Source organism: Pelophylax lessonae, assembly GCF_965119305.1.
Source record: "Pelophylax lessonae genome assembly, chromosome: 11".
Classification (NCBI taxonomy): Eukaryota; Metazoa; Chordata; class Amphibia; order Anura; family Ranidae; genus Pelophylax; species Pelophylax lessonae.
Window position 1 is genome coordinate 119,263,721 of NC_138778.1, and position 288,358 is coordinate 119,552,078.

Sequence of the window (288,358 nt, forward strand, 5' to 3'; positions counted from 1 at the left end):
TGACAAGGAGTGCTTGTGTCTGATTGGTGATTGGACCAGAAGATAACGGAATACCGTTAATGAAACTAACAGAGACAGGTTTAGGTTTTGAAATAATAGGTATTTTATTTAAAGTAACAAAACGTGTATCGATATAGTTCCCACAAGATCCTGTGTAGATCATAGCCTTGGTGGTGATCCTAGTTTGGTCCCACTGTAATGTCAAATGAATAAAGAGATAGGGATTAGAAAAGGAAGTCGTTAATCCCCCTAGCAAGACATGTGAACACTCACCCTCTTTTTTGCGGACAAGGGGACAGACGCTTATCAAATGATCCGGGGAGGCGCAGTACATGCAGAGATTTCTGGATCTTCTCCTGGCTCGTTCAGTAGTCGATAAAGGTGGGCGTATGGTTCCTACCTCCATAGGAGTAGGGTCAACGGCCGATTCCCGAGAAGGACTGGACGATGGCATTCCCATCTTCTCAGCCTTTCTTTCTCGCAATCGCCTGTCAATGTTGATACTGAGTTGTATTAAGGCATCCAAAGTGCCAGGTAAATCCGCTCGGGTGAGCTCGTCTTTAACGGCTTCTGACAACCCAAGTCTGAACTGAGTTCGCAGAGATGTATCATTCCACCCTGAATCAAGGGTCCATCTTTTGAACTCTGCTACAAAGTCTTCAACAGGTCTCCTTCCTTGTTTTAAAGCCCTTAATTGGATATCAGCAGTACTCTGCCTATTGGGGTCTTCATATAAGCTAGCGAGTTCCGCTAGGAATAAAGGATAGGAGTTGAGAAGAGGATCATCTTTCTCAAAGAGAGAGTCTGCCCAGGCCCGTGGATCACCCGTCAAATATGAAATAGTGGTACAGACTTTAATTTGATCAGTAGGGTAAGTACGAGGTTTTAGCAAAAAAAGCAATTGACATGCGTTTTTGAATTCACAAAATTTTTTCCGATCACCTGTAAACACTAGAGGAGGGTTTATTTTAGGTTCAGGGGGCTGAGCAGCAGTAAGCTGTGAAAGACGGGCTATCTGCTGTCTCAGAGTCTGATTTTCATCTTTTACTTCAGTAAGAGCAAGTATTAATGCATTTACTTTTTGTGTTAATTGTATCACTTGAGTGGGTAATTCTGCTGAATCCATTTTTTGGGTTCGTTCAATCTGTAACGCTCCTGCGTTTTTATTATAGTGAGCTGGATTTGCAGCTGCAGAATCTCCACTTAGTAGTCATGTAGAGATGTGTTGAATTACCAGATCCAACTCTTCAGACTCATCACTGTGGACCCGCCTGCTTCAGCATACAAATACACATACACTCTATAAGATGTTCCTGGAGTGATAGGATGTATATGACAGTATAGTGGTGATGTGCTGAAGGGACAGGCGTGAGCAGTCATAGCAATGATAAGCACTTGATAGTAATGTTCAGGAGAGTGGTAGATGGTAATAGGTAGAATGCAGATAGGTTAGTAATCATGTATAGTAACAGGTGGTAAGGACAGCAGATGACATATACAGGAGAGACTAACCCAGTGCAAGGATAGATGGTAGTAGACTCAAGAGCTAGCAATCTATGTAACAGTGTAGATGATAGGATTAGTAATACATAGATAGTAACAGTCCTTAATGTGCAGAAGTAGATAGTGTAAGTTTGTTATGAAGGAATCCCCTGTGGGGTACTTATCACTAGTGAGGTTAGTAAGTAGAAGGGTCCGGTAGTAAGGGAGTGATCCGGTAGCGAGATACGGGATCAGTAGCGAGGTTCCGGTCTGTTCCAGGTAAAGAGAATAGCTGGAGGCTCCGGCAGCATAAGACAAGGCTGTTAAGCATGCGGTTTGAACGAACAACCTGTGAGAGAAAGCCGGCGATTGAAATAGCAGCTCAGAGCGGCGCTCAGTGATGATGTCATGCGGCTTAAAGGTATATGCGTTCCACCTAACTGAAAAGGTGGGACGCAATATGCAATGAAAAATGGGCAATAAGGGTACCAAAGGTACCAGAATCTTACACTCACCCACGGCAAAACGGAGGAAGTGGTGGTAACCGGCACATATTAGAATGTCCAGGTAGGCATCCTTGATGTGGATAGAAGCGAGAAGAAATCCCCCTGACGTAGGGATGCCACTACCGTGTGAATGGACTCCACGCGGTGTACTTCTGTACTTGCACCAGCAGTTTAGAGCCCTGAGATCCAGAATTGAGCGTACCTTGCCTTTCTTCCTGGGAATTGTAAAGAGTTTTGAGTAAAAACCCCATAAAATGTTCAGAAATCTGAACAATCACCCCTTGAATGCACAAGTCTTGCACTACCCAAAAGAGACCCATAAGTGATCTGGGGACAAGTGCAGGTTGGAAGGGAAGAACTTTTCTGGAGGATAAGAGTGATCTCGTAGCCTGACTGAATAACTTTATGGTCCCACGTGTCCTATAGCAGGGAGGTCCATGGATCCGGAAACCAGCGAAGACGTCCCCCCACCAAGATACGGGTGAGGGCACCCTTTCATGATGAGGCAGCCTTTTCCACGTGTCTGGAAGAGCCCGCTCGTGGCTTGCCAGACCAGGTCCTCTTGGAACCTCCGGTGGAGGCCCTGACTTTTGATCCCTTGTCTTGAGACCCTGAGGAACGAAAAAAAAACTCTTATGAGCCAAGGAGAATGGCCCGCGTCTATGATGGGGATCTTTGCCCTTGGTAGCTTGCGGAAGAAGAGTACTCTTCCCCCCTGTGAGAACCTTAACGATGTCATCCAAGGAAGCTCCAAACAGGCAATCCCCTACAAGGGGGAGATCAGATAAGGTCTTCTTAGAAGTCTGGTCCGCAGACCAGTATTTCAGCCAGATAATACACAGAAGGACCACTGCTGATACAGACTGCCTAGAAATCAAAGGAAGCATCACAGATAAACTGTAGCCCCTGACCCAACTGTTCCACCAGCTCTGCAAAGACAGGGGAAAGCTGTTTCCCCTCCAGGTCCTGGCATAAAAATTTAGCCCACTCAGTCAGAGCTTGCGACACCAGGGCAATAGTAAGTGCCAAACCACCTACAGCGACATGTGTCAGGCCAGAGCCTCTGCCCTCCTATCAGCTGGGTATTTAAAGGCCGGGGACTCCTCAACCGGAATGAAGGCAGCTTTATTCAACCTGGAAAATGAATGGTCCACTACAGGTGGGACCGTCCACCTTTAATGCAGTTAATCCTCACAAGGATACCCCAAGCAAAAAGTGCTTAGGAACCACTGCGTTTTGGACAACCCCCCTATTTTGTGACAATGTTATAAAAGTAAGCGGAAAAGGGAACACCTTCGCCGCTTTGGAGGGCCTGTGGGTGCAAAAAGACGCAGCATCAGCCGCAACCTCCATTTTTAAAGTATCACGCACTGACACAAACAGTGCATCCACCAGTGCCTTTTCATGCGTGGCTAAAGGAGCAGAGGAATCTTTCTCACTGTCACTGAGCACTCAGGGTGCATGGACGTAGACCCAGTAGGGTCGCTATATACTATGTTCACCCAGAAAACATAACAATCAGGGAAGGCCGCCAACTGTGATCCCACAAAGGGGATGCCAACCAAGGGCCCACGAATGGACCACCTACTGGACCCCCGCAAAAAAACAAAGGAGGTCGCCCTCCATAGATGGCTTGGAAGGAAAACCCACCTTAAAAGGGGGCCACCCACCATGATGCGGACACACAGGCAAGGTACCCTGATGGTCCCCGCAACGCTAAATAGGGCAGTTTCCCCCACACAATAATGGCGGCAAGGCTGCCATTAAAAAAATTAAGTGCCCCCAAAGCACCCCCCTTTCAAGGGAGGCGCCAAGATGACCACATGGCCTAGCAGACCGCAAGCTGCGGCCTAAATTTTTGTGGAGGCCCAGCCGCAAGTGCATGGATCCTAGCCCGGCAGATGCCCAAAGAAAGAGTGGGGACTTCAGCTAAACGCACTGGGGCCACCCCCCCAATGGAGGCGCCGACTCGGCCGTAAGACCTAGTAGGCCGCGGCCTAAAATTTTTGTGGGTGCCCAGCCGCTTGAACGCGAGCCCCAGCGGAGCCGACCTTCCAGGGGCAGCGGAGGGGAGGGCGGATGCCCAAACAGGAGGCAGTGGCTTAAGCCATCTTCACAAGGGCCGCCTCACGTAGTTTACGACTAGTAGGCCGCAAAGCCACGGCCTACATTTTCGGCCAGGTCCGCCCGTGCAGGGATGCTAAACTATTCCCTCCCCCAGCCCAGCGACCTCCGCAGGGAGCCCAGGGGACATTCCTGCCCTAGTCACCAACCCCCAGGGTGGCAGGAAATGCTGCTCAACCCCCTGTTGTGCACCAGGAAAACCCGGTCAGCAGCAACTTCAACCAGCCTACCTTAGGAGCAAGTGGCACCAGCCAGCTCATAACCTCACCCAGGGAGGGGGTGGGAGCTGAAAGACCCACAGCGAGCAGTGAAATTTTAGAAGGGCTGGGGGAAGGAGGGGAACCCGGGGGGCCCATGTCTTCCCCAAAACCCTCCAGGAGTAGAGAAGGGACAGCAACTTACCATACCAGGAACAGGGTGGCCACCGCTCCAGACAGACCACTGCTCCATCATAATGTGGGTGCTGTCGGCCAGGAGAAACGCTGTGACTCAGGCTGAGGCCAGGCTGTATGCGTCCTTAACTCGCAGGCCAGTCCCCATCCAGTGGGGTTATGTCGCGGCCGACCTATCGTGGAACTTCGGTCTTCACGAGCTTGATGGCCAGGCTAGGGGGACCCTCTGAATCTAGATTATCAGGTTTGTCGACCAGTCCGGCAATTGATTGTAGATTCTCACAGGAACAAAATAATAAAGATAGGAAAAAATTCCACGTAAAAAGAAGAAAAAAATCGCCAGGACGAGAGAACATGTCTGTAGCTTAAATATTGATATTTGCACTATTTTGCACTGAAAACAGTCATTTTATGTACTTTTTTGAAGTGTCAGTAAAAAAATTTGACTCTGTCAGTAGATTTCATAAGTTTTGACACTAACAAATTGGTGCTGTCAGTAAATTTTTGGTGTTCTGTTAGTAAATTTCACTTCAGGAGGTTGGTAACACTGGTACTCCACTTTGCCTGCTACACAGTCCACACCATTGGCTGGAGAGAAGCTGTGCTGTGAGCAATGTGTACCGTATCCTGAAAGGAGTGGAGGATGGGGTGAGAGCAGCCGGGATGAGGAAGTGTCTGTGGTAGTGTGCTGCTGTGTACTGACAACCAGGGACTGCTGTCACTGAGGTAAGACACTGTTCAGCTCACCTAGTGTCACCTATGTGGGATTCCCTTTACCCCCATCCTGGGATGTCCATTCACCCCACAACACTGACAGCTGGGAACAGACACACTGCCCTCCACAACACCTGCCAACACTGACAGAAAAATTACCAAAAAACCCCCTCCTGAGGGGCCCAAGGGGCTGCAGCACTAGCGTAGCTATAGGGCAAATAAGACTGGGCCCTATGCTCCAGGGGGCCCCTGTTAATGAGGATGACAGGAGGTAGGGTGTTAGCAAGGTGGCTGTGGGGTGCCAGGTGTAATAAAGATGCAGATGAGGATGACAGGGGGTAGAGTGTTAGCAAGGTGGCATTGGGGTGCCAGGTGTGATAAGGATGACAAAGGTAGGGTGTTAGCAGGGTGGCAGTAGGGTTCCAGGTGTGATGAAGATGAAAATGATAGATTGTAGGGTGTAAGCAAAATGGCATTGGGGTGCCAGGTGTGATGAGGATAAGGATGACAGGGGGTAGGGTGTTAGCAAGATGGCAGTGGGGAGCCAGGTGTGATATGAGGATGACAGGCAGGAGGGTGTTAGTAAGAAGGCAGTGGGGTGCCAGGTGTGATGAGGATGACAGGGGGTAGGGTGTTAGCAAGGTGGCAATGGAGTGCAAGGTGTGATGAGGATAAGGTTAGCAAGATGGCAGTGGGGTGCAAGGTGTAATGAAGATGAGGATGACAGGGGGTAGGGTGTTAGCAAGGTGGCAGTGGGGTGCCTGGTGTGACAAAGATGTGGATGAGGATGACAGGAGGTAAGGTGTTAGCAAGGTGGCAGTTGGGTGCCAGGTATAATGAGGATGAGAACACTGCAGTAGCATGTACAGGAGTGTAATCACATTTATGGGAATCACTGCCTCTTGAAATCCATTCTTTTTTTAGTTACTGGGCATGAAGAAGGAGGGAGGGACTTGGCTGTCATTTAGGATCTGTATACACTCCCAAATGTGTGATGTCAATACCATGTGACTTGACTAGCTCCCATAAAACAGGAGATGTTCTCCTCAGCAATAGAGACCAAATTGAGCATGTGCAGCCTGACTCCACTCACTGTGTCTTATCCGGACTTGTCCAAGGGGACAGTGCAGGAAGAGGAGTATACACGATCATACAGAGATTTTACACAATGCAAAGGATTAACCCCTTTGTTTCCACAGTGAGTAAAACAAGCATGCTATTCTGCATAAACAGACTGATTTTACTGTTGTGGTTTTAGTAACACTTGAAAAACTACAAGCCGACAGCCACAATGGCTGGCCGTAGTAGTAGTAGTTGCTGTAGTTGTAGTACCCCTATTTATAGAACTCTGTGAATAAATGACGAGGCCCGGTGGGCGGAGCCGCACTTTTTTAAAATTGTGTCAGTGCAGGGAGAAGATCCCCGGCCTGCTGCCACATCAGGAAGTTTGGGGGCTGCTCAGGTTAGTAACATGTTACATCCTAAATATAGGTTAATGGGATATGGACAGACTTGGGTATCACACAAAGTGCAGGGTTTGGAATTGCATTTCGCACGGGTGCATGGGTTGAGGTTTATTAAAGCCTAAGTTCACCTTTTGAAAAAAATTAAAAAAATAAATAAATGCACCTTTTTTGCAGGTAAAAAAAAAAGAACCTGCAGAGCATTGCACCTACGATCAGCAGACTCTCAGGATAGCTTTCTGCTCGTACCTCTGATAGGGGCAGGCAGTTACCTGAGAACAGAAAGATCAATGAACTATGCGACACTCACCAGCGCCCTCAGTTTATTGAGAACTACAAGATGCCAGCTGCAAAGGTCTATAATTCACATATCTAATTATTCACAGGAAAACAGGAAACTGTGAATGAATGATGCAGCCCTGTTAGCGGAGCCCAGTGTTGCCAACCCCCCGGAGGGAAATTTACTGGCAGAACGTCCAAAATTTACGGACGGCACCGATTTTTTACTGACATGGCAAAAATGCACATAAACAGGCTGTTTTCAGTGTTAAAACGTGCAAATATCAATACTTAAACTATAAACATGTAGATGGTGCTATTAGCAATGTGTTTAGGTTAAACAAAAGTCAAAAAACATATTTCTCCATTTACATGAAGATCACATTAATACAACCCAGCCAGCACAGCGTTCCCCCATATATCAGTGTGCAGGATTCCCCCTTACAGTGTAACTCTGACAAAAAGAGGAATGCTGCAGATCTTGATTTAAGGGGGAACTCTGATTTAAGTGGGTGCTCTGGTGACCAGAAACCGCCTTATATCAGAGTCCACTGCATTCCCCTTTACATCAGAGTTCCTTTTTACATCAGGGTCCGCAGAGTTCCCCCTTCGCACTGTAAGGGGAGAATCCTGCAGACTCTGATGTAAAGGGGGAACGCCAGGAACTCTGATGTGGGGGGCAATCTGGTGACAAGAGACCACCTTCCACAGAGTGAATACATTAAGATATGGGGGGGGTTACTAATATAGAGGGATCTTTATATCAGTGCCCCCTGGCCCTTACATCAGTGACCCCCCCCCCCCATCAGACTGGTCTGGCGGCACTGTCACTGACCTCCTCTCAGGTGCACTGTGCAGGGCTCAGTCAGACGGCTCTGGTCTCCACTCTGCAGGCCCCACACATGTGACTTCTCCTGTGACCCCCATCCCGGCGGCGCTCTCACTCTTGACTCCTCTCCAGAGTCCAGACTCCCCTGCAGACATGATAAAAGACAAGAGATGGTCAGAGACTGCGGACTTGGTACAGGAGGTGGTCAGAGACTGCGGACATGATACAAGAGATGGTCAGAGACTGCGGACATGATACAAGAGATGGTCAGACACTGCGGACATGATACAAGAGATGGTCAGACACTGCGGACATGATACAAGAGATGGTCAGACACTGCGGACATGATACAAGAGATGGTCAGACACTGCGGACATGATACAAGAGATGGTCAGACACTGCGGACATGATACAAGAGATGGTCAGACACTGCGGACATGGTACAGGAGGTGGTCAGAGACTGCAGACATGGTACAGGAGGTGGTCAGAGACTGCGAACATGGTACAGGAGGTGGTCAGAGACTGCTGACATGGTACAGGAGGTGGTCAGAGACTGCGGACATGGTACAGGAGGTGGTCAGAGACTGCGGACATGGTACAGGAGGTGGTCAGAGACTGCGGACATGATACAAGAGATGGTCAGACACTGCGGACATGATACAAGAGATGGTCAGACACTGCGGACATGATACAAGAGATGGTCAGACACTGCGGACATGATACAAGAGATGGTCAGACACTGCGGACATGATACAAGAGATGGTCAGACACGGCGGACATGATACAAGAGATGGTCAGACACTGCGGACATGGTACAGGAGGTGGTCAGAGACTGCGGACATGGTACAGGAGGTGGTCAGAGACTGCGGACATGGTACAGGAGGTGGTCAGAGACTGCTGACACTGTACAGGAGGTGGTCAGAGACTGCGGACATGGTACAGGAGGTGGTCAGAGACTGCGGACATGGTACAGGAGGTGGTCAGAGACTGTGGACATGGTACAGGAGGTGGTCAGAGACTGCGGACATGGTACAGGAGGTGGTCAGAGACTGCGGACATGGTACAGGAGGTGGTCAGAGGTGGCATGTGGGGCCTGGGGGGGACTGGGAGCAAGGAGAGGCCATGGATGGAATCCTGGATGGATGGATGGATTCTTCAGCAGCCCTGCCCTAGGCTCAGGCCAGGGGGTGACCGGGGTCAGAGAATGCAGGTGGGGACTAGAGGGGGACTGGGAGCGAGGAGAGGCCATGGATGGAAATTGAATCCTGTTTCCTGGATGGATGGATCCTTCAGCAGCCCTGCCCTGGGCTCAGGCCAGGGCCAGGGCCAGGGCTGAGGGGGTCAGAGGTGGCAGCAGGTGGTGGGGCCTGGGGGGGGACTGGGACTGGGAGCGAGGTCGAGGAGAGGCCATGAATGGATGGAATCCTCAATTCCTCATGGATGGATCCTGCTTCAGGGCTCAATCCAGGGCTGGGGCCTGGGGGTCAGTCAGAGAGGTTGCAGGTGGGGCCTGAGGCTGGGGGGGGACTGGGTCTGGGAGCGAGAAGATAAGTAGGAGCCTAGCCCTAGGAGGAGTACTACTCACGGTCTCTGGAGAAGTGAAGAAGATCTCCCTGGAGACTGAGTGGAGACAGTGAATGGCCGATGGTGGTGGTGTCTGTGCCAGGCCAGCCCAAGCCCAGGCAGAGATGGATGGATCCTTGGCTTGTCCTCAGGGTGGTGGGACTGGAGGCTGGAGCTCAGCTGGCTGGTGGTGCTGCTGCAGACAGTCCTGTCCTGTCCTGGGCTGGTCGGGTCTCTCCACACACGGTCCCCGGTCCAGCAACAGGCTCCTCAGGCTGGGGGAGGTAGGTAGCAGCCGCGGCGGCAGTGGCGGGAAGATCGAGGTTCAAGATTCTGGGCGGGCCCGCCCAGGGCAGAGGGCACACACAGGCGGAACCGGAGGCGGTCACGTCAGGTGGGGAGGACAATCGGAGCAGGACTCGAGAATATGACAAGTGAGTTCACTAGTTCAGAAGTGTCCGGAGATGACCAAGGCGCACGCCGCGCATGCGCAGTCACATTCTCTCGCCGCAGCCACCATTTTAACGGGCACTTTTCTCCTGCTACGGGCATTTACGGGCAGGAGAAAAGTGCCCTGATTTTACGGGCTGTCCGTGAAAATACGGACGGTTGGCAACACTGGCGGAGCCCCACACGGCCATGCTGTTTTCAAATTTGTGACAGTGGGTGCAGGAAGAAGATCCCCTGCTCACTGTCACAGGAAGAAGGGGGGGGAGGGGTGGATCACAGGGAAAAGGTGTAGATGCTGGAACATGTTACAAGTTCTTTCTTACAAACAGGTAAAACTTGCAACTTGTTCCAAAGGTGTACTGAGCCTTTAACACACAGAGCTCAGGAGTTGGTGATGCACAGATCAATAGACGGAGTGTAGCAAAGAATTACCCACTCCCCAAGCCACAATCCCACTGCCCACTAGTACAGTTCCCTCTACCTTTCCCTCCCCTTGTACACATTTCCTACCCCAATACAGATCTCTCCCCCTCCAGTACAGATTTCCCCCCAGTACAGTTCCCCCCTTCATAAAACCCACTCACCAGACCAGGCAGCTGAGCATAAACTCAGTGAGGGAAAATCCCCCCTCGGCTGGGTCATGTGACCAACGCCAGGATGCTCAGAGGAAAAGATGAGCTAGGGTGACCTCTGAACTCTGGATCTTTTGTATGCCAATAAGCTGCAGGCAGGGCAATTCCCCACAATTTTATAGGTGGCATTTAAGACAGAAAGGTAGATTTTTCAGGGTACTAGTTTTCAGGGCACAACTAACATTTTATGTTTTCTATCAGATAGTAAAACTTGACTTTTTGAGTTCGGGTCCACTTTAATAAGGAAAACAATGTGACTGTTTCCTTGAAAAAAGTCCCACAGAAGAAGAGAAACTATAAAAAAAAAACAGGCAAATAATAGTGTACATCTAGGGGGTGTAGAACGATCGCTGGGTGCAACTGCCTGGAAAGGAAACTTCAGATGAAGGCGTGTGTGGGGAGGAAACAGAAACAAACATCCCTGTGTCCATTGTGCTAAATGGATTAAAGGGAAAGTGTGCTGCATAGTACGAGAAAAAACACATTTAACCACTTATATATGGAGAAATCCGTACTTAGGATATATTAGATTCTCTACAGGTAATGGCTGAAGCCCACCTATGAAACTATATACCGAAGATATATAGTGAAGGTAAGAAATAAAGGAAGGTGTGTGGCGCTGCCAGTGTACTCTTAGGTGTCCTTTTATGAAACGGAGATGAGCAGTGATCCTGCTGATCACAGCTCATTTCCGATCATTCTCAGTTTATGAAACAGAAATGATCGGGGGAGAACATGTTCTCCGCTGATCATCTCTTCACACGGGAATCTGTCATTGACTGACACAGAAACAGCCAGGCTATGAAGCTGCGATCCCTGCACTTCACTGGCGATCTGTGCCAGAATTCACACTCCCGGGTTCACCAGCCTGGAGCTTGTGAAGCGGGGAGTGAAGACAGAATCGGGGGAGAACTGAGGGGGAAAAAGGAAGATTATGGACTTCCTTCTTCCTCGTTCAGACCCCCCAACACAGTAATCATGTCCCCCTGCCATATTTATGTATATATATACATGTATATATATATATACACACATACATGTAGATATATATTTAATGTGTATATATATATATATATACACAATGTATGTGTGTGTGTATTCAGTGTATATATATATATATATATTTATGTAAGGGGACTATTATTTATTAACCTCGTGTACTCAGCAGTGATAATTTATCACTGCTTGTTAAAGCGCGCCAGGGATTTTCATACTACTGTAATCTCACTTTGTCTCACGAGATTACAGATGCCCCATTGACTTCTACACAGATCTCCGAGAAAACCGTTCTCCTCTGATCACCCTGGGCGAACTGAAGTTCTCCGATTCATAAAACGGGTGCCAGATGTGATCATTTTCCCCGGAGAACTGTAGAGAAGCCAACAGAGAAAAAAATTCACCCGTTCATAAAAGTACACCTTAGTATTCAATACATATCTCCAAAGGTATCAATGTGCAAAAAATGTAATAGAAAATGTAATAAAAAAGTGTAAAAAAATGTGCTGTGTATGTCTTGGTAATTGGAATAAGATAATAAATAGCAGGTGACTGTATTATAAACGCATTTAAAGTGCCAAAGTGCAACAATTCTGTGCTGTGTGTATCCTAATAATTGATAAAATTGGTGATTGGATGGAATAAATAAGTAAGTGGAATAAATAGTAAGTGACTATATTTAATAAAAATGGGCACTGGAATGTTGTTTTTTTTTTTTTTTTGCTACTACATTTTTGGTCCTGGTACAACATTCCAGTGCCCATTTTTATTAAATATAGTCACTTACTATTTATTCCACTTACTTATTTATTCCATCCAATCACCAATTTTATCAATTATTAGGATACACACAGCACAGAATTGTTGCACTTTGGCACTTTAAATGCGTTTATAATACATTTTTATTACATTTTCTATTACATTTTTTGCACATTGATACCTTTGGAGATACAGTGGGTACGGAAAGTATTCAGACCCCCTTAAATTTTTCACTCTTTGTTATATTGCAGCCATTTGCTAAAATCATTTAAGTTCATTCTTCTTCCTCATGAATGTAAGCACAGCTCCCCATATTGATGGAAAAACACAGAATTGTTGACATTGTTGCAGATTTATTAAAAAAGAAAAACTGAAATATCACATGGTCCTAAGTATTCAGACCCTTTGCTGTGACACTCATATATTTAACTCAGGTGCTTTCCATTTCTTCTGATCATCCTTGAGATGGTTCTACACCTTCATTTGAGTCCAGCTGTGTTTGATTATACTGATTGGACTTGATTAGGAAAGCCACACACCTGTCTATATAAGACCTTCCAGATCACAATGCATGTCAGAGCAAATGAGAATCATGAGGTCAAAGGAACTGCCTGAAGAGCTCAGAGACAGAATTGTGGCAAGGCACAGATCTGGCCAAGGTTACAAAAAGATTTCTGCTGCACTTAAGGTTCCTAAGAGCACAGTGGCCTCCATAATCCTCAAATGGAAGACGTTTGGGACGACCAGAACCCTTCCTAGAGCTGGCCGTCCGGCCAAACTGAGCTATCAGGGGAGAAGAGCCTTGGTGAGAGAGGTAAAGAAGAACCCAAAGATCACTGTGGCTGAGCTCCAGAGATGCAGTCAGGAGATGGGAGAAAGTTGTAGAAAGTCAACCATCACTGCAGCCCTCCACCAGTCGGGGCTTTATGGCAGAGTGGCCCGACGGAAGCCTCTCCTCAGTGTAAGACCCATGAAAGCCCGCATGGAGTTTGCTAAAAAACACCTGAAGGACTTCAAGATGGTGAGAAATAAGATTCTCTGGTCTGATGAGACCAAAATAGAACTTTTTGGCCTTAATTCTAAGCGGTATGTTTGGAGAAAACCAGGCACTGCTCATCACCTGTCCAATACAGTCCCAACAGTGAAGCATGGTGGTGGCAGCATCATGCTGTGGGTGTGTTTTTCAGCTGCAGGGACAGGACGACTGGTTGCAATCGAGGGAAAGATCAATGCGTCCAAGTACAGGGATATCCTGGACAAAAACCTTCTCCAGAGTGCTCTGGATCTCAGACTGGGCTGAAGGTTTACCTTCCAACAAGACAATGACCCTAAGCACACAGCTAAAATAACGAAGGAGTGGCTTCACAACAACTCCGTGACTGTTCTTGAATGGCCCAGCCAGAGCCCTGACTTAAACCCAATTGAGCATCTCTGGAGAGACCTAAAAATGGCTGTCCACCAACGTTTACCATCCAACCTGACAGAACTGGAGAGGATCTGCAAGGAGGAATGGCAGAGGATCCCCAAATCCAGGTGTGAAAGACTTGTTGCATCTTTCCCATAAAGACTTCTGGCTGTATTAGATCAAAAGCGGGCTTCTACTAAATACTGAGCAAAGGGTCTGAATACTTAGGACCATGTGATATTTCAGTTTTTCTTTTTTAATAAATCTGCAACAATGTCAACAATTCTGTGTTTTTCTGTCAGTATGGGGTGCTATGTGTATATTCATGAGGAAGAAGAATGAACCTAAATGATTTTAGCAAATGGCTACAATATAACAAAGAGTGAAAAATTTAAGGGGGTCTGAATACTTTCCGTACCCACTGTATGTATTGAATACTAAGAGTACACTGGCAGCGCCACACACCTTCCTTTATTTCTTACATTTAACCACTTGCCAACTATGCACTGTATATTTATATCGGCAAAGTGGCTTTCCCAGGCAGAATCGCGTTAATAAACGTCATCTGCCTGGGAGGAGCTAGGGGGCGAGCGCGCGCCGCCGCCGGCACACTACTGCCCCCGACCGTCAGCGGGGAAGCCAGTGCGGGTGTCAGGCGGCTGCGATTGCCGCCTGACACCGGCGATCTCCCCCCCCGCTGACAGAGAAGGACGGATGTAAACACAGCCGTCCGTCCTTCTCCCTCGGATGTTCACAGAGGCTATGGCACCCCAGATGTTTTGGAACTACATTTCCCATGATGCTCAACTACACTGCAGAGTTCAGAGAGCATCATGGGAAATGTAGTTTCAAAACCTCTGGGGTGCCAAGGTTCTTCATCACTGGGCTATGTGATCCTTCTATAAAGGATAGCATGTCTCTGTGATCATCTCACAAGCCCAACCCCCCCCCCCCCCCACAGTTAGAATCACCCCCCTAGGCTTACATTTAACCCCTTGATCACCTATACTGTTAACCCCTTCCCTGCCAGTGTCATTATTACAGTAATAGTGCATATTTTTAGCACTGATTACTGTAGTAATGTCACTGGTACCCCCAAAAGTGTCAAAAATGTCAGTTAGGGGTCCGATCTGTCCGCCGCAATGTCGCAGTCCTGCAAAATATCGCAGATCGCCGCCATTACTAGTAAAAAAAAAAAAAAACAATAAAAATTACATAAATCTTTCCCGTAGTTAGTAGACGCAATAACTTTTGCGCAAACCAATCAAAATACGCTTATTGCGTTTTTTTTTTTTTTTACCAAAAATATGAAGCAGAAAACAAATTGGCCTAAAATTTAAAAAAATTTTGATTTTTTTTTTTTTTTTGGGAATGTTATATAGCAGAATGTGAAAAATATTGTTTTTTTTTTTTCAAAATTGTCGCTCTTTTTTTGTTTATAGCGCAGAAAATAAAAATCGCACAGGTGATCAAATACCACCAAAAGAAATCTCTATTTGTGGGAAAAAAAGGACATAAATTTCATTTCGGTACAGCATCGCACGACCGCGCAATTGTCCGTTAAAATAACGCAGTGCCGAATCGCAAAATAAGGCCTGGTCATTAAGGGGGAAATTCCTTCCAGGGCTAAAGCGGTGAAGAGGTGCTGGGATTTTAATGCTTGTTTACACAAGGAAATCTTTAAAGTTGAACTATATGCCTCAATATCCACAAATGATATACATCTCACTTGGGTGCACCACATGTCTTTGTAAACACCATTATTAGCTGAATAAGTAGTCATGACATCATCACTGTGGTGTACATGCAGAGAGCAGAGCTGTGGGAGGGACCCAGCAACCCCCGCCCACTACATTCAGCCTACTACAGGAGGGGCCAGAGATAAGACCAGTCACCCTACAGAAGGAGAGAGCAGCAATGAGGGGTCTTAATTACATAAAGCTCCTGCACAGCAGCATGATTTCACACTGGATTACTGCACGGCTCTGGAAGAAATACATAAAGCATACCAGGATTCAAGGAAGAATACACACGTATTTAAACAATATTTGCTTATCCTGGAGTACAGCTTCAAACAAGCTTACTGGCTCTGGTCATGCAACACTGTACGCAAATTTTTATCATTTGATCACCACTGGGTTTTTAATTTTTTATTATATTAAAAAAAAAATAAAGATTTGAAAACAAACAACCCATACTGTGCACATTCTGTTATAAAACATATCCAATCAAAAAATCCGCTCCCACCCACTGAATGAAGTGGAGCCGGTGTTCCGTGAGAAAAACCTACCCGTGAGAAATGCCTACCCTCGTCACTTCCGGTGCACCTACGTCAGCACCTAAGTCATTGAACAGCCGAGGGCCTGACAAGTGCGCATGCTCAGAGGGTATGGATTTATCACGGTAGTGTGTGTAACGTTACACTTGCGGCGCTTACATTAAAACAGCTCCTCTGCAACATGAGTCATCTCCGCTCCTATCCCTGTCACTTCCCTGATCGCGGCTAATAAATATAAAAGCGGATCACGGAGCCGAGATCTCCGTCATTTACAGGTCATACACCCGCCGCCGCTTTTACATTTATTAGCTGAGATCAGGGAAGTGACAGGGATAGGAGCGGAGATGACTCATGTTGCAGAGGAGCTGTTTTAACCACTTAAGCCCCGGAAGATTTTACCCCCTTCCTGACCAGGGGGTATTTTGCGATTCGGCACTGCGTGACTTTAACGGACAATTGCACGGTCGTGCGAAGCTGTACCTAAACGAATTTGGCGTCCTTTTTTTCCCACAAACAGAGCTTTCTTTTGGCGGTATTTGATCACCTGTGCGATTTTTTGATCACGCGCTATAAACAAAAAAAGAGCGTAAATTTTGCAAAAATAGCAATATTTTCCCCTTTTTTTTATATGAAATTCCCCCCAAAAAAATGTAAAAATCAAAATTTTTTAACATTTTCGGCCAATTTGTTTTATGCTACCTATGTTTGGTAAAAAAAATCGCAAAAAGCGTATTTTGATTGGTTTGCGCAAAAGTTATTGCGTTTACTAACTGAGGGAAAGATTTTTGTCATTTTTGTTGTTTTTTTTTTTAAAGCGTAATGGGGGCGATCTGCGATTTTTTTTGCGGTACTGCGACATTGCGGCGGACAGATCGGACCCTTGACTGACATTTTTGACACTTTTGGGGTTACCAGTGACATTTCTACAGTAATCAGTGCTATATATATGCACTGTTACTGTAAAAATACACTGGTAGTGAAGGGGTTACCTTTATTTGAGAGGGAGGGGCTGTGTGTGTCCCTAGGGGCGTGATTCTAACTGTGATTGGCTGTGGCTTCAGCTGTATGCAGAGTGATCAACGGATCTACATAGTAGATCCATATGATCATCTCTCATACAGAGGGGAGAATGACAGGCAGCTTGTTTACACAAGCTGCCTGACTTTCTCCCTCTCCCCCGCCGATCGCAGAGTGGCCGGCGGACATCGGGTCCGCCGGTCACACGCGCGGGGGGGTCCGTGACCACGCGGGAGCGCGCCTCCGGCGGCGCGCGCTCGCTCCCTAGACCCTCACAAGCTAGTGACGTAGCCCTACGTCACTTTGCCTGTGAGGGGCTGACCGCCGCCGTAGATAGTCGTGCGGCGGTCGGCAAGTGGTTAATTTACCCGCCGCAAATGTAACGTTACACACACTACCGTGATAAATCCATACCATCCGAGCATGCGCATTTGTCAATTCCTCTGCTGTTCAATGACGTATCCGCGGCTTTGAACATGCGCACTGCTACGCTGCTCAGATGTTTCTGACAGTAAGTAACGAGGGTAGGCATTTCTCACGGGGTAGGTTATTCTCACGGAACACCGGTCTGGCCAATCACTGGCCGCTCTATGGGGGCGCCAGTCCCTCCCTCCCTAGCAAGTATATACGCCCCCTTCACTGCTGAAAGCCGAGGACTGTGTGTGTAAAAGAGGTGGCAGGAGGCAGGCGGGACGCCGCCCCACCGCAAAGTGCCGCCCTAGGCCTTGTCGGCCTAGGCCAAAATACAGCAGTGGTTCCACCATAATTTGGGTTACCAGCTTCCTCTTGCTGTCCTGTCCCTGCTATTTACAGCACTGATCTCTGTCTCCATGGCAGCGGCAGCAGCACATTAGGACCCAGTACTGGTTACTTTATGGGGCTGATTGGCACATGGGCAGGAGGGCAAGCACAATTGGTTGGAAACAGCTGAGCCTCCCACAGGTTTCCTAGCAGTGGGTACGCTATATAGCCTTCTCTGTTGATTCCCGATCTGGACCCGATCTGGATGCGATCCTGATGCTCCCAGTTGGATCTAATATAAAATATGATAGAGGTTTTACTGATCAGAGCCCACATCCTACTGGTATGGAGCCCACATGGCTGCTGAACATATGGTTCATATAAATGTGATTGTACTCTTGATTCAAATAAATACTGTGTTTAGTAGATCCGACTAGGAGCATCACCTGGATCACATCCCGATCGGCATTTCAACTGAGAAAGCTATGCATCATTTCCCCTGCTAGGTGACTGACAGGGACTCAGCTGTCTACAAACTATAGTGCAAGCTCTCTCATCAATGCATCCATCAGCCCAATAATGTAACCAGCACTGGGTCCTCATAGACTGCCACCACTGGCATAGAGACAGCAACACCAGAACAGCGCTGTTAATAGCAGGGGCAAGACAGCAAGTGGAGGCTGGGGACCCCCGCAGTGGGGGAACACCAGCCAGGGCCTGGTCACAGGTGCAACCTTTCCAACCCTGGTAGTGCTCCCTCTGCATTGACCTGTATTAGAGTTGGCTGGTGTGCTGTGGACATATCTCTTGCTTTCTGCCACTGTGGGGGCCTCAAGACAGTAGGAAGGACCACAGCAGAACAGATCAGTGGGGAGGACCACAGGACCAATGGGGGGCCCTAAAAGGTTTCTTGCACCAGGGCCCTGAAGGTTCTAGTTACACCCCTGCACTATACTAATGACACTGGCTGGGAAGGGATTAAGATCTAGGAGCATTCGAGAGGTTAACTGTGTACCTAACAAGTGTAATGTGTGCTGCTTTGCCCTACTGATCTGGCTGTTTATTTCTCGCTGCTTTTCAGGGAGAAGAAACAGCCAGATTACTGTACTCTTTACACAGTTTGTAAACACAGAACTGTGAGTGACTGGACACAGCCAATCAGCAGGTTTCAGCTGAAATCATTGGCTGAAATCTGCTGCCAAATTTAGGCTGTGTCCAATCACAGCATGAGTCGTCAGGGGGCGCACATATGTGCGCCCTAGACCCGTAAGCAAGCCGCCAACATACATGTACGTTACCGATCCTGCACCTGCTGCCCGCTCGCAGTATATTTTCTTTGATTGGTCAGCTGGAGGTTCATTTTGAAATAAACTTTAACCTTTAACCGGTTGCCGACCGCCGCAAGTACATATACTGCGGCGGTCAGCCCTGGTCAGGCAAAGTGAGGTACCGGTACGTCACTAGCCTGGGAGCCTATAGTGGGCGAGCGCGCGCCCCGCCGGAGGCGCACTCCCGCCTCGTCTCGTTCACGGACACCTCCGTGCGTGTGACCAGCGGACCCGACCTCGCGATCTTCAGCTGTGAAGGGAGAAAGGCAGGCGGCTAATGTAAACAAAGCCGCCTGTCATTCTTCCCTGTGTAAAAGCACTGATCTAACGGTCCTGCTATGTAGGACCGTTGATCTGTGCTGTTACACACACAGCCACATCCCTGCACAGTTAGAAGCACGCCCCTAGGGACACACTTAACCCCTCCCTCTCCAATAAAGTTAACCCCTTCCCTCCCAGTGTCATTTTTACAGTAACAGTGCATATGTATAGCACTGATTACTGTAGTAATGTCACTGGTACCCAGACTTGTATAAAGTACTCTAAATTTCTACTTGAGTAAAAGTACAAGTGCTCGATCAAAAAGTGACTTGAGTAGAAGTGGAAGTGCTCGCAGAAAAAGTTACTTAAGTAGAAGTACTAAAGTATTCAACATTTTTTTTACTTAAGTATTGCAAGTAGTTTTTTCAAAAAATGTGCTACTTAAGTACTAAAAGTAAAAAGTACCAGTAGTTTTGAAAAAAAAATTCTACTCAAGTACTGAAAGTAGAAGTAGAAGTACTGTGTTATGTAGTTATTAAAGAAAGAAGTCAAAAGTTTGAACATCATATTGTTTTTTATTATTTCAAATGATTTATTCAAATGATTAACCTGTGTTTGTTAGTAGTTTCTTGATGCACTTTAAGCGCTGTAGCACCATTTATTTGTTTGTTTCATATTTTCTTTTTATTGGAAAGATTTGGTATAGCAGCTTTTATTATACACAGCCTTTATTTTCGTATGCGCTGATTTACAAATGACATTATACACATTTTTTTGAGCTTTATGCAACCTGCCATCTACTGTTCTGGCAGTGGTCATTTTTTTAAAAGTAACGAGTAACTATGCAGCACAAAAAAAAAAAAAAATACTTGAGTAGAAGTATCGAAATCATCGAAAAAATGTAGTGAAGTAAAAGTAGAAGTAGGAGAAAAAAATTCTACTCTAGGAAAGTACAGATACCGCATTTCGGTACTTAAGTACAGTACTTAAGTAGTTCTACTTCGTTACTATACATCTCTGCTGGTACCCCCAAAAGTGTCAAAAATGTCAGTCAAGGGTCCGATCTGTTCGCCGCAATGTCGCAGTCCCGCAAAAAAAATCTCATATCGCCGCCATTACTCGTTAAAAAAAAAAACAAAAATGACAAAAATCTTTCCCTTTTTTTTTACCAAACATACAGTGGGTACGGAAAGTATTCAGACCCCCTAAAATTTTTCACTCTTTGTTATATTGCAGCTATTTGCTAAAATCATTTAAGTTCATTCTTCTTCCTCATGAATGTACACATAGCACCCCATACTGACAGAAAAACACAGAATTGTTGACATTCAGTAGCGTCACTATGGGGGGTGCGGGGGGGCGGTCCGCACCGGGTGACACCCGCCAGAGGGGTGACACCAGCCCGGGATGTCTCCCCAGCTGCCTCCAGTCTACACTTCTCACTGTAGTGTATGTACGGAGTACACTGAACTAAAGCCGCCCCTCCTCCTTAAGCTGTGATGTTTACTTCCTGTGTACACAGAGGAGGAGGGGTGAGGAGGCACACCACGCTGCTGATAGAAGAAGCTACCGTTAGTAGGACAAGGTAAATTGCAGGTAACCCTTGCACTGCTGGCACATTATAACTGGAAGGATTGTTCATGTTCTTTTTAACTTCAACAAAATTGAACTTCAACAGTATTTTATGTTTTAGGAGAGTGCTGCTGTAATATACCATGTACTACGTGTCCAGTCTCTTGTAAACTACAGAAGCATGCTCCCAGTCTCCATTATCCCCTGTACTATAATATATGTGGAAAAGTGCACTGATAAATGTATGTGAGCTGCAACCAAAGATCCAATAGGAATAAATAGTGATGAAAAAAGTCTGGTGCACTAAATGGTTACCATCATGAACAAGTGTTATGTGATACCAAAACTGGACCTTATTAAACAATTGTGATGATTACAAAAAATAAAATACAGAGTGAATAAATATTCCTTGAAAGAATATTACTTAACAGCCGGTTCACATTTGTGCAAGTGCGGCGCTCGCATGTAATATCGGAGCGCACTGCTCCTTCATTATATGCAATCGGCTGTGCGGTGCGAATTCAGCCATACACTTTGTAAGGCTAAATTCGCACTGCACCCGCAGTAAAATCGCACAGGACCCTTTTTTTGAGCCGCATCAGGATCGGATCGCACAGCGGTTCACACTTGTGCGATCCGATCCTGTGCAAACTGTAAGATCGCACTGCGATATGCGATCAAACTGGAGGTGTTATTAAGATTACATTGACACCCCCAGCGTATCGCATATGGCAGTGTGAACTGCCAAGGGTGCGTTTGTGATGCGGGAACAGGCTGTGAATTCACAGCCTTCCCGCATCGCATAAGTGTGAACCAAGGATAAAACAAAATTATGCAATTGTCACACACAATAATAAGTCCAAATGTGAAAAGTGCAATAAATCCCAAAATAAAGTCCAATTAAAATCCACAGGTGCTGAATGTTGGGAGGTGAAATAGTGGTGAACTGGTATTCAGAAGTGACGACAATCGTGATACAAAGTGAAGGTTTCCCACCACCTCACAGATTTGCTTCTTACCAGAATTGGGTTGGTAAAGGGCAGATAGCAGAAAAATCGGTTCAAAGGGGAACCTCTGTGATGAAACCAAGAGGGAGTGCTGTTCTGAGACTCACACCTATATATAAAAGGGCTGCTTACCAGATCCCAATTATTTCAGGCTATTGGTTATTATGCAGACTCTCTGGAGGTCATATGTAAAGAGGGACTCCTGGCGCTCCTGGCATATAGCTCAATCCGAGGTCCTTTTACTTCTTGATGTAGGATCAGTGGGAGGAGCCACTTCGCCTGGTGGGGAAGTCGGTATTTGAATTACCTGCGGTAGACGGAGATCTGATACATAGGAGACAATGAGAAGTGTAGATAGTTGGAAGTTGACCGTCATATCTTAATCCTGTCCATGTGCAGAGAGGTAAGTGGCATTCCCACCCCTTGCATTTGGACCGATTTTTCTGCTATCTGCCCTTTACCAACCCAATTCTGGTAAGAAGCAAATCTGTGAGGTGGTGGGAAACCTTCACATCCCATTTGTATCACGATTGTCATCATTTTTCACATTTGGACTTTTTTATTGTGTGTGACAATTGCATAATTTTGTTTTAAGTAATATTCTTTCAAGGAATATTTATTCACTCTGTATTTAATTTTTTGTAATCATCACAATTGTTTAATAAGGTCAAGTTTTGGTATCACATAACACTTGTTCATGATGGTAACAATTTAGCGCACCAGACTTTTTTCAACCCCTGTACTATGTCCGCAGTCTTCTGACAACCCCTGTACTATGTCCGCAGTCTTCCGACAACCCCTGTACTATGTCCGCAGTCTTCCGACAACCCCTGTACTATGTCCGCAGTCTTCCAACAACCCCTGTACTATGTCCGCAGTCTTCCGACAACCCCTGTACTATGTCCGCAGTCTTCCGACAACCCCTGTACTATGTCCGCAGTCTTCCAACAACCCCTGTACTATGTCCGCAGTCTTCCGACAACCCCTGTACTATGTCCGCAGTCTTCCGACAACCCCTGTACTATGTCTGCAGTCTCTGATCATCTCCTGTATTATTTCCACATTCTCTGACCATCTCCTGTACTATGTCTGCAGTCTCTGACCATCTCCTGTACTATGTCTGCAGTGTCTGACATCTCCTGTACTATGTCTGCAGTGTCTGACCATCTCTTGTATAATGTCTGCAGTCTCTGACCATCTCCTGTATCATGTCCACAGTCTCAGACAGTCTCTTGTATTATGTCCACAGTCTCAGACAGTCTCTTGTATCATGTCCACAGTCTCAGACAGTCTCTTGTATCATGTCCACGGTCATTGACAGTCTCTTGTATCATGTCCACAGTCTCAGACAGTCATTGGATCATGTCCACGGTCATTGACAGTCTCTTGTATCATGTCCACAGTCTCTGACAGTCTCTTGTATAATGTCCACAGTCATTGACAGTCTCTTGTATCATGTCCGCAGTCTCTTGTATCATGTCTGCAGTCTCTGACCATATCTTGTATCATGTCTGCAGTCTCTGACCATATCTTGTATCATGTCTGCAGTCTCTGACCATATCTTGTATCATGTCTGTAGTCTCTGACCATCTCTTGTATCATGTCTGTAGTCTCTGACCACCTCCTGTATTATTTCCACAGTCTCTGACCATCTCTTGTATGTGGGAGGAATTTTGCCCTTTCCTTACCCCTACACTGAGTTACACACCCCTGTCTCCTGCACTCTTTGTTTTGTACTCCTGATTATTTTTTTTTTATACATTACACACTCCTGAGCCCTGCGTTCTGTGCATTATATACTCCTGGACAATGCTCTCTGTGTGTATCATGTACTCCTAAACCTGGCACTGGCTACAGCCTTCTGTGCATTACATTCATCTAAATCTTGAACCCATTGCATTACACACCCTGGACCCCTGCAGCCTGCGCTATGTATCCTAAACCCGTCACTGGCTGCAGCACTCCCCAACCCCTGTGCTCTGCTTTACACACTCCCGCACTATATACATAATACTGTACATTATATACTTCTCACCAAAGTCTTCATTGTCTCAACAGTTGCTGGTTGCTATGCAGTCCCTGACTATTTTATTGAATTTATTCTTTAAGGTAGGCTCAGACAAAACAATCAAAGCATATTTTATAGGTACAAGGAAGCCTGGGTTTTGTTTAAACATATCCCTTTAGCTCCTCCCACAATTTACAGCGACCTAGCATGCCGCAGAACTTTTCACTCCTCCAGTGTCCTTCATTCTGAAGTTCAAAGTAGGGAGGTATGATTAAGCAGTGACAACAGGCTCTTTTCCTCGCTCAGTCCACCAGAGAACAGGTAGCGAGCTGCAGGCTGTCAGTTTATCTTCCCCACTTCCCCCCCTCTTTTCTCCTGTCAGCAGTGCAGGAGAAGAGAGAGCGGCTCTCATCTGATTGCCGCCTAGCTTACTGCCCAGTCTTTTTCCCTTCCCATTGGCCACCGCTCAGGGCCAATTAGAAGAGACTAGGGGGGCATCATGGGACATGTAGTCCCGGAAGATTGGCGGCCCCATTTGTAGTCCACAGGGAGCAGACCATAGCCCCCAGCATGCACTCTGCTACGGGGAGAGATTGAGGACTGGGAACCTGGGAAAAAGCTGAGGGAGGGAGTGCTACACCATAAAGAGAGGACTGTGCTGGGGGAAGTCAGAAAGAGCCACACTGCCCAGCACCACCAGAGAGAGAAAGACTTTGTCATTGCCAGGGTACAGACGGGCTACATTACTGACCAAAGTCAGCCTGGTCAACCCAGAGGGAGCGAACGTATAACCAGAGGGATCACTGCTGCATTTTTGCTGGGTCTGGCAGGATGGCCTGTCAGCCATTATCCGTTACTGCTCCTAGGAACTGAGCCATTAGGAAGTGCCTAACCTGCTATCCTCTAGGCCTTAATGACCGTCGCAACCTGCTACAAAAAACTCCCAACGCTGAGCTGCTGCCCGGCCCGAATATAGGGGGGGGGGGGGGTGACACCATGTTTTACCGCACCAGGTGACACCAACCCTAGTGACGCCACTGTTGACATTGTTGCAGATTTATTAAAAAAGAAAAACTGAAATATCACATGGTCCTAAGTATTCAGACCCTTTGCTCAGTATTTAGTAGAAGCCCTCTTTTGATCTAATACAGCCAGGAGTCTTTTTGGGAAAGATGCAATAAGTCTTTCACACCTGGATTTGGGGATCCTCTGCCATTCCTCCTTGCAGATCCTCTCCAGTTCTGTCAGGTTGGATGGTAAACGTTGGTGGACAGCCATTTTTAGGTCTCTCCAGAGATGCTCAATTGGGTTTCAGTCAGGGCTCTGGCTGGGCCATTCAAGAACAGTCACGGAGTTGTTGTGAAGCCACTCCTTCGTTATTTTAGCTGTGTGCTTAGGGTCATTGTCTTGTTGGAAGGTAAACCTTCGGCCCAGTCTGAGGTCCAGAGCACTCTGGAGAAGGTTTTTGTCCAGGATATCCCTGTACTTGGCCGCATTCATCTTTCCCTCGATTGCAACCAGTCGTCCTGTCCCTGCAGCTGAAAAACACCCCCACAGCATGATGCTGCCACCACCATGCTTCACTGTTGGGACTGTATTGGACAGGTGATGAGCAGTGCCTGGTTTTCTCCACACATATCGCTTAGAATTAAGGCCAAAAAGTTCTATTTTGGTCTCATCAGACCAGAGAATCTTATTTCTCACCATCTTGGAGTCCTTCAGGTGTTTTTTAGCAAACTCCATGCGGGCTTTCATGTGTCTTACACTGAGGAGAGGCTTCCGTCGGGCCACTCTGCCATAAAGCCCCGACTGGTGGAGGGCTGCAGTGATGGTTGACTTTCTACAACTTTCTCCCATCTCCTGACTGCATCTCTGGAGCTCAGCCACGGTGATCTTTGGGTTCTTCTTTACCTCTCTCACCAAGGCTCTTCTCCCCCGATAGCTCAGTTTGGCCGGACGGCCAGCTCTAGGAAGGGTTCTGGTCGTCCCAAACGTCTTCCATTTGAGGATTATGGAGGCCACTGTGCTCTTAGGAACCTTAAGTGCAGCAGAAATCTTTTTGTAACCTTGGCCAGATCTGTGCCTTGCCACAATTCTGTCTCTGAGCTCTTCAGGCAGTTCCTTTGACCTCATGATTCTCATTTGCTCTGACATGCATTGTGATCTGGAAGGTCTTATATAGACAGGTGTGTGGCTTTCCTAATCAAGTCCAATCAGTATAATCAAACACAGCTGGACTCAAATGAAGGTGTAGAACCATCTCAAGGATGATCAGAAGAAATGTAAAGCACCTGAGTTAAATATATGAGTGTCACAGCAAAGGGTCTGAATACTTAGGACCATGTAAAAATTTCAGTTTTTCTTTTTTAATAAATCTGCAACAATGTCAACAATTCTGTGTTTTTCTGTCAGTATGGGGTGCTATGTGTACATTCATGAGGAAGAAGAATGAACTTAAATGATTTTAGCAAATGGCTGCAATATAACAAAGAGTGAAAAATGTAAGGGGGTCTGAATACTTTCCGTACCCACTGTAGGTAGCAGAAAACAAATTGGCCAAAAATTTTAAAAAAATTTGATTATTACATTTTTTGGGGGAGGGGGGGGGGGATAATTTCATATAAAAAAATGTGAAAAATATTGTTATTTTTGCAAAATTATCGCTCTTTTTTTTGATTATAGCGCATGATCAAAAAATCACCAAAAGAAAGCTCTGTTTGTGGGGAAAAAAGGTCGTCAAATTTGTTTAGGTACAGCGTTGCACGGCCGCGCAATTGTCCGTTAAAGTCACGCAGTGCCGAATCGCAAAATACCCCCTGGTCAGGAAGGGGGTAAAATCTTCCGGGGCTTAAGTGGTTAAAACCAAACAGAACCGCTGTTAACCATTAACAGACCAACATACTAAATCACCAGGACTCATCTTACACCAAACAGTTTACCAAACACTGTGCACCTACAAAGTGGGCAACATTACCCCCTAAAGATGGACTGCGACAAGGAAAAAATAGCCCAAAGGGAAGTATGGGCAGGGCAGCAGGTCATATGATCCAAAAGGAAGTCTGAAGATAATCTAGAGGTGAGTACAGCTGACAGTACTGAGGTAAATGCTGACCCCACCCAGTGATAGAGGGACAATACAGAAGAAAGGTTACACTCATTGGCTAGCTGTTTTCCCGCAAAAAGATTTGTCACCAATCCAGTGCTCAGCTGACTAAAGATCTGCCCAGCAACTGAGGTAAATCCTCCTAGCAACAGCAGGCAGCTTGTCAGCTGAAACACAAACCAGAAGCAGCAAAGCCACCCAGAGAAACAAAGCTATCCATTAAAAATACAAATATTTTAAAAACAAATATAGTAGCACCCTCCTAGGTAGGTGCTGGAGAGAGAGTACAGTATAGTTATGTCTGCATATCAGAGGAGCAGCAGGCAAATCTATATTGCTTTCTGCCTACCAGAGAGCAGGATCTGTTAGTTAGGTCTGCTCATGGTGCTCAGTGTGTGATTCATCTGGTCTAGGGAGTGTTCCACACTGGTCCAATAGGGAGGCCTATTGGACAGTGGAGGAAATCTGACCAATGGGTACACAGGCTTAGATACAGCCCCAGGGAGTGGCACAGACTGATTGTCTCGGTGCATTGTGGGGTGTGGTATTAACGCCAGGAGCACATGTGCTGAGGGGTGTTTGGCTGGAGAGTCCCAGGGGGTGGGTGGCGGCTGCCTCCTCCTCTGTAGCAGCGGCACGCGGTCATGGGCAGTCGGCCTGGGGACCAGGAAGAAAGAAACTGAACCCAGAGGTCCATGAGAGCTGACTGAGGGGGTAGAGACACTGGAGACCCTCAAAAACAGTATCGTGAGTACAGGGGATCGTGTCGAGGGGCCTTACCTGAGAGGGGACACCCTGGTGTAGGATAGTCAGAGGACGGGTGCCAGCAGTTGGAGTTAAAGGGGGTACTAGGAGTGTATCCGCAAAAATAACTCATGCCAACAAGTCATCTGCAAAGAGACTTAACCTTAAATTCATCTAAGTGGCAAGGTGAATCAGCAGCCTGGCTGCATCTTCAGATAGGAGTCCTTATCTATTGTGAATAGTTCAAGTTGGAGAATCCCGCTCTTCCCTTCTCCCATCCCTAATTTAACCACTTTAACACTGCTCACTGTGCCTCTACTGCAGCACAGTGGCTCGTTATTGTCTGGCGACGTAGACCTACGTCACCAGACATTCCCCTCTCTCGGCGGCACGCGCGCGCCGCCGGAGGCTCGCTCCCACTGTATTCAGTCACAGCGGGAGTCGGGCCAGGGCAGGAGTGGCGGTGATCACTGCCGCTCTTCCCCGATCGTCAGGGATTGAGTGTGGAGATCTGCCCGCTTGTGTAAACAAAGCGGGCAGATCTCCTAAGTGACAGGCAGGGTCAGATTGCAGGGTTCAGCATATACAGGAACCTGCGATCTGTGCCTGTGTCACACAGTCCCCTCCCCCCACACATGTTAGTAAGCGCCAGGCATACATTAACCCCTTGATCACCAATAAAAGTTAACCCCTTCCCTGCCAGTGTCATTTTTACAGTAACGGTGCATATTTATAGCACTGATTACTGCAGTAATGTCACTGGTACCCCCAAAAGTGTCAAAAATGTCAGTCAATGGTCAGATCTTTCTGCCGCAATGTCGCAGTCCCGCAAAAAAAATCGCAGATCGCCGACATAACTAGTTAAAAAAAAATAAAAATGACATAAATTTCCCATAGCTAGTAGCTGCGATAACTTTTGTGCAAACAAATCAAAATACGCTTATTGCGATTTTTTTTTACTAAAAATATGTAGCAGAAAAAAATTGGCCAAAAATGTTAAAAAATTTTGATTTTTACATTTTTTGGGGGGGATTTTCATATAAAAAAAATGTGAAAAATATTGTTATTTTTTCAAAATTGTCGCTCTTTTTTTGTTTATAGCGCAAAAACTAAAAATCGCACAGGTGATCAAATACCACCAAAATAAAGCTCTATTTGTGGGAAAAAAAGGACGTCAATTTAATTTGGGTACAGCATTGCACGACCGCGCAATTGTCCATTAAAGTAACGCAGTGCCGAATCGCAAAATATGGCCTGGTCAGGAATGGGGTAAAATCTTCCGATCTTAAAGCGCTTAAAAATACGTTTATTGAGAATTGTTTTGTCAAAGACATGTAGCTAAATACATTTTGGCCTAAATATATGATAAAAATTGAATATATTGGATATTTTTTAACTGTCAAAATAGAAAAATATTGTTATTTTTTCAAAATTGTCACATTTTTTTATTAATATCGCAAAAAATTAAAAATCGCAGAGATGATCAAATACCACCAAAAGAAATCTCTGTTTGTGGGGAAAAAATGACGTAAATTTAGTTTGGGTACGGCGTTGCATGACCGCGCAATTGTCAGTTAAAGTCGCACAGTGCCGAATCGCAAAAAGTGGCCCAGACGTAAAGCAGGAAAATCCTCCGGTGGTAAAGTGGTTAAATAAAACTATTAAAACAACTACATCCCATAGACTGTTCATTGACTGAGCCAGAGAGTAAAGAATTAAATTGTGCATGCTGTAGTTGCTAATGGTAACCCAGGGGGATCCCAAGGTGAACAATCCAGCAGTCCTCAAGGGGGCAGTGCTACATGATGATAAGGGGTAACAAGCCTATGGGGCCACTTTTCTAATGTTTTGTTTTGTCGCTCCAACAAACCTGGAGTTCATCTTTAATGATATCTGGTAAATCACCTCATACCTACATATCCTCATCTCCTCACCTACATATTTTACATTAATATTATCCATTGTTTTGTTTCTCCAGAAAAGGTCGGTGACGATGGAAAGTCCCAGTTTCAGTTTCGCTTCTAGCTTGTGACTAGGAAGGGGTAATTCTGGGAGATCTCCTTGGTGTCACAGCAACCACAAGTCGTTTATTCGAGGCACGTCTGTTGGACTTCACAGAAACCCTGAAGGAAACCTTTGCTGCACTTTCCTTTTAGGTAAAAAGGAAACCAGTCTGCTTTAAAAAGCCTGACAGGACCATTGTGATATCCAGTCTGACCGAGGACTGAGCTATATTACAGGACCAGTGTGAGATCCAGTCTGACCGAGGACTGAGCTGTATGACAGGACCAGTGTGAGATCCAGTCTGACCGAGTACTGAGCTGTATGACAGGACCAGTGTTAGATCCAGTCTGACCGAGGACTGAGCTGTATGACAGGACCAGTGTTAGATCCAGTCTGACCGAGGACTGAGCTGTATGACAGGACCAGTGTTAGATCCAGTCTGACTGAGGACTGAGCTGTGTGACAGGACCAGTGTTGGATCCAGTCTGGCCGAGGACTGAGCTGTATGACAGGACTGGTGTTAGATCCAGTCTGACCGAGGAGTGAGCTGTATGACAGGACCAGTGTTGGATCCAGTCTGGCCGAGGACTGAGCTGTATGACAGGACTGGTGTTAGATCCAGTCTGACCGAGGCCTGAGCTGTGCGACAGGACGCCAGTGTGAGATCCATTCTGATTGAGGACTGAGCTGTATGACGGGACCAGTATAATATCAAGTCTGACCGAAGACTGAGCTGTGTGACAGGGACTGCTGTCCTGAAGAATAAAGAACCAGAGAACACTACGCTGAGGTCAGGTGAGTTGTAGCAGAGACATCTGTACATTGACCCTGAACAAAGTACGCCGTTTTCCTCCAAACTGTGCCTGTATACAAGGCAGGGGGTGTATATACCTGTGCTCCATACTAAGGCTGGTAGTGTATATACACTTGTGCTCCATACTAAGGCTGGTAGTGTATATACCTGTTCCCCATACCAAAGCAGGGAGTTTATATACCTGTTTTCTATACCAAGGTGGGGGGGATGTATACCTGTACCCCATACCAAAGCAGGGAGTGTATATACCTGTTCTCTATACCAGGGTAGGGGGTGTGTATACCTGTGCTCCATACCAAGGTAGGTGGTGTATTTACCTTTACCCCATACCAAGGCAGGGGGTGTACTATATATACCTGTACCCCATACCAAGGCAGGGCGTGTATATTCCTGTACCCCATACCAAGGCAGGGGGTGTATATTACTCTACGCCATACCAAGGCAGGGGGTGTATATTCCTGTACCACATACCAAGGCAGGAGGTGTAAATACCTCTGCTCTGTACTAAGGCAGGGGGTGTATATACCTGTACCCCCATACCAAGACATGGGGTGTATATACCTGTGCCCCATACCAAAGCAGGGGTGTATTATCCTGTACCCCATACCAAGGCAGGGGGTGTATATACCTGTACCCCATACCGAGGCAGGGGGTGTATATACCTGTACCCCATACCAAGGCAGGGGGTGTATATTCCTGTGCTCCATATACCGGGCGCTCGGGTTCAGCACATCGCGGATCGGGTGGACAGATTACTGGGTGGGGCTAGGGAAGACCCAGCTGTCATGGTACATGTGGGTACCAATGACATAGGCAGAGGAAGATGGAGAGTCCTAAACGATTTCAGGGACTTAGGAGCTAAGTTGAGGACTAGGACCTCCAAGGTAGTATTTTCCGAAATACTACCTGTACCTCGAGCCACACCAGAGAGGCAGCGGGAGATTAGGGAAGTTAACGAGTGGCTGAGGAGCTGGTGTAGTAAGGAGGGTTTCGGGTTCCTGGAGAACTGGGCCGACTTCTCAGTCGGCCACCGGCTCTTTGGTAGGGACGGATTGCACCTAAATGGGGAGGGTGCAGCCGTACTGGGTGCGAGGATGGCCAAAAAGTTAGAGGGGCTTTTAAACTAGGTGATGGGGGGGGGGGGGTACAGATGTAGAATTAGCCAGTGGAAAGCAAGTTTCAGAGGGCAGAAATGGGGGCATTAGCAGTAGGGTGTTCGGAGCTCCTAAACCCAGGGTGGGTATGGGGAAAATCAAGAGAGCAGCCTAAAAACATCAAATGAGGATATATGTAACCGATCAAAATTACGAGGCTTGTATACCAATGCCAGAAGCCTGGCCAACAAGATGGGAGAGCTGGAGCTGCTGATGTTTGAGGAGGACTTTGATTTTGTGGAGATAACTGAGACTTGGTTTGACAGCTCTCATGACTGGATGACGACCATTCAGGGGTATTCCCTTTATCGCAGAGATAGAGAAGGTAAAAAAGGGGGAGGGGTATGTCTGTATATTAAGAACAGTGTACAGGTAAATATGAGGGATGATATTAATAATGGAGCTATGGACAAGGCAGAATCCCTATGGGTAGAACTTCAAAGGGAAGGCACTGTGGGGAAGGTAATATTGGGCGTATGCTATGGGCCCTCCAACCAGAGGGAGGAGGGGGAGGCGGACCTCATTTTACAGATAGGATTGGCAGCAAGGATGGGAAATGTCATTATAATGGGGGACTTTAATTATCCAGATATAGACTGGGCAGAAGGAACCGCACACTCAGCCAAGGCTCGGCAGTTCCTAAATGTTTTGCAGGACAATTTCATGGGTCAGATGGTGAATGCACCGACAAGAAATAATGCGGTACTTGACCTACTGATTACCAACAATACAGACCTGCCCACGGATACAGAAATACGGGGCAACTTAGGAAACAGTGACCATAGGTCAATTTGTTTCAGTATTAATTATAGTAATAGGAAACACAAGGGCAATATAAGAACACTGAATTTCAAAAGAGCCAATTTCCTAAAACTGCGCTCTCAGAAAATATCAAATGGGATAGAACCCTGGGAACAAAGAACACGGAGGAAAAATGGGAGTGCTTCAAAAGCATACTTAACAAAGGGATTGACCAGTGCATTCCAAAGGGAAATACATTTAAAAGAGCAAAACTAAACCCTGGGTGGCTAAACTCCAACATAAAAATGCATATTAATGCTAAAGGAAAGGCCTTCAAAAAATACAAGACTGAGGGGTCATTGGCAGCATTCAAGCATTACAAAGAGTGTAATAAGAAATGTAAAGATGAAATCAGGGCGGCTAAAATAGAACACGAGAGACATATAGCGGAAGAGAGTAAAAAGAAGTATATAAACAGTAAGAAAGCAAGGCCAGAACACATTGGCCCCATAAAAGACGATAAGGGAGTTTTGGCCACAGAGGACAGGGAAAAGGCGGTAGTGTTAAATAATTTCTTCTCTTCAGTCTTTACAAAAGAATTGGGGGGCTACACGAACCCAGCTTGTAAGGCCAAACTAAACAACACACCTCAGGAAATACTGGCATGGCTAACAGAAGATAGACTTAGAACTAAACTAGAGAAACTTAACATAAATAAATCCCCGGGACCGGATGGCTTGCACCCGAGGGTTCTTAATGAGCTCAGCCAGGTGATTGCCAGACCATTATTCTTGATCTTTAAGGATAGTTTACAGACGGGTATGGTGCCAGCTGATTGGAAAAAAGCCAACGTGGTACCAATATTTAAAAAGGGGCCGAGATATCCCGGGTAACTATAGGCCAGTCAGCCTAACATCAGTAGTCTGCAAGATTTTGGAGGGGATGTTAAGGGACCACATACAAGACTTTAGTAATGAAAACGGTATTATTAGTAGTAATCAGCATGGGTTCATGAAAAATCGCTCTTGCCAAACCAATCTATTAACCTTCTATGATGAAGTGAGCTGCCACCTAGATAAAGGTAAGCCTGTGGATGTGGTGTACCTGGACTTTGCAAAGGCCTTTGACACCGTTCCCCACAAACGCTTACTGTTCAAACTAAGGAAGTTAGGTATGGACCATAAGGTGAGTACCTGGATAGAGAATTGGCTCCAGGGGAGGTTGCAAAGGGTGGTGATTAATGGGGAGTACTCAGATTGGGCGGGTGTGGAAAGCGGGGTCCCCCAGGGTTCTGTCCTGGGGCCAATCCTGTTTAATTTATTCATACAGTAATGATCTAAAGGAAGGGATATCGAGTAAAATCTCAGTATTTGCGGATGATACTAAACTAAGCATGCCAATATCTTCTGGGCAGGATGTGGAAACCTTACAAGCGGACCTGAACAAAATTATGGGGTGGGCAACTACATGGCAGATGAGGTTTAATGTTGAAAAATGTAAAGTAATGCACCTGGGTGCCAGAAACCAGAAAGCAAGCTACTCACTAGGGGGGAACCTCTGGGTGAGTCTAGGATGGAAAAGGACCTGGGGGTACTGGTAGACAACAGGCTTGGCAGTGGCATGCAATGCCAAGCCGCTGCAAGCAAAGCCAACAGAATACTGGGATGTATAAAAAAGGGGATTCACTCCCTCTCTACAAGACTATGAAAGAGATTATTCTCCCTCTCTACAAGACTATGGTCCCGCCACATCTGGAATATGCTGTCCAGTTCTGGGCACCGGTCCTCAGAAAGGATGTGCTGTACCCCATACCAAGGCAGGGGGTGTATACACCTGTATCCCATACTATGGCAGGGGGTGTATATTCCTGTACCCCATACCAAGGCAGGGAGTGTAAAAACTTGTGCTCCATACCAAGGCAGGGAGTGTATAACCCTGTGCTCCATACCAAGGCAGGTAGTGTATATACTAGTGCCTCATACCAAGGTAGGGGGTGTATATACCTGTACCTCATACCAAGGCAGGGGGTGTATTTACCTGTACACCATACCAAGGCAGGGAGTGTATATACTGTACCTGTGCTCCAAACCAAGACAGAGGGTGTATATATCTGTCCCCTATACCAAGGTAAAGGATGTATAATCCTGTATCCCATACAAAGTCAGGAGTATATATTCCTGTACCCCATACCAAGGCAGGGGGTGTATTTTCCTGTACCCCATACCAAGGAGGGGAGTGTATATATACCTGTACCCCATACCAAGGCAGGGGGTGTATATACCTGTACCCCATACCAAGGCAGGGGGTGTATATTCCTGTACCACAAACCAAGGTAGGGGGTGTATATTCCTGTACCCAATACCAAGGCAGGGGTGTATAATCCTGTACCCCATACCAAGGCAGTGAGTGTATATACTTGTGCTCCATACCAAGGCAGGGAGTTTATATACCTGTGCTCCATATCAAAGTAGGGGGTGTATATACCTGTACCCCATACCAAGGCAGGGGGTGTATATACCTGTACCCCATACCAAGGCAGGGGGTGTATATTCCTGTACCCCATACCAAGGCAGGAGTGTAAATATCAGTACCCCATACTAAGGCAGGGGGTGTATATTCCTGTACCCCATCCCAAGGCAGGGGGTGTATATTCCTGTACCCCATACCAAGGCAGGGAGTGTATAAACGTGTGCTCCATACCAAGGCAGGGGGTGTATATACCTTTGTTCTATACCATGGTAGGGTGTGTGTATACCTGTGCATCATACCAAGGCAGGGGGTGTGTATATCTGTGCCTCATACCAAGGCAGGGTGTATGTAAATGAGTGCCTCATACCAAGGCAGGTGATATATATGCCGGTACCCCAAACCAAGGCAGGGGGCATATATACTTGTACCCCATACCAAGACAGGGGGTGTATATACCTGTACCCAAAACTAAGACAGGGGGTGTATATACCTGTACCCCATACCAAGGCAGGGAGTTTGTATACCTGTGCTCCATACCCATGTCAATAACGGGCATTTTCACTCCCTTACTGCCTAGGCCAATTTTCAGCTTTCAGTACTGTCGCACTTTGAATGACAAATGCGCAGTCATGCAACACTGTACCCAAATTACATTTTATCATTTTTTCTTCACACAGATAGATCTTTCTTTTGGTGGTATGTAATCACCACTTTTTTTTACTGTTTGCTAAACAAACTAAAAAAAAATAGTTTTTTTTTTAGTTTCTGTTCTAAAATTTTGAAAAAAGGTAATTTTTCTTCTTTACTGATGTGCTTATATATAAAATGAACTGTGGATTGGGATGGATATGCTTTTCCGTGGAAGAAGATTGGCCAACCCTTATTAAGAGGTGAAAGGTCTCTGTGTAACCTGTACTCTGAAGGGTGGCACTAACGATGATATTTATACCTTATCAGAAAATATCACTGTGGTATTGGGATTTCTCATGGCACACAAAATTATAAACTTCACTGTGGAGTTTGGATTCCACTTGGAAGAAACACAGGTAGACCTTTCTTTGTACTACTTCGTTATTTTTTAACAGAAAGATGTTGTGAAGTCAGATTCTGATTTGTGTAGTCAGCTTTCAGATCACAATGCCATTTGTAGCCAATATTTGGGGCAAAGTAACAATCCTACTTGGTAGTACTATTGTAGGTGATGATGATACTTAAGCAGGGTACACACTATAAGTTTTTTTTATGTTTTGTTCAGCCCAGTGATCGGCCAGCGGAGCTATTGTGTTCTGACAAGGGGACTGCCCCCCGCCAGAACACACCAGTCAGTGCTCTCAGCCATGGGCTGCCAGTGCTGATCAGATGCCAATCGGCTGCTGGTTTTCCAGCACACCCGTTTGACAGAAGCCAGATATTAGAGGGGCTTCTGTTGAACTGGCTGCTGTACACACTGTATGAATGTCGGCCGGTTTCAGCTGAAACAGCCAATACCGGTCGATATTCGGCCCACGTGAACCAGGTGTTACCCTCCCCGTGCTTCAATGTCTGGTCAAAGCCTCCCATGAAGCAGCATTGTGTTGCATTGTGGAGGAATGGGAAGAGAATCCCATCAACCCTTTTTGTGGTGATACTTGATTTGGCTTTGTAGGAAAAAAAAGTCTGGACGGCCGCACACTGCTTGAATCACCTTTAATGGTTTCAATGGTTCCAATGGCTAGTTTTGGCTATGTCTAAGCACCAAAATAGGTGTGAAACGCGTTAAATGATCTGTTTTTTACTTCCTGTGCTGTATGGATTGTCGCTTTTATATTTCTGGAACCATTAAAGGTGATTCAAGCAGTGTGCGACCGTCCAGACTTTCTTTTCCTACATGTTTCTACACATGCAGGGCCAGCGCCTGTTTTATGTGCAGACACAGCTGAGAAATGAGGGAGTAGTCTTCCTTGAGCAGTACACCACTTATCATTGATTTGGCTTTGGGTGAACAGAAAAGTAGGAGTGGGGAAGATCTATATAAAAAGTGGAGTAGGGAGGAGGGTGGGCTATCAAGTGAACCTATTACTTTGCCCTAAAAGGCAGGCCCCCTTTAAAGGATATCTAAGCCCAAAAACAAAGAATAGGGGGTGTACTTACCAATGTTTTCACCCAAGATTAAAACAACCTTTACCCAAGATTCATCTGTTTTTTCACTTTAGATTCAATTACAAAAATGGGTGAAAACTGTTTGAATCTTGTTTGAAAACATTTATTAACCACTTCTTGACCGAGCTCATGTTATTTACAACTTAAAATCTGTAAAATCTGTATTTTTAGCTAGAAAATTACTTAGAACCCAAATAGCATATACATTTTTTTAGCAAAGACTCTGGAGAATAAAATGGCGGTCATTGCAATATTGTATTTGCGCAGCGGTCTTTCAAACACCATTTTTTTGGAAGAAAAAAATGTCATTGCATTTAAAAAAAACTAAACGGTAAAGTTAGCCCATTGTTTTTGTATATTGTGAAAGATGATGTCATGCAGAGTAAATAGATACCTAACATGTTACAGTTTAAAATTGTGCACACCCATGGAATGGTGACAAACTATGGTACATACATATCTCCATAGGCGACGCTTTAAAATGTTTTAACGGTTACCAGTTTAGAGTTACAGTGTAGCTCTTTTTTAGACTTATTGCTCTCGCTCTGGTGATCGTGGCGATACCTCACATGTGTGGTTTGAACATCACTTTCATTTGCGGGCATGACTTATGTATGCTTTTTCTTTTGTGCACAAGCTCACGGCGACGGGGTTGTTTTAAATTTTTTTTCCCCTATTTATTTTATTTAATTTTTTTTTTAGCACAATTTAAAAAAAAAAGAAAAAAATCTGATCACTTTTATTGCTGTCACAAGAAATGTAAACATCCCTTGTGACAGTAATAGGAAGTGACAGGTACTCTTTATGGAGGGATCCAGGGGTCTAAAAGACCCCCAGACCACTCCACTGCATTTCAATGTATTCAAAATGCCGAAATTGTCATTTTTGAATACTGACAGTTTTTTAAATTCTGCGCCTTTAGCCGCTGAGTAACCCGGACGTGACATCATCATGCCGCTTCCGGGTTACTACATCGGAGACCCGATCAATCGACGTTCCGGCTAGTTGGTCAGGTTTCCTAGTGGGACAGGAGACCCGGGCAGAGCCACGGAAGGCAGCGGGAAGAAGGGGCATCCCCTTCCGCTCCCTGGGGTAATGGCTGAGCGGCTCCCGAGCCACATCGGCCATTGTCACCCGAAAGCCAACCGCTGGCTCTAAAAAATGGTACCAGGATGATGCCTCTAGTTGCAGGCATCACCCCGGTACAACTACTTCTCTGAGCCGACATAGGGCTACGTCGATTCGAGGGAAGTGGGTAATATACACCTTAAAATACCTGCAGCTTAACAGCCATTAGGAGCAGCTGGAAAAATATAGAATAAGAATAGAAGCAGCTGGAAAATTTGAGAATCATTTTCATTAGCGCTCAGTAAGCAATGTGCTTCCTAAGCAATAGAAAACCCACAAAAGGACAAACAGGGAAATTGGGACTATACCCAAGTGTAGACAAGAAATAAAAAATAAAAAGAGAAAGGAAAAAAGAGGAAGCATGATATTGACATGTATAAAAAATAGTTTTCGAAGTACATTCTTTTTTGACTTTGTTACATAGACGATATCTTCCTATTGTGGGATGACCCTGTTGATCTACTACATCTTTGTTTAGAATCCATGCAGTGATGATATCAAGTTCAGATTGGCCGCTGAACAACTCAGAGACTGTCTTTTAGCTAGAGGTTACTCTAGGACCTGCTTACGTAAGGCTTTCAACCGTACCTCTAAAAAATCTCGTACCCAACTTCTATTAGTCAAAGTCAAGAAATTGCACATTCTCAACCCAGCAACCCCCTAGAATTATTACTTTCTATAACACTCAACATGAGGTAATTAGGAAACAGATTTCCAAATACTGGCATTTGCTCCTGTCCGATGCCAAAATCGCTAAAATCCTTCCTCCCACACCACTCGTTACTTTTAGAAGAGCTCTTTCCATTAGAGACAAATTGGTGTCTAGTACCTTTTTCCTAGCCTTCTCCCGTGGCTCCTACTTTTGCCCGTGGCACTTATTCTTGTAATTCTTGCCAATGATGCCAATACTTGAGAAATGCGGAATTTCATATCTTACCGAATAACTGCAAACATAAACCCAACCATTCTGTAAACGGTTCTACACATGGTGTAATATATTATGATTTCCCCTTGCGGAACATTCTATGTAGGAAAAACCAAGAGGGAATTCTGGCATAGAATAAAGGAGCCACGTACAGGCCGCAGAGACTGGAAATATCTATACTACCATCGGTAGACATGTAGTTCATACTCACAACTACCAAAAGCCTTCATTGGTTTTCTGGGCTTTAGAAAACATAACTCCCGATCCCAGAGATGGCAATTGGTGTACATTTCTCTTACAAAGGGAATCCCACTGGATATAGACTCTTAGGGCCACTGATCCTCCTGGTCTCAATGAGATCCTCAGCTATACACCCTTCTTGGAAGGGTTCACCTCCGGCCGTTCTGAACATCTCATGTGAAACCATCAGTCTCTCTTACTTTCCCTTTTTTTTCTTTCTTATGTGGCCAACATTACTGTTTTGTTAAATTATTATGGAGTCTTACGCATACTATAAATGTATTTATGTATTTTGTTCATGTTTTATGACGACTTTGTGTCTTTTGCTCATTAACTGGTCCTCTTTGGTTTTCTTGTGTCCCCTTGACTGCACCTGGAACGTGTAGCCCCTCCTTCAGAAGGGGCACCTTAGAGCTATCCTCTAGTCTTGTTCTATGCACCTGGGAGTCATTTGCTGTCAACAGCTATTGTGACTCCTACTACCATACGTGTCCACGCCGCTCTCCACTTCCGCCTTATTCCATCATGTCGGCTTTGTCACTTCCATTTCTGGAAGTGACATTTGTTTGGTCTCGGTCGCGTCTGCGCATACCGTTTATGCCCCGCGCTGCATATGACGTCGGGCACGACCGGTGCCAGGACAAGGAGATGTCGGCGGGGGATACATGAAGCCTCGATGTCTCCGTGCAGCAGATTGGGAAATCCTACTTACAGGTGTGTTAAACTTCTCTGATGTTATGATTGGCCATTCCTTCCCCATGTGCTTCTTTAACCTAGCCATATATAAATGCTCTGAGGACACTAGTCTCATTCTTTCCTGATAAGGGGAAGACCTATATTCGTTCTCTGTAACTTTGATCATTCGCAGGTATGGGTTTTTTTTTTTTTTTTTTATTTTTTTATCTTATGGGAACCCTCTATTAACTTAAAAAAAATAAAAATAAAAAATCTTTGTACAGGTTGTGGTACTTTTATGGCTGGTGCTTGGCCTTCTTTGGAGATACTTGGGACCTTGGTTGGGAATTTCCTTTCCAAATCTATGAAGGTACCTATAGACCATTCAGTTATACTAAAACTACATGGACACATTAGATAGATACTTTTTTTGTATTATCTTCCTCTCCATCCTTTTAGGAATCCCTTTTCCTTTCTGCCAATTTATCCCTTGTATGGTCCTTTGGGATTTGATCCATGGGGTACCCCTTCTGAGCCCCTGACACACAGTTGGTTAATAAAGTAAATAAATGCACAGGCATTTATTTGCTTGACCTGTCAAGTGTAAGTATTGTTATTTGGGGTTCTGCACTTTGCTTTAATCCTTTGATTCTATTGTTTATACTGTATGTAGAAGACTTTATGTTGAAACGCATCAGAGTTTTGTGTCCACAATTTCAGCTTCATTCTTCATGTATTAGGGTTCACCCTGCGTTATCTGTGCCATTCTGGTACCCTATGTGATCCAATTGTTTTGAACAAATCAATGGTTCCTCATTTGAGGTGGCTTAAACTGTGTTTGAATGAAATTTGTAAAAAAAAATGTATATATATTAATATCATTCTTCCTTTTTTTTCCTTTCTATTTTTAATTTTTTATTCCTGTCTACACTCTTGGGTATTGTATAGTCCCAATTCCGCTGTTTGTCCCATTGTAGATTTTCTATTACCATTCAAGGGATAGATTACCCCCCCCCCCCCCCCCCACATTCTCTGATTTTGGAACTTAGCCGCCTCTATTGCTTCCTAAGCAAATATAATAATTGGTAAAATAAGAAGTTTAAAATTGGCTTTTCCTCAAGTTCATTCTTCACACAAATCAGTAAGTTACACCAGCATGACCAAATTACATTATTTTTTTAAGCAAAAAAAGTACCGTATCTCTTTTTAGCCTTGATTAAAAAAATAAATAAATCTATTGTTCCTCAGCTCCTTGCCTAGGCACTAGATCACATGGTCTCTGACTACCAATCATTACTGCTGAGGGTCTATTGTTTTCAATCAGTGAGATGAAGATCAAAAAATCCACTACCGCCACTACTGTCCATATAAAGGAAAGTTGCATCATTTGTTTGTCTTTTATGTTACCATACATTTCTCTGATTACAGCTTCATTTTAGAGATGGACCTGTGGAGCTACCAAAGGGAAGTCATTACTCCAGCTTTGGAGGGCAAGAATGTCATCATCTGGCTCCCAACAGGAGCTGGAAAAACTAGAGCAGCCGTGTACGTGGCAATGAGGCATCTGCAAATGGTACCCAATGCCAAAGTAGCCATGATTGTGAATAAGGTAACTATAATTTCACATTCTGTATTGTACGGTACACTACATACTGTATATGTCTGCACTGGATCCAAAATGAAACCCTGGATTTTAACCACTTTACCGCTGAGTACTGGAATAGTACTGCGGCAAAGTGACTCGTTCCCGTCTGACGACGTAGACCTACGTCGCCAGACTCCTCCCCTGTAGGCGGCGCTCGCTGTTTTCATTCACAGCGGGAGTCGGGCCAGGGGAGGAGCAGCGGCGATCGCCGCTGCTCTGCCCCGATCGTCGGGGATCTAGTGTGGAGATCCGCCCGCCTGTGTAAACACAAGCGGGCGGATCTCCTCAGTGACAGGGAGTGACAGATCAGAGTGTTCAGCATAGCTGGACATCCGATCTGTCCCTGTCTCACACAGTCACCTCCCCCCCCACACGTCAGTAAGCACCAGGCATACATTAACCCCTCCCTCTCCAATAAAATTAACCCCTTCCCTGCTAGTGTCATTTTTACAGTAACAGTGCATATTTATAGCACTGATTACTGCAGTAATGTCACTGGTACCCCCAAAAGTGTCAAAAATGTCAGTCAAGGGTCCGATCTGTCCGCCGCAATGTCGCAGTCCCGCAAAAAAATCGCAGATCGCCGCCATTACTCGTTAAAAAAGAAAACACCAAAAATGACATAAATCTTTCCCTTTGTTAGTAAACGCAATAACTTTTGCGCAAACCAATCAAAATATGCTTATTGCGATTTTTTTTACCAAACATGGGTAGCAGAAAACAAATTGGCCAAAAATTTAAAAAAAAATTGGTTTTTACATCTTTTTTGGGGGGAATTTCATATAAAAAAATGTTAAAAATATTGTTATTTTTTCAAAATAAACGCTCTTTTTTTGTTTATAGTGCAAAAAGTCAAAATCGCACAGGTGATCAAATACTACCAAAAGAAAGCTCTGTTTGTGGGAAAAAAAGTACGTCAATTTCGTTTGGGTACGGCGTCGCACGACCGCGCAATTGTCAGTTAAATTCGCACAGCGCCGAATCGCAAAAAGTGGCCCAGACGTAAGACAGCAAAATGCTCTAGTGGTAAAGTGGTTAAAGGGAATATATATTGGTTTTGTAAATATTTTCTTTCTGACTTAAAGTGAATGTAAAGTCTTGTTTTTATTCCTATCAAAATAACAAACAAGTTACACTTACCTGCTTTGTTGCAGTTGGTTTTGCACAGAGCAGCCCGATCCTCCTCTTCTCTGCTCCCTCTTCTGTGCTCCTGTCCCCCCCCTTCTGTTGAGTGCCCCCACAGCAAGCAGCTTGCTATGGGGGCACCCAAGCCGAGTCACAGCTCCCTGTGTCCATTCAGACACATAGCCCTGACCCAGCCCCGCACCCTCTCTCTCCTGATTGGCTAGCTGACTTTGATTGACCGCAGCAGCAGCCAATGGCACCGTTGCTGGGTCTCAGCCAATCAGGAGGCAGAATCTCAGATGGCTGGGACACTCGTGGACATTGCTGGACAGAGAGGGACCTCAGGTAAGTGTTAGGGGGGCTGAGGAAGGCTGCTGCACACAGAAGGCTTTTTATCCTAATGCATAGTATGCATTAAGGTAAAAAAACCTTCTGACTTTACAATTCCTTTAACCTCCCTGGCAGTATAATTGTTTCAGATTTTAGGTGCTGAAAGCGGTACAATTATTTTGCATGTAACGCGCAGCCCAAACCAACTATATACTAGGGATGCACCGAAATTTCGGCCACCGAAATTTTCGGCTGAAAATGGGCCTATCCCATTTCGGCCGAAAATGGGTTAAAAATGCCGAAATTAATGGCCACCGAGGAAGGAGGAGGGCGCAGGGCAAGTTTGAAAAGACGCACCTCTGGCCGGCCGCCCGCCTTTCAATGATGTCCCTACTACTGCGATCTGCATGAATGAACTGACACTCCGGGCGGGAGGGCTGGGGGAGCGGCCGCTAATAACTGTAACTATGTGAGCCTTCACTTCCCTGTCAGCGGACGATCTGCATGAATGAACTGAAGTGACACAACGGGCGGGAGGGCGGGGGGAGCGGCCGCTAATAACTATAACTATGTGAGAGCTTCACTTCCCTGTCATGCGGGTATCTCCTCTGACAGGGAAGTGAAGGCTCACATAGTTATAGATATTAGCAGCCGCTCCCCCCGCCCTCCCGCCCGGAGTGTCAGTTCATTCATGAACATCGTCCGCTGACAGGGAAGGGAAGTGAAGGCTTGCATAGTTAGTTATTAGCGGCCGCTCGCCCGGTGTGTCACTTCATTCATGCACAATTGCACAGATCGTAGTAGTAGTGACATCACCGGGAGGCGGGCCGCCGGCCAGAGGCGCGTCTTTTGAATGAAGGAGTCGGGACACCGGAGGAGCTGAGTGAGTAGGAGAGGGACGCTGAGGTGGGGGGGGGGGGAGCTCAGGCGAGCTTACCATTGGTATTAGTAATATGCAGCATGATGGGGTTAATGTATTGTCACTGCTGGTCACTGATGCATTAGTGACTGACCAGTGACAGTTAATTAACCCCTTTGTGATGCATTAGTGCAACCAGTGTTAATTAACACTAATACTGGTTGCACTAATGCAGCACAAAGGGGTTAATTAACTGCCACTGGTTGGTCACTAATGCATCAGCGACCAGCAGTGACAATACATTAACCCCCTCATGCTGCATAATACAAATACCATTGGTAATTAAATTAACCACTTGCCAACCTGTCACAGTACATATACTGTGACAGGGTGGCAGCGACAGGTGTACGTCGCTGCCTGTTTTTGGTGTATGCCTGTTGCCATTTTTTACTTAAGAGATAGGATAACCGGATTATAGCAGATCTCTGATGGAGGACAAACTCACACAGGCACCATGCTTTAGTTTCCTCAGGAACACACACTGCAGTCTCCACTGCGCCCTTTTTTTTTTTTTCTCTGAGTGCAACTTTATTTAAAACACTTCCTGGTTAACAAACTGACAACATATTCATATGACTGTAGATCAATGGATAAGCTGTATAAGGGCATATAAACAAAATGTCATATATCTTAACACCCCCACTTGCTCTTATACTGCTTATGAAAAATAGTTTATTACAGTTACATTATTTTACTCTCTATACTCCAAAAATATAACTCACAAACCTATCAAGCTTAAACTTTGTTATTGGTTTAGTCATAACATCAGCTACCATTTTATCCGTAGAACAATACTCAAGATCTATCTTGCCTTCACTCAGAATAGACCTAAGGAAATGAAATTTAATGTCAATATGTTTGCATCTCTGATGGTAAACTGGGTTCTTTGCGAGAGCTATCGCACTCTGATTGTCTTCAAAAATCTTCACTGGCTCAAACTGACATTCACTGTCCAATTCTCTCAGCAGTTGTGCAAGATATAGACTCTCCTGTGTGGTTGCAGCTAATGCTATATATTCAGCTTCACATGAAGATAGTGCAATTGTTGGTTGTTTCTTTGATTTCCAAGAAATCAGAGGTCCATTTTCAGTCAGGCTAAAACAATATCCTGTTGTGCTTCTCCTATCAATCTGGTCTGAGGCCCAACTGGCATCACTATACGCCTCTAGCTTTAATTTCTCTTTACATTTTCTGTAGCATAGTTCAAAATTGACAGTTCCTTTCAAATATCTCAGTACGTGTTTGGCCGTGATCATGTGTTGTACACTTGGTTGTGAAAAGTGTTGTGACAGTTTGCTTATAGTCCAACTCAAATCCGGTCTTGTACACGTAGCCACATAAATCAAACTGCCTACTATCTCCCGATAGCTTTTTACATCTGCAAGTTCACTTTTGTCGTCGAAATCTAATTTTTGTTCACAAGGAGTAGATCTCGGTTTACAATCTGACATACCAAATCTTTCTATCATTTTCAAAATGTATCTCTTCTGATTCATCTTCACCGTTTCACTAGTCTGTCTAAAATCAATGCCCAAAAACAGTTTTCCAAGATCCTTCATTTTGAATTTTGTCGCAAGTGTTGACTTCACATCATTGAGTAGTTTTTCATTGCTTGCAGCAATGATGAGATCATCCACCCATATTAGTAATATTGCTTGTTCATCTCTGTTCTGTTTGACATATACACAATGGTCTACACAATTTTGTATAAATGCATTTGAACATAGATAATCATGTAGCATCTTTTTCCAGTTTCTTCCCGATTGCTTAAGACCATACAGTGACTTTTTTAGTTTGAGAACTAGCTTTTTGTTTGTGTCATCTTTGATCTCAAAACCTTCTGGTTGGTTTATATATATATATCACAATCAATTGGGGCATGCAAATAAGCTGTCTTCACATCCATTTGATGCAAGATTAAATCATATTGTGCTGCCATTTGCATCAAAATGCGCAATGAAGTAAAATTCGCAGTTGGAGAAAAAGTTTCCATGTAGTCGGTTCCCTTTACTTGATTATAACCTTCTGCCACAAATCTGGCTTTGTACGTTTCAGTTCCATTTGCATTGCTTTTTATTGCATACACCCATCTACCCCCCACTGAATGTTTGCCTTCTGGTAGTGTGGTCAATTTGAAGGTATCATTCTCCTTTAGTGATTCCATCTCATCTTTCATTGCATTTAACCAACTTTGTGACTGGGGTGTTTCCATAGCTTCTCTGAAGGTCTGAGGTACATCATGTACTCTATAGCAGTAATCTATGTTCATCAGTACCTGATCATCACCAACAGATTCAAGTACATAGTCATTTAAATACTGAGGAGTTTTTCTATTTCTTGTAGGGTATCTTGTACCATGGTCTTCATCTTTGTCCTCTACAAACTCCTCTAAAGAATCTGGGGTCTCATTAGTCATTGGACCTGATACAGGAATTACACTCCTTTCCTCATAGAAATCATCATTATTGTCCAACAGCTCAGTCTGAGTTTGTTTCTCGATTACATCCTTTTCAATGAATTTTACTAGTTTGTGCTTGAAGACTTTGCCAGTTTCAGGGTAATACACTAGGTAAGAGGGACTATTTTTGTCATATCCTACAAAAATTCCTTTTGTGCATTTTGGATCCAGCTTTTTCTTATCGTGTTTGTATGCAAAACATTCTGACCCAAAAATCTTAATTTTTGAAAAGTCTGGTTTCTTCCCTGTCAGTACGACGTTTGCTTTAAACGATTGTTAAAACATCTATTTCGAATCATAGCTGCTGTCATCACTGCATATGTCCATAACTCTTTTGGTACTTTGCTCTCTATTAGCATACATCTTGTCATCTCTATCAGTGTTCTCCAGTTTCTTTCAGCTGTTCCATTTTGATGTGGTGAATAAGGTGCTGAAGTCTCATGTCTTATGCTCTTCTTTATGAGTAGTAACTGGAAGGCATTCAATGTGAATTTGGTACCATTGTCCGACCTCATTCTCTTGATGATCCCATAGGGGGCAGTATCAGCGATAAACTTCTCTGTGGCTAGAACTGTGTCACTCTTGTTTTTCAGAAAGTATACAAACACTGCACCAGAATAATCATCAGTGAATCCTATGATGTATTTGAATCCGTCCTTTGCAACTGGCTCTATAGGACCTGTTAAATCTGTGTGTACTAGTTCAAGTGGGTATTTTGCACAGGTGTCAGGCTCCCTGTTTCTACTCTGAGAAAATTTCCCTTGGATACAAATCTCACAATTCAGGTTGGACTTATCAACCTTACCTTGGATCTTCATTCCATCTACTAGATTCTGTAGTTTCAAGATATCACCGTAATTACAATGACCTAGGATTTCATGCCATGTCTGAATATCATAACAACCGTAACAACTGTCATCGCATTCCTTATAGGTGTTCAAATAGTAAAGCCTGTTGTATTTCTTTATAACGAATTTTGTACCATTTTTATGGATCAGAATACTGTCATCTTGTCTGAATTCAACATACGCCCCATTTCTTGTTGCTGCTTCAACAGAGAAAATGTCTTGTGGATATGTGGGGATAAACAATGCGTTTTGTAGCAATGTCCTCCTTTGTCTTCCCTTACTGTCCATTAGGTATACCTCAGCGTCGCCTCTCTTGAGTGCTACACCGGAAGTTCTTTTCCCATCTGCCAACTCCATGTAGTGTTTCTCTGGCTTAAACGAGGTGTCAAATCTTTTAAATTTCTTGATGTCTGTGATAATATGCGATGTTGCTCCTGTATCTACCATCAGGCTTTTTGCTTTGGGATTGCTTAACTGGTCTTCGCCTATTTTAAAAGCAAATGTTTGTTCTGTATCATCCACTACCTGCTTTACATTGTCTCGTGCTTTTCGTCTGCACAATGTCTCACTGTGAGTGGAGCTCTTACAATAATTACACCACTGTGTCTTCCTTTTTATTCATTCTGCATGGACATGCATTGGCTTTGTGACCTTTCTGATGACAACTGTAGCAGACAATAATGTCTTTCTCCCTTGTTGGTACAACAGGGGTGCTGATTTTCATTACATTATCAGTGCTTGTGCTGCTGTGATATTTTTCAGTGTCCTCAAAAATCCTTAACCGGGTTTTAAAGTCAGTAAAAGTCATATCTTCTTTACCTTGTGTTATGTGGATTGCAAATGGTTTGAATGATTCAGGCAGGCCTTTAAGAATCATAGCGACTAACAGTCCATCACTGAGGGTCTCTCCTGCATTTCTAAGTGCTGTAATCGCTGTTTCTGTGCGTATGATATAGTCTGTGACACTTTCACATTCAGACTTCTGAAGAGATGTTAGTTCTGGGTATAAATTTATGATACGTGGCTTACCTTGGCCAGCATAATGATCTCTCAGGATTTTCAGCGCTTTTCTTCCATTATCAGTTGCTTCTCTCATTATAAGAGATAGACTTTTATCATCCAGGAATTGTATTAACTCAGCATAAGCTTCCTCATTCCTATTCCTATCTTGCACAGGGTCTGCTCCTTCTGATGGTTCCTGCAGGATTGTTTCTTTAAGATTCATCAAGCGCAGATGGCCTAGGAATTTTGTCTCCCACAGCTCATAATTTTTCTCATCTCCATCGAAAAGCAACCTGTTCCATCGGCTTGTTCCCTCTCTCCTGGGCCCATAACCTGTTGCCATTTTTTTACTTAAGAGATAGGATAACCGGATTATAGCAGATCTCTGATGGAGGACAAACTCACACAGGCACCATGCTTTAGTTTCCTCGGGAACACACACTGCAGTCTCCACTGCGCCTTTTTTTTTTCTCTGAGTGCAACTTTATTTAAAACACTTCCTGGTTAACAAACTGACAACATATTCATATGACTGTAGATCAATGGATAAGTTGTATAAGGGCATATAAACAAAATGTCATATATCTTAACAATGCCCCTGTTCTATCTAATTTAAAATTATTTGGGGAAAAAAGTAATTTTCGGTTTCGGTTTCCGGCCAAGGGCATCCTGCATTTTCGGTTTCGGTTTTGACGCGAAGCTTGCAGGGAATGGAAGCCGGGGCACACAGCATCAGGCGGTAAGATCCCGGCCGCTGTACACTGCCGGAATACATCGCAGAGAGTAACCTCTCTTCCAGGATCCAGTGATGCTCCCTGGCGGTACCCCGAGTGTGGATTGGGGTTACTGCAAATGGTACTGAAATTCCACCCCGAGCCACACTCGGGAATACCGCCAGGGAGGTTAAAGTGGTTATAAAGGCAAAAGATTTTTATTTAAATGCATTCTCTGCATTAAGGTGAAAAAATCTTTCAAGAGCTGCTCCCCCCAGCCCTCCCTTAAACACTTACCTGAGCTGTCTCTCAATCCAACAATTAGATGCCTGTCTGCAGCAGTTCTTCTCCCCTCACAGGGGACTTGGCGGCAGAGAGGGCCATTGGTTTCTGCTGCTATCAGTCGAATCCTGTGAGGAGGGAGCAGGGGTCGGGCTACACTATGGATGCACACAGCCAGGCTTGGGTGCATGCCTGCATGAGTGTTCCCTTAGCAGCTGGAGACACTCAGAGAAGAGGAGGAGAACAACAACAGGGAACCTCAGAAGAGGAGCATGTAAGTATAACACAAGTATTATTTTAAGAAAAAAAAATATTTTATTTATTTTATTTCTTAATCTTTACAACCACTTTAAAATACATTTTCCCTTTGTCATTTAAAGTGGTATGAAACTGAATACCAAAAAATATAATATATTGCAGCTTACCAACATTGGATGTGGTGGCTGTATTAGCTATCTTTTTAAGCTTTTTAATGCCTCAACTCTGGATGGGGTAACAAAAGAGACATCTTTGGACAGCAGCATTGTCAGTTAGGGTGGAGGGAAGCTTCAGTTGGATTAGCATATTTGGATACACTAACAAAGTGAAGCCAAACACCAGCTCACAATTTTTAAGCAGTTACAGCACACAGTTTTTTCTTTTAAGATAGAGATTTCACATAAATAAAGAAAAGCTGATCATTGTAATCACCTGTCAGTGGTAAATGGTTTGTCTTAGGCCCCGTTCACACTGGGGCGACGCTACTTGCCGGGGCGACCTCATAGGTCGCGGCGCGCTGCTCGCACCGCGACCTCGGAGCGGCCGGCACGGACTTCATAACATTGAAGTCTATGCAGGTCGCTCCGGGTCGCCCCAAAGAAGCTCCGGACCCTTTTTCTAAGTCGGAGCGACTTGTGTCACTCCTATTAGAACGGGTCCGCAGCTTCTCTATGGAAGGCGACCTACGGCGACCTGTCAGGCGACCAGGTCGCCTGACAGGTCGCCCCAGTGTGAACGGGGACTAAACCCTCTAACTGCCACACCCGCAGGACAGCCTGTTCTGTTGACAAACAATAGACTGAGCCCCCGTTCACACTGGGGCGACCTGTCAGGCGACCTGGTCGCCTGACAGGTCGCCTTCCATAGAGAAGCTGCGGACTCATTCTAATAGGAGCGTCACAAGTCGCTCCGACTTAGAAAAAGGGTCCGGAGCTTCTTTGGGGCGACCCGGAGCGACCTGCATAGACTTCAATGTTATGAAGTCCGTGCCGGCCGCTCCGAGGTCGCGGGGCGAGCAGCGCGCCGCGACCTGTGAGGTCGCCCCGGGAAGTCGGATCGCCCCAATGTGAACGGGGCCTTATTGGCCACAGTAAAATTGCCAGTGTTTATTTAACTCTGTGGGAGTAAGAGTCCATTCACACTAGCGCGACTTGTCAGGTGACCAAGTCGCCTGACAAGTCGCGGTGGGTCGCTCGCCATTGAGTAGTACAGGACCCGTTCTAATAGGAGCGACACAATTCGCTCCGACTTTGAAAAAGGGTCCTGTACTACTTTGGGGCGACCTGGAGGCGACTTGCATTGACTTCAATTATATGAAGTCTGTGCAAGTCTTGCCGAAGTCGCGGTTCACAGGTCGCCCCACAAAATCGTGTCGCGCCAGTCTGGATGGGCGCTAAATTTTACCCCTTTCCTGGTGTTTATATAATCCACACTGTTGAGAGTAATATATACACTCATGAAGTTGTTCAACTCTGTATTTTCACCAGATAGAGAAGATTGTTTACACTGATAGTGTTCATTTCCTGAAATTCAACACCAAAATATTACCACTTTACTCTAAACACCTTAACACCAGGATTTTAACACTGGCGATTTTCCTGTGCACCAGTGGCAGCCCCTCCACTGAGGGTGCAAGGGCGCCGCCCCCCCCCCCTCTCCATGCTTCTGGCCCCCTTATCTACATGCAGGGTGCCGGATGCATGGATTACAATGGTTTTTTTTTTTTTTAAACACCTGATTAGAGCCAGAGGCTCTTCTAGGCTTCAAAAAAGGGTGGGCTCAGGGCACAGAGCCCACCCAGTTTTGTGACAAATAGCAAATTAATATTTGCTATTGTCACACTGATTCTCCTCCCGGCCAATCAGGAAGCGGGTCCTGAGACCGGTTTCCCGATTGGCCGAAAGGAGAATGCTATGGACCAATAAGTGGGGAGGAGACGGCCGCCGAGAAGGGAAATGAAGGAGCCTGAGGGGGAAGCCGCCACCGTTGCCGCCTGTCAGTCCGTAGGAACAATGTAAGTAAACTGGCAGGGGGGAGATGTGGTGGTGCAGGCTGGAGTGATATGGGGGGTCCGCAGCCAGGTCCGTCTGACGCCCCCCCCCCCCCCCCCGACTGAGGGAGCACCAGGTTTATTATCACTTTTAGGTTAATCGGTGGACATTAAAGTATTTACACTTTCATAATAAGCAGTACATGGGCGTCAAAATATCCTCACTGAGCTCTGTAGCTACATGTACCGTGAAACAGTTCATTCTCATAGTTCAAGACAAAAGCACTGAAATTGATCAAGTTGTTCTCTTAGTGGCTTAGCTCCCCCTGTTCCCCCTCCCAGAGGTTCTGTCATGAGAGAAAACATTAGTCTGTAAATGAGAGACTGAAGTCACAGACGAATATATCTTGGTGATTCTAATGGTGACTTTTCCCCTCAAATCTAGGTGCATCTTGTACAACAGCATTACAGCAAGGAGTTTCAGCCGCACCTTAAGGACAAATACAAAATTATTCCCATAAGTGGTGATACAGATGAGAAGGGCTTCTTTGCAGATTTTGTAAAAAAAAATGATATTGTCATCTGTACTGCTCAAATCCTATACAACTCTCTCCAGAGCCCAAGTGAAGAAAAGCATGTGGAAATAACAGGTGAGAAGATATGTGATCATTACCCATGGGGACGCCACATAATAGGGCAATAACATTTATTTATTGAAAAGACATGTACAAAAATCAAATACTGTATATACAGTATCTCACAAAAATGAGTACACCCCTTACATTTTTGTAAATATTTTATTACATATTTTTAAGTGACAACACTGAAGAAATGACACTTTGCTACAATGTAAAGTAGTGAGTGTACAGCTTGTATAAAAGTGTAAATTTGCTGTCCCCTCAAAATAACTCAACACACAGCCATTAATGTCTAGACCTCTGGCAACAAAAGTGAGAACACCCCTAAGGCCCATTTCACACAGGGGAGTCCGTCGGCGGACTCCATTTTTCTCAGCGGGGGATCGATCCGCCGATCCCCCACTGAGCAGGCGGATTGCTGCTCTGTCTCCGCGCTGTGTGCGGAGACAGAGCTGTTAGGTCCCCGCTGTTCTCTATGGGGAATCGGATGGGAATGGACCGTCTGTCCGTTCTCATCCGATCCCATTGTATCCGCTGGACAGATGGAAAATAGGGTTTCCATCCGTCCAGATTTGATGGATCGGATGTCAGCGGACATGTCTCCACTGACATCCGATGCCCCATAGAGATGCATGTGGCATCCGTTCAGATCCGCCTGAAAAACAGACAGGTGGATCTGAACGGTCCGCCTGTGTGAAAGGGGCCTAAGGCTCCGTTCACATACTGGCTTATCGGATCGTGGGTAGAATCGCCGCGATTCTGCCCCCGATCTCGAATCATTGCAAATCTGGGGATGCCCGCGAGATTCCCCTGACTTGCTAAGGCACCCCAAACACGGGACGATTTTGGCGCAATTGTTGCCCGACGAATCACGGTAAAATTGCACAAACAGAATCGAGGGACGCCTGTCGCCCCAAAAAAAGTACAAGAACTTCTTTTGGGTGACAGGTGTCCTACGATTCTGTTTGCGCAATTTTACTGTGATTCGTCAGGCGACAATCGTGGCAAAATCGGGCTGCATTTGGGGTGACATTGCAAGTCACGAGAATTGCACAGGCCTCCTGCGATTTGCAATGATTCGGGATTGTGGGCAGAATCGCCGCGATTCTGCCCACGAACCGATATGCCAGTATGTGAACGAAGCCTTAGTGAAAATGTCCAAATTGGTCCCAAAGTGTCAATATTTTGTGTGGCCACCATTATTTTCTAGCACTGGATGGAGTTCACTAGAGCTTCACAGGTTGCCAATGGAGTCCTCTTCCCCTCCTCCATGACGACATCACAGAGCTGGTGGATGTTAGAGACCTTGTGCTCCTCCACCTTCCATTTGAGGATGCCCCATATGTCCGCAGCCCCGCATTCCCCTGTACCATGTCCGCAGCCCCGCATTCTCCTCTACCATGTCCGCAGCCCCGCATTCCCCTGTACCATGTCCGCAGCCCCGCATTCCCCTGTACCATGTCCGCAGCCCCGCATTCCCCTGTACCGTGTGCCCAGCCCCGCATTCCCCTGTACCGTGTGCGCAGCCCCGCATTCCCCTGTATCATGTGCGCAGCCCCGCATTCCCCTGTACCATGTACGCAGCCCCGCATTCCCCTGTACCATGTGCGCAGCCCCGCATTCCCCTGTACCATGTACGCAGCCCCGCATTCCCCTGTACCATGTGCGTAGCCCCGCATTCCCCTGTACCATGCCCGCAGCCCCGCATTCCCCTGTACCATGCCGCAGCCCCCCATTTCCCTGTACCATGCCCGCAGCCCCGCATTCCCCTGTACCATGTCCGCAGCCCCGCATTCCCCTGTACCATGTCCGCAGCCCCGCATTCACCTGTACCATGTCCGCAGCCCCGCATTCCCCTGTACCATGTCCGCAGCCCCGCATTCCCCTGTACCATGTTCTACATACACCCCAGTCGGGCGGCCGGCCAAAACTCTTGAAACGGCGGGTACGCGCTCACACGCAAGAGCCGCTCGGTCAGCTCTGCGCATGTCTCTGTTGCTAGGGCAGCAGGGACGCTATGTGCAGAGCTGGCTATGTCATGCGGCTCTCGCGTTGTTAGAGAAAAAAAATAGATAAGCGAGAGCCGCTCAGTCAGCCATATGTTCTAGCGCCCGTTAATTTAATGGGCTTAATGTCTAGTATACTATAAATGCCATATTGCCAACAAACTGCTAGGTGGATGATAAATGTTTCCCTACATATACATTATAAGGAGAAACACTATTGATGTACTTTGTATTCCCGTTTTAATGGGCAGCACATGATATAGTATCACTTGTATGATTAGGTTCTTCTACTAACAATTATCACTGTTTCTTCAGATTTCACTCTCCTAATAATAGACGAGTGCCACCACACTCAGAAGGATGCCATTTATAACAAGGTGATGCAGATCTATCTTCAGAAAAAGCTGAAACATGAAAATAATCTCCCACAAATCCTGGGACTTACCGCATCCCCTGGGACTGGTGGAGCTAGCAGCTTTGAGGATGCTGTGGATCACATCTTACAGGTAAGACGCAGTAAACGTAAGTTTTAAATACAAAAATTTGGATTTTTATTAAGTAAACCCTTAAAGTAACTATTTATATTTTGACCTTTTTGGTTAATTAAATACACCATTAGCTGATTACTGTCTGAACACCCTGCCTGTGCTGCACTGTTAACAGTTACATGGTTCCCAGCTATCCCTGAGGACTTTAGATAGAAATCGCCTCCCACCTCGTTATAGAAAAAATAGGAGGTATTGTAGCTGTGTTCTAGAGTGACAGTGCTGCGTCATTCATTGATGCATTGTTACTTTAGGACAAGAAGTGTTACTGGTAAGATCAGCAGGATAACTGTAAAGGGGAAAAAAGTTTGAAAAAAAAAAAAAACAAATGCAGCCACCACATCAAATCACTGGTAAACTGCCCCGTTAGTTCTGTCCTACTCATATTTGTGCTACACCACTTGATGTTCCCAATGAAGGCCTCTTGACCCCTGTAGGGAAAGAGAGCCTTGACTGATGGGGGCATGGGCAGGAGTTGGGATTAAGCAGGAGGCTATATGGGACAGAAGGATCGGACAGAGCCTTGTGGATGGGGATGTGCCTGAGCTCAGTTAAGAGGACCTTCCCAGGGAATTCTGGGTATTTTGAGAAGAATCGCGGTGAAGAGCTGAAACCCCCCCCCCCCACGCACTGTTTTTCAGTTGGTTTGTCACAGCTTTCGTGGCGGTTTTGACCTTGCCAACAGCTAAAGTTCCAGTAATGGGTTACGCCCTTGTTTGTAAATTGGGGATAGGCTGTCTATCAGGCACTGATGGTAAGGACAGACCCTTCCCCCTTACTCCTTTCAGGAAGTTAAGTTAATGACTAAGAGTGCTCACAGTACAACTGTGACTGGCACTGGTCTAGACGTGTACTGGTTTGTTATTGAAAACTAAATAAAAGCTGTAGCCCTTTCCAACTTAATTGTGGTAAGCCTGTTTTTTTATATGGGGAGGGGGCAAGGGGGTGTTGGTTACTATGTTAACTTTGTTTCTGGGCCTATGTGCCTCAGCGGTCATGCTTAGTCTGTGGCCCGTGTAGAATCCAGGTCTGTGACAATATTACATTGAGGCTCGTTATGTTTCTTAAGTATCTGTTACTTTTTTATTCTTCAGATTTGTGCTAATCTGGACACATGGAAGATAATGTCAGCCAACGTCAACACCGAAGATCTAGAAAATAAAGCCAGGCAGCCCGACAAACAATATGACTTAGTGCCAGAAAGGGCTGTGGTAATTATCAACAAATCTTTTTATTGGTTCATTTACTATAGCCTGCAGCATCTTGTCAAAGTTATAGTGGCCTTACACGAGCCAATGATATCGGCAGATTATGCCATCTTCTGTCAATGGAGAAACAGAGCTTCTGCCATCCAAAATGTACAGTACAATCACACACAACCCTGTTTTATCATGACATTTGCTATTTGTAATCACTGATTACATAGGGAGAGATTAGAAAGGATCAGTTATCATTCTGTGCTTTACTTTTGTGAATTGCAGTGATGGCGTACATTGTCTTGAGTGACACCCCCATCCCCTGTTCACAGGTTAAAAGTCCTTACATGGATTACAGTCTGTATCAGCAACATGTTTAATTGCTAGCTCATGGACAACCAATTCCTTTGTTGCCTTTTTGTGTTTCTCTAATTGAGGAATTTTTTTTAAATTTAATATTAGTTTGTCCCCAGTTTGGAGGCAGCATACCCATGCTTAACATAGCTACTTTGTTTTTTCAAAACAATTTCAGGCTTTTGTTTTTGTGGCATGGTATTTTATAGTTTTAATTTTTGCTAGGTATCTTGGTTTTTTATTTGGGATGATAGGGATTTAAAGTTATTATAAACCCTCACCTTGTAAAACAACCCATTAAGTTTAAAATAGAAACGAAAGGCATAACATTTGTGTATAGATAAAAAAAAAAAAAAATAACATTGTAAAAACCTTTTTTCCCTTTTTATAATTGATCACATTCCATCTGTTCTCAGCTGCATAAGAGCTAGGGGAGGTGAGACAGCACTACACTAATCTTCCCAGTGAATAGCTTTGCAGGACAGGGTGTGTCAGGACATGTCTGATCATTGGAGGAGAGCACTGTATTAAAGTGGTTAAATACCACTAAAAGAAAGCTCTATCTGTCTCAAAAAAATGATAAAAATAGTTTTTGTGTACAGTGTTGGATTGCTGAGTAATTGTCACTCAGATTGTGAAAGCTGAAAATTGCCCTGGGCAGGAAGGGGGTGAAAGTGCTCGGTATTGAAGTGGTTACATTTTGGGGTGCTCATAGCGCAGCATTCATTTGTTGCTGATCTATTATTCTCGGATCTGCCTTTTTTTTTTTCTAAGCACACCGCCATATCATTTGAAAGGAAAAAGTGCAAAAACAGTGTGCCCCCAAACCACCTCACACTACTACAGTTAGATATAGACCTGATAAAACCCAAAGCAGGCAAGCCTAAAAGCAGAGTCAATGGTATTGCACATGGAGGTAGTAGAGGGTGAATGCCTCCATAAGTAGGTCCTGTACAACAAAGTGGTGGTAGGATCGCACACAGCAGAGGCAAAGCATGTTTGCCCTTCCTTAGCCACAGTGTCTGACCAATTCAGTCACAGCATGCAAAGGAAATTATTGGGGCTCATGAAGCCTACATAATTTGCCAGCTTGCCTGGTGCTCCCTTCTTCTCCCCTGCTGAATACTATACTCCTTGCCTTGCACTCACAGGGGCCTTACGGCTGCCTAATTTGCCTGATGGGAGTGGGAGGGAATGTCCCCGGTCAGTGTCCTCAAGCTGGCGGGGTGAGCGGGCCGGTAAAGGAGTGCTAATATACAGCGCTGCTAAAGCAACAGCACCACGCTGACCTAAAGTCTCTTCTCTCTGCCTCTCTTGGCACTCTCCAGTGTCCTCCAGTGCTGCCTGCAGACAAATTATAGAGGTGGATGCGGAGCTGTCAGGCGCTGCTGAACCCGCCAGGAGGGATGCATGCAGTTTCAGAAGTTCATTCTGCTCGATGTGTGGAGGGAGGGGAGTTGGCAGCTTTTTGGAAGAACTTGAGACTTGTGTGCAGGGACTTGAGGAAAGGGCTTGAGATAGGAGAGGGGTCGGTGAGAGCAGTGTCTGCAGCAGAATGGGAGGCCAGTTCTAGTGCTTTGCTGCTAACTGCAGTTGCTGTATGCGCTGTACTGCAAAATGGCCTCTGCAGTAATGGAGCAATAAATTATTGCTCATTCTTACACTTATACCACTTTTATAATATCAGCAACCCTCTCCTGCAAATACTACCCACCCTCATACACTCCACACTCCTCTCCTGCACATACTACCTGCCGTCATACACTCCACAAACTCCTCTCTTGTACATACTACCCACCACCATACACTCCGCATCCCTCTCATGTACATACTACCCACCACTATACACTCCGCACCCCTCTCATGTACATACTACCGGCCTCCATACAAACTGCACCCGTCTCATGTACATACTACCAGCCCCCATACACTCTGAACCCCTTCCACCGCCATACACTCCGCACTGCTGTCATATACATACTACCGGCCTCCATACGCTCCACACCACTCTCATGTACATACTACTGGCCTCCATACACTCTGCACCACTCTCATGTACATACTACCAGCCCCATACACCCTGCACCCCTCTCATGTACTTACAACCCACCGCCATACACCTTGCACTTCTCTCATGTACAAGCTACCCACCACCTTACACTCCGCACCCCTCCCGTGTACATACTACCTGCCGCCATACACTTTGCACCCCTCTTATGTACATACTACCTGCCTCCATACACTCTGCACCCCTCTCATGTACATACTACCTGCCACCATACACTCTGCACCCCTCTCGTGTTTATACTACCTGCCACCATACACTCCACACCCCTCTCATGTACATACTACCTGCCACCATACACTCCACACCCCTCTCATGTACATACTACCCGCCGCCATACAATCTGCACAGCTCTCATGTACATACTACTCACCTCTATATATTTTGCACCCCTCTCATGTACCTGCTACCAACCTCCATACAATCCACACCCCTCTTATGCACATACTACCCGCCACCATACACTTAGCACCCCTTTTAATGCACATACTACCCGCCGCCAAACACTCCGCACCCCTCTCCTGTACATTCTACTCGCCTCCATAGACTCCGCACCCCTCTCATGTAAATACTACCGGCTGTCATACCCTCCACTTTCCTCTCATACACGTTTACCGCCATCGTACAGTGCCATCATAATAGCATCATAGGCAAAATAATGTAATGGGGCCCTACTAGGGAGATGGTGACTTGTGGTATACACAGCACACTGCAGAAAAGAGTGAGTGTGGCTAAATTATGCTACATATTTGGCATTGCTTTTTAGCCTGATTGGAAATTTTTGTCAAATTTTTTTACAATTGTTTTATTATTTTTTTTACAATTTTACCATTTCTTACATTTTTTTGGCGAGAGTTTTTTGGTTTCTTTGGTGAGATATCAAGGATCTTAACAGACCCCTGAAGTCTCACTTTTGAGACAGAGAAAGGGACTGAGGAAACACATTCCCCAGTCCATTTCTCTGTAGCCTCCGCTGCACCGCAGATGAATGAACAAGAGATAGAGGCTGTTAAATCATAAACTTAAGCATAATAAACATAAACAAAACATTTACTATGCTTCAATTATGAATGAACACAGTGTATGATCAGTACTGATAACTCATTGTGTTCATTTAGAAAAGGAAAGAGCTGGTAATTTACATATTTACCTGCCCCATTTCCTGCCCTCTATCCTGAAGATACCAAACAGCCGTCAGCGGGAAAGAAGAGGAAGGAAGCCAGCAGTGCTGTGGAGCGACACACAGTTATTTTCTATCGCTTTAATTATTTTTCCATTTTGGGCCTGAGTGGGGCCTCAGGTTTAAGTTTTGCCTAAGGCCTTACAAAGCCTAAAACTGCCTCTGCCTGTATTTGTGGGTAAAGCTCTAATGTTTAGCAAAATAACTCTACCTTTGCCTTGTGTCCCTACACTTGGGCCCATTCTCACTGTTACAAAACTGCTGTCTGTAGTTATCGGTTGATAATTAAGAACAGCAGTATTTTCAGTGGTAAGGGGCCAAATCAATAACCTGTTTAGTCAGAAACCAGACTTTTTCTCCTTGAAATCACCCACCCCAAGACTAAAACAAACAAAGCTCTTTGGAACCCCCTCTATTAATAGTCAGTGATGGAATATGCTGCATAACAGAGCTTGCCTCTCAACACCATCTATTTCCTTTGAGTTGCACTCAAAGTATAGCATAGGAGAGCAGAAGGCAGAAAGAATAGACCTAAACATTGATTGTAAAATATCTCTCTTGTATGAGAATAATAACCAAAAAATGGATGACATAATAAGAATTAGTTACTTCATACATACTATTCATCTGAAGGGAAGAACCTAAGTTGTCTTATGAGGCTGCTGCTGGTTGTAGCCTGATGATAGAAGATGCGTACAGGCTGCAAAATGTATTGCTATCTTTTTTTAGCAGTTGATCATTTTAAAGCGTTTGTTACCCAAAAAAAAAAATAACAAAAAAAAAAAAAAAACAGATACGGTTTCCTTAAAGCATGTTATACAGCACAGTGCTTGTGCTGTGTAATTTGGCTCCCCGCATTACCTAAAAAACCTGGCTGATCCTGCCAGTTTCTACCCTCCCCCCTGGAAACTGACCACGGTATATGATGACTGCTGAGCACTGATACCATGGTCAGTGTATGTGCCTCCGTCATCTGTAGCCCTGCTCTCTGCCTCCTGTGTCCTCCTCCCCTCCCTGCCTATATCGGCGACTACCTCTCCACTCCTGCTGCTCTCATATTTATTATATACAGTAATAATCCCATTCACTCTGTAATATAACACTAAGTGCTTCTGTGCCTGTCTGATAGAAAAATTATGCCGATCTGTACCTATATCAGAGTGGCTCCCAGCGATCACGTGACCGCCCGGCTCTCTCTCTCCTCTCGTCCCCTCCTCCCCGGCTGATGTCAGCTGCAGTGCTCGGCTCTGCCTACTGGAGCTGTCAGCCAGGCAAAGAAGAGAGCCGAGGGATCAGCTGATCGCTGGGAGCCGCTCTGATATGGGTACAGATCGGCATATTTTTTCTATAAGACAGGCACAGGAGTACTTAGTGTTATATTACAGAGTGGATTTGATTATTTTATAATAGTGGCTTAACAACAACTTTAACTGGTTTGTATTATGATTTTTACAAGTTTAGTAATGTTACATAATAAAACATTTTGCTCTGGTCTAGGATCCCTTTGGGGAAAAGCTGAAGTCACTCATGGAAATCATATATGAATATCTTGGTGAAAATGACTTCATTAGAACTGACTTGGGCACTCAGACATATGAACAGAAAGTGGTTGAAATGGAGAAAGAAGGTAAATGTTAAGTCTAAAAGTGAACTACACTGTTTAATTCCATCTATGTGAACTGTCTTATCTGCCAAACAGTTGTAAATCTGTTTAGCTACTCATGTGATCTAGACAATCCTGACAGGATAGCCACATTGGTGACCTAACTTTCCTACAATACACTTAAGCAATACAGCTTGGTAATCGATTCCCCTCAACTTGTGGTTGAATGATGAAGGAGGAACACACCAACGAGGTCGTTTTTGTTCTCCCTACATTACTGTAATGTGAATTACAGTAAAGTCTGACTGACTCAAAGTGCTTATCCTAACAACTTTTGTTGTTCTGAGGATATAGCTGTTTGTTTCATCAGACTGATTGCAGACTGATTCTGAATAGGATGATCTGATTCATTATATTCACCCAAATAAAGAAATCTGCAGTGTCTACATCATAGTTACATATTTAGTCTGGTTGAAAAAAGACACAAGTCCATCCAGTTCAACCAATAAAAGGTAAAAAATCCTAAAAAAAAATCATATAATCCTATGTACACAATCCTATACCAACAATTGATCCAGAGAAAGACAAAAAAACCCCAGCAAAGCATGATCCAATTTGCTCCAGCAAGGGAAAAGATTCTTTCCTGATCGCCCGAGAGACAATTGGATATTCCCTGGATCAACTTTACCTATAAATGTTAGTATCCAGTTATATTATGTACATGCATCCCTTTAGAAGTATGCTTGGGGAGTATACAGCAAAATTGAAATCCCTATTATAGGGGGTTCCTAAAATTTAAAGTGGAGTTCCACCCATTTTAATAAGTTTTAGATGTATGTAATCCCCTTTAAAAATACTTTTACCAATGGAAACAATTTTTTTTGCAAGGAAATACCTTTTTTTCTTCTTTATTCATCCGCACTTCTGGGTCCGGCCGCCTTTAGATGATTACGTCACTTGGCGATTCGCAAGGGCTGCTGGGATGTATCCCAGCAGCCCTTGTGAATCGCCTAGTGAAGAAATCTCGCATTATTACACCGGCACCAGCTGTACTCAGATGTATTGGATTGAGTCCATGTTCTGCCCCGCCTCCTCTCAGTGAGCTCTACTGCTTTCAGTCCGCGCTCACTGAGAGGAGGCGGAGCGCGGACTCAAAGCAATACATCCCGTAGAGCTCACTGAGAGGAGGCGGGGCGGAGCATGGACTCAATGCAATACATCCGAGTACATCTGGTGCTGGTGTAATAATGCGAGATTTCGTCACTCTGCGATTCGCAAGGGCTGCTGGGATACATCCCAGCAGCCCTTGCGAATCGCCGAGTGACGTAATCGCCTATAGGCAGCTGGACCAGGAAGTGCGGATGAATAAATAAGAAAAAAAGGTATTTCCTTGCAAAAAAAAAATAGTTTCCATTGGTAAAAGTATTTTTTAAAGGGGATTACATACATCTAAACTTATTAAAATGAGTGGAACTCCACTTTAACTTGTATCTTAGTTCAGAATTCTGGGCAATTCAGAGAGCCAATCAGACAAGCAAGAAATGACATTTCTGGTGGTGTTACGTACACCAATAGTATGCAGAATGCCTCCAAGTTGCTATTTTGCATAGAATTTTACACTACACAACGAGTTTTCTATGCACCCAATCTTTCGTGTGACTTCACCCTGAGATTATCATGGACTTATGAACTTTATGGCTTTATAACAATCCACTGTTTTGATAGGCTGATTTTATTTTGCCATATACCCTCAACCTCGTCAGAGGCTGTCTTTAGCGCTGCTAGTGTTTATGTGGGCTGAGGCTCTTGTACGCACCTTTTTTATGTTATGATCTGAGTATAGCGGCTGCTTTATTGGTAATATAGGCATATGAGAACATACATCTTGCGGAATTGCTAGATATATATGTTTGATCCTGGGAGTATTGCATATACATAAGCGCTGAGTGGGTGGGATAAGGAATTATCGTTTCTTTCTTGCTCCTTTTGTGTAAAAATGATAAATGGTTTTCAAAATGTTTTTTATAAACGAATATCTGAAAAGTGTGGCGTGCATTGGTATTCAGCCCCCTTTACTCTGATACCCCTAACTAAGATCTAGTGGAACCAATTGCCTTCAGAGGTCACCTAATTAGTAAATAGAGTCCATCTGTGTATAATTTATTCTCAGTATAAATACAGCTGCTCTGTGAAGCTCTCGGAGGTTTGTTAGAAAGTCTTAGTGAACAAACAGCATCACGAAGGCCAAAGAACACACCAGACAGGTCAGTGATAAAGTTGTGGAGAAGTGTAAAGCAGGGTTAGATTATAAAAAAATATCCCAAGCTTTGAACATCTCACAGAGTACTGTTCATTCCTTCATCCGAAAAAGGAAAGAGTATGGTACAACTGCAAACCTACCAAGACATGGCCTAAACTGACAGACGGGGCAAGGAGAGCATTCATCAAAGAAGCAGCCAGGAGACCCATGGTAACTCTGGAGGAGCTGCAGAGATCCACAGCTCAGGTGGGAGAATCTGTCCACAGGACAACTATTAGTCATGCACTCCACAAATCTGGCCTTTATGGAAGAGTAGCAAGAAGTCCATTGTTGAAAGAAAGCCCATTTGCAGTTTGCGAGAAGCCATGTGGGGGACACAGCAAAGGTGGTAGAAGAAGGTTCTCTGGTCAGATGAGACCAAAATGTAACTTTTTGACCTAAAAGCAAAATGTTATATGTGGCAGAAAACTAACACTGCACACCACCCTGAACACACCATCCCCACTATGAAACATGGTGATGACAGCATCATGTTTTGGGGGTGCTTTTCTTCAGCAGGGACAGGGAGGCTGGTCAGAGTTCATGGGAAGATGGATGTAGCCAAATACAGGGCAATCTTAGAATCTAAGAAAATCTGTTAGAGTCTGCAAAAGACTTGAGACTGGGGCGGAGGCTCATCTTCCAGCAGGACAACGACCCTAAACATACAGCCAGAGCTACAATGGACTGGTTTAGATCAAAGCATATTCATGTGTTTAGAATAGACCATCAAAGTCCAGACCTAAATACAATTGAGAATCTGTGGCAAGACTTGAAAATTGCTGTTCACAGACGCTCTCAATCCTATCTGACAGAGCTTGAGCTATATTGCAAAGATGAATGGGCAAAAATGTCTCTCTGTAGATGTGCAAAGCTGGTAGGGACCCAAAAAGACTTGCAGCTGTAATTGCAGCGAAAGGTGGTTCTACATATTGAAGTATTGACTCAGGGGGGCTGAATACAAATGCACGCCACATTTTTCAGATATACTGTATATTTGTAAAACATTTTGGAAACCATTTATCATTTTCCTTCCACTTCACAATTATGTGCCTCTTTGTGTTGGTCTATCACATACAATCCCAATAAAACACATTTACGTTTTTGGTTGGAACATGACAAAATGTGGAAAATTTCCAGTGGTATGAATACTTTTTCATGGCCCTGTAACTACTCTGTGCAGTGGTTTTACACAGAGCTGCCTAGATCCTCCTCTTCTTGGGTTCCTCGCCGGAGCTCCTGGCCACTCCATCCTGCCGAGTGCCCCCACGGCAAGTAGCTTAGTATAGGGGCATCAGAGCCAGGCCGCTGCTCTGTATGTCTGTCCAGACATGGAGCCATGGCTCTCCCACCCCCTCTCTCTCCTTATTGGCTCACTGACTTTGACTACAGCGGGAGCCAATGGCGCCCACTGCTCTCTCAGCCAATGAGTGGAAAGAGTCCCGGACAGCCGAGAGTCTCGTGCAACATCGCTAGATTGAGATGGGGCTCAAGAAAGTATTAGGGGGACTGGGGGGGCTGCTGCATACTTCAAGTTTTTTTTTTATCTTAATAGAATGCATTAAGTTAAAAAAAAATTCTGCTTTTAGAACCACTTTAATTGAACAAGCTAAAGTTAGAAGCTGATTGGCTACCATGCACAGCTGCACCGGGATTCTGAGTGCACCAGTTTTAGTAAATCTACCCCAATTTTGTAACAATTGTTCATTATATTTTTTTTATTTGCTAAATTTGTTTTCCCACAAAAGTGTAGGTATCCGTTAATTCTCTGGCAACTTCTCTTCATAGCGTAGTCCTTAAAAGTGTTGTGACAATGCTGACAGTTCTCCTGCTACATGTCCATGATTTAGTCATACTTTATGTTATTAAATTATTTACACTATTTTCTCAATCAAGACTGCCAGATTTCAAAGAGAGGTTTCTGGGGGCCCCATGACCCCATGACATGAGTTACATCTCTAATCACAGGTATAGAAGAAAAGGTGAGAACAAAATAAATGTATTCCCTATATAGGAGAGGTGCCACCCACCAATCAGAAATAATCCAAAAAAGGACTGTGCATGTACTGCTTAGCATTTAGAGTATGTGAATTACAATTTCTCTATTGGGTAATAATTATTGAGTAATTACATGCTGTAACTGATCTGCATTTTTTCACTTAATAGCAACTTATGGCTAAGAATAGGAAAAATGTTATCGAATCGATGGTTTGTGAAAAGCCTTGGTGTTTATGAGCCTTTTGGTGGTCTTGTATTTCAGGAGCAGTGAAGGCGGACAGAAAGAAAAGGACGTGTGCTTTGCACCTTCGTAAATACAATGATGCCCTCTTTATCCATGACACGGTCAGAATGCAAGATGCTTATGAATTTCTGGACATGTTCTACATTGAAGAGAAGTTCATCAGGGCATCAGACGACCCCACTGATGTCTTTCTCTATCAGTTATTCAATGGTAAAGAGCATTAATGTATTTGTATGTTATTTATATTGTGTGATGTGTAAGTATTTTAACGCATCAGCCCAATTACGATCAGTTTTGGACAGACTTTAGTAGGTTTTATTACCTGCCAGCCACTCTCAAAGTCCCCCTCTCCTGCAAATTAAGTATGTGGTTTAAAGTTGAAGTTTATGAAGCGCTACCCCCACAGGAGCCGCTTGAATTTTTATGTGAGGGTCTCCCACTGATTAATCTGCAGCCAGTCACAGGGTATTGTGCACACACTCTTCCGCTTGTTGTCTCCAATACCCAGTCTAGGGGATGTGTTTTTGTTTGTTTTATTTGAAGAATTTGGATAGGAGAAGGGATTTAGTAGAATACTCCAAATTACCTATTCACAAGCGAGGACAGCTTTTTCAATAGAACTGTGTAGTAGACTGTGGGTAGAACTATGCAGCAGGCTGTACAAAAAAAAAGCAAAGTCCCTTTGAAGCAGAAGGAATTTAGTGGCCCTTGCTTCTTTAAGACACCAGCCAGTGTCTCCCTTAGCTTAAACCCAGTATGCTGAAACCCAGTATGCTGACTTCTAGCACCAAAAGGGGGATTTAGCAACACAATTCTCTAGGTTCGGTTTAGGGGGTCTTTTCTCACAAGGCCCTGGCTGCAGGTCACTTTTCTCCGTGATACCAGACAGGATCCATGGACATCCTCCCTCAGTCAGCTTTTTTTTCAGCTTCAATGTTTCAGGGCCACAGATCACCTACCTGAGGCCACATGGCACCCAGAGAGTATGTGCTCATCAAATATAAATACAGACACCCAGCATGCCTTGGGGCACCTCCCCTTCTAATTGGCTAGGGCTGTATGGATATTCATGCTCTCATCTGCATTGTTCCACCCACTGTCTAGCACATTCCATAGCTACAAGACCAGTATGAAACTTCAAGACAGCATGAGCAGCACCAAAGCACACTAAGCAGATTCTGCTAAATAATCGCAGCCTCTGTTAAGCAGACAGCACATACTTTGACCTACTGTCTATCTGTTAGGCAGAGAAACCAAACACTATAATACACTCACACTAGCACCTACCTAGGAGGGGGCTACATCTAGCACATATTTTTTTCTGGTATACAGAACTATACACCAGGAGTGTCCACTCTTTTGACCTTCCTGGACCACATTGGAAGAAAAGGAATTGTTTTGGGTCATACATAGAATATAGACTAGCAATAAGGATAGCTGATGAGCATAAAAAGTTGGACAGATCACAAATGAATGATCACAGATATAGATATTGTAGATATATAGAGATTTTGAGTCTTTTCAGTTGTTGATATAGACAGGGCTTTTTTTCACAGAAAATAGATGCAGGAACTCAACTACAACCCCCCAAAACCCCCTCAACCGCTACACACACCCTCCAAACTGCATCAAATACTGGGTGTTGTCAATTATCACTAACAGTGGGAGGGCCTTAAAGGGGCATTAAATACCAGGAGTGCACTACATACAACAGTTTCTTTGAATGAGTGGTAGAATCCTGTCATTCAGGTACTCTACCATCCATTTACAGAACAGGATGCATTGTGGGGTTGTAGTAAGATGAGTTTTTTGAATGGCATAGAGAGCAGAAAGGGCGAAGGCGGCCAGCTCAACTTTTTGTGTAGCAGAGGCTGGAGTTACCTTTTACAGTGGGGGAAGGCAGTCACTGAGGATGGTACAGAAAGGGGGGAATAGAAGGGAACATTTTTAGCACAAGCCGCCACCTGCAAGTAATGAAGCGGTTGACACCAACATTCTCTGTAGCAGAGGCTGCAGTATAGCGGTAATAGACAGCAACTGAGGACAGTCCTCATGTACACTGCTGCTTATAAACAGACGTTTAGGAGCAGTTGGGCGGTGAGATTGCTTCTCTTTTCAGACACTCAGCAAAGGGGTCTCACAACCCTATTCCTGATTGGCTGGGAGGGGAGTCAGTGTGACAATAGCGAATATTTATTTGCTATTGTCACACAACTGGGTGGGCTCTGTGCCCCAAGCCCACCCTTTTCTGAAGCCTATTAAAGCCTCTGGCTCCAATTATGTGCTTCAAAAAATAAATAAAAATCACCTATTGGAATCCATGCGTCCGGCGCCCTGCATGTAGATTAGGGGGCCTGGCGCATGGATAGGGGGGGCGGCGCCCCTGCTCCCTCAATGGACGGGCTGCCCCTGCATGTAAACCAAGACGTCCAAAGTCGTTTAGAGGCAGTTGAACTTAGTGGCATTTTTTTTAAAGCAAAAAAATTTGTTCTGACAGAAGTTTATTGGCATTTGAAACACCAAATGCTTGTAACAGCGCGAAAACGCGTCTAAACGCAGTAACTCTTGTTTGTAAGTTTTTCGTTTAAAGGTGTTTTAAATGGGGATACATTTCTGACCATTTTACAATGTAAAAACTCTTCTAAATGCAAACGCCGCTAAATGCGCATAAACGTGGCAAAACTGATGTTTTTAAGCGTCGGTTACTAGCTGTCAAGTTCCAGTGTTCAGGAGAGGTTTTCAAATGTCCCGTGTACATGAAGCCTAACTGTGGCTGTGGGAAACACAACATTATGCAAACTAAAATGTATGGTGTTGTATCCCAAAAAAAATTGTATACTAAATTATAGTTTTCACCTGAAGTTTATGAACAGGAACACTAGAAACTGGTTTGACTGGAATAAGTGCCTTCCAATACCACAAGCCAAAGAATACATGCTTTAGTCTCGGTTCACACAAATACGATGCGAGAACCCTGCAAATCCACTGCGGGTTCCCAGATCACATTCAACTCACAGGCAGTTCACACTGCCATATGCAAATCGCTGGGGGTGTCAATACAAAGTTAACGACACCCCCAGATCAGTTTGCATAGCGCAGTGCATACTGTTAGTTCAGACATGAATCAGATCGCATAGGTGTGAACACCCAAGCAATTTGATTCTGGTGCGGACCCAAAAAAGGGTCCTGTGCAAGTTGTGTCCGAATCCGATGCAAATTCATCCATACAATCTGTATGGCTGAATTTGCATCGCACAAACATTGCATGTGATTTGCAGAGCAGTGCGCTGTGAATCACATGCGATGCCTGTCATCCCATGTGTGTGAACCGGCCCTCAGCCTACAAAACCCCTCAGTGTGCCTTAAAGGGAAGGTACTGCAGCTAGTTAATCGCATTTAAATGGACTTGAACGAGTAGGGAAATGTCTTTAATATTACAGAATAAGTACCTACTGTAGTTTTAATAAAGCTGGCCATAGACAGATTGAAATTCGATCAGGACGAGGCCATTTCTATTCCACCATATGATTGCCTTCTGTCAAAGGGATATGCTGGAAAAAGGAGGGGATGGCGCGTGGGGGGAAACTATTCCGCCCACCTTGTTTGTGTGTATGGAGGAATCAGTTAGATTTGTGTCATTTAGCCCACTGGCTGAGTGAAAACAAACTACTCACCTTTATGGCCAGCTTAAATGTCAGGAGCCTCACAGGCAGTTATCTTAATCCAATCACAATGGAATGCGTTAAGTTTCAAGGAACATGTTGATTGTCCAGGAACATGACAGAAAATACCATGAAGTCTGGGGTGGGTGTTATTTACTCTAGTTACCCGGGTGGAAGTCAAAATGCCTGGGTACAAATATCAAAGGAGAAGTATAGCCAAAGCTATTTTGGCTATACTTCTGTAGAGCACAGGAATGCAGTTTGTTCTGCACTTCTATGACCCCTTTTTAGCCGAAAGTAGGCTAAAGTTTGCTGTTGGCTTATGTCGCTGAGCCAGTTCAGGCTCTGAAAATATCCTGACCATGTGGTTGGGATCCACCCAGAACCCTGGATCAGCACCTGGCTCAGCCTCTGCTCCAGTGAGTGCTGGAGGAGCAGAGAGCCAGAGACTAACAGGCTCAGAGAGGAAGGGAGAACTGAGCGATCAGTAGTGTTTAATTGCTCAGTTCTCAGGCAGCTGCAGAGCTGGTGGGGGGCAGATGCAGCAGATGCAGGTAAGGCTCCATGTACACGGGATGTTGTTAAAAGTCCCTTTGAATGCTGGAATTTTTAGGACGTTTGAAACGTCCGTTCGGTCGCGTTTGTACCCGCGTTTAGCGGGCGTTTACGGGCGTTTGCGTTTAGAAGCGTTCCTAGAGGTCAAAAAAATGATTCCCCTTTAAAATGGAAAAACACGAACGCTAAACGCAGGTCATCGCGTTCAGACGCGTTTGGACGCATTCAGACGCGTTTGGACGCGTTTGTGCGTTTGAAAGGCCGGGAAACACACGTTTCGAACGCAAATAATTGCGTTCTAAAAAAAGTCCCTGAACGCAACTGCCTGCAAATGACTGTAAACGACCTGGTGTACATGGACAGATAAGATAACATAGAGGTGGGTTCAGGGGCTTCTGAAAAAAACACCCAACTGCTCCTAAACGGCCATTTCCAGCGTCCCGTGTACATGGACCCTTAGTGTAAATGTTTTACTTTACTTGTTCATACTTCTCTTTTAACCACTTAAGCCCCGGAAGATTTTACCCCCTTCCTGACTAGGCCCCATTTTGCGATAAGGCACTGCGTGACTTTAATGGACAATTGTGCGGTCGTGCGACGCTGTACCTAAACTAATTTGACGTCCTTTTTTTCCCACAAACAGAGCTTTCTTTTGGTGGTATTTGATCACCTCTGTGATTTTTTGATCATGCGCTATAAACAAAAAAAGAGCGACAATTTTGCAAAAATAACAATATTTTTCACATTTTTTTATATGAAATTCCCAAAAAAATGTAATTTTTTTTAACATTTTAGGCCAATTTGTTTTCTGCTACATATGTTTGGTAAAAAAAATCGCAATAAGCGTATTTTGATTGTTTTGCGCAAAAGTTATTGCGTTTACTAACTAAGGGAAAGATTTTTGTCATTTTTATTGTTTGTTTTTTTTTTAACGAGTAATGGCGGCGATCTGTGATTTTTTTTTGTGGGACTGCGACATTGCGGCGGACAGATCGGACCCTTGACTGACATTTCTGACACTACAGTAATCAGTGCTATACATATGCACTGTTACTGTAAAAATGACACTGGCAGGGAAGGGGTTTACTTTATTGGAGATGCAGGGGTTAAATGTGTCCCTAGGGGCATGCTTCTAACTGTTATGGGATGTGGCTGTTTGTGTAACTACAGAGATATACGATCCTACATAGCAGGACTGTATGATCTCTGCACTTATGCCTCGTACACACGTAACGATTATCGGCCGACCGATCGTCCGACTTTTGTCCAGAGTGGTGTTTTGTTGGTTGGAATGTGCCTAGACTGCACACAAATTTTCTCGGCCAACAAAAATCTATTTTATTTATTATTAAACAATTCTAACCCCATTAATAATGTGCATCTCCTCGTGAAAATGTCCCCTTGACTTGTGTAGACTGCTGAGTCTGCAGATGTTGCTGACTACAGGGGAGGGGCTACAATTGTAGTGTCTAAACACCTATACTCAGGCCATATAGATAAATAATTCTATGCTGTTATATAGTATACTACGGCAGGCCATACACAGTGCAAATTTCTTACCTGCAACCACGTGACACATAGACAGTGTTGACAGGGGAATAAGCAATTGTCTTCTCCCAGGGGTGGTGGTGGTGTGGGGGGGGGGGGGGGGGGCAGGCGGACTATAATCATAAGAGAATCCGGCAGGCTGGTTGTACCCAAATTGATAGGTCAATCAGCTTGGTACATTTAGCCTGCCCATTATTGGTTTGAATCGCGGCCGATTCCTGCTGAACTGCCCAAGATTCGAACCCTGTATGGTAGGCCTTAGGCCAATCAAAATTCACTGCTTCTTACTTACTACATCCAATGGGTTTAGGTAAAGAATTATAGAAGCAAAGCTTCCCAAGAGGTTTGACAAACTAACAGGTTATTAAAAAAAACACTAAACTCAGTCTAGCCTCTTATCGTCCGGGCCATAGCCGAAAGATTGCTACAACGCGGACCTTAATTGCCGGGAGGGTGTCTATGTATGTCCTCCAGTGCATGAGCTGCCTGCGCGCTCCCTGCGGAGTAAGGGGCTGGTCCCGACCCCTTATCACATGATCAGCTGTCAGCCAATGACAGCTGATCACGTGATGTAAACAGCAGCCGGCGATCACCTTTTTTTTTTTCTCTTTACACTATGAGTGTTAGGAGAAAAAAAAAAGATGACTGCAACTGCTGTCAGAGGGACATCGGTCCAGAAGAGGAGAGGAGCATCTGTGCCCATCAGTGCCACTTACCAATGCCCACCAGTGCCACCTACCAGTGCAGGTCAGTGTCACCTATCAATGCCCACCAGTGCCACCTATCAGTGCCCACCAGTGCCACCTAACAGTGTCCACCAGTGCCACCCATTAGTGCCAATCAGTGCCCCATCATCAGTGCTGCCTATCAGTGTCATCTACCAGTGCCTATCATTGTCCACCAGTGCCCATCAGTGCCATCTATCAGTGCCACCCATTAGTGCTCTTCCGTGCAACCTATCAGTGCCCTTCAGTGCCACCCATCAGTGCCCATAGGTGCCACCCATCAGTGCCACCTATCAGTGCCCACCAGTGCTGTTTTATCAGTGCCCATCAGTGCTGCCTTATCAGTGCCCATCAGTGTCGCCTATCAGTGCCTATCAGTGCCCATTAATGCACCTTATCAGTTCCTATCAGGGCCCATCAGTGCCGCCTCATCAGCGCACATCAATGAAAGAGAAAAATTACCTGTTTGCAAAATTTTATAACAAACTATAAAAACTTTTTTTTTTCTTTCAAAATTTTCTGTCATTTTTTGTTTGTTCCGCAAAAAAATAAAAAAACCCAGTAGTGATTAAATACCACCAAAAGAAAGCTCTATTTGTTTGAAAAAACTTATTAAAGTTTAATTTGGGTACAGTGTTGCATGACCGCGCAATTGTCATTCAAAGTGCGATAGCGCTGAAAGCTGAGAATTGGCCTGGGCAGGAAGGGGGTTTAAGTGCCCAGTAGGCAAGTGGCTAGATTTACCCTGTCATTATGTTTATAACGTATTTATTCACATTTTTTATTTAAGATGTATAAAGGATTTAGATAATTTTTTTTTTTTGCAACTTTTCTTGGCTCATTGGCTTTATTCATTTCTTGGCACTTATTTATTTTTGCTTTTACAGATAACAGTGACCACCTGCTAGAATTGAGCAAAGACCAGAACAATGAAAATCCCAAGCTAAAGAGGCTTGAAGAGATTCTCAAGGAGCAGTTCCAGTCATCACTGGGTTCCCGTGGGATCATCTTCACTCGCACTCGGCAAAGTACCCACTCTCTGCATAAGTGGATCACTAGCAATTCCACTCTCAAAGATCTGAATATAAAGAGTGCAGCACTAACTGGAGCTGGCTTCAGCAATCAGACCAAGCACATGACACAGGTATTGAAGTATTTATGTCTACTAGCAGAAACTGACTGCATTGTTCCCTTAAGGCTGGCCATACACTATACAATTTTCTTATTCAATTTCCTTTAGATTTACCTATAACTATGTAGAGCAAGGGCCTGCCTGACTGCATACAAATTGAAAGTGTTTAGGTTTGACCCTATATTACATGGTTTTGGTAAATCTAAAGGAAAGTTGAACAAGAAAATTGTATAGTGTATGGCCAGCCTAACATGACAATCACAGGACAAAAAAAAAAAATAATGTTGGCAGTCCCTGGTAACTGTAGGCTGGATACACACTATACAATATTCTTTAGATTTTTTCCTTTAGATTTACCAAAACTATATAATAGGAGGTCAAATCTAAACACTTTCAATTTGTATGCAATCAGGCAGGCCCTTATGCCTCGTACACACGCAACGATTATCGGCCGACCAGTGTTGTTGTGTTGGTTGAAATGTGCTCTAAGCTGCACACAAATTTTCTCGGCCAACAAAAACCAACTTCAGAAGTGATGTCATGTGCTGGTTAACTTTCCGTGTGTTTTTTCTTCTCTGAGCATGCCCAGTCTTGCTCATCAGATTTTTGTCTGCCGAAATCTGTACTGACTGACGGAAAATCGGCCGTTGTGTTGACGGCCCACACAAACTTTATAGCATGCACACCAGATTTTGTTCGGCCGAAAAGTCGGAGTCGGTTGTCGGAAGCATCATACTAACAAGCTGAAAATCAGCCGATCGGACGTTGGCCGAAAATTCACGGCCAACAATCGTTGCGTGTGTACGAGGCATAACACTACATAGTTGAAGGTAAATCGAAAAAGGAAATCTAACAACCACAGTTGTATAGTGTGTATCCAGCTTAAGGGGCACAGGACTGAGACATTGCCTTGGTCCAAAAAAGACATGGGTCTATTTGTAAAAACACATTAATTGAAATTTGTGCAATATGTGTACATCATTTGATCTTCAGCTTCATCTAATAGCCACAATGCAGTATTTTCCTGAACTACCCCAATTTAGAAAATACAGCATTATGGCCACTTGATGGAGCTAGTGATCACAGGAAGTAAACCAATTATGGTGAATATTCATGACAGCTGTGTGCTTAAAGTGATTCTAAAATAAATGTTTTAAAATAACAAATATGTTATACTTACCTGCTCTGTGCAATGGTTTTGCATAGAGCAGCCCCGATCCTCTTCTTTTTGGGTCCCCCGCCGGCAGTCCAGGCTCCTCCCTCTGCCAAGTTCCCCAAATAGCAAGCCTCTTGCTATGGGGGCACTTGAGCAGGCTCACTCCCGAGCTGCACTCTGTGTGTTCATTGACACACAGTGCGGCTCAGTCACGCTCTCTCCTTATTGGCTCACTGCCTGTGATTGACAGCAGCAGGAGTCAAAGGTTCCCACTGCTGTGTGAGCCAGTAAGGAGAGGGAGACCCAGAAAAACTACTTCTCTCATGCAGGTCGCGTGATCAAGATGGGGCTCAAGTAAGCATGGGGGGTGGGGGAGGGGGGGTAGCTGCATGCATACGTTTTTTACCTTAATGCAAAGAATGCATTAGGGTAAAAAACCTTGAGCCTTTAAAACTATTTTATGACATTCGCACAGAATATTTTATATAAACAGACCTATTGAACATGGCATCGTCATAGTAATTCGATCATCATGCTAATGTGTTATTCCAGCGTCTTCATGCTGATATTGCTTTGCATTTGAAACACTTTAACTCCTAAGGTAATCCTAGGGTTAAATCAATTTCAAAAAGGCCTTTGGGTAAAGTAATAATTCATATTCATTATCTGTGTTCACAGAATGAGCAACAGGAAGTCATTGAAAATTTTCGTAAAGGCTCGCTAAACCTGCTTATTTCGACCAGCGTTGCGGAGGAGGGCCTTGATATCCCAGAATGTAATATTGTTGTGCGGTATGGTCTTATGACTAACGAAATATCAATGGTGCAGGTAAGATTTTGCTGCAGCAGGTTAGATGTAATAAATGATGAATCTCTAGAATATGTTCAAGAAAAAGCATGCAAACTCAAATCAAATAAGTTTGTAAAAATTGAAAAATGTCAAGTTTTAATTTAACATCCTTAATATAATAATAAATAAATAATCTCTTAGTCGCTGCTTAAAGAGGTTGTAAACTCTGTTAATTTTTTTTTTTTTTTACAAGCTGAAAGAGAAACACATAATGAGCTAGTATGCATCGCATACTAGCTCATTATGAAATACTTACCTTAGAACGAGCCCCCGCCGTGCCGTCCGCTCACCTCTATGACGGGCGACATGTCCAGTCGCCTGTCTTCCGGGATCGCGGCATCCGGCCATCTGATTGGCCCGAGCCGCGGTGACGTCACTCCTGCTCACGCGCGCGGGAGCCGACGGTCACAGCACGAGACGCTGGTGCCGTTCCTTCAGAGCGCATGCTCCAGTGACGTCACTGGCTGCATGTAAGGTAAATATCTCCTAAACAGTACATGTTTAGGAGATATTTACAGTACCTATAGGTAAGCCTTATCATAGGCTTACCTATAGGTAAAAGTGTCAGAGGAGGGTTTACTTCCTCTTTAAAGGGTAACTCGACTTTCGTGGGAAAAAAATCAGCAAATAAAAAAAAAAACAATATAGCGTAAACAATTTAGACACAAATCATATTGTGAATAAGTGTTATGAAAAAATCACCGTTCCTTTTCAATCTGCAGCTGCTGTAATTTTATGAAAATGCAATATATATGGCAACCTGGAGGCGTTCTGTACACAGAATGTATACTGACCACACCCCAGAAACATCATTTCCTGCTTGTGTGATTGGCTCACCAATTTTCCCAGAAGTCTGCCTAAGATACAAGTCAGATTTCTGGCATCCCCTGCAACAAAAATGTCCTTTTTGGTGAGATACTCTCTAAGGAACACGCCTAAAGGGATGCATGCCCAGCAGACTTCCTCATTTGAGCCCTGTAGCTTCCACAGCTGATAGATAATTATGAAACCACTTCCATTTGACCCACTCAGCACAGAGGAACAAACAATGATTTCTTCAAAATAACAAATGGTAGTTTAACAAAGTTTGATAAAATCCTTGTAATATACATAGATCACCCAGAGGGGAATGTTTTTTTTTTCCCAACAAAAGTGAAATTATGCTTTAAATCATTTTTAAACAATTCACTGAAACAGAAAACAGAAAAAAACAAAACAAAGAAATTGATCTATTTTGCCATGTTTAACCACTTGCCGACTGCCCCACACAGATATACTGTGGCAGGGCGGCTCGGCTACGCATATTCACGTACATATATACGTGATTATGTGCACGCGGTCTCGGCGGCGCTCCTGCTGTGGTTAGACACAGCAGGAGTCAGACTGCGGGAGGAGCAGGCTCAATTGCTGCCTGCCTCACGCGATCTTCAGAGACACTGACAGAAGAGCCGCCTGCCTATGTAAACAAAGCAGGCGGCTCTTCTGTCACACAGGCACAGAGAGATCATGTGTCTCAGCTAAGCTGAAATACTGATCTCTCTTTACCTGTCACAGAGCCCCCCCCCCCCACCAGTCAGTAAGCAAAAATAGGCATACATTTAACCCTTTGATCACCCCCAGTATTAACCCCTTCCCTGCCAGTGTCATTTATACAGTAACAGTGCATATAATTTACACTGATTACTGTATTAGAGTCACTGGTCCCCAAAAAGTGTCAAATATGTCAGTTAGGGGTCCGATCTGTCAGCAGCAATCTTGCAGTCCCACTAATAATCCCAGATCGCTGCCATTACTAATAAAAACAAAAAATAAATAAAAAGTCCAAAAATCTATCCCGGAGTTTGTAAACACTATAACTTCTGCGCAAACCTATTAAAATACGCTTTTTGGGATTTTTTTTTACCAAAAATATGTAGCAGAATACAAATTGGCCTAAACTGATAAAAAATTTTGATTTTTTTTTAAAAAAAATTATTGGGAATTTTTTATAGCAGAAAGTAGAAAAAATATTGTTTTTTTCAAAATTGTCGCTCCTTTTTTTGTTTATAGCGTAAAATCTAACAACCGTAGAGGTGATCAAATACCACCAAAAGAAAGCTCTATTTGTGGGGAAAAAAAGACATCAATTGTATTTGGGTACAGCGTCGCACAACCGCGCAACTTTCCGTTAATGTAATGCAGTGCCGAATCACAAAAAATGGCCTGGTCATTAAGGGGACAAATCCTTCCGGAGCTATAGTGGTTAATCAGATATTCTTACAGGCCCAAATGTTATAATTATTAGTTAAAGTTTACTGTTGAAAACCACCCATTTTCTACAATCATTTTGAGGACCTTTCATGGTAACAAATGTTGTATTGAATACAATCATAAGAGCTGTAATAAACTTTTTACCTTAGGGCTCTTTCACACTTGTAATCCGTCAAACGGACTCCGTTTTTCTCAGCGGGGGATCGATCCGCCGATCCCCCGATGAGCAGAAGGATGACAGCTGTGTCTCTGCGCTGTGTGCGGAGACACAGCTGTCAGTTCCTCATGCATCTCTATGGGGGAAATCGGATGGGAACTGACCGTTGGTCCGTTCTCATCCGATCCCATCCGATCCGCTGAACGGATGGAAAATAGGGTTTCCATCCGTCCAGATTTGACGGATTGGATCGGGTCGGATGTCATCGGACATGTTTCCGCTGCCATCCGATGCCCCATAGGAATGCATGGGGGGACCGTTCAGATCCGCCAAAAAAACGAACAGGCGGATCTGAACGGTCCGCCTGTGTGAAAGGGGCCTAAAGGTCACTGAAGAGGACATTGATTTGGGATTGATTTGCTAAAACTGGAGAGTGCAAAATCAGGTGCAGCTCTTTTTTAGTCAAAGCTTAATTGAACAAGTTTAACTACTTGCTACCCGCCTGCCGTCAAATGACGGCAAAGCAGTGCAGCTATTATTCTGGGACGAAATCCTATGATGGTGCACCAGAACAGCCTCTCTCGCGCGCCCCCGGGGGCGCGTGGAGCGGCGATCGTGGCCGTGCCATGTTGCTAGGACATGGCGCGACCCTGATCTCGGTACAGAGTCAATGACATGACTCTTTATGTGATCGGCTGTGTCCAATCACAGCCGGTCACATGTAAATGAGGAAGTGCCGTTATTCGGCTCTCCTCGCCTCACACTGTCAGAGTGTGAGGTGAGGAGAGCCGATCAGCGGCTTCTCCTCATAGGGGAGAAAAGTACAAGTAATCAGGACACTGATTATCAGTGCCTTGATTACACAAAATGTAAATAAAGTGCCAATTACTGCCCGCCATCAGTGCCCGCCATCAGTGCCCACAATCAGTGCCCACAATCAGTGCCCATAGTGCTGCCAGTCAGTGCCGATCAGTGCCTGCTCATCTAGGCACTGATGGGCACTGACTGGCAGCACCATGGGCACTGATTGTGGGCACTAATGGTGCTGCCCATCAGTGTTCATCAGTGCTGGCCGTCAGTGCTCATCAGTGGCACCCGTCAGTGTCCATCAGTGCCACCCATCAGTGTCCATCAGTGCCGCCTCTCAGTGCCCATCAGTGCCGTCTCTCAGTGCCTCTCAGGGCCCATCAGTGCCGCCTATCAGTGCTTATCAGTGCCACCTATCAGTGCTCATCAGTGCCGCCTATCAGTGCCACCTATCATTGCCTATTAGTGCGGAATAGTAGTACCTCCTCATCAGTGCCCATAAGTGCCACCTCATCAGTGCCCATAAGTGCCACCTCATCAGTGCCCATCAGTGCAGCCTATCAGTGTCCATCAGTGCTGCCTCATCAGCGCACATCAGTGAAGGAGAAAAATTATTTATTTTTAAAATTTACTCACAGAAAATAAGAAAAACTTTTTTTTTCAAAATTTTCTGTCTATTTTGTTTTTTTTAGTAAGAAATAAAAAACCCAGCAGTGATTAAATACCACCAAAAGAAAGCTCTATTTGTGTGAAAACAATTATAAAAACTTCATATGGGTACAGTGTAGCATGACCGCGCAATTGTCATTCAAAGTGTGAGAGCGCTGAAAACTGAAAATTGGCCTGGGCAGGAAGGGGGTGAAAGTGCACTGTAGGCAAGTGGTTAAGTTAGAAGCTGATGCGCTACCATGCACAGCTGCACTAGTGTTAGTAAATCAACCTCACAGCCTTGATTTGAGGTTAGAAGAAAGGAGGATAAACCTTTGATTGTGCAAAGGGTTCTTTACTGTTGGAGCAGTATAAATGTGCAACTGCCTCCCCCCAGGAAGAGGTACTTGCTGTGTCGACAGCAAGCTACTGTCCAAACAGGAATGCAATTTTTACAGGGGTGGTCGGGGTTTACAATAAAGGTGGGTTGGGTTAGGTTGGGCTTGCAGAAAACCTGGGCTGTAGCCTTCTGCATATCTGCATGTGAATTCTAGTATCAAAGGGTTACTGCAGCTATATATACCTAAATGAAATACAGAAAATCGTTTAGTGCTGTAAAATCATAAATAATCCATCAAATGAATAATCATTATTCCAAGAGCTCAATCGCAAGTGCAGCAACCTGTGCTGCCCATTGCCTGGTTTAACCCTGAAAATGCAGATCCACCACACAGCAACTGCCTGCATTGTACGCAGTTACAGGGTGATTGTGGTGTGACCCTATTCACTTGAATGGGTTGTGTTCGGTGATGGTACTGGGCACCAAATGCAACATGCCATTTCATTTTTACAGTCGCATGTGTACAGCCTTGAACAGCTGCATGTCGTTGTTTAGGTTGGTGGTCAGGAGGCCGTAAAACTGTGGCACAACCCCCTGCTTTTGCCACCTCCGAGTCCTAAGGGGTCTGGTTATCATTGTTTTCACCATAGACCCAATTTTTTTTATAAAAGATTAATTTAAAAAAAAGGATGAATCTTGAAAAAAAAGATAAATGAACCCCCTAAAACTAAAATGTAACACCTAAAAACCCTAATGTGTAATCCATAAAGTCCTCTCAGAGAAATAAACACTGTTAGCTTTAACAACTTCTGGACCAGAAGGATTTTCCCCCTTAATGACAGGCCATACTTTGCAATTCGGCACTGCGTTAATTTAACGGACAATTGCGCGGTCGTGCGACGCTGTACCTAAATAAAATTGATGTCCTTTTTTCCCACAAATAGAGCTTTCTTTTGGTGGTATTTGATCACCTGTGCGATTTTTAATTTTGCCCTATAAACAAAAAAGAGCGACAATTTAAAAAAAAAAAAAAAAACAATATTTTTCACATTTTGCTATATAACATTTAAAAAAAAAAATTAAAAATCAAACTTTTTTAACATTTTAGGCCAATTTGTTTTCTGCTACATATTTTTGGTAAAAGAAAATCACAATAAGCGTATTTTGATTGGTTTGCGCAAAAGTTATCGTGTCTACTAACTATGGGAAAGATTTATGTCATTTTTATTGTTTTTTTTTATTTATTTATTTTTACTAATAATGGCGGCGATCTGCGATTTTTTTGTGGGACTGCAGTGGACTGATTGGGCTCCTAACTGACATTTTTGAAACTTTTGGGGGTACCAGTGACATTACTACAGTAATCAGTGCTAAAAATATGCACTGTTACCGTAATAATGACATTGGCAGGGAAGGGGTTAACATTGTGGGTGATCAAGGGGTTAAATGTAAGCCTAGGGGAGTGATTCTAACTGTAGAGGGGGGGCGTGGCTTGTGAAATGACCATAGAGACCTGTGATCCTATATAGAAGGATCACATGGGCTCTGTGATCATTCCAGGGAGAAGAACGGTCAGCTGTGTTTACAACAGCTGCCCGTCCTCTCTTAGCGGGGAACGATCGCGGGTGTCAGGCGCCAATCAGAGCCGCCTTCCTCTTGCATCGGCTTCCCCACTGATGAGCGGGGGCAGGAGTGTGTCGCGGCTGACGTGAACCTTCGGCGGTTCGTGCAGGAGCGGTCGTAAAGTGGTTAAGTTGTATTGTTTTTTATTTTGTTGGTTTTAGCAAAACAATGACAGTATACTAGTGTTTATTGATATGGTAGCAGTGGGGAAAAAACAGGAAGTCTAAGGCCCCGTTCACATAGCAGCGACGCTACTTCCCGGGGCGACCTCTGAGGTCACGGCGCGCTGCTCGCCCCGCGACCTCGGAGCGGCCGGCACGGACTTCATAACATTGAAGTCTATGACGGTCGCTCCGGGTCGCCCCAAAGAAGCTCCGGACCCTTTTTCTAAGTCGGAGCGACTTGTGTCGCTCTTATTAGAACGGGTCCGCAGCTTCCCTATGGAAGGCGACCTACGGCGACCTGTGAGGCGACCAGGTCGCCTCACAGGTTGCCCCAGTGTGAACGGGGACTAAGGGTCTGCATAGACGAGTTTGGACTTGTGTCGATGGTGTCGGTTTGACAACAGTTTTAGACACTTTTGAGACCATTCAGAAATTATTAAGGAGAATTTACTAAAACTGGAGCAGATAAAATCTGAAGCAGTTGTGCATAACAAGCAATTTGTTTCTGGGGTTGGTTTCAGACGCACTGCGGTGAAAAAAGGTAGTGCATGTCCTAATTTGTTAATACACACCACCGCAAAAAAAATAGGATATGAGGCCTTGTCTTTGTGTTGGAACTGCACTGGACAGGCATGCCACCCTAAAATGCCTGGTGTAGATAAACCCTGAGGCCCCTTTCACACGGTTGGCCTGATCAGGTCCTCTATCAATTTTTTAGCCAGAATGGACCATAAGGTCCATGCATTCCTAAAGACAGGTGGGTGTAAACAGACTTCTGTTCAAAATACTTTAAAAAGGTGGATACGTCATGGGCCATGCCCCCTTGGACTTTTGCTCCATAGTCTGATTGGCTGGAGTGCACACCAGCTGGACCCAGACATCTCATCACCCGATCGCATCATGCACTCTATCCTGAATAGTAGCAGATAGTGTTATCATGCACTGCACAGCTCCAAATACAGAGGTACAAGTGCCTGAAAACTGGGGATCGCAGCTCCATAGACTGTTTTTCCATTTGCAGCACCCAGCATACAGGCATAGGAGTTAGATACTTGCTACAGCAGCAGTAGATGAGGGCCCTTCTTAATTTTAATAGCAGCATTCCTGCTTAGTATGGTTTATCCAGACTGGCCAACACTAGAAGAGCTCTGCTAATTCACATATAATTTGGTCATATCAGCTGTCCCGTCAAGCATTTATATAGCTTGGACTTGTACATGTGGACTGGGTGATTCCCAGGGAGACCGAATTTTCTGAACTCTGTTGGCGACAAAGACATGGAATCTTCGAGCTTCGTTATTTATGTATCCTAGGACAACTCGTGAGTCTGGCCAAAAGTATTCTTCATCTATTTTTAACTCTAATTCTTCTCTCAGAAACTTGCTTACTGATGCTGAAACAACAGCTGCTGTCAGTTCAAGTCTTGGTATTGTCTGAATACTGGTAGGTGCGACTCTGGTCTTTCCCATAACCAGGACACAGTGTATTTTTCCTTCTCCTATCACTCTGATGTAGGAGCACTGACCATAACCATAACTACTGGCGTCTGAAAAGTGAGTATTTTCTTGTACTCTCCTAAATCATGAGGTACAAAACATCTGGGTATCCGAACTTCTCTTAAATTCTGCAAGTCTCTTATCCAAGCCTCCCACCTTGGCCTCAAATCTTCAGGTATGGGTTCATCCCATCCCAACTTCCGTCTGCATAATTCTTGTATTATTTCTTTTGCTTTGAGGATCACTGGGCCAAGAATCCCAATGGATCATATATAGAAGCCACTGTGGAAAGAATGGTACGTCTAGTTGCAACTTTCTCTTCAAAGGATACTTCAAAGAAGAACTCATCATTCTCTACATTCCATCCCAATCCAAGTACATTTTGAACTGGAAGATGATCATAATTGAGATCTACATCCTTCATTGTTGATGCACGTTCAGAGTCACTGATGGATTCCAGTACCTCTCTGTTGTTTGAGATGAATTTATGAAGGCGCGGATTTCCTCTTGCGCATAACTCTTGGCTTTCTTTTACTAGTTTGATTGCAGATTCTGTGGACTCTAGACTTATAAGACCATCATCTACATAGAAGTTTTTCTTAAGAAAATTTGCTGCTGATGGGCAATCCTCTTCATTTTTGTTGGCCAGGTACTTCATACCATAATTGGCGCAACCTGGAGACGATGCTGCTCCAAACAAGTGTACTTTCATTCTGTATTCTGCTGGCTCTGTATCTGTATCTCCGTCCTCCCACCATAGAAACCTCAGGAAGTCTCTATCTTCATTCTTCACATGAAACTGGTGGAACATCTTTTCAACGTCACACATGACCGCTACGGGATACTTTCTGAATCTACAGAGTACTCCAGGCAGAGTGTTTGTAAGGTCTGGTTCTTTTAGTAGATGATCGTTCAATGCAACACCATCATACTTTGCTGAGCAATCAAACACTACTCTAATCTTATCTGGTTTCTTTGGGTGGTAAACACCTTGATGTGGGATGTACCACACTTCTCCTTCTTTAGGTTGGTTATTCACCTTCTCTGCATGTCCTTCTTCAAGGATGCCTTCCATGAATTTAAAATAATCTTGCTTGAATTTGGGATCTCTTCCCATCTTTTTCTTCAGGCATTTCAATCTTGCTAGGGCAAGATTTCTGTTATTGGGCAGACAAGGTCGTTCTCTAAAGGGTAAGGGCATTTCAAGATAACCTTGTTGATTCTGCTGAATACTTTCTTCTAGAGTGTGTAAGAACTTTATGTCTTCTTGAGATACACTCTTTTCTTCAGAACTTATGTCTGCAAAGTCAGACTCAAGGATCTTGATTACTTTTGCTGAACTTACAGTTGGTAACTTTTGGACGGATATTCGATGACACAATCCTGTCACCTGTCTTGAGTTTGCAATCTGCTGTTTTCCTCCAACAACACCCCATCCTAGATCAGTTTGAACAGTGTAGGGTTCACCCTTTCCTCCTGTGATTACCTCTCGTGGTACCAAAGCTTCGGGACAATCATAGCCTATCAACAGTCCAACACCAAACTCCTTCAGCGGGGACATTTCATGTGATATGACAGATAGGTGTTCCCATTTATTTTTCGCAGGTAGGTATGCGATCTCGATCTAGAGGTATATCGTCTTTCGTATAGGCTGGAGGTAGATTTAATGTGAGGTTTGAATGAAGTCCTCTAACTCTCAATCCTTTGACTCTTTGACTGTTCACTAATGTATCTCTCCCCATCATTGTGGTGAGTTTGAGCTTCACTGGTTCTGTAGCCACTTGTAATTTCTTGCAGATTTCTTGATCAATGAAGGTAACATCGCTTTGGGCATCCAATAGTGCATAGGCATATACCTTCTTATTCCTCCTTTTAGGATTTGAAATGCACACTGGTACAACCATTGATGTGCCGTTGCTTTCTCCTTCCCTTACTCTGCAAGAGAATACTGATACTTTCTTTTCTTCCTCAGCATCTTTAGGTATTGAGGATTCATCCTTCTTTGGACGTTCTTCATGTAATGGGGTAGGATGGCGTCCTTTGCAAACACTGCATGTGGCCCTTTTCTTACACTCCTTAGTAATATGGCCTTTCCTTAGGCATCCAAAACACAGTTAATTATCAAGTACAAATTTTTTCTTTTCATTTCAGGACTTCTCTTTCAATTGTTGGCACTTGTGTATGGAGTGGTTCTCTCCACAGAACATACACTTAAAGGTAGTCTGAGGATTTGTCAGTTCTGTCTCTCTACTGATCCCAGTAGTGACTTTGAACTTGCTCTCGTAGGTATCTAGACCTTTAGTTGCTGTGTTGGTTGCAAAGCTAGCTGCTCTTGAACGTCTTATATCTCTCGCAGGCCTTTCTTCTAAGGATTTTAAGGCATAAGATGCTGTTACTGGGTTACATGCTATTCGTGCTTCCTTATTGACAAACTCAGAGAACTTTTCAAAACTTGGGAAGTCCTTATTTAGATCTAACTGTTCAGTCACATAGCGATTCCACCTAGAAGCCACTCCTTCAGGTAGTTTAGCTAGCATCCTGTGGTTTTCCAGATAGTCGTTCAGTACTTCTAGTCCTCGTACATGTGGGATGGCATTGCTGCATGCTTGCAGGAAGTCACCATACTCTTGGAGTTTGAAATGTTCTTTAGGACCTATCTTAGGCCAGTTATTCAATTTCTCCCTAAAGGCTCTTTGTACTAAGATAGGATGACCATATCTTGCATTTAACTTTTCCCAAGCTTGTTTGTAGGCTTCTTCGTCTGTTCTATAGAAGTTACCTTCAAGAGCTTTCTTTGCTTCTCCACCAACATATTTCTGAAGGTAGAATAACTTGTCAACTGGCCTGGAACAATAGTGCTCAATGATCATTTCAAAACTCGCCTTCCACTCTATGAACTTCAGTATGTCTCCTGAAAATACAGCAGGTTCTGGAACGGGCAGTCTTGCTGGGACTGTTCTCTGTCGTCTTGCTGGGACAATAGTTGCAACATTTTCCTGATCATTGCAGTGACATCTAGGAATAGGATCATCTAGTTTTATTTTCTCACCTAGTTCTGAATTAGGTAAGTCTCTCTCTTTGTCTTTCTGAGCAGGTATAGAAGGGCACTGACTTTTTTCTTCACTACGTACTGGTGATTTCCTTTCATTCTCCTGGGCGTATGAAAGGAAGTAGGAGTCTGCATCTTCACTTAGTACAGATTTGGACTTATGATTACTATTTATGTCCTCTTCGTGTACTCTTAGTCTGGCTTCTATAATCTTGACTTCTTTCAGCCTCTCCAGACTTTCCATTTGATGGCGCTGTGCCTCCATTTCAGCTTCCATTTGATGGCGCTGTGCCTCCATTTTAGCTTCCATTTCAGCTTTTCGTAGGCGCTGCGTCTCAATGGCAGATTCCATCTCAATTTCTGCTTTCTTGACAGCAAGTTGTTCGACCAGTTCCTTTCTTTTGGCTATTAAGGTACTTGAGGACTCCGATATGTTACTGGCACTTCTGCTAGTGAAGGAAGTCCCACTTGAGATTGTGGTTCCCCCTAAGGACCTAGCATAGTCTCTCATAAAGAGCTCGTTCATTTTCTTTCGTGCCTTAACTTCATCATAGTTAGCTTCAGATGATAGTTTTCTCATGAGCTTTACTAAATCTTTAGTGACTGCAGTACATGTGTCCATGTTCCTTACAATATCCTGGGAAGGGGTCGTGGATGACCGCAGGTTGACATATGCTGCCATGAGCTCTGATTCAGATTCTTCTATCATCTCTATAATATCACTAAAGTTTCCTTTTATACTTTCTTGCTTTAGCTCTCTACGAACACCTATAATGTATAATTTCCACTTATCATACATTCTGGTGAACTTTTTTCCTTTTAATGCTGCTTTTTGCTCCAAATTTTCCAGCATCTTTGCGGTGGGTTTTCTGATACGTTCTGAACGTCTTAGTTCGTCTGGTTGGGATATATTTGTTTGGGGCAAGACTAATGCTGCATCTGACTCTTCTACCTCAGACAGGTTCACTTGCTCTTCACTTTCTAACTTATCTATCTTTGTATCCTCTAACAGTGGCATAGCAATACTAGACTTAGACATTTTTACTCTAAATGCTATAACACTCAATATGAATATTAGGAAGACTTTCACTTTAAATGCAATAGCAATAGGTACAGGCAATAAAAATGACTTTCACTTTAAATGCAATAGCAATAGGTGCAGGCAGTAAAACTGACATTCACTTTAAATACTTTAGAGTCCGTGTACTACAACTGCCCCTTGTTTTGTACTTACAGTCCTTTTATTCCTGAACACGAAAATGTCTCTTTCTTGTCAAGCCTATTGCAATGATAAGTAATAAAGGAAAGTTCTGACCTTATTCTGAAGAGCAGGATACTGCGATCTGTAGGTTGCTGGAACAAATATCAGTCTTAAAGGAGACTTGTCTTTTCTTGATCTGATGCTCTATGCAGACTTGCGATGCTTTGCGCTGACTTGCGATGCTCTGCGCTGACTTGTGATGCTCTGCTCTGACTTGCGATGCTCTGCTCTGCTCTGACTTGCGATGCTCTGCGCTGACTTACGATGCTTTGTGCTGCAGGCTTTGGGCCTAGTGGCGGGAAACTAGCTGGCTGCAGTACGTGGTCTCTCCGTGGGTAGCGGTGCAGGCACTCTAGCTCTGGACTTTGGCCTCCCACCATGCTTCTCTTTCTCTCTCTAGGAATCGCAGGAGGGTTGGCACTCTTTCTGTGTCTATCTTGCCTTTGCCGTTCTGCCACTTTAAGAGTCGGCTGCAGTTTGACTAAAACCACATGTTATGGCCTCTATGTAGCTCCGCTGCTCAAATGCGCTCTTTACTCTGCAAGTTGAGGAGCACTATTACTTTGCCCTCAAAGGGCTAAAATAGTTCCACTGTGGCAGGCGCAGCACTACAAAGTGCCTTATGCGCTGTGGCTTTAGAAGAATTGGATCTCTCTGACTTCAGTCTAACCAAACTGTCTGTTACTCTATAAATTCCTCCAATACCGTTCTATGGAAAGCAGAAGGTTTAAAGAGCACACCAAACGCTTAAGATATCTTCTTTATTAACTTCAACTTTTCTTCATAGATAACAGTGACACTTTTGCAGCAGACAGTCCATGTACAACATGTGCTGAATACAGTATAACAAATGGTGGATATATTTCTCTCTGTATTGCTGTTTGCTGTTTGAGTTTGTTTGCTTGGGTTTGTTTGCTTGGGTTTGTTTGCTTGGGTTTGAATTCGATATAACTTTTGAAGTTTGATAGTTTGTTTGTTTGATTTCGTGTTCGAGTTTGGTGGAACTACAAGTGAACACATAACTAGTTCAGTATACAGCTCTAATCAAATTACTAACAATAGGAACATGTATAACTGTTAATTACCTATTTTTGGCCACTTGCTTCCATAAAACTGCTCTGTGGATCTGTGTGTCTATTCAGTTCTCTTCTGTATTGGAAAATGAGAAGGCTGGCTGAAGCATGAGACTTCAGAGAAAGAAAATGGGTGTAAGGCTGGCTGTGATTGGCCAAGACTGTTGCTGAGTGTGAGATTGGCTGTGATTGGCCACAAACTCCTTATGGGTAATAAAGTTTAACTCTGTGCTTTCTGGTTTCAACTCTGCTGTGTCTGAGCTTATCTTACATGCATACAAATGAATCTTACAGGCATATTTTTCCTTTGCTTCTGTGAACACAACATACAACTGTTATGTGACATCCAAACATGAAATCACAGTAAATAACTCTGCTTTTGTCTCTCACATATAAACATATGCACTGTATTGAGGTTATTAACAGGTCTAGCTGTATATGCATGTAGGTCATATTAGCAACCTAGGACAGGTTCTAGCTGGCCAGCTACAGAGGCACCTAATTTTACCACAAAAAAGTGGGAAAACGTATTGACCCGAGTATAAGCCTAGGGTGGGAAACGCAGCAGCTACTGGGCCCAACTGGACCACCACAAGACACAAAACAGGGGCTGCGGGCATGGTACAGGAGATGGTTCAGGCATGGTACAGGAGATGGCACAGGTCATGGTGCATGCATGGCACAGGTCATGGTACAGGCATGGCACAGGTCATGATACAGGCATGGTACAGGTGATGGTACAGGCATGGTACAGGCATGGCACAGGTGATGGTACAGGCATGGTACAGGCATGGCACAGATGATGGTATAGGCATGGCACAGGTCATGGCAAAGGCATGGCACAGGTCATGGTACAGGAGATGGTATAGGCATGGCATAGGTGATGGTACAGGCATGGCACAGGTGATGGTATAGGCATTCCACAGTAGGTACAGGCATGGCACAGTAGGTATAGGCATGGCACAGTAGGTACAGGCATGGCACAGGTGATGGTACAGGCATGGCACAGGTGATGGTATAGGCATGGCACAGGTGATGGTACAGGCATGGCATAGATGATGGTATAGGCATGGCACAGGTGATGGTAAAGGCATGGCACAGGTGATGGTACAGGCATGGCACAGATGATGGTATAGGCATGGCACAGGTGATGGTAAAGGCATGGCACAGGTCATGGTACAGGAGATGGTATAGGCATGGCATAGGTGATGGTATAGGCATTCCACAGTAGGTACAGGCATGGCACAGTAGGTATAGGCATGGCACAGTAGGTATAGGCATGGCACAGTAGGTACAGGCATGGCACAGTAGGTACAGGCATGGCACAGGAGATGCAGTGCTGCGGGCATAGTACAGGAGAATGCCCAACTTACCTGTTGGTGAGGCGCCTTCGATTTAAAAATGGCGCCGTACACGTTTGGCTATTCCCAGGGTCAACTATTACAGGAAAACTTGAAATTTTAATATAACTAATTATTGTCTGGATCTACGGAGTATTTGGTAAACCTTTACACTGAAAGTAACCCATGCTTAGGCATTTTTACACCATGTGCTCAGTCTGCAGTGGCCCACACAGGATGGGAATACAGGAACAGAAGATTCATGTTTTTTTCTCTAATAGTCAACAGAAATAGGCAATATCACTGTTAGAAAACGGAGTTGCTGAGCCTGCAAATTATACATTCTGGGCATAATACTACTGTGCCTTTCTTTAGGCTAGAGGCAGAGCTCGGGCTGAGGACAGTTGTTATTCATTTCTGGCCAAATCTGGAGGAAAGGAGAGCCAAAGAGAGAGGACCAATGAATTCTTGGAGGATCTGATGAAAAGGGCTATTGAGCATGTGCAAAATATACCAGAGAATGAATATAATGAAAAGGTGAGTGATGATACCAGAAATCAGTGTTTCTGTCATTTTCTATTCCAATCCAACAAAAAAATACCTTGCATGTAGTGGGGGAGCAATGGAATGCTACTGAACACTATTTTATGTGGCTTTGGTAAGACTGACTCGACATCTATACGAGCAGATTATCCCAGTCTTTCATAGAAAGGTAGCAGAGTCTGAAATAAAGAATAGGGGGGAAGAGCTGCCACCATTTCTTCAATCCGTACCTGAACACTTTAACGGCACATTTTTTTTTTTTGTGTACTATAGGACTATAAAAGACCTGGGGCACCTCTGGGTGCCCCAAAGAGAACAGTACTGCGGCATACTAATAGTAGGTGTGGCCAAAATGTGTTAACAGTGAGATAGAGCATTCATGTACCCATAAAATATGCTTTGGTTGCTGTGGCAAAAATAAGAGTCTCACAGACATGCATAATCATTTAAATCATTTAAAAAAAAAACTCTTCCATTACATCCGATTTTCCGTACGCTAAAAGTAGTCAGAGAGAAAATTTTATCTGAGCCTACCTTAAAGAAGACCTTCATCAAAATAGTCATGGACTGCTAAGCAATCAGCAACTGTTAAGACAATCAACACTTTGGTAAGAAGTTTATAACATACAATATAGTGTATATAGAGCAGGAGTCTGTAATATGCATAGTGTAAGAGTGCAAAGGTCCAGAATATGTAATGCACAGAGTTTAAAGGTCAGGGGAGTGTATCGCACAGTTCTCCAGCTCTATTTAATGTCCATTAAAAACACAAATGTTGATGCCTTACGCTTTGATTCCTTGGACACAGACATCACAGGACAGATAACTAAAAAGTAGGCCTGTTCCAGCAAATCTGGAACAGTTGGCAAGTAGTCACAGAGAAATTTGACAGAGTGGTAAAATAGGAATGTTTAGGCCCCATGCACACAGGGCGTTAGAAAAAACGTGCTGCAAAGCTAGTTCTGACGCCGGAAAAAGCAGCTGTAAAAACGTGCTTTCAGTAGCTTTTTCCATTTGCGTTATTGCACGTTTTGCCACGTCGCATTTAGCAGCGTTTTTATCTGCCTCCATTCAAAATCAATGGTTCCCTATGGGAGCCTATTGATTTGAATGGAAGTCGCAACGCAAGTCGGATCAGGATGATCCGACTTGCGGTGCGACTTGCGCTGTGAGAAACTCGAGGGGGAACTCCACGCCAAAATGGGATAAAACGGCGTGGGGGTCCCCCCAGGTTCCAAACCAGGCCCTTCGGGTCTGGTATGGAATTTGAGGGTAGCCCCACGCCGAAAAAACTGCGTGGGGTCCCCCCCAAAATCCATACCAGACCCTTATCCGAGCATGCAGCCCGGCAGGCCAGGAAAGGGGAGGGGACGAGCAAGCGGCCCCCCTCCAATAAATCCTTCCCTGCAACCATAGACCCCCCCCAACAACAATAGCCCCCAGCAACAATAAATCCTCCCCTGCAACAATCACCCCCCCCCCCCCCAATAAATCCTATCCTGCAACCATAGACTCCCTCCCCAACAACATTAGCCCCCCAGCAACAATAGTTTTCCCAAGCAACAATAAATCCTCCACTGCAAAAAAAGACCCACCCACAACAAAATGACCGCCAGCAACAATAGATTCACCCCAGCAACAATAGGTCCCCCAGCAGCCAGCATCAATAGGCCCTTCAGCTCTCCCCACTGGTCCCAGCACCCCTTTGCCATTGCATAGACTGGAGGTTCCGGAACTACGTTCCCCCGCGTTCCCGCTGAAAAAAAGCCCTGACTAAGCCAAAGAAGTAAAGTGTTGATCTGTGAATGCCAATGTTGCTAACAGTAATCCAGGGGGACCTGAAAGTGTGTTATCCAGCAGTCCTCAAGGGGCAGTGCTACAAAGGTTTACCCATAGTTACATAGTTACATAGTAGGTGAGGTTGAATAAAGACAATAGTCCATCCAGTTCAACCTGTGTAGGTGTGTGTGTGTCTGTACTCATCTCACATACCCCTGAATGTTCTGATCCTTGAGATGTAAGTCTAAGAGTCTTTTGAAAGCCACCATACTACCCGCAGAAACCACCTCTTGTGGTAGAGAATTCCACAATCTTGTAGCCCTAACAGTAAAGAACCCCCCACGTTGCCTGTGGTTAAAACGCTTCTCCTCTAATCGCATTGTATGCCCTCGAGTCCTCATGCAATCCCTTCGAATGAACAGCTTTTTTTCTAAGCTGGGATCCCCATTAAGATATTTATAAATTGCTATCATGTCCCCCCTCAGACGTCTCTTCTCCAGGGAGAATAAATCGAGCGATTGTAGACGCTCTTCATAGTCAAGGTACTCCAATGCCCTAATTAGTTTAGTTGCCCTTCTCTGGACTCTCTCCAGCTCCAACACATCCCTCCTGAGGACTGGCGACCAGAACTGGACAGAATACTCCAGATGCGGTCGGACCAGAGTTTTATAAAGTGGAAGGATTATAGTCTTATCTCTGGAATACATCCCTTTCTTTATGCATGCTAATATTCTGCTGGCTTTGGCAGCTGCCGCTTGACATTGCATGCTGTTGCCTAATCTATCATCAACCAAGACTCCCAGATCCTTCTCCATTTTTGATTCCCCCAAGGGTTCCCCTCCTAACGTGTATTGTGTTTTTATGTTTTTAGTCCCCAAGTGCAAAACCTTACACTTCTCCACGTTAAACCTCATTTGCCCACTCTGTAATTTTGTCCAGGTCATTCTGTAGGTTATCTGCTTCATGCTGTGCAGTTATTGCCCTGGCCAATTTTGTGTCATCTGCAAAAACTGATAACGCACTACTGATCCCGTCCTCAATGCTGTTTATGAATAAATTGAACAAGGTTGGTCCCAGGACTGAGCCCTGGGGCACCCCGCTTACAACCTCAGACCAGTCTGAGTATGCGCTGTTTATTACCACCCTTTGGACACGCCCTTTAAGCCAATTCCGTATCCAAGAGCAAACTCTGCTGTCGATACCTGCAGACCTTATTTTATAAATTAAGCGCTTGTGGGGAACTGTATCAAACGCCTTAGCGAAATCCAAGTACACCACATCCACTGGTCTCCCCCTATCTAGCTCACAGCTTACCTCCTCGTAGAATGCTAAGAGATTGGTTTGACAAGAACGCCCATTTGTAAACCCATGCTGATTACTGCTGATGATGTTGTTGTCTTTAGCAAACTCTAGGATATAGTCCCTTATCATCCCCTCCAGAAGTTTACATACTATTGATGTCAAACTGACAGGCCTATAATTTCCCGGGATATGCCTCTGGCCCTTTTTGAATATCGGAATCACGTTAGCTTTCTTCCAATCCCCTGGTACATCTCCTGTCCTAATACTGTCAGCAAAGATCAGGAACAGTGGTCTGGATATAACCTTACTGAGTTCCTTGAGTACTCTCGGATGTACGTCATCCGGGCCTGGTGATTTGTTTGTGTTAAGTTTATCCAGCCTTTCCCTGATTTCACCCTCTGTTAGCCATAGTGGCAAGTCCTGTGTATTACTACTAACCATACAGTCATGGTCAGTGTACCCCTCCGTTTCCTGTGTAAAGACTGACGAGAAAAAAGCATTCAGCACGGTTGCTTTTTCAGTGTCCTCTGTAACCATCCCCCATCATCGCTAATTATGTGTGCATAATCCCATGTTTTTCTCACACAGTTAAGAAGGAGAGTCTGCTGCTGTATAAAAAGGTACTTTTTTAATCAGGCAAAACAATATATATTTATGCTATACGTTATAACATAATAATTTATTATTTATCAATTTACTGTGAAATTACTGAATTGAAGTTATAACTTCAAACTTCAGTAATTTGTCCGTTAAGCCACCTGCTTGAGTACAGCTTTTTTCATTATAGTAATTTACCTTAAAAACAATATATAATATTTATTTGTATATTACTTACTTATGGTAAATAACCACTTGCCACCCAGGCCAATTCTGACACTTCTCTCCTACATGTAAAAATCATAATTTGTTTTTGCTAGAAAATTATTCAGAACCACTAAACATTATATATATATTTTTTTAGTAGACTAAATAATAAAATCGTTGTCGTTGCAACTTTATATGCCACGTGGTATTTACGCAGCAATTTTTCAAATGCGTTTTTTTTGGAAAAAAACTGTTTTATGAATAAAAATTTAAAAAAATACACTAAAATTAGCCTGATTTTTTTTTCCCATAAAGTTTATTTTAAAAAAATTGCGCAAAGATAACAATAACCACAATGAATACAATCAAATTTTTCACAGTTCAGAGATAACAGTTATAAACGGTGATATAGAAAGGTGGCCTGTAAGCAAGTGCTGTGCTAAGCGGCTCCGTACGAAAATACATATAACAGGACATGAAGGTAAAGAGATAAAAGAAACCAAGTGAGAAATTGCATGGCAGCGCCTGTAGAAAGAAATACTAAACATAATTACTGGTATACAGTTTTTAGTAGGTGGAATGTGAAAAACGTACCCGTAGGTTTCAGCAGTAAACCAAAGGGAGAGTAAAGTTGTAATTTGGATGCAAACTCCGTATAAGGTGGAGCAAATTAATATAGTAAGTATGCTTACAGATGTTGGTGCCCCTGTGTATATTGAGCATAGAGAGAGAAAGTTCGTAAGTACCGACTGTGATTGTGCATAGATACAGTAGTATGGGGGGGGGGGTGCGAGGGCTAGGGTATCTGGCTGGTAGGGAAGGAAGGGAGAGGGGAGGGGAAGGGAGTGGAAAGATGAGGGGAGGAGAGAGATAGGAAGGTGGAAAGATAGAAAGATGAGAAGGAAAGAAAAGAGTAAGAAGGAGAAAGGAAAAAAAACAAAAAAACAAACGGGGGTGGTGAGCGAGCATGATGAGGGGTAGTTAACGATCAGCGCATATTTTAAGTTAATTGTCAGAAATTGTGAGATCTCTTAGCTTAGTAAGTATCTTAAGCGTTTTTAATGGTACGTAATAAAATTCCAATGAACTCACTGAGTAGGTGTTATTTGTGTGCAGGAACGGTGAGAGATTTAGTTTAAGGTGGGCTGTCCATCACAGTATTATATTCGTCAATGGATTGAAAGTGGATCCATGGAGCCCAAGTGGAGATGTATTTGGAGGTGGTGTCCCTAGCTGTTGCTATTAGTTGTTCCATTTCAGGAATCTTGTTAATACGCCTAAACCAGGATTTGAGAGGAGTTTTAGTTGTGCCCCATAGAACCGGTATGCACGTTCTGGCGGCATTTATCATCATTTTTGAGAGAGATTTAACCTGGGAGTGTATTGGGGTGGAGGATTAATGTAGAAGGTACACTTCCGGTTTGAATTCTAAATTTTGAATGTTAATTTGTGCTGTCTTGTCATGCACTCTAGACCAGAAGGGTTGCAAGGAGGGACATTCCCAAAAAATGTGTAAAAGGGATCCAGTAGTCTGGTTACAACGCCAACATAGATTTGATATGTCTGTGTTAAAATTATGTAGAAGCTCAGGTGTTCTGTACTATCTGGACAAAGTTGTGTAACTGTTTTCCTGGATCAACACATTTTGTGAGCTCTTGTGTATGCAATGATGTATATGTTCCCACTGTTCAGCTGAAATGTTAAGGTTCAGATCTTTTGACCAAGCTTTCTGCGCTTTCCCAGAGTCTGGCAAGTGTTTATTCCATAGTATGTTGTATACACACGAGATTACGTGTCGTTGTGGTGCATTCATAGAGCACAATCTTTCAAATGAAGTTAACTGCCTATTTAACCCCTTGCCGACTGCTCACAGTATATTTACTGCGGCAGTCAGCCCCTCACAGGCAGAGTGACGTAGGTCTACGTCGCTCGCCTGTGAGGCTCTGGGGAGCGAGCGCGCGCCCACGGAGGCGCGCTCCCGCGCGGTCACGGACCCCCCCGCGCGTGTGACCAGCGGACCCGATGTCCGCCGGTCACTCGGCGATCGGCGGGGGAGAGGGAGAATGTCAGGCAGCTTGTGTAAACAAGCCACCTGTCATTCTCCTCGCTGTAAAAACACTGATCACATGGATCTACTATGTAGATCCGTTGATCAGTGTCCTTACAGCTCAAGCCACAGCCAATCACAGTAGAAAGCACGCCCCTAGGGACACACACAGCCCCTCCCTCCCAAATAAAGTTAACCCCTTCACTACCAGTGTATTTTTACAGTAACAGTGCATATATATAGCACTGATTACTGTAGAAATGTCACTGGTAACCCCAAAAGTGTCAAAAATGTCAGTCAAGGGTCAGATCTGTCCGCCCCAATGTCGCAGTACCGCACAAAAAATCGCAGATCGCCGCCATTACACGTTAAAAAAAAAAACACCAAAAATGACAGAAATCTTTCCCTTTGTTAGTAAACGCGATAACTTTTGCGCAAACCAATCAAAATACGCTTTTTGCGATTTTTTTTACCAAACATAGGTAGCATAAAACTATACTAAAAAATTTTGATTTTTACATTTTTTTTTGGGGAATTTCATATAAAAAAATGTGAAAAATATTGTTATTTTTGCAAAATGTACGCTCTTTTTTTGTTTATAGCGCAAAAAGTAAAAATGGCACGGGTGATCAAATACCACCAAAAGAAAGCTCTGTTTGTGGGGAAAAAAAGGACATCAAATTCATTTAGATACAGCGTCGCACGACCGCGCAATTGTCTGTTAAAGTCACGCAGTGCCGAATCGCAAAATACCCCCTGGTCGTTTAGCAAGAAAATCCTCCGGGGCTTAAGTGGTTAAAGTTGCTTCACGGTTGAGTGTGCTAATGAAGTGTTTGGTTTGCATGTAAGACCAGAAGTTGAGATTAGAACTACTCCAATTGGGTTGAATCTGGGGTAATGTCAGTATCGTACCCGAGTGTAGGAGGTGGTGAATTCTTATATCTGGTCCAGGATCATTGCTACGTATCAGATTTCCCTCTAGTCCAGGTGGAAATTCAGGGTTTTTTCTGGAAGGGGGTCATGAGGCCCGGGACCTCTGATATGTGGAATTTATCGCAGACCGTTTGGAAGCTTTGAAGCGTGGGGCCTATCAATGGATGATCAAGAAGAGATCTGGGAATGTGAGATTTGCGTAACCAAGGCGTATAATTTAAGCATGTAGAAGAAAAATAATCCTCCATATCTATCCAGTCCTTGGTGTTCCGGTGGATATTCCAGTCTACTATTCGAGTAAGCTGGCAAGCATATAGTATCGCTGCAGATAAGGCAAGGCTATGCCACCCTTCACTTTGGGCTGGGTTAGGGACGAGTGACTAATTCTGGGATGTTTTTGGTTCCATAAAAAGGTAGAACATAAACGCCGGTACGATTGGAAAAAGGCCTGAGGTAGTTTGATTGGTATGGTTTGTAGAAGATATAGAAGACGAGGGAGAACATTCATTTTTAGGATCGCCGCCCTTCAAAACCAAGAGAATGGATGATTCATCCATCTTTTTAAATCTTGGGTGATAGTTTTAAGTGTGGGGATATAATTAAGTGCAAAAAAGATCGTTGAGTTTGGCAGGTAAGCGAATACCCAGGCAGGTAATGGCTTCTACTTTCCATAAGAATGGGTAGTTGGTTTTGCAGTGAAGGACCTGATCTGTAGGAAAAGTCACATTTAGCGCGTGGGATTTTTCAAAATTGATTTTAAAATGGGAAATAAATTGAAAAAGATGCATATCGGCTAGTAGATTAGGTATAGATGTGTGTGGAGACGTCAAGAAGAGAAGAATATAATCCCCGAATGCGGCCAATTTGTAATGATGGTGTGCTATCTGTACTCCTTTTGATATCTGCATTCGCACGAATTTGGTTAAGAAGAGGTCCGAGGGTCATAACAAATAAGATTGGGGACAATGGACAGCCTTGACGGGTGCCATTATTAATAGAGAAGGCGTCTGACAGGAAGCCGTTAGCTCTCACCCTCGCCCTGGGACCATTGTAGAGGGCTAAGACATAGCTAATAAAGCGGGTGCCCAGGCCAATAGCTTTTAGAACAGCTGCCAAATAGTCCCAGGCTAACCTGTCAAACGCCTTCTTGGCGTCTAGCGAGAGGAACATTCCCCTCTGATTGGATTTCGATAACCAGTGGTGGACATTTATAGCTTTTAGGGTATTCTCTCTGGCTTCCCTACCTGGGATGAATCAGGTTGTACAGATTGGAATAGAAATCTGCCAAATGAGCAGCAATGTCCTCATTTTTAGTTAGAGACCAGCCGCATGAATTTTTAAGCTCTCTGATCGCCAGGGCGGCCCTCTTTTCTTTCAGAGCATTTGCTAACAGTTTGCCACTTTTGTTGCTCATTTCATGGAAGAGTGTCTGGCATAGAATATAGTTGCGTTTAGTCGTTTTTCCAAGTTCTTCCAACAGGAGAGCACGTGTGGACGTAAGTTCCGATAAAGTGCTCTGAAGTTGGGAGTGTTTATGTGCTCTTTCAAGTTCCTTAATTTTGGTAATAAGGTTGTTTAGTGTCGCCTGTCTGGCTTTTTTCCTGGCTGCTGCCATGGCAATCAAAGAGCCCCTAATGTAACATTTGTGCGCCTCCCACTGCGTGAGCGGGGACACATCAGGCGTGTTGTTGGTCTGAAAGAAATCAGAGAGATGTGTTGTCAAGGTTTGTACGTTCTGTAGATCAGTCAAGAGAGATGCGTCAAGTCGCCACGTTTTGTGAGGGTTACATTGTTCTGGGAATTCTAAAGAGAGTGTAATGGGGTTGTGGTCAGAAAAGAACATTGGTTCTATTGAGGCCACTTTAATAAGTTGGAGATCTTTTTGAGATATCCAAAAGTAATCTAGTCTAGAGTATCTATCGTGTGGGGATGAGTAAAATTTAAAATCTTTTTCCTTATGGTACAGAGTGCGCCAAGAGTGGTGAAGTAAGAGTTGATGCAGTTGTGATTTGATTCTATGTAGTGCTCGATAAGGTAGGGACGAAGTTCCCATGGAAGTATCTTCCAACAGGTTTAGGGCAACATTGAAGTCGCCACCCAATATTAAAATTCCTTTGTGAAAAGTTGATAGACCACTGGATACCTCATTAAAGAAGCTTACCTGAGCAACATTCGGGCTGCAAATATTTGCCAAAGTTAGGGGTCTCCCCCAAATGGTGCCTTTGAGGAAGAGGTAGCGACCCTTGGTATCTACCAAGGAATCGTAGATTACCAAGGGTATATGTTTTGATATAAGGATCGATACCCCCTTCGTTTTAGCCTCATCGTTCATACGTAGCATGATAAACTTTGGGAAAGTTACCATTGTTCAATTTGGGAATATTGTCTGTTCGGAAGTGTGTCTCCTGAAGAAAGTTTTTTCATGTACTGTATAATAAAAGTTGAGATCTCTTTTCTGGGATATTGAGTCCTTTTACATTTAGAGAAATTAGTTTAAGTTGCAGAGGTGTGTAAGGCGCATTGGATGGAGCCATTGATAAGTGGCTAATATAAGCGTGAGGAAAAAAAAAAGGTGGGGGATGGAAAAGAAAGTGGGAAGCGGAAAGGATAGAAAAGTGTCAAGTGGGAAAAGTGCAGAAGATGCAGAGGTGAGAAGAAGGAATGTGGGATGAACAGGTAGGTGGAAGTGGGAGGGTTGGGATGGGGCATCAGGTATGAGTGTTATCGGTAAAGTGGTGTAACCGACTGCAAGTGTAGACCTGCCAACCTGCCTAATATCCCGATAGGGAGAGTATGTCGGAGTGGTTCAACACCTGAGAAGTCAGTTATTGAAGTGGGGGGGGGGGGGTGACAGAGGTCGACGAGGTTTATTGAAGTGTGTGTACTGGAGTGTTAATATATAAGATTAATACGGCGCACTTGGGTCCGTTTATGAAAGTATGATCAAGGGGTAAAATAAGACGGTTTATGTTAAGGAACGTTTCGAAGGTCCCAGGACTGAGAATAAACTGCTAGGGCTCCAGCTTTTTGTGACATTCATGCAGGTAAGATGGTATGATAATGTAAGATATTGCAGTGGCCTTAAAATGTGGTCCCTGGAGGAACAAAGAGGGGAACAAATAAGTAAAACAGGATAAGTTGTTCACATTTACCTTCTGCAGACAGTCCACTATGGTATGTGAGCGTCTTCGCATTGCTTGCCTTGAGCTTGTCTGAAAGAATAACATATTCATCAATACTATAAAACAGGGTGAACTTCAGTAAATAGCTATCTGGATAAGAGCATGAACTGATGTGAAAAATTATGTTACACCAAGTAAATAGACACCTAACATGTCATGCTTTAAAATTGCGCACACTTGTGGAATGGTGGCAAACTTCAGTACTTAAAAATCTCCATAGGAGACTCTTCAGACTTTTTTACAGGTTACATGCTTAGAGTTACAGAGGAGGTCTGGTGCTAAAATTATTGCTCTCGCTCTATCATTCTCGGTGATACCTCACATGTGTGGTTTAAAGGCTGTTTACATATGCTAAAACATGTCCTTATGCTGGTTAAATTAGTAAACTATGAGAACTAATGAAGGTGCCATATATAATCCATATAATCAGAGAATGGTTCAGGTTCTATTCTTTTATTATATAGATTATATATGGCACTTTCATTAGTTCTCATAGTTTACCAATTTTCCCAACAAATATGCTTTAATAAAATCAGGACTGTTGGTAGCTATATAGAGCACAGTGTAATTTTTATTTTTTATTTCTGCATTCTGTACCAGCCCTGTACAGTGGAATCTCAAAAAACATCTTAAAAGAAAAGTGTTTGGAAATATTTTTGGTAAAAGAGTATAACTAGTGTAACTAGTAGAACTGCAATTACATACTGTACATAATGAGAATCGAATAAGTAACTTGTGAATATGTAACCTGTGTGTATCTGGCTCTGATACTAGCCCTCCCCACATGTATAAAGTAAAAACATCAAAGGTCTATTTAGACCCCAGATGTCTTCATAAAGAGCACCTGTCAACTCTGTGCACACTGTCATTAAGAAGATTCTTAAAAAATACATAAAAGCCAGCATTAGGTAAAATAAGAAAAGAAAAGAAAATTTACATGATACTCGTTAGGCATCACCACACATGGTGTTGGTTTAGGAATAATTGTAGAGTCATCATTTTACTTAATGCTAAAAATCAATTTTTATTGTAAGTTGCCTAGCTGGGGTTTTTGCGTGCTTGAAATGTCTATCTTTTCACAAAAACACACAATATTATATTATATTATATGTAATTGTTATTCATCACGCAGTTTTATCATTTATAGTAGGAATCACTAAAATAGTTGTATTAGTATGCATTAACTATAACTTTTAAGTGTAGCACTGTTCCTGTTCTGATTACCTGCAGACAGTCACTTAGTGGTAGTTCACACATTCATTCTTACTCCCAATGACTCGTTACTCAATAAACAGTCCAGGGGTTTTGGTTTTTGGTATTTATTGTGGAATTTGGATGGGAGAAGGGAATAGTGGGATACTCCAACTTGAACTATTTACATTTGATAAGCACAACTCTCACTTGGCTTCACCAGGTTGCTTGTGGAAGCAGGCACACTGCTTGACCATACTGCCACGTGTATGGAAAGGGTTTAGTCTTCTTGCTTTATCTCCAGCAACAGAATTGGTGAAGTACAATATCTTTAGGACACTCTCCAGCATCCCCTTTACTGACAAAGCATCCTCTGACTCTTCTAGCTGAAGGGATGGCCCCCCTCAGGACAGGCCCCCTGACACAGATCTGTACTCACTGTATATAGAATCAGATCCTTTCCAGTGTCTCCCTTCCAGTCAGCTCTGCAGGACCTCTGAGTTCAGTTCCTCTCTACTCTTTAGGCCCTCTGGTCAACCACTTGAAGCCGCATGGCAACCTCTACAAAGGTGGAGGCAGGCACCCCATCCCTCCGGGAATCCGCTCTCCAGCTGAAAGAACCCGAGCACATGTGCTCTTGGCACTGATACAGTATCCCAGTATGGATCAAGGCACTTTTTTCTGCCAATCACCAGGGCTGTACTAAATGCCTGTGCACTCATCTGTCAGGTTTCCTCCCACTGTCCAATATGCCTCCCTATTGGACCAGGGTGAAATACTTCAGACAAACTGAGCTCCACCTGAGCACAAGGAGCAGACCTCTCTAGCAGATCCTGCTCTCTGGTAGGCAAAGAACAATATAGATTTACCTGGCAATCCTTCTGGTAAGCAGAAACGATCCAAAACTATACTCTCTCTCTAGCACCTACCTAGGAGGGTGCTACATAAGGTATTATTACTAAAATATAATTATGATAAACAATTCAACTATAATAGGAAATACAGAAGGAATGGCACCATCTTTTAATTCTAGCTGGGGATGGAGGGGGCTTTCACAAACATTTAAATCTCTAATGTGTATTTGATAAACACTAAATATGGTCTGTCTGTCTGTCCACCCTCTGTACAAAAAATAGGTAGTGCCAAGCAGTGGTAGGGTTAATGTAGGAGTTAATAACCATCAATTTAACCATTTGATACGTTTCTGCGTTTCTGCCACAGATTTTGGATCTGCAGTCATCATCTGTCATTGAACATAAGGTGAAACAAGCTAAGATGGAGCAGAAAAAGAAGTTCAATCCTCAAGATGTTCGATTCGACTGCAGGAACTGTTCCATTGCAGTGGGGCACGGGAGTGATTTTCGGGTTGTAGAAGGTGCTCACCATGTCAACATTAATCCTACCTTTAAGTAAGTGCACATTTCATTTATGGAAAATGGTTAATGGGAAATAGGCTTATCTTGTGTTACATGAAGCTTATCTGATTGCTTTTGTGTTTTATGAAAGGATCATTCCATCCAAAAGTGATATTTCAATTAATGCAATTTTCCCACTGCATACCTTGAAAGATATAAATGTAAATATCTAGCATATATCAGAAACTAAAATATCAGTTTTAGGTGGATTGATCCTTTAGTAAAATTTTTAGTTAATTCTATTTATAAACCAAAAAGAGTGGTGTAACCAGATTCCATAAGCCCCCCCCCCCCCACCCACAGACCCCCATAACCACCAGTCCAGGGTTGTGGGAAAGAGGCCATTGTCCCCATCAACATGGGGACAAGGTGCTTTGCCATGTGGTCCTTTCTGACAAGGTACACCCTCAACCTCCCCAAGTTGAGAGCTTGTGGCTTGATATGGTTCCTGGAGGCCACCCAGGCTGCATGCTCAGATAAAGGTCTAGTATGAAGGGAGGGGGACCTCACTTTTTTTTATATTGTTTTTTGCATGAGCTTCTCCCTTAAAATCTGTACCAGACTCAGGAGGGGGGATTGAGGAGAACCCTATGACCCTATACTTTTTTCATGGGACCCCCCTTAAAAGTCACACCAGACCTAAAAGGCCTGGCATGAAATTTGGGGGGACCTCACACTGTTGTTTGTTTTTTTTTTTTTTTACATTTACCTGTCTGTCAGCAATCCTGGCTGACAGTTAAATGTGATGAGATAAATCACTGGTTGTTAGAATGTCGGCAGGTGTGGCTCCTTTACAACCAGGAGGAAGCTGTCACATTAAGGGCTCTTTCACACGGTCCGCCTCCATAGGCGGATCCGTGCTGCTCAGCGGGGATCGATCCGCGATCCCCGCTGAGCCGGCGGATGACAGCTCCGTCTCCGCTTGCAGTGCGGAGAGGGTGGTGTCACAGCTGCTCTCTATGGGGAATCGGATGAGAGCGGACCCATCCCCAGGACGGATGGAAAATAGGGTTTCCATCCGTCTGGATTTCATGGACAGGATCAGATGCAGATGGCAGCGGGTGTCAGCGGACATGTCACCGCTGACATCCGCTGCTCCACAGGGCTGAATGGGGCATCCGATCAGATCCGCCTAAAAAACTGACAGGCGGATCTGATCGGACCGCCCGTGTGAAAGGACCCTTAGAAGTGGTAAAAATACCACTAAGAGCCGGTTCACACTAATCCGACTTGTCAGGCGACTTGATCGCCTGACAAGTAGCTCCCCATGCTGTGCAATGGAACCGTTCTAATCAGAGCGACTCAAGTCGCTCCGACTTAGAAAAAGGTTAAATGTTCTGCTTCACACTGCATCTGGAGGCTCGGTCAGCTGAACACCCATTCATTCACACAGAATCCTCCATAGACAATAAATACACATTGCAGAAGTCTCCCTCATATTATTTCCCCTACAGGTCGAATGCTTTTACCCTATAATGTTAGGCCATTTTCTATTTCGGGGAATGTTAATTCTCATGGTCGAATATTCCTGCAACTATTTTTTTTCTTGGAATCGAATGTTAGGAAATGTTATATTCCCCCAGCAAAAGACAACAATGAAACCGTTACACATTACAAACCGTTACAAACATTACAGGTATGATTGGTTACACTTGCATGAATGTTGAGACATTTGCAAAGCAAATTTTTCAATACATAGCCCATCTTTTGGGCATGGTACTATATTTAAGATATCTATTAACCATTTGCTCCCGCACAGACCCCCCCCGCGCGAGTGACCGGCGGACCCGATGTCCGCCGGTCACTCGCGATCGTCGGTTACACCGGGAGAAAGGCAGGCGGCTAATGTAAACAAAGCCGCCTGTCATTCTCCCTTGTGTAACAGCACAGATCATACGGTCCTGCTATGTAGGACCGTTGATCTCTGCTGTTACATCACAAGCCACATCCAATCACAGTTAGAATCACGCCCCTAGGGACACACTTAACCCCTCCTTCTCAAATAAAGTTAACCCCTTCCCTGCCAGTGTCATTTTTACAGTAACAGTGCATATGTATAGCACTGATTACTGTAGTAATGTCACTGGTAACCCCAAAAGTGTCAAAAATGTCAGTCAAGGGTCCGATCTGTCCGCCGCAATGTCGCAGTCCCGCAAAAAAAATCGCAGATCACCGCCATTACTCGTTAAAAATAAAATTAATAAAATGACAAAAATCTTGATTTTTACATTTTTTTGGGGGGAACTTCATATAAAAAAATGTGAAAAATATTGTTATTTTTGCAAAATTGTCGCTCTTTTTTTGTTTATAGCACATGATCAAAAAATCGCACAGGTGATCAAATACCACCAAAAGAAAGCTCTGTTTGTGGGGAAAAAAGGACGTCAATTTAATTTGGGTACAGCGTCGCATGACCGCGCAATTGTCCGTTAAAATCACGCAGTGCCGAATCGCAAAATGGGCCCTAGTCAGGAAGGGGGTAAAATCTTCCGGGGCTTAAGTGGTTAAGGGAAATCTGTCAAGAGTGAATCATAGAGGCTGCCATTACTGACAATTACTTTTCGAAATGCTAGTTGCCTGGCTGTCAAATTTTCATACAGTTTCATACAGTTATAGTTGAAATAGGCTAAACCCTGTACATACCACCAAAGCAAAAAATGTTGATGCTATTCTATGTCCTGCCTTTCCAGATTTCTAGATTTCAGTAGGACCCAGCAATTTTCATCTCTAACAACAGCCTTTTTTATCATTGTACACTGTTTATACTCCTACTCATTCGTTCTCTGTATCCCTCCGTTTTCACACATTTTTAGTCTAAAGGTCCATGAACATCTCCCTTAATAGAAGCTCAGTGTAAATGGTAGTGTTCAGTGTATATGCCCCCTTTCAATGTGTGGCCAGTATAAATGCTCTGTTACTTTAGTTCTTAGTGTAGATGCCCCTTTACATTGGTGGTTAGCGTAGAAAGAAATTTCCCTTTTCACTGGTAGCCAGTGTGTCAGAAGAAGTGCTACCTTACATTAATGGTCAGTTTGTCAAACGAAGTGCCCTCTTGCAGTAGTAGAACATGGGAAAATAAATGTCCCTCACATTGGTAGAAAGTTGGGGAAGAAGTGCCTCTTTACGTTGGTAGTCAGTGGAAAAAGAAGTGCCCCCTTACAATGATAGATGGTTGAGGAACCACAATAAATTGGTTCTAAAGCCTCACATGATTTTACATTAATGATATCTATTAGCTACATTAAACATAAGTGCATGATTCTTTTTTTAAATAATCTGCCTAACATTATATTTTACTCACAGTTATGGGTTGCATCCTAAGTGATCCTTGCTCTTGATTCCCTGAACTTCTGGGTGCCATGTGATGCGTCTTTAGGGACAACATGTCACAGCAGACTGCAGCAACGGGCAAGCGCTACCCATTCCATTCTCAGCAAGCTGATGTGAGCTCAATCACAGTCATCATCAGCAATAACTCAACCCTTCTGTTCTGCCTCCTAGACATGCCCACTACCTGCTTCCCAGATCCTTTGCTAATAACATTTCTGTAGAGGTGGAACAGACGTAAAACAAGTATAAGGGCAGAAGTTAAAAAAAAGGTTAGACTTTTTGGTTTATAGTCATTGTAAAGGAACATATATTTAAAATAAAATAATAATATCACTTTAATAGTCAGTGTGTTAGAAGAAATGCCCTCTTATTTCAATGGTCAGTGTGTCAAAGAAGTACCCACCTACACTGGCAGTCAGTGTGTCAGAAGAAGTGCCTCTTACATTGGTAGTCAGTTGGAGAAGAAGTGCTCCCCGGCCCTACATTTGTATTCTGTTGAAGAGGTGCTCCCTACATTGGTAGTCAGTTGGAGAAGAAGTGTTCACTTACATTCGCAGTCATTGTGTCAGAAGTGTTAAGGTCAGTGTAGATCATCCCTGGTATCAATATTCACTTGCCTGTGGGGCTGCAGATGAGATGGGATGAAATGTTGGTATCACCAAGATTATTGGCAGGAGTAACTGTTGGTATGTGCTGGACTCCCTCACTCCCAGGCCCCATATTAGCCAAACTTTACTTCTGACCCTGTTAATGCAAGATGCAGGTACTTCAGTTTATCATTATCTCATTTTATACAAATTTTCAGAGACTATTATGAAGAATACACAACACCTATTGATCTGCAAAAGAAGATGAAGGACTGGGTACCTGGAGGAGCCATAAGATGCAAGCTTTGTCAGGTAGTGTATTTGGATTCCATTTACTGCATATAAGCTCTAATCTGTCTCACAATGAGAAAATTCTAGTTCTGCATTCATTATCGTTTACCTGCCATGTACAGTATGTGCCCTATAGATTGCCAGCATTTTAAATGGTAAAATTCCCAGGGTGATTTGCTAGCTCAATTTTATGGGGGACAGTACTAAAAACTATATACAACATATAACAATCTCCATATAGGCATAAAAAACGCCCAAACTTCATCTGTGGTGCTCACCAACCATCCAGCAAGTTTGAGTCAGGTAAGGTTGTCAGAATAATGGGCCATACACACTATAAGATTTTCTGAAGACTTTTGGGCCAGGCAGTTCAAGGTATATTCAGATGCCAATTGAGAATGGTGTCATATTTTAAATCTTAAAGGGCTTGTAGATGGGATGTTTTGAATGTTAATAATTCTAGATACATAATAGATATAGAAATACTGTATATTTCTACCCTTACCACATTAAACCATGTAGTTATCCCCTTTAAGTACACAAGTAAATACATCATGAACTATGTCAGCGCATAGTCCCTCTGGAATCTCTAAAGCCTGGTATACACGTTAAAGTTTTTTTCGTTTAATCCAGCATGCTGAAAAAAAAAAAAAACCTGACAGATCGCTATACTAACACATGATGTTTGAGCAGCTATCTCCCACACTATGCCTATGTGTTCTGGCAGGAAACTGCCCCCCCCAATCAGAACACACACTGATCAGAGTTCAATACCATTGGCTGCAAATGCTGACCAGATGCTGATTTTCAAGCAGGTCCCTTCGACAAAGTTAGATTGGTTTCTTTTGGACAGGGAGCCGTACACGCTGAATGAGTGACGGCCCGTTCCTGTTGAATGGGCCAATATCAGGCGATATTCGGCCCGTGTGTGCCCAGCCTTAGTTGTGGTACCTTCACACTAGGTACCTTAAACAGAATATAGCACTTACAGTATCAGCAACTTCGTAGCAGCAATCTCTCTTTATAACTAACTATAATTAACTGCCAGATCTCAAAAAATGATATCAACCTATGGTAAAAAAAAAGCTTTTTAAAGAGTCATATGGGTTAAAAAGAACAAAAATGTATGTGCATGAAAATCTTACAGCATCCACTTTCCCTGGGGATCACCAAGATACCCACCTTCTCACAGAATGTAGCATGTATCGATACAAATCACAATATAGCCTTTTAGCATCAAGCAGGACCAACTCCTTGACACTCAATCTTCCGACTTTATTATGTCTTTAAACAAAAGAGGCCTGGCCAAATACTTTCATTGTATGGCCCTATACATAAACTCTCCACTTCAATGCATAGTCTCTTTCAGTCTCCTGATTTATCTCTGTATTGCACTCCTGCCACACCACCATTCTCCTCTTTCCTGGTTTACAGTTTTCCAGGTTTCTGGATCAGCGGCCGCTGTTCCTGCCCTCCCAATGCAGGGGACTTTTCTGTTCTCACCACCTCCAGCCTGTGCAACCACTAATCACTCCCTGGGCTTTGGAGAGGTACAGTGAGTGAGCGTTGTCACTCTAGAACAGGAATTGTGTTACGAAGGGGAAAAAGACAACAACACAGCCACTACATCTAAGGAACAGTAAGCTGTAATATTTAAAATTTTAGTTCTTGGGTTTAGATATGCTTTAACCCTTTTTCTGCTACTTCATACATCCTGGTGTGTGCCAGCCCCCTAGTATGACCCCTCTGCCATGCTTCAGGGGACCTGTATGGCTGGTGCCGCCAGGTGGGGGGGATCAGTGAACATCTCCCGTTGTTCCCCAGCGCTCATCTCCCCTAGCCAGAATAAAAGCGAAATTGTCGTACAAAATGTTACATCCACTTTCTGGTAACATTTTCCCTTGCCCTTGTGGCAAGGAAGAAGCTAATGGAGCACAGATCAATGGAAGGCAGGTGAGATATCAGAAGTCTAAAAGACCCCCCATGTCTCATTAAAAAGAGCTTGTCTTAAAAATATTATATCACTTAGAGGACTTTTTGCAACCTATCATATAAATAAAGTTTTAGTGACAGTAAAAAAAATAAAGTTACACCCAACTAAAAAGTTTGACTTGTTGGGTAACCCCACTGAGAGTGGGGAAGGAAAGAAACCTTCTTTCCTTCCCCACTCTCAGTGGAGAAATATTTTCTGCTTACGTTGTATGTTGTTAGGCCGATCAATATGTTGAGGCATTGTAGAGATATATCATAAAAGAATTTTGAGGGTTGTTATCCTCTCATTTTTTCCTCTTTACCCCTTGTATCTTTATTGCTTTAATAAATTGTTGGGTAACACCGTCTTTTAATTTTTTCTTTTCCAAAAAGTAAGTAGTAAAGTGAAGTACATAAATCTCTGGCTACCAAATTTTTTGGTCACAACAATCTTGGTTACAACTGATGGTGGGGATCACCTGAAGGTTCAAGTGTATCATGTTATCAGGAGTAGGGATGATCGAACTTTTGAAAAGTTCGGTTCGGCCAGAACATCCGAACTTCCCGAAAGTTCGGCCCGGATTTCAGAACCCCATTGAAATCAATGGGACCCGAACTTCGGTAATCAAAAAAACACCATTTTTAAGCCCTAAAACACAATAAATGGCCCTAAAAAGTGCCTAGGGTTCTGGGTCATGCCCCATTAACTATTATTCACACAAAAAAAAGTTCTTAAAAATTGTCATTTTTGATAAAAAAGCCAATTATTGAAAAAAAAAAAAAAAAAAAAAGAGTGTACATGTGAAGTTTCAGCTCTGTAGCATGTCCAGAACCATGAAAAAAAAAAAGATAATTTTTCAGTAGAACAGGGATGTGGGACCCTCCTTTAACACCTATATGATCTTTTTTTTCTGGTTCTGGACATGCTACAGAGCTGAAACTTCACAGGTACACCTTTTAGACCCCCCAGACACAAAATCACACAAAAAAAGTTCTTAAAAATTGTCATTTTTGATAAAAAAGCCAATTATTGAAAAATTTAAAAAAAAAAGAGAGATTTTTTTTGATTTTTACTTTGGATTTCAGATCTGGGGGGTCTAAAAATTGTACATGTGAAGTTTCAGCTCTGTAGCATGTCCAGAACCATAAAAAAAAAAGATCGTTTGTATTAGAAAACTTTCAGCTCAGGGGGTTGGCTTCGCTGCTGTAACACCTTGCCGGTTTAATAGAAGGCATTTTTTTGGGTTCTTTGCAGTCAGGAAAAACATCTGAACTTGTGTACTGTGCACAAGTTCTAATGTTTTGCCTGCCTCCAAAACCCCCAAAAAATGCCAGCAAAAACACACCTGGGCATTTTTTTTTTTTGACGCTAGCGTTTTTTTGGCATTTTTTTGGGTTCTTTTGAGGCAGGCAAAACATCTGAACTTGTGTATAGTGGTATATATACACACATAATTATATGTATATAGACACCTAGCCATATATAGGTGTGATAGTAGCAGAAATATATTACTGTAAATTATTTCATTAGCGCAAGCATTTATTTCTGCTACTATCACACCTATATATGTCTAGGGGTATATATACAGACATATATGTGTATATATACCCCCTATACACATGTTCAGATGTCATGTCTGACATCAAACATGTCCTCAAAAAAGCACTGGCAGTGGCAGCCCCTGCAGCATAAAAAATGCTTGGCTGGTGAGAAGCCATATTCCTGTGCCGAAGCAATTCAGAGAAATGATCATTTCTCTATAGCGGTCACCCTGCTATGGAAGGGTTTTGTCACCCTGCCATAGCAGTCACTGCCAGTTAACCCTACACTACACTACGGTCCCTTTACACTTAACACTTTCCCTACAGAAACTAAATTTTTGAAGCTAACTTAAGTGTAAAGGAGCACTCTAACTACACTAGATATCCCTTTCCTCACACTAATAAATAGCTAAATGACACTTTTAAAGTAAAATGAACAGAACTGCTTCCACTCTCTTCCATGTCCAGTATAACAATGCTAGGAATATGGCGGGGGCGATCTTATATACTGGGGGGCGTATTCACTAATGATTGGTCTAGGGACCCCCTAGTCACTCCAATCACATTCCTAGCATTCTCCTGCCTCCTCAATTGGCTTTTGCTAATGGTTCTGGTCCAATCACGGGCTTTTAAAGCCCATTTCCTGAAGCATTGCATTTTAGTCGGTTCTGGTTGCCGAATTCCGAACTTTTTGGGCAAAAAGTTCTAAATTCGGCCGAACCTCGAACACCCAATGTTCGGGCCGAACCGATGGTCGACCCGAACCGTTCAATCATCCCTAATCAGGAGCTTGGGAGGGAAAGAAGAAAAAAGAGTAGCCAAAGCCAAGCAGGGGAGGTATAATGATGGAAATGTTTCAGCCTTATAATGACCTTTCAGATGTGTTCATATATTTTCACAGTATGTAGGGAGAGTTGGGATATAAATACTTGCTTTTTCAATGGTACAGATGAAATTAACTTTATTAGGAGATTCAGAAATAGATTCAAAATGGGTTGGTGGGAGAGTACAAATGGGTCATTTCTCCGAAAGATGACTGAAAGTGATTTCAAACAGTAGATATACAGTACATTATAAAGACACCAACCTAGGTAGGGATAGTTAAGATAACACCATGTTTTTAGTCAAAGAATCAGCATTATAAACATTGGAGCCTTGAGTCATACATCAAGACACCTGCTAACATAATAATATATCTTCAGGAGTTCCTCCCTAATATGTACACGATATATACAGTAAGCCTCAGTTTCCCTGCTTTGCCCAAATATCAGATTTTGAGTTAGCCCTGGTCGCTATGTGATCCCAGGTGAGGGAAAGGCAAAATGTGGTAATGGCTAAGGGACATGTGAGAGGAATAGGTGGAGGGAGGGGGGGAGGGTGCAGGTAAAGGAGAAGAGAGGAGAAAGGGATGGCTAGGGTAGCCATCGACGTGTTTCCAAGTACCACCTGATTCAACTTCTGGGACTGACCATGGGCTGTATGGGTTACAAATGGAAAAACTTGCTATAAGATAATCTCAAACTGTATAAAAAAAAAAAAAAAGCTAGACACTAGGCGACTGTCCCTGCAGGTTCTCTTCTTCCTCAGGGGGGCATTTCAGATCATGACTTTGGGCACAAGGTCTCAATATCAAGCCAGATTGTATATTATAGCACTTTCTGGCTTGATATTGAAACCTTGGGCTTCTATCCTAAAATATAACGTGATCGTGCTTACTTTAAGAGCCGGTTCACACTACCACGACCAGAAAGTCGCCCCGTGACTTGAAGAGACTTGTTTAGAGACTTGGAAGAGACTTGGAAGAGACTTGTGCACTACTTTGAAGAGACAGGCGACTTTGTCTGTGGGGAAAGACATGCCCGGCGACAGGAGAGAAAGGACTAGGCATAGGGCATACATGAATGGGTGAGAAAGGGAATCGTGCAGTAAAGGTCAAGTGGGGGACAAAAGTAGGTGGGCTAAAAGGGGGCACTTACCTTATTGGTCAGTTGTCCAGGCAGGAGGTGGAGAGGTTGAAATATAGGTCCAGGGTAGGAGGGGTCAGGTCAATCCTGAAGGAGAAAGCGTGGAAGAAAAGTCTGTGTGTCCGGCTGCTGCGTCTCTGCTTGGATCTGCAATAGAGGGGAGATGAGTGAATTGGACGACCTGCTGTCCCGTCTCTGGGAGTTGGCTGAGGAGCATGGCTCAGACTGGGTGCAGGGACAGGTGGCCAGCACCTTGCAGGGGGCCGGGGAAGGCCCCTCGCAATTGAGGCCTTCCTCCACACGTGCTAGGAGGTCTAGGCCTCCGGAGCGCTTCAGCCCGGATCGGGCCCCCAGGGCTCAGCGTCGCCACGGGAGCCCCAATAGGGACCCTTCAGCCCCCCCTGCGAAGCGTGCGCCTGCTTCGGTGGGTGGGGAAGCTGGGAGGAATCCCCTTCCTGGACGGAGCCCACGGGGGAGGGACACTCACCTTACTGCAGCCCGGGTCCCTTCCTCCATCATCGTTCGGCCGGATGGATCGGCGGGTGTCCCTGGCGATGTTCCGGTCGGGGCATCCGCTCGGCGGGGGAGAGCTGGTGCTGCGGGTGCCGGCCTGCTGCCTGGGGCGGCCGGGGGCCCCATCCCGGATCGTGATGGTCGCCGAGTGAGCGGGGGGAGCCGATCGGGTGCCCTGCAGCCGACTGAGAGGACCTCCAGGCCTGCTCCTAGGCCTGGGAGAGCGGAGGATGTGGAGGAGAGCGGGGCGCGCGCTGATGACGTCATCGGGAGGCGCGGCTTCGGCTTAAAGGGACCACGTCTGCAGCAGCCTGCTTCTACAGGATCGAGCTCCAGGCTGTCTGTGAAGAGGAGATCCGTCCAGAGGAGGGGGAAGACGGCGTCGGCAGAGGTTCCGGTCCACAGTCCAGAGGTCGTCCGATCGGAAGGGGAGGTCAGCAGCTCGGAGGACGGTGAAGTCGCAGATGCTGTTCCTGTCGCAGCGGGGGATGCCGGAGTGGCGGCTGTGGGGGGCGTCCAGCCCTGGGCAGCCTGGTGAGTGCTCTATGTCTGTAATGTCTTCTGCTGTGGCGTCTGATGTGTTGTCTGGCCCGCGGGGTGGGGGTTTGGTCCGGGGTGTTGGGGGGATGTGTCCGCCCGGGTGGGTGTGGAGGTGTTAGGGAGCCTGTGGGACTTGGTGAGGCGGCTGGAGGCCAGTGCTTTGGCGGCCCCTCCCTCGGTGGCGGCTTGGGCCCCGCCGGGACTCGGGGCAGTGGTGGGGGGCTCCCGCCCGGTTCAGGGGTCGGCGGTGGCGGGAGCCCAGACAGGAGTGACGGTGGCGGGCACGAAGACGGAGGAGGCGTCGCTGGCTCCGGTTGCGGCTGCGGTGGACAAGTCCGGGGACGGGAACAAGGACTGTGACAAGGTAAGGTTGGTGGACGCGGCGAAGTGCGAGGTGTACGTCTGCTTCGAGGGACCATTGGGGGCTCACCTTAAGCCCGAAATTCGCGACAAGATATGGAAAGGTGACTATGTCGAAATTTTTTCCCTGCTCCCGTTGGAGAAGTTTAACCTGGATAGGGTTAAGCCGGATGAGAGCAAAAAGGAGGAGGAAGAGAAGCGGCGGTATCGGCTGATCCCCCGTACGTTTGCCAATTGGTTGCAGGCTTTTGCGATTTTGGCAAGCGTTATAGGGGAGAAGGCGCCCGAGAATTGCTCGGCGTTGTTCTGTTACCTGGATGCGATTGGGGAAGCCCACCGCGTGTACGGGGGGGTGGCCTGGTTGCGTTATGATGAACAGTTTCTGCAGCGGAAGGCGGTCCGGCCCTCCATCCGGTGGGATCATAAGGATATCAGCCTGTGGATGAAGTTGATGACGTCTGCCCGGGCGGGGGGTCCGTTTTTTCCAGGGGGGGGCGGCGGCACCTCGACCTCGGGTTCATCGGCCGATAAGAAGAAGGGGGTCTGTTGGCAGTTCAACGAGGGCACGTGCAAGTTTGGGAACTCCTGTCGTTTTAAGCACAAGTGTTCAGGATGTGGCAGCAGTCACCCCCTGTCCCGTTGCTTCAAACGGGGAAAAGGGCGTGATGGGGAGGTCCCTGGCAAGAGGGATGACTCCGGTGAAGGTGGCAAGGATGGTTCCGTTCTTAAATAGGTACCCCGATCGGGAGGCGGCTGGCCGTCTTGAAGTGGGTTTTCGGGAGGGTTTTCGCATTCCGTGTTCTTTGGAGGGGATTCCGCCCTTGGCGGGCAATTTGCGTTCTGCCCGACTTTACCCGGAGGTGGTGGCGGAGAAGCTGGCTAAGGAAGTGGCGTTGGGCAGGATGAGTGGGCCTTTTGCTTCGCCCCGGCTGCCGGGGCTGGTGGTTTCACCGTTGGGGGTGGTCCCTAAGAAGGAAACGGGCAAGTTTCGCCTGATTCACCATCTGTCGTATCAGCGGGGTGGCTCCGTCAACGATGGTATTGACCCGCGGGCGTCTGCGGTTACCTATACGTCGTTCGAGGCAGCCATTTCTTGGGTTCGGAAATATGGTAGGGGGGCCCTGTTGGCCAAGGCCGACGTGGAAGCGGCCTTTCGCTTACTGCCAGTTCACCCCTATAGTATGCACTTGTTGGGGTGCCGTTGGCAAGGGTCTTATTTTGTGGATCGCTGCTTGCCGATGGGCTGTTCCATTTCGTGTGCCTTCTTTGAAACCTTTTCTTCCTTTCTGGAGTGGGTGGTTCGGGATGTGTTGGGGGTTAGCTCCATCATCCATTATTTGGATGACTTTTTATGCATAGGGCCCTCGGGCTCGAGGACCTGTGCGGTCCTCCTGGGGACGCTGCAACACATCGCCGCCCGTTTTGGGGTTCCTTTGGCTTCGGACAAGACGGAGGGCTCTGTGACGGAATTGGTTTTCTTGGGCATCACGATTGACTTTCTGGCCATGGAATGCAGGTTGCCGTTGGACAAGTTGGTGCTTTTGAGGGAGGAGGTTAGGAAGGCGAGCGGTCGTCGCAGGATCACGCTGCGGGAGTTACAGTCCTTACTCGGTAAGTTGAACTTTGCGTGCAGGATAATTCCCATGGGGCAAATTTTTTGTCGCCGTTTGGCTGCGGCCACGTCGGGGGTCCGGGCCCCCGGGCATTCGGTGAGGCTTACCAGGGGGCTTCGGGCGGACCTGAGGATTTGGGATATGTTTCTGGAGTCTTACAATGGCTGCTCGCTGTGGATGGATGGTCCGTTTAGCAACGGGGACTTAGCTCTATTTACGGACGCGACTGGTTCCGCGGGGTATGGGGCATTCTTTCAAGGACAGTGGAGCGCGGAGCCTTGGCCAGAATCCTGGGAGTCAGCGGGTTTCCTGCGTAACTTGGTGTTGTTGGATTTGTTTCCGATTGTGGTTTCGGTGGCTCTATGGGGGGCGGGCTTTGGCAACAAAAAGGTGCGTTTTCATTGCCACAACATGGGGGTGGTGGAGGCGATCAATAACATCTCGGCGTCTTCCCCCCCGGTGGTTAGCCTGTTGCGCCATCTGGCCCTGTTGTGTCTGCGTTTCAATGTTTTTATTTATGCTGTGCATATTCCGGGGGTTTCTAACAAGGTGGCCGATGCTTTGTCTCGTTTCCAGTGGACCGAGTTTCGCGTGTTGGCGCCAGCAGCGGAGCAGCATGGGATTCCCTGTCCGCGGGATTTGTGGAAGGTCCCCTTGGAGGAGCTGCGATTCTGATTCGGCGGTCACTGTGCCCCGCGACTTGGGAGGTGTATGTCAGGGCGTGGGCGGAATGGCGTTCCTTTTTGGAGGAGGTAGGGGGGACAGATTTGAGGGTGGATAATGGATATGTCCGCTCTGGTGCTTTACTTTGTGTGTTTGAATTTTGGGCGGGGAGTTTCGGCGGCGGCCATGGATAGGAAACTGGCGGGCATGGCCTTTTGGTTCAAGTTGACAGGGGGTGTGGATTTCACCAAGGCTTTTCAGGTGCGGCAGGCGTTGAAGGGGTACCGGAAGTGTAACCGGGGACGCGATTCCCGGCGTCCGGTGTCTTTTTCAGTGTTGGGTGTCATTTTGGGGAAACTGGGCTCTATCTGTTCGTCATCTTATGAGGGCTTGCTGTTCAGGGCAGCCTTCCTGTTGGCTTTCTTTGGGGCCTTCCGGATTGGTGAACTGGTTAGTCCATCGACGAGGGTGGCTGGGGGGCTTCTGATGGAGGACGTCGTGCGCACTGCCTCCTCAGTTCGGATTCGTCTCCGAAGGTCCAAAACGGACCAGGAGGGCAGAGGTAAGTGGGTGGAGCTGTTTCGGGGCAACGGTGCTGGTGTTTGCCCGGTGGGGGCTCTGGATCGTTATCTTCAGGTTCGGCCTGAGGTTGGTGGCGCCTTGTTGGTTCACTTGGACGGTTCTTGTCTGTCCAGGTTTCAATTTGTGGCGGTGTTTAGGAAGTGTTTGCTGGCCGGGGGCTTCGACCCGGCGGCTTATGCGTCACATTCTTTTCGCATCGGGGCGGCCACGGAGGCGGCCCGTTGGGGTTTGGGAGAGGACGTGGTCAGGCGCATTGGGCGGTGGGAGTCCCATAGGTTTCCGATCCTACGTCAGGCCCCACCGGGTGCAGTAGCCTCTGCAGAGGGGGAAGAGGGGCCTGTTTGTGTATGTTTTCTGCGTATTTTTCGTGTTTGTTTGGTTGTGTTGTATGTGTGCTTTGGGTGTAGGGTGCACTGTGTTTGTTTCTTTTGCAGGTGTCCGGCAGTGTCTGATTTGGATCCTCGGCCATTCGTATGTCTTCTGGGGGGCCAGGCGGGCGGAGGTCAGGCCTAACGGTAGACAGTTGGAAGTTCCCCGGGAGGATGGCAGGGTTAGGTGGATAGGTGTGCCTGGCATGCTGTGGAGCAGGGTCGTGCCAGAAGTCTCCCGCTTTGCCAGGTTGGACAGGGCCCCGGATATCCTTGTTTTGCATGTGGGCGGGAATGATTTGGGTCTCCGCTCCATGCGTGAGCTCATTCGGGATGTGAAGTTCGACTTTTTGAGGCTTCGCACTTCCTTCCCTGATATGCTGGTGGTGTGGTCCGACATTGTGGCCCGCACTTCGTGGCGGTCGGCTCGTTCAGTCGACAAACTTAATAAGGCCCGGATTAAAGTGAACAAGGAGGTGGGGAGGTTCGTCAGCAGGAATGGTGGCCTGGTGGTGCGGCATTTGGAGCTATAGAGAGATACGTGGCAATTCCTTCGTGGGGATGGGGTCCATCTCAATGCTATTGGCACTGACCTGTGGTTTTTGGGTTTGGAGGACGGGATCCACCGGGCCTTGAGGGTGTGGAGGGGCGCACAAGTGTAAGGGGTCACACTTGAGGCGCTGTGGCGGTTTGGGGTCCTTGACAGGGGTTCAGCAAACTGGTTTTTGGGAAAAATGGTGAGGACCCATCCGAGGTATGGCGTCCTCTAAATTGTACAGGTGGGTGTCCGGGTCAGCTGTGTTAGTCCCCGAGGTGGTGCTTAGCGGCTGGGGAAGTGACTAAGCCAAATGGTGACCCAGACACAGAAGTTGGTTTTTATATGGTACTGTCAAGGACCACAAACATAGATCTGGGTTATTGTTATTATTATTATTGTTGTATTGTTATTTCAGTATTTTATATTTGTTATTTAATAAAAGGCCATGTCGGCCATTTTTACTCCAAGATGAGTAGTGTGTTTTGTATATAGTTTAAGTGGGTGTGGGTATTGGCGAGTTAGCAGTTATTTATAGTAGTCCAGCACGGGAGCTCTGATCTACCCAGATCAAGACATGCCCGGCGACAGGAGAGAAAGGACTAGGCATAGGGCATACATGAATGGGTGAGAAAGGGAATCGTGCAGTAAAGGTCAAGTGGGGGACAAAAGTAGGTGGGCTAAAAGGGGGCACTTACCTTATTGGTCAGTTGTCCAGGCAGGGGGTGGAGAGGTTGAAATATAGGTCCAGGGTAGGAGGGGTCAGGTCAATCCTGAAGGAGAAAACGTGGAAGAAAAGTCCCTCCCTCCCGCCCCTTTTGGTTTGTCAGTAGGGTTGTTGCTTTTGGGGGTGTGTTAAAAATTTGCTGCTAAAGTTGGCGGTTTGGGATCCTTGACAGGGGTTCAGCAAACTGGTTTTTGGGAAAAATGGTGGGGACCCATCCGAGGTATGGCATCCTCTAAATTGTACAGGTGGGTGTCTGGGTCAGCTGTGTTAGTCCCCGAGGTGGTGCTTAGTGGCTGGGGAAGTGACTAAGCCAAATGGTGACCCAGACACAGAAGTTGGTTTTTATATGGTACTGTCAAGGACCACAAACATAGATCTGGGTTATTGTTATTATTATTATTGTTGTATTGTTATTTCAGTATTTTATATTTGTTATTTAATAAAAGGCCATGTCGGCCATTTTTACTCCAAGATGAGTAGTGTGTTTTGTATATAGTTTAAGTGGGTGTGGGTATTGGGGAGTTAGCAGGTATTTATAGTAGTCCAGCACGGGAGCTCTGATCTACCCAGATCATGCCTGGCTAATCTCTTTCTTCTTCCTGGAAAGTCTGATAACAAGTCGTGTCAAGATAAGGAGGCGACTCCCATTGAAGTATATGGGACAGTCGGATCACAGGTCGCCTCAAAGTAGTACAGGACCCTTTTCTGAAGTCGGAGCGACTTCAGTAGTGCCAATTAAGACGGCACTGATTGATTAACATTGCTTTTGTTATGTCAAGCGACCTGGGGCTACACAAGTCGCCTCACAAGTCGTGCTAGTGTGAATGGGCGCTTAAGATCCTAAAATGCAGGCATACTTGTAAAGGAGCAGTCATGTATGTCTAAGCCAACAAGTTCAAGGCCTCTAATAAGCACCCCCACTCACCTCCCTGCTTAATTATTAGTCAATGTGACTGTCCTTCATAATGATGTAGCAGCAGAGCTCTACAAGGTATGAGAATATATGTGCAGATATTTTGCAGTGCCTGCTCTTCATGTGTTTCCGCAGTTATGAAATTCCATCAGTTTTTTATTTCTCTTTTTTTATCTATATAGATATTGGCAACATTTTTGCCTTTCCATATGTTTACACACTTCAGTTAACCTGATATTCTCTTTGTTTCAGAGGGACTGGGGCTTTATTATGATCTACAAAGCAGTGCCTCTTCCGATTGTCAGCATCAGGAATTTTATACTAGAAACTCCTGAGGAGCGTAAACCCTGCAAAAAATGGAAGGATGTGCCTTTTCCAATAGAGTGGTTTAATTACACACGGTATTGCGAAGAGAACAATGTAATTGATGATGGTGATGATGATGATGATGATGATGAGGAGGATGATGATGATGATGATAATAATGATGATAACTGAGACTGAAGCTTTATGGATTCCTAAATGGACAACATCATAGCAATACTACCCATGTCAGAGGATATACTGGTGTGTGGGAAGAAAACAGTTTTGTATCAAAGTACATTCTCTATCTTAGGTAAAAAAAATAACATTTATGATCCTAAAATATTTTTTATCAATAGTACTAAATACCATTGTATCAACCAGGAATTGTCATCTCATGAACCTCTATAAATAATGACAAGGTATGGTAAAAAAAAGAACCCCCCCCAAAAAAAATGTTTGTGCCTGTAGAAATGTTGCCAACAGCATTAAGCAAAGGGAGGAGAATCGCATGTCTCCATATTTAGGGACCACTGATCTGGATCTCCTTTTGCTTTATTATTTTTGATTCCTGTATAATGTCCATACTTTATTTTCCAAGCACAAACGGAACTAAAAATGATATCAATCCATAGGAAATTCACTGTCCCTTCTGTGTTTGTTTTAAAGTAGACCTAGATTGGAAGCTGTGCCCAAAAAAGCTTAAGGCCAAGGATTAATCACCAATATTGCTAGTTGGCTCCCTGCAGCTGATATTTCCCCCAGGACAGACCCGACATGTCTTGTTCCACACTGTGATTCTGTATGGCAACCGTCATCTCTGTAGAGAACCATGGCTTTGCTTCATTATGTCAGACATGCTCCCTCTTCCCTAATGACTCACGATCTAATGAATGGTGAACTGATGACTGGTATGGCGAAATATTAACAAGTAGTTGGAGAGGTGAAAAGCCACAGATCCACAGACAGGAGCAGCACAGGAGGAGGAGACATCAGTAGGTGGCAGGAGAGGTGGAGAAAGCACAGATCCACAAAACGAATTGTATGAGAAGCACAGAAGTGACATCACCAAATCTCAAAATCATGTGTGAATAGCTGTCATCAAAGGAAGCAGTGGGCGGAATTTGTCTTAGATGATCCCAGATTGTGGGGGGTTCTTTACTGTTAGGGCTACAAGATTGTGGAATTCTCTACCACAAGGGGTGGTTTCTGCGGGAAGTATGGTGGCTTTCAAAAGACTCTTGGACGTGCATCTTAAGGATCAGAACATTCAGGGGTATGCAAGATGATTACGGCCACACACACCTACACAGGTTGAACTGGATGGACTATTGTCTTTATTCAACCTCACCTAATATGTAACTATGTAGATTTTGGATATGCAGCTATGAAGCTACAGACACAAGAGTACGAAGACAATGTCACATTTTAGGAAGTGCACTGCAGCCTCTAATAAGGAATTCAAGGCAAAAGGTAATTTAATTTAACTTACTACTTGACTCCGCAATGTGAATGCGACACGTGTGTCCCCACTAGTGTTGTATGTAATTTTATGGCTTGTTCCTTTACCACTTTTGTGAGTACCCATTTTTTTATTGTCAATATTATCGAATAAATGTTTTATGGTAATGTACTAGGTGTGTGCGCCTTCCATTTTTATTTTGTCTTTGTAGTACCAATCGGACCACCCTGTCTGAGGATGGCAGCATCCGCTTAGGTCTTTAGTGTTACTTTCTTTTCTACACCATGGAGGACCTCTTACTGCTGGAAGTGACTGCTTGTGTTTTATATCTTACTACTTAGTTATTACTAGAATATTGTGCTAATGGAACAAGTCATGTGACTTGGATGGAACGAGAACGATATGATGTCTTATGGCATTATACCAAGAGAGTCAATGTTTTTGCCTGTATGCTGTCAAGGTAACCAGAACTGTAGTTATGAACTGGAGAATTAATATGCTTAATTCTTGTTACCCACTTTGAATTATGAGCATTGAAGATCGAATCCCAATCTGTGAACTCTACAAAGAATTCCAACCAAATGAATCTTAGGTATTACACGTAATGGGTAACTTTACATTTATTACCTTAATGCATTCCTTGCTTTAAGATAAAAAAAACATGCCCCACTAACTTCCCCCCGATAGCTCTCCACTCCTTGCGCTGCCAGTTAAACTCCTGTGAGGAGGGAGCAGGGAGTGTGGCTTGCCAGTGCAGTGTGTGTCTATGGATGTACATCCTGGTTTGGGAGCGCACGTGCACAGATGCCCACTTGGCTGGCTAAGGGGACATTCGGAGGAGGTAGAAGCTGAAAGCACTGTCAGGGGACCGCCAAGTGGAGGTAAGCAACCACTCTGTGCAATATGATTGCAGAGAGCAGATAAGTATAACATCTTTATTATGTAGGAAAAAAATAGCCTTTAATATATCTAAAATGTTTAGGCACAGCTCAGTATACTTTGATACCATTGATTTTAGTATTCAATAGTTTTTATTGAGTTTTTACAAAACAGCAAAATAGTAAAACATAGAAAAGGGGTAGCATTCAGAAAAGTACCACGCACCACAACAGTGCGTGTCAGTGAATAAACCATGACAGTAATGGCAACAAAGAATACAATATTAAGATATTTGACATTATGGTATACCAAGTCCCAGAACTGAGGTTCTTCAAAAGGAGGTACAGCTAGAGTCCAAAGGACCCACCAAGCCAAAGAACAAACTGGTGGGCAGAGGCCCCGCCCCACCCCAGACACCCCTAATGGGCACAAACTGTGTCCACGGAAGGGCGTAGCCTCCCCCAACACCCCTCCCCCAGAGGAAGAACTAGCATTCAAACATAACCAGTATACATGGGTTGTGTATAAACAATAAAAGAAACCGGTGGGCTCCCGATACCATTGATTTTAATGCAAAGACTATAAAAAGTGTACAATGGGAAAAAAATGTACTGTTAACCATAGCAGAAATTACAGTTTGAACCTGACTGGCTGGAATGGGAAAAATAAAATTTTTTTGAAGCAACATGCTTAACCATTTCTAAAGAAAACTTTTACAATTACTGTATGTTTGTGATATTATATAATCAATGCCTAAATGTGAATCATAAAAAACCAACTACACGGTAATGCTTTCTACCTTGTGAGCATAAGTTTTAAGGTTTAGATACTGCGTTCACAGAAAATTGCTTTAAAAAGACTGCCTGGGTTATTTAATCTGGCAAAAAGCAAGGTGCAGTATCCCAAACAGGGCTGGTCCAAGGATTTTTAACACCCTAGGCAAAACCTCATTTGCCCTGCCCATGTATACGCATACCTCCACGATACTTTTGAACTGAGCGAGCCCACGGTGCCCCCGACTGATGTGCGCTCTAGGCCGGCGCCTACCTTGCCTATAGGTAGCACTGGCCCTGGCTATATGCACAGTAATATATAATCTATTATTTTCTGCTTGGTGTATACTGTTTGTATACTATACCCACACTTGTTAGCCTATGTTTATGTACCCACAGGCATTTAGGGGCAGAAAAAAAAAACTCCACTGCCAGTGTGTCCAGGAGCAGCAGTTTTGTAAAAAAAAAAAAAAAAGAAGCACTTGACACCTGTAAACGCACCTTAGCTCTAGGCATGTTTAGCACTTGGGCATTAGTTCATTTCAATTGCCAGAATAAATTATTATTCTGGCCAATGATATGATGCACCTAAAGACATTGCATACGTTTACATGCATCAAACGTTTTTTTTCTGCCAAAGGCATATAGGAGAGAGTAATGAGGTCTAAGAGGGGCTGAAGGGCTCATTCACACAGACATGTGAATATTTTCTGCACAGAAGGCAAGCAGAAGATCTGGCATAAAATACAAACCTAAAGTTCTTGTGCTTAGCCCCATACAGCTTTTAAATACATACATTTCTTCTAGCACTGGACCCCGTTGCATCCTATTTCATACTCTGATAAACGCAGCACCCATTTGTTTACGGACACAGCTGTGTGTGTAAACCCATTGATCCCTATAGTGCTGCCTTCACATACATAAACACTATAGACATCTTAAAGCGGAGTTCCACCCAGTGAGCGTTTTTTTTTTAAAAATACCCCCGGGACAGTCAGGGCTAGTGCATTCCACAATGGCTAGCCTCTGATCTGTCCCGGGTTGCACTTACCTTTTAGAAGAAATCCTTACCTTGAAAATGTATTGTCCAGCGCTGCCATCTCAGGTGTGGGCAGCTGAAGCCAGCGCGATCCTCTTCTGTGTCCTCTTCCGTCTTCTTTGGTCCCACGATGCACTGCACCGGCCCCGCCGTCACTTCCGGTGCCGCATCGCCATCCCTGCACAGCTTCTGGGCATGCCCAGAAGCTGTTTTGCAAGGTATGACGGCGCCTGCACCGGAACTGACGTTGGGGCCGGTGCAGGCGCATTGATTCCTGGGAGCGATGACGTTCAGCTCCCAGGAATCATTGCATGCCAGGAAGTGACGACTTGCCGCGGCCGCCGAGGGGAGGAAGAGGAAGTAAGGTAAGTATATTTTCTTCTAAACAAGGTAAGTAAAAAAAAAAAAAAATTGCGATTATCCATTTGTTTTTCAGGTGACCCGGAGCGAGAAGATGGAGGTAAGTATAATTTTAGGGTGGAACTCCACTTTAAGGCTGCATTCTATACCCTTATGTAAATGAGCCCTATCATGTGTGGGGATGGAGGACTTATGTTGAATGAAAGAGGGTCCCTTTGCTCTTTAAGAAGCCATGAAAGTGTACCTACAGCATGTCCCCATTCTTAGTCCCCCCTCTTATAGATACTTCTCCAGTACTGTGATCGGGTATGACCGCGCCCCCAGCACAGGCCAGCAGAGCAGCGAGCACCATCACCTCCATCATCCTCCCTCTGACACCTCCAGCAGACGTGGCACACACACTGTACAACCACAGGAAGCTCCAAGGCCATTTACCCTTTGCAGCGCCTGATCCTATAGGCTAGACTAGAGGAATGTGCATGAAGGTCTCCCGAACACTCTCTCTCACTGGTCAGTAGGTAAACCACACCTCTTTAGTTCTGGAATGCGGTTGGCTGAGCATGTACACCCGGATGAAGGTTCTGGGTGTGGAGACTCTAGGCACAAGGTGTCTGTTCTCTGCTTATTGAAATGTAAAGGGGGCATTCCGTTATGTAGAAGAAAACAAATAGCAGGGCGCTGAGGTCAGTATCAGATAAAAAAACACTTTATTAAATTAAGCAGCACACTAACATAGAAGTTAGCATGAAACAGCATGGATAGGGAACACCTGGGACCAAGCAGCTGTAATCAGTGTGAGGCTGTAGGCATCACTGGGTAAACAGAGACTGAGGATGACAGGGAGTAAGCCAGCTCAAAGTATAGATATTATCAGCAGCGTGGTGAGTGGGGTGGGGGGCTGTGTTGCTTGGCACTAAGCGAGGCCGCGGCACCCCTGACTGATGTGTACTCTTGGCTGGCGCCTACCTTGCCTATAGGTAGCGTCAGCCGGCGCCCTGATCCCAAAGCATATTCAGAAATCATTCTTTGTTGACCTGGCTGTATTTAATTTTTGATTGGTCCTAGACTGCTTTTAATAATGGATGTGAAAATAAAAGGGGCACCAGAGCAATGTTACTATGCAGATCTACTGGGTACTGCCATCTTGCCATTAGTCAAAAGGATGGATCAAGAAGTCTCAGAGTTTGGTCGCAAAAAAGTAATTCTGCAACTCTCAGCCAAAGCCGGACAGACAGCTGCCAGATTAAATAACCCAGGCTTTTTACAAGGGGCACACCTATACAAAACAGAGAGCAACTGGCGAAAATGTTTTCCCTTAGATTGGCAAATCAAGGAAAGAATAAATGTAGATTTACTGAAATTAAAACCTAGTAACTGGGAGTTTTTGTTTTATCTCACTCTCACTTTCTGGGTTTTTTTACAGAGTCTCTTTAAGGCAGCGGAGAGCCACATGTCTGAGTGTCACAGGCAGACATTCACAATTGATGGTTTTCCATCAAAAGTGCCATTGCTAAGGACACAATATATTTTATATTGTATCCTCTGTAACAGTATAGCAAGCAACACATTTAGTAAAGAAAAAACTAAAGTGCCATGCATACTAACTGCTGAGAGTGACTGCATTCTTTCACACTCCAGCATGGATGCTGATAGTAGAGCCAGCAGCATGGGATCAGTGGACAGGTAAGTAACCAGGGACACTTACAGTATATTAGTGTAGAACTACCCTGTAGGAGTTGCTAATGTCCCCGGTCCCCACTGCTGCACAGCCAGTCACATAGTATTTCCTTCACACACTCCCAAAGCAAAAAACAGTCCTTGGCTTATTTTTTAGGGGTTGATAACTTGCATAGGTTAGGGAATTATGGGATGCCCAACTTGAAAAATGTCTGGAACTATGAACAAAGGGACAATTCCTCCCCATTTACAAAAACTTCTTACTTCCTCCTGCACAAACTTGGTTTTCACAGCACAGTTGCTTACTACTCAGGGAACAAACAGTTTTATTGTTAGCCCAGCAAAGGCCCATTACAGGCAGGAACTCTCAGCCCCTTGACAAAGCAGTGCAATGTGAGAAAACAGCATGATGTTCCTTCTGCTTCCCTCTGGCCACTGATCCCATCTCCACTAGCTTGCAGAAAATGCTACACCACCTGGCTGCCACCAGCCATGTGGCTGAACTTCCTCCCAGTCCTCCTGACTGACTTTCTGCCCCAGTCTTGCCCGACTGGCACACACACACATGGAGACCTCTCAGGGCAAGGTTAGATGAAGACTTGTCACTATTCGGTCTTCAAGAGAGGCCTGCTGCAGATGGCAGTCTCTCCACTTGTCTGTCCCTGCACTGTACTGATCTACTCACTGTCTCTCTCCCACTGCGCCTACGGCATGAATCCTTCCACTGCTTCCTGTGTTAGGATTCTTCCAGGCCAGCTTTCCTGGGCTCCCAGCACGAGGCTCACTCCCCCAGTAAGGGGTCCCTCAGGGGCCATCAAGAGTCTCTCCTCAGCACTGCTTCTTCATCTTCCACCTGACTCCCCTGCTGGATTGGCCCAGGTCTATTTCTGGGGTTTTCTCACTCCCCTGTCAGCCCAGGGGATTGGCTGAGGCCCCATAAATATTCATGGCAGCTCATCCTAACCCCTGCCCTCTAGCTCTAGAAGCTTCTCCAACCTTCCAAACACTAGAGGGAGGCACCAGAGAGCTACCAGGATGAGTCATCCAGCACTGGTCTCTAGTAACCCTGACCCAATTCAATGGCTCAGGTTATTCCTGGCCATAATATGCTTTTTTGCTACTCTCACACTAGAGGGTGCTGCATTAGCTTTTTCCCTGTGACGAACAAACAATGTAAGGCGACACTTTACCACCGACCATTTTTAAAGTGTCCCATATATCAGTGGTCAGTGGCAGAAAGCTGGGATATTAGTTGTCAGTGGCTACTTTTCTGACCACTGGTCCAATGTCACTGGGTTCTCAAAGTGATGTCGGCTCTGGAACTATGCACTCACTGCCATCCATCACACCCATGTGCATTTGACAGTTTTCCATCAAAAGCATTATACGTCACCATGTTGCTAAGAGCATAATGTATTTATACTGTGTCTTTGTGAGCAATGTGATGGACAGTGCTTTGGGTGTAAAATGCACATGTCCACTTCACTTTAACGAGATGTGCAGGATTTAAAAAAAATAAACAATCATATACACAGGATACAGCTGTCTCCAATAGCTCTACACCATTAAATGAGTGATCAAAGACCAATGATCGCTTAGTTCCCTGGCCTGCTCTGAGCACAGAGTGGTGATTGTAAGTCACTGGCTCTCTGCTCTGCCCCTGCAGCGCTCAATGGAGCTCCAGGCTGAGGAAGGGGTGGGAGTGGCTGGCACAGTCTTCCATTAGTGCGCTGAGAGGCTGATCCAGCTGTCAGTCAGGCATCTGGGTGGATCCCGCCATTATATTCATGATCCCTGCAGAGCCCTGAGCAGCTCTGCGATGTCACCCAACAGTGGACTTTAGCCTGCTGTAGGCTGAATCTGAGTCACAGGAGTGCAGAACTGGAAAAGTATGACCAAAAGATCTTTGGTCATACTTCTCTTTTAGGTTGACCATAGATAGTTCCTTTTTTTTTTCATTCAGCCAGTAAATACAAACAGATTCCTCCCTCCACACAACAACATGGATGGAGGAGTCCCCAGCTGGGACATTGTATCCTGACAGCAGGGCTCTCTGGCCAATGGGCTTCAGCCACTGATTGCCAAAAGATTGTTTTCTGTTGAACTTCCACACACGGAGAAAGGAAGAAATGAAAAGAGGAATAAAATGAGAGATGAATAAAAGAGTAAGGCAATAAAAGGGGAAGAAAACATGAAAGGAAGAAGAGGGATAAGAGAAAGTGGGAGAAGGAAGAAAGAAAGAAGGAATTCAGAGAAAATAAATAAAGCATTTAGGGGGAAAGGAGTAAAATAAATAAAGATAATGAAAGGAATAGAATGATGTAGAGGAATAGAAAAAGTGAAAAAAATAGAAAAAAAGGAAGAAATGTAAGAAAGGAAAAAGAAGGAATGGGGATATGGAATATTGAATATTAATGGAGGGAGAGAATAGAGGGAAATAAGGAATGAAGATGCGGGGGCGTGGCTTGGCGCGCAGCGTGGATGGCTGCCTGATCCTTGAGCTCCGGACCCGAAGCGGCATTGCACAAGCTCTACGGCACCATTTAAGCTGATCTTCACAACATTATGGGCAGGATCGGTAAGGCGAACACCTCGGCTAAGATCGTGAAGCCCACAAAGGCAAATCAGGGTAAAATCATCGCCGACATTTTCAAGGCCCAGGCGGCGCTCTCCAGGAGGCACACTACTGGGCACAAGATGGCGCGGAGACCGCCCTCTGAAGATGAAGAGGAGATAGACAACGATTCCATTGCCGCATCTGAGGACAATGTAAGTGCACCATCACCCAGAGACAGACAGGTGACACTTAATGACATGAAGGCCATTGCAGCCGATATAAAAGGCTCTCTGGGAGCTGCCATCACTGACCTAAAAGCAGATGTGGTTAGACTGACTGATCAAATGGCGGGGGTGGAGAAAGCTGGCAGGTACAGAGATAAAGCGATCAAAAGACTGGAAGAGGTGACCTGTACACATGCTGGACACTTAATCTCTATGAACCGCCACCTTGAGGATTTAGATAATCGTGGCAGAAGAAATAATATAAGGGTGCGTGGTCTTCCTGAATATGTGGAGGGGGGAGACATCAGAGCAGCACTCTCATCCATATTCAATAACTTGCTGGAAAGACCCCCTGAGTCTCCTATAGAAATGGACAGAGCCCATAGGGCACTCAGACAGAGGGCTCCTGACAATATGCCCCCGAGGGATGTTATTTGCTGTCTTACTAGCCATGTTCTCAAGGAGGAGATTCTAGCAAAAGCTAGGCTTAGTGATCAGATCCTTTTCAATGAGGTCCCAATTTTACTCTTTCAGGACTTGTCACCGATTACCCTGAAAAACAGAAGAGCGGTGAAACCTCTGTTAGAAGCCTTGAAGGAAAGAAATATCCCTTATAAGTGGAAATTCCCTTTCGCTTTACAAGCCACCTTTAGAGGGAAAAACTTTCTCTTGCGGACTCCGGATGATCTACACTCCTTCTGTACTAGCCTACATCTAGAACTAATAAGCCTACCAGAGTGGTATGCGGAGTTTCTATTACCCTCCTCCCCTGTCAACCACCATGCTTATGAAAGTTCACCATCAACCTCAGCCCACAAATCTCCCTTCTCTAAAGGCGGGAATAAGACAAAATTTAAAAACCATCAGCTGCCCTCTGCTTCACCACCTAAAACCCCGAGGCTGAGAGATCCGAAATAGAACATAAAGTCATGTTCGTCTGGGATTTACCCTCATTCTTAGGCGGATGCCTTTTTTCCTTTTTCTGGATTTACCTTTGTTTGTGGATAACTAGGCGGGACTTTTGCTTTTTTCTTTTATTTTTTGGCATTTGATTCTGGAGACTTTGGCCGTAGTTGTTTCTCAAAGATATTGCCTTTCCACTAAGATATAGGTTTCATATGGAGTTCCTGTTTTAGTCCTATGGCTTCAGAACCTTGGACACGTTCCTGGTGGTGCTTCCCCTTTTTTGCCACTAGAGGTCATCATTGTTCAAGGAAACAGAGTTGAGCTCTTATTGCGGATCCTCTCTCGCTTACTCAGGCACAGCTCTGTTGTAAAGTATGCTGACTTTGTTTTTTTTTTCAGACCCCACTAGATATCCTCATCCTTATCCTGCATTGCGGGCAAGCTGCTCTCATGAGCTCTTTTCCTCTGTTTGAGCCTGGACACCGGAAGAAAGACCACATCTCGACAGGTCTCCTAAGGTACTGTGATTAGTTGATGTTGGTTTTCACACATGGATACACAGATTCGGGAGGCTTCGGATCGGGAACGGGCCGGAGGTTTGGTTTGACTGTTCCGATGCTACATTGCTCACATTACGACATCATCAAAGACATTACCATTTTTTTCTTTTTTAAGAAGCATTTTTTCAGGATATGGTTTTGAACATTATTTCTATCACTTATATAGCCTCAAAGTGTCAATACTGAACAAACATGCCTAGGTTTATAAGGTTCATCTTAAATCCTACCATTTACTCTGTCTACTCTGTTTTTGTGCTGTAGAGTTGTTTTAAAGTTTATTTCATTGCATATTTCACACATGCCGCTTCATACGGGTTGGGGTATTACCTGACTTAAGTACTTAATCCTTACCCATTGCGTTGTGCTCCTTCCATTGCTCCTACCAGGCTTTTAAACCGTTGTGTGGTAACCTGCGGGTAATTTTTAATCCCGCACTCAATCCGACGGTTCAGCCTAGTTTTTGGTTGACAGAGAGATTATATCTCTAGTCGACTGGTCATAGTTTGTCTTTTTGTACTTTTCTTTTCCTTTCTTATCTTTCTATACCCTCTATCCCCCCTCCTCACCCTCCCATTCTCCTCCCCATCCCCACCAAGTGTGCAATTTCATGATGGCTTTTGCTCACCTTGGCAAGAAGCCTTTGGTTGTTTCCTTAAACGCCAACGGACTCAACATTCCCGAGAAAAGAAGGAGGTTACTGGGTGAGCTGAAGAAGAGCAAGGCTTCCATTGCTTTTATTCAGGAGACACATTTTAAATCCGACCACACTCCCAAATTCACAGATAGACATTACACTAAAATATACTCGGCCTCCAATCCGTTGGCAAAAACCAAAGGAGTGGCCATTCTGCTAAGTAAAAATTCTTCATTCGTAGTAGATAGGGAACTGGCAGACCCTGAGGGGAGATTCATCTTCTTATTAGGAACCTTGAACGGTCGCCCGCTAACATTGGCAAATGTATACTTCCCGAACAGGACCCAGGTTACCTTCTGTACAAAAGTGGTTAATGAACTAAAAAGTTTTGCCTCGGGTTGTATTATTCTTGGGGGGGGACTTTAATGTACCCTTGGAACCGCTGATGGATACATCCTCGGGCAAAGCCAGTATTGCTTATGGGAAACTCAAAAAAATTAAAGATCTACTGAGATCTCTTAACCTTGTGGACACATGGAGGGCACTTCACCCGACAGATAAAGACTACACGCACTATTCTGCCCCGCATAACAAATACGCCAGAATTGACATGATCATGATTTCTCAAAGGGACTTACCTGATTTAGTTGAAGCAAAGATAGGGCATGTGGTTTTATCAGACCATGCACCCGTTTCTATCACCTTTAACACTGACTCAAATTGTAAACCGGATTTCAATTGGAGACTGAATCCTTCTCTTCTTCTCGATCCAGCTATCAAAAAGGAAATTGAGGGGTCTGTCTCTAACTATTTCAGAGAAAATTCCTCACCTGAGATGTCCTCCGTGACAATTTGGGAGGCACACAAAAGTGTCATCAGGGGAGAATTTATTAAATATGGAGCAAGGAAGAAAAAAGAGAAAGAGAGGTTGCTGGACGATTTGGTCTCCAAAATTGCTAAATTAGAGGCGCAACACAAGATCTCTGCGGCCAGCTCCATCTTAGAGGAGCTAACTGAATCTAGGAAGATATTGAGAGATCTACTTAATAACAAAACTAAGAGATCTATTTATTTCAGCAAAGCAATATACTACGAGCATGGAGATAAGAGTAGCAAATTTCTTGCGAGGGCTCTTAAGGACCTGCAAGCGGCTTCACATATCCCTTTTATGAGAAATAGACATAATATAAAAATCCATGACCCTAGATTTATCGCGGAATCGTTCCGCTCGTACTATGAAACCTTATATAATCTTCCCCAACAAGCTCGCCCAGCTAATCTTTCAGGTTCTAGAGACCAATTAATTTCTCAATATATTAGAGACAGTGGACTCCCTTGTATCTCTCAAGCTGATATTGCCCTTTTAGAGAAGGACATTTCTATGGAGGAGGTGCAACAAGCGATAAACTCTCTAAAATGTGGTAAGAGCCCCGGCCCTGATGGCCTAACATCTCAGTACTATAAATTATTACACCCATTACTGGTTGGACCTTTGACTAAAGCTCTGAATGACCTTTCCAAAATGACCTGTCCCTCACCTGAATTCCTGACTGCCCACATAACGGTCATCCCCAAAAAGGACAAAGACCCGACTCTGTGTGCCAGCTACAGGCCGATCTCACTACTCAACTTAGATGTTAAACTACTGGCGAAAATTCTCGCAAACAGACTGAGACCTTTATTACACAATATTATAGGTCCAGAGCAAGTAGGCTTTATGCCAGGACGGGAAGCCCGTGACAATATTATCAAATCTCTTAACCTACTCCATGCCGTGAGGATCAATAAATTGAAGGGCTTGATGTTGTCCACCGATGCCGAGAAGGCTTTCGACAGAGTGGCCTGGGATTATCTCCTCGCCACCTGTCGACATCTCGGATTGGGGGACAACATGATGGGCTGGATAGGATCTTTGTACGCGAATCCAATCGCAAAGGTCAAGGTGAACAACGTTTTCTCCACGCCTTTGCATTTAAGAAATGGGACGAGACAGGGATGCCCCTTGTCACCAATCCTTTTTATTCTAGCTCTGGAACCTCTGATCAGACATATCAACACAGACACTGCAATCCACGGGTTCCGGGTCAGGGATAGGGAATTTAAGGTCTCGGCTTACGCTGATGACCTTTTGTTCTATATTACCCAGCCTCATATTTCTATCCCCAATCTTAACCTACATTTCCAAAAATTTAGATTTTTATCTAACTTTAAAGTGAATCACTCGAAATCAGAGGCTTTGGACATCTCATTACCTGAGAATATAAAGTCTTTAACCCGCGCCAACTGCCCTTATAAATGGGTGCCTACATCTTTAAAATACCTAGGAATACAATTGACCCCCAAAATTGACATGATTTTTGACACCAATTTCACCCCTTTATTAGCAGATATTAGCAAAGATCTCAAGAAATGGAATACTAAGAATTTTTCCTGGTTTGGGAGAGCGGCTATCCTGAAGATGGTAATTCTTCCTCGCTTACTTTATCTCTTCCACGCTCTACCGGTCAAGATTCCAACCAGTTTTTTCCGTAAACTAAACACTGTCCAAAGACAATTTCTTTGGTCGCATAAAAGACCGAGAATTAAACTTCAGATTTTACAGCGCTCTAAATCAAGTGGAGGTATGGGCTTGCCAAATTTCACTAAGTATCATCAAGCCACTCACATTACAAGAGTTGTAGATTGGCACTGTCATCTGTCACAGAAAGATTGGGTTGCGTTGGAAAGAGATTGCACTAGTTTCCCCACACATAATTTGCTTTGGACAAATCCAGGGAACTACCCCTTAGAGATCAAACAGCATCCTTTGATATCCACAACCTTAGATATTGCCAATCAAGCGGCAATCAAACATCATTTACTTACAAAATATGGGACAATGACTCCCATCTCAAACAACCCAGATTTCACTCCGGGCCTGGATTTCAGGTCTAGACCTGGTGATAATGACCATCATCAGGCCCAGCTGCGAGTCGGTGACTGCGTGAATGGCACGAGGTTACTCTCTCTCGATGAGTTTAACAACTTGCAGCCCAAGGGTTTTTTTCTGTCCTTTTGGAATTACTTACAGCTTCATAATTTTTTTCGAAACGCAAAATCCAAATTGCAACTGAATACTCCTCTAACAGACCTGGAAGAGATCTGCCGTGGACAAACACCATGCACCAAAACTACCTCAAGGGCATATCAGTGGCTGTCCCAGTCAACTGGGGATGCACCTGACAAAAACAAATCATTGTGGGAAAAAAATTTAAATCGCATCATCACTGACAAGCAATGGGAGAAAGCGTGTGTTTTCACACATAAGTGCTCCTTAAGCACGAGAGTGCAAGAGACTTCTTTTAAAATTTTGACACAATGGTATATTACCCCTGTGCTACTTAAGGTGTGGTCCACGCGGGCCTCGGACAGATGTTGGAGATGTATGAAGGAGAGAGGAACTTTCTTGCACCTGTGGTGGGCCTGTCCCGTCATCCAAAAATTCTGGAATGAGGTCATACATCTCATAAAATTTATCACAAATACAAATTTATCACTAGATGCAGCCTGCTAGGAAGGGGGGGCAAAAGAGTGAAAATACAAGAGTCCAATTGCCCCCCGAAACAATGCCAGAACAGGTCAGAAGCACAGAGGTTAAGAAATGATAAGCTCAGAGTCCTGTCTACAAATGCTCGCAGTTTAGGTAAAAAAATCAATGAACTTGGGTCAATAATGGCATCTGAGAATGTAGATTTAGTGGCTGTTACGGAAACATGGTTTAATGAAAGAAATGACTGGGACATAACCATACCAGGATACTCTTTATACAGAAGAGACAGAGAAGGCAAGAAAGGAGGAGGAGTGGCCCTGTATGTGAAAGATAGCATTAAATCTAACCTAATACAAGTTGGTGAGGCCAACATAGAGTCAGTTTGGGTTACATTGCAGTTTGCTAATCATGCAGTAACTCGTGTAGGTGTGATATATAGACCACCTGGTCAAGTTAAAGAACTAGATGATCTACTAGTTGAAGAAATAGCTAAAATGACAATGAAAGGAGAAGTTATCATTATGGGAGATTTCAATCTTCCAGATATAAACTGGAAAACCAAAATAGCAAGTTCTACCAGGAGTACAGATATTCTAAATTCCCTACTGGGGTTGTCTCTGCAACAAGTGGTTGAGGAGCCAACCCGGAGGGAGGCCATTTTGGATTTGGTATTCACAAATGGGGATTCGGTATATGATGTCATTGTAGGCGAAACCTTGGGATCTAGTGATCACCAGTCAGTGTGGTTTAATATAAGAACTGTGAAAGAATCACACCACACAAAAACAAAAGTTTTAGATTTTAGAAAAACAGACTTTTCAAAAATGAAATTAGTCATAAATGAGTCCTTATCAGACTGGAACGGATTACATGGAGTCCAGGAGAAATGGGACTACTTAAAAGGTGCACTATTGAAGGCAACAGAAAATTGCATTAGACTTGTCGGTAAAAGCAAAAAAAGGAAGAGACCACTGTGGTACTCAGCAGAAGTGGCCCAAATCATTAAAAATAAAAAGCTAGCATTTTGTAATTATAAAAAAACCCAGAGCAATGAAGATAAGGAAATCTACAAGATTAGGCAGAAAAAGGCCAAGCAAGTTATAAGAACTTCTAAAGCGCAGGCAGAAGAAAAACTAGCTCAGTCTATGAAAAAGGGGGATAAGACATTCTTCAGATATATAAATGAAAAAAGGAAATTAAAACAAGGAATAACTAAATTAAAAACAAAGGACGGAAGGTATGTAGAAGAGAATAAAGGGCTAGCCGACTGCCTTAATGAATACTTCTGTTCAGTTTTCACAGAAGAAAAAGAAGGAGAAGGACCTCCACTTGAAAGGATGACTAATGAATCGTTTGATGCATGTGTCTTTACAGAGGAAGATGTTCTAAGATTGCTGTCTAAAGTGAAGACAAATAAGTCACAGGGTCCTGATGAGATACACCCAAAATTATTAAAAGAGCTTAGTGGTGAGCTGGCAAAACCATTAACAGATTTATTTAACCAATCATTAGTAACAGGAGTCGTCCCGGAAGATTGGAAATTGGCAAATGTCGTGCCCATTCACAAAAAAGGTAGTAGGGAGGAATCGAGCAACTATAGACCAGTGAGTCTGACATCAATAGTAGGCAAATTAATGGAAACCCTATTAAAGGATAGAATTGTGGAACATCTTAAATCCCATGGATTGCAAGATGAAAAACAACATGGGTTTACTTCAGGGAGATCATGTCAAACAAATCTTATAGATTTTTTTGACTGGGTGACTAAAATAATAGACGGTGGAGGTGCAGTAGACATTGCATATCTAGATTTTAGTAAGGCTTTTGACACTGTCCCACATAGAAGACTTATCAATAAACTACAGTCATTGAACATGGACTCCCATATTGTTGAGTGGATTAGGCAGTGGCTGAGTGACAGACAACAGAGGGTTGTAGTCAATGGAGAACATTCAGAACAAGGTCATGTTACCAGTGGGGTACCTCAGGGATCTGTACTGGGACCAATTTTGTTTAATATCTTCATAAGTGATATTGCAAAAGGCCTCGATGGTAAGGTTTGTCTTTTTGCTGATGACACAAAGATATGTAACAGGGTTGATGTTCCTGGAGGGAAATGCCAAATGGAAAAGGATTTAGGAAAACTAGAAGAATGGTCAGAACTCTGGCAACTGAAATTTAATGTGGATAAGTGCAAGATAATGCACCTGGGGCGTAAAAACCCAAGGGCAGAATATAGAATATTTGACACAGTCCTGACCTCAGTATCTGAGGAAAGGGATTTAGGAGTAATTATTTCAGAAGACTTAAAGGTGGGAGGACAATGTAATAGAGCAGCACGAAATGCCAGCAGAATGCTTGGATGTATAGGGAGAGGTATAAGCAGTAGAAAGAGGGAAGTGCTTATGCCGCTGTACAGAACACTGGTGAGACCTCACTTGGAGTATTGTGCGCAGTACTGGAGGCCATATCTCCAGAAGGATATAGATACTCTAGAGAGAGTTCAGAGAAGAGCTACTAAACTAGTACATGGATTACAGGAAAAAACTTACCAGGAAAGGTTAAAGGACCTTAACATGTATAGCTTGGAAGAATGAAGAGACAGAGGGGATATGATAGAAACCTTTAAATACATAAAGGGAATCAACTCGGTAAAGGAGGAGAGCATATTTAAAAGAAGAAATACTACCACAAGAGGACACCATTTTAAACTAGAGGGGCAAAGGTTTAAAAGTAATATGAGGAAGTATTACTTTACTGAGAGAGTAGTGGATGCATGGAATAACCTTCCTGCAGAAGTGGTAGCTGCAAATACAGTGAAGGAGTTTAAGCATGCATGGGATAGGCATAAGGCTATCCTTCATATAAGATAGGGCCAAGGACTATTCATAGGATTCAGATATATTGGGCAGACTAGATGGGCCAAATGGTTCTTATCTGCCGACACATTCTATGTTTCTATGTTTCTATGCTGTTTGTTACATTTGCATGATGTTTCCTATAGGGAATACAAACAATCTCTTGTCAGACACCTACTCAACGCTGCAAAGGCAGTCATTCCTCTACATTGGAATGCCCAGCATGGACCTTCCATAAAGGAATGGATTGATAAAGTTAAAATTTTCTATGAGATGGAGGAAATCCTTGCTATTAAGAAAGAAAACGATTCAACCTTTCATAAAATTTGGCGGCCCTGGCTTGAATTCACACTTTCCGATACTTTCAAAAGATTATCTGTCCATTGAATTTGAGCTTTACCATTTTGGGTGACTCTGAGCAATCAGTTTTCCACATGAGAGAGTAAAACGGTTACTGTGCTTCTTTTTTCAATCACCACAATCTTGCACACCTCTTCCCTTTGTCTGTCCCCCTCCTTCCCCACTTTCCCTGTGTCCTTTCATTCTTTCCCCCTTTTCTCTTTCCTTACGGCACTCTTGCCGTGGCCGTGGGATCCCCGCGGCTTTCAATCAGTAATTTTGTACTATTTTCGGGGTTTGGGTCATGTCAGTTTACGACTTTAATATTCTATTGTCATTTATTGTTCGTTGTGACCTTTTCCTTGTTACTTGCATATGACATTTTCTTGTTTCAATGCGCTCCAATTTGTATTATTATTTTTCTTGGAGCTTATGTTTGTATTGCTATTTCTTGCAATAAAGCATTTTATTGGAAAAAAAAAAAAAAAAAAAAAGAAGATGCATGATGGCAGAGAAAAAATGGAAAAAGAAAGAAAGGAGAATAATAAGGTGTAGATATATATTAAAGGAGGGTGAAAATGGAAGGGCAAGAATGAGGGGAAAAAAAAAAAAAAACATACAGGAAGAAAGGAAAGATAGAGACTTAAAGTTTATTTCTAATTTTGAAAATTTGAGAAAACCCCACTACATGTTTGCTATGGATTCCTATGCATGCCTAATAATTATTTTTAAAAACTTTCTTCCTTTTAGATGTTTCTTGATAGCAGCACTTTAGGCAGATCAGCCCTGTATCCTCCTCCTTAACCACTTAAGCCCCGGAAGATTTTACCCCCTTCCTGACCAGGGGGTATTTTGCGATTCGGCACTGCGTGACTTTAACGGACAATTGCGCGGTCGTGCGACGCTGTATCTAAACGAATTTGGCGTCCTTCTTTTCCCACAAACAGAGCTTTCTTTTGGTGGTATTTGATCACCTGTGCGATTTTTTGATCATGCGCTATAAACAAAAAAAGAGCGTAAATTTTGCAAAAATAGCAATATTTTTCACAATTTCTTATATGAAATTCCCCCCAAAAAAATTTAAAAATCAAAATTTTTTAACATTTTCGGCCAATTTGTTTTATGCTACATATGTTTGGTAAAAAAATCGCAAAAAGCGTATTTTGATTGGTTTGCGCAAAAGTTATCGAGTTTACTAACAAAGGGAAAGATTTTTGTCATTTTTGTTGGTTTTTTTTTTAACGCGTAATGGCGGCGATCTGCGATTTTTTTGCGGTACTGCGACATTGCGGCGGACAGATCGGACCCTTGACTGACATTTTTGACACTTTTGGGGTTACCAGTGATATTTCTACAGTAATCAGTGCTATACATATGCACTGTTACTGTAAAAATACACTGGCAGTGAAGGGGTTAACTTTTTTTGAAAGGGAGGGGCTATGTGTGTCCCTAGGGGCGTGCTTTCTACTGTGATTGGCTGTGGCTTCAGATGTATGAACAGTGATCAACGGTTCTACATAGTAGAACCGTATGATCATCCTTCATACACAGGGGAGAATGACAGGCAGCTTGTTTACACAAGCCGCCTGACTTTCTCCCTCTCCCCCGACGATCGCAGAGTGACCGGCGGACATCGGGTCCGCCGGTCACACGTGCGGGGGGGTGCGTGATTGCGCGGGAGCGCGCCTCCGGCGGCGCGCGCTCGCTCCCTAGACCCTCACAGGCTAGCGACGCAGACCTACGTCGCTTTGCCTGTGAGGGGCTGACTGCCAACGTAGATCTACGTTAGGCAGTCGGCAAGTGGTTAAAGCGGAGTTCCGGGCACAAAATCTATATTTTTTTTGTGCCCGTCCGCTAGTTCGACATCATATGAAAAGGAATTGGATAGTTAGTTTTTTTTTTTTTGTTTACTCACCTTGTAATTGAAGATCGTAAATACTCACCTCAGTGTACTTCCTCCCTCAGCTGAACGTCATCGCTCCCAGGAATCAATGCGACGGCACCGGCCCCGCTCGTCACTTCTGGGCGACGCCGCATTCCCCTGCTAAACAGCTTCTGGGCATGCCCAGAAGCTGTGGAGGAATGCGGCGCCGCACCGGAAGTGACGAGAGGGGCCGGTGCAGGCGCATTCTGGGAGAAGAAGACGCGGAAGAAGACGCCAAAGAGGACCGCGCCGGCTTCAGCTGCCCACAAGAGAAATGGAAACGCTGTGGAAGAAATTTTATAAGTAAGTATTTCTTCTATAAGGTAAGTGCGAACCGGGACAGATCAGAGGCTAGCCACTGTGGAATGTACTAGCCCTGACTGTCCCGGGGGTATGTTTGTTGAAAAATCATTTCTGTGCCTGGAACTCCGCTTTAAATTGGAACTTTACTTGTTTTTAAAAATGTTAAATTGAGCAGCTACAAATATTGTAGCTGCTGACTTTTAAGAAATAAACTTGCCAGTTCGTGGAGTCCACAGTTGCCTTCTTTGGAACAGATTATTTGCCAGGCTTCGGCTCTCTAGGCGCCACCATCTTGGATATGGGAGGCGGCTGAGACTTTCTTAAGTTGTACAGCCAGCTGCCCTCTTTGCAAGCACAAGGCACGGCAGCGCTGTAAAACTGTTCCTACAGCCTCCTGGGATGAGTTACATGTTCCAAGAGGCTGCGGGCAGGGAGGGGGGGGGGGGTTTGGCCAAGCTGACATAATTCACACCTAGGCAAGAATGGCAGAAGTGGGAGTGGGTACCTGTCACAAAAAGGTACCTGTTCTCAAAAAAAAAAAAAAAAAAAAAACTAGACCATCACTTTTTTTAAGGTGACGTTCACATTAACATTGCATAGTAGAGGAAAACCTCAGTTTTGGAGTTTTCAGAAAGAGCAAGTAAAATCTAAGCAACCATTTTTTGTTTTGTTTTGTTTTGCTATGTGAATGAGAAGATGTAATAAATATAAAGTAGGCATTTTCCTAATTTGGCTGCAAAAGTAGAAATAGAGGGAGAGACTACCAGGAATGATAGAAATGTAGCCCCAGTCCATAGCGCTCCCAAGCCAAAGCCAAACAACCCAAGCTGTGGCAGCTTTTGCAGCTGTTGACAGAAATGCTGCTGTCATTCATTCCCCTCTCCCTGGCCGCAAGTTAAAAATCGCAGATCGCAAATCGCAGATCACCGCCATTACTACTACTTAAAAAAAAAACAACAAAAATCTTTCCCTTAGTTTGTAAACGCAATAACTTTTGCGCAAACCAATCAAAATACGCTTATTGTGATTTTTTTTTTTTTACCAAACATATGTAGCAGAAAACAATTTGGCCAAAAATGTTAAAAAATTTTGATTTTTACATTTTTTTTTTGGGGGGGGGGGGGGGGGGGATTTCATATAAAAAAAATGTGAAAAATATTGTTATTTTTTCAAAATTTACGCTCTTTTTTTGTTTATAGCGCATGATCAAAAAATCGCACAGGTGATCAAATATCACCAAATGAAAGCTCTGTTTGTGGGGAAAAAAAAGGACGTCAAATTCGTTTAGGTACAGCGTCGCATGACCGCTCAATTGTCCATTAAAGTCAGGCAGTGCCGAATCGCAAAATAGGGCCTGGTCAGGAAGATGGGTAAAATCTTCCGGGGCTTAAGTGGTTAAGAGACATTTCCAATACATCAGTAATAGGGTTATCATGAGGAATGAAAACAACATCTTTTCCCTAAACAAAAACACAGGATGAAGAGGGGAAGTGATGTAAATATATATAGTGGAAAAACACAATGCAAACACATAAAAAAGCAATCTGCGTTGCATTAAATTTAAATACACCGTGGCAAAAGCTCATGTGTTTTTGATTGGGTTTTTTCAATGGAGTACTGTGAAAGCAGCCTTAGGGAAAAAATGGTTTATGACATAAAATACAAGAGAGTGTTGTACGTATGTATTTACTTGTGTTAACATATCATATTACATACATCATCTTAGTGGATTTATATTTAAGTTATAGAGAGTAGCTATGTTTGCTTGTAAAGAAATTAATAGTTTTTAAAAAAAAGTAGAAGAGAGGAGAAAGAGAAAGGAGAAAAGGTAAGAGAAGGAAATCTCTAAAAGGTGTGTAGGTGGGCCCGAGGCCCAAGTTACTAGGGGTGTTGAAAATAATCAGCGCATCAATGCATCGCGATGCAGCCTTTTCCGATTCGGTTACGATGCGGGAACCCAGAATAATCGATTCCTGGCTCCTCCCCCTCCCTCCACAGAAGTGTCATTGCTGGAATAATATGCAGCGGTGGCCTGGCTGCATCCAGGCCTGTTCCCCTCTCATTGGATGGTGTGTAGCCTCAGGAGGCGGGCGCTGCAGCACACCAATGTGCCGCCCCCACCATGCTCTCCCCCTTCCTTTTAGCTGTCACCTCCCCCATTGGTGGGTGTAGTGCTGCTCAGCGCCAACACAGACATTGCTGCAGCTATCATCACATCCCCGGATGACAGAGTCTGCTTCAGGAAATGAGCTGTGAGGGGAGGAGGAGGGGTGCTAGGAGTGCTCGGAGGATGAGAGACCAGCCTGTCATGCTTCATGTAAGTGAGGGGTGAGTGAGTGCATAGAAGTGGCCCATCCCCCACCTCTGCTGTACCTCCAGTCTGTGTACTGTGTGCCTATCACATTGGGGCTTTTTAGTGTCTAGTTCTTCCTGAGAATTCCCTATAAACTTTCCCACCTGGAAAAATCCACTTATCTGCAAGTAGTATACTTGTAGATAGAATGCCTTCCTTTTTTTCTTTTTTTTCCTGCATTCTATCTAAGTTGCTAGCAAAAGTTATAATAAAGTTATCATACTTACCTGCTTACCGTACCATGTCTGCAGTCTCTGACCATCTCCTGTAGTATGTCTGCAATCTCTGACCATCTCCTGTACTATGTCTGCAGTCTCTGACATTCTCCTGTAGTGTATCTGCAGTCTCTGACCCTCTCCTGCAGTGTGTTTGCTGTCTCTGACCCTCTCCTGTAGTGTGTCTGCGGTCTCTGACCCTTTCCTGTAGTGTGTCTGCGGTCTCTGACCCTCTCCTGTAGTGTATCTGCAGTCTCTGACCCTCTCCTGTAGTTTGTCTGCGGTCTTTGACCCTCTCCTGTAGTGTGTCTGCAGTCTCTGACCCTCTCCTGTAGTGTATCTGCAGTCTCTGACCCTTTCCTGTAGTGTGTCTGCGGTCTCTGACCCTCTCCTGTTGTGTATCTGCAGTCTCTGACCCTCTCCTGTAGTTTGTCTGCGGTCTCTGACCCTTTCCTGTAGTGTGTCTGCGGTCTCTGACCCTCTCCTGTTGTGTATCTGCAGTCTCTGACCCTCTCCTGTAGTTTGTCTGCAGTCTCTGACCCTCTCCTGTAGTGTGTCTGCGGTCTCTGACCCTCTCCTGTAGTGTGTCTGCGGTCTCTGACCCTCTCCTGTAGTGTGTCAGTGGTCTCTGACCCTCTCCTGTAGTGTAACTGCAGTCTCTGACCCTCTCCTGTAGTGTGTCTGCAGTCTCTGACCCTCTCCTGTAGTGTGTCTGCGGTCTCTGACCCTCTCCTGTAGTGTGTCTGCGGTCTCTGACCCTCTCCTGTAGTGTGTCTGCGGTCTCTGACCCTCTCCTGTAGTGTGTCAGTGGTCTCTGACCCTCTCTTGTAGTGTTTAGGGGGGAGCCTTGAGTTCCTTTTTAAGTTGTTGTCTGCTGTGTTTAGACTTTGCTACAGATAAAATAAAAAAAAATGGAGTTCTTATGACTGCTTGAATTTTTTTTATTAAAACCATGGGCGTTAATCGTGATGCATTGCGGAATCAAATCGAATCGTTGATATGATAATCGTAATCAAATCGAATCACGAGGCCAGTAAGGATGCGCACCTCTACAAGTTACCCAGTCAGGAAGAGACCACACACAGGCCTTGATTGTACTATTTATCTGGCATGTTTTATATATATATATATATATATATATATATATATATATATATATATATATATAGGTTAATAGTATTGAATGATGGCAGTTCTTGTAGGCAGTGATATAAACATACCCCCCAACTTTCTGAGATGGGAATGAGAAACACCTATTAGCAAAAGTATGTATGCATGGGACACCCTCCCCAAAGAAGAATTGTACAAAAAAATGATTAAACCCACAAGTATTATGTTACCACTTTTCCTTTATACTGGCTTTTGGAATTTACAGATACAGCAATTTAGAAATTGGAGGAAAGGTTTAGCACTGTAAAACACTTTTTGTTAGATAAGTAGTACATTTTATATACAATTTTATAGATCAGACTAAAATGAGGAACAAATGAAGAGGAAAGACCCAAGCTTGTTAGTGTAGTGTATTAACACAGGCCAGGCTGTACAGGTTGCTTCTTTATTCACTGATCACCACGCATAAACTGAACTTCAGCCACACCCAGCTCCCAGACATATACATAGTATTGTAACATTTTGCAGACAGCAACTTAACACGTTGCTTACCATACTACATTCCCTCCTCTCTTTGAATAAAACATAACATGCACAACGGATTAATAAGATTAACAAAATGCAAGGATGAACAACTAAAAATTTAAACTATAAACTCCTGACTATACACATAGTCCTTAAGGTAGGCCGGTGGATTCGTTGCTCGTTTTTCTCGTGGCCATTCCGATGTGGATGATTGTGGATTGAAGTCTAGATCACTGGCAGTACCATCGCTACTCTTTGCCTGTTCGCCGTCTTCCAATACTTGACCTTCTGGCTCAATAAATTTCTTCACAAATGAGGAATTACGCACTTTTGTGTGTCCATCTAAATCCTCTAAAACCACTTGAGTACCTCTTTTCTCCTTTACAACAAAAGGCTCAAGTTCAAAGGACGGAGCCAGTTTGTTAAACCGATCATTTTGAAGCAACACCTTATCACCCTGTTGAAGGCCACTGGGTTGACAATGGCGGCGGTGGTTTGCATACTGTTCAGCCCGGGTCTTCCTTTCCTCATCAATGTGCCGAAAAGGTTTCTGACTCGTAGGAGGACCCCCAATGTCTGGCAATTTTGTCCTGAATTGACGACCACAAAGAAGTTCCGCAGGACTAACTCCCGTGACAGTATGCGGAGTTGTGCGATAAGCTAAAAGAAAACGCCACAGTTCCTTTTTCCAGTCTCTTCTCTCTAAATGAGCAATTCGCAAAGCTTTTAGCAAGGTTCGATTCTGGCATTCCACTTCCCCATTAGCCTGTGGCCAGTATGGAGTTGTACGATGATGTTCAATAGCATTTGATTTCAGGTAATCCTGAAATTCCTGAGAAGTAAATTGGGCACCATTATCACTCACCATCCGTTTAGGCAACCCATGAGACGCAAAGATGCTCTCCAACCCCTCAATTACAGTTGATGATGTAGCTTTAGTGAGAACTACCACCTCTTGCCACCTTGAATAATAGTCCACAACAACTAAAAGATGGTGTCCAGATGGAATGTCACACAGATCAATGGCTAAATCTTCCCATGGTCCCTCAGGTAGAACAGTGTGAGTTACTGGTTCTGGTTTAGGTTTGCTGCCCACCAACTGACATGCTCGACATGAAGAAACCAAACGTTCCACATCCTTGTCAATTCCTGGCCACCAGACTTTCTCACGTAATCTTTGTTTGGTGCGAACAATGCCTTGATGGCCCTCATGGGCTAAATGTAATGTACGTTTCCGTAAGTCTTTAGGCATCATAATACGATTGCCACGTAAAACTAGTTGTCCTGCAATACTCAGCTCTTGTTTGATTCTGTGATAGCTTGGGTCACAATCCACCCAAACCCCCTGTCTTACACATTTTCTCAACCGAGCAATTTCCGGATCCACAGATGACAATTCTTCAACCTCCCGCGGTGTCAATGCCTGAGGCATGGCGTTAGTAGCCACAAAACGAATGTAATCTTCTGCTAGGTTATGAACAGGTGCTGAAGACTGAGGCAATCTGGAAAGTGCATCTGCTGCATTAGTCGGTCCAGGTCTGTACCGCACTGTAAATCGATACGGTAACAATCTGAGAACCCATCGTTCAATTCTGGCGGATGGTTTTGATCGTGGCGAATATATCACTTCCAGAGGCTTGTGGTCAGTGATGATTTCAAAATCAAGTCCGTAGAGATACGTGTGAAACCTTTCACATCCCCAAACAACAGCCAAAGCTTCTTTCTCGGTCTGAGAATAACGCCTCTCTACATCAGTAAGGGATCTGCTTGCATACTGAATAGGTCTGTAATCGCCTGTGCACTGTTTCTGGACCAAGATGGCGCCTAACCCCACAGGGCTAGCATCGACAATAACTTGGGTGTGTGCAGTAGGATTGAAATAAGCCAAAGTTGTGGCGCAAGTCAGCCGTCTCTTAAGTTCATTAAATGCACCTTGTTCCAAAAGGCCCCACTTCCAAAGGACTGCCTTGCGAGTCAACAATCTCAAGGGTTCACTGACAGTCGCCATATCTGGAATAAACTTAGCACAGTAATTCACTAGCCCAAGAAAACTGCGTACTTCTGCAGGGTTTTCAAGATTTCTGGCATCAGACACAGCTTTAATTTTACAGTCCTCCGGGCCAATGCCCCTGTCAGACAGCACATGGCCCATAAAAGTCATTTTATTCATTTGAAATGTGCACTTCTTCTCATTTAATGTTAATCCTTTCTCCTTCAATCGATTTAGCACAGCACGGAGACGTTCATCGTGCTCCTGTGTGTTTGTTCCCCACACAATTATATCAATCAGAATTATATCAGAAATGTTATGTGTGCCTTCACAACCATTTAGCACTTGCTGAATCACATGTTGATAGGCCTCCGGTGCTGACGATTGTAAGATTCTGGTACCTTTGGTACCCTTATTTACCATTTTCCTTTCAAAACATTGCGTCCCACCTTTCTAGTTAGGTGGAACGCATACACCTTTAAGACGGATGACGTCATCACTGAGCGCCACTGAGCGGCTATTTCAATCGCCAGCGTTCTCTCTCACGTTGTTCGTTCAATGTGTGTCTACATGCTCACAAGCCTTGTCTTGCTGTTGGAACCTCCAGCTATTTGCCTTTACCTGGAACAGACCGGAACCTCGCAACTGATCCCGTATCTCGCTACCGGATCACTCCCTCACTACTGGACCCCCTCTACTTACTAAACCTTACTAGTGATAAGTACCCCACAGGGGAATCCTCCATAACTAACTTACACTATCAGCTTCTGCACATTAAGGACTGTTACTATCTATGCCTACTAATTCTACCATCTGCACTGTTACATAGATTGCTAGCTCTTGAGTCTACTACCATCTATCCTTGCACTGGGTTAGTCTATCCTGTCTATGTCATCTGCTGTCCTTACCACCTGTTACCATACATGATTACTAACCTATCTGCATTCTACCTATTACCATCTACTACTCTCCTGAACATTACTATCAAGTGCTTACCATTACTGTCACTGCTCACACCTGTCCCTTCAGCACACCACTTCCATACTATCATATACATCCTATCACTCCAGGAACATCTTATTGGGTGTGTGTATATCTGTATGCTGAAGCAGACAGGCCCACAGTGATGAGTCTGGAGAGTTGGATCTGGTATTCCAACACATCTCTACATGACTACTGAGTGGAGATTCTGCAGCTGCAAATCCAGCTTACAATAAAAACGCAGGAGCGTTACAACGATACGCCAAACATCAACCTCTTGTATCTAAAAAGACCTTTATGGCTTGCAAATGTAGTGATGACTCTAGATGCTGGGGTCAGTTCAATCTGATGATAACCCCATTTCAAATCCAGTTTACTGAAGACACTTGCACCATTCATTGCATGTAGAACATCTTCAATAGTGGGAATTGGATGTCTCTCTCTCTGCACAGCTTGGTTAGCACATCTCATGTCCACACAAATCCGAATATCTGTGCCCTTTGGTACAACAACTAACGGCGATACCCACGGAGTGGGTCCATCCACAGGTTCGATAATGTCAAGGTCTAGCAGCTCTGCCAGTTTGTGCTCAACAGGTGATCTCAGGCTATAAGGAAGTCTGCGTACTGGCTGTGCAATAGGCTTTACATGTGGATCAATGTGAAGCTCCAACTGAAAATCCTTTAATTTTCCAAACCCAGAGAAGCAATCTTTAAATTCCTCTTTCAATGCAGAAATAGCAGGAGACACCATATTCACTCTTGCGCTGCCTACATCAAGGCCAATCTTTAACACCCCCAGTGCCATAGCGGTTTGACGACCAAGCAGAGGCGACCCTGTGCCATCTACAACATAGAATTCGGTCTGCAATGGAGGACCAGTCTTTGCCTTTAAGTTGTAGTGGTGTACTGGAGCCATAAGTATAAATCTGTTTAGTGGTGTTACACAATTTAAGGTGATTTTCTCTGCCTTTAAGACTGTACCAAGAAGCTAAGTCCATAACATTGCATGTAGCTCCAGAGTCAATCAGCACTGACACATCTGTATTTCCAATCTTAATGGTTAATGTCCCAGCTTGCAGAGAACACAGGGAGAATATAAATTCACAGTCAGAAGCACTCTCTTTATCCTCAGCTATAACATTTACTTGTGCTGATGGTCCTTTGGGTTTGTTATCTCTGGTTGTACTTCTACACACAGCTGCAAAATGACCTGTCTTTCCACAAGCATAGCACATTTTATTCTGTACCACAGTGCAGTCCTGACATGTGTGTCCCTCTCTGCCACATTTACTGCAAGTTATATGTAAAGTCCTCTTCGGAAAACTCTCTTTTCTACTCCAGAGATTCCTATTATTATAGGTAGGTTTGGAGACTGTATTGACAGATGCAGTGTCTTTGGTTTCAATATGCAGAGCCTGGAGCTCAGACAGTTCAATGGCTCTTGCAATGTCCTGCAGACTAGTAAGTGTGAGACTAGGTTCTCTCAATAATCTCCTCCTGAGGTGCACGGATGTGCATTTCTCTATGACCTGATCTCTGATTATCTCCTCAGTTACAGTCCCAAAATCACAAGACTTTGCCAGATATTTCAGCCTAGTCACATAACCGTCTGTGGTTTCTCCCGGTTCTTGCACAGCCTGTCTAAACTTATATCTTTCATAGGGAATATTTTTCTTTGGCTCAAAGTACTCACTCAGTCTATTCATGGCTGTCTCATAGTCCGAATCTTCCCCTGTTGCCCCCAGGGTTTCAAAAATGTCCTGAACTTGTGATCCAGCTAGATGCATCAGCATGGCTCTCTTCTGAGCAGGTGCAGTCACTCCTGTGGCTATAACATAGAGCTGAAATCCCTTTTTCCACTTGTCCCAGCGCTGTGAGAGACTAGTGTGGTCTCCAGACACATCAAACGGTCCGATAGCCGGTAAATCCAGAAAGCTAGCCATCCTCGTCGCCAAAATGTAGTGTATTAACACAGGCCAGGCTGTACAGGTTGCTTCTTTATTCACTGAACACCCCGCATAAACTGAACTTTAGCCACACCCAGCTCCCAGACATATACATAGTATTGTAACATTTTGCAGACAGCAACTTAACCCGTTGCTTACCATACTACAGTTAGGTTAAGTGATTTATCCAGGGAAGGTGAGTAGGTTCAGAACAGGGACTACACCTGCACATTATAGGGGGACTTTGCTCCGAACGAGGGACAGTCCCTGGAAATCAGGGACAGTTGGGAGCAATAGATATAAAGTAAAGCAACAATCAGTGGTTTCACAATATTACCAGACTCAGGGCCTGTAGTACTGGAGGACAGCTTCTGCTGGAGGGGTGTCGGTTTTCAGTGCTCTGGACAGCACTATACGGCTGCTAAGGAGGGCCCCACATGGCTGGTCCTGGATAAAGGGATTTTTTCCTGTGTAGGTTCAGTGTTCTGAACCTACTCACCTTCCCTGGCTAAATCACTTTCCCTAACAAGCTTAGTTTTTTATTACCATTTACTAAAAGCAAAAAAGAAAGGAGACGCAAACGCCTAGTGCATTACCCTTTGACACCTTTTGAAAATGTATTAGAATGCAAAAACAGTGTGGAATAGGACACGTCCCTGTGCTAGGACTGCTGACGCGTTTCGGGAGACAAGCTCCCTTCCTCAGAGCTGGTCCATTACCCTAGAGGCTCAAATTTATCGTGACCATACAAGCATGAATACCTCCCCCTCCACCATGCACACTGGGCGGGGCCATGTTACACCTGTACTGATCACAACACGAATAAGGAGACAACCACAATCATCACTGTCTGTCCATACATTACCATATACTAAATGTTATTTACAGCCCAGTATCATACTGGGATCCATGGTTTCTATAACATACCTCACCATGAGAGGTATTTAAGCTCAGGGCTATCACACTGCATGCCCTGTTGCGATGAGTCATCCTTGAATTACACAGGTCTCTTGTCATCCCCCAACTTAGCCCTAAAGTGCAGGCCATCACTCACCCCTTTACGTGAACTGTTTATTACTGCAACCGTCAAAGAGTCCCCCCCACTCTGATCGCTGCCGGAAATGCTGACTTCTGGAGTCTGGAATGCACACCATGCACTCTGTGCTCCAGACCCGCTGCGTCTCACTTTCGGGGGCGGTGCTACGTCATTGCCGTGATTTCCTCTATCAGAAGTGCCTCTGACAATTTGTTAAGCATCTGGCTCAGGCAAAGTGGGAGGGAAGAAAGTCAACAAGGGGAGGAAAGGGAGAGTGCATTCACATCCAGACCCCATCCACTCTGACCCCCGCCCACCTAGATACCTACCGCACTGGGGGGAAAAAAAATAGAAAATACCGGTATATAATCTCACTTCAGATTCACTGTCAGTGGAGGGAGGGTGGGAGACAGATGAAAAGGGGAAATGCCACATCCATGCATCCACCTTACATCTCCCCCCTTGGGACATTGTATCACCCCACATCAGGTATACACCCCCCGCTAAATCCCTCCCCCAGTTCCATACACCCCCCAAGCTACATTCACCCCTAAATGCCCACCCCAGCTCAATACATCCCCCCCCCCAGGTCCATACACCCACCCCAGCTCCATACATCCCTCCCCCAGGTCCATACACCCACCCCAGCTCCATACATCCCTCCCCCAGGTCCATACATCCCCCCACAGCTACATCCACCCCAAATGCCCATCCCAGCTCCATACATCCCTCCCCCAGGTCCATCCACCCCCCCCCCAGCTACATTTACCCTCTTCCCATGCTTCAAATGACAGACCTCAGATCAGAGGACCGTTGTGGCAGCTCGCTCCCCGGCTCCTCCTCTGTGTACAGGAAAACACAGGAAGGAGGAGGGACGGGCTCAGTGCACTCCGCTCTCTCTCTCTGCATGTTACAGGCAGCTGCACCGCCATTCCGGGACTCAGCCCTGATTCGCCAGGACCCCGGGACACGGACCATATCCCAGGACAATCACGGCGAATCAGGGATGGTTGGGGGGGTATGTACATCTATATAAATGTATACAATACCACATGTATATATATATTTATAAGTCAATCAATAATTACGATCACCCCAATGAACCTATTGACACATTAAGTACAATTCTATGGAAGCTAACAAACTCTGTCTTTAGATAAATTAATGTATGGTCACATATAACTATATGTACTCACTCCCCCCCCCCCCACACACACACACACCACCAACCCTCATTTCTACATTCCACTTTCTAAAAAGGACAAGGGGAGATACCCAGGTTATTGTACAATCTTCAAGGACACCTCCCTTCAAGCATATAAGACCGCAAGAATATCCAGGCCCCCAATCAACCCCCTAGGAGCCAATGAGCCAAGCTGGTGGATCCAGTAAGTTTCTCTGCTGCATAATCTCTGAAATCTTATCCCAACATCCGAGATACCCGTTATGGACTCAATCCCAAAGGCTCTGAGTCCCATGGATTTTTGTTATGAAGGTCCCGATAATGGCAGGAAAGAGAATGCTTGTTGAACGCCTTGTGAATATTTATTTTATGTTCACCAAAGCTAATTCTAAATGTACATGAGGTACAACCTACATACAGGAGACCGCAGGGGCAGATCAGGCAATACACCACAAAATGCGTGGAGCAGTTGATGAATTGCCTGATAGGATATGGCCGTCCACCTACGGACTCCTTCTTCCTATGCCACATAAACTGGCACAGGCCGCAATTTGGGACCCCACATCTGTAGTTGCCCTTTTGATCAAAGATCGTGGTCCACACAGGTGCTAGATGTAATTTTACTGGCTTGACTCGACTTGGGGCTATAAAGCTTTTTAAATCTCTAGGCCTACGGTAAATAACTTTAGGTTTGTCCGAAATGGTTCCTGACAACAATGGGTCCTGCTCAAGGATTCCCCAATGTTTCTCTAAGTTCTTTTTAATAGAAAAAGCTTTTTGATTGTACTTGGTACAAATCGCAACCTGCTAGTCATCTCTCCCATTACACCTTTTACTGTTTATCTTGGCAATGTTTCCATTTACATACTCCTGTCTGTATTTGTTATAGGCTGTGAGGATGCATTTGTTGTCATACCCCTTTTGCTGAAACTTTTTTAGTCAATACCAGACTCTGTTCTTCATAGTCCTCAAGCCTTGTACAAGTCCGTCTCAGCTGTCTCAGCCTGCCTTGCCCCAGGGGGACATTTTCTATCCACCTGGGGTGATGGTGACTACGGGCATGGAGGTAGGAATTGCCCACTGTGGGCTTAAAATGGGTCTTGGAAAGTATATGACTCTACCATACGTTCCAGGTCCAGGAATACAAGTCTTTCCTTATCAACCACATGTGTAAACTGTATCCCATACAAGCCCTCTAGTTCCATACCTAACCCATTCCAGATGACAATTATGTCATTGATGTACCGGGCAAAGAGAACCAGGTTCGCTCCAAATTGGTTATTTCTACAAATATAGTGATTTTCCCAATAACCCATGAAAAGGTTGGCATAACTGGGAGCGAACCTGGCTCCCATCACCGTACCCTTGAGTTGCCTTTAGAAATCACCTACAAAGGTAAAATAATTATGGGTCAGGGTGAACTCGATACACTGTACCAGAAAGTCTATTTGAGCATAATGTAATTTATTATTCTCAAAGAGAAAATGTTGTACTGCCTGCAACCCATATTCATGTTTGATAGAGTTATACAGCGATGACACATCTAGGGACAACCATCTATAACTTGCCTGCCATTCATAGTTGGACAATACTTACAACATATGGCCTGAGTCCCGAATACTGGACCATCAACTCCTGAAAGAAGAAATAAATGTAATTTCCCAAAAATAAATGTCAGGCTGTTGATACCTGCTATCATCGGCCTACCTGGGGGATTAGACAGGTCTTTATGCTCCTGTTGATGTGGTAAAAGTGTGGTGTGACTGGGAATGGTCTAAACAAAAAATTCCTCTCCTGTTTCGTAAGAATCTTTTCTTTTACTGCTCGATCTAATATCCTCTTAAAAGTCTGTTTATAAGAGTCTCTCGGATCACCTGGGAGACACAGAGCTTGGTAGCTTCCATAAAATTATACTTAATGTGTCAATAGTAGGGTTGAGCGAACCCGGACTGTATTGTACGGGATCGTACCGGACTTTTGGGTATTCGGTACCCGGACACAGACCCGAACATTTCACTGTATGTTCGGGATACTGTCCGTTGTTCGGTAATGTTATTTGATGTTTTGGCGAGGTTTTAATGGCGCGGTTTCAACAGGTGCAAGGCAGCCAATCAGCAAGCGTTTAACTAGTGTGCCCTTAGAAGCCATCACAGCCATGCCTACTAATGGCATGGCTGTGATTGGCCAGTGCAGCATGTGACCCAGACTCTATACAAGCATGAGTCACATAGCACCGCGCGTCACTCTGCTGTAACTATACTAGGGAGAGGTTCCTGATGCTGCAGCTGAAGGAGAGATAGGAGATTATTGTAGGGGCAGGCTGGAGATTGCGTTCAGGGAAAGAATAGGAAGAATCTTCTTTAATCAGACAGCAATCTACATTGATTTTATTGTGTGGGGGTGCAGTGCATGATTTTTATGCCCTTACCTGAGCCCAGTGAGGAGAAGGACAGAGAAAAGAAAAAACTTTTATCAGTCTGTTAGGTGGGCGGCGTGCGGTGTGTAGCGGCCATGTAATGCAAGCTCAGTGCATATGTGTCTGCTTAATCTGCATTTAAAAAAGAAAAATACTTTTTTCCTTCATATTTTACTTTGACATACATTGTTTAGACACTGCTTTTGTAATCTGCTCTTCAAAAAGCACCAATGTAAGGGAAAAATAATTATTTTTCAGTTTTTCATTCAAATGGGTTTTTTTTTTTTATTCAATAGCGGAATAGAACAACAACAGTATCCAAACTGTTAGGCGTGCGGTGTGTAGCGGCCATGTAATTATTATTATTATACAGGATTTATATAGCAACTAAATAAAAGTGAAAAAAGGTGCGCGAACCAATACAAATGTGTAAAAGCAGCACTGTGAAAAATAGATAAATGATGTGAAAATATGTAACTGAAAATTACAATAGTGCGCTAATTACTAAATAATCAAACAAACAAGATTGTCCATAAATAACTAAATTGATTGAAGAGGAGTCTATTCCATATGGAAAAGGTGTTCCCAAACAAATACTTGCTGAACGAACTCTTGTAAAGTGATAGGTGAATTGACCTCTTACCAAACAAAAATCCAATAAAGCATGATATAGTGCAACAACTGTGAATGGAAGTGACACCCAGTGATATGAATGGACCCTTACCACATAGGAGAGAAAACGAAACATATGCTGTGGAACCAGGAAGTCCAAACAAACGGCCACACTAGATAAAAAATCCAGAGGGATGGATGGATGGACGGATGCAGCTTCCCAAGATATCTATGGGCTTCCACGGGTAGAGGTGCCAGCAGCAGGAGGACCACAATAGAAAAGAGGAAGGGACTGATAGTGCATTACCCACGATTTTTATTAATAAAATGACAAGAAAACACTTACAAGCATCCTGTATGTTAACAGCGATATGCCCAAAAAGTCGCAGTCGCCTGCAGTGTGATCCGGGACCAATAGCAGCGCGGCTTGCTTCCTCCGACGCGTTTCCACTGAATAGTCGGCTTCTGGGACTGGACTTTTCCAGAGCCTCTCCAGGAGAGGCTCTGGAAAAGTCCTGGAGGCGAGCATGGGAGGAGGTGAGCTAGAGAGCAGGAGGTTTTGAGAGGAACGAAGAGAGCAATTAGGTTGGTATTTTGAGACTAGGCTAGTGATGTAGCTAGGGGCTAAGCTGTGGTTGTTTTGTAAGATGTTGTAAGTATTTTGAATTTAATTCGTTGGGTAAGCGGAAGCCAGTAGAGGGCTTGACAGAGAGGAGCAGCGGACACTGAGCGATTGGTAAGGTGGATGAGTCTGGCAGCAGCATTCATGATGGATTGAAGGGGGGATAGCCTGTGTAGAGGTATGCCAACGAGAAGGGAATTGCAGTAGTCGAGGCGCGAGATGACCAGGGAGTGAACTAAGAGCTTTGTTGTGTCTTTGGTTAGAAAGGGGCGTATTTTGGAGATGTTGCGGAGGCTGAGGCGGCAAGATTTGGACAGCGATTGGATGTGGGGTTTGAAGGAGAGTTCAGAGTCCAGGACAACACCTAGGACCTTGGCATGCGGGGATGGGCTGATAGTAATGCCATCGATATTGACAGAGAAATCAGGGGAAGGGGCACGTGGTGGAGGAAAAATTATAAGCTCGGTTTTGGATGGATTGAGTTTGAGGAAGGGTGAGACATCCAGACCGATATATCTGATAGTAAATTAGTGATACGTGAGGAGACTGAGGGAGAGAGCTGAGGGGATAAATAGATTTGTGTATCAACAGCGTAGAGATGGTATTGCTGACCCAGAGAGGAGGTGTAGATTGAAAATAGGAGGGGTCCAAGTACAGAGCCTTGGGGGATCCCAGCAGAGAAGGGAAGAGGAGAGGAGGAAGTAGAATTGTACTACATTGGATACCAAAAAATGTAATGCAAGCTCAGTGCATATGTGTCTGCTTAATCTGCATTTAAAAAAGAAAAACACTTTTTTCCTTCATATTTTACTTTGACATACATTGTTTAGACACTGCTTTTTCTAATCTGCTCTTCAAAAAGCACCAATGTAAGGGAAAAAAAAATATTTTTCAGTATTTAGGAAAAAAAAAATATTTTTCAGTTTTTCATTCATACTTTACTGTGACACTGTCATACAGCGTTTAGACACTGCTGTTCAAATCTGCTCTTCAAAAATCACCAATTAAAGGGAAAAATAGAAATTTTCCATTCATACGTTACAGTGAGATTCACCCATTGGATACTGTTGTTGTATTCCGCTTATCAATAAAAACCCATTTAGGAGAAAAAAATGTATTTGCGGCCTAGTCTGCATATGTTACAGTGAGCTACACCAATTGGATACTGTTGTTGTATTCCGCTTGTCAATAAAAACCCATTTAGGGGAAAAAATTTAATTGCGGCCTAGTCTGCATATGTTACAGTGAGCTACACCCATTGGATACTGTTGTTGTATTCCGCTTATCAATAAAAACCCATTTAGGGGGAAAAAAATAAATTGCGGCCTAGTCTGCATATTTTACTGTGAGATACACCCTTTCTATACTGTTGTTCTATTCCGCTATTTAATAAACACCCATTTAGGGAAAAAATATTAAATTGCGGCCTAGTCTGTATCTGTACGTGTGAGATACACTCTTTAGATACTGTTGTTCTATTCTGCTATTCAATAAACACCCATTTATTGAAAAGAAATGTAATTGCGGCTTAGTCTGCATATGTTACTGTGAGATACACCCTTTGGATACTGTTGTTCTATTCCGCTATTCAATAAACACCCATTTAGGGAAAAAAAAAATTGCGGCCTAGTCTGTATATTTTACTGTGAGATACACCCTTTGGATACTGTTGTTCTATTCCACTATTCAATAAACACCCATTTACGGAAAAAAAATAAATTGCGGCCTAGTCTGCATATGTTACAGCGCAACAAGACACACAGGTCTCGCATGGAGGCCCAGTTATTGGTGGTGAAGTGGTGCTGTTCCGCAGAGCGACTCATGCGTGTGTGCTGCAGCTGAAACTCCACTATGGCCTGCTGCTGCTCGCACAGTCTGGCCAGCATGTGCAAGGTGGAGTTCCACCTTGTGGACACGTCACATATGAGGCCATGAGCGGGAAGTCCGAAGTTACGCTGCATCGCTGACAGGCGAGCAGCAGCAGGGTGAGAACGCCGAAAGTGCGCAGAGACGGCCCGCACTTTCTGCAGCAGATCTGACATATCGGGGTAATTTCTAAGGAACCTCTGCACCACCAAATTCAGAACATGCGCCAGGCAAGGGATGTGTCAAACCGGCTAGGCCCAGAGCTGCTACGAGATTTCGCCCATTATCTCACCCCACCAGGCCGGGCTTGAGGCTCAATGGCAGCAACCACTCATCGGTCTGCTGTTGAATGCCCCTCCACAACTCCTGTGGCGGTGTGTGGTTTTCCCGCAAACAGGCAAGTTTTAAAACTGCCTGCTGTCGTTTACCCCTGGCTGTGCTGAAGTTGGTGGTGAAGGTGTTACGCTGATCGGATGAGGAGGCGGTAGAGGATGAGGAAGCGGAGTAGGAGGAGTTAGGAACAGGAGGCAAACTGAAGCGCACTGCAATCCTCGGTGGTGGAAGGACATGCGCCAAACTGCTATCCGCCTCAGGCCCAGCCGCCACTGCATTTACCCAGTGTGCTGTTAGGGAGATATAACATCCCTGACCGTGCTTACTGGTCCACGGATCCGTAGTTAGGTGGACCTTGCCACAGATGGCCTTGCGCAGTGCACACCTGATTTTGTCACCCACTTGGTTGTGCAGGGAAGGGATGGCTTGCCTGGAAAAGTAGTGGCGGCTGGGCACGATGTACTGTGGGACAGCCACCGCCATAAGGCTTTTAAAACTCTGCGTCTCCACCAGACGGAATGACAGCATTTCAAAGGCCAGGAATTTTGAAATGCTGGCATTCAGGGCCAAGGAACGTGGGTGGGTAGGGGGGGTACTTCCTCTTCCGCTCCAGTGTTTGGGAAATAGAAAGCTGAACGCTTCCACTGGACATTGTGGAGATGGTTGTTGGTGACCCAGGTGGTGGTATTGCTGGCAGATCCTCTGTTTGCGGGGTGGCAGGTGACGGTCTCACTACAGAGGTGGATGAAGAGGCCAAGACTGCAGCAGAAGAGGAAGCAGGAGGAGCCAGAGACCTTTCTTGGTTTTTGAGGTGTCTACTCCACTGCAGCTCGTGCTTTGCACTTAGATGCCTGGTCATGCAAGCTGTGCTCAGGTTGAGAAGGTTTATGCCCCGCTTGAGGCTCTGATTGCACAGCGTGCAAACCACTCATGTCCTGTCATCATCACATTGTCTGAAGAACTGCCACACTAGGGAACTCCTTTGAGCTGGCTTTGGTGTGCTTGGTCCCAGTAGCAGGCATAGTGTCTAGGGCACGGCCGCTCCGCTTTTGCACCCAGCTCCCTCTTCTGCTGTGCTGGTGGCTCTGTGCAACCACCGCCCCTTCCTCCAAACTACTCAGGTCACCTGCATGACGTTCATTCCATGTGTGGTCAAGGACCTCATCGTCCTCCACATCATCTTCCATGCAGTCTTCCCCCCTGCAACCCTTGTCGGTCTCCACAATTCGGAATTCCGCAGCAGTTGGCACCTGCGTTTCGTCATCATCCGAGACGTGCTGCGATGGTCCTCCCATCTACTCATCTTGAGACATAAGTGATGAGACTTGATGAGACATAAGATTGATGGAAATCGGCTGCAGGTGCCAACTCTGACCTTTCAGCAGAAAACTGGGTGGGAGACAATGTGAAGGAACTGGAGGCACTGTCAGCAACCCAATCTACTATTGCCTGTACTTGTTCTGGCCTCAACATTTTTAGAGGCACATTAGGCCCTGCCAAATACTACTGTAAGGTTCTGTCGCCTACTCGCAGCTGAGAAAGGTTTTTCACTTGTGCGTGTAGCTGGCACAGATTGACCACGTCCTTGCAACAGGAGCTCCACCAGCAGGACCACGACCCAGCACTAACATGGTGGAGCAGTATGTGTGCACACGCCTACACGTACTGAATGACGGGTCTGCCCCCTTCAACTTCTGGGTCTCCAATTTGGGCACATGGCCTGAGCTTGCCCTTTACGCCTTGGAGGTGCTGGCCTGCCCTGCAGCCAGTGTATTACCTGAACGTGTATTTAGCACGGCTGGGGGCGTTATCACAGTGGACAAGCTCACATTCATTAAAATGAACCAGGCATAGATCCCACAGGACTTGTCCGTACCTTGTGCAGAATAGACATGTATACCGGCCTTACCCAGCCATTGTTGTATTTGATCTTTCTAACTCTTTTGGGGTGTACCCTAATTTAAAAAGAAATAAAATGAAAAACAAAAACCAGTGTTGGCTACCTCGTCCTCCTCCACCGATGCTTCCACCTACACCGCCACATCCACATCCACCGCCACCTCAACCTCCTACTCCATATGGGCCTCGTCCTCCTCCTCCACCGCCGCTGCCGCTTCCACCTACACAGCCATATCCACCGCCACCCCAACCTCCTACTCCATATGGGCCTCGTCCTCCTCCTACATCATTCAAGATTAAAATTTTTCTGTTTTTTATGTTATTTTAAGTTATTTCCCTATCCGCATTTGTTTATAAAGCACTTGACATGGTCTTAAGATGATTTTGCTGCCATTTGCAGCCCTCTAGCCCTTTCCATGTTTGTTTTAGACTTAGCCATTTTAGTGCTCAAAAGTTCGGGTCACCATTGACTTCAATGGGGTTCAAGATCAGGGTAAAGTTCGGGTTCACGAACCTGGACTTTTTTTTCAAGTTCGGCCGGACCCGGACATCCAGGTGTTTACTCAACTCTAATTGTTAGACCTTCTTAGACCATCGGGTCAGGGTCTCTTGTGGATTACAAATGGCTGTGCGAGATTTCACCCACAGTCTACACAGAAGAAGAAATTGTTGCAAAGCTCGTGAGGGCCAAGAGCTTTGGTGTGGGGTGCCCTGCTGGACCCCTGTGATGTTTCCATGACTCAGCAGGACTGCAGGCCATGAGAGACTGTGGCCTGCCCTGTTTCCTTACTGAAGTGCTCAAAGAGACAGCAGGAGGCGCTGTGTTTCACTTCAATAAAGAGGACTCTGTTTAGACAGCTAGTGTGAGGGGATCCGCTCTTCCAAGTTAAAGGAGGACCCCGGCGTGTCAAGACACTGGTTGGCAGAGGCAGTCAGGAAGGGAATTGAAAGGTCGCCCTTGCAATTTTGAAGGAGGGCCTTTCTATTCAACTGTCAGTTATATAGAAATGTGATGTGATTTCCATGTGATGTATGAGATTGACTAACTTTTGCTTCCTTTCTTCGTACAGGTGGGACCACCTTAGAGTTAGGCAGTCAGGATGCTTGCATTGTATTTTTCCTTGCTGTTCTCCACTAGGTGAGTTTATTTGACATCCGTTTTTGCGTCTTTTCAGTTTTTTAAATGGAAGAAAAATAGGGTTCTCTTCCGTTTCAAAAAACTGAACTGAACGGAATGGACGCAAAACAGATGTCAGCAGATGGTAATCCGCTGACATCCGCAATCCCATAGACATACAATATGTCAGTTTTTCATCCGCAAATGGATGGGCTGAAATACGGACATACGGACCGCCCGTGTGAAAGGACCCTATGGCTTTTTCAGGAGTTTACAAGCATATGCTCTTACAGGCAGAAAAAACCTCCCACCAAACTCGCGTTTTTGAGAGGAGCTTTCTAGCAGAAAAGATGCCCAAGTGCCCAAAAATGCATGAAAACATGGAAAAAAGCGTGACAGGGCATGAAAAATCTCAAACAAGCTCCAAAACACACAAAATAGGAAAAACTAACTGAGAGAAGGGGTTTGTGAAAAAAAAAAAACACTTATGCTTAAAAAAGCTGAAAAGAGCTCAATAAAAACGTGCAAAAGAGCCCAAAAAAGTACAAGCTTCAAGCTAAAATAAAAGCTCAAATGCCTGTAAAAACTGATTTTTTTTTTTTGAGCTGCAGTGCACCTGAGCCTTTTTTGTAGAGCAGAGGTGCATGACCTTTTGACCTTCTTGGACCACATTGGAAGAAGAGGAATTGTCTTGGGCACACATAAAATACACTAAGGGTCCATGCACACTGGCTTAAAAAATGACTGCTTCTACAGGAGTTTTGTGTTTTGCCTGTAGAAGCCGCTCAATGTTATCCTGTGTTCATGCACATTAGGACGATTACAGGCATATTTTAAGCTCAATGATTAGAGCAGTGTTTCTCAACCTTTTTCCAGTCAGGGCACCCTTGAAAAGTATTTTCAGTCTTTAGGCACCCCTGTCCAAGGCTTGGTTCACATTAGGGATCGACCGATTATCGGCAAAGCCGATATATCAAGGGCTGATATGTACTTTCCCCGATATATCGGAATTGGCCCCGGAGGTTACCGATATTGCCGATATTTCGGGAAATGCATGTACCAGAGTGATGCCTGCAGCTTGAGGCATCACCCCAGTACCGGCGTCCATAGCCGACGGTCGGCTGTCTTGTAATAACAACCAATGCGGCTGAGAAGGAGCAAGGAGAAGGACAAGGAGCGGAAGGGGACGCCCCCCCTCCCGCCGCCTTCCGCGGCCCGCCCAGGTCTCCCGTCCCCCCAGCGTTCATGGCCGCCGAAGACCTGATCAAAGCTTTATTTGGCTCTGATCGGGTCTCCATGCAAAAACCCGGATGTGATGTCATGACATAATTTCCGGGTTCTGGCGCCAGATTAAAAAAAATGACAGCATTCAAAAAAGCCAAACTTGGCGTTTTGAATGCTTTTAAGTGCAGAGGAGGGGTGCCCAGATCCCTCCACAAGAGTACCTGTCAAAAAAAAAATATATCGGTATCGGCAACGAAAAACCGATATCGGTCGATCACTAGTTCACGTTACTGTGTGTCTTGTAACACGCACATAATCGCGCTTGTTCCTGACACACAGACAAATGCTCTGCTATTTAGAGGTGCCATTAACTCTTAATGGTACCACACAGATTGGCAAATTTAGGTTTTTGGTGCGGCGCAATGAAAAAAAGGGTCAGGGAACTTATTTCCCTACATTTCTATGGGTAGGGAAGCCCATTAAAATGAATGGGCTGCCCTACACGCAGCACGCAGCCACACAGATGTGAACCAAAGGCTTGTTCACATGTCAGGTTGAGCTGTTTTTACCACCCCCAACTTCTCCCCCTTTAGCTGCAGAGGCAGCAGCTGAGGGGGGTACACATGCTGTGGCTTCAGCTGGAGGTATACCCAGGGTGAAAGGGGCTGCCCTGCAACCACCCCACAACTGTGTGCATTGCACGGATGCGGTGTGGTAATGCTGCATTTACAGGTTTAAAACAGGTGGTGAGGAGGCAACATATTGTCTCTTTCCTGCCTATAAAATGCCTCTGAAAAGCGATCTGATCATAGGTTGCTTTTCAGAGGACCATCAGTCCTTGCTGCTATCACGAACAAGCCCTACAAAAGCAGTTCTGATGGCACACACACACACACACAGACACATGCACACACACACACACAGACACACACGCATGTACAAACACACACATGTACCCACATATAAAGCTCTTTAAAACATTGTAGCACAGTACCTTTCTTTTTTTAGCCGGGTACTGCACTGTAGGGGGAAACAGAGAGCACAGCACACTCCTCTTCTCTTTACTTTCACTTTTGAGGCTGATGGCGCTGACTCACAGTGCCTATGTACAATTTGGCAGGGGATCGGGAGATCAGGCTCATCTGACAGCCCTTCTCCCCCATGATCTGGTGGCACACCTGAGGATCTCTGGTGGCACAACATTGTGCTGCGGCACACTGGTTGAGAAAGGCTGGATTAGAGGCAGGACAAAAAACCTTTCTGGTTTGCATTTCTGATTGGGGCTTTCTGGCAGAAAAAAAACCCTCAAAACTCTCCTAAACTCACCTAAACTATGTACAAAAAACGTTCTATATGAGCATTTTTCTTCTGCCAAGGGAACAGACTCGGTGTGCAAGGAGCCTAACAGTAAGGATTGCTGGTGAGCAGAAAAAGTCAGGCAGATCACAAGTTAATGATCATGGATATAGATAATGCATCTATATGAGTAATAAAACTTCATTTTTATGTGATATTTTTTATTATAAAAGTAAAAGAGGGCAACATAGAACTAGTGAGATATTTGACACTGGTTTTGATAAACTAGCGCATCAGTACTGTATTTGGTTCAATGGATGTAGTAGCGATTCTCAATGAATACTCAGGGTGCTCATCAAATATCTTGGCTCTAATTTTGCCCTTTGTGTGCTTCATCCTTGAAAAAAGTTGCTCGCAAAAATAGGTGCTGCTGGAAACTGATGACATGAATAAGGCGTGATGTAAATGCATTTTTACCAAAAACTTAAAAAATAATATAACACTGCCCCTAGGGGACTGCTGGATATAACACTTTTTGGATTCCCCTTGGTTACCCATAGCAACTGCTTGCAGAAACTCATCACTTAACCGGTTGCCGACCGCCGCACGACTATATACTGCGGCGGTCAGCCCCGGCCAGGCAGAGTGACGTATCGGTACGTCACTCGCCTGTCACTGACTTGCGAGCCTATAGCGAGCGGGCGCGCGCCCGCCGAGGCGCGCGCCCGCCGCGGCTCGTTCACAGGCAAGTCAGTGCGTGTGACCGGCGGACTCGATGTCCGCCGGCCACACTACGATCGCTCCTGTGAAGGGAGAAAGACAGAGCAGCTTGTGTAAACAAGCTGCCTGTCAGTTCTCCCTGTGTAAAAGTAAAGATCTGACCGTTCTACTATGTAGAACGGTTGATCTTTGCTTTTACACCAATAGCAATGTCCCTACACAGTAGAAAGCACGCCCCTAGGACACACTTAACCCCTCCCTTCCCAATAAAGTTAACCCCTTCCCTGCCAGTGTCATTTTTGCAGTAACAGTGCATATGTATAGCACTGATTACTGCAGTAATGTCACTGGTAACCCCAAAAGTGTCAAAAATGTCAGTCAAGGGTCCGATCTGTCCGCCGCAATGTCGCAGTACCGAAAAAAAAATCGCAGATCGCCGCCATTACGCGTTAAAAAAAAAAACACCAAAAATGACAAAAATCTTTCTCTTTGTTAGTAAACGCGATAACTTTTGCGCAAACCAATCAAAATACGCTTTTTGCGATTTTTTTTACCAAACATAGGTAGCATAAAACAAATTGGCCGAAAAATGTTAAAAAATTTTGATTTTTACTTTTTTTTTTGGGGAATTTCATATAAAAAAATGTGAAAAATATTGTTATTTTTGCAAAATTTACGCTCTTTTTTTGTTTATAGCGCGTGATCAAAAAATCGCACAGGTGATCAAATACCACCAAAAGAAAGCTCTGTTTGTGGGAAAAAAAGGACGTCAAATTCGTTTAGGTACAGCGTCGCACGACCGCGCAATTGTCCGTTAAAGTCACGCAGTAAAAAATCGCAAAAAAACCCCTGGTCCTTTAGCAGCCAAATCCTCCGGGGCTTAAGTGGTTAAAGTACTTGGCTCAGTCAATGATCAGTCCAGGGGATGTTGTTTTGTGGTTTTATTTAGAACTGGGATAGGAGAAGGGATGAGTGGGATACTCCTACTAGTAACCAGTATTGAGGGCATCTGACTTGGGATGCGGCGAGGCCGCTGCTTCACTCTGCCACTGGATTGAGGATAGAATATATGTTCCTGCTTGTAATTATCTTCAGGGTTCTAACTTGGCACCCCCTTTCTCTCTCTCTCTGTGTGCTGACACAAGTCCACTGATTCTACACTCTGGAGTGGTCCCTTTCCTGGGCAGACCCCGGGCAAGTTCCTCTGTACTCACAGACACTGTTTTTCCAGAGTTACTGATACCCCCAACTCCTCCAGTCAGGTTCTCTTGGACCTACGGATTCAGCCCCACACTCTGGTTTACCAGGCCGACTGCCTGTGACCACCATCCACTGCTACAGACAAGGAGACAGCCTTCACCATCCTTAGTTACATAGTTAGTTACATAGTTAGTGAGGTTGAAAAAAGACAACAGTCCATCCAGTTCAACCTATGATGCGTGTGTGTGTTTGCTTTTAACCGTACATTGTATACCCCTGTATGTTGTGGTCTTTAAGGTGTCCATGTAATAGTTTTTTGAAACTATCAATGCTCCCTGCTGATACGACTGCTTGTGGAAGAGAATTCCACATCCTTACCGCTCTTACAGTGAAGAACCCCTTACGCATTTTAAGGTTAAACCGCCTTTCCTCTAGTTTTAGTGAGTGGCCACGTGTCTTATTGTATCTCCTTTCTCTGAATAGTTTGTTCCTTATGCTCGGGTCACCAGTACAGTATTTGTACATTGATATCATATCCCCCCTCAATCGTCTTTTCTCCAGAGAGAAAAGGTTCAGTGCTTGTAGTCTTTCCTCATAGCTGATGTCCTCCATTCCCCTAATTATTTTTGTTGCCCTTCTCTGGACTTTCTCCAGTTCCAGCACATCCTTCCTGAGGACCGGTACCCAGAACTGGACAGCATACTCCAGATGTGGCCGGACCAGAGTCTTGTAGAGTGGGAGAATAATCTCTTTATTTCTGGAGTGAATCCCCTTTTTTATACATCCCAGTATTCTGTTGGCTTTGCTTGCGGCGGCTTGGCATTGCATGCCACTGCCAAGCTTGTTGTCTACCAGTACCCCCAAGTCCTTTTCCATCCTAGACTCACCCATAGGTTCCCCCCCAGTGAGTAGCTTGCTTTCTGGTTTCTGGCCCCCAAGTGCATTACTTTACATTTATCAACATTAAACCTCATCTGCCATGTAGTTGCCCACCCCGTTATTTTGTTCAGGTCTGCTTGCAAGGTTTCCACATCCTGCATAGAAGATATTGGCATGCCTAGTTTAGTATCATCTGCAAATACTGAGATTGTACTCGATATTCCCTCCTCTAGATCATTTATGAACAAATTAAACAGGATTGGTCCCAGGACAGAACCCTGGGGGACCCCACTTTCCACACCCGCCCAATCCGAGTACTCCCCATTAATCACCACCCTCTGTACTCTCCCCTGGAGCCAGTTCTCTATCCAGGTACTCACCTTCTGATCCATACCTACCTTTCTTAGTTTGTACAGTAATCGTTTGTGGGGAACGGTGTCAAAGGCCTTTGCAAAGTCCAGATACACCACATCCACAGGCTTACCTTTATCTAGGTGGCTGCTCACTTCATCGTAGAAGGTTAATAGATTGGTTTGGCACGAACGATTTTTCATGAATCCATGCTGATTACTACTTATAATACCGTTTTCATTACTAAAGTCTTGTATGTGGTCCCTTAACATCCCCTCCAAAATTTTGCAGACTACAGATGTTAGGCTGACCGGCCTATAGTTACCCGGGATATATCTCGGCCCCTTCTTAAATATTGGTACCACGTTGGCTTTTTTCCAATCAGCTGGCACCATACCCGTCTGTAAACTATCCTTAAAGATCATGAATAATGGTCTGGCAATCACCTGGCTGAGCTCATTAAGAACCCTCGGGTGCAAGCCATCCGGTCCCGGGGATTTATTTATGTTAAGTTTCTCTAGTTTAGCTCTAAGTCTATCTTCTGTTAACCATAGCGGCACTTCCTGAGGTGTATTATTTAGTTCGGCCTTACAAGCTGGGTTCGTGTAGCCCCCCGATTCTTTTGTGAAGACTGAAGAGAAGAAATGATTTAACACTTCCGCCTTTTCTCTGTCCTCAGTGGCCATATTTCCTTTATCATCTTTTATGGGGCCAATGTGTTCTGGCCTCGCTTTCTTACTGTTTATATACTTAAAGAACTTCTTGGGGTTCTTTTTACTCTCCTCCGCTATATGTCTCTCGTGTTCTATTTTAGCCGCCCTTATTACACTCTTTGTAATGCTTAAATGCTGCCAATGACCCCTCAGTCTTGTATTTTTTGAAGGCCTTTTCTTTAGCACTAATATACATTTTTATGTTGGAGTTTAGCCACCCAGGGTTTATTTTTGCTCTTTTAAATGTATTTCCCTTTGGAATGCACTGGCCAATCCCCCTGTTTAGTATGCTCTTGAAGCACTCCCATTTTTCCTCCGTGTTCTTTGTTCCCAAAGGTTCTATCCCAATTGATATTTTCTAGCAGCAAGCACAGTTTAGGGAAATTGGCTCTTTTGAAATTCTTGGCTGAGTGTGCGGTTCCTTCTGCCCAGTCTATATCTGGATAATTAAAGTCCCCCATTATAATGACATTTCCCATCCTTGCTGCCAATCCTATCTGTAAAAGGAGGTCCGCCTCACCCTCCTCCCTCTGGTTGGGGGGCCTATAGCATACGCCCAATATTACCTTCCCCGCCGTGCCTTCCCTTTGAAGCTCTACCCATAGGGATTTTGCCTCATCCATAGCTCCATTATTAATATCATCCCTCATATTTACCTGTATACTGTTCTTAATATACAGACATACCCCTCCCCCTTTTTTACCTTCTCTATCCCTGCGATAAAGGGAATACCCCTGAATGGTCGCCATCCAGTCATGAGAGCTGTCAAACCAAGTCTCAGTTATCCCCACAAAATCTAAGTCCTCCTCAAACATCAGCAGCTCCAGCTCTCCCATCTTGTTGGCCAGGCTTCTGGCATTGGTATACAAACCTCTTAATTTTGATCGGTTACATATATCCTCATTTGATGTTTTTAGGCTGTTCTCTTGATTTTTCCCCATACCCACCCTGGGTTTAGGAGCTCCGAACACCCTACCGCTAATGCCCCCATTTCTGCCCTCTGAATCTTGCTTTCCCTACCAAAGAGCCAGTGGCCGACTGAGAAGTCGGCCCAGTTCTCCAGGAACCCGAAACCCTCCTTACTACACCAGCTCCTCAGCCACTCGTTAACTTCCCTAATCTCCCGCTGCCTCTCTGGTGTGGCTCGAGGTACAGGTAGTATTTCGGAAAATACTACCTTGGAGGTCCTACTCCTCAACTTAGCGCCTAAGTCCCTGAAATCGTTTAGGACTCTCCATCTTCCTCTGCCTATGTCATTGGTACCCACGTGTACCATGACAGCTGGGTCTTCCCCAGCCCCACCCAATAATCTGTTCACCCGATCCGCGATGTGCCGAACCCGAGCGCCCGGCAAACAACAGACTGTTCGGCGCACACGGTCTTTGTCACAGATTACACTGTCTGTCTTTCTAATAATTGAGTCCCCTACCACCAGCACCTGTCTTTCCTTTCCCTTTCTCCCGGCCTCACTGGAGGAGTTCTTCCCCTGGCAGCTAGGGGCGTCGCTCTGCTCCAGCAATGCTGGTCCCTGACTGGTTTCCCCAACATCACACAACGGGGCGTATCTATTGGGGTGCTCCATGCCCAGGATCAGCCTCCTTGCCTTGTCCCCTTCTACCCCTCCTAACTGTCACCCCTCTACTCTGCTCTGATGCCTGCACCTCCAATACTGCGCCCACCTCTGTGCAGACCCCTGCCTGCACCTGACTGGTACGATCCTGGCTCTCTGTCATGGTCTTACCTTCTTGCTGTTCTCCTTCGTTTGACATGTGCTGGCGGCCATCTTGGTTTCTGGGTTTCTTGTAGCCTCCCACCCTGCGGCTCCTCCTTCCCACTGGGAGGAGCTGGATACCTAGCTCATATATATAGGAGGTCTGTGGCTTCAGTTCCCTGCTTGGTCCTCCTGTGTTCACATGCTACTAAGACTGCTGCTACTTCTGGTTCCTGTTCCTGGCTTCGTCTGACTACCCTGCTGGTTCCTGATCCTGGCTTCGTCTGACTACCCTGCTGGTTCCTGATCCTGGCTTCGTCTGACTACCCTGCTGGTTCCCGACCCCTGGCTTCGCAAAGACACTGCATCGGTTTCGTCATCCGTTTGGACTTTTGCTTTATAGCTTGTTTTTCAATAAAGCTTTCTTATTTTCACTTATCTGTTGTTGTACGTCTGGTTCATGGTTCCGTGACATTAGGACCAAGCCATGAATTCTGACGGTACAGGGCCATCCTCGCTACCCACGCTGGTTGCCAGACTTGATCAGCAGGATCACCTGTTGGGTCGGTTCGCCGTGGTGTTGCAAACCCTGCTTGAACGCACGGTACCACAGGCCACGAATTCTGACGGTGCAGGGCCATCCTCACTACCCACGCTGGTTGCCAGACTTGATCAGCAGGATCACCTGTTGGGTCAGTTCGCCGTGGCGTTGCAAACCCTGCTTGAACGCACGGTTCATTTCGCTCCCGTTGCCGATGGGTCGGTTGTCGCTCCTGGGTCCGCTCCTACTGCCGCTCCGGTTGTTGCGCCAGAGTCTACCCCGACACCTGTTGTTGCGCCTGCGGTGTTTCGGGGTATGTCCGGTTCTGCCCCCCTTCCACAGCGCTTTGGGGGAGAGCCAACTCAGTGCCGAGGTTTCCTTAACCAGGTGGGCATTTATTTCGAGTTGCTGCCACATGCCTTTCCTACTGAGAGATCAAAGGTGGGCTTCTTAATCTCGCTGCTCTCGGACAAGGCCTTGGCCTGGGCCAGCCCTTTATGGGAGAACAACAATCCGGTGGTTGCCGAGTTTTCCGGTTTTGTTGCTTCTCTTCGAAAGGTATTCGATGTGCCGGCTCGTGCTGCCTCTGCTGCGAAGCTCCTTATGTCCATCAGACAGGGTTCACGATCCGTAGCTGAATACGCCATTGAGTTTCGTACCCTGGCAGCAGAGGTGGGCTGGAATAATGAGGCTCTGGTCGCTGCTTTCTCTCATGGTCTCTCGGATGCCTTGAAGGATGAGGTTGCAGCTAAGGACCTACCAGTGGAGCTCGAGTCTCTTATTTCTTTCCTGATTTTGATTGACACCAGACTCAGGGAGAGACCTTCCTTTAAGGAGAGTCTGCGGAGGCCTCCTAACAGATTGGCGCCTACCTTTGTTGTCCCACCCGTGCCTCCCTCTCCTCCCACGCCTCCTGGGGATGACTTGTCTGGGGGTGAACCCATGCAGCTGGGGTTTGCTCGCCTGTCCGAGGGGGAGAGGGTACTCCGGAGACGCGAGGGCCGATGCATGTACTGTGGTCTCGGTGGGCATTTTCGGTTGGCATGTCCGAACCGTCCAGGGAAACGCTCGCACCTGAGATCCTGTCGGGGGCAGATCTTGGGTGGAGTCTCCTCGTCCCCGGTTTCCCGTGTTGACAAACCACTGATCACTGTTGTCCTTTCCTGGGTCGGGGGCTCGGTGACGACCCAGGCGTTGGTGGACTCTGGTGCTGGTGGTTTGTTCATTGATAGTGTGTTCGCTGCCGCCAATTCCATTCCTCTGCAGGCTCGAGGTTCTCCTCTGGCTCTTGAGGCGATAGACGGCAGACCCCTTCTGCCGCCACACGTGACTCATGAGACCCTTCCAGTGGGGTTAGCCATTGGTGCCGTCCACAGAGAGTCGGTCTGCTTCCAGGTTATTTCGTCTCCACACTACTCGGTGGTCTTGGGGTACCCCTGGCTCCAGAAGCATAATCCGATTTTCGATTGGAGATCGGCCGAGATCCTCTCGTGGTCACCGCAGTGTGGGGCTAGTTGCATCCATGGGCCTGTCAAGTTGCTGTGTACTTCCTCGGACTCTCTGTTGCCCCCTGAATACGAGGAGTACCGGGATGTATTCGATAAGGTGCGCGCGGTTGCCCTACCTCCGCACCGCCCATACGATTGTGCCATCGAGTTACAATCTGGTGCCGTTCCTCCTCGTGGCAAAGTCTATCCACTGTCGGTAGCGGAGAATGAGGCCATGGAGGAGTACGTGAGGGAGGCGCTTTCACGTGGACACATTCGCAAATCCTCGTCCCCGGCAGGGGCTGGATTTTTCTTTGTGAAAAAGAAGGGCGGTGAGTTGAGGCCTTGCATCGATTACAGGGGTCTCAATCGCATCACGATCAAGAACGCTTACCCGATACCCTTGATTTCCGAGCTGTTCGATCGCCTTAAAGGGGCCACGGTCTTTACCAAACTCGACCTGAGGGCGGCATATAACCTCGTAAGGATCAAGGCGGGCGATGAGTGGAAGACCGCGTTTAACACCAGGACCGGTCATTATGAATCCTTGGTTATGCCCTTTGGGCTGTGCAATGCGCCCGCAGTCTTTCAGGAATTCATCAACGATGTTTTCCGTGACCTGTTGCAGCAGTGTGTGGTGGTCTACCTGGATGACATCTTGGTATATTCTGAGTCCATGGAGACCCACATTCTGGATGTCAAACGAGTGTTGCAACGGTTACGAGAGAACAAGCTGTTCGGTAAGCTTGAGAAATGCGAATTTCACCGATCCCAGGTAACCTTCTTAGGTTACATCATTTCCGCTGAGGGGTTCTCCATGGATCCTGAGAAGGTTTCGGCTGTCTTACAGTGGCCCCAGCCCAGTGGTCTTCGCTCCCTGCAGCGCTTTTTGGGCTTCGCCAATTATTATCGGAAGTTCATCAGGGACTTTTCCATGCTAGCCAAGCCTCTCACGGATCTGACCAGGAAGGGCAGTAATTCCCAGGTCTGGCCGCCCGAGGCCATCCGAGCTTTTGAGGCTCTAAAGTCCGCCTTTGTGTCGGCTCCGATTCTGTCGCATCCCAACCCTGGGTTGCCCTTTGTCCTCGAGGTGGACGCGTCTGAGACGGGAGTAGGCGCCCTTCTGTCTCAGCGTAGAACACCAGAGGGTCCTCTGCTTCCTTGTGGGTTTTACTCCCGGAAACTGTCTTCCGCGGAGTGCAACTACCAGATTGGTGACAGGGAGTTATTGGCCATCGTGCAGGCTCTTAAAGAATGGAGGCACTTGCTCGAGGGTTCGGTGGTTCCGGTCCTCATCCTGACGGACCACAAGAATCTGACCTACCTCTCTGAGGCCAAGAGATTGACTCCACGTCAGGCCAGATGGGCTCTGTTCTTGTCACGTTTTAATTACGTGGTCTCCTACCTACCCGGTTCCAAGAACATCAGGGCTGATGCCTTATCACGGCAGTACTCCGACCTGTCCAGGGAGGAGTCGATTCCGACTTCGGTCATACCTCCGAATCAGATCCTGGCTGCCATTCGCACCAGCCTGACCTCTCCCCTGGGTGAGCAGATCTTGGCGGCTCAATCTGGTGCTCCCTCTGGGAGACCCAACGGCAGATGTTTTGTGCCTGAGGAGTTGCGCACTCGGTTGTTGCGAACCTACCATAACTCCAAGACCGCGGGGCATCCTGGAAAGAATCAGCTGTCCTGGGCTGTTTCACGTCTGTTCTGGTGGCCTTCCCTACGTTCCGACATCGCCGCATATGTAGCGGCATGCTCCGTTTGTGCCCAGAGTAAGTCCCCTCGGCACCTTCCGTTGGGCCTTCTGCAACCCTTAGCCACCGGGGAGCGCCCATGGTCACACCTGGGGATGGATTTCATTGTGGACCTCCCTGCATCCCGAGGCCATACGGTCATTCTCATGATTGTGGATCGGTTTTCCAAAATGTGTCACTGTGTTCCTCTCAAGAAGTTACCCTCTGCACAGGAGTTGGCCACGATTTTTGCCAGGGAGGTCTTCCGGTTGCACGGTTTGCCCAAGGAGATTGTGTCGGATCGGGGGAGTCAGTTTGTGTCCAGGTTCTGGCGCGCCTTTTGCTCCCAGTTGGGGATTCATCTCTCCTTCTCCTCGGCCTACCACCCTCAGTCCAATGGGGCCGCAGAACGTTCCAATCAGGCCTTGGAGCAATTCCTTCGTTGCTATGTCTCCGATCACCAAGACAATTGGGTTGACCTCCTGCCTTGGGCTGAGTTTGCCAGGAACACAGCGGTGAACTCTTCCTCTGGGACGTCTCCCTTCATGGCCAACTATGGGTTCCAACCTGCCGTGTTACCGGAGGTATTCTCTCCCCAGGATATTCCGGCTGTGGAGGATCACCTTTCCGTCCTACGTGCTTCTTGGGTACAGATCCAGAAGTCCCTTGAGGTCTCTGCGCAGCGCCAGAGACTCCAGGCTGATCGCAGACGAGCGCCTGCTCCTTCCTACCAAGCCGGAGACCGTGTATGGTTGTCCACCCGCAACCTCAACCTTGGAGTGCCCACTCCCAAGCTGGCGCCTCGCTTTGTTGGTCCCTTCCGAGTGCTTCGCAGGGTAAACCCGGCAGCCTATGCCCTTGCGCTTCCTCCTGGCATGCGGATCTCCAACGTGTTTCATGTCTCCCTGTTGAAGCCTCTGGTGTGTAATCGTTTCACCTCCTCGGTTCCTCGGCCTCGTCCGGTCCGAGTGGGCAATCGTGAGGAGTATGAGGTGAGCAATATCCTGGACTCACGCCTGGTCCGCGGTCGGGTGCAGTTTTTGGTTCATTGGCGTGGTTATGGTCCAGAGGAGCGTTCCTGGGTTCCCTCCGCAGATGTCCATGCTCCTGCCTTGCTCCGAGCCTTCCACGCACGCTTCCCTCAGAAACCGTTCTGTACTCCGCGGAGGAGGGGCTCTTGAGGGGGAGGTACTGTCATGGTCTTACCTTCTTGCTGTTCTCCTTCGTTTGACATGTGCTGGCGGCCATCTTGGTTTCTGGGTTTCTTGTAGCCTCCCACCCTGCGGCTCCTCCTTCCCACTGGGAGGAGCTGGATACCTAGCTCATATATATAGGAGGTCTGTGGCTTCAGTTCCCTGCTTGGTCCTCCTGTGTTCACATGCTACTAAGACTGCTGCTACTTCTGGTTCCTGTTCCTGGCTTCGTCTGACTACCCTGCTGGTTCCTGATCCTGGCTTCGTCTGACTACCCTGCTGGTTCCTGATCCTGGCTTCGTCTGACTACCCTGCTGGTTCCCGACCCCTGGCTTCGCAAAGACACTGCATCGGTTTCGTCATCCGTTTGGACTTTTGCTTTATAGCTTGTTTTTCAATAAAGCTTTCTTATTTTCACTTATCTGTTGTTGTACGTCTGGTTCATGGTTCCGTGACACTCTCCTCCGGTATGGACATTCGTCTCAGTGTTGCCAGCTGCTTCCCTAGATTCAGGACCTGAGCTTCCAGGGAAGCAACGTGCTTACATTTTGCGCATTTGTATTCGCCCTCGATCACATGTCTGAGGAACGCATACATATTACAAGATGTACACCGAGTTGCATCTCCACACCCGCCGGGCATTGTACCAACTAATCTAATCTAATGGGGATTCAGTGATTTAAGTCTATCCTATGTGGCTATTTCCTGGCTTCCTAACGCTACCTTCTCACCCTCTGGTACTCCGCTTCACTCACTTGACACTCAGTTGCACAACACTCACAATCTCACAGCCCGGTCAGTCTCACGACACTCCCAGTCGCACCACCCAGTCAGTCGCACAACACTCCTGTCGCACACACTCACAGTCTCACAGCCCGGTTTAGTTGCACCACACTCACAATCGCACAGCCGGTCAGTCGCACAACACTCTCAGTTGCCCAACACTCAGTTGCACAGCCCAGTCAGTCGCACCACACTCACAGTCGCAAGGACACTCACCAGTCGCAAGGATACTCACCAGTCGCAAGGACACTCACCAGTCGCAAGGATACTCACCAGTCGCAAGGACACTCACCAGTCGCAAGGATACTCACCAGTCGCAAGATGCTCACCAGTCGCAAGGACACTCACCAGTCACAAGGACACTCACCAGTCGCAAGGATACTCACCAGTCGCAAGGACACTCACCAGTCGCAAGGACACTCCCATTCGCAAGATGCTCACCAGTCGCAAGGATACTCACCAGTCGCAAGGACACTCACCAGTCGCAAGGACACTCACCAGTCGCAAGGACACTCCCAGTCGCAAGATGCTCACCAGTCGCTAGGATACTCCCCAGTCACAAAGATACTCACCAGGTACTCTCAGAGCCTCGGTGTTCAACCTCAGTCACCAGTCCTGTGTGTGTCCCTTTAAGCCTGACACTTGCTTAGGCTCCTGCCTCCCTCCTCTGTCACTTGCCTCAGTCTCCCCTCAGCTCCTCTTCCTGTCAATGGTCAGGTCAGGTATTGTGCGTCTCCTCTGCCCCCCTGCTCTCTCTTTGTCTGTCTGTCTGCCGCCCGCTCGCCCTTGCAGGGGGGGGGGGGGTTACCACACCGCTCGCTGCCCGCACACCACGCTCTTTCCTCTGGGGGGGGGGGGGGGGGTTCTCGCACCGCTCGCCACCGCTCTTGTTAGGGAGGGGGGGGGGTGTTCACACACACTCACTCGCTCCTTCAGTCACTTCTGGGACCTGGCTTCCTGCCCAAAGACCCTCAGCATGTGTGTCCTTGGCTTTATACCCTGCCCAATAATGTACCGAGACAGCCAGTCTGTGCCAATCACTGGGGCAGTACCATAGCCTGTGTGTCACTGGCTGGGTTTCCACAACTGTCCAACATGCCTCCCCATTGGACGCAGTGGGGACACTCCTTTAGCCCAGATGAATCACACACTGGACACATGGAGCAGGCCTAACTAACAAATCCTGCTCCCTGAGAAGCAAAGAGAACATAAATTTAGCCTGATGCTCTGCTGTTAAGCAGACAGAGCCAAAACTACTCTGCCTACCTAGCACCTATCTAGGAGGGTGCTACAATAAAAATCAACAATTTCAAGTAGGTTTATGATTTGCGTTGGGCAGCATTCATAGCTTTCTTGGGCCGCATGTGGCCTGTGGGCCACAGGTTGGACAGCCCTGTTGTAGAGCAACTGCCTCATGTAAACTATTTAAGAAGTTGAGAGTTCAATGAAACGCGCAGTTCCTGCTTATTGATACCCCTTCATGAGACAAACTCAGGACATTATGGCTTTAAGCCAAACAGCCTTATTTGGCCTCTTGCACATGATACTTCTGTTTGAGCATCTTCTTTTTCAGATTTTTTTTTTTTCATGTATTTGCGCGCATTTTCACATACATGCATTCACGCAATTTTGCACGCTAACGAGCGAAAACTTCATCTCGCAAAGAAGAGATATACCTATGCTCAAATCCCAATAGCTTGTTCATGTATTTGAACTATCAGGTGCTAAAGGGGTGTGATCAACTGCAAATGCTCAGATGGACACCATGCCAACATGGGGCATAAAGACCCAAGATGGGGGAGAGTAACAAGGTTCAGATCTGGTCACTGACCTGCGTTACAACAAAGAAGAGATATACCTGTGCTCAAATCCCAATAGCTTGTTCATGTATTTGAACTATCAGGTGAACCTAGTTGCTCTCCCCCACCTTGGGTCTATATACCCCATGTTGGCATGGTGTCCACCTGAGCATTTATAATGGCAAGACAGTGAAGGACTGGCCAGAAGACGGATTACTTTAATGCAGTTGATCAGCTTAAACATGTGTTGCAATATATGTGAACTAAATATCCCTGTTTACATTGCATAGTTTGCTGGAAAGGTTGTAGTAGTGTGCAGAGGGTCCATCCAGAATTTGTAGTGTTAATATGTGGTCACACCCCTTTAGCACCTATTAGTTCAAATACATGAACAAGCTATTGGGATTTGAGCACAGTTGTAGCGGCCCCTTTGGCATTGAGTAAATAACGAGAGGAGAGCTTCTGACGGGTGCAGTACTTTTATTCTTTTGCATCAAAGGTGTGCAGGAGGGTTGAAACACCACCAACTGTAAAACGACATACAATACTTTTGTTTACAGTGATCACCAAAAAGGAGGTTACAAGGTTAATTACAAATGCGAAGTTACAAGGTGGATTTCAGTTGTCTGCACACATATCTAAATTACATTAAACATTTAAGGAAACATGACAACATGCAAAATGCTTTGGATTATCTATAGCATATTTTAAACCAACAGCATGGACACAATTTATGTCTAACAACATATATACTTTATATATAATGCACTTTTACTGCATACCTCGCTCCGCTTGCCAAGGGGTGCAACTTTAAGCCTTAGGAATCCTCTCTAGCAATCGGCTTTCCATGAGGTGCTGCTGACATGCTCTGAATGTGAAATCTGAGTCACAAAAAAAGACCTTCCCTAAGTGGTCTACTGATTCTGCTGAATAAACATTCCCCAGGGAAACAAGAGGAAGGCAGAAAGGTTCCACCTGGCAGTAAGCGCTGAACAAAGATTTAAAGTGATAAGCGGACAGTTACAACAGGTATATCTCTTCTTTGTTGTAACGCAGGTCAGTGACCAGATTTGAACCTAGTTGCTCTCACCCACCTTGGGTCTTAATGCCCCATGTTGGCATGGTGTCCACCGGAGCATTTGTACTGGCAGAGCAGTGTAGGACTGGCCAGAAGAGGGATTACTTTGATGCAGTTGGTCAGCTTAAACATGGATTGCAATATATGTGAACTAAATATCCCTTTTGTTCATTGCATAGTTTGCTGGAAAGGGTGAAGCAGTGTGCAGAGGGTTCATCCAGAACTAATTCTCACACAAGAAATTTACGTAAAATTACTGACCAAAAAAGCTGATATATCTATTTATTTGTTCACTGAAGAATGCACAGCGCGTTTACGCGCCTATAGGCACATTACAATTAAAGGGCTGTATTTTAGCTCAGTTAAAAAAAAAAGAACTGTACTGAGATTTTTCAAGCTGCAGTGTGCAAGAGGCCTATTGGAGATGAACCATGAGATACCATGAGATAGGACCAAAATGTCTTAATGATTTACTTGCAGTAATGTAATATGGTTGTTTTCCAAAAATTGGAAACGTGCAATAAAAACTTTAAAGGGTAACTCCACTTTCATTGGAAAACAAAAATTAGCAAAAAAATATAGCGTATACAATTGTGACACAAGTCATATTTTAAATAATGTTTTTTAAAAATTACCTTTCCTTTTCAATCTGCAGCAATGTAATTTTCTGTAAAATGCAATGCAATATGGCTACCTGGAGGCGTACACAGATGGTGTAAAGAACACCTCCTGAAAATGTAATTTCCTGCTTGATTGATTGGCTTACTGATTTTTCCATAAGTCTGGACTTAGGTACAAGTCAGATTTTGGGCATCCCTTGAAACAAAAATGTCATTTTTAGTGAGATACTCCCATGGGATGCAGGCCCTGCCACTTTCCTCATTAGAACCCTGCAGGTGCAGCAGCCCACTGATAATTATGAAACCACTCCCAAACCGATTCACTAGACACAGAACAAACAAAAAGTTTGGTAAAATCTTTGCAATGTAAAGAGATCACCCGGGGGGGGGGCATGTTTTTTTTCTTAACAAAAGTAGATTTAGTGGCGGTTCACATATATACGATGCATGAACCCTGCGAATCCACTGCCGGTTCCCGCATTACATTAAAATCGCAGGCAGTTCACACTGCCATATTCAAATCGCTGGGGGTATCAATACAAAGTTAACGACACCCCAGATCAGTTTGCATATCGCAGTATGAACTGTCACTTCTGACAGGGGTCAGGGGTCAGCATAGAGGAGGAAGGAATAGAGGAGACGCAAGCAGCAGAGGTACGCAGCTGGGTGACTGTTAGGAATGTTAGGGGGAGGAGAGTCAGGGAGGCCAGTCCTGAGTTGGTACACCCTAACATGTTTGCCGAGTTGCAGGTTGAGGGGGATATTAACTCAGGGGTGGCAGTGCTGGAGCATGCGCCCTCCCCCAGCTGCCAGGGGAGGGACGGCTCCAGGAAGAAGGGGGGCCGTAACGCAGGAAAGGTTAGACAGGTTGTGGTAGTTGGGGACTCAATTATCAAGAGGACAGAGAGGGAAATCTGTAAAAAAGATTGCGTGAACCGAACAGTTTGTTGTTTACCGGGCGCCCGAGTTCGGCACATCGCAGATCTGGCAGACAGATTGTTGGGCGGGGCTGGGGATGACCCAGCGGTCATGGTGCATGTGGGCACTAATGACAAAGTTAAAGGTAGGTGGAGGATCCTTAAGAACGATTTCAGGGACTTAGGTAATAGAGGAAAAGGACCTCCAAGGTGGTTTTCTCTGAAATACTGCCTGTACCTCGAGCCACACAGGAGAGGCAGAAGGAGCTTAGGGAAGTTAACAAGTGGCTGAGGAATTGGTGTAGGAAGGAGGGGTTTGGGTTCCTGGAGAACTGGGCTGACTTCTCAGTCGGCTACCGGCTCTTTAGTAAGGATGGGCTGCACCTTAATGGGGACGGTACAGCTCTTTTGGGAAGAAAGATGGCCACCGAGTTGGAGGGGCTTTTAAACTAGGAGACGGGGGGAAGGGCTCAGAAATAGAATCAGTCAGGAGGGAGCAGAGGACTGAAGGCAGTTGTAGGGTCAATAGCGACAGTAGGTCAACAACATCAATTGGCGGGTCTGTGCGGGAGAACAGCAGACCAAACAGAAATAAACAAAACCGCCAATCACGTTTAACTTCCGTAAAACTAAGAGGGGTATATGCTAATGCCAGGAGCCTAGCTAATAAGATGGATGAGTTGGACATGTTAGTACATGAGGAGGACATAGACCTTGTGGGAATAACGGAGACTTGGTTCGACCCCTCACATGACTGGCTGGCCAATATCCAAGGGTATTCGGTGTACCGGAAGGACAGGGTTGGTAAAAGAGGGGGAGGGGTATGTCTCTATGTCAAGAACAATATAAAGGTGCTAGAAAGGAGTGACATTACGGATGGGATGAGCATGGATTTAGAATCTGTGTGGGTTGAACTCGATAGGGAAGAAGATAAGGGAAAAGTAGTTGTGGGGGTTTGCTATAGGCCACCTAACCAAGGGGAGGAGGTAGAGCTGGAATTTTTAGCACTAATAGGTAAAGCGGCAAAACTAGGATCAGTCATCATATTGGGGGACTTCAATTATCCCGACATTGACTGGGAAGAGGGGACTGCACACTCGCATAAGGCCCGGCTATTCACGGAAACCTTACAGGATAACTACATGTCGCAGTTGGTGGATTCCCCTACTAGAGAGAATGCTATCCTGGATCTATTGATCACTAATGACCCAGACATAATCTCGGAGGTAGGAGTCCAGGACAACCTGGGCTCTAGCGATCACAGGATGATCACATTTAGTATAAATAACAATATAAAAAGGCAAGTGGGGAACATAAGAACCCTAAACTTCAGAAGAGCAGACTTTCCAAAATTGTACTCATTGATGGAAAGGGTAAACTGGGACCAAACCCTGGGATCACTGACCACAGAGGAAAAATGGGAATGCTTTAGAACAATATTAAGCAAAGGCATCTTGCAGTGCATTCCTATGGGGAATAAATTTAGAAGAGACAAAGCCAAACCTGGCTGGCTAAACCGTAGCGTTAAAAAACTTATTAGGGGAAAAAAATTGGCCTTCAAGAAATATAAATCAGAGGGCACCGTATCGGCCTTCCAGCAATACAAGGAGGAAAATAAGAAGTGTAAACACGAAATCAAGATGGCTAAAATCAACTTTGAGAGACAAATAGCGGAGGATAGTAAAAAAAACCCAAAGAAATTCTTTAAATATATCAACAGCAAAAAAACTAGGGCAGAGCATATTGCACACATAATTAGCGATGATGGGAGGATGGTTACAGAGGACACTGAAAAAGCAACCATGCTGAATTCTTTTTTCTCGTCAGTCTTTACGCAGGAAAAGGAAGGGTACACTGACCATGACTGTATGGTTAGTAGTAATACACAGGACTTGCCACTATGGCTAACAGAGGGGGAAATCAGGGAAAGACTGGATAAACTTAACACAAACAAATCACCAGGCCCGGATGGCGTACATCCGAGAGTGCTCAAGGAACTCAGTATGGTTATATCTAGACCACTGTTCCTGATCTTTGCTGACAGTATTAGGACAGGAGATGTACCAGGGGATTGGAGGAAGGCTAACGTGATTCCGATATTCAAAAAGGGCCAGAGACATATCCCGGGAAATTATAGGCCTGTCAGTCTGACATCAATAATATGTAAACTTTTGGAGGGGATGATAAGGGACTATATCGTAGAGTATGCTAAAGACAACAACATCATCAGTAGTAACCAGCACGGGTTTACAAATGGGCGATCTTGTCAAACCAATCTCTTAGCATTCTACGAGGAAGTGAGCTGTGAGCTAGATAGGGGGAGACCAGTGGATGTGGTGTACTTGGATTTCGCTAAGGCGTTTGATACAGTTCCCCACAAGCGCTTAATTTATAAAATAAGGTCTGCAGGTATCGACAGCAGGGTTTGCTCTTGGATACGGAATTGGCTAAAAGGCCGTGTCCAAAGGGTAGTAATAAACAGCGCATACTCAGACTGGTCTGAGGTAGTAAGTGGGGTGCCCCAGGGCTCAGTCCTGGGACCAACCTTGTTCAATTTATTCATAAACAGCATTGAGGAAGGGATCAGTAGTTCGTTATCAGTTTTTGCAGATGACACAAAATTGGCCAGGGCAATAACTGCACAGCATGAAGCAGATATCCTACAGAATGACCTGGACAAAATTACGGAGTGGGCAATGACATGGCAAATGAGGTTTAATGTGGAGAAGTGTAAGGTTTTGCACTTGGGGACCAAAAACATAAAAACACAATACACGTTAGGAGGGGAACCCTTGGGGGAATCAAAAATGGAGAAAGATCTGGGAGTCTTAGTTGATGATAGATTAGGCAACAGCATGCAATGCCAAGCGGCAGCTTCCAAAGCCAACAGAATATTAGCATGCATAAAGAAAGGGATGTATTCCAGAGATAAGACTATAATCCTTCCACTTTATAAAACTCTGGTCCGACCGCATCTGGAGTATTCTGTCCAGTTCTGGTCGCCAGTCCTCAGGAGGGATGTGTTGGAGCTGGAGAAAGTCCAGAGAAGGGCAACTAAACTGATTAGGGGGTTGGAGGACCTTACCTATGAAGAGCGGCTGCAATCGCTCGATTTATTTTCCCTGGAGAAAAGACGTCTGAGAGGGGACATGATAGCAATTTATAAATATCTTAATGGGGATCTCAGCTTAGAAGAAAAGCTGTTCATTCGAAGGAATTGCATGAGGACTCGAGGACATACAATGCGATTAGAGGAGAAGCGTTTTAACCTCAGGCAACGTGGGGGGTTCTTTACTGTTAGGGCTACAAGATTGTGGAATTGTCTACCACAAGAGGTGGTTTCTGCGGGTAGTATGGTGACTTTCAAAAGACTCTTAGACTTACATCTCAAGGATCAGGAGATTGAGGGCTATGTTAGATGATTACAGTCACACACACCTACACAGGTTGAACTGGATGGACTATTGTCTTTATTCAACCTCACCTACTATGTAACTATGTAACTATGTAACATAGGTGTGAACCACCATGCGATCCGATTCTGCTACGGACCCAAAAAAGGGTCCTGTGCGTGTTGTGTCCGAATCTGATGAGAATTCAGCCAGACTTCTGTATGGCTGAATTCAGCATGTGATTTTCAGAGCAGTGCACTGCGAATTTAGTGCGATGTTTGTTATCACACTAATGTGAACCGGGGCTAACTCTTTAAATTTTATGACGTATGGGTTGACCATAAATATTATACATTTAACCACTTAAGCCCCGGAAGATTTTACCCCCTTCCTGACCAGGCCCTATTTTGCGATTTGGCACTGCGTGACTTTAACAGACAATTGCGCGGTCGTGCAATGCTGTACCTAAACTAATTTGATGGTTTTTTTTCCCCCCAAACAGAGCTTTTTTTTGGTGGTATTTGATCACCTGTGCGATTTTTGATCATAAACAAAAAAAGAGCGTAAATTTTGAAAAAATAACAATATTTTTCACATTTTTTTATACGAAATTCCCCCCAAAAAAAAATGTAAAAATCAAAATTTTTTTACATTTTTGGCCAATTTGTTTTCTGCTACATACTGTATGTTTGGTAAAAAAAAATCGCAATAAGCGTATTTTGATTGGTTTGCGCAAAAGTTATTGCGTTTACTATCTACGGGAAAGATTTTTGTCATTTTTGTTGTTTTTTTTTAACGAGTAATGGCGGCGATCTGCAATTTTTTTTTGCGGGACTGCGACATTGCGGCGGACAGATCGGACCCTTGACTGACATTTTTGACACTTTTGGGGGTACCAGTGACATTACTACAGTAATCAGTGCTATACATATGCAGTGTTACTGTAAAAATGACACTGGCAGGGAAGGGGTTAACTTTATTGGAGAGGGAGGGGTTAAGTGTGTCCCTAGGGGCGTGTTTCTAACTGTGCAGGGATGTGGCTGTGTGTGTAACAGCAGAGATCAACGGTCCCACATAGCAGGACCGTATGATCTATGCTGTTACACAAGGGAGAATGACAGGCGGCTTTGTTTACATTAGCCGCCTGCCTTTCTCCCTCTCCATCCGACGATCGCGAGTGACCGGCGGACATCGGGTCCACCGGTCACTCGCACGGAGGTGTCCGTGAACGAGCGGGGGCGGGAGCGCGCCTCCGGCAGCGCGCGCTCGACCCCTATTGGCTCACAGGCTAGTGACGTACCGGTACATCACTTTGCCTGCACGGGGCTGACCGCCGCAGAATATATACTTGCGGCGGTCGGCAAGTGGTTAAATATGATGACTGGTACAAATTTTGGATGTTGCTACATTCATAGCTATATATAATAAACAGGCCATTTTGGCCAGTTTTAGAGGTTTGGGCTAAAATCCTAAACTATACAGCTAAAACAAAACTGTACAGGTAGGAAAAAATGGATTTGGATAGTTTCAACACACACAATTTTCCCGTCTGTTTTTCTTTCTTTTGTGATTATGTGCTCACATTCAGAATAAACCCCAATTTATTCCCATTCCTGCAGAGGGAATATGGTTCAAGGTTTAACCTCTGGCACTGTTCCCTATGGAGCATGGCTCACATCAGTCTGTCTTTGATTTACTTATTGCAGAAGTGTTTTGGAAATGAACGCGGCTTTGCAATAAACAGAGCAGCAAAGTGTGAGAGGGTTCTGCTCGCCTTCTTCTAACAAAACCTGCTCCCCCCTGGCTTTCCCACTGACAGCTCAGCTGAGAAGGCAATCAAGAACCTGTCTTCGGCCCAGGCAAAAAAATTCACAGCTTTGCCACTGATTTTTGTGCCATTCTATTTCAGATTACCGCAGTCTATTTTCAGATGCTTATGAGACACCTCTGCCAAGAACAGCAAAATCGAGCTGACGGCTAATCCCGGGTCACCTTTACAATTCGGGACTAAAGTCTCAGAAACGCGTGCTGATTTATTGTCTGATGCACGGACAGAGGTTTGGGTAAGGATAGAGGAGCTGTTCGCAATCCTGTAACAAATTAGGATAACAATCACAGAGGGTAATGGCAATGCACAGAGCACGGTGCATTTACCAGGTTAATTAATTCCATGAGAACATTGCCTAATCTTTCTGTCACATTCTTGTGGCACATATTTTCAAGTTGTGGCTTTCTGTCTCCTCTGACAGATATTCCCCATCCATCATTTCTATAGAAAGAGGTTAAAGTAGAATTTGACAGCACAGGAATATGCCTTTAATGTACAATATCTATGTCAGAGAAAGCCAACTCTCTAAAGAACGTATATAGTGTAATGTATCCATCTCAGGGGTGTAGACCAAGGACACAGAACTCCAATGGTTGGTTTGACCATGACCCTGAGTTTGACACAACCTCAGTCGCAGCTTAAGAAAATGGAAAGCAATTGTGTTAATTTGCTACTTGTGACAGGAAGTCAGGTAAATCTGTGGATGTAGTCACAGACAGGAGATACATTTCCACCTGGTTTAGAAAATTCACCAATTACTATAGGGTGTCGGCTGCAGAGGTAGCCAGAACTGTCTAAGGACGTTGAACAGACTTCAGCTGTTCAGAATGAGGAAATTAAGGCCTCTATAATTTGTCCAGAGGAAGTCTAAGGATTGCTGCCTCCTGACGCTGTGTGAGCTGGGGAGAGGAGGACAGTCAGATGTGTGCCCCCCGACGCTGAGTGAGCATGGGAGAAGGATTGCTGCCTCCTGACACTGTGTGAGCTGGGGAGAGGAGGACAGTCAGATGAATGCCCCCTGAAGCTGTGTGAGCATGGGGAAGACCTCCTAAGCGATGTGCGCTGAGGAGGGTAAAAAGTGTGAAGACTTCTCAAGGTGAGAAAATGAACTATTTCTATGTGAAGAGTGTGAAGAGAAAAACCAATGGATGTTTTCTATGTGAAAGGAAAGTCCAATGAACATGTGCTGTGTGAAGAGAAAAGGGACATGTTCAATGTGAAGAGAAAAGGGACATGTTCAATGTGAAGAGAAAAGGGACATGTTCAATGTGAAGAGAAAAGGGACATGTTCAATGGACATTTGTTGTGTGAAGAGATAAAACATGGACTATTGATAGTCTGCTGTATGATCAGCCAAGTCTGCCCAACAGTAGGTTGGGGACAGACTTCCTTGGATAGGTTCCTGTGTGTGAGAAGGTAGCCGCCCACAGTGGCAAGGATTTATTTTGTCTTTTATTTTATTTTGGATGTTTTTGACGCTTGCAGTCTGGTGAAGAAAATTGCATGAATAAACCAAACCAACCACTTCTCGGCTATCTCCCTGTGTAACGAATCCCCCCAAGGGGTCATCCACGCCCGCCACCGAGCTAATCCTCACACACTGTAGTAAACATTACTATATGTGAGTAAAAAAGAAAGAAAGAATCAGACTGTGCAGGCCAAACAGAGGGATGTTCATCGTTCAATAAAATCCATGTTTTATTTGTATCAAAAAATAAAACAAATCAAAATGACAATTATATATGTAGCACCCTACATTGCCGCCTGACACCCGCGATTGTTCCTCGCTGAGAGAGAAGGACGGTCAGCTGTTGTAAACACAGCCGACCGCCCTTCTCCCTGGGATGATCGCAGAGCTCATGTGATCCTGCTTCATAGGATCACGTCTCTGTGATCATTTCACAAGCCCAACCCCCATACAGTTAGAATCACTCCCCTAGGCTTACATTTAACCCCTTCCCTGCCAATGACATTATTACAGTAACAGTGCATATTTTTAGCACTGATTACTGTAGTAATGTCACTGGTACCCCCAAAAGTGTCAAATGTCACTTAGGGGTCCGATCTGTCCACCGCAATGTCACAGTCCCACAAAAAATCGCAGATCGCCACCATTGCTAGTAAAAAAAAAAAAAAAAAACATAAAAATGATATAAATCTTTCCCGTAGTTAGTAGACGAGATAACTTTTGCGCAAACCAATCAAAATACGCTTATTGCGATTTTTTTTAACCAAAAATATGTAGCAGAAAACAAATTGGCCTAAAATGTTAAAAAAGTTTGATTTTTACTTTTTTTTTTTTTTTTTTGGGAATGTCCTATGGCAGAATGTGAAAAATATTGTTTTTGTTTTTCAAAATTGTCGCTTTTTTTGTTTATAGCGCAAACAATAAAAAACGCACAAGTGATCAAATACCACCAAAAGAAAGCTCTATTTGTGGGAAAAAAAAGGACACAAATTTTGTTTGGGTACAGCGTCGCATGACTGCGCAATTGTCTGTTAAAGTAATGCAGTGCCGAGTCGCAAAATAGGGCCTGGTCAGGAAGGGGTAAAATCTTCTGGGGCTGAAGTGGTTAAAGGATAACCATCGGATATCAGTCCTTGGTGTTCTACTATGCGTGTCCAAAGGACATATAACAAGGCATATGTGCGAAGATCTCGATACATAAAGAAAACCCTTGGCGTTCTACTATGCGTGTCCAAAGGACATATAACAAGGCATATGTGCGAAGATCTCTGTTAGGGTTACCTGATCCGAGGCCGAGGTGCTGAGAGGGCTCCCCTTGCGGCTCAGTGCGGCACACCCCTGGAGATGGTACAAAGGGTGTGGCGCCCCAAGTGGCACGGGTTACCAGCTGCAGGCAGGTAGGTAGAACCAGAGCAATCCGAGAGCGAACTGGAACAGGCTGGAATCGCAGCAGGGTATGAGTCTTCAAGGCTCTGAAGCAGCCGGGCTACATTGTGCCAAGGAATAGTCTCTAGTAGTGGAAACCGTGGTACAAGCCAAGGTCATGCACAGGAGACAACCAGAATAGCCGAGGTCTTGAAGCAAGCCGGGGTCATACACGCTAGGTAACGGAAGCAAGGTCAGTGGGAGAAGCCAAGGGTCAAACCAGGAGCAGGAAATCCAAACAGGAAGCACAGGAAGCTGAGAGATAATCCAGCAATGAGTCTGATCCTATGGCCACATTTTATAGGCCATTTCCCTGACAGGCTAGCAGAGGGCTGTGTCAGTTGAGTCAGAAGCATCCATTTCTATTACTGGCAATGTTGCCAGTTCTCCTATGGCCATTTCCCTGACAGTGCCCCCCCCCCCCCCAAGGGGCAGCCTCCGGATGCCCAGACGGCCAGTCTCTCTGAGTGTCTGTTGTGGAACTCCCGGATCAGTCTAGGAGCGTGAACATTATTTGCAGGCTCCCAGGAATTTTCCTCTGCAGAATACCCCTTCCACTTGATGAGGTACTGGGTTTGTCTACCCCTCTTTCTGCAGTCCATTATGGCCTCCACTTCATACTCCGCTTCACCTTCCACCAGGACTGGAGGAGGGGGTAATTCATCCCTACCAGAAAAAGGGCTGGGTACAACTGGTTTTAGCAGAGATACATGAAATACTGGGTGAATTTTGTAGGAGTTGGGTAAAACCAGTTCGAAAGCCAAAGGGTTGACCTCCCTTTTGATCTCAAAGGGTCCAACTAATCTTGGACCCAGTTTCCGGGATGGGCAGGAAAGTCTAAGATTAGCTGAGGAGAGCCACACTTTGTCCCCTTTTTTAAGGTAGGTTTGTTTCTTTTCTTTTTATCCTAGAACCTCTTGTAATCAGTTTGTGCTTTCTGGACGGCCTCCTGAAGGAATAAGTAGTTCGTCTGAATAGAATTAATCCGGTCTTGGACTGCAGGGACAGATGCTTCCGGAAGGGTATTGGGCAAAAAGGAGGGATGGAACCCATAATTCGCCCAAAATGGGGACTGGTTAGTGGCGGCATGTACCGAATTATTGTCTGCAAACTCCACACATTGGAGAAGGGATATCCAGTCATTTTGGGCAAAAGTACAGAAACAACGAAGATACTGTTCTAGAGTCTGGTTTGTTCTTTCTGTCTGGCCATTGCTTTGGGGATGGTAAGCGGAAGAAAGACATATTTTAATGGACAAGGTCTTACAAAGATCCTTCCAGAATCTGGAGGTGAACTGTACTCCTCTATCGGAAACAATATTATCTGGAATCCCATGTAGTCTGATTACTTCCTTGATGAATATTTTTGCTGTTTCTGGGGCTGATGGAGTGCCGGTCATGGGCAGGAAGTGGGCCATTTTGGTCAGACGATCCACTACCACCAAGATGGTAGTAAAACCCCCAGAGGAAGGTAAGTCAACAATAAAGTCCAATGAGATCATCTTCCAGGGTTTCTCAGGGATGGGTAGAGGCCTTAACAGACCCCAGGACTTGGAGTTGGACCCCTTGTTGCGCTGACAGACAACGCAGGAGCTAACATAAGACTGGCAATCCTTCCTTAAACTGGGCCACCAGAAGGAGCGTTGGATAAGCTCAAGGGTCTTTCGTACACCAAAATGTCCGGCCAGCTGATGGTCATGGAAAGTCTTTAGAACTTGGAGCCTGACTGGTTGGGGAATGAAAACTTTGTCCTGGTGCCAAAGGAACCCATCTCGACTCTCCAAGGGGGGTATTTCTGTGTCAGCGTACTGGGTGGATGCCTGTTTAATTGAGGATTTTAATTCTGGCTGGATCAGGAAAAAATGTTGTGCTGACAGAATGGTACTTGGTTCCACAGACTCGGGGGCATCAGGGAACATTCGGGAGAGGGCGTCTGCTTTCCCATTCTTGGAGCCTGGTCCGTAAGTTATGTGGAAATTAAATCTTGAGAAAAATAAAGCCCACCGGGCCTGTCGTGGTCTCAGACGTTTAGCGGCCCTCAGGTATTCTAAATTTTTATGATCCGTGAAGATCATAATTGGGTGGGCGGCTCCTTCCAATAAATATCTCCACTCCTCCAAGGTGGTTTTAACGGCCAACAGTTCTCGGTCACCCACGTTGTAATTTCTCTCTGAGGGGCTCATCTTTTGAGAGAAAAAGGCAATAGGGTGGAGTAGGGCCTTAGGTCCTTGGCGCTGAGACAAGATGGCTCCTGTGGTTATTTCTGAGGCATCTACCTCTAACACAAAGGGTAAAGCCGGATCTGGGTGCTGTAAGACTGGTGCAGAGGTGAACAGTCCTTTGAGTTTGTCAAATGCTGCCTGAGCTTCTGGGGACCATTTAAATCTGGTCGGCTGGCGAGTCAACTGCGTAATCGGTGAAATGATAGCTGAAAAGTCTTTTACAAATCTTCGGTAAAAATTAGCAAATCCTATGAATCGTTGAACACCCTTCTTGTCTGAAGGGGCTGGCCATTCAAGGATAGCTTTCACCTTTTGTGGGTCCATTGCGATTCCCTTGGTAGGGATGATAAGACCCAGGAATTGGATGGAAGTCTTTTCAAATTCGCACTTTTCTGCTTTAATGTATAAACCGTGCTTCCTCAGTCGCAAGGACTTTTTTCACGTGAGCTCTGTGGAGATCCAGGGTAGCAGAGAAGATGAGGATGTCATCTAGGTAAACGATTACGAAATAGTCCAGAAATTCCCGGAAAATATAGTTTAGGAAGTGCTGGAACGTGGCTGGGGCGTTACATAATCCGAATGGCATAACTAAATATTCAAAATGTCCGAACCGGGTCCTGAAAGCTGTTTTCCATTCGTCCCCCTCCCGGATACGAACAAGATTGTAAGCTCCCCGTAGATCAAGTTTAGTAAAGAGCTGGGCAGTTTGGAACCTTTGGAAAAGTTCAGGGATGAGGGGAGATGGGTATCGTTTTTTAATCGTAATTTTGTTAAGTTCCCTGTAATCCACACATGGCCTTAGTGAACCATCCTTCTTCCCGACAAAATAAAATTCCAGCTCCAGCGGGGGAGGAAGAAGGGCGGATGAATCCCTTTTCAAGGTTCTCATTAATATACAGTAGTAAAGTTTCTAGCTCAACCTCAGATAACGGAAATATACGTCCGAAAGGAATCTCGGCACCGGGAAGCAGTTCAATGGGGCAGTCGTAAGGCCAATGAGGTGGGAGAACATTAGCCTTCTTCTCATCAAAAACATCCAAAAACTCGTGATAGACTGTAGGTATAGCCTAACCGACATCTGGAATTGATTGGATGGTTGAACAACTGGCTGGACTGCTAACCCCGGGAACGAAGCAGTGTTGCAGGCAGTAGGAAGAGGTAAAGGAAATCTCCTTCTTGGCCCAGTTAATCTGTGGATTATAGGCCGGCAACCAGGGAATTCCCAGGATGATGGGGAACATGGGAGAGCAAAGGATGTCAAAACAAATGAATTCCTGGTGGCCAGAGTCTGTTATCGTGAGGATGGGCATGTTTTCCTGGGTGACAAGTCCAGAACTGGGCAAGGAACCATCGGCCAGATGTACCTCAAGTCGCTGTCATTTATTGCAGAGGGGTACACGGAGTCTTCTTGCCAAAGTCAAGTCCATAAAACAGCTGCAAGCCCCCGAATCAACTATGGCTAGGAGCCGGACCTCCTCTTCCGCCACCTGTAGTGAGACAGGAAGAACGAGATGAGATGGAAAAGATCCAGAAACTTGGAAGTAAGGGCTTTGTGGGAGGAACTTACGGGGTCTCACGGGGCAGTTTAGTAGGAAGTGTCCAGACCCTCCGCAGTAGAGACAAAGATTGGCTTGTCGGCGGCGTTGTCTTTCATCTGCACTTAGTGAAGTACGCACCAGGCCGATCTGCATTGGTTCATCCTCTGCATGGGTAGTGGGGAAAGGTGCTGGTGTTGGAGTGAAGTGGTAAGGGGCCCTAGGCAACATCCAGGTTGGGCGAGAAGTCTGTGAGCGCTCAGACCAACGCTCCCGGAGGCGCCTATCAAGCTGGATAGTAAGTTGAATCAGTCCCTCCAGACTAGTGGGAGTCTCTACCCTGGCCAACTCATCCTTAAGAGATTCGGATAATCCCAGACGGTATTGGTACCTGAGGGCCGCCTCATTCCAGCACGTATCAGTGGACCACTTGCGGAACTCTACTGTGTAATCTTCGGCGGGGCGTTTTCCCTGCTGGAGGGAATGCAAGGTAGCCTCAGCCGTAGCCACACGCTGAGGATCATCATAAAGTTGGGCCATTAGATCAAAGAAGGTGTCCATAGAATTGAGAGCAGGGTCCTTTTGCTCCAGCAGACCATGGGCCCAGGCCTGTGGCTCCTCCAACAGTAATGAAATCACAAACCCAACCTTTACAGTCTCTGAAGTGAATGTCCTAGGCTGGAGGGCCAGGTATAGTTGGCATGCGTTTCTGAAGGCCCTGAATTTCTTCCGTTCACCAGAGAAGCGTTCAGGTATTGGCACCCGTGGCTCAGGGGCAGGAACCATCCTAGTGTGGGAGGAAACTGGCTGTCCCGGGAGGGATGGAGCAGAAACTGTGCTGGTGGATGGAGGACTGGGATCCGCAGGAGCAGGAGAAGTTGTCAGATGTTGCAGTCGACCTTCCAGTTGGAAGTATCCCTCCTGCAGACGCTGTACTGCCTGAGTGAGGGCAGTGACCTGCTGGCACAGAGCCACGAGTGGGGAAGCACCTCTGTCGGCCTCTGACATGGCTGGATTATACTGTCAGGGTTACCTGATCCGAGGCCGAGGTGCTGAGAGGGCTCCCCTTGCGGCTCAGTGCGGCACACCCCTGGAGATGGTACAAAGGGTGTGGCGCCCCAAGTGGCACGGGTTACCAGCTGCAGGCAGGTAGGTAGAACCAGAGCAATCCGAGAGCGAACTGGAACAGGCTGGAATCGCAGCAGGGTATGAGTCTTCAAGGCTCTGAAGCAGCCAGGCTACCTTGTGCCAAGTAATAGTCTCTAGTAGCGGAAACCGTGGTACAAGCCGAGGTCATGCACAGGAGACAACCAGAATAGCCGAGGTCTTAAAGCAAGCAGGGGTCATACACGGTAGGTAACGGAAGCAAGGTCAGTGGGAGAAGCCAAGCGTCAAACCAGGAGCAGGAAATCCAAACAGGAAACAGGAAGCACAGGAAGCTGAGAGATAATCCAGCAATGAGTCTGATCCTATGGCCACATTTTTTAGGCCATTTCCCTGACAGGCTAGCAGAGGGCTGTGTCAGTTGAGTCAGGAGCATCCATTTCTATTACTGGCAATGTTGCCAGTTCTCCTATGGCCATTTCCCTGACAGACCAGCAGAGGGCTGTGTCAGTTGAGTCAGGAGCGTCCATTTCTATTACTGGCAATGTTGCCAGTTCTCCTATGGCCATTTCCCTGACAATCTCAATACGTAAAGAAAACTCTTGGTGTTCTACTATGCATGTCCAAAGGACATATAACAAGGCGTATGTGCGAAGATCTCGATACATAAAGAAAACTCCCTCAAGGATGTCTTTCGTTTTATGTGTATAATCGCCCCATAGGGTTGAGGGGGGGGGGGGGGCAGATACCCCACTATACATGTCCCATTATGTCAGTCACAATAAATAGGGTTATATTTCCTCAAGTGAACAAATAAATCCAGATATCCTTTGAAAAAATCCGTGAACTTGTGTCATGCGCACTGTCACATGGTTATCCATGTAAACATTTCTAATGGTGGCTTGGGAGGGACAATCATGGCAGTTTGCCAATATGGCAGTCCACTTTCTATAAAAGCCAACGCTAACAAGAGCTTTTGTTCATTGTATGTTATAGGAGATGAAGAGTAATGCTACACACCATGCAGGCCCACAGTCACACGAATGATAGCAGCCTCAGCCCAGCTTTTTCTAAGCCACGTCCCCAACGCATTTCACGCCACCCATGGGGCTTAGTCAGAGACCTCAATGATTAAGCCCCGTGGGTGGGTCAAAATGCATCAGGCATGACTTAAACAGAGCCGGACTGAGGCTTTTTATCACGTGTAATGGATGGGCTTATACTATGTGCGATGAATGGAACATTTCTCTCTCTTACGGGTTGTAAAGAGTCAAGACAGACTTTTCACCTACCTGCACCTTCAGCAGAATCCATTGGATGTGGCAATAGAAGCCTGAGCGGAGAGAAAGCTTTATTGAGGTTCAAAGAGATACAGAGTAGTTAGGGAAAATTAGTTAGGAAAAGCTCACAGAAGGCGGGAAAAGTTAGATGTTGATGCTGTTGCCATAAACAAATCTCTATATGTTTACATGCAGTCACAAACATACAAATAGGGTTCTATTTATAAAATATTCATTGGATGAATATAACACACAATTATGCATGGAAAACGTAATTTGGCCGTAATTTCTATTGAAGATTAATACCTATCATTCGCTCCATCTAGTGGCCAACATGCAGCATATTTTCTCATTAAGGTATTTCAGAAAACTATACCAAATTTTAGCCACCAGATGGCGCTGAAATAATAGGAACTAATTCATTACAGACATTGCAGCCAAAATATGTTGCTGTGTGTGACTTTCATCCAAGGAATGTTTTAAAAATAGAACCCATAGTTTGTTCTACAGTTGTGGAGCAGATTAGGGAGATATTTCTTAGTTTGCAAAGATTTTTGCCAAGAGTGTTATTAGGGACACTTAAAAGCCAATGGTCATAGCAGAAAATAGACATATTTACTGTATATTTAGACAAGGTGTTTTGCACTTCCCATTAGCTGATTTTGGAGACCTCTCAGAGTCTTCCTGGCAGATATTCCTTTCACGTACCCCCGCTTCTTACTGTATGTACCTTTTTTTTTTTTTTTTTTGGAGGGGGGCTCTTTCATTTAAAGCAGTATTATTACCAAAACCAAAAATGTAAAATATCGCATAAACAATAATATTTCCAATGCTCATGGGACTTTATATGAGGTACAACAGTACAGTTAACCACTTCAATACTAGGGACTTTCACCCCCAGGCCAATTTTCAGCTTCCATAGCTGTCACATTTTGAATGACAATTGCGCGGTCATGCAATGCTGTACCAAAATACAATTTTTATAATTTTTGTCACACAAATAGAGTTTTCTTTTGGTGGCATTTAATCACCACTGGGTTTTTTATTTTTTACAAAAAGAAAAAAAAAGTTTCTTAGTTTCTGTCAGTAAATTTTGTAAATCATTTATTTTTCTCCTTCACTGATGTGTGCTGATGAGGCGGCACTGGTAGGCTGCATTGATGGGCAATGATGAGGTGGCACTGAAGGGCAATGATGAGGTGCACTAATATGCTGCATTAATGGGCACTGATAGGTGGCACTAATATGCCTTACTGATGAGCACTGATGGGTGGCACTGATGGGCACTGACTGGTCACACTGATGGGCACTAAGAGGCAGCACTGATGGGCACTGGTGTCACTGATGGGCATTGATTGGTGCCACTGATGTGCACTGTTTGGTGTCACTGATGGGCACTATTGTTGCTTTACTGTAACCAGGGCACTGATGATCAGTGCCCTGATTACTTGTCATGGACTCCCCTTCGAGGAGGAGCCGCTAATCGGCTCTCCTCACCCCACACTCTGACAGTGTAGGCGAGGAACGCTGATAAACGGCCCTTTCACATTTGCATGTGACTGGCTGTGATTGGTCACAGCCGATCACGTGGGTAAAGAGCTACGTCATTGGCTTTTTACAAAGATCAGGGTTGCACCATGTTCTAGGAACAAGTTGCGGCTGCAATTGCCATGCTGCGTGCCTCCGCAGGTGCGCGAGAGCAGCCATTCTGGGACGCCATCATATGACGTTGTCACATAACGAGAGTCACACCGCTCCACCGTCATTTGACGGTGGGCGGGCGGCAAGTGGTTAAAAAAGAAATGTTATTACAATAAAACAGTATGTGTAAAACATGCCTTTATGGAATTGGCTAACTAATAGGGTAACTGCTACAATTAGAGCTCCAAAAAACAACACACAAATATGCACATTTAAATTGTACAGGATAATAATTATCTATGGCAAAATAAAGTGCATCCCAATTCTTAACGCGTTTTATGAACCTAGTTTTCTTCCTCAGGAGCAGATTATATTGATATGGAATTGATCAGCTTTTATATAGTTGTAGCACTACTCCCTTGGGAGCTGCTGGTTACAGGTTCCCCTGGGTTACCTATAGCAACAACACGACAGTTTAGCATCTTTAAAGTGCTTGGCTCAGTCAATAAACAATGAAAAAAAGGTGTCTGATGCTATAAAAACGTCAACCACCCGCCCGGCGCTAAAATATATAAATCAATGAAAGATGTAGACAAATAAAATGTATCCACTAAAATCATGCATAAATAGTAGATAAAATCATATATGTAAAACCATGTAAACATGTCACTTTGTGCATCCTTTAACTGCACTAGCTGCCACTGTAAACATAAAACTTGCAAGATCTAAATGTATAATAGTAGCCCAGTCTGTGTGTCTCAGTTCGATATATCATACATTCAGCAGCGCTTGTGCACACATGGGGTGTGTGTGCAAGTAAATTAATCAATCAGTTCCTGAAGTGCTTCAGAGCCTGCAAATGTGAACTAGTCCCAACTTCACAAGATGAACAGCCACAGCCAAAAAGAAGATTTCTCCTCTGATGTTCAGCACCAGTGATTATGTATACAATATCACTAAGCCTTCACCACACCGACTGTGCTCCCCTATGAAGTAGCCACTCACCAAATTGCCCTTGAAAAATCGCCTTTATGCATAAGCTGCATGAGCCCTTGCTTCAGGTCTGTCTGTCGTCACCAGAGCACGTCCAGATCCTATCCATCCACCAGGGGTCACTATCAGGCTGTATGTTTCCTCAGTGCAATTTGTAAGCAAACGACATGAAGCAGGAAAATAGTGTAATACTGTTTCGACTTTATTATTAAAATACAACTTCCCTCCCCTTCAGCGTATATGCTTACATTTTTAATCACCCTTTAAACGCATGTCATAAGCACAGAGGTTTTGAAAGGTACCGCCGCTCGCCGTCCGCGAGCTATTCCCTGTTATGGGCTACTGCGCTCCTGCGGCTGACTAGCGAGATCCGGAAACACAGCGGTAACCTCCCTTCCTCTCCTCAGCAGCAGCGTACGTGCGTCCTGACCGGTTTCGTCTCGTGGACTTCAACAGAGGACTTGCGTGCGCTGCTGCAATCAAGATTAATGTATACAGCCGGAGGACCTCCCTCACATCATGATTGGTCAAAATCATTGATGGATTCAGACAACTCCTCCCTGCCATTGTCTGGTCTAAAAAGGGGTATACAATGTGAACATACCCTGGAGTCATTTTCCAAATATCGATGGAAAAGAAATTTACTCCATATAAAGCAAGGTTTTATAGCGCTATTAACTCTCTCATTACCATAAGTCAGCATTTAGATGGGTATTCCCCGGAATTTAGCCACACTGAATCCCGGTTTTTTTCCAGATCGGCCATCGATATTCGATCTGAGCATGTATGGTCAAAATTTCAAAATCTGTCATTTTATAGATGTTACTCATGGAGTTCTTTTAACCCTCATTATACATGCCACCTTGCCCTATCTGGATGCATACATCTCAAAGTATTATCAATATTCATAATCACAATTTGACACAAAAAAACGTACTATGCATTCTAATGGTAAAACCATCATGTATGGCCAAATTAATCCATAATTATTGCATGTCCTATAATCTCTGGTGCGTTTGAAACCAGCCAGTGTCAGATAAATAAATCATCTCATAAATGGTAGATATAGAATAAATAAATAAATACCTTGACATCATAAATAGTAGGTACAAAATATATTCATATGATAAAATTACAAGAAAATGTTGTTCATAGAACTGGACCTGAACTGTTTTTTAAGGAATTATTAAACATAGTTTTAACATCATGAGACAGGACATTTTATGGATTCCTTGTTTTATATATATAATTTTTATATATATAATTTTTTATATATAATTATTTTATATATGGAATTTTTATATATTATTTCACGTTTTATTCTAATTTTACCACATGGGATTATGCCTCGACCATTGATTGCTTATGACAATACGTTTTTATTGATACACATTTAATTTTATTTTTAGTACTATTTTAAGAATTCACGAACTAAGATATTTTAGAGTGAACTTTTACACACCATATCTGCAATTTAGCCTCTATGAACAACATTTTCTTGTAATTTTATCATATGAATATATTTTGTACCTACTATTTATGATGTCAAGGTATTTATTTATTTATTCTATATCTACCATTTATGAGATGATTTATTTATCTGACACTGGCTGGTTTCAAACGCACCAGAGATTATAGGACATGCAATAATTATGGATTAATTTGGCCATACATGATGGTTTTACCATTAGAATGCATAGTACGTTTTTTTGTGTCAAATTGTGATTATGAATATTGATAATACTTTGAGATGTATGCATCCGGATAGGGCAAGGTGGCATGTATAATGAGGGTTAAAAGAACTCCATGAGTAACATCTATAAAATGACAGATTTTGAAATTTTGACCATACATGCTCAGATCGGATATCGATGGCCGATCTGGAAAAAAAACGGGATTCAGTTTGGCTAAATTTCGGGGAATACCCATCTAAATGCTGACTTATGGTAATGAGAGAGTTAATAGCGCTATAAAACCTTGCTTTATATGGAGTAAATTTCTTTTCCATCGATATTTGGAAAATGACTCCAGGGTATGTTCACATTGTATACCCCTTTTTAGACCAGACAATGGCAGGGAGGAGTTGTCTGAATCCATCAATGATTTTGACCAATCATGATGTGAGGGAGGTCCTCCGGCTGTATACATTAATCTTGATTGCAGCAGCGCACGCAAGTCCTCTGTTGAAGTCCACGAGACAAAACCGGTCAGGACGCACGTACGCTGCTGCTGAGGAGAGGAAGGGAGGTTACCGCTGTGTTTCCGGATCTCGCTAGTCAGCCACAGGAGCGCAGTAGCCCATAACAGGGAATAGCTCGCGGACGGTGAGCGGCGGTACCTTTCAAAACCTCTGTGCTTATGACATGCGTTTAAAGGGTGATTAAAAATGTAAGCATATACGCTGAAGGGGAGGGAAGTTGTATTTTAATAATAAAGTCGAAACAGTATTACACTGTTTTCCTGCTTCATGTCGTTTGCTTACAAATTGCACTGAGGAAACATACAGCCTGATAGTGACCCCTGGTGGATGGATAGGATCTGGACGTGCTCTGGTGACGACAGACAGACCTGAAGCAAGGGCTCATGCAGCTTATGCATAAAGGCGATTTTTCAAGGGCAATTTGGTGAATGGCCACTTCATAGGGGTGCACAGTCGGTGTGGTGAAGGCTTAGTGATATTGTATACATAATCACTGGTGCTGAACATCAGAGGAGAAATCTTCTTTTTAGCTGTGGCTGTTCATCTTGTGAAGTTGGGACTAGTTCACATTTGCAGGCTCTGAAGCACTTCAGGAACTGATTGATTAATTTACTTGCACACACACCCCATGTGTGCACAAGTGCCGCTGAATGTATGATATATCGAACTGAGACACACAGACTGGGCTACTATTATACATTTAGATCTTGTCAGTCAATAAACAGTCTAGGGGTTTCGGTTTTTTGTAGTTTTATTTGAGAACTTGGATAGGAGAAGGGATGAGTGGGATACTCCAACTTGAATGAACTATGCTGGGACGTCTAGATATAGCTAAATGCGGCAAGGCCGCTGCTTCACCTTGTCACTAGCAGTGAAGAAGAATTTAATGAACTTGTATTGCTCTGTGAATCGCTCTTCAGGGCCCAACTAGGCACCCCCTTTATCCCTATTTTTCAGGGTTCTACACGGCACCCCCTTTACTGCAACTCTTTCTCTGTGTGAGCTTAGCTCCTTGACCCCCTGACTTCATTGGAGTGGTCCCCCTTCCTGGGCCGACCCTTTGGCAAGTCCCTCAGTACTCATGGACACTGTTTTTCCCTAGAGACTCTGCCAGCAGCTCCACCGTCAGGTACACTGGATCTTCTGCAGCTCAGCTCCACACCTGGTTCACTAGGCCGACTGCCTAAAACCACCTTCCTCACACACTGCAGGAGGAGAGACAGCCGTCTGCCTCCTCCTGGGACTCTGCTTCCCGCCAAAGACGCCCTGTCACAAGTCCCCCCGGCTTTTATAAGCAATCCCAGGATGCATTGCAAGAATGCCCTCCCACTGGGACTCTCACAAATGCCCATGTGTCACTAGCTGAGTTTCCTCCACTGTCCAACAAGCTCCCTCATTGGATACAGTGGGGACACTCCCTCAGACCCAGTGAATCACACCTGGAGACATGCAGCAGGCACCCTAACAGATAAGGCTCCCCTGATAAGCAGAAAGAGCAATAGATTATTTTTCCTAGCACCTACCAAGAGGGTGTTACATATTATTCAGAGACATCCAAATTGTAACAGGCCAAAGGGTATCTGCCCAAGGAGTTATGGGAGATGGCAAACATCACCCCCCAAAAAAGGACAGGGCAACCAAGGGACCACAGCCAGTGGCACGGAGAAAGAGATGACAGGGACAAAGAGTAACACCAACCTGAGATAAACATAGGTTGTAAAAGGACAGTCAGGCCAACAGATAACCAAAGTGGAATTATTATTGGGCCCTTTATCCCAACAGAAAGAGGGGAAGGGGAATTACTATTGTATATGACTACTTCAGGATGGAGGTACATCACCTCACTCACTGGATCACATTATATCATTATTGTAATATATCTATAGATCTGTTGGCTGCATTAGTTTCCTTTTTTTTTTAGTCTTTCCCCCCTTTGTTTTCATCCAGTGATCCAGCCAGTAACACACCTCCTGTATTAGAGTGCCTACACTCTGGATGAAGGAGCACAGGGGGCATCTTTGGGCAGCAGCATTGTCTATTTGTGTGTGTGTGTGTGGGGGGGGGGGTGTTAAATGTACTAGCAGATTTAGATACACTAACAAATTGAAGTGGAGCTCAGCTAACATTTTATAATCAGATATGGCAAACAGTTTTTTCTTTTGGGATAAAGGTTTTGCATAAGTCAATAAAAGCTTGTTGCCAGGTGTTAGTGCCCCTTTTATTGTTACCCCTTCTGTAGTGATGTAATAGGTGGAAAAAGTGCCCCTTCATATGCCAGCTGTGGGTGGGGCTCCGTGCACTTAGGGTATAGGAGCAGGACGCCCCTGATCTGCAGAGATGTAGTGCTGTGCTGTAGCTGAACTGAAGAGCCCCCGACCTTGTAATATAATATTTGCTTCTGGGTTTAATACAACTTTATTGATTAAAAATAAAGGGTGGGGGGAGGTTTACTGTTTATTAAAAGTGTTTAAAGGCTGCTCAGCCCTAGAATCTTTTGGGTTATATTTTTTGTCAGTAAAAATAAAATCATTAACCACTTCTGGACCGGAAGGATTTGCCTCCTAATGACCAGGCCATTTTTTGCAATTCGGCACCGCGTTACTTAAACGGAATATTATGCAGTCGTCCGACACTGTACCCCACAAATAGAGCTTTCTTTTGGTGGTATTTGATCACCTCTGTGATTTTTATTTTTTGCGCTATAAACAAAAAAAAAAAGCGACAATTCTGAAAAAAAAGAACAATATTTTTTTTTTTTACATTCTGCTGTATAACTATCCCAATTTAAAAAAAAAAAATTAAAATCAAAATTTTTCATCCTTTTAGGCCAATTTGTATTCTGCTATATATATTTGGTAAAAAAAAAAAAAAAAAAAATCGCAATAAGCATGTTTTGATTGGTTTGCACAAACGTTATCATGTCTACAAGCTAGGGGAAAGATTTATGTCATTTGTATTAATTTATTTTTTTTCTACTAGTAATGGCGGCGATCTGCGATTTTTAGCGGGACTGCGACATTGCGGCGAACAGATCAGACCCCTTACTGACACTTTCGGTGGGACCAGTGACATTACTACAGCTAAAAAATATGCACTGTTACTGTACTAATGACACTAGCAAAGAAGGGATTACCCTAATGGGTGATTAAAGGGTTAAATGTGAGCCTAGGGCTGTGTTTTCCAACTGTGGGGGGAGGGGCTTGTGAAGTGACCATAGACACCTGTGATCCTATATAGAAGGATCACAGGCGCTCTGTGATCATTTCGGAGAGAAGAACGATCTGCTGTGTTTACAACAGCCGACCGTTCTTCTCTCTCAGCGGAGAGTAATCACGGGGCCCTTCCCTGCAAGCCTGGGGCTCCTCCCACTGATCCTGGGGCCCTTTACTCTAGTTGCGGGGCCCTTTATTACGGTTCCACAGCGGGACCCTTTCACAAGTTCTGCAGTGGGCCCCCTTCCTGCCATTTTGGGGCCTCCCCACGGTGGTGGAATGCCAGGGCCCAGTTGTAAGTGTGACCTTTGCAATCCTGGAAGGTCACAGACTGGTGTCAGTAGTTTTTATTTTTTGGTATTTTATTTGTATTATTTTTTATCATTTTATTTTTTATTTTTTTTTCAATGTCACTGACTATTACATATTTACTGACCCTTTCCTAGATCTCTATTGTGACACTTCCCCTGTTGCAGCTGGCAGGAGAGGGGAGGGAGCACATTCCTCCTGCAGCTACAGAGGACAGTGATTTCTCTACATGCTTCCCCCGATGCCCCTCCTATCCAGGTGTACAGGGGAGCCGCACAGGCCCCCTGGAGCATGGGACCCGGTTGCAATTGCAACCCCTGTAGTCAGGGCCGGAGTGGGACTCATTTTCAGCCCTGGAGTTTCATGCCTTAGACCGGCCCACTTTAGTTCATGACTGACTATATTAAAATAATGTAATTAAAACCTCAGAATATAAGTTTGCAATGGCGCACTGTTCTCTACAGCCTTGTAATTCATTGTATTTTTCAAAAAATATCATCATTTCCAATTCAGTGCAAATACAGTAGCCTTCTCCGCCATGGATTCCCCCAGATCCTCCCCCCCCCCCTAGTATGTATGATGCATGCATATTCTTAGCCCCCAAGTGCATAACTTTACATTTATCAACATTAAACCTCATTTGCCACATAGTTTTTTTTAAATATACGAAAATATCGGCCAATATCGGCAAAAGCCGATATTCAATGGCCAAAATATCGGTATCGGCAATAAAAAAACGATATCGGTCGATCACTAATTCATTGTGCTGCCAAAGCAGCCTATTCCATGTTTTAGCTTAGTATTAAAAATGAGATTAAACATTGCAGTGATATAAAGTGGGGAACTTTTGTAATCTGTTCTCCGGCTATAGCTCAAATAAAACCTCTACCCTGTACCAATTTCTAGAGAAATACACAGACATGCAACGATGTAGAATCCATAGATCACATTCAGTTTGGTGAAAGGTGACGGTTACATTCGGTCATGTATGGTCTATGTGCCGGTTACATTCGGTCATGTATGGTCAATGTGACGGTTACATTCGGTCATGTATGGTCTATGTGCATTTGATCAAGGACCTCAAAAGCACCTAAACTGCGTCCATTGGAGGCTTTTTTCCAATTTTGCTTCAGTAAACTACCAAACCCTGCAACTGTGCTACAGTCAGAAATAAATTTACTTCACCTTAATCTGAATTTTATGTATTTCTAAGAATTATGCAAAAATCTAAGATTCATGCAAGCTCCCACATGGAACTCCTGCTTCTTGTTACTTGTTCCTGTACTGTGCAGTTGTCTCAGGGACACCAAAATGAATGATGGCAACAAGAGGACCTTACAACTCACGGGCAATATCTCCTTCTTCAATGCCATCCTTCACCTCACCCTCCATAAAATGCTAGTTAAAACTGCAAAAAAAAAAATATCCCCTAAATACCTGTAGGGAAAAAAAAAAAATTAGCCAATTTACTTACCTTTCCCCCAGCTTCCTCCAGAGGTAGCTAATCAAGGAGGATGTCATCTCCTTCTATTGAGGAATTTAAACCCTCTTCCGCTATGAATGCTGGGCCCCTGCCGGTTTGTGCCTGATGTCACTGGTTGCTAGACACCAGGCGGATAGCAACCAGTTCAGGAATCACACAGTGTGCGTTAAATTCTGGGACACTGCTTTGTCCTGGAATAAAACTGCCTTCACTGTCATGCTTCATGACAACCCCCCAGATGTTGCGCCCGGTGCGGCTGATCCCCCTGCACCCAGTGCCGAGACAAGGTCATTCAGTGCCCAGGGCAAACATGGCAAGCTGTGCCCCCCACCCCATCTATAGATAAGGCTAATAATGGTAGAAGGTTTGTTTCAGGCAGTAGGAAGGCAATACAACGGCTCCTTACCTCCTGTCAAATGCTCTCTGAAGAGCAATCTGCATGAAGGTTGCTTTTCAGAGACCAAAACACGTGTGAACAAGCCCTTAATTATTTATTTTTTACAAATGTTTTACATTATTTATATTGTTTTGAGAATTTATATGTACAGTGTATATATATATACTTTTTACATTTTTAACTGCCCTGTTGGGGGACCTTTATGAAATATCAGGGCTCTAAACAGACCCCAGATGTTTCACTTTTGAGACACCATGTGGTTTGGTGCATGTGATAGCAGATGTGTGGGGTGCCATTACCAATAAATGGCACTGTCGCACGTCTACTAATGGGCGATTTGTTTCTGTGTGTCAGGAAAGCCACAATCTTGTGACTGACATTCAAAGGTGAGAACTTTGCCTTATAGTGGGGTCACACCGGTGCGCTGCAGTTTGGTCACAGTGTGATTGTGTGTGCGTTTTACCTGGATTTTAGGTGCACTTCTATTGAATTCCATTACACAGTGCGTTTTCTGAAACTGCATCAAAGATGCAACATGCAGGACTTTGATGTACTTTCATGAAAACGCACTTTGTAATAGAGATTCAATAGAAGTCCACCTAAATCCAGGTAAAACGCACACACAATCACACTGTGACCAAACCGCAGTGCACAGGTTATTAGGGATAGGTATAGGGGGGGGATAGGTATAGGGGGGTAGGTATGGGGGGGATAGGGGGGAATAGGTATAGGGGGATAGGTAAAGGGGGGGGTAGGGATAGGGGGGATGACAGCTGAAAGAAGATGGTGAAGGGTTAATGTGAACAGGACAGGAGAGAGGAGCAGAAGACCCAGTGCTGACTTACTATTGTTCAGGGAAGGTAGAGACACATGCTGCGGACAACAACAAGGAAGATTCAAGTGACCTGGCTGGGAAGAACAAGCTGACAGGGGGGAGGGGATCTTGTAAAGAGTAGAGTGATAAACAGCAGAAGAAGAGATAAGGCAGAGGTGAAGTGGATGGAATGAACAAGTCTGGGCATCATACATTGTACTGTGACAGGAGGGAGAATGATATTCACCCCTGTCAGGCAGGAGAAGGCAGAAGCTCCTAGTGTGTCCCCCCTTCATCACACATATGGACACGTCCAGGGCAGATGATACTTGTAACTTTTGGCAGTACACCGGCCCTGCCTGCACCCCAAATGGACCAGCCCATCTGGAATTCTCCAGATGCTCCCGATTAGCCAATCCGGGCCTGCCTGTAGTTACGCTGCTGGCTTACTCCTGAGAGGAGAGAGAGAGAATGCCACTGCTCTCCAGAACAGCGCTGGATCAATATCGGGTTCAGGTAAGTATTTAGGGGGCTGGGGGGAGCTGAGCATTGAAGGATTTTTATTTTAATGCAGAGAACGCATTGAGGTTAAAAAAAAAAAAAAAACCTTAAGCCTTAACAACCACTTTAATTGTTTTCATGCAAGATTTATGAATATTTTACCTAAGATTAAACCCAAGATTGGTTTTCTCATTGGATTCAATTTGAAAATGTGTGAATACTGGGTAAATAATTGAAGTTGAAAATGAAATCTGATCAGTTTTCAAGACTAAAGCCCCGTACACACGCACCGATTGTCGGCCGAACGATCGGCCGTCTTTTGTCCAGTGCTGTCCTGTTGGTTGAAAAGTGCTCTAGACTGCACACAAATTTTGTCGGCCAACAACAACCAACTTCAGAAGTGATGTCATGTTCTGGTTAACTTTCCGTGTGTTTTTTTCTTCTCTGAGCATGCACAGTCTTGCTAATCTGGCTTTTGTCGGCCGAAATCTGTACTGACTGACGAACAATTGGCCATTCTGGTGTTGGCCAACAAAAATTGTATAGCATGCACACCAGATTTTGTTCGGCCAAAAAGTCGCAGTCGATTGTCGGAAGCATCATACTAACAAGCCGACAATCGGCCGATCAGACGCTGGCCGAATATTTAAGGCCGACAATCGGTACGTGTGTACGGGCCTTTAGCCTGACCTTTTTTTAGTTCTTGCAAGAAGTATCTTATTTAATACATATACTGTATATCAGTGTTTGTCAACCTAGTTTCAGTCAAGGCACTCTTTAAAAGTATGGAAATCTCAAGGCACACTTTAAAATTTTGGACAGTCTTGAAGCACCCTATACCAAAATGTAAAAAACTATTCTAATAGTTTTACATAATGCAGCAACATTGAAACAAGTAAGACATCCGACGTTAGAGGTGATTTATTCTTCCAAAGCAAATACACTTTTAGACACTGGTACTGACTAGTATACCATTGTTTCTCTTCTCCCCCAATCACTCAGCTAATGTGACCCCAGCACTGATGCATAGGAGCAGGGGAGGGTCAAACAAGGATTCTGTGCAGGCAGCCGTCATCCTCCTTATTAACTGATGATGCCATTGGTTGTTAGGACATTGGCGGCTAGAAGGTTGTAATGGTGCACAATAAAATCTGTGGCTTTGTGTAACTAAAAGCAGACTTGTTCCACTCACTGGCTTGTATACAATTTTTAGACAATTTTTAGGCATTTTGCCAAGACACCCCTGAAGGTACCTTAAGGCATCCCAGGGTCACCCTGGTTGAAAAAGGCTTCTCTATATTTATGTTATACAATTTATACAGCATTCAAAGGCATCTGAAAATGTAGGTCTGCATGAAATAAGTTCCCCACAATAATATTTATCCATTCTGTCTTATAGAATATTCATGTGTACGTCCCTCATTTGTCATACAGACATATGAGCTCTATCTGCACAAGGACATCCAGCCAATGACAGCACAGCGGTTTAGCGGACAGCTTTATCTGGTGACTGGATCACTGCGCAGAGCTTGGCTCTGTCCTAATGAGAGACCGGCTATATCCCCAACGCAGAATAAATCTGTCCATTCAATCTAAGCAAGTCTCTTCTAGTCTTGTGAAGACAAGATTGGTTAACCCTTGTTGCTGTTCAGTAGGAAAGCATTAGGAGTATACAGGGGTATACATTAGTAATCTTTATTTTTGGTATACCCATTGGACATATTATCCTGTACAACTAAAAATGTTTTCCTCAATTATCAGCACTAATAAAACTGTGTCAGTAGCCTATCAATGTTAATCCAGGTAATCCAGATACAGTGGGATTCTGAATTCCCAAATGCAAGAAAATCAGCGTGCTGAGCTCAAGCTGTCATGGGAAATCCTGGATACATGGACACACTGGTCATGCACATAACATTGGAAACTAGATTTAAAGAGGGCCTGCCATTTCTCACAAGAGCCCAACATACAATAATGCTGTTGCTGAGAGAAACATTTATTCTACCATCCCTGACATCTCATTCAGATGCTAGTTGCCTATTTTTTTTTTTATTTTAGGCATTCCTGCAGAAACGAACAAAACCAGTGAAAAATATAATAAAATACATACCAACTGAGAAACAAGCATATTTCCAACAGCATTCAGCAAACCATATTTTCAGATTTCATCATTAAAAGTGGATGTAAACCATTATAAATTAACAAAACATATCCTGCTATAGTGTGCATTTGCCTGAATCCTAATCACTGAGTCTGGTTCCTCTCTGATAGCTCCTCTGTCCACTATCTGCATGAATTGGTCCTAATAGATCAAGCCAACACCAAAGCTTCCCGGGACACGGCTGCCCCTCCTCCGGCACACAGCTAATGACTCCTACCCTTAGCTCCGTGTTTCTCTGAGCCTGGGAGGAAGGGGGTTGTCACTTTCCTCCACTCAGCTCTCAAATTACACTCAGCTCTGTACTCTAGTTCTGCCGTGTGTGTGACATTAGATCTCTGCCCCCTGCTTTATGTTGCTGATAAAAATCCTTCTATCTGTGTGTTGTAAAAGGCTGTACAGGAGAGATGGCTGCAGATAACGGTTACAACTTATGTAGGAGGATTTGTTTCATCTCTGTATCATCTAAAGCTAGTCACTTTACTGGATATATGTACATTTTACAAAAAAAAGAAAACATGATAGTCTGACAGTGGCTGCCCCAGGGTACTCAAAAGTAACTGTATATGGATTGTTTACCTGCAGTTAGGGATGGATGATAGCCTCTGGACGCAAGCTGCTTGTGTCTAGGGGCGATCATCTGTCCCTACCAGCAGGTAATCACTCCATGCTCTCCACGGGTGTAAATTACAGCAGCCTTTGTCAGCTTGTCATTGCTTTTTTACAGGCTGAGAGGCCAGAACTATCTGCATCCATCTGTAGCACACCCCACGTACATACCTGCCAACTGTCCCGTTTTTCCCGGGACAATCCCAGAAAATAGGAGCCTGTCCCGGGTAATTTACATTGTCCCTGTTAAAATTTTTTATTTTTTTTTACATTTTGTTCCACACAGTGTCGCTCTCACCCCAGCTATGTGTTGTAGTTCAGGCAGCAGGTTGTCTCTCTCTCGGTGCCCGCTCACTCTTCCCGCCTGTCGCAAATTTAACGTGTCACCGGAGGCAGGGTGTCAGCATGGTGCACTTTCTGAAATCCGCCAGCAGGGGGAGGCAGAGCACCTTCCGACAAGCTGACACTTTAGAATTGCAGGGAATTGTGATGAGAATTTTAAACTTTAGGCAGAAGTAGTGCAGCTGAATGGGAGAATTATTCCAACTCTGCTACTTTGGCCTCAAGTTTTCAATTCCCTTTTCAAATTCCTGTAATTCTCTCTTTTTGAAGTAGACCCTATAATCTGATAAGTAGGCGGAGATTAATTATGCAGAGTGGGCAGAGCTTCAGGGAAGTGGGTGTGGTAAGTAATTGATAGCTGTGCTGCAAAGTGTCCCTGGAATTTTTTTTCAAATGTTGGCAACTATGCACGTAGGAGCTACAGATAAAAAGGATCCTGCACAGCCAGGTACACAGAATCTTCACCAGCACTTAAGAGGCAGAGAATAGGGTTGAGCGAACACCTAGATGTCCGTGTTCGACGGGTTCGGCCGAACTTTAAAAAAAAGTCCGGGTCCGTGTCCCGGACTTTTACCGAACTTTTCCCGGACACCGAACCCCATTGAAGTCAATGGGGACCCGAACTTTAAGGCACTAAAATGGCTCTAAAACACCAAAGGAAAGGGCTAGAGTGCTGCAAATGGCAGCAAAACGTAATTAAGAGCATGGCAAGTGCTCTGCAAACAAATGTGGATAGGGAAATAACTTAAAACAACAAAAAAAAACAGAAAAATAAAACAATGTTCTTCTTCATCTCTGAAGGACGAGGCCCATATGGAGTAGGAGGGAGGTTGAGGTGGTGGTGGATGTGGCGGTGACTAGACATATGCCGGTTTTCGGTAATTCGATATATCGCGGTATTGCATAGCCACGGTATTGTTATTGTGGCATTTTTAAAATACCGAGTTTCTCTGTCAAGTCTGCCTGACTTGTGAATTGATACATTTCAGTGAGCTGGATGACTCATTCACTCACTCAGCTAACACCTTTCAGCATTAAGTCTCCTAACTATAAACAAAAATGATTACATTTGTATCTTTTCCTTCCCTCTGCCAGGGAGAAAGGAAGTTTAACCTCTTAAAGACTGGATCTTTTTCTGTGGGCCCCCAACCCGCATACATGTGAACCAGGCCTAAAGCAATAGTAAAGTCATTAATAGATAAAAACACCGGTCCTCCTGCAGGTTTAACCAATTAATGACTTTACTATTGCTTTAGGCCTGGTTCACATGTATGCGGGTTGGGGGCCCACATTTGCACAGGCATAGCAGCCCATTGATGTGAATGGGCTTGAGCTGCTATGCCTGCGTTTTCAGCTGAAAAAAGGTGCATGCAGAATTTAAAAAAATGCAGTGGCCATGAAATCCATCCTTCTTTTGCACCATGCGACTTACCTGCCGTTGCTGCACACGCAAACTGTTTATTTTTAAATGCCGTGCCCACGTATACAAAAAATGCAGAAAGCTTGCCAGAGCAGGAACTGCAGGTTAGTCGCATGGTGCAAAAGCAGGATGGATTTCAAGGCCACTGAATTTTAAAAAAATGCTGCATGCACCTTTTTTCTGCGGAAAATGAGGGCATAGCAGCCCATTCAAATCAATGGGCTGCTATGCCTGTGCAAATGTGAACCACCAACCCGCATACATGTGAACCAGGCCTAAAGCAATAGTAAAGTAATTTATAAACAACACCTCCTTCAGGTTTAACCACTTCTTGACCACAAGGATTTGCCCTCTTAATGACCAGGCCATCGGATCGGAGCCGAGCGCCAGAACCAGTTATCACCAGTTAGGCCAGACACTGCTTGATGACCTATTTTAGGCCTGGTTCACAGAGTCTGTACTGACTGACTATATAATAATGTGCATAAGTGAACCAAAGCCCCTAAATTCAGCAATGAAATTGAAGTGAGGTGGAAATTTAATAATTTAAATTTAATAATAGAATACCGTGATAATACCGTATACCGTGGCAAAACCTTAATCAATTAATCGCAGCATGAAAATCTGATACCGTCACAAGCCTAGCGGTGACATAGGCGTGCGCACAGGGTGTGCTGGGTGTGCCTGGGCACACCCTAATCACCTAGGGCACATAGCATTGCCAGTGAGGAGATGGGAAAGATCTCCCTGGGACCTGCTCTGCTCTATTTCTCCTTGCCTACAGGTACATGGCCCCGATACATTACTCTCCCTGCTGGCAAACACATGCATGTGTATTTCAACTTTGGGGTGCACACCTTAATGCAATAGGCTGCGCACACCTATGGGCGGTGTAGGTGGAAGCGGCGGTGGAGGAGGACCAGGGCCGGATTAACAGCATCATGGGCTTGGTGCTGAGGATTTTGAAGGGCCTTAAGGGCCGTGCCTTGCCATGCACCCAGAGGAGGAAGGGTGCAGCCATGCATGCCTAATTCAACATGGGATGCTGTCTCTGAAGCCCATAAACACATCCATGCATCGCCAACTGTCCCTCCTTGTCCGGCCTTCACGCTGTGTGGGGAGGTTCTGAGGGTGCTGCCTGGGGAAGCGAGCATAGAAGCCAGACTTCTGTGTTTACAAGTGACAGAAGAGCGGTAACAGTGAATATGGCCAACCCGGGGCCTATATAAAAGGTAGGGGCCTGGAGCTGCAGCTCCAATAGCCCCTACATTAATCTGGCCCTGAGGAGGAGGACGAGGTAGCCAACACTGCTTCTTTTCAAAAATTTTAAATGAGGGTACACCCCAAAAGAGTGAGAAAGAGCAAAAATGGAACAATGGGTGGGTAAGGTCGGTATCCATTGCTATTCTGCATAAGGTACGGAAAAGTCCCGTGGGATCCATGCCTGGTTCATTTTAATGAACGTGAGCTTGTCCACATTGTCTCTGGACAGGCGGCTGCGCTTGTCTGTTATAACGCCCCCAGCCGTGCTAAATACCCGTTCAGATAATACACTGGCTGCAGGGCACGCCAGCACCTCCAAGGCGTAAAGGGCAAGCTCAAGCCATGTGCCCAATTTGGAGACCCAGAAGTTGAAGGGGGCAGACCCGTCATTCACTACATGTAGGCGTGTGCACACATACTGCTCCACCATGTTGGTAAAATGCTGCCTCCTGCTAAGACGTTCCATCTGAGCTGCTGGTGCTGCTGTTTGTTGTGGCGTGCTGACAAAGCTTTTCCACATTTCGGCCATGCTAACCCTGCCTTCTGAGGTGCTGGCGGTGCCCTGGTTGCGTTGGCGACCTCCTCCTCCTCCTCCTCTGCCTTGTGCTTCCACTGTGGCCCCGCTGTCAGATGGGAATGCCAGCAGCATGGCGTCTACCAGCGTGCGCTTGTACTCGCGCATCTTGCGATCGCGCTCCAGTGAGTGAATTAAGGACGGTACGTTGTCCTTGTAACGGGGATCCAGCAGCGTGGCCACCCAGTAATCAGCACAAGTTAGAATGTGGGCAACTCGGCGGTCGTTGTGGAGACACTGCAGCATGTAATCGCTCATGTGTGCCAGGCTGCCCAGAGGCAACGAAAGGCTGTCCTCTGTGGGAGGTGTATCGTCCGTGTCCTCTGTATCCCCCCAGCCACGCACCAGTGATGGCCATGAGCTGGCCTGGGTGCCACCCTGCTGTGAACATGGTTCCATCTCCTCCTCCAGCTCCTCCTCCTCCTCATCCTCCTCATCCTCCAGAACTGTGCCCCTGCTGGACAATTGCGTCCCTGGCGTTTGCGTGTGCAGGAACCCACCCTCGGAGCCCCTTGCGAATGACTGCCCTGAAAGCCTTGGAAATGTTACCTCTTCATCCTCCTCCTCCTCCTCATCCTGTGCCACATCCTCTTCCATCATCGCCCGAATTGTTTTTTCAAGGAGGCATGGAAGTGGGATAGTTAAGCTGAGAACGGCGTCATTGCCACTGGCCATGTTGGTGGAGTACTCAAAACAGCGCAACAAGGCACACAGGTCTCGCATGGAGGCCCAGTTAAATTAAATAGCGGAATAGAAAATATGATCCAAAAAAAGTGTATGTATATCACACGTACACAACCACACTGGGCCCCAATTACTATTGTTTGTACCCCTAAAAGGCTAGATGAGGAGTAGGGGGAGTATGGAACAGGCAGCACCCTCAAACCTTCAGAAGTATGAGATGAACCCCAACAACTTGGAAAGGTGGATCTCTCTCACACGTACCGACACAGACTATCCCGCAATTCAATTGATCCTCAAAGGTTTTTATTGAATAGCGGAATAGGAAATATGATCAAAAAAAGTGTATGTATCTCGCACGTACACAACCACACTAGGCCCCAATTACTATTGTTTGTACCCCTAAAAGGCTAGATGAGGAGTAGGGGGGGTATGGAACAGGCAGCACCCTCAAACCTTCAGAAGTATGAGATGAACCCCAACAACTTGGAAAGGTGGATCTCTCTCACACGTACCGACACAGACTATCCCCCAATTTAACTGATCCCCAAAGGTTTTTGATTAAATAGCGGAATAGAAAATATGATCCAAAAAAAGTGTATGTATATCACACGTACACAACCACACTAGGCCCCAATTACTATTGTTTGTACCCCTAAAAGGCTAGATGAGGAGTAGGGGGGGTATGGAACAGGCAGCACCCTCAAACCTTCAGAAGTATGAGATGAACCCCAACAACTTGGAAAGGTGGATCTCTCTCACACGTACCGACACAGACTATCCCCCAATTTAACTGATCCCCAAAGGTTTTTGATTAAATAGCGGAATAGAAAATATGATCCCAAAAAAGTGTATGTATATCACACGTACACAACCACACTGGGCCCCAATTACTATTGTTTGTACCCCTAAAAGGCTAGATGAGGAGTAGGGGGAGTATGGAACAGGCAGCACCCTCAAACCTTCAGAAGTATGAGATGAACCCCAACAACTTGGAAAGGTGGATCTCTCTCACACGTACCAACACAGACTATCCCCCAATTTAACTGATCCCCAAAGGTTTTTGATTAAATAGCGGAATAGAAAATATGATCCAAAAAAAGTGTATGTATATCACACGTACACAACCACACTAGGCCCCAATTACTATTGTTTGTACCCCTAAAAGGCTAGATGAGGAGTAGGGGGAGTATGGAACAGGCAGCACCCTCAAACCTTCAGAAGTATGAGATGAACCCCAACAACTTGGAAAGGTGGATCTCTCTCACACGTACCGACACAGACTATCCCGCAATTCAATTGATCCTCAAAGGTTTTTATTGAATAGCGGAATAGGAAATATGATCAAAAAAAGTGTATGTATCTCGCACGTACACAACCACACTAGGCCCCAATTACTATTGTTTGTACCCCTAAAAGGCTAGATGAGGAGTAGGGGGGGTATGGAACAGGCAGCACCCTCAAACCTTCAGAAGTATGAGATGAACCCCAACAACTTGGAAAGGTGGATCTCTCTCACACGTACCGACACAGACTATCCCCCAATTTAACTGATCCCCAAAGGTTTTTGATTAAATAGCGGAATAGAAAATATGATCCCAAAAAAGTGTATGTATATCACACGTACACAACCACACTGGGCCCCAATTACTATTGTTTGTACCCCTAAAAGGCTAGATGAGGAGTAGGGGGAGTATGGAACAGGCAGCACCCTCAAACCTTCAGAAGTATGAGATGAACCCCAACAACTTGGAAAGGTGGATCTCTCTCACACGTACCAACACAGACTATCCCCCAATTTAACTGATCCCCAAAGGTTTTTGATTAAATAGCGGAATAGAAAATATGATCCAAAAAAAGTGTATGTATATCACACGTACACAACCACACTAGGCCCCAATTACTATTGTTTGTACCCCTAAAAGGCTAGATGAGGAGTAGGGGGAGTATGGAACAGGCAGCACCCTCAAACCTTCAGAAGTATGAGATGAACCCCAACAACTTGGAAAGGTGGATCTCTCTCACACGTACCGACACAGACTATCCCCCAATTTAACTGATCCCCAAAGGTTTTTGATTAAATAGCGGAATAGAAAATATGATCCAAAAAAAGTGTATGTATATCACACGTACACAACCACACTAGGCCCCAATTACTATTGTTTGTACCCCTAAAAGGCTAGATGAGGAGTAGGGGGGGTATGGAACAGGCAGCACCCTCAAACCTTCAGAAGTATGAGATGAACCCCAACAACTTGGAAAGGTGGATCTCTCTCACACGTACCAACACAGACTATCCCCCAATTTAACTGATCCCCAAAGGTTTTTGATTAAATAGCGGAATAGAAAATATGATCCCAAAAAAGTGTATGTATATCACACGTACACAACCACACTAGGCCCCAATTACTATTGTTTGTACCCCTAAAAGGCTAGGAGTAGGGGGAGTATGGAACAGGCAGCACCCTCAAACCTTCAGAAGTATGAGATGAACCCCAACAACTTGGAAAGGTGGATCTCTCTCACACGTACCAACACAGACTATCCCCCAATTTAACTGATCCCCAAAGGTTTTTGATTAAATAGCGGAATAGAAAATATGATCCAAAAAAAGTGTATGTATATCACACGTACACAACCACACTAGGCCCCAATTACTATTGTTTGTACCCCTAAAAGGCTAGATGAGGAGTAGGGGGAGTATGGAACAGGCAGCACCCTCAAACCTTCAGAAGTATGAGATGAACCCCAACAACTTGGAAAGGTGGATCTCTCTCACACGTACCGACACAGACTATCCCCCAATTTAACTGATCCCCAAAGGTTTTTGATTAAATAGCGGAATAGAAAATATGATCCAAAAAAAGTGTATGTATATCACACGTACACAACCACACTAGGCCCCAATTACTATTGTTTGTACCCCTAAAAGGCTAGATGAGGAGTAGGGGGGGTATGGAACAGGCAGCACCCTCAAACCTTCAGAAGTATGAGATGAACCCCAACAACTTGGAAAGGTGGATCTCTCTCACACGTACCAACACAGACTATCCCCCAATTTAACTGATCCCCAAAGGTTTTTGATTAAATAGCGGAATAGAAAATATGATCCCAAAAAAGTGTATGTATATCACACGTACACAACCACACTAGGCCCCAATTACTATTGTTTGTACCCCTAAAAGGCTAGGAGTAGGGGGAGTATGGAACAGGCAGCACCCTCAAACCTTCAGAAGTATGAGATGAACCCCAACAACTTGGAAAGGTGGATCTCTCTCACACGTACCAACACAGACTATCCCCCAATTTAACTGATCCCCAAAGGTTTTTGATTAAATAGCGGAATAGAAAATATGATCCAAAAAAAGTGTATGTATATCACACGTACACAACCACACTAGGCCCCAATTACTATTGTTTGTACCCCTAAAAGGCTAGGAGTAGGGGGAGTATGGAACAGGCAGCACCCTCAAACCTTCAGAAGTATGAGATGAACCCCAACAACTTGGAAAGGTGGATCTCTCTCACACGTACCAACACAGACTATCCCCCAATTTAACTGATCCCCAAAGGTTTTTGATTAAATAGCGGAATAGAAAATATGATCCCAAAAAAGTGTATGTATATCACACGTACACAACCACACTAGGCCCCAATTACTATTGTTTGTACCCCTAAAAGGCTAGGAGTAGGGGGAGTATGGAACAGGCAGCACCCTCAAACCTTCAGAAGTATGAGATGAACCCCAACAACTTGGAAAGGTGGATCTCTCTCACACGTACCAACACAGACTATCCCCCAATTTAACTGATCCCCAGAGGTTTTTGATTAAATAGCGGAATAGAAAATATGATCCCAAAAAAGTGTATGTATATCACACGTACACAACCACACTAGGCCCCAATTACTATTGTTTGTACCCCTAAAAGGCTAGGAGTAGGGGGAGTATGGAACAGGCAGCACCCTCAAACCTTCAGAAGTATGAGATGAACCTCAACAACTTGGAAAGGTGGATCTCTCTCACACGTACCAACACAGACTATCCCCCAATTTAACTGATCCCCAAAGGTTTTTGATTAAATAGCGGAATAGAAAATATGATCCCAAAAAAGTGTATGTATATCACACGTACACAACCACACTAGGCCCCAATTACTATTGTTTGTACCCCTAAAAGGCTAGGAGTAGGGGGAGTATGGAACAGGCAGCACCCTCAAACCTTCAGAAGTATGAGATGAACCCCAACAACTTGGAAAGGTGGATCTCTCTCACACGTACCAACACAGACTATCCCCCAATTTAACTGATCCCCAAAGGTTTTTGATTAAATAGCGGAATAGAAAATATGATCCCAAAAAAGTGTATGTATATCACACGTACACAACCACACTAGGCCCCAATTACTATTGTTTGTACCCCTAAAAGGCTAGATGAGGAGTAGGGGGAGTATGGAACAGGCAGCACCCTCAAACCTTCAGTATGAGATTGTGTTCACTGTACCCCACAAAGATTGAGTTCACTGCACCCCACAATGATTGTGTTCACTGCACCCCACAAAGATTGTGTTCACTGCACCTCACAAAGATTGTGTTCACTGTACCCCCCAAAGATTGTGTTCACTGCACCCCACAAAGATTCTGTTCACTGTACCCCACAAAGATTGTGTTCACTGCACCCCAAAAAGATTGTGTTCACTGCACCCCAAAAAGGATGTTGTTCACTGCACCCCAAAAAGGATGTTGTTCACTCCACCCCAAAAAGATTGTGTTCACTGCACCCCACAAAGATTGTGTTCACTGCACCCCAAAAAGATTGTGTTCACTGCACCCCAAAAATGATTTTGTTCACTGCACCCCAAAAAGGATTTTGTTCACTGCACCCCAAAAAGGATGTTGTTCACTCCACCCCAAAAAGATTGTGTTCACTGCACCCCAAAAAGATTGTGTTCACTGCACCCCACAAAGGATTTTGTTCACTGCACCCCAAAAAGATTGTGTTCACTGCACCCCAAAAAGGATGTTGTTCACTGCACCCCAAAAAGGATTTTGTTCACTGCACCCCAAAAAGATTGTGTTCACTGCACCCCACAAAGGATTTTGTTCACTGCACCCCACAAAGATTGTGTTCACTGCACACCAAAAAGGATTGTGTTCACTGCACCCCAAAAAGATTTTGTTCACTGCACCCCAAAAAGATTGTGTTCACTGCAGCCCAAAAAGATTGTGTTCACTGCAGCCCAAAAAGATTGTGTTCACTGCAGCCCAAAAAGATTGTGTTCACTGCAGCCCAAAAAGATTGTGTTCACTGCAGCTCACACACAGAAAAATGGATGTGGATCACTGACACCTGCCTATCTCCAATCCCACACCACACAGCAATATCGATTGTAGTTTGTAGAACACAGTTTCCCTAAAATTCAGCAGACTCTGTCCCTAACAGGATTGAGAAGAGATCGTAGATCAGGATTGAGTGCAGACCCCACCCCCCACACAGCAATATCGATTGTAGTTTGTAGAAGACACTGACCCTATATAATTCAGCAGACTCTATCCCTAAAATGCCTACAACTCGCCCTGCCTAAACACTCCGACCTGTCCCTCAATTCTATCCGGACACAAATGGTTTTTTCCTGCCTATCTTTCCCTAATCAGCAGCCAGCACGTTGATGTGTGCTCTGTCCCTGAATCTAAGCAGCATAATGACGCCGCTGCGGCTGCCTCGAACTTATAAAGACTTGGTCACATGCTTCAGACGGCCAATCACAGCTACTGAGACATTTGCAGGCATGGCTGGGATGGCTTAAGGCACACCAGTTAAACGATTGTTGATTGGCTGTTGAAAGCCCGCCATGAAAAGAGCGCCAAAGCATGCAAAACCCGGAAATAAAACGACCGAACACGGATTTTTACCCGAACATACAGTAAAGTGTCCGTGTCCGTGTTCGGGTACAAAAAATCCAATTATTCGGTACGAACACGAATAATACAGTCCGTGTTCGCTCAACACTAGCAGAGAACAGTCCATAGTTTTATTAGGGAGTTTCAGCTTGGATAGGGATGGGATGTTATGGGATTCCCACTTGACTTATTGTACAAAAGTTTTTATTTAAAGAAAAGGCATAAACATACATCAAAACACGGTATATGTGTACAATTTGAGAAAAAAAAAAATGGAACGCAGGAAACTGGTAGCCGCAAAACATGATACAGACATAGGGCGTAAGCCAACCTGAAAACATCGTGGACCAAATAAAGTTGATCAGCAAGCAAAAATTCGTAGACAGGGACCGAAAGTCCCCCCTAGTGGCTTATAGCGCAATAATAACAACAGAAGAAGAAGCTCTAGTACGTTCAGGGCCGGATTAACATAGGGGCTATTGGAGCTGAAGCACCAGGCCCCCTCCCTTAAGATAGGCCACGCCCAGCCAGCAGTATGAGCCTGATTTCTCCTGTCCATAAACGTCTATGGGACAGGAGAAGCTGTTTGTAAATGTAGGGGTGGCTGGCTGCACCTGGGTTGGCTCAGTGTGATTATTACAGTGTCACAGAGCACAGTTCCCCCTGCACAAATGGAAGAGGAGAGAGGCTGGATTGGCTCTGCCTTCTCCCGCCCCTCTCCCACACTGTGAAGTCTGTACACACCAGTCTGTACAGTGAAGTGAAGGAGCCGTGTGGGCAGGAATTTATACACAGAGCAGCCGACAGATACAACATGAATAAGATCTGTGTGAGTGACACGCCTCCAGGAACCATCCATATGTGAGCTCAGTGACTGGACTCCTCCCCCTGCCTCCTTTCTTCTCTCCCTCCCCCTCTTTTTTAACTTTTTCTCCAGCTTTAGCTGTTAAAACTGCAGCCAAAGTGTTTAGAGTTGTGTCATCAGCCTATGGTTGTACTTTCTCCTTTGTGCTTTTAAGTTGGTTCACACTGCCCCATTGCGTGTGTATCCGCAGTTTTCCTGTGTTTAAGCCACAGTCTTATTGATTCCTTTTAGGTTGCATGTTTTTTCTGTATTTTCTGAAAGCGCAACAAAATACTTGCATCCTGCATCTTTGGTTCACTTTCAGAAAATGCAGCAATAAAGTGCAACCTAATAGAAATCAATAGGATTGCAGCTAAAACTGCAGGTAAAACACAGGAAACTGTGGATCAATGTGGCCAAACTGCAGCACACTAGTGTGAACCCAAAGTCTTGTACACACTTGCTGCAGGCACTGTCACTAAACTGAAAAGTGGCAGGCAGTGAGGAGGTGATATAATACCCCTTTACTGCATGTTTTTACCCCCCAAATTCATGCAGGTAATAGAATGGTTCACTTTGAACTCCACCTTATTTCTGTCACTCTCTTTAGGTATTCAATGTGCTCTCATTTTACTTTCTATACATCCAATACCTAAAAAAAGGAATTGAAATAAGGTGCAAAGTGAATTTCTACACTTAAGCGGAGCACTTTACAGAACATTTTAGGACATTGTTAAAGTAGAACTAAATGCAATTTGTTTTTCTAATTTGTTGATAGAGTGGAGAGGGATTAGATCCTCCTTCAGGTTTCCATCACTGCCTATGTCCCTGTTAGGGAGATTTACCCTCTCTGATTGTCTCTATTTGTCCTGTTTACTGTTATCATCAAATGTGGAAGTAAATGAAAACCCTAAATCTTGGGTGTCCCCAGAGCAGGAATAGAGGGGAAATCATCCAATGGTGACACTAGTTCTGGTGACAACCAGGGATTCCCTTACTTTGGAGGGATTTTCTCTCACTTCCTGTTTGGCTATGGGACAGGAAGTGAAGAGAAATCTCCTCAATGGGACACAGATTGGAAAAAAAGCTGACAGGGGGTATGAGCCTTGTTTCAGACTATTGCAAACACAGACATCACATGCGATTTGCCCCACATTGCTATGCAGATCACATGGGATGTCTGTGCAATGCAAATTCAGCCATACATTTTCTATAGCTAAACTCCCATTTCATTCCCAAGAAAATGCTGCAGGAACCTTTTTTTCCCCCGCACTGGAATCGGATCCCATGCGATTAAATTCTTGTCCGAATTCACAGTTTGCACTGCGGTCTGCAAACCAATCTGGGGGTGTCATTACCTTTGTTTTGACACCGGCAGCTGTTCGCAGAGCGGAGTGTGAACTGCCTGCGGGGAGATGCGATGCGGGAACTCGCACAGGAATGACGGTGGCTCCCGCATCGCAGTAGTGTGAACCCAGGCTAACCCCTCCTTACTCTATCCAAAATAAAATAAAAATAAAAGCGTTCTCTTTGGTTACACTTTAAACCCAGAGACTGGTGGCCTTTTAATATTAATATTAGTAGGAATTGTACTGCACATAATATCAGAGATATACAGAACTTCAGTTTTGGGTGGAGAAATATTTTCTTTTTGGTGCCGCACTATAATACATTATTGTTTGATACACAGGATTTAAAATGTCCTTTTATTAGGGTTTACATCTCCCCTACCCTCCTCCCTTCCTCCTCCCTGTCTCTCTCCCATCTTCTCCCTTATGGCACAATAATAATGACTATTATGTGGGTACAATGACGTTGGCATGAGTGTGCAGTGTATATAGTGACTAAGATTCTGTTTAACCACTTACCGCACTGGCTGTGACTGTTTACTAAGTGATCGGCTGTGAATCCATTCACAGCCGATCACAAAATGTAAACAAAGAGCAGTAACTCACTGTTACTAGCTCTTCTCCCCTCATACAGTTTCCAGTATGAGGGGAGCAGAGCTAGAAATAGTGAGTTACTGCTCTGTACACATGTAAAAAGTAAAATCACACAAATAAAGGTCCCCCCACACAGTCCTCTGCCCCCCCCAGTGTCACCTGTCACCCAACAGTCACCTCATCAGTGCCCAGAAATTGACACCCATAACGTTCACATGTGAGCGCAGCGATCGCAGGCAGAATCACTGCGATTCTGCCCGCGATCCGGAAATCATTGCAAATTGCGGGACGCCTGTGCGATGCCCGTTTTTTGCAATAGCACCCCAAACGCTGTGCGATGTTGCCGCCATTCCCGCCTGCCGAATCGCGGTAACATCACGCAAACATCGCATGACGCCCAAAAAAGGTACAAGAGCTTCTTTGAGGCGCTATGCGTTGTTTGCGTGATGTTACCGCGATTCGGTAGGCGGAAATCGCAGCAACATCGCACAGAGTTTAGGGTGCTATTGCAAATCACAGGCAACGCACAGGCGTCCCGCAATTTGCAATGATTTCTGGATCGCGGGCAGAATCGCAGTGAATCTGCCCACGATCGCTACGCTCACATGTGAACGTAGCCTAAAGTTCACCGGTCACCAGAGACTGCCATCAGTATCGCCGTGCACCATCGCCCGTCACCCATCAGTGACCATCGCCCGTCACCTGTCACCCCATCAGTCATCGTCACTTGTCACCCCATCAATCATCGTCACTTGTCACCCCATCAGTGATCGTCACTTGTCACCCCATCAATCATCGTCACATGTCACCCCGTCAGTGATTGTCATCTGTCACCCCATCAATCATCGTCACTTGTCACCTCATCAATCATCGTCACTTGTCACCTCATCAATCATCATCACCTGTCACCTCATCAATCAACATCACCTGTCACCTCATCAATCATCGTCACCCCATCAGTCATCGTCACCTGTCACCCCATCAGTCATCGTCACCTGTCACCCCATCAGTCATTGTCACCTGTCACCCCATCAGTCATCGTCACCTGTCACCCCATCAGTCATCGTCACCTGTCACCCCATCAGTCATTGTCACCTGTCACCCCATCAGTCATCGTCACCTGTCACCCCATCAGTCATCGTCACCTGTTTGCCATATACATGCAATCACTTACTGACCGCCTAACGACTATATGCGTCGGCCATTAAAAGCTAAATACTGGGGTTATGGCAGCAGATAGCCCCCATAACCCCGGTATTTTTTGAAACGGCGGGCGGTCGGCTTTCAGATAAGGGTGGTCCCAGTGGCGGATTCGCCGCGGAATTACCCTTACGGTGCAGGGGAAGAGGTGCCCCCTCCTGCCGCGTCCCAGACGTTTTCCCAGCTTACCGGACCCGCCGGCAGCGGGGAAAACTATCCGGTCCCGGATCCTCAGAGACAGGAAGTCAAGTGAGGGCAAGATGGCCCTCACTCAACTCTATGGTCTTGGGGGACCGGAGCTACGTCAAAAGACGTTGCCTAGCAACCGGTTAAAAGGGCCGCTTTTTTTTTTCTTTTTTTTTTTTTTTTCAACATTTTTTTTTTTTTCTTTTTTAGTGTAGTTGTGAGGTGTGAGGTCTTTTTGACCCCAGATCTCACAATAAAGAGGACCTGTCATGCCTATTTCTATTACAAGGGATGTTTACATTCCTTGTAATAGGAATAAAAATGATCAAAACATTTTTTTTTTAAACTGTGTAAAAAAAAAAAAAAATAATAAATAAAATAAATAGGAAAAAAAAAAAAAAAATTAAAGCGCCCTGTCCCCGTTAGCTCGCGCGCAGAAGCAAATGCATACGCAAGTCCAGCCCACGTATATAAACGGTGTTCAAACCATACACGTGAGGTATCGCCGCAATCGTTAGAGCGAGAGCAATAATTTGAGCCCTAGACCTCCTCTGTAACTCTAAGCTAGTAACCTGCAGAAATTTTTAAAATGTTGCCTATGGGGATTTTTAAGTACCAATGTTTGGCGCCATTCTGTGAGCATGCGCAATTTTGAAGCATGACATGTTGGGTATCTAATTACTCGGCGTAACATTATCTTTCACATTATGGAAAAAAAAATGGGCTAAATTTACTGTTTTCTTATTTTTTAGTTCAAAAAAGTGAATTTTTTTCAAAAAAATCGCATTTGGAAGACTGCTGCGCAAATATGGTGTGATAAAAAATATTGCAACAATCTCCATTTTATTCTCTAGGGTCTCTGATAAAAAAAAAATATATAATGTTTGGGGGTTCCAAGTAGTTTTCTAGCAAAAAAAATGATTTTAGCTTGTAAACACCAAGTGTCAAAAATAGGCCCAGTCTTAAAGTGGATAAATGGACAACTTTGTGTAAAGCGCTACTTGGATGTTAGGCCTATGTATGTGGCCAGGCTGTGAAAAAGTGTTACACATGTGGTATCGCCATACTCAGGAGGAATAGCAGAATGTATTTTGGGGTGCAATTTTTGCTATGTACATGCTATGTGTTAGAAATATTGCATAAATGAACAGCTTTGTGTAAAAAAAATGTGTTTTCATTTTCTTTCCACATTTTCCAAAAACTTGTGGAAAAAAATGACATATTCAAAAGACTCATTATGCCTCAAAAATTATACGTTGGGCTGTTTGCTTTCCAAAATGGGGTCATTTTATGGGGGTTTCCATTGTCCTGGTGCTCCAGGGCCTTCAAAAGTACGATAGGTTGTCAGGAAATTATATGTGTAATTTGTGCTCCTAGAATGCCGGACGCTGCTACTTGGATGTTAGGCCTCTGTATGTGGCCAGGCTGTGAAAAAGTCTCACACATGTGGTATCGCCATACTCAGGAGGAGTAGTAGAATGTGTTTTGGGGTGTAGTTGCAAGTATACATATGCTGTGTGAGAGAAATAACCTGTTAATACGTCAATTTGTAAAAAAAAAAAAAAAAATCTTCATTTTGCAAAGAGTTGTGGGAAAAAATGACAACTTCAAAAAACTCACCATGCCCCTTATTAAATACCTTGGAATGTCTACTTTCCAAAAAGGGGTCATTTGGGGGGTATTTGTACTTTCCTGACTTTTTAGTGTCTCAAGAAATGAGATAGGCCTTCAGTACATCAGGTGTGGTCAAGTGTGATCAATTTTCAATGAATAGCACCATAACTTGTGGACTCTATAACTTTCACAAAGACCAAATAATATACACTTATTTGGGTTATTTTTACCAAAGATAAGTAGCAGTATAAATTTTGGCCAAAATTTGTGAAGAAAAATTACTCATTTGCTAAATTTTATGACAGAAACAAAGAAAAATGCGTTTTTCACAATATTTTCAGTCTTTTTTTATTTAAAGCACAAAAAATAAAAAACCCAGTAGTGATTAAATACCATCAAAAGAAAGATCTATAAAAAGGACGCAAATTTTTTATGGGTACAGTGTTGCATGACTGAGTAATTGTCATTCAAAGTGTGAGAGCGCTGAAAGCTGAAAATCAGTCTGGGCAGGAAGGGGGTGAAAGTGCACTGTAGGCAAGTGGTTAAAGTGGAGTTCCACCCAAAAGTGGAACTTCTGCTTTAAGGCCTCCTGACCCCCTGACATGCCACATTTGGCATGTCCTTTTTTTGGAGGAAGCGGGTACCTAGATTTGACAGGTACCCACTCTCACTTCCTTAGCAAAAAATTGTTTGCTTTTTTATAGGGATGCACCGAATATTCGGCGGCCGAACATTATTCGGCCGAAAATAGAAAAAATAGCACTTTCGGTGTTCGGCCGAATAAGTCAAAAGGCCGAATAATTTTGTGCCGAACAATAGGGCTGAACGATAGTCGATATGATATCGACTATCGTTCTTTGGCCGTAGGCGATATTCATATCGCCGAGGTCACGATATTTACAGGGGGAAGGGATTCGGAGGAGGACAGGAGGACTCACAGACTTCCGTGTTAGGCAGGGGAAGCCGGGACACTTCAGCGGTGAGCATACATACATTACTCACTCGTGCACTGCAGCCCGCCCCACACATTCAGTGAGTCTTACTCTCCTCCCTAGTTTTTTCAATGGCACATTCAGGAAGCCAATCACGCCGTGATTAGCTGCACAGCGAACCAATCACGCATGCCTGCACACCTGATTGGTTCCGCTGTGCCGCTACTCACGGCGTGATTGGCTTCCTGAATGTGCCATTGAAAAAACTAGGGAGGAGAGTAATGCCCCATACACACGTGCAGATTATCTGCAGACTTTTGTCTGCAGACTTACCTTTTCTATGTAGTGCAAGGGCCTGCCGGATTGCATACAAATTGAAAGTGTTTAGATTTGACCTCATATTATATGGTTTTGGTAAGTCTGCAGACAAAAGTCTGCAGATAATCTGCATGTGTGTATGGGGCATAAGACTCACTAAATGTGTGGGGCGGGCTGCAGTGCACGAGTGAGTAATGTATGTATGCGGCTGTGCTCCTTTCCAGGCTCCTACTAGTCCACCTCCAGCCTCCTACTACCACCACTATGAGAGACTGACTGTCACTGTATAATCTGATCGAGTCCACACTGACACTGACTGACTGTCACTGAGTAATTGATGTTACCACATTAACCCTGACCTGCCCAGTGCCCTGTATCTGCAATTAAAATTTACAAGGCTGCCTGCATGCTTCCTGATTTCCATTCCCAGCATCCTTCCCAATCCCTACAGTGTCACTAACATTAACCCTATGGTACAAGGCTGCAGTGTTCACTGAATCCCATTCCCTACAGTAACATTTAGGGAGAGAGACATGAGAGGACAAGAGAGAGAGAGAGAGAGAGAGACATGAGAGGACAAGAGAGAGAGAGAGTGAGAGGACAAGAGAGAGAGACACGAGAGGACAAGAGAGAGGACAAAAAAATGGCAAAATAAATGGAAAAAATGCGAAACACCGCGTTCGGTATTCGGCCTTCGGCCTTCGGCCAAACATTTCATTATTATTCGGCTTCGGCTTCGGCCAAGAATTTCATTTCGGTGCATCCCTACTTTTTTATCTTATTAAGGCCCCTTTCACACGGGCGTTCCGTATGTCGATATATCACCCCATCCATTTGCAGTTGATATACGGACATAATGCTTGTCAATGGGATTGCGGATGACCATCCGCTGACATCCGATTTGTATCCTTTCAGTTCTGTTACGTTTTTGAAACGGAACAGAGCCCTATTTTTCTTCCGTTTAAAAAACGGAAAGGACGCAAAAAGGAAAGGACATGCATTATGTCCGTATATCATCCGCAAACGGATGGGATGATATGTGGACATACGGACCGAATGACACAAATGTCATCCGTGTCTGTGAAAAAAAAAAAGTGCCAGAGCGGATCTCAATACGGTCCACTCCGTGTGAAAGGGGCCTTATTTCCATAAAAAGGCCCACCAAAATCTTCAGCACCAGGCCCATGATGCTCTTAATCCGGCCCTGAGTACGTTCCAATGAACAAACAGAGGCTGGGCCTGAAAGTACAGAGCCAGAGAAGAAAACAACTCTAAAAGACAAAAGAGAGAGAGGGGAAAGGGGTGAGAAAATGGGACAAACAAAGAAAGAAACGACAATAAGAGAAGACAAAAGAGAGGGTGGGGAGAAGGAGGGGAGAACGGGTCCTGCGGGGCGAGCGTCCAGGGGGCATTAAAGAGAAAGAAGGGTGGTCTGAAATCTGGAAGGGGCAACGTTCGAGATCCAGGGGTCCCACACCTTAAGAAATTTAGCATGAGAATCAGAGACTATCGCAGTAAATTTTTCATTAATTAGAATATCATTCATACGGTTCTTTACCGCCTCAAAACTAAGCAACGGGGTCTTCCAAGATCGGGCAATTGTTCATTTCGTAGCTGTAAAAAAAAACTGCTGAGCCAACTGACATTGTTGGGATTCCCACTTGACTTCAACGACTCCAGGGACAACTTCCTATATACAGTCCCCATACACAATATTTATATACAGCCTCCTCTTCTTTAACCACCTGCACACACTCGGTTTCTGCTGGCTCACTCCTAGAGGGGAGCTGACAGGCCTGATGTCAGCTCAGCAACAGCCCAATACAGGCAGGAACTCACAGGACCTTAATAGTAGCGCGTTGGAGTGACACAGCTCACACGTTCTCCTCTACTTCCTCTGTGGTCACTGAGCCCAGCACCACATCTTCAGGCAGTGCCAACCCACCTGGCAGCATCTGCCCCTTTACACCAGTCCACCCGACTGACTCTTCACCAGCACATCTGGCTGACTCTTAGGAGATCTCTAGGGAAATGCTGAAGACTTAAGCACACCGCTGCCTTCAAGGGAGATGTGACAGACCCAACCAGGACAAGGGCTTTTAGGGAGGACTAGGGGCAAGCCTTCTGCCCAATTATTATGGCCCATGGAGAGAGAAGATCATTCTCTAATGATGGACCACCACCTAAGGGAGGCTGTCAGCAAGGCTTGGATTACTTCATTGAATTAGGACAATAAAGCTTCCCTTCTGGAGTGGATGGAAAGGTGTAATAATAATCTTGTATATGCTGATGGTCAGAGGAAATATGGTGTCCCTCCTGCAGACTGAGTTGGAGAGGCTTCCTAACTTGGGACAGAAATGTTTATCAACCATAATCCTCAGGAGATCTACAGTATGAAGATAAATTAATTCCACTGTAACAGACTGCTCCAAAATCATTTGTCTTCTGATGATGTGTCTAGTGGACAGAATACACAAGTTTGTGTCTCTCCCATTGGTAATTGGGTCACCTATCCTTTCAGTCTGTCTGCTAGTATTGAGTCCACCCTCCACCTATTGTGCCCCCTCCACCACTGGTAACTCTGGAAGGAAGAGTTGGACCGAGAGCAACGCTGCCAGGGAAAAATTCTCTTCTCCACCCAGGAAAGGTACTGGTCATAGTGTGGATTGCAGGTGCTGTTTTTGGGAAAGGTACTGGTCGTAGTGTGGATTGCAGGTGCTGTTTTTGGGAGAACAACTGCACAAGGAGTGAACAGCTGAGTTAGGCAGGCTGGTCCGGGTAGAGATACGGATGGGTGAGAGCTACAGAGCCCTCTGGTGGCATGTAGCCCAAGTTACAGCGAACGACAGCCCGATGGAAGGCTTTGGCTACAGCAGCCTAGGGCTGTTGCATGGCAAGCTGTCAGGGGACCCTGACTTTGGAAGCGATCTGAAGTGGTAGTTGGAGGAAATCATGGATTACAGAGAACACATGCAGAACATCTTGAAAGTGCATTGGGCACAGAAGGATTTGGAGTTTCAGGCTGTTCAGGAATGGGAGTTGGGGGATTGGCTACAGACAGCTGCTAGACTCTGCTCAGCAGCAGGGCTGGGCTCCTTTTGCCTGGGACGATCCATAAGTACCAGTTAACAGTCCTGAAATCCCAGCTGAAGTGTCAGCAATGGGGCAGAGTAACAGTGTGCTTTGCCCATCTCAACCCGCAGCTATGGAAGTAAAGCTCTTAAGACGGATGCAGCAAATACTGATTCATCTTGACAAACCTGTTTCTGCACAGGACAAACTTGGATGGAGGAATACGTCTGTCCAACAGCCGGATGAGCAACTGACTCATCTCCCCAGCAGCAGTTCAAAGACTCAGGAGAAGAGGCAGTCATCCTCCCTCACCAGACACAGATTACAGAAAGCATAGAGTTAATAGACTTTTCATTGGAGGATGTAACATTTACTGAGGTTCCAATGAAAGTGTTGACAACAGGGCAGAGCTCTGCTAGCCTCTGCCCAGCACTGGTAACATCTTCTGGGTTCCAGGGACAGGACAAGGTGAACCTCTACGCCCAGACACCAGTTCCAGAGACTGGGGTTTTAAAAGACTTTTCTACTGAGGAGAAACAACCCAGTGTACCTACAGAAGAAGAGTTGGCATCAAGGCATAGCGCTGCTAAACCTCTTCCTGTAACAATCGGTGACCCTGGAGGATTTGTGCAAGGCTACTGACTTTTCATTTTGCTTCTCAACGGAAGAGCTGGCATCAGGGCAGAACATCACTGAGCTCTGCCCAGTACCAACAGCAGCTTCAGCCATCCTGAGAGTAGAGGCAGCTGGACTTTCTCCCACACCACTGACAGGGACATGGGATTTCCTGCAAACAGCATCTGTGGAGTTACAACAAACTTCTCCAGCTGAAGTACTGGCAACCGGACAAAGGGTCCAAGACCTCTGCCCCACACCCGCCGCAGTTCCGAAGGCCCAGGGTGAGAAGGTGGCGGTCACTCCCCAGGAGCAGATCAGGATCCAGGGGGAGAAGGGAGAGGAAGTGGTCTTCCTCCCTCTCCAACGGCAGTGTAGTCATCCTTGCTCCATATTAGGAGTCCAGGAATCTGGGAGATGGAGCAACCGGCTCATCTCCCCAGCAGCAGATCAACAGTCGGGGAGTGGAGGAGCTGTCCTCTCTTCCCAACAGTCAGCCAGAGCTGAAGAAACTGTCTTCCTTCCCCAGCAAGGATCCTTGCACCAGGGAGACAGTACCAGAAAAATCATTAGTGCCGTACTCCAAAATGCCTGTGAGCCAAGGGAACTTTCACCACATCCCCATTATATGTACTTTAAAGAAAAAAAAAAAACAGGTGTTGCCAAAACGACTAATTTTATTAGTACATAATAGAAATGTACTAATAAAATTTATTGTATTTTTATTCATTGTTTCGTATTACTATTTATCTACTTATACCGAGTGAACTTCACCTTGAAAGTCCCACCCATTTGGTGTACCCCAAACATATACACGGGTCTCATGGGGCCTCTACAGAGCCCGTCAATTTGGCAACACCTGTTTTTTCTTTAAAGTACCAGAGAAATGTCATCCTAACAGTCAGATGAGGGTATGGGGGATGGAGCAGCCAGCTTATCTGCCCAGCAGCAGATACACGGTTCAGGTGGTCATCTTTCCTCCCCAGCAGCCAAACCACAGTCTGGGAATGGAGGAACCTGGCCCCCTTCCACAACAGTCTGAGCGGATGATGTGGGGTCCTCAGCAGAAGAGCTGGCATCAGGGCAAGGTGCTACCAACCTCTGTCCAGCACCGGCAACAACTCAGGAGTTTCAGGGAACCCAGCATGTAGCCTCTCTCCCCAGCAATAAGCTGATGTAGTGAAGCTCCTACTCCCAGGTGAAGCGCTGGCAACAGGGCAGAGCACTGCTGGCCTCTGCCTAGCACCCACAGTGTCTCCATGGCAGTCAGCCTTTCTCCCCAGCAGCAGACTGAGCCCCAGGACAGTAAAGACCACGCAGCTGAAGCAATGGCAGCCAGACAGAGATTCCATGACCTCTGTCCTACACGTACTAATGACAACTTTTCCCTGCAGCCAAGAATGGAAATCATGTGGATCGAGTTACTGACTAATGCATGTCCAGCCCAGGTGAAGGTCTGAGATCTTGTTAGCCTTCTTTTGATGGTGGAGAAATGTGACAGACTCAACCAGGACAGGGGCTTTTTAAAAAGACTAGGGGTATGGCCTCCTACCCAATGATTATAGTTTGTCTTCTGATGACGAATCCAGTGGACAGAATTCACAGGTTTGTGTCTCTTCCATGGTTAATTGGGTCACCTATTGTTTCTGTCTGTCTGCTAGTATTGTGTCCCCTCCACCTTGTTAGCAAATTATTGTGGGATGTTATATGTTTATGTTGATTAGCTTACGGTTTGATTAAATCAATGTTAGCTATTAGTTGCTAGACTTGGATTAGCATATAGCAGGGGTCTTCAAACTATGGCCCTTCAGTTGTTCGGGAACTACTATTCCCATAAAGCCTAGTCATTTCTGTGAATGTCAGAGTTTTGCAATGCTTCATGGGATGTGTAGTTCTGCAACAGCTGGAGGGCCATTGTTTGAAGATCCCTGGCATGCAGTATATGTTGGTTGTTCCCATGCTTATGTTAATTATACCCCTGTATATAGTTTCCTTTGCATACGATAATGTGTTTAGGCTCACCTGATCTAGTGTACTATAAATTCTATGTGAGTTTTCAATGACCAGTTCCAGTTTGCATGTACAAGCTATTGTCTGCTAGTCTTGTATGCTCAGCTAGAATATCTGGTTCCTATGCCCAGACTGGAGGAAGCTGTATACTGAAAGAAGCACCCAAGCTGGGTGGTGGATGGTTTCTTCACAGGAGGCTGATTACATGTGGCAATCTCCCCCCTTTGTAGCCCCCGCAGTGCAACTTACTTTGTCCTCCCTTGCTCCCCTGCTTTCAGGAAGGGCTTTCTCCCTTTGTGTGGCAGAAAGATCCTTCCAGCACCCAAGCCCGGCCTAAGGTCACTCCCCCACCCAAGACTAGGGGGCCCCCTTGAGGGCCACAGACAGTGTCCTTAGCACCGCATTTTCCACCAGACTGCCCCTGCTGCCATGGCTCATGTCTATTTATGAGGTCATCTTTGTCCCCTGCTAGCTCACTGCTGGGAATAGGCTGAGGCCTCAAAAAATTTGAATGGCAGCCCCTCCTCACTCCCACCCTCCAGTCCTAGAAGTTTCTACAAACTTCCAGACCAGGGGAAGTGCCAGAGAGAGCTGCCAGATGAGTCATTCAGCCCTGGGTCACTGAACCCTGACTCAGATTCCATAGCTCAGGCTAAGCCCTTAGCTAACTAAATTTACCTACACGAACAGAAAACCCTACACTAAATCTAGCACACACTAGAGGGGGCTACACATCTGTGAATCCAGCCACAGGAATTTGCTATATTCTTGCTGCTGCTATGAGTTATATTCTGTGTGAAAGAGGCCTACATTATAATGTTGGCATATTTATGTTTGTGTATTGTAAATCGGCACCAAAAATATAGTGGAATGACTTTTACAGTACATCTTGTACAATATTATTGCCAGTTATATGACCCTACATGTCCTACCATATTAATATAGCATTTATCGCCATATTAGTGTAAAAGTTAGGGTTAGCATTAGGGGCTAGGTTTGGATGAAGGGTTAGGTTAAACTAACTGAGGATAAAGGTCAAAGTGAACCTGTGTTGTGCTCTTATAGGGCAGTGATGGCGAACCTTGGCACCCCAGATGTTTTGGAACTGCATTTCCCGTGATGTTAATGCACTCTGCGGTGTAGTTGAGCATCATGGGAAATGTAGTTCCAAAACATCTGGAGTGCCAAGGTTTGCCATCACTGTTATAAGGCAAAGCAACATGTTCACTCAGTTGTCGCTCTCTCCAGCTGCACATAATTTTCTTTTCCTTCCCTGCTGCTCATTTTGGACAAAGTGCAAGACTGCTTTAAATTTGGAGAGTAGAGAGAGTTATTGATCTGCAATGGGAGCATTTCCAATTAAAGGTGATGGTGCATGAAGGTGAAAAGATGATTGATGGAGTAAAGATTGGGCCATTCATTTCAGATTTCACACTTTATGGCTTGATGTATTATGGACTTATTCAAATAAATTATTACTTATGAAGATTGTCACTGAATTAAATTATTTGCATACTTAATCATTTATTATTGTAGAGATTTCTAGTTGTAGGAGGAGGTAAAGAGAATGTTGCAGTTTTATGTGCTTATAAATTTTATCACTTGATGTAATTTATATATTTTTTATTTATGCCAGGTGGGCAATTCTGTCGCTACAGACAAATCACTAAAGAGGCTTCCTGTCTGTCGCTATGGAATCGCTCCTTCTGTAGCTAGACGCAGTTAGATGCCGCTTTGTCGCTGGCCTGAAAGCTGCTGAATCTCGATTGCTAGTGATTAGAATGGCATCTTGCTACCTTAGCTATTGAGGGGACAATTCCATAGGGTAGACAGGAGGTCTTTTTATAAATCCTCCACTGAATGTTGCCTGTCTGACATCAGGCTAAAGCCAGCCATAAACAGAGCAATTTCGCTTGATTACCCAATCAACACAGTCAGTGTTCCCACAATGGCTCTGTGGTAATCCCTCCCACAAAGCCATTTTGTTCTCTCGGCAGGGGGGCGGGTGAAGATGTCCCTGAGAACACAGTGATTATTGCTAGGGGCTTTAACAGCCGCTAGTAATAATCGCATGCAGGGCCATCTTTAGTATTGATTGGACCCTGGACAAATATGTTCTTGGGCCCTACCAAATGCACTTATCAACTATTTGTGGGCAGTGCGGGCTCAAAGGGCTGCTGCTTTGGGTCCCACAACAATTGCTTGGCCTGGGGCAGCTGTCCCTGTTGCCCTGTGTTAAAGACGGCCCTGATCGCATGTAAAATCCAACAGGCTTGGGTGTACGATCAATCAACTTGGGTACATTTAACCTGCCCATACACGGCTGGAATCTTGGCCGGTTCCTGATGAATCATCTATGGCCAACTTAGGAGTTATTCATTTTCAGTAGTGGGTGGAGTTAGAGAGAGAGCTGCACTTCTCTAAATGCATGTAAAAATTACCGCTTAAGGACCGTCCGCTGCAGTTTTACTGCGTTTTACTGCGGCAGGCAGCCCCTCCTGCGCGAACCAACGTAGTACTACATTGGTCGTGTGCCTGGTGCTTGGAAGCGAGGCGCGCCACTAGCGGTGCGCTCCTGCCCTCACTCAGCAGTGGGGATACTAATGCACGGCGATTGCCTCCGGCCACCTACGATCACTCCCCCACTGAGAGAGAAGAACGGGCAGCTATTGTAAACAAACCTGACTGTTCTTCTCCGTGGAATGATCACAGAGCGCCTGTGATCCTTCTATATAGGATCACAGGTCTCTATGATCATTTCACAAGCCCATCCCCCCCACTTTTAGAAACACTCCCCTAGGCTTACATTTAACCCCTTAATCACCCACTAGGTTAACCCCTTCCCTGCCAATGTCATTATTACAGTAACAGTGCATATTTTTTAATTTTTTGCTTTGGGAATGTTATATAGCAGAATGTGAAAAATAATGTTTTTTTTTTCAGAATTGTCGCACTTTTTTTTTATAGCGCAAAAAATAAAAATCGCACAAGTGATCAAATACCACCAAAAGAAAGCTCTATAAAAGACATACATTTTATTTGAGTACAGCGTCGCACGACCGCGCAGTTTTCCGTTAAAGTAACACAATGCCAAATCGCAAAATATGACTACGTCGCTTTGCCTGTAAGCGGCTGAGTGCCGCAGTAAATATACAGGAGGCGGTCGGCAAGTGGTTAAATTAACACAGTGCTGAATAACAAAAAAATTGCCTGGTCATGAATGGGGTAAATATAAAATATAAAAATAAATAACCGCGCTAAGCCAAAAGAAAATGTAAGCAGCAGCTGTAGTGGGAGTCACTAAATAAGTTATATGTAAAAAGAGCTGCACTAAACTGATAATAAACTAGGATCAACCAGCATTCATACAAAATGAACAGTATACCAGTACAAACTAGCATATATATAGTACACCAGCAATAAACATATGGTTGTATATCTTGCAGGCATAAATAATCAAAGCCAGCAGTGATCATATGATTGTATCTCTTGCAGGCATAAAATAAAGTCCATCAAATAAAGTCCATAAAGAAAATAAGGGGGTGTCCAGTGTAAAAAGGAAATCACACACCAATTCTACGTGCCTATTCCACATACGGTGCCGCATGCATAGAGCTCAAGTTAGGCTTACCAGAGCTCACTGGGAAATGAGCATAGTACACATTTATCCACTATAGGCCGACCAATATCCAAGGTGTTGCACCGCACTGCCACCACTGTATCGCTGAACAGATGACCCCGAGCAGATGTAAGAGCCCCTCAGCGTTCCACGTCCCAATAAAGAGAAGGGAGCAATAGTGTAGTACGTACACACAGTTTATTTCTACAACGGTTAAAAACACTTACATGGGTAGTAGTAACAAGCGCTTGTATATCTCTCGCTGCCGCCCGGCTTCCGGGTTGCGTCGTGGTGACGTCAGCACGCCTCCCTACGCGTTTCGTGACACCTCACGTCTTCCTGGGGATGCGGGCGGCGCGCTGACGCACCACTTAAATAACACACAACGGACCGCCTCCTCCGGTGTCACCCGGGAAGAGCGCCGCCATTTTAACTACTGGTCTGCCAATACCTCAAAGGATTAGCATCCTAGGTGTGGCGGGAGGGAAAACCAAACATTAAATCTCAAGACCAGAGTCACCGGAAGAGGCTGGACCCGTCTGACATATTCAAATATCAGCAGATCACAATTGTAAACAGAAACACGAACGGTGCAAAGCTGCCCATGATGCTGCATTAAAAAATTAGGTAATAGCGAATAAATGGCAGATTAATTTTGCTCCGCTATACAGAAGACGGGCCCTCGTGTTAACAGAAGCCTGTTCCGCCATCTTGGACACTGGAAAGACCAGTTATCAAGAGTGGAACGCGGACCATAATAACTAAAATTATAAAATGTTACAAACTATAACACACAGAAGGGTGCAATCCATAACAATAGAATTAAATAAAGAATTTAAATATAGAATTAGTCCACTATTAAGCGGACATATTGGGTAATGGGCATCCCTCTAGGCTCGAGTAGAGACCATTCCCAAATACTGGCAATGATCTCAAATATGCATAGCCACAATGCAGCATCATAGGAACAGCGTCTAGACACTGCAGAAGTAACAGCCCAACAATATAGGTGCCTAATTATAAGACCTTTAAAAAATCTATAAAATTATAAAATTATATAAAATATATTTTATACTAGTAAAATATATTATGTAAACAAACCCCCAGCAAAGGGAGTATAGTCAACGTTTAGGGCAACAAAAGATGGAACAGAGGGGCTAGCCCCAGATCTACAAATATCAAGAATTGTCTATGAATGCGTTCACATCCGTATCGATATTCAAACCAAAAGGAGTGAACGTCCTCATCTTGTAGATCCAGGACATCTCAAGTTTAGATAATCCCCTCACAAAGGGTTCCCCTCTCCAATGAGGAGAGAATTTGTCGATCCCAAGGAAAATGGTGCCTCGAGGATCCTTATTATGCTTGATCCGGTAGTGATTGGAGACGGAATGTTTTCTAAAGCCCTTCTTTATGTTAGCTATGTGCTCGTTGCAGCGCACCTGAAAAGCACGTTTGGTCCTGCCAATATACTGCAGGCCGCACGGGCACTGCAACAGATACACAATCCCTGTTGAAGTACAGGAAATATAGGGCTTAATAGGGAAACAGATACCCAAGCTTGTGGAACGAATTTCCCTAGTATTTCTCTGCTTGCATGCGTTGTAATAGCACGTTTGGCAGCGGTTACATTTATAGTAACCCTTGAGCTGATCAAAAAAGGTGGGCTTAGGCCCTCTGGCATCAAGAACATTTGTCACGCAAAGTTGTGGCACCCCTAAAAATGACCTTAGGCTTCATAGGCAAAACCTCCCTCAGGGTCCGGTCGTTTTTCAGGATGTGCCAATGTCGTTCTATAATCTTTTTCACCTTCCCATGTTGAGTGGAAAAAGTGGTTACGAAGGGAGCAGTATATGAGGACTGCAAATTTGCTGGTCTAGTAAAGCCAGAAAGCATGGCAGACCTATCCATGGCCTCCACTTTGTTAAGAGTTTCAGTCAGGAAAGGTCCGTCATATCCTTTATCTAAAAAACGGTTGGTGAGGACCTGTGCCTGACGCTCAAAGTCCTCATGGTGGGTGCAGTTACGCTTGAGCCGCATATACTGCCCCTTTGGCACTGCTTGCAACCATGAAGAGTGGTGACAGCTGTCTGTCGGAATGTAGGCATTCCTATCTGTAGCCTTGAAATATGTTCTAGTAATGAACTTTGCGTCATCACGAGAGATAGTCAGATCAAGGAAGTTAATGGCTTCCTGACTGGCTTCAAAACTGAGCTTGATGCCTCTGTTGTTATTGTTCAAATTTTGCATTAACACATCGAGCTCAGCTCTAGGCCCATCCCATAGGAGGAGGACGTCATCAATGTACCTAGCCCAGAGCAGGATCTGGGGTTTGGCACTATTGTAGATGACGTCCTCCTCCCATTGGGCCATAAAGAGGTTGGCAAGAGAGGGGGCATACTTAGCCCCCATCGCCACACCTCTATCCTGGAGATAGTATTGCCCCCCAAACCAGAAGTAATTCGATCTGGTGGCAAATACCAACAAATCCATAATCAATTGGATCTGAAGCACAGGAATGCCTGAGTCTCGTCTAAGGGAGTCCTCTACGGCCTTCAATCCCAAATTGTGCGGAATTATGGAATAAAGTGATGCCACATCTGCTGTGACAAGCCACAAACCATCTACTGGAGCAATTGTTGCTAGCAAGTTGATAACATGCTGGGTGTCCTTTATATAGGATGGAATAAGCCGCACCAAAGGCTGAAGATACAAGTCTATATACCTCCCCACCCGGGACGTCACAGAGTCTATGCCACTGACAATGGGACGGCCCGGGGGGGGAGGTCTGGCTCTTATGTATCTTTGGTAAATAGTAAATGATAGGTGTTCTAGGGGCCTTAGGTATCAAGTAAGCCTTTTCCTTTTTATTCAAAATGCCCAAAGAATAACCTTCAGACACAATACGATCCAATTCTTTTTTGTATTGAATACCTGGATCTCTCGGGAGGGGGGTGTAGGTATCAGAATCACTAAGGATCCGCCTCATCTCAGACAGATAATCATCTCTGTCCAACACCACTATGCCTCCCCCCTTGTCAGCTGGACGAATCACAAGGTCTTTGTTTTGACAGAGGGTGTCCAGACCCATAGTAAGCTTTTGGCTTAATCTATTCTTGCGAACTTGAACCTCATTTAAATCCCTGATGACCACATCCCTGAATACCTTGAGGGAAGGTGCCAAGGCTCCGGGGGGGGTTGAAAAAAAAGGCGTTCGACAAGTTTGAATGCTGAAACCGTGTAGGGAGGGACTTGTTATCCCTAATAGGATTCCCCAACATATATTTTTGAATATTGATTTTTCGGACAAATTTATGAATGTCCACGTAGGTTTGGAATTTGTTTAATGGTCTAGGGGGGGCGAACTTAACCACTTAAGCCCCGGAGGATTTGGCTGCTAAACGACCAGAGGGTATTTTGCGATTCGGCACTGCGTGACTTTAACGGACAATTGCGCGGTCGTGCGACGCTGTACCTAAACGAATTTGGCGTCCTTTTTTTCCCACAAACAGAGCTTTCTTTTGGCGGTATTTGATCACCTGTGCGATTTTTTGATCACGCGCTATAAACAAAAAAAGAGCGTCAATTTTGCAAAAATAGCAATATTTTTCCCTTTTTTTTATATGAAATTCCCCCAAAAAAAAATGTAAAAATCAAAATTTTTTAATATTTTCGGCCAATTTGTTTTATGCTACCTATGTTTGGTAAAAAAAATCGCAAAAAGCGTATTTTGATTGGTTTGCGCAAAAGTTATTGCGTTTACTAACAAAGGGAAAGATTTTTGTCATTTTTGTTGTTTTTTTTTTAACGCGTAATGGCGGCGATCTGCGATTTTTTTTGCGGTACTGCGACATTGCGGCGGAAAGATCGGACCCTTGACTGACATTTTTGACACTTTTGGGGTTACCAGTGACATTTCTACAGTAATCAGTGCTATATATATGCACTGTTACTGTAAAAATACACTGGTAGTGAAGGGGTTAACTTTATTTGAGAGGGAGGGGCTGTGTGTGTCCCTAGGGGCGTGATTCTAACTGTGATTGGCTGTGGCTTCAACTGTATGCAGAGTGATCAATGGATCTACATAGTAGATCCATGTGATCAGCTCTCATACAGAGAGGAGAATGACAGGCAGCTTGTTTACACAAGCTGCCTGACTTTCTCCCTCTCCCCCGCCGATCGCAGAGTGGCCGGCGGCGATCGGGTCCGCCGGTCACACGCGCGGAGGGGTCCGTGACCACGCGGGAGCGGGAGCGCGCCTCCGGCGGCGCGCGCTCGCTCCCTAAACCCTCACAGGCGAGCGACGTAGACCTACGTCACTTTGCCTGTGAGGGGCTGACCGCCGCCGTAGATAGTCGTGCGGCGGTCGGCAAGTGGTTAAGCCCTTTGTCAAGGATACTCATTTCAGAGTCAGTAAGAACCTGACGGCTTAAGTTAAATATACCAGCCCCACCTAGGTTCTTTTCTTTACCCTTAGGTTGTAGCCGCCTCCCTCCTCTGGTTCCCCTTGGTTTTCTAACGGCCTTTTTAGGCCTTGCTTGACCCCTTGAATACCCCAACCAGGGTAACTCTGTTGGGCCGATTCACCCTGGGGGAGTTGTTCAATTAGTGCGGTACTGCTACCTTCTCCAGGATCTTCAATGGCTGTCGATCTCGGTTCCATCTGTCTCTCAATAGGAACCTGATTGTCTTTTAATGGGTAAAATTGGTTTTGAGCCGACACATTTGGTCTATACTCAAGGTCATCATCTCCATTTCGATCCCCGGATGGCATACGCTGGTCCTGAAGTTCATAAGGTCCATAGTCGGGTCTAGGTCTCCACTGCTGGAATTGGCCATTGCCCTGTCCATAGTTATGGTCATAGGACCCTCTATTGTCGGGGGCAAAGTCAGGCCTAGGTCTCCATTGCTGGTATTGACCATTACCCTGCCCATAGTGGTGGTCATAAGACCCTCTATGATTGGGGGCATGGGGGCGATAGGGAGAACCATTCCCTCTATATTGGGGTGACCAATTTCTATTGAATTGGTTTCCTTGTTTGTTACCCCGGGAATTCCCTCTACCACGCCCCCTAGCCCTGCCCCTGAAGGGGGATTTAAAGGACTGGTATTACTCCCTTTGTGGCAAACTCAATTGGGGTGGATTGGTAACATTACCATAAATCCTTGGCTCGGCTCCAGTGCGGTTGGGTGGTACAGGAGTTGCCTCAATATTAGTGGCAGGTACCAATTTCTTCTGCCACTCAAAAACAGCACTAGTCTTATAATCAACCAGGTCCCTGTTATATTTTTTTCTTTTCTTAATTTTTTGGTCCCTTTCTTCCTTTTCAAGGATTTTAAGGAGGTTGCCGGAACAGGCAATATATTCCTCATTGTCCTTGAGTGGGACCAACTTATCTTTTACTGCTTTGATTTCTGTGTCCAATTTGGCAAGTTTCGCTGTTTTGCGCTTGGTCAGAAACCTAAGTAGGTCAAGGCCAGCTTCATTGAAGTATTTGTGCCATTGCTCTAACTCCTCCTCACCATTTTGAGGGCTCACCTCCCAACGTAGGCTCAGAGGAACCATTGAGTTTTTAATATACACCTCTAGGAATGCCAGGTCCCATTGGGTATGGACTTCAGTAACCATCAGATTTTTCAGTCTAACAAACAAGCCATTGATGTCATTGCTTTTGTCAGAAAAGGCTTCAAAGATTCACAATCCTTGAGGCTCTATATTCGAAAATATCCATAAGGGCTTGTAAGCAGCAGTTAGCGTTCCAAGATAGTAAATATAAAAATAAATAACCGCGCTAAGCCAAAAGAAAATGGAAGCAGCAGCTGTAGTGGGAGTCACTAAATAAGTTATATGTAAAAAGAGCTGCGCTAAACTGATAATATGAATGGGGTAAAACCTTACTAAAGTCAAGTGGTTAAAGTAAATCTGAAACCAAAACTTTTTTTTTTTTTTTCAGAATAGCAAAAAGAACACTGTTGTTCATTATAATTTCTCATGTCCCAAATTATGTTAAAAGCAGCTGCATAGCTCCATTCACACTCATCTGTAAATACTGTAGGACCCCATTTACTGGAAAAGAACATGCCAACTGTTCTAAGCTCAAAGAAAGCGCTTGATTCACAAAGACTTATACAAAGCAAGCTGGGGCAAAGCAGGGCTTTTATTGAAATTTCCTTGACTGCCCTGTCAGATATTTAACCTTTGCTCTATTTTTTTTTGGCATCAATTTTAAATCAAACTCTATTATTCGTGCAATGTTTTTCAGCCATCAGACCTGCATACAAGGGCAGGTCTGTTTATATAAAAAGGAAATGTGTGTGTGGTTTGAAATATATATGTATACTGTATATGTACTGTATATATATATTTTTTTTTTCAGAGAACACATACTGTTTTTTAATTGATTATCCATATATATATATATATATATATATATATATATATATATATATATATATATATATATATACACACAGTATCTCACAAAAGTGAGTACACCCCTCACGTTTTTGTAAATATTTTCTTATATCTTTTCATGTGACAACACTGAAGAAATGACACTTTGCTACAATGTAAAGTAGTGAGTGTACAGCTTGAATAACAGTGTAAATTTGCTGTCCCCTTTAACCACTTAAGCCCCAGAAGATTTTACCCCTTTCCTGACCAGGCCCTATTTTGCGATTCGGCACTGCGTGAATTTAACGGACAATTGCGCGGTCATATGACACTGTACCTAAATGAAATTGACGTCCTTTTTTCCCCACAAATAGAGCTTTCTTTTGGTGGTATTTGATCACCTGTGCGATTTTTAACAAACAAAAAAACAAAACGACAATTTTGAAAAAATAACAATATTTTTCACATTTTTTTATATGATATGAAATTCCCCCCCAAAAAATTTAGAAATTAAAATTTTTTAACATTTTAGGCCAATTTGTTTTCTGCTACCTATGTTTGGTAAAAAAAAAAATCGCAATAAGCGTATTTTGATTGGTTTGCGCAAAAGTTATTGCGTTTACTAACTAAGGGAAAGATTTCTGTCATTTTTATTGTTTTCTTTTTTTATCGAGTAATGGCGGCGATCTGCAATTTTTTTTTTTTGCGGGACTGCCACATTGCGGCGGACAGATCGGACCCTTGACTGACATTTTTGACACTTTTGGGGGTACCAGTGACATTACTACAGTAATCAGTGCTATACATATGCACTGTTACTGTAAAAATGACACTGGCAGGGAAGGGGTTAACTTTATTAGATATGCAGGGGTTAAATGTGTCCCTAGGGGCGTGCTTCTAACCGTAAAGGGGTGTGGCTAGTGATGTAACCACAGAGGCATACGATCCTACATAGCAGGATCGTATGATCTCTGCTGTTACATCAGGGAAAATGACAGGCGGCTTTGTTTACATTAGCCGCCTGCCTTTCTCCCTCTCCACCGGGAGATCGCGAGTGACCGGCGGACATCGGGTCCGCCGGTCACACGCGCGGACATGTCAGGGAACGACATGTTCCCTGACATGTCCGCCTCCGGCGGCGTGCGCTCGCCCCCTAGAGGCTTTCAGGCTAGCGACGTAGTACTACGTCACTTTGCCTGTACGGGGCTGACCGCCGCAGTACATGTACTTGCAGCGGTCGGCAAGTGGTTAAAATAACTCCACACACAGTCATTAATGTCTAAACTGCTGGCAACAAAAGTGAATACACTTCTAAATGAAAATTGTCCAAATTGGGCCCAATTAGCCATTTTCCCTCCCCGGTGTTATGTGACTCATTAGTGTTACAAGGTCTCAGGTGTGAATGGGGAGCAGGTGTGTTAAAATGTGTTATCGCTCTCACTCTCTCATACTGGTCACTTTGGGCCCAGTTTGGACATTTTAACTTACTCACTTTTGTTGCCAGCGGTTTAGACATTAACGGCTGTGTGTTGAGCTATTTTGAGGGGACAGCAAATTTAGGGCTCTTTCACACACGTCAGGCGGATTTAATTTTTCTCAGCAGGGGATGGATCCGCCGATCCCCCGCTGAGCAGGCGGATGGCAGCTGTTCTCCATGCTGTGTGCGGAGACAGAGCTGTTAGATCCCCGCTGTCCCCTATGGGGGAATGAGATGGGAACAGCCGTCTGTCTGTTCTCATCCGATCCCATCCGATCCGCTGGACGGATGGAAAATTAGGGTTTCCATCCGTCCAGATTTGACGGATCGGATGTCAGTGGACATGTACCCCTCTGGTCAGCACCCACAGGAAATAGCCAGCTCCCAGAAGGACCCAGGGGCCATGGTTAGCTCCCAGCTGGACCCACAGACCATGGCCAGCTCCCAGCAGGACCCACAGGCCATGGCCAGCAGGATCTGCCGGCCATAGCCAGAAGAACCAACAGGCCATGGCCAGCAGGATCAACAGGCCATGGCCAACTGCCAGCAGGACCCACAGGCCATGGCCAGCTCCCAGCAGGACCAACAGTCCATGGCCAGCAGGACCCAAAGGCAATGGCCAGCAGGACCCACAGGCAATGGCCAGCAAGACCCACAGGCAATGGCCAGCACAGGACCTTACAGCCAGACAGTGTTGAGGGCTATTTCCTATTTTAGGGTTACTTGGTGGGAAGGGTAAATGGGGTGAATGGGGGTGAGATGGGATGTGGGGGTCGGGTGTGGGTTTTAGGGTCTCTCACCTCAATGATGCTAATGGCAGCTCAGCAGCTTCTTGCATGGCCTCCTGGGGGGTGATGACATCTTTAAGTTACAGCCAGTGCCCAGTCTGAGCCAGTCACATGCAACCCCTTGCAGGCTGGCATGCCGTGCCTCTGCCTGCATCCAGTCCAAAGACTCCGGGAGTTGTATAAAAGTAAGCTGTTCTCAGTGTCTCTTCAGGTTGTACTGCTGCAGCCATCCAGTGCCCATCCCCAGCTGGTCACATGACATACATGAGCCGTCCCCTCTTGCCGCACGCGTCGCCTCTGCCTGCCTTTAAAGTTTCCGTCTCCGGGAGTTTCCTGCTGTGCACCCCTGCTCAGTTCTCTCCACCCTTCGCCACCAGTAACTTGAGCACGGCCCGGACTACAACTCCCGGAATGCAGTGCGGCCAACTGTGGCCGCGGCGGCTGACTTCCTCCAAAAAAAACAAAATGTCACCAGACAGCGGCCATGAGAGCAGCCATTTTGAATATATGTTAGGAAGGATTTCCAACCTGCCCCTGGCCCAGCCTGTCCCTGCTGGCAGGGGTAGGTTGGGCAGCCAATTCTACAGGAGGTGGCCAGAAAGATAATTTGTTACCGCTGTGGGTAGAGGGACATATTGCAGCTAGGGATGCACCGATACCTTTATCAGTGCCGATACCAAGCATTTGCACGAGTAGCGGTACTCGCTTAAATGCTCCTGATATCGCAACCGATACCTTGCAGTGCGATTTGCGTGAATACAAAATGAATTGGCGCAAATTGCACTGCAAAGGATCGCATGAGATTGGAACAGGAATGCGTTGCGATTTCTGCGCGAATTGCATGCGATTTCCCCCATTGCTCCTGTGTGTGTGTGTATAGGGAGGGAAAAGCGCCATCTAGTGGGCAGTTTATTAAAAATGTTAGAACTCACAGTACATATCTGGTCAAATGAAAAATCTTTATAGGTGTCCCAACCCGCCGATGATAGTAAACCTTGTGCAGTGCAAATTCCCCCTGCTGCCCGGGGCCCATGTCCCACCCTCATCCCCCAGCAGTGCAGCCAACATCCCTCTTCTCCTCCCCCGCCCGCTGCTGGAGGATGTGTCAGGATGGACAGTGGGGGAAGGGGCTGCTAAATATGTTATTTACCAGCCCCTTCATTTTCTGAATGAATACAATGAGTGATTAGTACAGATAAATCCTGTGTCCATTCATAACTGAAGCATTGTAAACTGTGTTTGTGAAGGAACAGGAAGCTGCTTAGCAGAGAGCACCTGCAATTTGTTCACTGTCCAGTGCAGCTGAGGCTGAAGAGAAAGGGACTGGGGAATCTCTGTCTTCATTACCTTTCTCTGTCTCAAAAGGGAGACATCAGGGGTCTGTTTAGACCCCTGATATTTCACCAAAGTCCCCTAAAGGGTTCCTAAAAAAATAGTAAAAAAACAAACAATTATATTAGAATTTTTTTGTTAAATATTGTAAAAATTAATTATACAAATTGAAAAGTACTGACACTGTCCACTGCCCTACTTATACCTTCTACTGCTCTACTGACCTTTCAAAAGTATTGCACAGATAAACCCAAATTAGAAAGCAGCTGGCAAAGAAAATATGGATAAGATTGTAAACAGCAAGGGAACTGTATGAAATGTCTTTGCAAAATCCAGATCCACAGACCTTCCTTTATCTAGATGGCAGCTCACTTCTTCATAGAACGGTAATAGATTGGTCTGGCAAGAATGAATCCTTCATAAATCTGTGCTGATTACCACTAATAATACAGTTTTTATTACTAAGATATTGAATATAGTCCCCTATTATCCCCTCCATTAGCTTACATACTATTGATGTTAGACTGACTGGTCTGTAGTTTCAAGGGATGTATTTCAGCCCTTTTTTGAGTTCCTTAAGGATCCTTAGGTTTAGGACATCTGGTCCTGGTGACTTATTTATGAAAGTTTTTCAAAAATACTGTCAATGAGGGTGCATTCTGTGATGTTTTATTAACATTACAGTCTTGGTTACTATATCCCCCTGTTTCCTTTGTGAAAACTGAGAAGAATGTACCGTATTTATTGGCATATAACACGCACCGGCGAATAACCTAAATTTTAGGGGAGAAATTTCAGAAAAAAAGCTGAAATTTAAAATAAACAGCTTTGAACTCAGAACATTTTCTTTTAATCCAATGTAGTCTCACCAGGGCCAATGAATTCAGCCTCATCAGCACAGTGCCCATGAATGCAGCCTCATCAGCGCAGTGCCCACAAATGCAGCCTCGCCAGCGCAGTGCCCATACATGCAGCCTCGCCAGCGCAGTGCCCATAATTGCAGCCACGCCAGCTCGGTGCCCATAATTGCAGCCTCGCCAGTGCAGTGTCCATAATTGCAGCCTCGCCAGCACAGTGCCCATACATGCAGCCTCACCAGCGCAGTGTCCATAATTGCAGCCTCGCCAGCGCCAGTGTCCATAATTGCAGCCTCGCCAGCGCCAGTGCCCATAATTGCAGCCTCGCCAGCGCCAGTGACACTATCTGAAACACTTTTAAATATGTCCAGGAAGCAGCGCCGAGAGGTAGAAGGGGGCTGGCGGCACCGAGGAGAAGGAAGGACGCGCTGTCTTCGGAAGTCCCGGCGCCTATGATAGACGTCGGCATAGGAGGCGGGACTTCCGATGACAGCGCGTCCTTCCTTCTCCTCAGCGATGCCCACCCCCTTCTACCTCTCGGCACTGCTTCTTGGACTTTTTTTTTATATCGGCGTATAACACGAACTGTTACTTTTTCCTCCATTTTTAGGAGGAAAAAGTGCGTGTTATATGCCGATAAATACGGTATTTAAAACCTTTGCCTTCTCTTTGTCTTTTGTACCCAAATTCCCTTCATCATCCTTTATGGGGCCATATGTTCTGGCCTCACTTTCTTACTGTTTATATTTTTAAAGAATTTCTTGGGTTTTTTTTTTTTTTACTCTCCTCCACTATGTGCCTTTCATGATCTATGTTAGCTGCTCTAATTGCACTCTTACATTTATTTTTGTATTCGTTGTACAGTTTGAATGCTGACACTGACCCCTCAGACAGTATTTTTTAACCAAAAAACAAAGATTTCTGCGAGCAACCTATCTGCCTTAGATTTTTAAAATGCCGCAGACACTTCACTTCTCATAAAAGTGCAAAGAGCCAATAAATATAAAATTAGTGTTGCGCAAAGTAAAAATCTATCCAAATGTGTAAAAATGTAAATATTGTGACAAAATATATAAATGTGTGTAGTTCTCAAGCCTAGGATCCTGATTCTGAATTCTTAAATTACTGTATCATATATAAAATCCAATTGCTGAGAGATAAAAAATAATAAATAATTATTATAAAATGATTGTGCTGAGTGCGATTCCTAAGATGAATATAAAAAATTAATATAAAATTGTGCTATAAGAAAGTGCAAAGTGCTAGAACACACGTGTACAGTATATCACAATAAATCCTAGTGCTAAAGGATACTGTATATCAATCCTTACAATATATAAAATAATATAAATATGATAAAATATTAAATGTATAAGTCCATGCAACAAAGAACAATAAAGTGTCCAATAAAGTCTTTAGTGACAATCAGTGCAATAGAGTCTTCTATGAGTGACTACAATGGGGGGGGGGGGGGCAAAGTTGGACTTTAACGGTGCAAAATGATGGAGAAAAATCTGAATTCTCAAAAATTGTACATTTTATTACACATATAAGGTGAGGACAAGACAATACATCAATATAAAATGATAAAATCAAGAAAATGCACTCGAAAATATCAACTCTACATGTTTCGCCATCTTCATAATAGCTTCTTCAGGAGTTTTCATAGATATTTCTCGAGAGTGAACATTTCTAAATAACAGAAGGAAAGAACATAAAAAACATGGCATGTTTATGTACATAGGGCATATCTCAATGGTCCTAAAATTGGATGCCCAAATGATTTACATATTTGAAAAACAGTAATACAAGGAAAAAGTACCTTAAAACAACCTGAACCCTTTCTTATGCCGGAGGAGGCATCTAGATATCTAGTTGAGGAATTGCTAATATATTCACCTGATTATGATGAATGTGACTGATTATGACTTCAGTGAATTAAGTGCACATTCATCATAATCAGGTGAATTCCTCAACCAGATATCTAGTCTCACATAATTGGATATATAGCAATCTTTGATTGAATCGCATTTCCATGCTTTGGTCTCTTACTATTCCTACCCATTATTCCTAGCTTGGCTGTCACCCTCTCTATGGGTCAACTTTAAGAGGTTGGATGTCTCGGTTCCCCTCCCCCTCTGTGCTCGCTTTGGTGGCGTCACTTGTGTTGCCTCCACCTCCGGCATAAGAAAGGGTTCAGGTTATTTTAAGGTACTTTTTCCTTGTATTACTGTTTTTCAAATATGTTAATCATTTGGGCATCCAATTTTAGGACCATTGAGATATGCCCTATGTACATAAACATGCCATGTTTTTTATGTTCTTTCCTTCTGTTATTTAGAAATGTTCACTCTCGAGAAATATCTATGAAAACTCCTGAAGAAGCTATTATGAAGATGGCGAAACATGTAGAGTTGATATTTTCGAGTGCATTTTCTTGATTTTATCATTTTATATTGATGTATTGTCTTGTCCTCACCTTCTATGTGTAATAAAATGTACAATTTTTGAGAATTCAGATTTTTCTCCATCATTTTGCACCGTTAAAGTCCCACTTTGCCCCCCCCCCCCCCCCATTGTAGTTACTTTAATTAAAGGGATGTGGTGCTTCCTACTTCATCTCTAGCAATATTTCTTTAAAATCTTCTATGAGTGCTTAAGCCACCAGTCTGTGGCAGTGATCCCAAACCAAGTGAGTGACCGGGGTGTCACAACTCTATCCTATTCGTGCACCCCCTTGTGATTGGGCGCTCACCTTATGTTTGATACAATTAGGCTCAAATGCTGGATATCTAAAGGTTAGCCCTTCCAGGTGATCTTATCCCATATATCAGCCGGTTTCTCCACAGTAGTCAGCGTATCATGGAAGTAAAAAAGGCTCACAATAGTGCTTATATTGTTTAAAAAACTATTTATTCCATAAAAAGATACGATAGTGCAATCACATGTTTAGGTGCATCCATGCACCTTTAGAAAGCCATACTGGTATATCAATCACTAAAGTACCGTTGTGGTATATACCAGTATGGCTTTCTAAAGGTGCATGGATGCACCTAAACATGTGAGTGCACTATCATATCTTTTTATGACCGACCACACCTGGAGACCTCTGAAGCGGTCTACGGCACCTGTAGTCACTTGACCCACTCCTTTTTGGACTGAATTGAGTTTCAGCATTGGAATCACTTTGGGACTGATTTACATTTCAGCATTGGAATCACTTTTCTGTATGATTTGTAGTTTATGATTATTCATCCCATGCGACTCTAATTTTGTAGTCAATTTTTTTGATTTAAGGATGTTCCATACAGTTGATTTGGCCACACCTAATATTTTTGCTATTACTCTGATGGGTTTGTTTTGTTTTTTCAGCCTAATGATGGCTTGCTTCACTGACAGTGACATCTCTTTGGATCTCATATTGAGAGTTGACAGCAACAGATTCCAAATGCAAATAGCACACTTGAAATGAACTCTGGACCTTTTATCTGCTCCTTATAAATGGGATAATGTGGAAATAACACACACCTGGCCATGGAACAGCTGAGCAGCCAACTGTCCCATTACTTTCGGTCCCTTAAAAAGTGGGAGGCACATATACAAACTGTTGTTATTCCTACACCGTTCACCTGATTTGGATGTAAATACCCTCAAATTAAAGCTGAAAGTCTGCAGTTAAAGAACATCTTGTTTGTTTCATTTCAAATCCATTGTGGAGGTGTATAGAGCCAAAAATATTAGAATTGTGTCGATGTCCCAATATTTATGGACCTGACTGTATGTAATATCACAAATTAAATTATTTATATTCACCCTGCACCATTTTCACTTTTCAGCACTTTAATTGCATTTATTGTCTGAATAATTGTATAGATTAGTTTACCATATTTTAAAAATACCGGCTCCGATTCTTCCCATTGTAATATAAATTTTTTGTAATACATTTCTCATTTATTGTATATAACGTGATGGTATCCTAGATCTAAGAGATTATTGCTATTGCTCAGGCTTATTATGCTGTGATTTAAAACTGTTAGGCTTAATGCCGGTTCACACTAATACGACTTGTCAGGCGACTTGGTCAGCCTGGCAAGTCGTGCACCGTCACGGTCATTGAGTAGTACAGGACCCGTTCTAATAGGAGCGACACAAGACGCTCCGACTTAGAAAAAGGGTCCTGTACTACTTCGGGGCGACCTGGAGGCGACTTGCATTGACATTCATTTTATGAAGTCCATGCACGTCGCGCCGAAGTCGCGCTGCACGGGACTTCACGGGTCGCCCCCCTAAGTCGGAGCGACCTAGTGTGAACCGGCACTTATCGTATCCGATTACCCCACACCATTATTTGTTTAGCTCTTAATATTTGTATTTTTTTCAGGCATTCCCCAATAATTTTTCTGATCCACCTATTTTATTGGGTATTCTATGTGATTGTAATTATAATTTGATCCTTTTCACTCATACCATCATACACTAGATACTTTCAGGCAGCGCCATTACCTCTCCCATATTCCCTTAAAACAAAAAAAGAGTGAAAACTCTGAAAAAAATTAAAAAAATTTACGTTCTGCTATAAAACACAGCCAATAAAAGAAAAATGTAAAAAATTGAATTTTTTCATCCTTTTTGGTAATATGTATTCTGCCACATATTTTTGGTAAAAATATCCCAATAAGTGTATATTGATTGGTTTGCGCAAAAGTTATGCCTTCTACAAACTAGGGGGGGTCGATTTATGGCATTTTTATTTATTTATCAGACCCTGGGAGAAGGAGGAGGAGATATAGGATCGTGCATTTCACTGCAGGGGTTCAGTTTTGTTATCATTATATTTTGATATATGGTAGCTCATTGCTTGTTGGACTTTTCAGAGTGGTAGTGTGATCCCTGATGAAAAAATATACTATATACATTCTCAAAACGCATTGAAAAGCGTACAACTGGTCGCAACTCTGCATGTACCGTAGACTACTATTTATGCATTCTATACAAGAATGGTTTGATGTGATGTAACTTTTCTTGAAAATTGTGAATTGGAAGATTTTGTTGTATTTTTGTAAAATAAAATGTGTAAGACTTTTTAAGCAGGGCCGATCCGAGGCGGGTGCACGGGGTTCAAGGCACCCAGGCGCCGCAAGCTGAGGCGGAGGAGGGGCGCCGAAGCTCCAGTGGCAGCAGGGCCGATCCTAGGGTCACAGGCGCCTGGGTGCAGAAATTTTTCTGGCGCCCCCATATGGGCGTGGTCATCTTACTAACTCCTCCCTTTACAAATGTTTCTATGGCAATGGCTCAAACACAGAGATGATCCCCTAAGAAGTCTTCCTTACCCCGGGACCCTCCCATGATCTCTTAACAATAAACAAATTACAGTAAAGAAGCAGAGTACTCTAATGGGAACTGGAGGGGGGTCTCTCTAATGGACACAGAGAGGGCATCTGTTAAGAGAGTCTGTTAGACAGAGCCCCCAGACAGGAGATGGTAAGAGAATGCAGACTTGATACAAGAGATGGTCAGAGACTGCGGATATGATACAAGAGATCAATGCATTGAGGCAGCCTCATCAGTGCCCACCAAATGCAGCCTCATCAGTGCCCATCAAATGCAGCCTACCAGTGCCCACCAAATGCAGCTTGCCAGTGCCTACCAAATGCAGCCTACCAGTGCCCACCAAATGCAGCCTACCAAAGCCCACCAAATGCAGCTTACCAGTGCCAACCAAATGTAGCTTACCAGAGCCCCCTAAATGCAGCCTACCAGTGCCCACCAAATGCAGCCTACCAGTGCCCACCAAATGCAGCCTACCAGTGCCCACCAAACACAGCTTACCAGAGCCCACCAAATGCAGCCTACCAGTGCCCACCAAATGCAGCCTACCAGTGCCCACCAAATGCAGCCTACCAGTGCCCACCAAATGCAGCCTACCAAAGCCCACCAAATGCAGCCTACCAAAGCCCACCAAATGCAGCCTACCAAAGCCCACCAAATGCAGCCTACCAAAGCCCACCAAATGCAGCTTACCAGTGCCAACCAAATGCAGCTTACCAGTGCCCACCAAATGCAGCCTACCAATGCCCACCAAATGCAGCCTACCAGTGCCCACCAAATTCATCTTACCAGTCCCCACCAAATGCAGCCTACCAGAGCCCACCAAATGCAACCTACCAGTGCCCACCAAATGCAGCCTACCAGTGCCCACCAAATGCAGCTTACCAGTGCCCACCAAATGCAGCTTACCAGTGCCCACCAAATGCAGCCTACCAGTGCCCATCAAATGCAGCCTACCAGTGCCCACCAAATGCAGCTTACCAATGCCCACCAAATGCAGCCTACCAGTGCCCAACAAATGCAGCTTACCAGTGCCCACCAAATGCAGCCTACCAGAGCCCACCAAATGCAGCCTACCAGAGCCCACCAAATGCAGCTTACCAGTGCCAACCAAATGTAGCTTACCAGTGCCCACCAAATGCAGCCTACCAATGCCCACCAAATGCAGCCTACCAGTGCCCACCAAATTCATCTTACCAGTCCCCACCAAATGCAGCCTACCAGAGCCCACCAAATGCAACCTACCAGTGCCCACCAAATGCAGCCTACCAGTGCCCACCAAATGCAGCTTACCAGTGCCCACCAAATGCAGCTTACCAGTGCCCACCAAATGCAGCCTACCAGTGCCCATCAAATGCAGCCTACCAGTGCCCACCAAATGCAGCTTACCAATGCCCACCAAATGCAGCCTACCAGTGCCCAACAAATGCAGCTTACCAGTGCCCACCAAATGCAGCCTACCAGTGCCCACCAAATGCAGCCTACCAGTGCCCACCAAATTCATCTTACCAGTCCCCACCAAATGAAGCCTACCAGAGCCCACCAAATGCAGCTTACCAGTGCCCACCAAATGCAGCTTACCAGTGCCCACCAAATGCAGCCTACCAATGCCCACCAAATGCAGCTTACCAATGCCCACCAAATGCAGCTTACCAGTGCCCACCAAATGCAGCCTACCAATGCCCACCAAATGCAGCTTACCAATGCCCACCAAATGCAGCCTACCAGTGCCCAACAAATGCAGCTTACCAGTGCCCACCAAATGCAGCCTACCAGTGCCCACCAAATTCATCTTACCAGTCCCCACCAAATGAAGCCTACCAGAGCCCACCAAATGCAACCTACCAGTGCCCACCAAATGCAGCCTACCAGAGCCCACCAAATGCAGCTTACAAGTGCCCACCAAATGGAGCCTTAACAGTGCCCACAGGTTTCTGTGTTCATCCCCCCTACAGATAGAAAGCATCCCCTAGGGACACATTTAACTATTTGACCGCCCCTGGTGTTAACCCCTTTCCTGACAGTGTCATTATTACAGTAACAGTGCATATTTCTAGCAATAGATTACTGTATTGCAGATCACCGCCATTACTAGTTAAAAAAAAAAAAAAAAAAATGACATAAATCTTTCCCCTAGTTTGTAGACGCGATAACTTTTTACCAAACATATGTTGCAATATACAAATTAGACTAAAATGATGAAAAAAAAAATAGATTTTTTAATTTTGTTTTATTGGGAATGTTTTATAGCATAAAGTCAGTTTTTTTTATAGTGCAAAAAAAATAAAAACCACACAGGTGATCAAATACCACCAAAAGAAAGCTCTATTTGGGGGGGGGGGGATAAAGGACATCAATTTTATTTGGGTACAGCGTCGCACGACTGCACAATCGTCAATTAAAGTAACGGAGTGCCGTATCGCAAAAAATGGCCTGGTCATTGAGGGGGTAAAACCTATCCAGTCCTTAAGTGGTTAAGCCATCCCACTGCCTGATCTGAGGCTGAGCCCATCAGTTCTCTAATCGGCTGGCTCCAGACTGCGCATGCACAGTTCAGAGTAACCAAGAAGGATTTTGTTTTTCTAAAGTTTTTCACTGCCAGCGACTTGTGAGTTGTGGGTGCTAGGTGGCAAAGCCAGCAAGGGATCCAGATATATTTGTGTTTGCTTCCCTATTGTTTTGCCCGCAGAAATCGCAGGTGCAGCAGAGTGCGGGTTGCAGGGACAGTATTTGTAATGACAGGCCAGGCTAATGCTGAGCAAGACAGGTGCTCTTAATGCAGGGACAGGAGGTGTGCAGGCTGGAAGGCTGATAAGGAGCCAGTGCAGTGACCTCTGTTATCAAGCATGAGAAGGGGGGGGGGGAGGGGAGAGCACGGGAAGGATCACACAGGCATCTTGCAGTGGCTGGGAGACCAGAAGAGACAATAGCTGGCTGGACTGGACTTTAGCTCCATCATCAATCACAGAGAGAAGAGGAGGGAGCGCGTGGGAAGGATCACAGAGCCATCTGTGCTGAGGCTGCATGGCTGGAAGAGACAGTGACAGGCTGATCAGTGTGAGAGCTGTGTGTACTCACCGCTCTTCTAGTAGTGCTGAAGGGAGGAGAGAGAGGAGTCAGCAATGTGCAGCTGCCAGGGAGACCTGAAAATCGGGCAGTATGTGCTGACAGGAAGCAGAGCTCTCTCACCACGTGTCTGCTCCGGTCTCCGGATGTTAAACAACAGTCAGCGGCGGGCCCCCTAGTGGCCTCGGGACCTCGGGCAGCTCCCGAATGGTCAGTCAGTCCCTGCTGCCACTGGAGCTTCGGCGCCCCTCCTCCGCCTCAGCTTGCGGCGCCTGGGTGCCTTGAACCCCGTGCACCCGCCTCGGATCGGCCCTGAGTGGCAGCAGGGACTGACTGACCATTCGGGAGCTGCCCGAGGTCCCGAGGCCACTAGGGGGCCCGCCGCTGACTGTTGTTTAACATCCGGAGACCGGAGCAGACACGTGGTGAGAGAGCTCTGCTTCCTGTCAGCACATACTGCCCGATTTTCAGGTCTCCCTGGCAGCTGCACATTGCTGACTCCTCTCTCTCCTCCCTTCAGCACTACTAGAAGAGCGGTGAGTACACACAGCTCTCACACTGATCAGCCTGTCACTGTCTCTTCCAGCCATGCAGCCTCAGCACAGATGGCTCTGTGATCCTTCCCACGCGCTCCCTCCTCTTCTCTCTGTGATTGATGATGGAGCTAAAGTCCAGTCCAGCCAGCTATTGTCTCTTCTGGTCTCCCAGCCACTGCAAGATGCCTGTGTGATCCTTCCCGTGCTCTCCCCTCCCCCCCCCCTTCTCATGCTTGATAACAGAGGTCACTGCACTGGCTCCTTATCAGCCTTCCAGCCTGCACACCTCCTGTCCCTGCATTAAGAGCACCTGTCTTGCTCAGCATTAGCCTGGCCTGTCATTACAAATACTGTCCCTGCAACCCGCACTCTGCTGCACCTGCGATTTCTGCGGGCAAAACAATAGGGAAGCAAACACAAATATATCTGGATCCCTTGCTGGCTTTGCCACCTAGCACCCACAACTCACAAGTCGCTGGCAGTGAAAAACTTTAGAAAAACAAAATCCTTCTTGGTTACTCTGAACTGTGCATGCGCAGTCTGGAGCCAGCCGATTAGAGAACTGATGGGCTCAGCCTCAGATCAGGCAGTGGGATGGCTTAACCACTTAAGGACTGGATAGGTTTTACCCCCTCAATGACCAGGCCATTTTTTGCGATACGGCACTCCGTTACTTTAATTGACGATTGTGCAGTCGTGCGACGCTGTACCCAAATAAAATTGATGTCCTTTATCCCCCCCCCCCCAAATAGAGCTTTCTTTTGGTGGTATTTGATCACCTGTGTGGTTTTTATTTTTTTTGCACTATAAAAAAAACTGACTTTATGCTATAAAACATTCCCAATAAAACAAAATTAAAAAATCTATTTTTTTTTTCATCATTTTAGTCTAATTTGTATATTGCAACATATGTTTGGTAAAAAGTTATCGCGTCTACAAACTAGGGGAAAGATTTATGTCATTTTTTTTTTTTTTTTTTTAACTAGTAATGGCGGTGATCTGCAATACAGTAATCTATTGCTAGAAATATGCACTGTTACTGTAATAATGACACTGTCAGGAAAGGGGTTAACACCAGGGGCGGTCAAATAGTTAAATGTGTCCCTAGGGGATGCTTTCTATCTGTAGGGGGGATGAACACAGAAACCTGTGGGCACTGTTAAGGCTCCATTTGGTGGGCACTTGTAAGCTGCATTTGGTGGGCTCTGGTAGGCTGCATTTGGTGGGCACTGGTAGGTTGCATTTGGTGGGCTCTGGTAGGCTTCATTTGGTGGGGACTGGTAAGATGAATTTGGTGGGCACTGGTAGGCTGCATTTGGTGGGCACTGGTAAGCTGCATTTGTTGGGCACTGGTAGGCTGCATTTGGTGGGCATTGGTAAGCTGCATTTGGTGGGCATTGGTAGGCTGCATTTGGTGGGCACTGGTAAGCTGCATTTGGTGGGCATTGGTAAGCTGCATTTGGTGGGCATTGGTAGGCTGCATTTGGTGGGCACTGGTAAGCTGCATTTGGTGGGCACTGGTAAGCTGCATTTGGTGGGCTCTGGTAGGCTTCATTTGGTGGGGACTGGTAAGATGAATTTGGTGGGCACTGGTAGGCTGCATTTGGTGGGCACTGGTAGGCTGCATTTGGTGGGCACTGGTAAGCTGCATTTGTTGGGCACTGGTAGGCTGCATTTGGTGGGCATTGGTAAGCTGCATTTGGTGGGCACTGGTAGGCTGCATTTGATGGGCACTGGTAGGCTGCATTTGGTGGGCACTGGTAAGCTGCATTTGGTGGGCACTGGTAAGCTGCATTTGGTGGGCACTGGTAGGCTGCATTTGGTGGGCACTGGTAGGTTGCATTTGGTGGGCTCTGGTAGGCTGCATTTGGTGGGGACTGGTAAGATGAATTTGGTGGGCACTGGTAGGCTGCATTTGGTGGGCATTGGTAGGCTGCATTTGGTGGGCACTGGTAAGCTACATTTGGTTGGCACTGGTAAGCTGCATTTGGTGGGCTCTGGTAGGCTGCATTTGGTGGGCTCTGGTAGGCTGCATTTGGTGGGCACTGGTAAGCTGCATTTGTTGGGCACTGGTAGGCTGCATTTGGTGGGCATTGGTAAGCTGCATTTGGTGGGCACTGGTAGGCTGCATTTGATGGGCACTGGTAGGCTGCATTTGGTGGGCACTGGTAAGCTGCATTTGGTGGGCACTGGTAAGCTGCATTTGGTGGGCACTGGTAGGCTGCATTTGGTGGGCACTGGTAGGTTGCATTTGGTGGGCTCTGGTAGGCTGCATTTGGTGGGGACTGGTAAGATGAATTTGGTGGGCACTGGTAGGCTGCATTTGGTGGGCATTGGTAGGCTGCATTTGGTGGGCACTGGTAAGCTGCATTTGGTTGGCACTGGTAAGCTGCATTTGGTGGGCTTTGGTAGGCTGCATTTGGTGGGCTTTGGTAGGCTGCATTTGGTGGGCTTTGGTAGGCTGCATTTGGTGGGCTTTGGTAGGCTGCATTTGGTGGGCACTGGTAGGCTGCATTTGGTGGGCACTGGTAGGCTGCATTTGGTGGGCACTGGTAGGCTGCATTTGGTGGGCTCTGGTAAGCTGTGTTTGGTGGGCACTGGTAGGCTGCATTTGGTGGGCACTGGTAGGCTGCATTTGGTGGGCACTGGTAGGCTGCATTTAGGGGGCTCTGGTAAGCTACATTTGGTTGGCACTGGTAAGCTGCATTTGGTGGGCTTTGGTAGGCTGCATTTGGTGGGCACTGGTAGGCTGCATTTGGTAGGCACTGGCAAGCTGCATTTGGTGGGCACTGGTAGGCTGCATTTGATGGGCACTGATGAGGCTGCATTTGGTGGGCACTGATGAGGCTGCCTCAATGCATTGATCTCTTGTATCATATCCGCAGTCTCTGACCATCTCTTGTATCAAGTCTGCATTCTCTTACCATCTCCTGTCTGGGGGCTCTGTCTAACAGACTCTCTTAACAGATGCCCTCTCTGTGTCCATTAGAGAGACCCCCCTCCAGTTCCCATTAGAGTACTCTGCTTCTTTACTGTAATTTGTTTATTGTTAAGAGATCATGGGAGGGTCCCGGGGTAAGGAAGACTTCTTAGGGGATCATCTCTGTGTTTGAGCCATTGCCATAGAAACATTTGTAAAGGGAGGAGTTAGTAAGATGACCACGCCCATATGGGGGCGCCAGAAAAATTTCTGCACCCAGGCGCCTGTGACCCTAGGATCGGCCCTGTTTTTAAGAATATACTATCTTGGTTTCAATTATAAAATTAATAAATTACATAATTGCCACTATAGTCCCAAACAAGAGAGGGTTCTAGCTTGCCACAAGTTAGGGATGAAGGCAATTTCTTACCCCCTCCATGTGAAAAATCATATAAAAAAAGATATGGGCATCCTTTTTTTTTATCCAAAGTATAAAACTTTATTTGAAAAAATGTAGATACATACAGTCCATATCAAAACAGTTTGCTAAACGAACAGTAAAACAGCAATACATATAGTAGTAAGAACCATTCCATTACCATACACAATTTCTGGGCACATATCAGACATATATAACACTCTCTTAATCCCGGTATAGAAAATACCCCCAACATCAAAGTCTCCACCTCTTTTAGTAGCTTGTATTTCTCCTTCTTACCCGGCATTCCCACCAAGTAATCTATCCATGGCCAGATCTACCGGAGCTAATCCGGGTGCATCCAGCCACGGTTGCTCAAATTTGCATACACTTCCCCTATGCTGATAGATTATTTTTTACTTTCGGAGCGTATTACCAACGTTATTGATCCACTCTCTAACCGTAGGAGGGCTCTCCGACTTCCAGTGCGCCATGATCAATTTGCGTGCAAGAAATAGGGATCAAGACATTGCCTCTTTGGTATAACCCTTTCACTCAAAATCATCCAATAAATCGAGCAAGCATGGTTTAGGGTCCAGAGGCATAGAGGTCCGAAATATCCCGTTAAGAGTGTCCAACACCCCCCTCCAATAGGGGTGCAGCTTTGGGCACCTCAACAGTAGATTAATCAAATCTTCAGGATCCCGCTTGCACCTAGTGCATAGTGGGGTAGATGCCCATCCCATGACATGTAATCTGTGGGGGGGTGTAATACACCCTCAATAGTATATATAGTAGTGTTAATCTTTGTGAAACATTTAGAGAGCCTCCAAGCTTCCTCTGACATCAGTCCCACATCCCCCTCCCATTTGGCCAGTACCCTGAGAGGGTGCTTTTTCAGAAAGGTTTGTAGCAGTATGTTCTAGCATTGAGATATAGTCCCCTTAGAAGTATTAAACTCTTTGTTTAAACTAAAGAATGGTGTAGGAGACAAGGACCACTCAGAAGACCCATCCTGAGCCAATATGTCATGTCTTAATTGTATGTAGTAGAAACGAAAAGAGGGTGGCAAAGTAAACCTCTCCTGCAACTCCTCAAAAGACAGCAAAGTACCATTTTGAAATATTTGTCTCATATATAACACTCCATATCTCTGCCACAACACCCTGTAAAATATGGGCATCCTTAACAAGGAGGCCAGATACCTTCTTCCAGAAGCAGCCAAGACCCCAATCATGTAATATTTACCAAAGATACATAAGAGATTAGTTAAACCACCAGGTAGATCCATCATTATTGGGTTGGATTCTTTGTTCTCTAGATTAGGTGAATACCTAGATCAATACCTGCAGCCGTTGGTTCAAGAAGGGAAATCTTACTTAAGAGATAGCACACAGTTAATTTCGGAATGCCAGGATATTAATGGGATAGAACAATGCCTCGTGGTCACTACTGATGCCAACTCCCTCTACACTAATATTGTGCAGAGAGATAGGATCAATGGGGTTGCTAAAGCCCTGTATGAAAGTTCAGATTTGAGGCAGGAACAGATTCAGTACATTCTGGAAGGGTTGGAGATGGCAATGGAAAGTAACTATTTCTGGTACCAGGATAACTACTATGTACAGACAAAAGGAGTGGCCATGGGAGCTCATTATGCCCCAAATATGGCCAACAACTTATTCATGAAAATGTGGGAAGAAGAACAGATTTATAACACCAACCAACCCCCATCTGAGATTTTACTAATGGTACATAGATGATATTGTCATTTAATGGGAGGGATTGGATGAAGCCCTGAAAATCTTCTTTGATGAAATTAACCATAATAGATATGGTAAAAAAGAAAATTAATGCTGCGCTATGGTGATAAGTAAACTAAATCCAAAAGTGCTGCTGTGCATAAAAATCAAAATGATTTTGAAAGTGCAAATATAGAGAAGACAGCGCAGATTTGGGTATGATAATAATAATAAAGTGCTTGAAGTGCTAAGTATTGCAAATATAAATAAATACCACATAAAGTCTTAAATACGCAAATAAATATCTAGATAAATAAATATATATGAAAATCCCTTAACATATATATTAAAAAGTGCAAATCACCACCTAATATATAGTGCAATTGATAAAAAACAAAAAATGACATATAGAAGTCCAATAACAAAAGCCAAAAAGTGTAGTAGCCAGCAAGTGGCAAGTGAAAGTCTTTAGGTTGTAAAAATAACCCGAAAAGGTGCTCAGGTGCTGGGAATAAGTGCATGCAACAATAGTGCGATGGTGATGATCCTCTCCCCTAGGTAGTTGACACTTACCGGACAGTGTGGACCCCTAAACTATACAGCGTAAGGGTCTCACAGGCTTGGTCCGGCATATGATCCGGGTAAAGTACTGTGGATGCAACTAGCTGTCAAATGCGGGTTCACTGTGCAGTCTCATCGGATGGTCCCCATATGAAAGGAAAGAAATAATCCCAATAGCGTAATATTGCTTAAAAACTTGGATTTATTGGTCTCAACACAAGAATAAAACTCACATTTTAGTTGATAAAAACAGGCACTTTACAGAGCGGTAGATCCCTGAGATGACGGTGCGCAGCGGGGCTTGGCTCCGGCGTGCGTTCCACCGCTACCGGAAGTGACGTTTCCAAGGGGCTCGTAGCCGGAAATTGCGTCAACGCGTTTCGCCTCCCACTGGGCGTTATCAAAGACGTATATTTTTGATAACGTCTATAAATATATATAAATATACGTTATAGGTTAAGGTGTCCCAAAATGAGACCAGATGGATATAACAGTTGTGGCCCCTACAGCCTGGGGGCCTCAACATTGATATTGATTTGAACTGTTTTTTTTTTTTTTTTTACAATTTTTTGTTATTTTAGGCCTATGGGGATTCTCGTAGTTACACCACCTGGGTGGCCCTTTATAACACAATGTAGAGTTTACAGTCCATTGGGGTTCCTCAAATTGTAGCACCTTGGTGGCCTCTTATAACATCATGTAGGTAGCCCCTTATAACACCATGGTATACAGTACATACCCATTTCCCTTCATATTTATACATTCCTATATACATCTCTTCTAGGTGTGCGTTAGATCACCTTCTTAGACTCCATGCTCACTCTGTAGGAAAAACATTCTCTCTTTGTTATTTTTTACATTATTTTTTATAAATCCATTTTTACTATGTCAGAGGTTTATGATTTTTTAGTATCTACTTCCCATCAATTCAACTATTTTGAATAGTAATTATATTTAGTTCATCCTTTTTAAATATTCTTATTTACTTTTATTTATATTTACATTTTATTTTTATTAAATTATATTGTAATGTATTTTTAGGCAGAGGTTATTTATATATATATTATGTACCTTTTAAATTTGGCAACCGGGTCTAGCGGAAGTACGCAATATTTGTGCTTTTGAAATAAATTTTTTACCGAGTAATAGGGTTTTTGAGGTGCCAACAAATTCAAGACAGAAGTTTGTAAAAATATTCATTCTTATTTGTACAAAATATTAAAACGATAATAAAGGGACATTTAATTTTTTTTTTTAACATGTTGGTTAATTATATTCCATCTGTTCTCGACATGTTTTGCTACATATACATAGCTTCTTCAGGAGATATCTGACTCTGGATATTGCTCATGAAAAATTATTAGGTCCGCAGTGAAGATGCACAATCTTATTTTTGTCAATGAGACATTAAAACCAGGTATAGAGATATGGAGCTGAATTGGGGACACTTGAGCTTTACTATAGGAATGTTTTTGGGTGGATATCAGTGTACCATAAGGGACAACAGAGCCCAGGATTTCAGAAGCCTAGAAATTACCCAAGTCCTAATGGGAACCACAGGTTACACAGGATACTTTAACTTGAGGAGATATAAGTATATTGAAATAGTCCAATTGTCATAGATGGTAAGGAACACAATAAGGACTCGCTACCTCTACACTGTCTCCAAAACAATCTCTCATTATGAAATACTTGCCTTAGAACGAAGCCCCGCAAGTGCCGACCACTCACCTCTCTCACGGGTGACATGTTCGGTCGCCCTTCTTCTGGGTTTGCGGCATTCGGACATCTGATTGGCTGGAGCCGCGATGACGTCACTTCCGCGCATGCGCGCGGGAGCCGACATTCACGCACAGGGCTCTGAAGGAACGGCCGCTCGGGTCACTGGTTGCATGCAAAGTAAATATCTCCTAAACATGTTTAGGAGATATTTACAGTACCTATAGGCAAGTCTTATCATAGGCTTACCTATAGGTACAAGTTGCAGAGGAGGGTTTACTTCCTCTTTAACATTTTGTACGAATAAAATTAAATATTTTTACATACTTCAGTCTTGAATTTCTGGCACCTCAAAAACCCTATTGCTTTGTAAAACTATTTTTTCAACAATTTTCTTAGGGTGTGGTGCGGGTGACCCTTGGTACACTCATCTATATATTTTGCAATACTTGATATTTGTGTTGTGTTTATTGCTCAGTTTTTTCTATTTACATATGAATTATAGATATCGGTGACCCCTGGCTGTTGGTAATTTAGATTTCCATGCTAGGGGACTGCGCTATTACCATTGGCTGACGCTACTGGCCTTATTTAAATGTGGCCGCCAGTGTGTCTATGTTGTTTAGTTCGTTGCTGAGCAACCACACAGTATAAAGGCAGAGAGGTTGACCAAGATGGCGCTGCTCCTGATGACGTCACTCTGATAAAACGTGTAGGGCGGAGACGGAGGAGGAGCTATAGGATCATGCATTTCACTATCTGTTGGTGCCTCTGACAACCGCAGGGGTTCAGTCTTCTAGTGAGTGAGGAGCTGAAGGGGGTGCAAGAGTGGATTCACTTTTTTTATCACCAAAAGACTAATGTTGCACTTTGGCGATTTTTTTGCACTTTTCCACTTTACTTTTATAAGGGGTTATGAATTTTTAAAGCATCAGATTGTATATGGACTTATTTAATTATTGCACTTGTTGCTCATTTTTGCATGGATAAGCACTTTCCTTTGCACTGGATTTACTGTGATATATGTGTATAGCAATTTAGAAGTTTTGTATGCTAATATAGTATATCAGTATTTTTTATGCTTGCACTTTATTATTGGTATTATATGGGGTTTGTACAATATGATATATATATATATACAGGGCCGTCTTTAACCCAGGGCTGCCCTGGGTCCAGTCATTGTTGTGGGGCCCAAAGCAGCTCCCCCTTGAGCCCGCACTGCCTGCAAATAGTTGATAAGTGGATTCGGGAGGGCCCAAGAAAATTTTTGCCCAGGGTTTAATCAATATTAAAGACGGCCCTGGCCCTGTCTATGGATGACTTGTAATGTCTCTACGGGTGGCCAGATGTAAATGCACTCATATCCATTTTTACATCATGCTAGCTTTGATCTATCACATTTAGGTCTGGAAAAATATTCAATTTTTTTTTCTAGACCTCCGCAGACCCGGAGGAAGGAGGGTGTAAATGGACACAAGTCCATTTACATCCAAACCTCCGTAGACCTACATGGAACATTTAATCAGATCCACATGTAAAGCTGAAAGGCGGACCTAATTGAAAAGCTTGGTTGAAAGGCTATTTAAGGGGAGCGGTGGTAGTGGGGGGTAAAAACATGGCTCAGCTGCACATTCTTACTCCCCCCTTTCCCCTTCCAAACACAAGTGTGAACTAGCAACTCACGCTTATAATCCTAATCATTATGATGATCACAGGACAGCATGTACTTTATGGCTCTGGCTCTGTGACATATGGCTGTTGGGTGTTGACTTTATTACTGTACTGTGTTACAATCAGTATGGCCATAAGTTAACAAAGTCAGCACCCAACAGCCATATGACACAGAGCCAGAGCCATAAAGTACATGCTGTGCTGTGATCATCATAATGAATATGATTATAAGCACACAGTCAGGGAGTCTGGGAGCTGTACCTTCCTTCCATAGAAGTCTGTCAGTGTCACTGTGTGCTGTGCGTGCCGCTTGTCTGTGCACCGCTTAGCCCTCTCATCCATCTCTCATCAGTCTCTTCCTCATTCCACAGCATTTACTGAGGGAGAGTGATGTACAAATGAATCACTCCGCCAGGAAAGACATAGTAGGCAGTGGGCGGCCGGAACTCCTTATTCATACAGTGCAGCATGCGGCAAGGTTAGTGTGCCTACGCCCCGAAAATGGAAATAAAGTCCCTCCTCTGCTATCACCTCCTGGGCCCCTCTGTTGACCTCATGGGGCCCAGGAAAATATATTTATACGCCCTGGTAAGCAAATTGGAGCGGCGGTTGGGATTTAAAGGCTTTCTATTTATTTAGGCAGAAGTTAACTTTAAAGCTGCCCGGGCCCCTAGTTGAGCTCATGGAGCCCGGGCCTGGTACAGAAGGGCTGGTTGTACTGCCCTATCAGCGGCCCTGCCTGGAGTTCCCAATGAAGAGCTTACTGACTGAATTGTAGTCAGCATTTCTTCTTGAACAGACTTTAAGAAGTCTTTCATTAAGCCCGAGGTTTCTTTTCCTGCTAATTTGTAAATACACTTGTAGCAGAAAGGCTTGGTGTGGGAACTAGGTAATCTATCACCACAATTACCACACTTCTAGGGTAGTAGTAGAGGTCTCTTGTGAACCGCTCTGGGACTCTGGAAGAAAGGATACAAAATGAAATTAAGTATCACTCTTCCCAACTTAAATGTATGAAGACCATAGAAAGGACACTAATTAAGTCTGACTAAGATCAGGGAGAAGGGATTTTCCAGGAATTTTCTATGTCAGTACCAGCAGTCTTAGAAAACAAGCATGTAAGGATATGCTCCAGCACTTACCCAGTTCCGACCTGGGTTTGGCTGCCGACAACTGGACCAGCCCCTCCTCCTTTCCCAGAGGGTGAGTTGTGGAGGGCTTCATCTCCCTTGCAGCTGTCCGGGCTCCTGTAGCCTGGGAGTCTGCTTTACCGCTAACAAGCGGTTCCGGCGTCTCCTCCACACTCTTTCTCTTCCGCATCTGTGCGGTAGCGTCCTGACGTCGCACCGGAAGTTCCGGTCTGAGGACGAGGCTTGAGATGCCCGTCCAGGGGGCTTTTCAAAATTTTTCTGTGGAGGAGAGCTGCTGGTGCCGGAGACAAGCCTAGAGAGGCACCCCAGATGACCGGCGGCTTGTATGCAGGGGGGGGGGGGCGACCTGTGATAAGCCTGAGGAGGCGGCAGGTAAAGCTCAGCTCTCATGGCAATTTGCTGAACCTGGCTCACAGGGGGACCATCCAAAGTCTGCAGGTCATTGAAAACAAACGTTTCGCTGTAGGAAAAGAAACATAATCTAAACTGAGGGGCAGAGGGAAGGGTGGGGCCTTTTAACAAACTGTGATTGATTGTGTTTCCGGTAGGGAGGAGCCTATCATCTCTCATGTTGGGCTGTCCTGGAAGGCGAGGAGAGAAAAATGTAATATTTAACAAGCTCAACATGCCTCTCAGGACATTCCTTAGGAAGTCTACTTTCCAAAAAGTGGTAATTTGGGGGGAGTTTGTACTGCCATTTTAGCACTTCATGAAATGAGATAGGCAGTCAGAAAGTAAAAGCTGCATTGATTTCAGTATTTACACCATAGTTTGTAGACAATATAACTTTGGCGCAAACCAATAAAAATACGTATATTGAGATTTTTTTTGTCAAAGACATGTAGCTAAATACATTTTGGCCAAAATATATGACAAAAATTGAGTATATTGGATATTTTTTAAAAGACAAAGTAGAAAATTTAATTTTTTCTCAAAATTTTTGCTCTTTTAATAACGCAAAAAATAAAAAGCGCAGAGGTGATCAAATACCACCAAAAGAAAGCTCTGTTTATGGGAAAAAAAGGGCGTAAACTTTGATTGGGTACAGCATTGCATGACTACGCAATTGTCAGTTAAACTCACACAGTGCCAGTTTGAAAAAAGTGGCCCGATCATTGATCTGAAAGTGGTTAAGATAGGAATGTGTGAAGCATACTTGTGATGTTGAAGGGATGACTGAACAAGCAAGAAAGACAAGAAAGTCAAGGAAGAAACGATTGCTGTAACTAAATGACATATCACATCACTTTCTCACTCTGATTTCCTCTCTACGCTGCATCATCACCATTCCCTGGATAACGGTTACGCCACTTACTTCTATATCCAGCACCTGTATAAAGATGCAAACATTTTGCTCTGTAGGAAGCAATAAAAAAGAAAAGAGACTGTATAATCAAATTTCATTTTACCATACAGCATCCATGCTCAGCAGACATAGGAGATAAAAAAAAAAAAAATCTGGAAAATCCTAATAAAGATTATTATAAAAAAAAAGGAGCAAAATATGCTAAATATGAGCTCTCTTTTTGAAAACTTTGTGTACTGGCCCTACCTCTGCCACAAACTAACCTGCCGGAGATGTTTAGGTAACTTATTAGGATAGACAAGAGTAGAGTAGAGAAAACATTTTTAAGAATAGTAAAATTAAGGCCCCTTTCACACAGGCGGACCGTTCAGATATCCGATCCGTCAAATCTGAATGGATGGAAACCCTATTTTCCATCCGTCCAGCGGATCGGATGGGATCGGGTGAGAGCGGACAGACGGTCCGTTCCCCTCGATTCCCCCATAGCGAACAGTGGGACCTGACAGCTCTTCACAGAGCGGAGACAGAGCTGCCATTCCCCTGCTCAGCGGGGGATCTGCGGATCAATCCCCCGCTGAGAAAAACAGAGTCCGTCTGACGGACTCCCTGTGTGAAAGGGACCTTAGGCTTTAGCTCCACATAAAGGATTTGATAACATGATGTGAGATTTCTTTTGGAAAACCATTCAAATTGGGGTGGGATTTGGTTCAGCTTTAAGTACCAATTAATGAATCAGCATTCAGCCCACAATCCCATTGGGCCTATTTGACATGCGATTTATCTAAGCCTATAGCCGGAAATGGCACTGTCCGAATCGCTGCAACGCCGACTTTGCGGCGCAGCACTGATTCCCAAAAGTAGTTTCTGCACTACTTTTGGTGACTTGGGGGGGGGCGATTTCAATAGACATCTGTGCATGAACCCACACAGATGTCTGTTCAAATTGCCCGAAGTCAGACTGAAATGTTGGTTTAAAATCATGCAAGTTCAGCTGGACTCGCACTATTTCAAACCCGCCCTCAGTGTAAACCTAGGCTTAATGCAAGTGAATCAATCATTGTAATTCCATCCACATACACCAGAGGATTCACCTGCAGTGAATGACACATTCACTGATTTGTAAATATACTATAATATTCAAGAAACCAGGGGAAAAATCACAAAAAAATAACTTTAGCAGCAGCTGAGAGCTCAGTGCTGCAGCAGAAACTTCTTGGTCGAGGCAGATCAGCATGTTAATATGTCACAGAGCCAGTGGAATAAAAAAGAGATTTGATTGCAAGAAGTAATTTAAAAGAGTTTCAAATCAATCCTAATGGGGTGGGCATGTAGATTTTGTACCCTATTCTTTTTAACGATGTGGGAGATAATACTTATCTATGACAAGGCCCAGCTCAGCTTTTCCAGTAATGAGTTCACTGCTCAGTAGGCATATTGTAATGATATACAGTACAAGATATATATATATATACATATACACGCACTATAAATAGATGTGTGTGTGTGTTTATGTATGTATGTATGTATGTATGTATATATATATATATATATATATATATATATATATATATATATATATATATATATATATATATATATATATATATATATATATATATATATATATATATATATATACAGTGCCTTGCGAAAGTATTCGGCCCCCTTGAACTTTTCAACCTTTTGCCACATTTCAGGCTTCAAACATAAAGATATATAAAACTGTAATTTTTTTGTGAAGAATCAACAGCAAGTGGGACACAATCATGAAGTGGAACAAAATTTATTGGATATTTCAAACTTTGTTAACAAATAAAAAACTGAAAAATTGGGCGTGCAAAATTATTCAGCCCCTTTACTTTAAGTGAAGCAAACTCTCTCCAGAAGATCAGTGAGGATCTCTGAATGATCCAATGTTGACCTAAATGACTAATGATGATAAATAGAATCCACCTGTGTGTAATCAAGTCTCCGTATAAATGCACCTGCACTGTGATAGTCTCAGAGGTCCATTTAAAGCACAGAGAGCATCATGAAGAACAAGGAACACACCAGGCAGGTCCGAGATACTGTTGTGGAGAAGTTTAAAGCCGGATTTGGATACAAAAAGATTTCCCAAGCTTTAAACATCCCAAGGAGCACTGTGCAAGCGATAATATTGAAATGGAAGGAGTATCAGACCACTGCAAATCTACGAAGACCTGGCCGTCCCTCTAAACTTTCAGCTCATACAAGGAGAAGACTGATCAGAGATGCAGCCAAGAGGCCCATGATCACTCTGGATGAACTGCAGAGATCTACAGCTGAGGTGGAAGACTCTGTCCATAGGACAACAATCAGTCGTATACTGCACAAATCTGGCCTTTATGGAAGAGTGGTAAGAAGAAGGCCATTTCTTAAAGATATCCATAAAAATTGTCGTTTAAAGTTTGCCACAAGCCACCTGGGAGACACACCAAACATGTAGAAGAAGGTGCTCTGGTCAGAATCAGATGAAACTAAAATCGAACTTTTTGGCAACAATGCAAAACGTTATGTTTGGCGTAAAAGCAGCAAAAGGTGGCGCTACAAAGTATTAACTTAAGGGGGCTAAATCATTTTTCTCGCCCAATTTTTCAGTTTTTTATTTGTTAAAAAAGTTCGAAATATCCAATACATTTTGTTCCACTTCATGATTGTGTCCTACTTGTTGTTGATTCTTCACAAAAAATTACAGTTTTATATCTCTATGTTTGAAGCCTGAAATGTGGCAAAAGGTCGAAAAGTTCAAGGGGGCCGAATACTTTCGCAAGGCACTGTATATGTATGTGTGTGTGTTTTTTATGCCTATACTGTATATACTTTTTTTTTTTGTGTCTTAAATACAAAAGAGTACAGAAAATAAAATGACACATTTAATTTATAAAAGAAGTTGCTATTTCAGAGTATAATGCTTGTTGAAAAACAATAATTTCTCAATTACCTTAAGTTCTCCGGAGACTTCTAGATAAAGCATAGAGGCAATTGCAAGGACAAAGGGAAAAGAATTTTGAAAAATCCTGTCTACATACTAAATGCTGTTGTAATCAGGGCTGCTGATAGGGGTGACCACCAGTCCTCCTGTAGGAAGCCCGGGCACACAGGGGGGCCCCAACAGCACGGGGAATCGGTTCCATTGGGAGGAGGGGCAATTACTAAAGGAAGCCCTGTGCGCCTCTATGCAGCAGCTGAAAGCCACTTTCTCCTCCTCCTGCCAGCTTTTACCTGCTGCAGGGAGAGACGCAGACACAGGGCATCATTCCTCTAAGATTGCTTCTCCTACACCGATCCCCCTCCCTATTCTGCCTGCTTCTGACACTCCCCTTCCCGCAGCACTGCAGGCTTCCCTGTCCTGTAAAAAAAATAACAAATTGTAAAAAAAAAAAAAACAATTAAACATTGTAATAAATAATTGAAAGAAATTGTAAAACATTTTACCATTAAAAAAAAAAAAGTTATACTTTTTTTTTTTTTAAATGTAAAAAACAATTAAAAAAGGGCTAATTCACACAAATTCTCTGTAATGTTTGTGTCAGCTAATAATGATTTTAGTGTATTTTTTGTGAAAATATGGTCTCGATAAGTTGGGGGACTGCAAGTAGGCTGTACGGGGCTCTGTCATTTCTAACAGCAGCCCTGGTTGTAATAGTGCAAGTAATGGGGAATACAGAAAAAATATGGTTGAAGAATGAAATGGAAAGGAAATTCTATAAAATAGATCTTCAAAAACATCAGAGTTATGGGATATGGTGTTCTTATCAATACTGACAGAAAAAAATGCTATTGCATTAGGAATGGACTTTCTTGGCACCACAACATGACAATAGGTCATAAAAAATATAAATTTTTATTATAGAAATAGGTTAAAAAGTTTTATCGTTATAACAAACAAATATAGAAAAAACACTGTTTAACCACTTTACGTCTGCTCACAGTAATATTACTGCGGCAGAGTGGCTCGTTATCGTCTGACGACGTAGTACTACGTCGTCAGACACTCCCCCTTCTGGGCGGCGCTCGCGCGCCGCCGGAGGCTCGCTCCCGCTGTTTTCATTCACAGCGGGAGTCGGGCCAGGGGAGGAGCAGCGGCGATCGCCGCTGCTCTTACCCGATCGTCGGGGATCGAGTCTGGAGATCCGCCCGCTGTGTGTAAACACAGCGGGCGGATCTCCATAGTGACAGGGAGTGACAGATCGGACTGTTCAGCATAGCTGGACATCCGATCTGTCCATGACTCACTCAGTCACCTCCCCCCCCTACACGTCAGTAAGCACCAGGCATACATTAACCCCTCCCTCTCCAATAAAATTAACCCCTTCCCTGCAAGTGTCATTTTTACAGTAACAGTGCATATATATAGCACTGATTACTGCAGTAAGGTGACTGGTACCCCCAAAAGTGTCAAAAATGTCAGTCAAGGGTCCGATCTGTCCGCCGCAATGTCGCAGTCCCGCAAAAAAAATCGCAGATCGCCGCCATTACGCGTTAAAAAAAAAACACCAAAAATGACAGAAATCTTTCCCTTTGTTAGTAAACGCAATAACTTTTGCGCAAACCAATCAAAATACGCTTATTGCGATTTTTGTTACCAAACATATGTAGCATAAAACAAATTGGCCAAAAATTTTTTAAAAAATTGGTTTTTACATCTTTTTTGGGGGGAATTTCATATAAAAAAATGTTAAAAATATTGTTATTTTTTCAACATAAACGCTCTTTTTTTGTTTATAGCGCAAAAAGTAAAAATCGCACAGGTGATCAAATACCACCAAAAGAAAGCTCTGTTTGTGGGAAAAAAAGGACGTAAATTTCGTTTGGGTACAGAGTCGCACGACCGTGCAATTGTCAGTTGAAGTCGCACAGCGCCGAATCGCAAAAAGTGGCCTGGACGGAAGACAGCAAAATCCTCCGGTGGTAAAGTGTTTAAAATTGAATCAATAACAAAATACCATGATACTGAGACAGAGGTGAACTCTCACCCAACCACCTAGTATGCATATAAGAAAAAAACCTGTGACTTATAAGATCATGATGCAGGTGGTAACCACATAAATCCGGTGGTGGTGAGGGGTACACTGAACCGACAATGTTCTCTACATGTTTTGCGTTTGTTTTACAACGCTTCTTCAGGAGAGTGTTATACAGTAACATTTTAGAAAAAGATCTAAAAAGAGCAAGGAGATACAATGCATGAGATTCATACAGTATATATATATAACCTTGATTCTTGTTCAACAGACAGTATTTCAAACTTGTGCCATAATGACACACAGCTCTGTACAATAGTATATCAAAAGTATAGAAAAAACTAATTCTTACCAGTACAAAGTATGTTGATACTAATGATAGGAAGTCCCGAATGGGGCTAGTTTGGAGACATTTAGCTACAGGGATGGATAGCTGAATGCTCAGGCTAAATACAGGTGGAGGCGGGGAGATAGTTACCTATAAATATAGAGTGCATGTAATTGTTAAATTGCTCATAACAATGGGCCAGAGTATACAACATATAAGATGTAGGTTATATTATAGCTATCAATAGGGGAAAAAAAAAAATAATAATTTTTATAGTGTATGCATCTTCTTACCCAGGATGAGTATTATGGAACAGGGCATTTTTTAAATTGATAGATGTCTTTAAACTGATAGCCTAAGGGTGTGTCCGGGTTGGTCCAAAACCTCCAGTTTCAAACGGATAGATCTTTAAAGATTTACAGAGCTATATAGCCTGTGTAAAAAGTGTATATAATAAGTATAAGGTATGGAAAATTCTGGGCCTACATAAATGGAATTATCCAAAAGAAAAGGATTTCCACAGAGATGAATACCCTACCTACCTGTGAACGCAAGTGATAGTGTCTTCCAGGAGATCTGGGTTGGTGCATTAGATGTAATAAGAACTTGTAGGTAGTGAGATTGTATACCATCTTACATACTATCGGTAGGGGGAAGGGACCATCTTAGACAGCAGCCAGTTGCTATAATAAAGGCAAACAGTAATGATGATATTATGTGGACAGGGGAACTAGATAATTATATATGAAAAAATAAACAGGGAGGGAGTGGAAAGGGGCATCTATACGGCCAGTTGGTGAAGGGTATCTAAATTCCCAGGGGCGTAACTACAGGGGTTGCAGGGGTTGCAATCGCAACCGGGCCCCATGCTCCAGGGGGCCTGTGCAGCTCCCCTGTACACCTGAATAGGAGGGGCGGCAGGGGCAGCATGTAGAGAAATCACTGTACTCCTTTTTCCTCCTGTAGCTGCAGGCCCCAAGATGGAAGGAAAGGGGCCCACTGCAGAATTTGTTAAAGGGTCCCGCTGCGGTACTGTAATAAAGGGCCCCGCAACGTGAGTAAAGGACCCCCAGGATCAGTGGGAAGAGCCCCAGGCTTGAAGGGAAGGGCCCCCCGGCCAGGGGTCCGAGGGGCCCTTCATGGTTTCTTGCACCGGGGCCCTGAAGGTTCTAGTTACGCCTCTGTAAATTCCTTATATCATGATATAGTTCACCTCATAAATATCGTCCTCTTAGAGTGTCCCCAAGTCCTTCCTGGGATAGAGAGCAAGGAAGCGTACCTATTGTAGCCAGACAGACAGTGGCGTCCGTCTGGCTATTTAAATATCTCCCGGAGTGACTTACTGCGCTGGTGAGCGTCTGACGTCACTCAGCCCGGCATAGTGGCGCCTCCCCAACGAGTCCCCGCAACCACGCATGTGCGGACACATGCCGTGCGGGGATGGTGAGGAGGACGTGTCCAGGGGGCGGAGATACATGCGTAATGTCCGCCCAGAGGGAAATACCCGGATCACGCCGCCCACTAGACCCCAGGGACAAGTGCGGCGAATGACCCCGCACCTGTGGACACCCGCCCCAGGAAACGAGCAGTAGAGGATCCCCCACGGTTGCAGGAGTCCACAAACTGCTCAGACCAAGGGGAGGGGGCACCATACAGGGTGAAGTGACGGCGCCACCAGCCGCACCTCCCTGCAATAGAAGCCCGGCAATCAGCATCCAGCACCGTAGGACAAGTCAGCAAAAGTATACAAAACATAAATATGTTTAACAATTTTATAAGGGTGCAAAAAAAAAAAAAAAATAATGAAATAAAAAGGGAAGGGAAAGAAAAAAAGGGGGGGGGGGACCCATTGTCAGTTCAGTGTACGCCTCACCACCACCGGATTTATGTGGTTACCACCTGCATCATGATCTTATAAGTCACAGGTTTTTTTCTTATATGCATACTAGGTGGTTGGGTGAGAGTTCACCTCTGTCTCAGTATCATGGTATTTTGTTATTGATTCAATTTTAAACAGTGTTTTTTCTATATTTGTTTGTTATAACGATAAAACTTTTTAACCTATTTCTATAATAAAAATTTATATTTTTTATGACCTATTGTCATGTTGTGGTGCCAAGAAAGTCCATTCCTAATGCAATAGCATTTTTTTCTGTCTACGTATATATAATAGGACATGGCACATTTTTTACAGTAGTGTCCACAAGGCCATCCTGTGGTGACACTCTACAATTACTTATCTTATCAATACTAGCTTTTTCATTCCATAACCTCAGGCTGGTGGGGTTGTTCCATTTTAGCATTGTGATGTAACATCTGATCTCACATCAAGCAACTACCCCCAGAATTTTTTTACAGGTATATGGTTGCAGCTAGTCATGATTGAGACTGAATTCACATTCACTTTTCAATATTCCTCTAAATATTTGCATAAATATATTACTGATCTATAGAAAATCACACAACCTAGCAATCATGCTTCAATAACTATATGATTTTCAGTTAACTGCACACATCTGCATTCATATGTAGCGCTCACCCTAGGAGGGACCACTGAGAATGACACGGGTTCTCTCGCAATAGTACAGAGGGACAATCACAAGCACAGTGACAATACATGCTTAGTCTAGTTACCCCAACATTTCATATTCCTGATATGTACCTGCTGTGCCATGTACTTATATAGGAAAATATCCTGTTCTCATTGTATTGCTTCTTTTGTGTGAAATCCCTGGTGTTCCTGATAGTCCCTCTGTTTTCCTAATTAAAACTGACCACATTAAGCAGGAGAACACACTGTGGTCAGTTCTCTAGCTATTCTGGGAACTCCGTGTACTCTACTCCAATGATCAGACTTGTCCTGACACTCCCCTGCTACACAGCCATTCAATGAGAAGCTTAGTGTGCTGCTGCTTCTCCTCCCCCCAGATCTTATGCAGCTGAGTGTTGCAGAGTGCAATTGCTCGGTGCAGCGGAGTCGATTCAGATCAGACGTTGTGGAGTAATAGGAACTGGCTTCTTTATTGGTACACAACCACCAAAAGCAAAAATGTCACCTCACATGGTAAGAAGACACAGACAGGAAAAAATAACCAACGAGTACAGCACTATGTACAGGGAATACAACACATTATAGAAAATGCATAGCATATCACTGAGCATTAGCGACATCTAGTGTCCTGTTTGTAAACTGCAGTCAATAGGATAAGCTGAAAGTTGTTGTATCTCCAACACTGAGAACAGTTAAAATGTGACCACCTTTAAAAAGGGGAAAAAAACGGAAAATTGATATCAAATACTTACCGTAATTTTCCTTTCCTGATGGACTCCATGGCAGCATACGTTCGGGTAGGCCCCGCCTCCTCTCCTACCTCATAGGACCCCACTCCCATAAATCTTTGCTCCCTTTCAGCATCAGTGTTCTGTAACTAGCCTACTCAGGAATTGGGAGGGGACTCCTGCTGCCATGGAGTCCATCAGGAAAGGAAAATTACGGTAAGTATTTGATATCAATTTTCCGTTTTCCTGACAGACTCCATGGCAGCATACGTACGGGAAATAACTCGCTATACACTCCCGGGTGGGAAGATGCTGAACAAAGAAAATTTTAATTGACACTGTCAACTGACAAAACTTGTACGCCAAAATTAACAGAAGATAAAGCAGCAGGTTCAATACAATAATGGGAAAGGAAAGTATTGACAGATGACCAGGATGCTGCTTTGCAGATCACGTCAGGCGCGACGTGTTTGGAAGCTGCCCAAGACGTAGCGACGCTTCTCGTAGAGTGAGCTGTAATCGCCTCTGGAGGAGCCAAGCCCTTCGCTCTATACGCCCATTGGATAGCCTGGACAATCCAAGCAGCCACAGCTCTAGAAGATGCACGCATTCCCTTCTTTTTGCCATGGAGCAGAACAAAAAGGAAATCCGATTGGCGAAAGGAGGACGTGGCCTCCAAATATTGACTTAGAGTGTTGCCCACGTCTAGAGGATGGACTGAAGATTCCTCATCAGTTCTGAAGATGGGAAGAACTATCTCAGCATTTTCGTGGAAGACGGAGGTCACTTTTGGATTTGACCCCAGCATAGGGATTAGGACCACCCTGTCTTGAAAAAAGGTCAGAAAAGGCTCTTTGTGACCCAAATTGTGTATCTCAGAGACCCTCTTAGCGGAGGTAATGGCCACCAAAAATGCTGTCTTCAACGTAAGCTCCTTGATAGACATGGAAGCAACGTCCTTTGACGAAAAAAAGTCCAAAACTAATGGAAGATCCCATTTTGGAAATCTTGGCCTTCTCTGAGGCCTAAGCCTGACTGCGCCCTTAAAAAATTGCTGAATCAGATAATGACTTGCCCACTGAATTCCGGTGAAGGCTGAAATGGCGGACACTTGCACCCGGAGAGAACTAACTGAGAGGGACAAATCCAGACCAGATTGCAAGAAACTTAGAATCTGCTGAATAGTAGGTGTACCTACTGGACCTGACCTCTGGGCCTGATGACTCATGAACCTGGCCCATATCCTTTCATATACCCTGTTTGTGCTAGGTCTTCTTGAACTCAAGAGAGTCGGGATCACCTCTTCTGGACATCCGAGAGCTTCCAACCTCCCCCTCTCAAGAACCACGCCCTGAGGTGCAGCCGTGCAGGGCATGGGTGCAGAGTAGGACCCTGAGATAGAAGGTCCGACCTGAGAGGTAGAGGAATAGGATCCCTGAAGCTGAGAAGGGACAGCAGGGGAAACCATGGCCTGTTGGGCCAGAAGGGGATTATTGCCACGATCTCTACTTCCTCCATCTTCAGTCTCCTCAGGAATTGGAGTACTATTGGTACTGGTGGAAATGCATAAGCAGACTGGAAGTTCCATCTGTCCGTGAGGGCATCCACTCCGAAAGCTCGAGGATCTCTGAATCTCGTGTAGTACTTCCGAAGCTTCTTGTTGCATGGACTCACAAACAGATCCACTTCTGGCGAAATCCCCAGGGACAGCACCCAGTTGAACACCTCCTGATGGAGGGACCACTCGATGTTGTCTAGTTGGAAACGGGATAGGAAGTCTGCCTCCACATTCAACACTCCCGGAACAAAGACCGCTGAAAGATTGGCCAGATGATGCTGAGCCCATGTCATGATCGGCTCTGTTTCTTGGAGGAGAGATAAACTGCGTGTTCCTCCCTGCCTCTTGACATAAGCCACTGCCGTGGTGTTGTCCATCCTTAACAGCACTGAAGCCCCCTGTGTTAGATGGTGAAAAGCCTGGAGTGCTTTGAAGGCGGCTCGTAGTTCTAGAACGTTGGACACTACTCTGTGACCTGGGAAGTTCCATCTGCCTTGTGCCACTTCGGTCAGACAGTGGGCTCCCCAACCGGTACTGCTGGCATCGGAGGTTATCGTTATCCAGGAAATCGGAGCGATTGAGTGGCAGTTGGTCAGATTTGTACGACGTAACCACCAGGGAAGGCATCCCTTCATGAATGGAGTCAGGTGAATAACCTGTGACAAATTCTCTGTCGTCCATTGTTGGAGAAACCCCTTCTGGAAGGGTCTCAGTTTCCACATAGCCCACTTCACCATGGGCGAGGTGGCTACAAGCGTCCCTACTACCTTTAGACACTGACGAGCAGTGAGACGAGAGGCAGCGAGAGCGTGAGACACCCTGCTCTGGACTACAGGAATTTTCTCTTCTGGCAGGGAAATGGTGCACTTCACCGTGTTGAACAGTGCCCCGAGAAACACCAGCGACTGCGTAGGCACCAGATGGCTCTTTTCTAGATTCAGAATCCAACCGAATTCCTGAAGCGTAGATGTCACTTGCTCCAGATGTAAGAGTAACTGATGTCTGTCCTGGGACAGAAGGAGGAGATCGTCCAGATAATGATGCAATCTGATGCCTCTGGTCCTGATGAGAGCCACAACTGCCAGCAAGGTCTTGGAGAACGTGCGAGGCGAAGTTGAGAGCCCGAAGGGAAGACACGTAAATTGCATGTGAGCATGACCCACAGCAAATCGGAGGAACTGATGGTACTCTTTTGCCACAGGAACGTGGAAGTACGCGTCTTTTAGGTCGATCGATGCCAACCAATCTCCTGGGAGAATCGAATGTTGTATGGTGACTAGGGACTCCATTTTGAACCTTTCTTGATGGATAGACCTGTTGAGATATGTGAGGTCTATTACCGGACGCCAGGTGCCGTTCTTCTTCTGGACGAGAAACAGAGGTGAATAGACTCCCAAACCTCGTTCTGCCTCGGGAACTGGCACAACAGCACGCTGAACTAGTAAGGAATCCACATAAGCGAGAAGAATCTTCTTTTTTTCTGCCGAAGGAGGAAGTGAGGTTGCGACAAACCTGGGTTTGGGAACGTTGTCGAACGCCCACGAATGTCCCTGGGACACGATGTTTAACACCCAGGGATCCTGGATCGAGGCCGCCCAGACATCCCGAAATTGGAGCAACCTGGCCCCTACCGGGAAGGCCTGGACGGGCCCAACCTCAAAAGGATTTGGTGGCCTCCCGGTCACCAGACGAAGAGCCTTTAGAGCCTTTCTGGAAGGTGGATTGCCTTGACTTCCAACCTCTTCCGTAGGACTTGCCCGGTCTGTAGCTTCGTGCTTCCCTGGCACGATTGGTAGTTTGTCTTCTCGGAAAAGAGCGCTTCTGAGCGCCTGGGCGTTTATCCTGAGGGAGGAACCCAGACTTTCCACCCGTGGCCCGAGATATGGCTGCATCCAACTTGTTCCCAAAGAGGGAAGAACCCTCAAAGGGAATTCGGCACCATGCCTGTTTGGAAGCAGCATCAGCAACCCAAGGCCTAAGCCAAAGGGCGCGTTTAGCCGTAACTGAAGCCAGCATAACTCGAGCCAAAAGGCGAATGGTGTCTAGAGACGCCTCCCCCAGAAAACCCGCAGCCATCCTCAGCTCCTGGATTGGGGAGCTCTGGAGCACTTCTTCCGAAACTCCTGCAAGGGTGCCCTCGAGGGCATTAATCCAGACTTCCATGGCTTTTGAAATTGTAGCCAAAGCCAAAGCTGGCTTACAGGCCATGCCAGCCGAAAGATATGCTCGTTTAAGGTCAGCGTCGATCCTCCTATCCAATGGATCCCTAAAAGAGGCTGTATCCTCCATTGGAAGGGTGACATGTTTGACCAGACGCATCACAGCTGCATCCACACTTGGGGAAGATTCCAGGTACTTCACCTTTTCTTGTTTAAATGGATACAACTTCGCCATTTTTGTGGTCAGGGAATTTTTCCTTTCCACTTTGCTCCACTCTTCTGTAATTATATCTCCCAGCTCCCCTAGGAATGGAAAGTCCAAGCACTCTTTGCATAGCTGCTTGAAATATTTTCGTTGTTTCGGGGAGGAGACAGCTGGTTCTTCCCAATCAAGGGCTTCTCTCACCGCTTTTACTAGAGGGGAGACAAGGCTGAACTCAAATCCTGAACTGGAGTCATCTGAATCAGAATCGGACTCTGACGGAAGGATAGAAGGATGGCTGGGTTGGGAGGACTCAAAAGGATCCTGAACCAGAAGATCTCTTTCCGGAGAGCGGGATGGCCCTGCCGAAGTACTCGGCTTCTGTAACTCAGCTAGAGAGTCTTTGAGGACTCTACGCACCACTTCCTCAATATGATGGTCCGACTTCTCCCTTTCACCCGTAGCTTGGGCATAACAGGGTTTACACAGAGAAGAACCATCCGTTACTATGGTACCACATCCCCAGCATTTCTTCCCGTGCGGGCGCTCAGAATGATGTGTTGAACCAGAAGTTTTGCCATCACGTCCCCTATTATGGGGGGAGTTGCGTCTGGACCTAGATGAGGAGTGCCGGTGATGCGACTTTGAACGTCTGTCATCGCTGCGTGCGCTAGGCTGCTGATCAGACCTAGAAGAGCTAGAGAGAGAGATATATAGCAATACATAAGAGCAAACACAGAGACCTTCCCCCCCCTTAAATGCCCAGCACATACCTGGTATGAGCGGGCTGGCCACTAGGGGGCGGAGAAGCGTCCATGATCACACCAACAGAAGGTGAAACAAAAACTCTTCCTACAGCCAGATATAAAAAAGGACACAATCTGTACCACTACACCACTACAAGAGAAGCAAAACTGCCAAAAATCCCTTTAAAAATCAAGATTCTTACCTGTAAACTGCCAGTCAGAGTCTGGGGGAGGCTGTATCAACGTGCCGACCTTCCCACCAGCTCTGACAGACAACAGGATTTAAATATGCCGCCTCGCGGCACGGCGAACGCTACCGCGCATGCGCGAGTGACGTCACGTGTCATCCCCGCGCATGCGCACCGAATCCCGTGCCCGGCGGCTACCGCGCATGCGCAGAAGCGCCGCGCAACCCGGAAGCGGCGGCCGCAGACGCGGCCACGGCGAGACCAGGAGCCGCCGGACACAGAAAGCAGGGAACAGAAGCGGACCGGAACAAATGTAAAACCCAGGCCGCACTCAAACCAAGTAAGTAACATCCTAAGACACTGATTCACACAAGGAATAAGCACTGCAATACAAAATAAAGTAAAAGAGATGTCCCATAACAGGGCTTACCACCCTGCCCAGAGCAGAGAAGGGTCCCAGAGGCGCACCACCGGTCCATTTCTTCGGGCAAATACAGGCCACCCGCGGCAGCAGGGCTCTCTCGGCCAGACCCCAGGCTCCTGCAAGGGATTTCTTCCATTGCCCCCTCCATACCCTGCTAATAGCCAGGGCTTATCTGAGGCTCCACGACCCCTTCTGCTTCAAAGTATAGGACTGGAAAAGTAGGAACATAACACGGTATGTATGAGGAGGACGAAAAAAGAACACTGATGCTGAAAGGGAGCAAAGATTTATGGGAGTGGGGTCCTATGAGGTAGGAGAGGAGGCGGGGCCTACCCGAACGTATGCTGCCATGGAGTCTGTCAGGAAAGGTATTTATAATGCTTTTTTTCATATCTATACAAAAATGTTTTGCATTTCATTTCTTTTTTAAACTGAATGGGTTGTTTTATAAGGTGATTGTTTACAATCGTTTTAACCTATAAAATGTTAACCTGTTCCTTTAAGAAGTAGATTCCCTTTCTGGCACTACAAATATCAATCTCTTGTAAGGGGGGAGGTTTGGTTTAGTCCCTTTTGAAGAAGTGAAGCCCTTGAATCTTTAGCTAGCACTTATGAGATTTATGTCTGAGGATGTCCTTTATAGCAGAGTAAATCAAATTAGACTGATGTATCCTAGCAGGCAGGGGATGCAAAGTGCATTAGCACATCTATCCCAGCAAGGAGTGTTTCTGCACCTTCACACCTCAGACCACCCCAATTCCTGCACCTTCACACCTCAGATCACCCCAATTCCTGCACCTTCACACCTCAGATCAGCCCCTGGTAGGCTGGCACTGGCAGCAACAATTTTATTCAAATCAGGATTTCTTCTGAAAATAGCCTGGCAGGCTGGCACTGGCAGCAAATATTTTATTCAAATCAGGATTTCTTCTGCAAATAGGCTGGCATCAGAGTCAGACAATTACCAAAACCAATGTCATCTTGACACATGATCAAAAAATAAGGATTTCTTCTGCAAATAGCCTGGCAGTGACATCATCAGATCAGACAAGGCACTGGCAGGCATTGTACTAGACTAGTACTATGCCTTGCTGCCAGTGCCAGGCCAGCCTATTTGCAAAAGAAATCCTGATTTGAATTAAATTGTTGCTGCCAGTGCCATTATATTTGCAGAAGAATTCCTGATTTCTTTGAATAAAATTGTTGCTGCCAGTGCCAGCCCAGCCTATCTGCAAAATAAATCCCTAAGTAGAAGTCACTCCTCTCTCCAGTCCTCCACTTACCTTGGGTGTGCTGTGCGGTGTGGCTGCAGAGTGTTCCTGCTGGACATAGTACAGGAGATGGTCAGAGACTGAGGACATGATACAGGAGATGGTCAGAGACTGAGGACATGATACAGGAGATGGTCAGAGACTGAGGACATGATACAGGAGATGGTCAGAGACTGAGGACATGATACAGGAGATGGTCAGAGACTGAGGACATGATACAGGAGATGGTCAGAGACTGAGGACATGATACAAGAGATGGTCAGAGACTACAGACATGATACAGTAGATGATCAGAGAGTGCAGACGTGATACAAGAGATGGTCAGAGACGATACAAGAGATGGTCAGAGACTACAGACGTGATACAGGAGATGGTCAGAGACTGCAGACGTGATACAAGAGCTGGTAAGAGACTGCAGACGTGATACAAGAGCTGGTCAGAGACTGCAGACGTGATACAAGAGATGGTCAGAGACTGCAGACATGATACAAGAGATGGTCAGAGACTGCAGACATGATACAAGAGATGGTCAGAGACTGCAGACATAGTACAGGAGATGGTCCAGAGACTGCGGATGTGATACAAGAGAAGGTCAGAGACTGCAGACATGATAGAAGATAGAAGGACACTAGGGGGGCCGGAGAGCACAGGGAAAGCAGATAGCACTGGAGGAGCTGAAGGGCAAGGGGGGAACTGGAGAGAATTAAGGGGGGGTTTGGAAAGCATTGCAGGGGGGTTGGAAGGCGCAGGGTGTGGATAGCACGGGGGGGGGCGGGCAGGGAAAACCAGGGGGATGGAGAGCATGGGGGGGACTGGAGAGCACTGGGGGGGAACTGGAAATCACTTAGGGGGGAGCCAGGTAGCACAGGGGGGTGGAGAGCACTGGGGAAGCCAGAGAGCATAGGGGGAGATGAAAAGCACTGTGGGACTTGAAGAACACGGGGGGGGGGCTAAGGAGCACAGGGCGGGGGCTAAAGAGTACAGGGGGTTTAAGAGCACTGGGGGAGGGGGGCTAAGATCACTGGGGGGGCTAAGATCACTGGGGGGGGGGCTAAGATCACTGGGGGGGCTAAGATCACTGGGGGGGGGCTAAGAACACTGGGGGGGGCTAAGAACACTGGGGGGGGCTAAGATCACTGGGGGGGCTAAGATCACTGGGGGGGCAGTAAAAGAAGTTGAATAGGAGGGGGATGGGACAGATCAGCTGCATATAGAGAAATTTATATTTCCATATTTCTCCTGCAGCCGCAGAATGCCTGCAGAAGGGAGGAGAAGAATCCATCCATCCAGCGGCATAAGGAAACATCAAATCCTCTAAATGCAGCCGAGCCGCCCCACCCCCCTCCTATTCAGCACACACGGCCGGGGCTGCACTGCAGGCAGTCACTTACCTTCTCTCCCCGCCGTCGCCCCCCGCGAGCAGCCCGGAGTCGGGCTGAAGGAGCTCCCATCTGCAGCGGCTTCAGTGATCATCGGCGGCCGCGGGTAGGAACACACACACACTGACTACTTGACTTCCGGACCGGCTCCGTGGCCAATCAGCCTTCTGCTCAGGGGGGTGTGACTCACACCCCCCCTGAGCAGAAGGCTGATTGGCCGCGAAGCCGGTGTAGCTGGCAAGTACACCGGCCGGCGGCCGCCCGCAGTGAGGGAACGTCTTCTAGTGTCTGTGAATCTGATGACTCTGAGCGCCGCGGCCCACCGGGACACTGCCCGGTCTGCCCTGGCTGACAGTGACCCGGGGCCCCTGGACATTCGGGGGCCCTGGGCAGTTGGCCAGGTTGCCCCCCCCTAACGCCGTCCCTGCTCCTGACTGCAGGTAATAATATCCGGCTCTTGGCTACATCTTCCCCCCACTTGAAAACTTTGATTCCCAAAGAGACAGGAATAACAAACTAATTAGTTACTTAAAGAAAGATAATCCAAAATACCATCAACCACAGTTAAAACACAATAGGCATTGACACACGTCTGGATTTTGCTGCAAGCACTTATATACACTCTCAGTTCATAATCGGTTTTCTGACATTGCCATGTCCCACCCATTGGTGTCAGAGGATTCACCATTTCACGACAGTGGGGTTAGGAGTGGGGATGGTAGGGAACAGTATATCAGAGTTCTCTTCCAAGCTGTCATTGGTGAGTCTTTTCGGGTGATTTATATTCCACCTCAATCTGATGGGGGAGTGGTCTTCAGGCACCAGAGTGGAGTTCTTTTTTGGGCTTCTTGTGTTGGCAGGGCTGTGAGACTCCAATGGAAAATCTGTAACCAAAGCCACAGGGCCAGGCCTTGGAATGGGAAGGTCGACCTCTTCAGTGGGACCAAGGATGGGCACTTGACTTCCATCGTCTTCTCCATCCAGCAATGGTGGTTCAGCCTCTGGAAAACAATCAGGCTCAGGTACTAGTAGGTTTCCATCAACAAAGCTGATCAGGTTAGGCTGGTGCTTTCAACTTTGATGTTGTCAACCTCCCTGGACCATGGAAGGCTCTCAACCTCCCCTGAACTGGATGGACTTCCTACTGTTCTTTTTGGTCTTCTTTCTGAATTTAGACAGCTGGTTACAGCATCAACCTCTGAGATCGAAGGCCATAGCCAGTGCGGCACTATTTCTTCATCTTTGCTGTCTTTCTGTACCACAGGGGGAGAAGAGGGCTGCCAATGCAAATGAGTCAGGGGTTGCTGGTTCTGGAGGAGGTGGAGTGGATTTTTGGGGCACCTTAAAAGCATTGGACAAAGGAAGTAAGTGGTCTCAGTGCCTCATCATCAAGGGCCCTGATTTTCCTTCAGGTCTAATTTAGACTAGCAACCCAGAAAGCTGCTTACAGATGACAAAGGATTGAAGTCACCAATGGTCAGCCAGCTTATGCTTTCCAAGCACTCCTAGGTTCTTCAACAGCACACGATCTCCAGGCTGTAAATCCTGCACCCTTACTTTCAGATCAAAGTTCTTTTTATTTATCAGCTCTCTGGTGGCAGTGCTATTCACAGCACTTTCATATGCCTGCTCCAGATTCTTTCATAACTGTTGCACATACCCCCTATGAGACATCAGGGAGGTATTGGCAACATACATTCCAAAGGCCAGGTCGATCAGGAGATGAGCTTTTCTTCCAAACATTAGTCTGTAAGGGGAGTACCTAGTGGCTTCACTCACGATACTATTGTAAGCATATACTACTGCAGCAATGTGGTTTCCCCAATGTTGTTTTTTTTCTGTGGGCAAAGTCCCCAACATGTTCAGCAAAGTTTTATTAAATCTCTCTGGTTGTGGATCTCCTTGACGGTGGTATGGCGTGGTCCTGGAATTATTGATCCCCAACAACCAGCACAGCCAATGTATTACCCGGCTCTCGAAAACCCGACCTTAATCAGAGAGAATCCTTACTGGCAGTCTGTAATTAACAAAGAATTTCTCCACAAGGACTTTTGCCACCGTAGTGGCCTGCTGATCTTTAGTAGGGTAGGCCTGAGAAAAATGGGTTAAATGGTCAGTCTCCACCAGGACATTACTTCTTCCACCTTTATCAGGTTCCAGGCACAGGAAGTCAATACACACCAGCTCCATGCTCCCTTGAATTTGCAGGTGACCCATTTAAGCCGCTCAGACTGGTAATGTCTTGCATTGAATGCAAAGCAAACAAGAGTAGCAATAGCTCTCTATCTCTGCTCTCATATTAAGCCAGTAGAACCTATCCCAAACCAGACGGAAAGTTTTTTTCTGTGCCTAGATGTCCGTCTTTATCATGCAAGGCTTCTAACACTGTTGTGTGGTGATTTTCAGGAAGGAATAGTTGCCATTTCTCCTCCAAGTCCCCGGAGGGACCTCGCCTGTACAGCAATCCAACACTGAGCTGCAACCTATTCCACACCCGATGTATGACCGTGGATTCTGGGGCTTTTCAACAACAAACATTGGTCTTGCTTGGCCAAGGCTTCAATGGCCAGGCAACCGGAGAGATGGATTCCTATAGACCCGGTAGCCCTGTTGAGTCGTGGGGGAGATCAAGCTGTATAGGGTGCTTCTCTTGCACCTCCTGTCCAACATCACTGGTAGAGATGACAGGTAGTGTGGGACACAGAGCGGCACGAAGGCCGGTACAGCAGGTGGCACCAGCTGAGGCTTGACAGGAAACCGATGGCTGTAGATCACCAGACGGGCATCTAGAACTGGAACTCCATGATGCTGGATGAGAAGGGAGGAGCATAGCCGGAACACAAGTCAAGGGGTCGTCAACAGTCGGGAAATGCTGGTACAGGAACATGAGACAAGAGCAGGGTCAGGTCACAAGCTGGATTCGGTACACAGTCGGGCAGCGAGGTATGCGCATATGTACATTTCTTCTTGTGCACATGCTCATGTGCCTGCACATGCGCGTCAAAGCCTGTTTAGTTCCAACTGAACTTTTCTTACATTGCCCTCCCCCCCCCAATGGGCAACCTCCGGATTCCCATTTGTAAAATGTTTTCAGAATGGGCTCGAAAAAACACCTGTATCAGTCTTTTGGCATGAAGATTGGTTTCTGGTTCCCATGAATTTTCTTGTGGACCATAGCCTTTCCATTTATTCAAGTACTGGATAGTATTCCTTCTTTTCCTACAAACCACTCGACTTCGTATTCCTCATTGCCAGGTGGTGGTGCATCTGACTTACGACCAGGGAATTGATCTAGCCTTGCGGGCTTTAGCAAGGATACATGAAAGACAGGTTCGATCTTGTACGTTTCTGGGAGTGAAAGTTTGTAAGCTGCTGGATTGACTTGTCTCTTAGCAGAGAATGGACCGATATATCTAGGTCCCAATTTCTTGAATGGGCATAACAACTTTAGATTAGTAGTGGATAGCCAAACCTTGTCTCCTAGTTTGAGGTTTATGTCTCCTCTCCTTTTCCTGTTAAAATGTTTTTTATTGTCTTGCTGTGCTTTGGAAATGGCATCTTGCAACACTTTGTTTTTTGATTGTAGAAATTTCACTCTCTCCTGGACTGCGGGAATCGAGGAATCAGGCATAACGTCAGGTAAAAAGACTGGAAAGTACCCATAATTTGCAAAAAACGGAGCCTGTCGCATGGCCAAGTGAACCACATTATTATATCGAAAGGGGTAAGGGAAAAGATGAAAAACACCAGAGATTTTGCTCCAGGGTCTGATTTTGTTCGCTCTGTTTGGCCATTTGTTTGTGGAGGCTAGGCGGAGGAGAAACAGGTTTCAATTTATAGTATTCTGCAAAGATCCCTCCAGAACCTAGAGGTAAATTGTACTCCTCAATCTGAGGTGATGCTGCTGGGTACACCGTGGAGACTGACTAATTATTTGATAAAGGTACAAGCTGTTTCTGTTGCTGAGGGGGTCCCCAACATAGGGATGAAATGGGCCATCTTAGTTAACCTGTCGCCAATCACAAAGATGGTAGTGAATCCTTCGGATGGAGGGAGCTCGACAATGAAGTCCATACTGTTCATTTCCCAAGGCCTCTTGGGAATGGGTAAGGGCCTTTGCAGACCCCAAGATTTGGTTCTGTCGGATGCAGATTCCAAAGGTTCTGACATAATCTCGGCAGTCAGACCTTAGACCAGGCCACCAAAAGGAGCTTTGCACAAGTTCCATTGTCTTGGATGCACCAAAATGCCCTGCCAAGGGATGGTCTTGACACAGGCTAAGGATTTTGGAATGTAGACTTGGGGGTACAAACACCTTTTGGTTATATAGGAATAGTCCCTCCTGTTCCTGGAGACACACGCCTGGCAGTAAAACATCCTTTATGGATGCCTGCTTGAGCTGAGTAATCAAATCTGCTTGTAGTAGTACAAAGCTTTGGGCCATTAGGATTGTGTCTGCTTGGTGACGTTCTTCATCCCCCGTACATGCGGGATAACGCATCAGGCTTGCCATTCTTGGAACCCGGTCTGTAAGTTATATGGAAGGTGAAGCGAGAGAACAATAGTGCCCACCTGGCTTAACGTGGTTTTAATTGTTTGGCTGTCCTGAGGTACTCTAGATTCTTACGATCGATAAAGATCAAAATAGGGTGAGCCGCCCCTTCTAACAGGTAGCGCCATTCTTCTAGGGCCGTCTTTTTAGCCAGCAGCTCCCGGTCTCCCACATCATAATTCCTTTCTGCCGGGCTGAGTTTCCTAGAAAAGAAGGTGATGGGATGAAGAAGGGACTTTGGGCCTGACGCTGTGACAGGATGGCACCTACGCTTTTACTTCCAGGGTGTATGGTGATGCAGGGTTTGGATATCGAAGAATAGGTGCTGTGGTAAATAGGGGTTTTAATTGGTGAAATGCAGCTTGTGCTGCCAGTGTCCATTGAAAACGAGTATTTTGCTTTGTCAGCTGGGTGACAGGAGAGATAATAGCAGAAAAATTCCAAATAAACTTGCAGTAGAAGTTTGCAAACCCTATAAATCTTTGCATGCTCTTCCTGTCTGTGGGAGTGGACCGTTCGAGGAAAGATTTGACTTTCTGGGGGTCCATGGAGATGCCTGAGGTGGAAATAAGTCCCAAGAATTGGATTGTTTCTTTTTCGAATTTGCATTTTCCGTTTTTTGCATACGGTCCACTGTCTCTTAGGCAGCCAAAGACCTGTTTGGGCGTGTTCACATGGCATTTCAATGGATACTGAGAAGATGAGGATGTCATAAAAAGGTCACGAAAGTCTCAGAAAATATTGTTTACGAAATGCAGAAAGGTTGCTGGAGAATTACACAACCCAAAGGGCATAGGTGTGCGCAGCCTATTGCATTAGGGTGTGCACCCCAAAGCTCAAACACAGGACAGTCAATAAATGGGAAGTGCTCTGTGGTGAGAAGCTTCCTATTCTTTCACAAACCAAAGCGTAGTAAACAGTTTACTATGCTCAAGTTATGAATGGAGACAGTGAGCAGACTGTGTTCATTTAGAAAAGGAAGGTGCTGGTAAATTACATATTTGCTACCCCTTTTCCCTCACTCTCCAGAGGAGGGAAGCCAGCAGCACTGTGGGGCGAGGGGGCCAACATGGGGGAAGCCAGGGCAGTAGGGGTAATCGGCACTGCACAAAGTGATTAGGGTGTTCCCAGGCACACCTGGCACACCCCCTGCGTACGCCTATGCCAAAGGGCATAACAAGGTATTCGAAGTGTCTGAATCTGGTTCAAAAAGCTGTCTTTCATTCGTCCCCTTCGCGGATCCGTACTAGATTGTATGCTCCTCGTAAGTCAAGTTTATAAACACAGTGGCTGCCCTAAAGCGTTGAAAAAGCTCAGGAACCAGGGGCAAAGGATATCTGTTCTTAAGAGTGAGTTTATTTAATTCCCGATAATCAACACAGGGGTGCAGGGAGTGATCCTTCTTCTCTACAAAGAATATACCAGTTCCTGCGGGGGACGTAGAGGGCCGGATGAAGCCAATTTCTATGTTTTCATTGATGTAGAGTGTATTAAAAAAAAAATGGGAAATATGGACTTTAAAGGCACAATTAACTAAAATAATATACATTTTATTGGTAACAATTTACAAAAAACACATATGTGCATTAATCTGGCTCTGATTGGTGAGCTTTTCTACACAGCATACATCGTATGACGAGTGATGCTGGGGCCACCATTGCATGCCTTACTTCCAACATTCTGACTGACAGTGTTACAAGGCTTGTTTTACCCTAATATCTGGTGAGTGCATTAAATGGTGGAGGGAGAGCACAGTGAAGAAACCTTTTGATAATACACGAGCTGTTTCACTTTCTGCATTTCAGGGCTGGATTTTGGCTTTTGTCTGGTAAGTGTTCTGGCACTCTATGTCTGTCATTGGAGGAATTGCTTGAATATCATGATCCAGGCTGTTAAGATATATGACATTTTGTTTATATGCCCTTATACAGCTTATCCATTGATCTACAGTCATATGAATATGTTGTCTGTTTGTTAACCAGGAAGTGTTTAAATAAAGTTGCACTCACTAAAAAAAAAAAAAAAAAGGAGAAAAGAGGCAGCAGAGACTGCAGTGTGTGTTCCTGAGAAAACTAAAGCATGGTGCCTGTGAGAGTTTGTCCTCCATCAAAGATCTGCTATAATTCGGTTATCCTATCTCTTAAGTAAAAATGGCAACAGGTTATGGGCCCAGGAGAAAGGGAACAAGCCGATGGAACAGGCTGCTTTTCGATGGAGATGAGAAAAATTATGAGCTGTGGGAGACAAAATTCCTAGGCCATCTGCGCTTGATGAATCTTAAAGAAACAATCCTGCAAGAACCATCAGAAGGAGCAGACCCTGTGCAAGATAGGAATAAGAATGAGGAAGCTTATGCCGAGTTAATACAATTCCTGGATGATAAAAGTCTATCTCTTATAATGAGAGAAGCAACTGATAATGGAAGAAAAGCGCTGAAAATCCTGAGAGATCATTATGCTGGCCAAGGTAAGCCACGTATCATAAATTTATACACAGAACTAACATCTCTTCAGAAGTCTCAATGTGAAAGTGTCACAGACTATATCATACGCACAGAAACAGCGATTACAGCACTTAGAAATGCAGGAGAGACCCTCAGCGATGGACTATTAGTGGCTATGATTCTTAAAGGCCTGCCTGAATCATTCAAACCATTTGCAATCCACATAACACAAGGTAAAGAAGATATGATTTTTACTGACTTTAAAACCCAGTTAAGGATTTTTGAAGACATTGAAAAATATCACAGCAGCACAAGCACTGATAATGTAATGAAGATCAGCACCCCTGTTGTACCAACAAGGGAGAAAGACATCATTGTCTGCTACAGTTGTCATCAGAAAGGTCACAAAGCCAATGCATGTCCATGCAGAATGAATAAAAGGAAGACACAGTGGTGTAATTATTGTAAGAGCTCCACTCACAGCGAGACATTGTGCAGACGAAAAGCACGAGACAATGTAAAGC

The 288,358-nt window shown here is 44.9% G+C and overlaps 1 protein-coding gene and 2 pseudogenes across 3 annotated transcripts; all 3 read left to right on the forward strand.

Moving 5' to 3' along the window:
- Positions 1-30,423: 30,423 nt before the first annotated feature.
- On the forward strand, positions 30,424-119,668 carry LOC309567407 (ATP-dependent RNA helicase DHX58-like; the record flags this gene model as incomplete). The annotated part of the gene is made up of 13 exons (XM_082272807.1): positions 30,424-30,447; positions 41,384-41,551; positions 51,958-52,162; positions 54,472-54,662; positions 55,796-55,912; positions 60,994-61,123; positions 65,659-65,850; positions 73,018-73,274; positions 75,097-75,246; positions 89,851-90,012; positions 102,478-102,665; positions 106,807-106,900; positions 119,423-119,668. The coding sequence occupies exons 2-13, from the start codon at positions 41,384-41,386 to the stop codon at positions 119,666-119,668; spliced, it is 2,100 nt and encodes a 699-aa protein (XP_082128933.1). The 5' UTR covers positions 30,424-30,447.
- LOC309566911 (integrase/recombinase xerD homolog) lies at positions 116,232-116,940 on the forward strand (annotated as a pseudogene). Its single transcript has one exon. The product of its transcript is annotated as an integrase/recombinase xerD homolog (transcript).
- On the forward strand, positions 117,016-117,657 carry LOC309566912 (annotated as a pseudogene). Its single transcript has one exon. The product of its transcript is annotated as an uncharacterized misc_RNA (transcript).
- Positions 119,669-288,358: the final 168,690 nt, after the last annotated feature.